Raw genomic sequence first — 283,906 nt, forward strand, 5'->3', positions numbered from 1 at the left:
TTATCAAAGTGGTAAAATTAAATTTTGTACAGTGCATATTTGCACCAATTCTTGTGTTAATATTATCTCGTGAGTATTTGGAGGCTGAAATACGTGTGATTTGCTAACTGTTGATGGTTGTTATTTACCCAGGCATAGGCACAACTATCTAATCATTAATTAGTGTCAAGGGCATGCATGAATTTAAGTAATGCCGCTACTGCCTGTTACTCAAGAGAAGAGATTTCACATACCTCAATCTGTAACATTACAAAGATAAGAAGACTGAGATTCCCACATAACCTGTTACCCAGATGTTGGTTGAAGAGATACAGACTTCAGGCAGGCCGAGCAAGCCATGTTTCATGTTTAGCAATATAATTTGAAAAGTCACACTGCAAAAGTCACAGGAATTGTAACCTGTTCTGTTTTAGAATCAGAGACATCGAAGCAAGGCAGGAGTAACAAAACGCAACTTCTTTATTGAGATCACAAACAGAACAGAACAGCAAACAAAATGGCGCAGGCTCTTTTATACTCCCTTTGCAGGGACAGCATCAGCCTATCAATGCAAGGCTAGTCTCATTGCACATGCTCATAAGGCTGGAGACAGTCTGACTGGTCCCAGGCAACCACATGGTCTGCCCAGGCCTTCTGCACCCTCCTGAGCCTGCTGAGTTATTCACAGGCTCAGGACATAACGCCCCTCCCCCCTTGGATAAAACAATAAGTGAATACTTACTGTTTTTATAACAGCATACATATACATATGTTCAATTAAGCATGTTGTTATTTCTAACACAATGATGCCTGCACGCAGGCGGACCCAGTCATGACATTTCTCATATTTACAAGAATACCACAAATTGTTTAATACTATCAAACAAAACACCCCAACTCTGAGTGTGTCCTTAGTTCAAGAGAAGTATTAAGCCTCCCTTACATACATTCTATTTTTTCACAAGACTATTAGGCCTGTCCTGGAATTGACAAGAACCTTACATAGCCTTGTAATTGTTTGGGGGGACCCCTTGCTCACTCTGATCTTCTTAGAGCTGTTGTGGGCACCTGGCCTGCGAGCTCACTTGCCAGGCTTGGCAGACCAGGACATAGATGCCCCCTTGAATCCAGCAACCCTCCATCATACTGACTGGCCAGAGCCTGTAACCCCAGACCAGAGTTCCTTGGTGGGGTGGAATTCCCCGAGTCCACAATGGACCCCTCTTGGGAGCACTGTCCTGTGAGCTCAAGACCAGCAGATGGAGAAGCCTGTAGTGCTGGTTGACTGGCCAAATCCATAGACCCAGTTCCTGAGTCAGGAGCCACTTCGTAAGCAGAACCCCCTTCTGGAGACAGTGTATCTGCACTTTCATGGAGAGACTGTGGTCTTCCTCCCCCCCCCCCCGAGAGCAGAGCCAGGAGCGGAAGTGTTGCTGGGAAGCCTCCAGTTGATCGACATGCCGCCTTAACACACGACCATCGTCCAAGGCCACTTCGTATGACAGTGACCCAGAGACCTTGCATACCACTGCGGTCACCCAGAGATGTCCAGGTCCATAGTTCCTTGCCCAGACCGGATCGCCCACCTGTAGTCTCCTAGGTACCTGTGGCTGTGACACCTGTGAAGCCACCCGGTCTGGGTGCAACATGTCCAGTTTGGTAATGAGTCTGTGACCACAGCGGAGTTCAGCTGGGTTCTTCCCAGTGGCAGTACAAGGTTTGGTGTGGTGGCAAAGAAAGTCAGCTAACCTGTGATGCCAGTTGCCATGAGTGATTCTCTTTAAAGAATCTTTGGTAGTACGCACCATATGCTCAGCCTGGCCATTGGAAACTGGATGGAACGGCACAGATGTGGCATGCTGGATCATGTTGGCTTGAAGAAAAGCCTGAAACTCAGAAGACGTGGATTGGGGTCCATTGTCGGAGACAAGGACATCTGGAAGACCATGTGAGGCAAAGATTCCTCTCAGCACCTGGATGGTCCTAGCAATAGTAGTGGAGGAGACAGGAACAACCTCTAGCCACTTGGAATGGCTGTTCACAAGGAGAAGGAAGATTTGCCCCTGAAAGGGCCCAGCGCAGTCGATGTGTATCCTCGACCATGGAGTATGTGTCTCCTCCCACCTATGTACAGGGGCCTGAGGCATTTCAGGCCTTGACTGTTGGCATACTTGGCACCCATGAACCTGGGTCTCAATCTCTTTATCGAGCCCAGGCCACCATAGATGGCTACACGCAAGCGCCTTCATCCGGATAATTCCAGGATGACCTTCATGTAAAGATTGCAAGACTCTAGTCCTCAATGAGGCTGGGATGATTATCCTGCTTCCCCACAAGACACACCCCTTGAAAGTGGAAAGTTCGTGTTTCCTCTGCCAGAAACTCTGGAATTCTGAGCCTGGACACATGTCAGGCCACCCTGACAACACCCATGTCAGCACGCGTGTAAGCGTGTGATCAGTGGCAGTTTCTGCAACCACATCCCTAGCATTGAGGGGAGATTCAGACAATTCCTGAATAGAGAGAATGTGAAGAGCAGGAGCAGGATCTGCCTCTACCTGCGGTAGAGGTAAACTGCTGGGGCCATCTGCATGGCCCATTTCTTTACCTGGTTTGTGGACCAGAGTATAGTCATATGCTGACAGGAAAATTGACCATCTCAGCATTCTAGGGGATATTATATGAGGGGTTTGCTTGTTTGTTGTAAACAAACCCAGCAGAGGCTTATGGTCTGTGTAGACCGTGAAATGGCGGCCATATGAGAAATCATGAAATTTCTTTATGCCAGCCACTATTGCCAAGGCTTCTCTGTCAATCTGCGCGTAATTACGCTCTGCAGATGAGAGAGTTCTGGAGTAGTAGGTCACAGGGACTTGCGTCCCATCAGCCTTCAGGTGGCTCAGCACAGCCCCAACCCCATAAGGGGATACATCACAGGTTATGCATACAGGCAATTGCTCATTGAAATAAGCTAACATAGCATTTGAGGAAAGCAAGGCCTTGACCTCTGAAAAGCTCTTTTCATGGACTTGTGTCCACTGCCAAGGAGCATGTTTATCCAAGAGCCGGTGTAGCGGCTCAGCCACTGTGGCCTTGTGAGGTAGAAATGCATGGTAAAAGTTTAACAGTCCCAGAAAAGCCTGAAGTTCACTTTTGGACTTGGGACCTGGAGCCTGCTGAATTGCTTTGAGCTTGGATTCAGCAGGATGTATGCCTTCAGCATCAATACGGAACCCCAGAAATTCAGTGGAAGTAACTCCAATCTTACATTTGTCTTGCTTCAGCTTCAGCCCTGCTTGGCGGAAACACAACAAGACAGCCCTCAGCCTTTCAGCTAAGTTCACAAATGACTCTCCAGCAATGAGGACGTCATCAAAGTAGGGACAGACCCCAGGAATACCATGGAGTGTTTGCTCCATCATACTCTGGAATATTCCAGGTGCCACATTAACCCCAGACTGCAGCCTTTTTACCTTAATTGTGCGTCACAATTGTTTGGGCCTCAGCCATTGCCTCATCAACAGGTAGCTGTTGATAGGCCTGAGTCAAATCAAGCTTTGCAAAGATTTACCCCCCCCCCTGAGTGAGGCCAGAATGTGGCTCACCACAGGCACCAGATAGGCATGCTGCTGCAATGACTTATTTAGTGTACATATATAGTCCTCACAAATTCGGACTTCTCCATTGGCCTTCAGTGGCATGACTATAAGGATTTCCATTGACTAGAGTCCACAGGTTCTAAGATGCTCTGTCCAGCTCTGCATCTATTTTGTTCTTTAGGGCAAAAGGCACCCTTCGGGGCTTGATCCTGATGGCTGGGTCTAAACATAAAGCAATGGGAAGTCCCTTGTACAAGCTAAGCTCTGAACTGAACACATCAGCAAACTCCTTGCAAACTCCTGCAAGGCCTGATGTTTGCAAATTGTGAAGTTCCATTGACTCTGGAATTCTGGAAGTCAGTAAAGATTAAATTTGAAGGCCTGAGTTTAACTCGTAGGCCACTTCTGCTGCAAACCTTATTAAAGGTGTCTACGGAAATGATAGATAGAGCAGACCCTGTGTCCAACTCCATCGACAAGAGAACCCCTTGCAACTTCACATCAATGTGAAGCTTCTTTTTAAGTGGCCTGTGAACCCCAGTTTTGAAAATGGCCCTACGGGATGCGCAGAAGCCCACCCTGTTTTGGCTGGGGACCTTGGTACCTTTCAGAGGCAATTCTTCTGGAGACTGTTCCTTCTGGTGACCCAAACAGATGGAGACAATGTGCCCTTGCCTGCCACATGCCTGGAAGATAGCAGAGTGGAACTGGCAGTCAGAGCGCTTGTGGCGACCTCCACACCTGAAACACCAAGGGACTGAGGTTGTCTGCTGTCTACCTTCCTGAGGCCTTCTTCCTGCTTGCTGCTGAAGCCTGTCTACCTCCATCTCTGGCTCCTCTTCGGAATCCTCCCGAGCGACCTCTTGATGGATGGTAATAGGCGTTGGGGTGTTCTTGGCAAGCCTCAAGGCCTTCACCGCTCCGCCTGCTGCTTCTTCAGCTGCAATCTCTCTTAACGCATCTTGGAATGACACATCTTCTTTTGCAAAAAGTTTCTGTTGCAGCTCACGACTCCGAAGCCCACAAACTAAATGATCCCAGAGCCTCTCTTCTAGATCCTTGAATGCACAAGGCCTAGCTGCTTGTCTTAAAGTCCGCAGCAGACTCACCAGGCTTCTGATCCCTCTGCTCGAAGGCGTGCCTCCATGCAATTACTGAGAGCTTGGTTCAAAGTGCTCTCGCAGCATCCTCTTTAAGTCAGCATACATAATTGATTCCAGTGGTGCTGGGGCTACAAGATTCTCTGCAATATCGAAAGACAGACACACAGCAATGTAGCAGCTTTAAGGCCATCTTCTTGGATCTTGTTTACTCAAAAGTAATTCTCTACTCGAGCCACGTAGGAACTCCAGAGCTCAGGGTGAGAAGTATCAAATTCCGATAGCTTTGACATCATTACAGCCTGAAGCCTCTTTGATGCCTCTTGCTGCAAGGTATGAGAAGGGGTCCCACAAAGCCAAGCTCATCTCCAGCGTTCTCGTACTGGCAAGCAATCGCTTCCTCTGGACGCCGAACTTCCCAGCGCTTCAGGCCTCCTCTGGTAAGTCAGCCTAGCTTCTCCTGTTGTTCTTCTTGCAGCCTATCCCATCCTTGTCGCCAATGTTCTATTTTAGAATCAGAGACATTGAAGCGAGGCAGGAGTAACAAAACACAACTTCTTTATTGAGATCACAAACAGAACAGAACAGCAAACAAAATGGCGCTGGTTCTTTTATACTCCCTTTGCAGGGACAGCATCAGCCTATCAATGCAAGGCTAGTCTCCCACCTTGCACATGCTCATAAGGCTGGAGACAGCCTGACTGGTCCCAGGCAACCACATGGTCTGCCCCGGCCTTCTTCAGCCTCCTGAGCCTGCTGAGTCATTCAGCAGGCCCAGGACATAACACAACCTGTAACACTGAGTGAAGAGAATCAGAGGGTCAGAATGGAAGGAGAACCTCTTCGGGGCTCCTGCTGGTCAATGGTTTTCCATAAGCTGAATAACCTGTCTGTCAAATAAGAGCTGCCTGGTGATTTGAACTGGGAAAGAAATGTATTGTTGGCTTTACATGAGGGTGGCTTCTATTGTTTTATTCCTTTGAAAGAGAGCAAAACCATCTTGCATACTCAAAGAGATACTTCTGGGTGCTCTGGCTTGGCAGCACTTCCTATTTGAGATGTTCCAGAGATATGGCAGTTTCTTTTTTACCCCAAGAAAAACTTGTAAGGTAGCCAAGTGGACAGGTCAGCGGGGCAGAGGAAGGTCCAGGAAAAAGCAGCAGGGCACTCTTGCAATGTGCTGCATGATCTCCCTCTGGGAGATTGGCAGAGCTGAGCTCAGAAATAGTGTGGGATAAGAACACCTACACCTTCTCTGCCTGTTACTTGTGAAACTTGGCAAGTGGTTAAAATCTCTGTCCTTGGCACCTGTCCATGTTAAATAGGTCCTGACCCACATGGAAAGCAACTGGTGGTGCTCGTGGGCACAAGACTGCCACAGTTTTATCTGGTCAGGCAAAAGAAATGTCCCCCCCCTTCTACAGCAAAGGCCCTCCAGCTCCCCCCTCCCCCCAGGAGAATGGCAGAACCCGAGGAAATTATGATATGAAATTATAGGGTTCTGACATGCCGCCCCCCCCTAGAAAAAGATCCACCTGAAGAAAGAGAAAAAAATAACAAGGAGAAAAGTGAAATGTCAGGGTTAGTCAGGTTCATCAGGGTAATTGGTAGGGAGGTGAAGGAGGCATGGCCAAAGGTCCATGCCTAAACATCCCATTCCACTTAGTATTTAGAATAATGTCATCCTATCCAGAATGAGAACTATTCATAAAGATTTACTCCAAACCTGTTCACATACCAACAAATCCCAACAGCCTCCAGACACTAAGACAGAACTTTGATAGAATCATATGAATGGTGCAAGGTTAAGATAGCATACTGGTGCTATCTAACCCTGAGCCAATAGTTAAACAGGAGGATGAACTGAACCTCGAGGCACCCAGAGTTGGTAAAGGCCTTAGCCCAACTTTCCTACATCAGTGCTAATTGAAATTGGCTTTGGGTGAAAGAGGAGAATCAGCACATTATTGTGCTTCCTACTCCCAACTCTTTGAGCCATTCTAGAAGGATATCCATAATAGGTGATAATTTATTTATCTGAAAGATGTCATGAAAAATATTCACAGCTTTCATGGACAACAAAGCAGCATTTGATTCAACATTCCAAGCTAAATTCTAGGAAAAGCTAGAGACCTAATTAAATGACTGATGCCTACTTTGTTTTTACTACAAATCCTAATCAGACATGGAATCTCATTCAAAGTAACCTTCAGGACTGTCTCACCAATGCCACTCTTATTTCACTCTTATTGTAAGGGCCTGCCTCTCTTCCCCTTCCAAGAAAGCATAACTCTTGAAACGGGCGTCATTTCAAAAGGAACTTTTATTGGCAGGTACAGACATCAGGAAAGCTAGGCAGGATCTGAGGTTTTCCCACCTGAATCAATAGGTTAAAGGAACGATTGAAACCCCACCCCAACTGTCCATCCAGTCAGTTCAAACAGGCCAATCCATAGGTGTGAACTTGCTTTGGTAAAGAACCGATATGGTGCCTCTTCTCAAGGTTGTTAGGTCTCCACAGTTTCTTCCTCCATCCGGAGAAAAGATAGATGGCCTGAAGGTACATCCCATTCACACCCCAAAGAAGATACATCAAAGAGGATAGAAAGAAGTGTCCCCCTTCTACAGCAAAGACCCCCTATCCCCCCTTCCCCCCTCCCCCCATGAGAATGGCAGAACCCGAGGAGGTTATGATACAAAATTATAGGGTTTGTCTGACATTAGAATTGATATTGGTGTGAAAGACTTAGGAATCAACCAATCAGATGACAGGGATATTCCCAACCCTCCCTAGACAGGCAGATTCAAGTGTGTCTGTTGGATAGCATAAATTCTGCTGCCACCGCTTTCTACTAACTCTGGACCAGAGGAAAGCATATTAACAACACTGTGAGGAAAAGTTCTGGGGGGGGGGAGATAAAAATGACCTGGCCATCCTCATTGAAAATGGCAGCCATGAGATTCTAATTTCAAAACATCTCCCTGAGCTTCACTTCTGCGTTGGGCAGTTCCTGGCCAGCTTCCAGGATTCCATTTCTGGATGAGGTCCTGGCAGAGGCAGTGACTGAGAAGTGCTGAGTGCTTGAGCGCACTACTGAGAAGCTGCACAAGTTTCTGCACAAGAGAGATTATCTGATCTACAACATTCTGACTCTAATCTGGTTTTGAATCAGACTGCTTAGGTCCCATGTATATCTGGAATGATATACATGCATTTTCCACATTTCTTTGCATGGATCATTTTGCCTCACTGAATAACTCAAGATTTTTCAGATAAAAAGATGGATGGTTTTCCCATGGAAATGTGGAAAATATTATTATTCCAAAGAAACAAAAAGTAACACAATCAACATAACTGCCTCTTTGCTGTGATGCTTTTGAAAAAAACTGGTTCGAGTTGAAGAAACCAAGGGATACTTTTCCAAGACTCCCACAGGAACAGGGTGGAAAGGGCTCTGCACTTGACAATTAAACTCTGATTTTAAAAGATGAAACATTTTTGCAGAGTACACTGCATGCAGGTTTTCTGAAAAATAGATTTGCTGGCTTGTAACAGTTCCAGGAGAATTAGTGTTAAAGGATGAGCATTTCCTTCAGTAAGAAAATGTACTTGCCATTCCCCACTTCATTTCCTTGACTCTGAAATGGCAAATTCAGAGCCTTTTCGCCTCCCCGATCACCACCACTTCCCTGTCCTTGCCCATTAGTTGGAGATAAAAGAGATGAAATATACAACCAAGCTGTCAACCTGCCCGAGTGCTCGTTCATCCCCAGGATGGCCTTGTTGTGATTCTGTGCCAGCCTGTGCTCCCAACAGCTGAGTCTGGGGAATCTGAGGAGGAGGTGGAGGAGGCATTTGAAGAGCCATCAGGGGCAGAAGGAGGTTCTGATGAATTACAGGACTCACAGTTTGATGCAGAGCCTGGGCCCTCCAGTCGTGTTTCTGATGAAGCTCAACTGTGTGAGGAGAATGAGTCAGACTTGGAAGAATTTGGGGGGGGGTTGTGTTTTTATTGTGGGGACCCTGGACATTTGGCTGCTTTCTGCCCCAAGAAGTGACGAGGGGCATCTGTGACAGAGCCGGTCCTGAGACTGCCCTCGGCTTCCCTATTGGGAAATGAGCCACGCCCGACCTAAAACACCTTTTGGGTCGGGCATCCCGCAACTCTGAATCACGTCCTTCTGATGCTGCCCACAGACCCCCAAAACATCTGATCTTGGAGGCGCAACTGCTTCTTCCTATATTGCCCAAGGGGATTCCTGTCCATGCATTGATTGATTCTGGGGCCACTACGAATTTTATGGACGCAGCATTTGTGGCTAAATGGACGATTCCCCAATGCCCGGTGGATCGCCGATGTTAGTGGAGAGCATCGATGGTTGAGTGCTTCTGTCTTGGCCAATTAAGGCCGCCACGCAACCACTATGTATGGCCATCAGTAATCATGAGGAGGCCATTCAGTTTTATATCACCTCAGACCTGCATTTTCCTGTGGTCTTGGGAATGGCGTGGCTCCGGGCGCATGACCCCCAGATCTATTGGTCTCAGAACTTGGTCACCTTCCCAAGCCTGCAGTGTGTGGACCACACCCGCCACATCTGTGCCAGTCAGGTAGAGGGGCCCATGGGGGTCTCCTTACCCTCTGAATTGGCAGAGTATGCTGATGTGTTCAGCGAGACTGAAGCGGATCGATTACCCTCGCACAGGCCTTACGACTGCCCCATTGACTTAGTCCCTAACGTGCCTCTCCCAGTGGGGCATTTGTATTCCATGTCGGACCCCGAGTTGGCTGCGTTGAGGGACTTTTTGGACAAGAATTTGGCTTGGGGGTTTATTCGGCTCTTGTCCTCGCCAGTATCTGCACCCATACTCTTCATCAAGAAGAAGTCCGGTGAATTGTGGCTTTGCTGCAATTATTGGAAATTAAATGCCATCACAGTGCACAACCGATACCCGCTGCCCCTCATCCCCGAACTCTTGGATCGGCTCCGTGAGACCAAAATCTTCACAAAACTGGACTTGTGCGGAGCTTACAACCTTGTCAGAGTTTGGTCGGGTGATGAGTGGAAGATGGCATTTGGTACTCGGTACGGGCACTTTGAATAAATTTGTGGTGATTTACTTGGACGACATCCTGATCTATTCCCCATTGCGAGAGGAGCACCATCGGCATCTTTGTCAGGTCTTGCAGCGGCTTCGAGAACATCAGCTATATGCTAAATAGAGAAATGCCAGTTCTACCAGACGACTATTGAGTTCCTGGGTCACCGCATTTCTCCTGAGGGCATTGCCATGGACCCGAGTAAGGTGGAGTCTTTGCAGAGTTGGCAACCACCACGTTGTGTGAAGGATGTCCAGCGATTTCTTGGATTCGCCAATTGTTATCGGACTTTCATCCCCGGATTTGCTACCATGACAGCTCCCCTTACTCGGCTCCTGCAGAAAAAGACTCGGTTTCAGTGGGATGCTCCAGAACAATGGGCTTTCCAGGCCCATCCTGAAGCACCCTGACCTGCAACCTCCATTTGTCATGGAGACGGATGCCTCCGACATTGCCATTGGGGCGGTGTTACTCCAGGCGATGATGCCCGGAAATGCCCTCTTCCCTTGCACGTACTGTTCATGGAAATTGAATCCGGCGGAGCGCAACTATACCATCTGGGAGAAGGAGCTATTGGCCATTAAAGTGGCGTTTGAGACCTGGAGGCATCATCTGGAAGGGGCGTGGCAACAAATGGAGGTCCGGACGGACCATAAGAATTTAGAAAGCATGCAGACCGCTCGGAAATTGAACCAATGCCAGATCCGATGGTCTCTCTTCTTTGCAAGGTTCAATTTCCGGGTGACGTACATACCGAGCAGTCACAATCAAAGAGCGGATGCTCTGTCCAGGAAGCTTGAATATTCCTGAGCAGAAGATAAGCTTCTGCCCGGGACAATGCTCCCTATTGAGTCTTTTGCTGCGGTGAGAGAGCCAATAGATGTACGGGCTTGGATTCGGGAGGCCCAGCAGCAGGATGGGTGGATTGCTCAGCGAAAGGAAGAGGTGGGGTGCAATTCACCATGGACAGTTGTGGATGGACTCCTCCACTATCGTGATTGGCTCTATGTGCCTGGAGGCCCGCTCAGAGGACTCATCCTCAGCCAATGTCACGATAATCCAGCAGCGGAACATTTTGGCCTGTTCAAGACACTGAGTTTCGTATCCCGTACCTTCTGGTGGCCCCGAATCCGACACGACGTTCAGACCTATGTCTCATCATGTATTTCCTGTAGGCAAGCCAAGTCAGCAACAGGGGCCCCACCCAGACTACTGTAACCCTTGCCGACACCCAAAAGACCCTGGGGGGTGGTGTCCATGATTTTTTGATGGACTTACCCCTGTCTTCTGGATTCACGATGGTATTCATGGTGGTTGACATGTTGACCAAGATGGCGCATTTCATTCCATGCCGTGGCTTACCGTCTGCCTGCGCCACTGCTCGCATGTTCATCCAGCAGGTGTTCCGTCTGCATGGTCTTCCTGATAAGGTCGTGTCTGATAGAGGGGCCCAGTTCACAGCCTGTTTCTGGCAGGAGTTGATGCAGGACCCACCCCACTTTGCATCTTAAGAAGACAGAACTCTTGGAATAATTCTTCCAACAGACATCTTTTATTAAGAAAAAATGGTTGCAGACGTTCTAGACAGGACTTGGGGTCCAAGCTCTCCCATTCAAGGTTTTAAGGGGTTCCCCAGTAGCCCACCCAATCACCCCCTACTTCCAGTGACAGTCTCAGGCATTACATTCCCACCCCCTTTTCCTTACTGCCAGCTGGATGGAGACTTCAGAGAAAACTACATGAAAGGTAATAGCCCCCTTTGTTATGATTAGGCCTTTTGGTGCTATCCACATTCAGTCTCTTTGAAGTGTACTGAAGGAAGTGAGGGCCATAAAGCCCCTTTGTTCACCCCCTTCCCTTCATCGTATGACAGAATCCAGGGAAGGCAGAAGTGGAGTTTTCTTTAGTTGATAACTAGAGATGAAATATAATTGGATTCTGACACGTTGGATGTCAAGATCTGCCTCTCGTCCGCACATCATCCCCAAACTGACAGAGGGACCGAGAAGGTCATTGGAATCTTGGAGCAATATCTGCGCTGCTACGTCAATCAGCAGCAGAACAATTGAGTAGACCATCTGGTGGTGGCTGAGTTTGCGTTCAATAACTCCCAACACACCTCCACGCAGATGACACCGTTCTTAGCCAATGTGGGCTATCACCCTCGGTTTTTCCCTAGTTCCCCAATAGATGCACCGGAACCACCAGCAAACGACTACCTGGCAGAGTTACAGGCGATCCATCAATTGGTGCAACGACAATTGGAAAAAGCCAAGGCTGACTACAAACGGTTTACTGATGGTCAAGGCGGGATACGCCTCCACTATCGGTGGGAGATTGGGTATGGCTGTCCACCAGGAATCTACCATCAACCCACACAACCAAGAAATTAGACCACCGATATGTCGGACTGTTCCCAATCGAGGCAATCAATCCAGTCGCCTATCGCTTAACTCTGCCACGTTCCATGCGGGTACATCCGGTCTTTCACCGTTCTCTGTTGGTCTCTGAGCAACCAGTGTGTCCACTCTGCTGAGCGGAACCTCCCCCACCGGAACAACATGACGAAGACAGTGCCCTCGAGTATGAGGTTGCCAGTATTTGGGACTCCCGTTGGGTAAAAGGACGCTTCCAGTACCTGATTGAATGGAAACGCTACAGACCAGAGGAGTTCACCTGGGAGGATGTGTCTATCGTTCATGCTCCTGCCTTGGTGACCGCCTTTCATGAACAATTCCCATCCCGACCGCATCCGAATCGGCAGACCCAGGGGAAGGACCCTGCGGTGTGGGATAGTGTTGTGATTCCGTGCCAGCCTGTGCTCACAACAGCTGACTCTGAGGAATCTGAAGATGAGGTGGAGGAGGCATTTGAAGGGCCATCAGGGGCAGAGGGAGGCTCTGATGAATTACAGGATTCACAGTTTGATGCAGAGCCTGGGTCCTCCAGTCGTGTTTCTGATGAAGCTCAGCTGTGTGAGAAGAATGAGTCAGATTCAGAAGAATCACATCTGATGGACTTGTTAATTGATGCACACTCCCGTCGTCAATGAGCAAGAGTAAATCAGCAGCAGTCAATGCGACTACTCCAGGGAAAAAGGAGAAGGCACTGAGAGGCAACGCCTTGGGACTGCTGTATAAAGAGAGGAGGTGTGGGCGGTGCTGGTTGCTGAAGGCAACCGTTTGCAAAGTGCTTTTTGGAATCCTGGTCTATTCGTCTTGCTTGTGACTTCTCTGTTCGTCTTGCTTGTGACTTCTCGTCTGTTTGCATCATGTTTCCTTTGGACTTCAGTTTTGCTGTTTGTGTTTTGGACTATTTGACAGGTTTGTCAACCATATTAAAAGAGTTTTGTTTTGTTGCAAAGTCTCCAGCCTACTGCATCAGCAAGGGTTTGGTCCTTGTGTCTTTAACAAGGACGGCAATAGGCTGGGATAGAACGGGCCTCAGGCGATGCTGCCCAGAGAGAGAGAGAGCAGCCAGGGCCGCTTCTTTGTGAGGTCATCAGTCATTCTACACAGGGTCCTGTGTCCTGTTAGGCATTGGTGGTATATTCATTTGAAAATGGTTTTCCTTTGAAAACAATACTCAGGTCCTTCCAATGTCTAATGAGCAGGAAAAAGTGGTTTTATGCAGCTTTTTACAAACCAAGGACAAATTACTGCACCACAATACATGCATACAATTAAACTGCAAATACATGCATTAGTGATATGTTAAAATATTTACATATTTCTTAGTTAAAGTACAGAAGCTGCAAAGTATAATACAAAGTGGTCATATACCTGTTTAAAAGTTGTGCCTTCAAGTCATTTAGTTCTTGGCAACTGACTCCTGCAATTTTTTTGGCAACACTTTTACAAGTGCCCTCATCTTCTTTCTACGGCGGAGAGAAGTGACCATCCCTAGATCAATTGATTTTATGCCTGAGGTGGATTAAAATCCACAGTCTCCTGATTTCTAGATGGATGCCTTAACTATTGCACCAAGCTGCCTCAATATATGCCAGTTTATAGATTATATTATAATTTTGCTAGCATTTAAATTGTTTCTTTCATTTTGGAGTAGGGGATTTGATAATACAATGAAAGAAAAAAATAATAAAAGAAAAGCATTATACAAAAATATTTAAATACTCCTTTTTCATTTCTTCCCTCCTTTTTTCTTCTCTGGAAGTATTCTGACTTTATTTAAACTTTATTTTCTTTTGTTAAGTCAAGACCAAATAATAATAATAATAATAATAATAATAATAATAATAATAATAATAATAATAATAATAATAATAATAATAGAGTTGGAAGGGACCTTGGAGATCTTCTAGTCCAACCTCCGGCTCAAGCAGGAAACCCTATACCATTTCAGATAAATGGTTGTCCAGTCTCTTCTTTAAAACTTCCAATGTTGGAGCATTCACAACTTCAGGAGGCAGGTTGTTCCACTAATTCTTCTTAGTTCTAGGTTGCTTCTCTCCTTGATGAGTTTAGAATAGAATAGAATAGAATAGAATAGAATAGAATAGAATAGAATAGAATAGAATAGAATAGAATAGAGCTGGAAGGGACCTTGGAGGTCTTCTAGTCCAGTCCCCTGCCCAATCCATCTCAGACAGGTGATTGTCTAGTCTCTTTCTAAAAATCTCCAGTGATGGAGTGCTCACGATTTCTGGTGGCAAGCTGTTCCACTGGTTGATTGTCCTCACTGTCATTTCAATCCTGAGCTACAAATATTCTCCTTTATTGGTAGATAAAGCTACTTCATAGAATGATCCATTCTTAGGACCTTACACTCTCCAGTGGTTGTTTACTGGAGGAGAATGGGCAGGAAATGATCCCCTTTCCTGCCCATCCTCCCCCAGTGCTCAGGCTCCAAATAGTTTGCTTTCAATACTAGATCTGAGGTATGAGAACAGAGGGAAAAGATTGCTCTGGGTGTCTTTTCTCTTACTACCAAACAACTGCAATTATTCGATCTTTCTTGACCTTCCATTCCCTTGCAAGAGACGATCTCTCAGCATATAAAAGGGAAACATGTTTTTTCTTTTCTGTTTATTCTTCTGTCCTGTGTATTTAGTGTAGTATTTTAAGTTGTCTTATACTTTTGTTTGAATCTCTACTGCTTCTAACTTCCTAGTTTAGTTTTTGATTGTTGTAATGGAAAAAGTAGAGAGTTAAATCCAAGTCCAGCTGATTGGTAAAAGATTGGTAATTCAAGGCAAGATTTGGAAAAGGATGTCAGAAATGGAAGACAGGAAGATTGGGTAACAACAGGCTGACCTTTTAGTTTGATGTGAGTGCAACACCATATATAGTTTGTTGTGCAAATCAGAAAACTGAGTTAACTAAGCAAACTGTGGCTACGTTGCTTGAATTCAGCCATATGCTGCTAACTTTACTCATCACCTCCTTTCTGATTTGATTCTTCTACTGGGTGGGATCTCAGCTTAGGTCTTAATGACATCAGAGAGAAAAGTTAGTCATACCTTAAGTCCCATCAGTTTCACAAGGAACTAAATACCACCAGTTTAGGGTCCAACTCACAGTTTTAACTTTGGATATCTTACTTGTAAATTTAAATCTATTTTTTATGGGTCAAATTGAATAGTCAACCAACAAGTTTAATTAAAAACAGCATAACCCCCTGCATAAATCCATGCTGTTCCTTTCTGAGCCAGAAACAGCAGGTGGACATGAAAGACGCATGCAGCCAGTCTTAGAGCAGAATCCAGGGAGAGCTGCACCCTGGGAGTCCCTGTGTGGGGTAAAGAGAGAGGGAATATTTCTCTCATGTGCCAGAAGAAAAAGTCAAGCATTAGCACACTAAATCTGAAAGGCCTGTCAGGGCAACTTCCTTTAGTTCTTCTCTTCCCCTTTTCCCTTTCTGTCACATCACCAATCCCAGCTTTTTGGTTCTTCCACTAAAGCGCTATCCCTACTTGCTTTCAGGGAAGATCTGGCCTGCCCTCTCACTACCCTTGTTTGTTGGTCAACATCTTTGTCCTAAGAAGGTGAATCTCTGGGCACCTGGGGGACAGCTCATTGCTCTTGTTCCTCTCCTGGCTTTCTTCCAGGAGTTCCAGGAATTATTCAAATACTCCCTCCATTTCCACCCTCTCACAATATTCATGTTGTGAAGTCAGTTCTAAGTAGCTGGCCCCGTCTCGTCCAGTGAGCTTCTGTCAGTGAGGATGAGCTTGAACCAAGGTCTTCCCAGTTCTAGTCTGACACAGTCACCTCGACTTCCTCACACCAGAAGTGCCGGCACACACCTGGGCGCTGTCCTGCCTTCATCCTGTTGGGCCTGCCTGTCCAAATGGTTAACATCTTTAGTTTCAGTTTCACCTCTTCTGTGCAATAGTCAGACAAGATCATGGCCACCCAGGTGAGGCTTACTTGGAAAGCCCTGCTTGTTTAATAAGGTTTTGCTTCCAGGCAAGCAGATAGATGTAGCCTTACATGCTCGTGGTCTGCTGGCTCAACTGCAAATGGCTGGAGAATAATTTAAAAGATGTGTAAAAGAAGGCAAAGAAAGCAACCACAAATCTGGGAGGATATTCAACGGCAAATGTGATTTCATAGTTGAATACAAATCAATCTAGAAACTATTTTAGATGACAATTTTAAGGAAGGGTATGCACCACATCCAAAGTTTGGGTTTTCCCTAACTTAAGATTATAATACTCAGTTTTTAAATTGTTAAATTTGCCAAATTTTCTAAAGTTCCCCAAATTTCTTATCTCAATTAATAATGTATACTTTCAGTTAATAATTGCATAATAGTCTGATTTTAATATTGTTTTATTTTAATACTGGAAAAAAAATCAAATTACATAACATCTGAGGATTTATATTAATGTCAGTTTTAAAGTTTAATAGCTAACTTTATAATGCTTGTAAATCTTTTGTTCTTTTTCTTTATTCCTTCCTTGTTTTATTTTTTTATTGTTTTTGTAGAATTAAACAGTTAAGAAATTGGATGCAAAACACACAGACACAGATGTGGATATTTACCAGGAAAATAACCTGAAATTGCGAGTAGTTGAATTGAACTTGAATGAGACAGAGATAGTCACCCTGCTAAGACACAATGCAAGTTTGTTAACTTCGGGTTTAGCATGTTAAGTGAAATCATCCAGTTGTGGCTTATTTAAAAACAGTTTAGTGCCCAATGTTAAACCAAGGCAATGTCTGATTTTTATGGAACATTAAAAATAAGATGTATGCATGTATGCATGTATTTATTTATATAATCAATTTACTTGGCTGCCTATCTCTCAGATTGGACTGCAGTTGCTGATAACATGATAACACTAATAAAAAAGCAGTATGAACAACCTACAACGGTCACCAATGATCAATCCAAATACAAAAAAGTCAGCCATGACCTCCCCGTGAGCCGTCTGGCCTCCCAACCCTCCAGCCCTGAGAGACAAGGAGATCTCCTAGGCTTTTCCTTTATGCAGAACGTGACATCATCAGAGGTTTTGTGGGACATTCTATAAACTATGGAATTGGCAACATCATTTCAAGAGAAAATACCAAAATCTGGTAAGCTACAGCCCTATACTTATTTAACATTCCTCAGTTAATCATAAAGGTTCAGGTATTCAGTCTCATCCTTACACTTGCACCTGCAGGACCGAAGGCATGTCGTGTACACCCAAGACTTGTGCTCTGTTTAGGGCTGCCTTCTTTGGAGTATGGGGTTTAGTATGAGAAATGTCACATTGTCATTCTTTTTGAAATGCTGTCACCCTGGCCTTTACCAGGGTTGCTCATAGTGTAGCCAGAATGCTTCCAAAGACACAAGTCCAATCTAGGATGCACATGCATGCGCCCGTGCACCACACATGCATACACACATATGCACTAATGGCCACTCTTGTGAGAGATAACTTGGGAGACCAATTGCAAGACGCCGGGCCAGTTTGCAAGGTGAAGAGCAATCCCCGTTGGCCTTTCCCTAAGCGTTCCTGAAAGAGCCGGATGAGCTGTCAATATACTTTCTCTGGAAATGTTGCCTAAGATTGGGGTGGGGTTTTTTTGGGGGGGGGGGAGTTGGATCTGATAAGTGATTATCATGCAGCATTTTCATTTTGTAGAATTTTAAATTCTTTAAATAGGAAATTTATGACTTTATGCAGATACAGTTCAAAATAGCTTCCCCCCCCCCCATCTGTCATTCAGGATTCTAACTCCTTCAGTTCCCAGCTTTTGTTAGCTGAGAATTTGTCTATTTTAGCCAAGTTATTTCAGAGGTTTCCATCTGAGAAGCTCTTAAGGATTCCTCATAGGCATCCTGTAGATGGTGGAGAATTCAAGGATTACAACACCCATTAATTCCTAGTAGCCGTACAGAGCATGTGACTGGCAAGTCCAGCTGAGGGAAAAGAAAAATGCTGCTATGATACAATAAGCTTTCCTTTTAACATTAAATGCTTTTCCCTTTTGCACAATGCCCTACCGTCCCCATTAGAAGGAATCTGTAACAAAAAAGCAAATCATTTTAGATAAAATGTCTATCATTTCAGGAAATTTGCTATGATTATTCCAAATCGGGCCAATATTTTTTTTAAAAAAATCAGAAGTGGATGCTTTCAACAGATGGTTTTGCTGACTGAGTGAACTGGAAGCCGCACAGTGTTAAATGTATTTCAATGCAAATGAGAATTTTTGTTGTAATATGTTTCTACTTTGCTTTGCTGCAAATACTGATTTTATGGATTTACATTTTTAGTCCTTGGATTGCAACAATTGGAACCAGGACCGCCATTGCTAAGTAATGCAGCTGTAAAGCATAACATCACGTGACCACATTGCTTAGCAACAGCAATCCAGGCAGTCCTGGTTGTCACTGTAATCCCAAAATACTCAGGCCGTTAAGTGGGAAGTGGAGGGAATCTCAGGTGGGGCTGCTGATGGTCCTGGGAGATGCAATTGAGGCTATGTGCAAGTCGAGTGGGAGGTTGTAGTGCGATGTGAGCAGTGTGAGCTCAGGGATAGGGAGACCCTGGAGGGAGGCTGCTGGTGGGTGCACGTTGTCAGTGCAAAGACAGGGAGGCCAGGAAGGAGGCATGAAAGTGCACAAAACCCACCCACTCACTCCCCCAACCAGGACTTCACCTCCTAATGATCCTCACCAGATGTGACCTCCCTGTCACGAGGCCCATCACAAGGCCCTCACTGGATGTGCCCTCCCCATCTCAAGACCTATTGCCACATGGAGCCCTTATAAGCAGACAAACACTGACACTGACATCCCCTAAATTCGGCAGATGATGTTACCTGGCCAAAAATCGAAATGTTCAGAAACCAACTGACAAGCTCAGACACTGAGCCTCCACCCTCAACTCTGCTTCCACTCTACTGCCCATGACATCCTTGCTTCCTTCCTTCTTTCTCTGACATTTTCTTGTTTTTAATATGTTGAAAGAAACTTTTAAAAATTATTTTTTAACATCTGTTGCAAGTCTTACTTTATTCTGAGCCTCAGCTTTCCTGATGTCATCTTTGCAGATTCAGAGTATCTGCTGCAATTCTGCCTTAGTTATGTATCCCTCTTTCCATTTTTTGTACTTGTCCTTTTTGTCTTTCAGTTTATCAGAGAGATCTTTGGCAGCCACGCTGGTTTCTTCTTGATTTTTTTCTTTTTCAGTGGTATTCAGCTGGACTGAGCTGTCATGTTTTTCAGAATTTCCCAAGCTTCTTGAGTTGTTTTCCCCAGTAAGATTTTCACCCAGGCAATCCTTCCCAAGCTCTCTCTAAGTGTGTTGAAATCAGCATTTTTAAAGTCTAAGAGACTGGTTTAATTATGTTCTCTTGTTTGTGTTTGCATTATATTGAATTCTGATCACTCTCCCCCAAAGTTCTGGCAACTTCAACTTCCTCTATCACTTTTTCTCTATTAGTAAGAATTAGTCCAGTGTACTTTTTCCTCTAGTTCCCCCCTCTACCTTTTGGATGACAAAGTTGTCCGCTAAATTGGTCAGGAATCTGTTTGATCTCCCACTTGCTGCAGAATTTGTCTCCCGGTTCATATCAGGGTAGTTAAAGTCTCCCATTATTACTGTAGTATATTTCCTACATACATTTGTTAGTTGTTTAGCAAAAAGTTCATCTATTTCTTCTGCTTGGTTGGGTGACCTGTAGTATATACCCAATATCATTCCCTTTTCCTTTTATATTGACCCAAATGCTTTCTAGGAGGTTTTCATCCTTGGTTTTGTGGATTTCTGTAGAGATGTAGTGATCTTTTTTATATAATGCAACTCCACCTCCTCTTTTGTTAGGTCTGTTTCTTTTGGATAGTTTATATCCTTCCATCAGTACATTTCACCCCCACTAAGTTGCAGTAATGGCATCTTATCTTATATTGTTCCTGCCCTTGTGTACTAGTACTTCAAGTTCGCCTTCTTTGTTGCCCAAACTTTGAGGATTTGTGTATAGGCACTTGCTCCCTTTATGGCTGACCCTGGTTATGCTTCCTATATCTCCTACTTTATTTCTGATTTTTCTTCCTTCCCATCACACCCTACCTCATTGTTTGATTGGTTGTTTGGGGGATTAGGGATTAGGGATTAGATCCTGAAGATCCTAAGGATTGGTCACCTTCCCCCCAGTGGTGGGGTTCAAATAATTTAATAACCAGTTCTCTGCCCTAATGACCATTTTAAGTATAAAAAACCAATATACCAAAAGGTAGTTTATTATTTCATGTATTTAATATAAGAGGTGAACAAAACTATGTTATGTTACCGTTTCCCCGAAAATAAGACTGGGTTATCTATATCTATAGCTATAGCTATAGCTATAGCTATAGCTATAGCTATAGCTATAGCTAATCTATCTATCTATCCATCTATCTCTCTATATCTATCTATCTATCTATCTATCTATCTATCTATCTATCTATCTATCTATCTGTCAGAATCCAATTATATTTCATCTCTAGTTATCAACTATAGAAAACCCCATTTCTGCCTTCTCTGGATTCTGCCATACGGTGAAGGGAAGGGGGTGAACAAAGGGGCTTTATGGCCCTCAATTCCTTCAGTACACTTCAAAGGGACTGAATGTGGATATCACCAAAAGGACTAACCATAACAATGGGGCTATTACCTTTCATGTAATCCTCTCTGAAGTCTCCCTCCAGCCGGCAGTAAGGAAAAGGGGGTGGGAATGTGATGCCTGAGACTGTCGCTGGAAGAAGGGAGTGATTGGGTGGGGCTACTGGGGAACCCCTTAAAACCTTGAATGGGAGAGCTTGGACCCCAAGTCCTGTCTAGAACGCCTGCAACCATTTTCTCTTAATAAAAGATGCCTGTTGGAAGAACTATTCCAAGAGTTCTGTCTTCTTAAGATGCAAAGTGGGGTGGGTCCTTACACTATCTATTACCAAAAGACCTCTTAGATCTTATTTTCGGGGGATGGAGGGAGGGAGACAGAGAGACAAAGACAGAGACACACAGAGACAGAGACACACACGCACACACACACACACACACACAGAGAGAGAGAGAGAGAGAGAGAGAGAGAGAGAGAGAGAGAGAGAGAGATTCAAAAAGCAAGACATCAGAAGGCAAGACAAAAAACAATGGATGGAAACTAATAAAGGAGAGAAGTGACCTGGAATTAAGGAGAAACTTCCTAATAGTGAGAATAATTAACTGGGGAACAGCTTGCCTTCCAAAGTTGTAGGTGCTTCATCACTGGAGGTTTTTAAGAAAAGACTGGACAGCCAGCTGTCTGAAATGATATAGAGTCTCCTGCTTGGACTAGAAAACCTCCAAGGTCCTTTCCAGTTCTATTCTGATTCTGATAAAAGGAATGTAGACTCCAGATTTCAGGAAATAATTATCTCTCTATTCTACCTTGATTAGATCTCACTTGGAGAATGAATGACATTGTCTTAGGTGTATACTACAGGCCACCCAACCAAGCAGAAGAAATAGATGAATTTTTTGCTAATCAGTTAACTAGTCTGATTATTTGAACTATTTAATTTTTTAAAAAGTATCCATATTATTACAGAATTATTTTGACAGGGACAATTTCTGGATCCAGTTTTTCATTCTCCTTTTTGCCTGGACTGAAGAGATTTGCATTCTTAGTGGAAAGATTTTGCTATGGACATCCATAAAGGAAAAATGAAAGGAGGAAATGAGATTAATACATTGCTGCGGTGATATAATACAGAGGCCTTGCCCATCATCTGGGAACAGTTTGACCCTGCTGGGCCTGATGGAGTGGGCAGGGTCCTCCATGCTGCCAGGGCAACCATCTCTCAATTAGATCCTTGTCCCACCTGGCTGATGAAAGCATCCAGGGTTTAAGCAGAGATAAATTTCTCACTGCAGGAGGGGATATTCCTGGAGCATTTCAAGGAGGCCCTGGTTTGCTCCATTCTTAAAAAACCCCATCGCTTGATCCCACCTGCTTGGACAAGTTATGTCCAGTTTCCCTTCTTCCCCTCTTAGGGAAGGTGGTAGAAAAGCTGCTCGCCTGGCAGCTTCAGAGGGTCCTGGATGGAGCAGAGTATCTGGACCCTTTTTAGTCAGGATTCAGGGCATTGCTCTCACTTGCTGGTGATCTCTGGCAAGAGGGGGATGGGGGTAGTGCAACCATCTTCATTCCCTTGATCTCTCAGCAGCCTTTGATGCCATCAACCATGGTATCCTTTTGGGCCAGCTGCAGGATTTGGGGCTGGGTGACTCACTTCTGTGTTGGTTTGGCTCCTTTCCTCAAGGACGGTCCTAATCGGTGTTAACAGGGAGTGAGAGTTCCTGCCCACGGCCATTCCTTTGCCAAGTGCCACAGGGCTTGGGACTCTCTTCACTCCTTTTGAACATCTACCTGAAGCTGCTAGGTGAGACCATTTGCCACCCCTATGCTGATGGTTCTCAACTTGTTATCTGCACCCTGGTGATCCAAGTGATGTTGTTGCCGGCCTCTCGCAGAGTGTGGAGGCTGGATGGGGGACAGCAGGCTTTGGCCGAACCCTGGCGAGATCATTGACTTTGGGTGCACACAGCTTCAAGATCTGGGTCTTGAACATCTTTAGTTCTGGGTGGGATGGCTTTGCCCCAGACGCTTCCAGCCCACAGCTTGGGGCCTCTCCTGGACTCAGGCCTCCTGTTCAAAGAGCAGGTGGTAACTGTGGCTAGGAGAGCCTTTGTACAACCTTGTCTCGTGCACCAGCTGTGGCCCTTCCTGGATCAGGAGTCCCTGCGCTCAGTCACTCAAGCCATGATCGTCTCACATTTGGACTGCTGCAATGCACTCTACATGGGGCTACCCTTGAAGAGCATCCCGCTGGCACAGAGTGTGGTGGCCGGGCAGTTCTTAGGGCCCCTAGAGTGGCGCATGTTACCCCACTGCTCCCCGAGCTGCACTGGTTGCCAGTTTGCTTCTGGCTGCATTTTAATGCTGCAAGCCAACCAGAGTAATTTAGTTATGAGATCGGTGACAAATAAATTTAACAAACAAACAAATAAATTTTTCAAAGAAATTTAGTGAAAGAGGAAATATTTTAATTTCTGGACTGTACTGCCATAATAAGATATTTCGGCATACTATATAGGTTTTGCTCTTTAATGCTTTTGAAGAAGATGCTGTGAGGTTTTTAAAAAATGTAATGGTCAACAATCAGCTCAAGAAATCAAATAAAACTCCAGGTTCATTCTGTTTCTGAAAATCTCACTGTTTATTGAATACAATGCATGGTAATGTTGAAGCAAAAGTAACTCTAAATCATGGACTTAAAACAATAATTTTCCCAGCCAAACCCCCAAGGTCTTACATAGTCCATATAACAAGTTCACTTTGTTATGGGAACTGTCTGCTTCAAATCCACACCTTTTATGGTGTTCTTGAAAAGGTTTCAGGTTCTCCCAAGTTTCGTTTCTCTATCTAACCCACTTGAAAGTAACACCTTCTCCTCCCCCTTATTCTAAAGGCAAGTTGAAAGATTCATCCTTGACAGTAATAGTAGTTGCAGAGTATTTTGATATTATACAATCTCAAAGACTTTAATGATTTGATATTTTTCCCTTTTCTAAAAAAATATTCTCTGCTTTTTTCTGACTCAAAGCAACATTTTGAGGATTTCATCTGATAATAAATTGTATCCTGAATAATTTCCAGGATTGCTAGTATTCACACAAGGATTTTGACACTCATCTTAAATGAGTCTCAAATGCAGGAGCTGATGCAGAAATGTTTCATCTTTTTTTCCTGATATTAAAAAATATTTTAAAAACTGTGATTTAAATCACAATTATTGGGCAATATAAATACTTCTATTTATGTCATACTAATGAGTTTTGGAAGCAATTACAGTGCATATGTAATTCCTTATGAGGAATTTCTATATGGTGAAGGATTCTAAGTTTATTAAAATTCTTTTTGTAATTTTTATTCTGTATACATACAAACAGTATGTGTGTATGTGTACATTCTATGTGTATTACTTTTGGAAGGGCATACAAAAAAAAACTTCATCATTTTCTATGATTACATGTCTAGAGGAGCCCTGGTGGCACAGTGGTTAGAATGCAGCATTGCAGGCAAACTCTGCCCAGAGCCTGGAGTTTGATCCTGACCAGCTGAAGGTTGTCAGCCTTCCATCCTTCTGAGGTTGGTAAAAGGAGGACCCAGATTGTTGGGGGCAAAACGTTAAGGGGTCTTGAGGCCTCACCTGGGGGAGATCGCCTAAAAAGGTATGTTTCTTATCTGCAAACCTCCAGCTCAAATTGGTTCTGCCCATTTCCTTTTTTATACATATGGTAATTTTAAAATTACACCAATAAAAAATAATAGATGCGGCTAGAAGATCAATAAGAGATGAAATATATAAAAAAACAAGAGACGAACCAATAATATATAAGGGTAAAGAAATAATTGTATTAAAACAAATACCACATAGTATACAAAATCAGAGACAAGAATACCAATTTTTAACGACTCAATTAATTAAATATAAAGTCATGTTTCGTTGGTTAATACCTGAAGGCACACTTTTAAAAAAAATACAAGATAGATACACTTGAGAAAGCACAGGACTTTTATGAGAGTTACTTTTCACAAGGAGAAGAACAAGAAAGTAGGGAAGAGCCGGAGAGTAAAAGTTATGATGAAGATCTATTAGAGGAAGTTGATCGAGAGCGAGAAATACAAAAGTTACAAGAAAGAGAAAGATTAGAAAGAGAAGCAAAAGGAAGACTTATAGAGACAAGAAGCATAAAACAATATAAAAACAAAAAAATAGATCAAATTAAAAATGGGAGACATAATTAAGCTCTTTTCTGTAAACATTAATGGATTAAATATATCAAGAAAAAGAGTTTAAACGTATAACAATTTAAGGAAATTGGATGTAGATGTGATGTATCTTTAGGAAGTTTATATAAAATAGGATTATAGAAAATTACTAGAGAAAGTAAAATTTAGAAACTATACACAATATTAGCATAAAACAAGAAAGGAGGAATTATTATATATGTCAAAGAAAAAATAAAATAAAATCAATATACTTGGATGAAAAGGGGTGAATTTTAATGTTGGAAATAGTATTAGAATAAAAACAGTATATGCACTAAATAATAATTAACATTAATCTTTTTTAAAAAATATAAGAAGCTAGTGGAATTGGACTATGAGAATATTTGTATGATCACCAGGCCTAGATGGAATTCCGAGTCTTATAAAAAATACGAGAGTTACTACAATGAATAATATTGGATTCCTAGTAAGTAGTAGAATATGAAAGAAGGAAAACATAAATAAGAAACAATGGGGCAATAAGGACAAATATTTCAAAGAAGAATGAGGGGGGAAATGTAAAGAAGAGTACTGTTACAAATTGCTGTCAACAAAAAAGGATATATTACGTGTGTATGTGTGTAATGTTTTGTTGTGTTTTGTTTTGTTGGTCTAAAATACTTTTTTTTAAAAAAAAGTAATGCCAACTGAAAAAATAGAATAAAATGAATAGAATATGCAAGAAAAAAGGAATACTAGAAAGACATAAAGAAAAAATAAAAATATTGTAAAGAGAAATAAATGACTTCCCATAATCCTCATAACAAATATAAATAATTTTAATAACTTATCACCTTCTCTTAAAGTACAAATGATCTCTTATGCTATCTCTTATTTAAAATAAATCCCTAAAGTGTCATCATTGCAGTCCCGAGGGTTATCAGAGATAACATATCTATCTTAATCTTGATTAGGTAAACCAACTTTATATTTTTTTTCCCTTTTACTTTTTACAGTCGTGATCCTTAGTTCCTTCAAATAATGTCATAGAACTTCATTTTTAGTTTTTAGTTTTTTCTTTTTCACAGAATTATTCAAAACTTTAGTAAGACTCTTTTGTAAATCCAGTATAGGAAAATTATCCAGGTCCCTCTCTTGGATTATTTTTTTTGTATATCTCATTTAATTATTAGGACAACAGTCAGTTTCTTTTATATATCCAGGGTGACATCTTTTTGTGAGCCATTCTTGTAGAAATCCACTTTTAACTGAGTCTTACTTTTTAAAGTAGAATTTGCTTTTTTTTTCATAAAAAGTTTAGGCACAAACTATCCATAAAACAGACACTTCTAAAATTTAACTTCTGATTTCATTGTTCAAAAATATCCGTTACCATATCCAAATGTTAAATTATTTTGCTTCATCTTATAATGGTAAACTGAGTGTTCTTTTCCTTTAATTGTCCATTTTAAAAAATCTTAATATGTTTCAAACCAGAAGTGTTTTCTCATGGAAAGGAATGGGAATGTTGTTTATTCCCCCTCCACCTCCGTGTTGTGTTTGTTGCCTGTGTATGCAGCTTTTAAAGGAAATTCAGTGTTTAAAATCTGTCAATCCAATGGTGACTAATAAAGCAGTGAAAAAGCCATTTCTGAAAGTGATTAAGAAAAGGGGGTACGTGAACTCTACCAACCCACAACTTCACCAGAATGGCCATTTCCTTGTCTCCCAGAAATCTCAACCCACTGCCGACTGCTGCCTCGCAGTCTCCTCCTGAGGAGCAGCGGTCTGGGGCACTTGTGAGTGATCTCAAGCCTTCTGCTTATCCAGAGAGGAATTAGAGAGAACTGGTCTACTTGTCTGCACTACATCCTGCTGCAGTTGCCAGCCCTGCTACTCATGGAGACATCTTCACTCGGCCATTTCTTCTCCAGAAATCCGTTTCTGCCTGTTTCCTGTTCCCTTCTATCCAGTTTTTGACTTCTTCTCCCATGCCTCATCATTTTTGGCTCTAAGGGAGATCAGAACCTGGCCTCACAGCCACTTTGCTTGCTCCCTCCTCCCGCTTTTTTTCTTAATGAGATGACTGACCAGCAGAAGCTGACTAGCAAACATATTCCTGGCTCAAAGTCTGTAACTGAAGTGTAATTGAAGGGATGTCTGGAAGCAAATTCTTTTCCCAGTGGCCATGGCTCTCAGGAGCCCTGATTTCTCATTTCTTTTCTTCACATAATGTTCTTAAACTTCAGTTCTTTAACAGCACTCAAGCAGTAGCTGCACAAATGGGGATAATCAGTAGATGGCAGCCAACAGATACAAAAACTCTTTCCTCTGTTGGTTGTTAAGTCAAACAGTCAAATAAATGACTTACAGCTTGAATAATTTTTTTAAAAGTTTACTGTGACAGCAAAACAACATCAAGCCAATTGTTCACTGGATAACCAGAACATTGTGCAGACCAACTGGAGAAGGTTTAGCACAGTGAATACGGTTGATGCAGCTTGAATTTCAGCCAATTTCAGTGCTTTAGAATGCTGTGTGCGTGTTTGTGTATGTGTGTTACAGGTAGAGCAGGGCAGAGATAGGGTTAGGGTAATTCCATAATTTTATCCAGTGATGAGATTCAAATATGTGAACAACTGGTTCTCTGTGTGGATGCTGCTTCTGGAAGTCCATTCTGGGCCTGGGCAACAAAAAATTAGCTACCGGCTCTGCCGAACTGGCTGGATCCCACCACTGATTTTACCTCCTGCACACTCCAGCCCCACTACAAGGGCCACATTTAAGATAGCAGGTGATGGTTTGTATGAGAGCAAACAGCTGTATGGATCCACTCAGAGTCTTTTCAGTGGTGTAGCCTCCCTCTGGGTCTGTGCCCTTGAGACCCTTATTCAAGGAGTTTTCCCAGCCTTTTAAAAACTGCATTTTGACTTAGATCAGTTTTCATTTTACTCTATTGGAACAGACTGCTATACTATTACCTTCTTTCAGTCACCACTAATTTTTATTTTATCATAGTCATTCTTTACTTGCAAATTTATTAACACCCCTCACCCTTTTGTATGATACCCTGTGAATATATCTTTATGCAAGAAGAATGCAGTAATTTTTTTGGGAAATTTACAGCTTACTTACATAGATTCTTTAGGAGCCAGAAATGGTGAACTCTCTTCAGACCTTCAAGTACAGAACTAAAGAGCGTAATCTCTCCTCTCTCTTACATCAGCCTTTTTCTATACCCTCATTCACCATCTGTAAAATTTCTTGCCTTCTCCACATCCATTTGGGCAAAGGGGGACTTTGGACTTTTTACCTGACTTGTGGGTACAAGTCCAGCTTCTAATCCAGCCTTCATGGACCTTCAATAAATTGGAATTGCAACTTCAAGGATGTTACAGCTAGGCTGAGTTGCTTGAATACAAATATTAGTTGACTACATTTATACAAGGAGGAAAAAGAATGTTTCTCTTCACTTCGACCATGAAGAGTAGTTTTGTAACTGAGCTTGCGTTGTTTGTTAACACGTTTTCAACATAAACTTTTAGAGAAAAAATGGCAAAAAAAAAAAAATCCAGAACATCAATTTAAACCCTGTATTACAGTAAGTAAGAACGCACAGTCTAATAAACATGGACGACTACTTCTTGGTATAAAGAAAACCAACTATTTTCACTTAGCATGCTGAAACCAAAGTATAGGCCAAAATTTCAGGTCGTGACTTGGGCCCCTTGAACGGCTATTTGTAGTTGCAACTTTCTCTGCACCGTTTCTGAAGAGGCACCATGGAAGTTGAGCCAAACCACGTCAGCCCCATCGTTTAGGCTCAGCTAGGCCCGCTCCCCTTGAAGCTAACGGTGCCTACGCTGGGCAGCCCCGGGGCCTTCCGCCCGCCCAGACTCCTGGCCAGGGGCCTTGCTGGCTTCTCTTGGGCAGAAACTCCAAGCCAGACCGTTGAGAAAAGGGCTCCCCGGCGCGGCACGAGTGCGGCACCCGGGGCCCCGCAGCCGATGCCTCGCCCTCTTTCCCAGAAACTTCACGGGCGGCCTCGGTCTCCAAAGAGCCGGGAAGGCTGCCTGAGAACCGGAGGGGGGGAAGGCCCGCTCCCGCGGCTGGCTGAGGCAGAGCGATGCCGGGGACTCCCCGAGCGGCCGCAGCGGGATGGCGAAGCTTCCTCCCGGGGCGGACTTCGCGACCGCTTCGAGGCAGGGCTGCCCGGGCGGGGGCGGTGGTCCACGGGCTCCGCTTCCCCCGGACCAGCCTCACATCGGGCTCTGGCCCCGCCGATCAGCGTTGCGGCCTGCCTGCCTTTTGCGGCGCCCGCGCTTCAGCAGGACCTGCCTTCGGCACGTGGAGCTGGGCGTGCGTATGCAGAGTAGCGCGCTGGGCCGCCGGAGAACCGCTACATAAAGCCCGAGCCTTCGTGGCGGTGCCAGCGTCCCAGGCAAGGCCGGCAGCCTTCTTGCCGGGCCCGCTCGCCTCCCTCGTGTAGGGCGCTGCCTGCCGCGGAAGCAACCGCGTCCGAAGAGGGAAGCGGCGCCAAGCGGAGCAAGGCGCGCGGGAGAAGAAGGAGTAGCGCGTCTCCTCCCAGTCAGCGGCCGAAGAGGGCCTGCCCGCCTGGCTTCTCCGCTTCGCCCACTTGTTGCTGGTCTCTGCTCGGCCCAGCTGATTGGGCTGCCCGGCCCCCGCTCGACTCCGCTCCTCCCCGGCCGGCCGGAGCGCGACCTCTCGCTCCCGGCGCCAGGAGGGGGCAAAAGGGGCGGGTCGCCTCAGCCGCCTCCAAAGCTGCCGGTTCGCGCGCCTGAGTCGCTTCACTTCGCTTTAGTCCGGGTGAGGGAAGCCGGGAAGACGCGAGGTGCTCGCCCTCTTCGTGCGCCCGCCCGCCCTCAGTCGCGCTCAACTTTCGCCTCGCTCAGTCGGAGCCGCCGCGGAGCCGGCCTGCCTGCTCGTTTTTTCCGCCGAGAAAGTTAATAATTGCAACAGGCGCGGCGGAGGCAGCGTGGCACCCGCCGCCTCTCCCCCTTGGCAGCCGCTGCCCTCCTAGGCCGAGCTCTCGGGCGCTTCAGCAGGCCAGCCCCGACTTCCGGATCAGTGTCCCAAAAGCGGCAAGCCGCGTCTCCCGGCGCGCCACCTGCTCAGACCTGCCCTCCTCCCGGGCACTCCGACGGCTCTTTGCCCTGAAAGGGATGATCGCCCGCTTCGGCCGCCGCCGCCTCTTCTGATAAAGGTGCCAGTCGTCGCGGCATCCCCGCTCCGCCGAGGACTCCTTCCCGAGGTCGAGGTCGCCCTTGCCAGTGAGGGAGCCGCGAAAGTTCATCCCGCGCACTCGCCACCAACGGGGCATGGAAGTTCACGTCGGGCTGGGCAGGGTGTATGCCCGGCCGCCGGGTAAAACTTTCCGCGGAGCTTTCCAGAGCCTTTTCCAGAGCGTCCGTGAGGCTTTCCAGAGTCCCGGCCCCGGCGGAGCTCGAGAGGAGGTCGGGCCCAGCAGCCAAGCGGCGGGCTCTCCTTCCGTAGGCCCGCCGGGCGCCGGTCTGCAAGAGCCCAGCCCGCGACAGCAGCAGCGGCAGCCCGGCTCCCCTGCTTACCTGCCGGGGGATGAGGCTGCCGCAGGCAGCAAAGGGCTTCAGCCGGCCGATCGCGAGCCCCAACCGGCCGGCGCCGCCGCCGCCTCGGCATCCCCTTCGTCCCTGGCATTGCTGGCTCCCTCGTTCCAGAGCTGCTCCGGGGACCTGAAAGACATCTTGACCGAGAGCAGCCTCTTGCCCGCGGCAGCGGCAGCGGAAGGGGAGCCGCGCGGCGACGGGGCCGCAGGCGGCGGCGGAGCCAGCGCGGCCAAGGAAGACTACTTGGGCGAGAGCGCCAAGGAGCTCTGCAAAGCCGTCTCTGCCTCCATGGGCCTGGCGGTGGAAGCGCTGGAAGGGCCCGGCGGCGGCGGCGGCGGCGAAGCGGCATCGAGCCGCGGTGACTGCATGTTCGCGCTGCCGGGCGCGCAAGCTCGGTCCGTGGCCCTGGGGGGTTGCAAAATCGTCGAAGCCGAGCAGGAAGGCGGCGAGGGCGCGCTGGCCATGGACGTACCGGGCCACCTGAACCTGTTCAAGAACTCGCCCGAGTTGGACGAGCCGCCGGCGGGCGCCTTCCAGAGCCGCGACTATTACAACTTCCAGCTGGCGCTAGCCTCGCACGGCCGCATCAAGCTGGAGAGCCCGCTGGAGTACGCGGCGGGTGGCATCTGGGGCGCGCAGTACCGGCGCGCCGGGGAATTGCCCGCCTTAGCGCCCCACTACGGCGCCCCTCCGGGCGCGGGCTGGCACCCCTTCTTCGCGGAGGACGCGCAAGTCTACGGCCCCTGCGCCTCGGCCGAGGGCGCCGCCCCGACTACCTTCGGCTACGGCCGGGGCCAAGGGCCGACCGGCCAGGAAGGAGCCGACCTGCCTTCCGAGGTGTGGTATCCCGGAGGCGTGATGGGCAGGATGCCCTTCGCTCCGGCGCCCGGCTGCATCAAGACGGAGCTCGGGCCTTGGATGGAGGGCTACGCGGGCGCCTACGGAGACGTGAGGTAAGGAGTCGCGGCGGGAAGAGCGGCCGGGAGGGCCCCGGGGACCCCCAGGGAAGCCGCGTCCGCCACCTGTGCGCTACAAGGGAAGGAGAGGTGCCGACCCGCCCGGGCTGGGCCCTTGGACGACGCCTTGCTTTCTCTGGGGCGGAAAGTGCCCCTCCGTCCGGGGGAGCGCCTTATCCCGCCTTGGCTTTTGCTCGAGCGAGGCTCGGAAGGGGCGATTAGATGAAGGGAAGGTTTGGGGGGTGGCAGCAATAACGGTTAAGGAGCCCCGGGCAACTCTGTGAGCGCGGACGAGGGGCTGTTTCCTTGCGTTTCGTTGAAGGGCCTGGCTGAGTCACCTCGGAGTGAGGGAAGAGGTTTTCACCAGAAATTTTGAACTGAACTTTCAGATGAAGTAAATCAAACAGCCCCATTTGTGAAAATGAAGCTACAGCATTCACAGACCAGGGGACCAGTCCCTTTTTATATATGGAAGAGCAGATTACAGGCCCCTGCTGATGATCTAGATTTTTTTCCCTTTTATTCTATGTTTATGGAAGTTTTTTCAATAGCCAACAACAGATGTTAAATGATGTAAATTGTGTGAATAATAGCTTGAATTGAATCATAAATTGTACATGTGTACACATTTTTAAAAAGCAAGCTGGGTAAAACAAATGCAGACAACTTTTTCCTGACAAAATTATTAATATATTAATATTAATATATTTTGTCCTTTAAAAGGAGAGTATTCTACTGGATTAAATGGGATTTACTTTGCATAGATACAGTACTAGCTTTATGTCATTAAAAAGATGAGCCATGTATTTGTGCACGACCCAAGAAAACATCAGTTACTCCAATGTGGTAGCTCTGACCCATGGACTTACCTACAGTTTGCTTGCTAGAGTATCTTAATCTTTTTTTTTTTTATTGAAAATTTTTAAAATTTTTACAAATAAGGAAAAGAAAAGATAAAAAACAAAAAACAAACCTACCCAACCACCCCAACCCTCCCACTCCATCCCCCCAACCTTCCCAGAGCTGAATATAGGCTTAATTAAAATTTCTAAAAATCTTAAAAAGAGATTAAAAAAATATAAACCATAAATATATCTAAATACATTACATAAGCTTATAAGATAATTAACAATAATATATATACATATATAAAAAGCATAAATATTAAAAAAGAAAAATGCTTAAAAAGAAAAAGAAGAAAAGAAAAAAGAAAGAAGAAAAGATGTATATATAAGAAAAAAAAGAAGTAAAATAAGATAAAATAAAAATAAGAAATATAAGGAAAGAGAAGAAAAAAAATACAATCTATAAAATATTAAGGTTTATATATAAGTTATTGAAAAACTAAGTAATATTTTTTTATATCCAACTTATGTTGTATAAAATCTATCCATTTTTCCCATTCTCTTGCGACTGATCCTTTAAAAAAGCCGAAATCTTTGCCATTTCCGCCAAATAAGAAACTTTAAAAAACCATTCTTGCAAGGTAGGCAAAGATTCCTTCTTCCAGTATTGCCCTACTAACAACCTTGCGGCTGTGATTAAATTTAACATCAGTATAACCTCCTTAGCATCACAATCAGTAACGATACCCAACAAAAACAATTGTGGGGTAAATTTTACCCTCCTTCTAAAAATTCTTTGAATATTCCACCATATCTTAATCCAAAAAGCTTTTATATAGAGTATCTTAATCTTATGAAGCTTGTAGACATTAACTTTGGCAATAGTGACTCGCAATAGGTTGTATTTTCCATAGATTACCTTTTAAAATGCTAAGCCAACAACATGATTTTGGTTACTGTAGGCAAAAAGTTTAGTTAGCCAGCCTTTCTGGCACCTGCAGTAAGATATTCCTTGGCCATATGTTAAAATGGAAGCCAGGATAGGTCCCTTTCTAGACTCCGACATGAGGCGGTGGAGGTGCAGCTTTTCACAAGGGCTTAATTTTATACTATTATTTATTACTAACAATAAAAAGAATGAAACATTCTTACCTAACATTTGATTTGTCCATTTGCACAATGTGTTTAGATATCTCAAGTTTTGTTTCAGTGATCCAGCAGTATAAGATTTATTTGGTTTACTTTGTTTTGAATAAACGTGATTGGACTCATATACAAATTCTCTAATTTGATCATCTCTCAGATCCAGAAGCTGAGATTAAGCTAAACACATACACACAAACAAACACACACACACAAATAAATACCTGAAGGAAAGACAAAAGGGAAAAATAAAAATAAATTAAAATCCAAATTGATCTAAGTCCTGAAGAAAAACTGCAGTGTAGTGGTGTCTATAAACTGCATAATGATATAGTTGTGGTAATGCATAATATTTATTCAGCGATTTCACCAAAATCCTGTTGGATAAATCTAACTAAGCTGATGCTGCTACTGTAGAGAGTGGACATCCCAGTTCCCTGTGATCAACTTTGCGTTCCATGCTTGGTATTAGACAAAATGCCTTTGAAGAAAGCAATTTATATGGTAGCAAGTCAGTTAAATGTACTACTGTACAAGCAAAAATATCAGCCCATTGATGTACATTTATTCAAATTCTTTTCAATTTGAACATTTAGAGTAGTGGTTCCCAACCTTTTCTACACCCCGCACCCCTGGAACGCTTCTGATATATTCTCGCACCCCTTACAAAAATTCAAAACAACGGCAATGAATTATGCATATACACTATAATTTTGAAAACCCAAGTTTTCGCACCCCCTGGAATATCATCTCGCACCCCTGGTGGGGAACCCCTGATTTAGAGCATCCACCATTTTCTTCTGGCCCCTTTAACTGCTTCTCGGACATGAGGAGGAAAAGGCAGCCTCAGCCCCACCTTGTGGTTCCTGCTTTACTTCAAAGTCCTCTTGATCTAACTCTCCCTTTCCTAGTTGGGGCTACTGTTTATGGTTACATTAAAGTGTTGCTAAGAATTGCAAGCAAAATTCTGCTGAAAGTATCTTCAGCAATGTGTTGTCTGGAAATTAGCAACTAGCATTGGCTAAACCATAAGAATTACACCATAACCTAAATTTCTGGTTAATGTATATTAAGGCAACTGTTGGTCAGTTAACATGTATGCCTATTTGCAGAAGTCAGTCCTGCCAATACTTTGTAGGAAAGCTTCTTTCTATAGCATGAAAAACAGCTATCAGTGCTTCTTTAGTGGAAGAAGTTTTGAATACATAAAGTATTAAAATTGTCTATGTGATATATTGCTTGAATATTTCCCATTCAGATTCGCAATGCCCACATATAAAATATTCTACAGCACTAGGAACCAGACACTTAGAAATTTGATAGACTAATACTGAAAAAATATTTCAGGCTGCCCATTTGTGATAATAATAAAAAAGATATGTTGTAAGTGCTTTAAGTATCCTTTCCCTTCTTAGCATTTATCTTGGACCTAATCCAATTTTCTATGGAATCTAATGGAAAGTTCCCCATTGACGTCAATAGGCCTGGATTGACTCTTTACGTTTATGACTGTAGGTCCTGTTGAAATGTTACAGTATGGTGATCCAAAGTTATTTATGATGTGGTTCTTGCAAGAGGCCTCTTTGCCTTTTGTTGGAATGGAACAGCAGATCCTGCTGGTGTGTTCAGTTGCCTTTGGAGCAGTATATCCATAACTGATTTATAGCAAAACTTCTTTGCTTTCATTTGAATTGGACCACAGCTCTTTGTTAGCAGATGGCATCATAACTAGAACAGAAATTCTAGTTATGACGTGTCCAGTAGGAGTTCTCTTAGGTTGGTAGCCATGGTTCTGGTGTGAAATATCTGTATAAAATACAAATAGACTTCAGGTTTAAGAAAATCAATCTGAAAAAAGTTAATAGTTTGCATCTGAATCATGCCTCAAGCTCCTGTATTTTGCTACAATACAGAAAATTGTGAACGTGGTTATTTCTTGCTTGGCGATAAAATGGAATCTCCATGCAAGCTTTTCTTTCTGAGGGGCTTGTTGCAAACTAGGGGCTGAAGTAGTCATATTCCAACCAAAATGGATGCTTTTGCCCCCCCCCCGTTTCATCTGAACGGTTAAACCTTTTGCTTTAAATCCTGCACCTTAGAAGTGATCAATTCTGGCAGCGCTGGTGCTATAATTAATACTATATTGTACAAGCAAAAGATGAAGAGTTTGAGAGAAGGCAGCATTTTAAATGCTGAATTTGTTCATGATACTTGCAGAAGTTTGCTTATTTATTTATTTATTTATTTAACTTCTTTTCATAACTCCCATCTGTGAGGTTCTCATGTGACTCCATGGGGTAACTTGTACATATTTAAAACTGGAGGTCTTTCTGGCTGCCCGTTTGCCCACAACGTCTGTTGGCTACATCCATTTAGGCTGCAGCCCTGGGGTGCCTTGCCTGGAGAGTGAAAGCAGCCGGTGAGGTCGTGGCTGAGGAACACAGCAGCATATCATAGAAGTGACCATTTTACAGCATCCTATGAGTTAAGCTTATAGCTCTTGCTGGTATTTCCCCCTATATTTCCTTCTGACTTCTACTCCAAAGATAACGAGAACATATGCTGTAGACATTATGGATTGCAGATATGAAAGGGGAGTGTTCAGGGAGCTTTGATCTTGTAATGTATAAATCTGAGAGCAAATGCTTATAAAGGTAGATTCATTTTTAGATTATTCCCCTCTCCTCAATGTATTCTCCCTAATTTAATTCCTACAGGTTATGTGAAGCTCTTTGTTTGTTGCTGCTACTCAAATTCATTTGGCTGTGAGCAGCTTTCAATTTACTCCTTATAGGAAGAAAGAACGCACAATAAATTATGGGTGCTGAGATTTATTTATACACGCAGCGTCCTCTCATCTAACCAAGTAATGAGACTGTGGATCCTTGTGCTGGTTTTCCTCTCCTTTCTCCCCAGATTCTCAGTCAAATGACAAGGTTCAACAGCAGTAATTTCTGTGACTGAAACACAGTTCCATAAAAAATAATTAGCTAAATATATTGCCTGTTTTATACATTCAACAGCAGGATAAATTGCTGGTATTCTCTGAATATTCATAATCTGGGTGTGGGTTTCCTTGTCAGTGAAGTTACTTTGCCTTCTGCTCTTGGAATTCCTTTGATTTTTCTTTTAAAAGGCTTCAACATTGGTTCATCCAGTTGAGCCAATAAGCTGGGATTTGGGCCCTGATTCCATCCTTTCCTTGCTGGCCAGAGGTGAAACTCATCCTCCAATCCAGTCATTCTGTGAAGTATGACTGGGGTCGAAAGTTATGCAACATATTCTTGCCCCTCTTTTTCCAATATTAATGTAGGTTCTGAGCAATGGTAAATGGGCAATCCTAATGCTGATGAACTGGAAATATTTGAATCCAGCCCTGCATCATTTGGAGAGTGCTACTGGCCAAGGTAACAGCAGCTTCGGTTCCCTTCCTTCTGTTTCACCTGATCGCTTCCCAATGGAGCTATTTCTCCTTTTGAAAAAGTAGCCGTGTTGTGGTGGGTTTTTGGCCTTTAACCCCTTTGGGTTTGTGTTCTTCTGTTCCTTCTCTTAATTGGCCAAATGACAACTGGATCCCCAAATCTACTTCTGCAAATGATGCTTTCTCTGTGTTGCTTCGTCCTGAAACCAGCTCAAGCTCCACTTTGAGGGACACACTGCCATTGCAAGCCCTGCTGAGCTTCCTGCCACAAGAGGTTGCTCTACCGTACTGATCCAAAGGGAAGGCAGTTGGCGTAAGGGCAACTGCTCGGCTGGCAACGACTCCCTCTTTCCACCCCAAGGCGCTGGACGGAGAGTGTCTGGAGCCAGCCTCAGCCCGCAGCCTTTCAGGGGACCTTTGCCCCCTTGGCTGGAGTGGGAGTGAAAGCCTTCTCCCCTTGCTGGCAGGAAAGAGCCTTGCTGGCCATTGTCGCTCCAGAGCTTTTCTTGTTTGTTTTAAAGCCAAGAACAGTTAGCGATCAAAAGACAAGAAGGAATCGGGTCCTGTGAGTGGGATCCACTTAGGTTTGCATAAACGTTGGCTTGCAGTTTGGCATCCTGACTTTTAGAGGAATTTGGTTTGCAAGACTAAAGTCCTGCTCTTTTCCCTCAGTTTAGTGAAGGAAGCTTAATAAAGAAAAAGTGAAATCTATTTGGATTGCTTTCAGTATTTCTGAAGTATTTTTAAAAGAATAGTGCGTTAATTTATACAGCATGTAGTTGTTGTTTTTGGGGTGGGGGTGTTATCAGTTTCATTTATATCACTGAATGAAATGATTCCCAAGAAACTTCATTTAACAGGTAATTATACTTTATTATTTAGTAAAATTGTTCATAATTTTTTCAGAGCAGGGCCTGTTTCAGGGCGCTTTGATCAAGACATGGGTTTGGGAATTTGATGGTGCAATCGAAATACTTAAGGTATCTGAATCCTTAAGACAAATAAATAATAAATATTTAAGATAAATATATAACAAAGAGCAACTAAGTGAAGTAAGTGAAGTAAGGCACTAAGCTGAGCTAAACTTAACCCCCCTCCATCCCCCCATGTCAAATTATCCCTTTGGTAAAGTTTGGGGAGTGAGAACTGTGAGGACCAGAGGGATTTAGCCTGAGAAAGTGGGTCGCAATTTGGATCCCTTCACAGATGTCTGATCATGTTATCTGATCAGCTTGTCTTGCTCAAGGGCTGAGGAGAGTAGTGGTTTTGGAGGCCATTGGATTGGAGCAAGCAGCTGGGTCTGCTTTGAGCCAATGCTTGTTTAACCTGGTTATGTAAAACCTTGAGCAGGGCGCTATTCCATTCAATAGAAGTGCTTGCTATCAGCCAAACTTAAGCAGTATAAGAGTTGTACTGATTCTAATGGGGTTAAGGAAGTCTGCTTTCCTTGCTAGGTTGGGGCCTTTGGATATTCCATAATAATATTTTTAAGTATTCTTTTTTTATCCTGTAAATTCAAAAATTATCTGATTAAAAGAGCAATCTGAACACAAAGTTCAGGACTTAAATTTGAGGATGACTTATTTGGATTAATTGGCCTTGCTGTTTCAGTTTTTCACATCTGCTAGCTGGAACAAAGTTCTCTCTACAGCTAATTTATATATTAAAACCACATTTTCCAGTGACTTTTGAATGTTTTATTCTTCTATAACTGCTGTGAATAAGGTAAACTAAAATCAGTTGGAATTCCTGTTTTTTCACAATTTAATTAGGCTTCTGTGCAGGCAAAATAAATTTCAAAGCATGGCTTTCTGGCTTCTGCCAGAGTCTGTTGGTTCCCTCTTGGCTGATAGGTGTGTCTCTGACCTTTCAACTTCCATGTAATGTTGGTAGTGTGTAGAGACATCTTTTGAAGGCAATTGCATACAGAAGAATGCTGTTTCTGAAACCTGCCCTTCCAGCTAGCTTTCTTGTACATTCTCAAAAGTCCAGAATCTCCAGAACTGATTTTATGTACTGTGAAAGTATAGTCATTTGTTATTGATGCTCAATATTGAAAATATTCAAGAGGCTGTTTTTTTCTTGCTGCTCCTTCTGTTTTTTTCCCTTCAACTTTGCAATCTTGTTTAGATGAAGCGACTCTGGATCATAGCTCTAGCGCCAGGTAGCCCGTCCCACTTGTTGCCCTCAGCCATTGTTGCAGTCATGAATTTCATGGTCCGAGGCAGAGAACAGCTGCAAATACACACAGAAGCTGAGAAGGAGACTATCTGTGTAAATCTCTGCGCTCTCCTCACAATATTACATCTTGTGAGGTGCTGGGGGGGGCAGTGTGGAGGTGTTGCCATTGACAATGTGCTGCAGTCCCCCACTTGCTTGGGGTGGGACATTTCCAGGACCTCGCAGCAGTACTTCGGCAGGATTCTGTGGAAGGGATCAGAAATACCCACTCAAGCCTAAGAAGGGTCTCATCTGTCCCAGTGATTTATTATCTGGGCACCAGATCAAGTCTGTAGGAGAAGCATTTTGGGTCTGCCCTCCAGTTGAAGGTTTTTTTGCCTTGGGGAACCATCAGTCCTTGGCATGCTTCTGCTCAAATAACTGTAGGACGCTCCTGTTCAGACTGGCCTGGGTGCTCTGTAGGGAGGGGATGCAAAGGAACTTGGGAAACCAGCCATAAAACAAACACTCCTCATTTTGCAGCAATTTTCACGGGCACATTAACACCGCGTATTAAGGACTGCCCTATAGCAGGAAAGATAAATTCATCATTGTCAAGAATAAATGCATAAGGGTATTTATTCACTTGTGCATTCTTGCTCAGAGAAACAAAGAATATAATTATCTTTTTTGAAAAGCACTTTAGTTGAAACACAAGAACAAAAACATTAATGAAGTATAGTCATTTCATTTAACCCGTGTGAATAAAATTAATCTTCCAGGATATAAAACAAAATGCTGTTTAACCACTGGTGGGCCAAACGCTGTATTCTTTTTAAACTCAAGTGGTCCAAAGACCCAGCGTTTAGGAAAAGGTGTGGCTGGTGCTGAACAGGCCTTTCGGAAGGCATATCTGGAGAGGCTGTTTCAAACTCCAGGGCTCCTTGCTGAGGTGGGTCTCCTGCTGTTTATTTATTTATTTATGAGACTTACATACCGCTTTAAGTGCAAGCACTCTCTAAGCGGTGTACACCAGTAAGCAATGTATATATATATATATATTTACATTGCCCCCAACAATCTGGGTCCTCATTTTACCTACCCCGGAAGGATGGAAGGCTGAGTCAACCTTGAGCCGGTGAGGTTTGAACCGCTGACTTGCTGAACACAGTCAGCTAAAGTGGCCTGCAGTACTGCACTCTAACTGCTGCGCCACCTCGGCTCTTTTGTTCTCAAAAGAGGGTCCCCAGACAGAGTCCCTCTGCCTTTGGGTTCTCGGTGCTCTTGGGTCCGTAGGAGTTTCCTTTTTCCATTTCAGAATTGCTGCTTGAGATTTCTGAAGGTGATGAAAATGCTCGATGTTTGGGGTCTCTCTCTCCTGTGTGTTTCCTTAAGGTCTGAGGGGGTGTACTGTTCCTTTTTTTCTCCCTGCTGCTGCTCCAAAAGACTGCAAGGCAAAAGAAATGTGTCCATTTCCAATGTGTGTATCCTTGCAGACAGAGGACTGAATGTCAAGGTCTTTGCTACCTTGCTCCCCAATGTTTTCCATGTGAAAGGTTGTTTTATCAGAGATTAGCTGAAGTCCAAGACTTTTATTGCATGTTCTTGAAAGTCTGAACAGATGTGAAATGTAAAAAGCAGATGAGCTTCATCAGAGGGGAAAAATGCAACATTGGCTCAAATTAAAAAGGATCACGTTCATCCTTGATATTTTCATATGCTGCAGTGTGTTGCTCACTATTGCTTGTCAGATCAGTCTGTCTTGCACATTTCTGTGTTCCAGATGTAGGTCTGAGCTTCCAACTGCTTTTTCTCTTTAAAAAAAGACTCCTCTTCTATTTTATTCCCCTTATCCCTTTTTAAGGGGAGGGGTTGATTTCCAACAGAAAAGTAGCCCAGGGGGTTAAGAAACTTGTCTTTTCATCTCTGGCTCCCCAGCCAAACCCAACCTTGTGCTAATGGTATATAAAAAGAAACCTGTCCCCAAGAAGGAGTTAAAAGACTTTATGGAACACACAATTCCTCAATGAGTTCATGGCTGAGGCAGAAGACAGTCTCCCCTCTCCATTCTTTCCGGGGCTGCCAAATTTTGTCCATCTATTGCCAGTTGAACACTTAGTTCATCCTTCTAATATTGCAGTCATAAAGGCTTGTAGACATGTTGATCTGCTCAGAATTCCTGGCCAGCTTTCCGTGGACACCTGGAAGCTTCAAACTGAAAAAGATGGGAACTGGAAATCCCAACACGTTTTATGTGAAGGGCTGGGCTGCAGGGCCCTGTCCTTCTCTAGGCCATGCCATCACAAGGCCCTTGCTAGAAAATGGGCTAGATGTATTCCCTGCAGAGTTCTTTAAGCCCCGTGAAGCTTGTCCATCTTCTTAAAAAATACATACAAGCAACTTCTTGGATTTGCACTTGAATCTTAGGTTTCAGAGTGGAAATTTTGTTATGCAAGGGTGATGGACCATTTGAGAGGAAATGTTGTTTATGGGTACTGTTGTTAAAAAAACCCTTTCCTTTCTCTATCACTTTGTCTTGTTTTGGGGTGTTATTTGGGCAGAAAATGATAACTGGGATGTGATAACTACCTTCTAGCACAGTGGTTCTCAACCTGTGGGTCGGGACCCCATTTGGGGTCGAACGACCATTTCACGGGGGTTGCCAAACAAGGCTGTCCACCATTTTTTCCCCCTTTTCTTTGGCCACGCCCCTGGCACCCGGTGATGTATAAGTGGTTGGAAGTCACTACAACATGGGGAACTGTATTATGAAAGGAAACCATTAGAAAGGTTGAGAACCACTGTTCTAGCATCTGAGGGGCTATTACAAAGAATTTGGGATTGACTTACTTTCCAAAGCACCAGAGGGCAGAACAAGAAGTAATGGGTAAAAACTTGTTAAAGAGGATCCAATCTAGAAGTAAGGAGAAATTTTCTGACTGTGAGAACAATTAATGGAAAAGCTTCCCTCCCAGAGCTATAGCTGCTCTACTGCTGGAGGTTTTCAAGAAAAGATTGGACAGCCATTTGACCAGGATGGCATAAGGTCTCCTGCCTTGAGCAGAGGGTTGTTCTAGAAGCCCCCCGAGTGCCTTCCAGCCCTAAAATTATATTTTCTGTATTCTGGAGATTAATTGTTCTCACTGTCAGGAAATTTTTCCTTAATTTTAGGTTGAATTTTAGGTTTCATAAACTCCCATCCATTACTTCTTGTCCTTTCTCAAGTGCCTTGAAGAATAGGTTGGTCACCGCTTCTCTGCCCCTCAAATACAGGACGACTGCTATCATGTCACTCTAAAGTTCTTCTCTTTGTTAGACTAGATGTCAAGGCTGCCTCCGATCAGTCCCTAGGAAAGAAAACCCTTTGACTCCATAGATTCAGAGAAAAGGTACTTTTACTAGGATAGAACTGATGGCAGCAAAAGCCAGGCAATTCTGCTTTAACAGTCAAGCCAGAGACTGAAGTCTACCATGGGGACTTAGCATCTAAATGATAGTCAGCCACTAGAGCGACCTGGAGGAGACTGGAGCTCAGGTGGGTCCCTTCCTAGACCTGGCCGTGGCTGAGACAAAGTGAAATGGCTGGAGGAGCTGGACATTGACAAGGAACATGCCAGATGGTCTTTGGGTGTGGGGCAAAAGGAAGACCCAGAGGAACAACCCTCAGGGGTAACCTTTACGTGAGGAAGCAGAGGTTTCCACAGACATACGGTATGGCGTAAGGGGGACAGAGGCAAACTTCCCCCTCTTGAAGTGGATCTGGAGGATGCCATGTTGAGCCATGCCCTACACCTGTTGGAAGAGGCGATCGAGAATCAGAGATCCCGGGAAACTCTTGCTCAAATGACCACCCAAGCCGAGCCAAGCTGTGGATGTAGCTGCCTTGCTGTTTCCTTCAGATCTTGCCTGGCTTTTGCTGCAATGAGTTCTTTCCTAGTAAAAATACCTTTTCTCTGAATCTATGGAGTCAAGGGTTTTCTTTGATAGGAATTGATGGGAGGCAGGCCTGATACTAAGACATACCTAGTTCCCACAACCATTCATTGTTTGGTTTAGCCTCCAGTGCCCCAATTATCTTTGTTGCTCTTTTCTGCACTCTTTCTAGAGCAGTAATGGCGAACCTTTTAGAGACTGAGCGCCCAACCCCCCCGCCCCCACACCGTCCCCGCCCCGCGGGCCACCCACTGCCTCCATGGCCTGCCGCAGATCGCCCAGGAGGCCCAGCAGCACCATGGTGGCCACGCCCTCTGCCCACGCCCCACAGCATCATCTGCACATGACGGGGCCCAAGGGTGGAGTCTTGTCCCTGCTGCCTGGCTGCCATGTCCTTGGCTGTAGTCTTCCGCGTGGGCCGCACCCGGGGGCAACTTTCCTCCAGGGGGGCTGCTGGTGAAGAGGGAGCTGCGGGGGGATGTGGGGCTGGGGCGACGGCCCATATGCCCAGAGAGAGGGCTCTGAGAGCCGCCTCTGGCACGCGTGCCATAGGTTTGCCACCACTGTTCTAGAGTCTCAATATCTTTTTTTATTATGAAGAACAGAACTGAACTCAGTATTCCAAGTGTGGTCTTACCAGTGCAGTATAAAGTGATACTAACACTTCATGTGATCTTGATACTATCCCTCAGTTGATGCAGGATAGAATTGTGTTGGCTTTTTTGGCAGTTGCAACACATTGCTGGCTCATGTTTAAGTGATTGTCCATTAGGGCATCTAGATCCCTCTCACAGTTACTGCTCTTGAGCCAGATATCACTTATTAAATACCTGTGCATTTAGGTTTTTTTACCTAAGTTTAAGGCCTTTTCTTACAACCAAATTGTATTTTGTTGGATAGTGTTCAAGTCTGTCAAGATCTTTCTGGGCCTATTTTCTAAAGCAGACATGTCAAACACAAGGCCCGGGGGCCGGATGTGGCCTGCAAAAGTGGTTTCATGTGGCCCGCGAAGCCATTGTAGAAACAGCGAGGAACCAGCCCCTGCTGTGTCAGCCCCACCCCCTGAGTGTATACTGGGGAGGTGTCACCCTTTGTGTGGAATGAAGAAATGGACCATACCTTGGCGCTTGCCCTGGTCCCACCCACCTCTGCCAGAGACCCTCAGATCTGTCCCACTCCTGTCCAGGCCCCCACAGGCACCCTTGATGCGAACAATGTAGAGCAGGCCATGCCCACCCAGTAGGCCACACCCACTCGATCCACGCCCACCCAGTAGGCTGACCCACCCTGGCCACACCCACCCAGGCCCCCGAGGGCAACCGCAATGCTGATGCGGCCCTCACTGAAATTGAGTTGACACCCCTGTTCTAAAGTGTTGACTATTCCCCCCAGCGTGGTGTCGTCTGCAAATTTGATGAGTCTAAGATGAACCTTGTGGTACCCCACTGCATACTTCCCTGAGGATTACATGTTGAATGCAGTTAGTCAACCAGTTAGGAACCTATTGAGTGGTGATGTTGTCTATCTCACATTTGTCTGTCTTACTTAGAAGTAGCATGTGGTCTACTTTGTCAAATGCCTTAGTGAAATTTAAGTAAACTATGTCCACAGGTACATAGTTTAGTCACTTGGTCAAAGAATGCAATAAGGTTTGTCTGGCATGATATCACTAGACCCATGTTGGCTTCTATTAATAGCTTTGTTTGTTTCTAGGTGTTCTTTGTTCCGTTGCTTATCTTTGCCAGGATTTTCCAAGTAATGATGTTGGGCTGATTAGTCTGTAGTTTCCTGTATCCATTTTTTTTCTCATTTTGAAGATTGGAACCACTTCAGCTCTTTTCCAGTTCTCTGGTAGCCCCTAGTGCTCCAGGATCTTTAAAAGATGTGGTTCTGAGATTATATGTTCCAGCTCCTTCAGAACTTTGGGATGTAATGCCGGGAATTTGAGCTCATTTAGAGTGGATAGGCATTCTCTAACCATTTTCTTTATTTTGACTTGCGTTCCTATTGTCTTTTATGGTACTGCTTTTGATAAGTTAGACTACTTTTTCCTTTTGTGTAAAGACAGATGCAGAGACTAAGTTAAGCAGTTCTTCTTTCTCCCTGTTGCTTGTCACCTCTTTGCCATCTTCCCCCATTAGTGGACTGATTGTTTCTTTGACTTTTTTCTTGTTTTTTACTTTTTAAAAGTTTTTCAACATTTGTTGAAAATCTTTGTTCATTTTGAGCCTTAGCTTTGCTGACTTAGTCTTTGCAGATTCAGGCTATTTTCTGGTATTCTGAATTAGTTAGTTATGCATCCCTCTTTCCATTTTTTATACTTATCCTTTCTGTCTTTCAGTTTATCAGAGCGTTCTTAGTGTAACCATGCTGGTTTTAGAATAGAATAGAGCTGGAAGGTATGTTGGAGGTCTTGTAGTTCATCCCCCTGCTCAAGCAGGAGAACCTATACCATCTCAAACAAGTGACTGCCTAGCCTCTTCTTAAAAATCTCCAGTAATGGACCGCCCACGATTTCTGGTGGCAAGTTGTTCTACTGGTTGATTGTCCTTACTGTCAGGAAGTTTCTCCTTAATTCCAGGTTGCTTCTCTCTTTGATCAGTTTCCAACCATTGTTTCTTGTCCTGCCCTCTGGTACTTTGGTGAATAATATGACCCCCTCTTCTTTGTGGCAGCCCCTCAAATACTGGAATACTGCTATCTTGTCTCCTCTATTTCTTCTTTTCTTCTTGGACTTATTTTTCTCTTTCAGTGGTATTGAGTTGGATTAGGCTTTATAATCATGTTTTTCAGAGTTTCCCAAACTTCTTGAGTTGTTTTCTCCTTTAAGATTTTCATCCATGGAGTCTTCCCAAGCTCTCTAAGTTTGTCAAAATCAGATCTTTTAAAGTTTAAGACATTAGTCTGATTTGTTCTATTGTTTGTATCTGCATTATATTGAATTCTAATATGATACGGTTACTCTCCCCCAAAGGTTCTGCATCTTCAACCCCTTCTATCACTTTTTTCTCTATTACCCGGAAATGGGTTCATTGGAAATGTTCCTTGGAAATGTTTTAACAGGTTCTGTACGAAATTATCAGTAATGGGGACAAGATCTCTGTGATAAGGCTTGGAATGGTTAAAAAAATGGAACCCCTGGGTGAATTGGAGGATGACAGAAATCAAATTCCCAAAGGGGGACCCTATGGACTTAAAATCCCAAGGGGGGCTACCAGAATCAAGAATAGAAAAAGCATCCATGGGAGAGGAAAAGGGACCACCAGAAATACCAGAGGAATACAGAGACCTTGCTGAAGTTTTCAGTGAGGAGAGGGCGAATGGCCTCCCCCCCCCCGACCCACAGACTGTATCATTGAATTCAAGCCTGGGGCAAAACTCCCAAAGCCCAGATTATACTCCATGAGCCCAAAGGAGAAGGAGGAAATGGAAAGATTCATTAAAAAAAACCTAGAGAGAGGTTTCATTGAGCCAGCCAAGCCTAAAGTGGCTGCCCCGGTCCTCTTTAGAGAGAAGAAGGATGGCTCTTTACGTTTATGCGTGGATTATAGGGCCCTGAATACAATCAACCTATACCCTCTGCCCCTCATGAAAGACATGCTGTCACACCTCTCGAAAGGGAAATTTTTTTCTAAACTAGCCCTAAGGGAACCTTACTATCGTGTGAGAATTAAGGAAGGGGACGAATGGAAGACTGCATTTAACTGCCCCATGGGGTGCTATCAATTCAAAGTCTTGCCATTTGGATTACAAGGGGGCCCTGCAGTATTTATGCAATTAATCAATGACATTCTAAGGGAGCACCTGTTTAAGGGGGTCCTTGTTTACTTGGACGACATTCTTATCTTCACCGAAACAAAAGAGGAACATGTCAACCTTGTCAGAGCGGTTTTAAAGAAGCTGCGAGCCGCCCACCTATATGCCAAACTCTCGAAATGCGAATTCCACTAGGAAAGGATAGATTACCTAGGTTATCGCATATCCCCCCAGGGCATTGAAATGGACCCAGAGAAGGTCAGAGCAGTATTAGATTGGGCACCATCCCGCACAAGAAAGCAACTACAAAGTTTCCTGAGCTTTGCAAACTTTTACCGCCAATTCATCCCCTCATTTGCCCAGATAGCCTTGCCCCTCACTAACTTACTAAAAACGAAGGGAGCATCCTCAGTAAAACCTAGCCAGCCACTAACATGGACAATGGAGTGCCAAGCAGCGTTTGAGAGATTAAAGAGACTTTTTTCTTTAAAAATTCTTAAGATGCAAAGTGGGGTGGGTCTTTACAGTCACTTTCCTAAATCGGGTGGTTGGTGACTGGAAAGCCCTCCTGTCTGGCTGCTTTCCCAGGCCTTGGGTAGGGTGATTGAATTGTATATGAATGTGTGTCTGATCAAATCTACCGTCAGTTCTTATTGTTTATTTTTTTATGATTACTGTTTTCTGTTTTAAGGCTGTCACTTTCATTGTACACTGTTCAGTCAGTTGAGGTTGGGCATTGCCTAAATTAATTAAATTAAATTTGGCTCCAGCCCTTCTTGCATTTTACAAAGCCTTGATGACTGAACTATTTAGCATGCCTTTGACAATGGATTCTTTTAGTATGGTTGTTATTATTTGATGTTACTTATATTGTATTTTGTACTGTTTATATTTTTGCTTTGCTCTACACCAGCACTTATTGGTATGACTTGGGTAGTTTATAAATATTATCAATAATAAGATAAATCTCTGGAACAAAAACATTTTCAAAATTCAATGGCAAAATTCAAAACATAGTAGCTGAAAATCTTTGGTTACATAATGGGTTTCCTCAAAATAGAAATGAAAAAATCTAGTTTCGATGAACATATGGAACCAAGATACCTGTATCTATTTATTTTAGGATATTTTTTGAATTGCTTTGCTTAGTGCTTCTCCAGCATAGGAGATGGAGAATCCACCAATGGGTTTAGACTGTGTTCCTGCCCAATCAGATCAAGTCAGCCAAAGTTGTCACGCCTCTCCTGGGCTAGAGGATCCCAGTCTTGACTTGATCTTGCCCAGGACAGATGTGCAAGTTTGGCTCTTAGGCAGGTACAGTCTCCATTGGTGGATTTCCATCTTTTGCCTTTAACAGTTTTCTGAGCAGTGCTGGGTTCAGCACTGGGTTTGGATTACTGTTTCTTTCCAACCCCCCCCCCCAGCTTCAAAGTGAGGCTTAGTAAAGCCTTCTTGCGTTTCTTGCCTTTCTGTTTCGTTTTCTACCTCCCTAGCCCCTCTTAATCCTGGATCCCTACTGAGCTCAGTGCTGTTCTCATTCCTCTGGGGAGCCTTTCCTCACCCCTCAGAGGCAACAATAGTTGCCTTTCTTTATATTAATATGGTTGCCTTCCATTGCCGGAGCCTGCGGCTGCAGCTTCAGGGCGTATTCATGCACACGCTCCAAAAGGGGGGGGTGTAAGTTCAGCGTGATTCAGGGAGGCTTCCCTAAAGCTCGTTTTAGTGTTTATTGTTGCTGGGACTGCGGCTGCAGTTCCATAGTCCTTGCAGACCGATTCCTTTGCTCGGGACGACCAGGGGGTTGCGGCTGCATCCCAGGCGTCCGATTGTGTGTGCAGGCCCAAGAATGGCAATGGCGGCTAGTACAAGTCAGGGAGGCTTCCCTGCGTCTTTCAGCTGCCGTTTTTTTGTTGCCAGGGCTGCGATTGCAGCTCTGGAGGTCTGGTGGCTCATATTCTTTCCTTGACTGCTGGGGGGCTTGCGGCTGCAACCCCGGTCGCCAGAGGAGCGTGCGCCGTCTCCTGACTGGATTTTGGCAAAATCAGCTGGCTGGCGGCTTCATGAGGCAGCAAAAGGCACAATCGAGCTCCATTTTCCTTTCGGAAGTGGTGAATGCGCCCCCTTGGAGAGCGAGATCGTTTTCCTTGGCCCAGCTATTTTCAAGGTCCTATAGGGATGCGTAACTACAGTGTGGTGGCCTATTAGGCATTTCAAACTCGCGGCCGCTATTTTGTGGCCTGAGCACTATTGTCTCCAGGCCCTTGTTGTCCTGAGGGAGGTGCTCCTTCCTCCACCACATTCTTAATTGGGGAATAGTCTCAGGGAGTTTCACGTTGCAGGGACGGCCGCCATTTTGGATCCAGCCGCCATTTTGAGAACTTCCAATTCTTTCCCTCCTTCATCTGCCAGCCCCTTTTGGGGGGCCTACACTAACCCTCTTGCCCCAAGCAGGATTACTAGGCCGCAGTCCACGAGTTTGGTATCTCCAAACCATCTTGGAGGTCTTGAATTGGTGTCTCCTTCTCTACACACAGCATTGCTCTTCACACACACCCTGTCCTTGACTCTCCCTGTATAATGGTGTTTGGATTCCAGGTGTACCTTTTTGTGCACCTGGGCTTATCCACAATTCTAATATCTTTGGATTCCAGGTGTACCCTATCGTGCACCTGTGTTGTGTACCAGTCCTTGGATACCAGGTGCACCCTATCATGCTCCTGTGCTTATCCACAGAAAAAAGCAGCTGTCTCTGGATACCAGGGGTACCCTATCGTGCTTCTGTGATAATCTACGAGGATGGAGGATACTGGCTCTTCCAAGAAGGGAGCTTCACCGCTTTCATCAGCCTCAAAACATCATAAATCCTCCAGTCAGGAGGCTGCAGAGAAGATCTCGGCCAAAGCCAGATCTGCAGGCAAAATGTCTAAAAAGGATGAAAAACAGACCAGTAGAAGACACCAGGCATTAGAGAGGGAATTCTCTAAAGCACAAAGACAGGCCAAGACTGAAGCCACACAGGCTGAAGTTCCTTCCTTCGATTTCCCACTGGGATCCTCTGCTTCCCCTCTGGGGATCTGGTCAACAGGGGACACGATCTCTGCCCCTGTACCGGGTAACACATCTCACCAGGACCCCATCTTCCAACCTGCTGCCCTGCAGGCCCAGCAGTCGGCCCCAGAAGCTACTTTCACCCCTACTGCGGCTGGAGTCAACAGAGCCGGTTCCCCTTCCCATGGAGGACCACCTAAATGGGTTGATTGTACAGGCGCTCTTCAGGCTAGATCGCACATACCTAGGTCAACCTCGGTTTCTCCCCTACCTACCCACCAGCCAACTACCGAGGTTTTTTGTGCACCTTCTTCACCTTCACAGTCCTCTTACTTCGAGGGTTCATCCTCTTGTGAGTATGATGCGGAATTGGGGATCCCGATGTCAGATGAGGAGGAAACCCCTCCCGAAATGCCATCCTTTGTTGGTCTCTTTAATCCGTCTCATTTTGTCTCCCTGCTCCGAAAGACCACTTCCACGACCCATCTTGGACCCAAACCCTCCACATCGATATCAACGGCCGCTGCGGACTCGGAGGTGGATCCAAACTTCACTGAACCAGTAACCACACAACACCACATCCCCTGTCCGCCCATGTTTCTAAATGTGGTCAAGAAACAGTGGGAATCCCCGGGTACCCTTCCTCTCCCGAATAGCAATGAAAAAAGACTTTATAATGTTGCCCAGGACTTGGCAGATGCTCTGGAGGTTCCCACGGTAGATGAACCATTGGGGCCCCTGCTTTCTCCCACTGCTGTTCCTGGGGTGATGTGTCTAATGCCCTCAAGGTGGAGGACCGCAAAAGTGAGATCACTTTCCGCAAGACACACCAAGCTACAGCTTGGGCTATTAGGGCAGCTACCTCAGCATCCCTTTTCAATAGGTCTGCCCTCCACTGGCTTAGACAGTTTCAGGCCAGGATTCCGGCGGAAGATATCCGCACTCATCAGGATCTGAGCTAGATAGTGGCGGCAACGGAATACGCTTCCAATGCAATGCTACAGGCTGCCAGATTTTCCTCCAGGGCCATGGCTTCCAACGTCACCAGACGTTGTATGCTTTGGCTGAAACACTGGCATGCTGACGCCAAGTCTAAATGGCGCCTGTCAGCAGCCCCTTACCGGGAGGAGGAAGCTGTTTGGGGAAGCTTTAGATCCTTACCTTACGGAGAATAAGGATAAACATAAGGTTCTCCATCACCTCATTAAATGTCCGGACAAGCGACCCGACAACTACTCACGGAGACAGTCCTTTCGTACGGGAGTTAGGTCCAATTATCCCTATCCCCCCCCCCGCTCTTTTCCTGTCAGACAGGACAGACAATCGGACAGAACGGGTTCTAGCCCAGACAACAGTTTCAGGGCAAACGGCCCTTTCGTGGGAGCGGCCGCCCTTTCTGTCGCTCCAGATGACTCTCTGGCGGTCCCTTCCATAGGCAGCAGACTTTCCCTCTTTGTCCGCCAGTGGGAAGCCACCACCACAGACACGTGGGTGCTGAACACTGTTCGTCACAGGCTCTCCCTGGAATTCTTCACCTACCCTCCGAATCGCTTTCTCTCTTGTCCCCAACCAAGAAATCCTGCAAAGAAACGATGTCATGTACTGGTCCTCATGGACAACATGGCTGCCAAGGCCCATGTGAATCGACAAGGGGGCACCCGATCTTGTGCTCTCCTGTCCGAGGCTCTTCTCCTAGGCTCTTGGGCAGAATCCAACCTGGCCTCCATCAAGGCCGATCACATATCAGGAGAGGCAAACACACAGGCGGATCTTCTCAGCAGGGCAGCGGTGAACCACTCGGAGTGGCACCTGCATCTGAGGATTTTCAGGGAACTCTCCCACTGCTTCAGACTTCCAGTCTTAGATCTCTTCACCTCCCCAACAAACACTCAGGTACCGACGTTCTTCTCCTGTTTCCCATCCCCAGGGGCAGAGAGCATGGACGCTCTTCGGACTCTGTAGCAGGAGGGTCTACTCTACGCCTTTCCTCCTCTCCCTCTTCTTCTGGCAGTCGTCCGCAAGATCCTCAGGGAGAGAGCGTAGGTTCTTCTAGTGGCCCTGTACTGGCCTTGGAGACCGTGGTTCGCCGACCTCCTGAACCTGTCAGAATCCAATTATATTTCATCTTTAGTTATCGACTATGGAAAACCCTATTTCTGCTCTCTCTGGATTCTGTCATACGATGAAGGGGAAGGGGGGGGTGAACAAAGGGGTTTTATGGCCCTCACTTCCTTCACTACAACTTCAAAAGGGACTGGATGTGGATCCCACCAAAAGGACTAACCATAATAAAGGGGTCATCAGCTTTCATCTACTCCCCTCTGAATTCTCCCTTCCGCCGGCTGTAAGGAAAAAGGGGGTGGAAATGTAATGCCTGGGATTGTCACTGGAAAGATGGTGGGGTGGGGTGGGGCTGCTGGGGACCCCTTAAAACCTTGAACCGTAGGGTTTGGGCCCCAGGTCCTGTATGGAACGCCTGCAACCATTTTATCTTAATAAAGGATGCCTGTTGGAAGAAATATTCCAAAAGTTCTGTCTTCTTAAGATGCAAAGTGGGGCGGGTCCTTACAGAACCTCTCCCTAGCGGAACCGTGGAGGATTCCCCTGTACAGGGTCTCACTCAGTCAGGGGACACTCCTTCATCTGGACCCCAAATGGCTCCAATTAGCCATATGGCACTTGAGCACTCAGTCTTATCCCAGGAGCACTGCTCACCAGGAGTTATTTCCATAATCTAGACCTCCCGTCGGCTACCAACCGTATTTATGAGGCCACTTGGAGGAATTTCTGTTTGTGGTGCTCAAAGCACCACTTGACAATTCCAGATCTGACGATTCCTCACATATTGGACTACCTTCTGGAGGGTCTGGAGAGGGGTTTGGCTCCAAACACACTATGCAGACGGGTCGCTGCTCTTTCCACCATACTTACATATGAATCTGCAACTTCCCTAGGTCACCATCCCTTGATCCGCTCATTCATCATGGGTGCTACTAACACCAAGCCTCCTGTAGTCCATAGATATCCCTCCTGGGAACTAACAAGGATTTTGCGGGCTCTTACCAATACACTCTTTGAACCCATCAAAACAAGTGATTTGCGATGCTTATCAAACAAAGTAGCATTCTTGATAGGTATCACCTCCGGGGGGCGGATTTCTGAATTAGTGGTACTCTCCACTAGGGATAGTTTGTGCATTTTTCACTGGGACTGAGTGGTTCTTCATCTTTATCCAACCTTTGTTCCAAAGGTAAATTCCATATTTCACAGGAATCAGGAAATCGTGTTACCAGATTTCTGTCCTAATCCATCGCATGCTCTTGAATGACAGTGGCACCTGCTAGACATCCACAGAGCACTCCATTATTATATCTCACGGACAGCTGCCTTCCGCACCACCGAGGCCCTTTTCGTTTCATATCATCCTCCTTCTAAGGGTATCCTCCTCCACGATTGGCAGGTGGATTAGGGCTTATATTGCGGAGTCGTATTGGGCGGGTTCAGTGCCGGTTCTAGGGTGCATTAGGCCCATTCCACTCGTAGCGTGGCTACTTCCGCGACCTGGAACACTCAAGCGTCCATTGAAGACGTTTGCAGAGCGGCCACATGGTCCTCTCCGTCTCCCTTCATTAGACATTACAAAATCGACGTTCGCCTCGGCGGAGGCCTCTTTTGGCAGGAGAGTTCTCCAACAGGTACTACCTCAAAGTGCCACACTGGGCAGGCCTGATTCCCTCCCTCAGGGACAGTAGGCTTTGGTATGTCCCATTGGTGGATTCTCCATCTCCTGTGCTGGAGAAGGGGCATTGTCTTACCTGAATGCCTTTTCTCAGCACGGAGATGGAGAATCCACTCCCACCCTAGTAGGTTATTAGGCCTAGTTCTATATTTATGAGCCAACACGTCTTGCTGTCAGTCATGGCTTCGCCTGCATCGAGACTGGGATCCTCTAGCCCAGGATAGGCGTGGCAACTTTGGCTGACTTGATCTGATTGGGCAGGAACACAGTCTAAACCCATTGGTGGATTCTCCATCTCCATGCTGAGAAAAGGCGTTCAGGTAAGACAATGCCCCTTCTAGCTCTTTTTCCTACCTAGAAAAGCTCAGCTACTTGTCTGAAAAGGTGGCCCCAGTGGAAGGCAAAGTGTCTCAAGGCTGCTGGATGTTTCAGCCTTTGAGGTATGGCCTCTTCTTCCCAGGAGTTTGCAGGAGAGCAAATCTGCAGAAACGGTGCACCCTATTTTTCTGTAGAGTTGCCAATACAGTCAGAACCCTGGAGTGGAAGGAAACGGGGTAGGGGATCAGAGGTTGCCTCTGCCAGAGACTTCTAATGATTCTTTTCAGCTTTACACTTTGTTGAATACCAATTTACCTAACAAGATTGTTTTAAGATTAATGCTAGGTCAGGAATGGGAAAAGGGCTGTAATTGGACTAAGTGTAGGCCAATAATAGTAGGCTTGTAGAAGATGACCAGGCTGAGTCCGAGGGAGGGAGAGGTCGAACACATCATCAATCTTGAGTCCCTTGGCACCCACAAAAGATCTAGGTCCAGCCCCCCCCCCTTGAATTCCTTTTACTCTTACCTATCACCAATTGCCAATTTGTTTTGACCGTTAGTAGTTCAGATTCTTGTAGAGAGCTTAACTGTGCAATAAATCTTAACAGGGCTACTATAATTGTCAATTACATTGGGCATTATTCAACCTGCTGATGGAGGTGGCAGTGAATTAATAAATTGAATTGGCCTGTTTGTGTTTCATGGGACTGCCTTTGCCCCAAGGAGAGATGAGTAGCTACCAGCAAGTGCCACCTTGAAGAACGGAAGGGGTGAATGTTGCAGGACAAGCCTGTGTCCCCTTTCTTCAAAAGGAAGCCTTGGAGCAGTAAGGTAGGCATCAAAATAGAGGCTGCCCGGATTCCCATCTTTTTTTCTTCCAAGGTGGTAGGTCTTTTCATAGTTTTATAAGCCGCTGCTTGGATTTATAGGAGGAGAATTTTAAAGAAGGATAAAGGAAGAAGGATTAGCTCCACAAACCTTTCCAGATATTTCCATTCTCCAGCATGAGGATGGATCATCCACGGATTGGGTTTCCTGAAGTCCCTTCTACCCAATAGATTAAGTCTGAGAGTTAGCAATGCCTCCCGCTGGGCCATGCTATCCCAGTTCCGACTTAGTCCTATACCCAGCAGGATGCGTTGGTTTCCTCTCAGATCATATCAGGTTTTGCCTTTTCAATCCGTGTATTATCCTTCCTATTTCTGGAGTAGTTGGAGTTTGTTCTACCCATTTCTTTGATTCTGTCCTTTCTTTTTCAAAACTCTTTCTCCCCCCTCCCCCCTTGCCTTCTGAGCTTTTGAGCTCACAAGGCACTTCTCGTGCAGCCAGCCAAGCCGCAACTCTGCCACTCGTGATTTACGATCGGTGGACCTCTGGAGCCTCTTTTTTTATTAAATGTTTTACAAGAATTACAAAATATACCCCAAAACCCACCCACCCTACCCCCCTCCCCTCCCCCTCCCCCATTTCCTAGAGGTAACATTACCTACAGGGTAACAAATATAATAATCATAGTCTAACTAACTAACCAACTATATAGATAAACAAATATAATGCACTTTAACTCCCCTTTAACACAGAGTAAACAATTTGCAAATAAACTTAATCATATAAACAAATTAAAATCCTAATTCATAAACAATGCAATATAATAAGAATTTCACTATAATAAACTATTAATAATAATAATAATAACTAATAATTCTAAAATTTATTCATAAAATAAATGGAACTTTTTAGTCCCATATTTATTCTGAATATAGTCTATCCATCTTCTCCAAACCGAAATATATCTCTCTTGTGAATGATCCTTCAAATAAGCCAAGATTTTTGCCATTTCTGCTAAATTTGAAACCTTAAGGGTCCATTCTTCTATAGTTGGCAAGGAATCTTTCTTCCAATATTGCCCTACCAACAGCCTTGCTGCTATTATTAAATTCAACATCAAATTAGTTTCCTTAACATCAAAATCTACAATAATACCCAACAAAAATAGTTGAGGAGTAAACTTTATCTTTTTTAAAAAAATATTTTGAATGTTCCACCAAATTTTAATCCAAAAAACTTTTATATTTCTACAAGTCCACCAAATATGAAAGTAAGTTGTATCCAAGCAACCACATCTGCAACATTTGGGCTGCAAGTTGGGATACATACAAGACAACTTTTGGGGACCCAAATGCCACCTATAAAACATTTTATAAAAATTTTCTCTCAAATTTTGAGCTTGAGTAAATTTTACATTTCTAACCCAAATTGTCTCCCATGTGTCCAATAAAATCGGCTCTTGAATATTTTGTGCCCATTTTACCATACAATCTTTAACTAACTCCGTTTCAAAATCCAATTCTATTAAAACATTATAAATTCTCTTTATATGGGCTCGAGTTTGATCTTTAATCTGTTTTATCAAATTCACATCCTCTAAAGTAATACCAACCTTTTGATCTAAACTCCACCTAACTAACAATTGATTATACTGAAACCAAGAGTGCAATATTTTCTTGCTTCAACTCAGCTAAAGATTTTAATTGCCAATCCTTCCCTACCAAACTAAGTAATTCCTTATAAGAAATCCTGTCCAAATTCACTCCCCCTCTATCACGTGTCCGAGAATCCCCCAAATTGGAATTTTATAATTTAAGCTATAATAATACTTCTTCCAGACACGTAATAAAGCGTTTCTTAAAATATGAGATTTAAAAACCTGATCTACTTTTTTATTATAAATTAAATATGCATGCCATCCGTATAATAAATCCCATCCCTCAAGAAAAAGTATATTTTTATTTGTTAAATTAAGCCAATCACTAATCAGAATTAAAGCCACCGCATCATAATACAATTTCAAATTAGGTGCCTTAAGTCCTCCTCTTTCCCATGCATCTTGTATAATCTTAAACTTAACTCTTGGTTTTTTCCCTGCCCAAATAAACTTATTAATGCCCTTCTGCCATTCCTCCAAGTTGGCATCTTTTTTCAAGATAGGTATCATTTGGAATAAAAAAAGAAACTTTGGAAGAGCATTCATTTTAACCACTGAAATTCTCCCCAACAAAGATAACTGTAATTTTTTCCAATTATTTAAATCATTTTACCCATAATGTCTCATAATTATTTTTGTACAACTTAACATTAGAAGCTGTAATGTAAACTCCCAAATATTTAACCTTTTTCACTATTTCAAAACCTGTTAATTTAGCTAACATATCCTTTTCTTTCATAGACATATTTTTTGAAAGTATTTTAGTCTTATTGTTATTTGCCTTAAAACCAGAAACTTTCCCATACTGGATTATAATTTCCACCAAATCCTTTACCGAATCTATCGATTGAGATAATGTCACAACCAAATCATCAGCAAAAGCTCTCAACCTATAATGATTCTGTTTTATTTTTATTTCCTTTATTGTAGTTGATTCACAAATTTTAAATAATAAAATCTCCATTGTTAAAACAAATAACAATGGGGATAGTGGACATCCTTGTCTAGTACCCTTTTCAATTTTAAATGCTTCTGTTAATCCTCCATTAATTATAATTTGTGCCGATTGCTGTTGGTATATAGCCTTAAGAGCATACAAAATTTTTTCCCCAAAATTCATTTTCTCTACAACACTCAATAAAAATTGCCAATTTAATTGATCAAAAGCTTTTTCAGCATCCAAAAATATCAAAGCTGCAGGGATTTGATTATTCTTATCCAAATACTCAATTAGGTTAACAATTTGTCTTACATTATATTTCATATATCTTCCAGTTATGAATCCAGATTGATCATTATGAATCAATTGCTTCAAAACTTGCATTAACCTATTTGCCAATATTTTTGAAAAAATCTTATAGTCTGTATTCAAAAGAGATATAGGTCTGTAATTCTTAGGCTGGGTCAGATCTTGATCCTCCTTTGGGATCAATGATATAAAAGCCCTTCTCCAAGATGGAGGTACCTCTGCTCCCAACAAAATACTATTAAAAAGTTGCTTCAGTAGTTCTATCATTTCTTCAGATAACATTTTATAATAAATTGCTGTTAGTCCATCTGTACCAGGAGCCTTACCAACTTTTAATTGTTTAATTGACCAAATAATTTCCTCAGAAGTAATTAAACAATTCATCTCATCTCGTTGGTCATTAGAAAGTCTAGGAAAGTGTGCTACCTGTAAATACTTTTCTATATCTGAAACTTGTATACTTTCACTAGCATATAACTTTGAATAAAAATCTAAAAAACTCCTTTTAATCGGATTCCGTTGATATACCTCTTTACCTTTATAATCTATTTTCTCTATAATCCTTGACTTCTGTTTCTTTTGTAATTGGTAAGCCAACCACCTACCAGGTTTATTTGCATTACAAAACGTATTATGTTTCATATACCACAAATTAATTGCAATCTGGTCAGCCATTAACATATTAAATTGTTCCCTAAGCATAGTTATAGAAACCTTTAAACTATTATCCAGCAATCGGCTGTGTAAATCAAGGGGCTTATTTCCTTTATCGAGCAGGTTTTTTTCCTCTGGCTAAAATCTCTCTGTGAAAAGTTTGTCTGGATTGTGCAGCGGCAGCTGTGACTGCCTGTTGATCGGCTGGGCTCTGGCCTGCTAGTTACCGGACTCCCTGGCTTGCCATGTGGCTGGTGGCTGCCATTTTGAATAGGTTTTCCATGGGTTCTCTGTATCCAGGATTGTTCTCCTAGAATACCTAGATGATTAGTTGTATTCTGGTGGTTTAACTGTGGGAGAAAATATAATTCTTTCCAAGATCCAATCTAGTGTGCCTTCAGCCTACAGTGTGGTGACTTCACACGTGGACGGCCGCCATTTTGAGCAGCATTCTGTTAGTCCTGCTGGTTCCCTGAAGCCTTCCCTTTATTTATCCAGCCACATCTAATTGACATTGCCTCTGGCAATATTTTTGGCCCCTTGGAAGTTTCTCCACTTCTCCAATGGCACACCTTGGATGTGCGCAGGGTGTTGAGACGATACATCGAGTGGACCTCTGCCTTCTGCAAATCAGAGATGCTTTTCATTTCCTTCCAGCCCTCTTCCATGGGGCAGAAGGTCTCTTCGACCACCATTGGTAGGTGGATCAAGACCTGTATAGCCAAGGCTTACCAATCCCAGTCCTTGTCCATTCCTCGCCATATCACTGCTTATTCAACCTGCAGTGCGGCAACATCAGTGGCTTGGGCGACTCAAGCGCCCATTGGCGAGATTTGTAGGGCAGCGACTTGGTCGTCTCTCTCACTGTTTATTAGACATTACAAGATCGATTAGTTTGCCTCCGCTAATGCCTCTTTTGGCTGGAGAGTGCTACAACGTGTGGTGCCGTCCAGAGGGACACATGCCCTGACTGTTTCCCCCCCATAGGGACAGTGTAGGCTTTGGTATGTCGAATCCGTGGATTATCCATCCACATGCTGAAGAAGGGGCGTTGTCTTACCTGAACGCCTTTTCTCAGCATGATGGTGGATAATCCACTCCCACCCCTTTGATGCCTGTCAGGTCCTGTGTCAGGGAACCAACACATCGGACTTTGTCTGCTGCTTCACCTTCGTTGGAACTGGGGCAGCCCAGCCCAGCGGGAGGCGTGGCTAACTCTCAGACTTAGTCTATTGGGATTTAGAAGGGACTTCAGGAAACCTAATCCATGGATTATCCATCATCATACTGAGAAAAGCTGTTCAGGTAAGACAACGCCCCTTCTGACCTGCTCGCTGTCCCGGGGGGTGGGTTGGTCTGGGGTCACAAATGTATGTTTAACAAACATCCAGAGAAATGTAGCACAAAGTTCTGTCGTTCTGCTGAAACTAATTTCTTTCTGAGAATTAAATGTTCAGTGTAGTTTGGTTAACCTTTTCAGTTCAGTCTTAATTGGGCAATTTATGCTACTTCCAAAATAAATAAGATAGGATTATAATTTGGGACTTTTTTAAACAGGAGACTGTAGTTATTTACACATGAAACTTGTAGCATCATGTCTTTCGATTTCGTATCTGTAATATGGCATTATACATTTAATAATGAAATAAATAATTTATTTCCCTTGCTGCAAAATTTTTGAGGAAATCTGGATTATAATTGTATTGATATAAAAGTTGATGAAATCCATCTTAAAATATTGACACAATGAACAAATTCAGGGCAACATTCAGTAGCTGCTGGAAAGACTGAAAATTTGCATTAGAGCTATAAGCAAATATTTAATTTTGTACAAAGTGTAACTCTGGGCCAGACTTTGTTCGGTAGTAATAGGATACAAAGTTGTTTTGTTTAGAACACAAAAGCAACATAGAAGGAAATATTCATTGTTTGCCATCTTGGGATACAACAGAAGGCAGGATTTGGCTTCTAATAATTTAATGAAAGGACTCATTGTGTTGGGGACAATGCTGCACACTCAGCTAACTTTTGTAAAATTGCAGGTTTGCCTCTCCAAGATCTCAAGTTAGACAACTGGTATCAAAATTGCTTCAGGGAATATTTATTGTATATTAGAAGTACAAGGAAGAAGGTTCAATTTAGTTTGGTTAAGGATTCGATTTGCAAAAGGGTACTGAGTACCTGATTTTTTTTTAAGGGAGCAGTTTTCCTTGCATTTCAACAATAAATTCTTATGCGAATAAAGATGCAGCACCTAAATTGGACATAGCACTTCTGAAAGATCAAAATTCTGGTTGTGACCAGAGCAGTAACTCTGCAACCTTCTGCAGGCTTGGCGTGGCTTGATGAATTGGGGTCACTCAGTGTTCTGTCACTTGGCCCACTGTGGAAATTGAGGCCGGTTAATTGAGGCTCACTGTCTCTCAGCTAGACCGAGCATGAAACTGAAGGGAAAAGTGCTTTCTGCCTCACTTCAAACTCCAGGTGGAAATGCACAATATTAATCTTATAACAAGAAAAGATAATTTCTTTATTCAGGCCTTGAATTCTTCCAACCAGAGCTGAGTGTAACATTATATAACTAGAATTAAAAGATCCTAGGATTTCATTTCAAAGGTCTACATTAAATAGAGACTATAATTTCTATACACAGAGACCAAATTCTGTTTGCTCTTTCAACAGCTAAGATTCAGAAATCTTCCCCGATTGAGTGGAAAACCTCAGTGGCCGCCTTTTGACCATCTTGGCATGCTTGAGTTTTGCAGTTAGTAAACTGCCACACTGGTTCCCTTCTTCCCCTTCAGTTGTTCAGAGTCAGATGCCATACAAGTGTAATAAATTATTAGTTTTCATTGTACTATTCTCTGATTTCCTTCTTTCCTCTCTAGCCTCCACTAGCATTTGAATCTTCCCTCTACTCCTGTGTCAAGAGTAATGCTAGTAATATCACCAGGGATTGGAAAGTGTCTAAGGGAGAAAACTAATTAAAGTCCTTAGCTATGTTTCTACAATGATAGCCACTGCAGCAAAGGCTTCATTCATTTAGCTAAAATACTAATGCAAAAGTATTTCAAGACATCTAGGAGAGTTTTGTGATGCAATATTTTCATACTGTATTGATGCTTGGGTTAAAGCAAGAGGTGGGAGTTTGTTTCTAAAACACACTCCACTCATGCTAGCGCTGCAGCCACAGGGCACAAAAACAGGATGCCACCACACCTTAAGGTACAAAAATGGAATGCCACCATGCCTCAGGGCACACAAATGGGACACTGCCCTGCCTCAGGGTGTGAAAACGGGCTGCCGCCACACCTCAGGGTGCAAAAACAGGATGCTCCGTGCATCAGGGTGCAAAAATGGGCCACCGCTATGCCATGAAGTGTGAAAACGGGATGCTGCCACAGCTCGGGGTGCAAAAACGGGAGGCTGCCATGCCTCGGGGCACGAAAATGGCAGCTGCCACATTGCGAGGATGGAAACAGGGCTGCACCACGCAAGAACAGGGCAGGGCTAGTGAGTATCACATGGACGCTAGCCCTGCCCCATTTGCATCACGTGCATGTTTGCGGCCCTGTGCGTGTACGTGCATGTGTAAAATGCTTCCCCCTCCCTTTCCCTCGGGTCTGCCAACCAAGCAAGGTTGGTAACCTCTCTCTAGGCTCTTCTAGGGAGAGGGGGGAAAGTCAGTCTGGGTTGGCTGCACATCCTGGGAATAGCGAGAAGCCTGAGAAAATGGAGGCCTGTAGTATTGGCAGGGAAAGTATGAACAGAAATGTTAATTTATTTTCAGTGCTGCTTTGTTCTGTTTATGTACCTTTTCAGACCTCCATTTCTTTGTCTGTTTCATCGCTTAATGTTTCTGATATGTAGATCTAGGCCTCTTAGAAATTGGTATTATAGGAAGTTCCCAGGTTGCGAACGAGCTGCAGTCCTCCAAATGGAGGAGGGAGAGTCGAAGGAAAAGCAGGCGCAGGCTGGCAAGGAGAACCTCAAGGCTGCGGGCAGGAAGGCCGAGCGGCATCTCCCACGCAGGCTGTGTCTCCTGGACAGAATGGCTGTTGTGCTGCAAGCAGCAGTCTCTCCCCCCCTCCCTCCCTCCCTCCCTCCCCCCCTCTCTCTCATGTGCCTGGCAAGGAAAGCCCCGGGGCTGCATCTAAGGGCGCAGCTCCCCCAACCGCTACGCCACTGCATTTCCAGGCCCCCCTCCCTGGCTTGCACTGGTGCACCTCCTCCCTTGCTCAGATGCATACAATCCCCTCCCCCTGGCCTGAGGTCTGCACATGCGCTGGCCTGTTTCCAGTTGTTCATAGTAAAACAAACATTTGGTTGATTAAATAACCTGTTTCAGTTTAGATACAAATTCAGCTTAAATTCTTAAGTTTGGGATTTGCTGTATTCTTACTATGTTCTATTTATTTTAAAAAGTTTTAGTAAATTAGCAATCTGTTACTCATCATTAGTCCAGCAAGGAGTTTGTCTTTCCAGCATCCTCACAGACCAGCTTGGGTCTAGATAAAGTGGGGAGCAGCAACCAGTTTCTGATTCCCTGGGCCTCTTTCCCCATAAGATTTCAGGGGAAAGCAGGGAAAGGGCCTTTATTTCCCAAGAAGTAGGCAGTAGCAATTTAACTGCCTGTCCGACGCGGAGATCTTTTATGTGAGGAAACAGCTTTACCCAGGGCAGCCTGGAAGTCAGGTAGATGTCCTGGTAGGCATTCATTATGTATTTGTGGCAGGCCTTTGTTGAAGTGACACTCAGGATCCGGCAGCTGAGAAATGCCCGCCTTTTCACCTAGGTTCTTCCTTGCCGGAAGGCAGCAGCTCCCTTGCTGCTTCTTTGTGGGCAAAGGAGTGATAGGTTGTCTCTTTCAAACCAACCAACTTGAGAGAGAGAGAGAGAGAGAGAGAGAGAGAGAGAGAGAGAGAGAGAGAGAGAGAGGGAGGGAGGGAGGGAGGGAGGGAGGGAGGGAGGGGGGGGTTTAAAAACAGTGAAGGTATAGGAAGCAGGTGTCTTAATGGAATAGCTGACAGAAATTTAACACCTTTGAATTTCAGTTCATCCAGGAATTTATGGCTTATTCATTAAGGATCAGCTGTCGCCCTTATTTATGCCCTCTATAAACATTCTGCACTCCATGCTCTTTCTTCCAATATATATATGGTTTGGCAGCGTTTATAGCCTGAGGTAGTAAAATAAGTAATGAAACTTTTAGATGTAAAAGGTGAAAAATGTATTTTTCTTTTTACATCGATTTGTTTGCTTTGTTGTGTAAAATATGTGAGACTTTGCCCATCTAATGTGTGATGTAGAAACTAGAATTTTTATAAGACTTTATAAAAGCTTTTAAAGTTTGTCAAAATTGTTGGTTTTGGGGAAAAACTTTGGCAGAATGAGCTTATATTAATGACATTTTTTAAAAAATTCATGTGGAGATCTGGGCAGTGATTGAACTTCTGGCTATTTTCAGAAAATCCCAAATTCAAAGTTTAACACCCCCACCCATTTCTGCAGTTCTTAAGCAGAGACCTGGGGAACTTTGGGGAAGCTTCCAAATAACCGTCAGGGGCAGCCCCAAATATATGCCATTGCAGTGTTGCAGTCCATCTTTGATGGACCTAGATGTGGATGAAAGTTGCAAGACCAGACTCTCTGCCGAGGCACAGCTGCCAGTGCGCGATACAAGTCTGCATTGGGACTCTGGTCTCCCGTGACCAACCTAGGTGTACAAGTATGCATCAAACTACAAAGTTATTCCTTACTGAAGAGGGTACTTGGTGGCCATCTCTGAAGAGGGAAAGAACCTTTGCACAGAGCTTTCCTTCTGAGCCTCCATCCCCGAGTTGCAGTGTACTGGCTGTCATCCATCCTGTTTCTATCTGCTGATGCCCAGGAGAGCACATAGCTAGTCTTGCTTCACTTCATTGACTTCTCACTTCCCCCTACACAGGGAGCCCCAGAAGGACAAGACATGCAGTACTTCCATGCATCCAGTCTTTGCTGGATCCAGTCCTCTACTTTGCTTAAACCTCGTGAGTGCTCTGCTTTGTTAGATGCTGCCTTCCCAGCGCACCCTTTGGGATTCTCTTTTACAGGCGATGAATCCTGGTGCGAGTTTTGTGATTCAGTTCCACCATCGGTCCCCACCCGCCCTATTCAGTCTTGTCCACCTGGTTGCCTAGAATTCAGTAGAAAATAGAGAGTGTTTTATTTTGTTCTCTTTTTTTCTTTCCATGTTTATTCAAAGATGTGTCATATCAAGCTTAAAAGTCAAATGTTTAGTTTATTTTGGCATGATTAGTTACTAGCTCAGTAAGCAATTTAATTGCTTCTTATTAGTTCTTGCTATGACATGAGCAAGGCCATTGGGGTAGAAGGAATGTCTTGAAGTTGTCATGGCAAAATTAGAGTAGTTTCTAGAAATTAGGATCCCCTGCCACACCACTTCACCACCTATAAGCCATAATCTCTGCTCACTAAAACTCACTGGCTGCTCAGAGCCCACTTTTTAACAGTCCGTGACTTCTTCAGAGAAATCCACCTTGAATATGGTTTCCAAATAAATGATTTGATGTGTTGAATAAAAGCCACTGTGGTGTGCAGGGGATAATTCAAAAAAATCATGGTCCCAAAATATTTCAGAAATATTTGCATATATTTCAGAGTAGAGACCTTGGAAGGGACTGTAGACTCATCTGGTTTATCCTTCTGTGCAGGACAGGATCTGCTAGAGCAGTGGTTCTCAACCTGTGGGTCGGGACCCCATTTGGGGTCGAACGACCATTTCACGGGGTCGCCAAACAACGCAGTCCGCCATTTCCCCCCCCCCTTTTCCTTAGCTGTGCTACTCCCTTTTATTCTATTGGCTTTTGAAAGCCAATAGAATAGACTCTCTTGAATAGAGTCTAATTCTATTGGCTTTCAAAAGCCAATAGGAATTGCCCAGGCTGTCTCTGCCCTGCTGAGCCCACCAAAAGTCCCATTCTGCAAACGGTGCTGCAAGTTGTCTGCAGCGAAGGCGAGCTGTCTGGAAGTTTCCACCCCTCCCTGCTGAGCAACTACTAAAAATGTAAGTAAAACAGGGTCAGGGGTGGGAGGTGGGGGCCGGCGGGCGCAGGGAGGGTTGCTGGCGCGCGTGGGGCCCGGTGGGTGCCTTACCTCCCTTGGGCTGGGCCAGCTGGTGGCCCAGCCGGTGGTCGGCCTGCTCCGTCTCTGCTGCTTGCCAGCTATGCCTCGGCCGGTGCAGGGGGCGGCACCACGCATGCGCGGCGCTCCCGGGCAGGGAAAGTCCTCAACTTATGACTGGTTGGGTAGTCCTCGACTTACGACCGGTTGGGGGTCGCGGCATTAAAAAGGTTGAGAACCACTGTGCTAGAGCATCTCTGAGTCTCTGTTTGAAGACTTCCAGAGAATGGGAATCACTTGATTTGGCAGCTCATAACATCAGAAAGTTCCTTCCGATGGCCAGATTGAACCTCTTTTAGAAATTTAACCCATTAATTCTAGTCCTGTCCACTGGGCAGTAGGAAACAAGCTGGCTCCTTGTGGAGTTGTATTCCATAGAAATTTGTTTCTCCTCGGCCATTTTTCTATAGGTTAAACTTATCTGGGTCCTTTAACTATTTCTGCTACAGCTTGCCAGATCCTTCACCATTTTGGTAACACTCAACTGAATTTGCTCCAATTCTTTTCAACTACGGTACCTGATTCTGGAGAGAATACTCTGAAAGGAGTCTGACCAGCACAGAGTGGGATTATTATTTCTGTATTCTGTATTCTTATTAATACAGCTCAAGATACATTTGTATTCTTAGAAGATGCTTTGTGCTATAGGTTTATGTTTAACTTGTAGTCAACAAGGACACCCAAAGAGTTTCCATATGTATTCGTGCCAAACCAGATCACCCTGTCCTCTATTTTAGTTCTCACTATTCCATTATAGGAGGAGAGCCTTATTTTCTTATTCACCCTCTCCATTTCAGCCCACCTCTCCAGCCTGTGTAGATCTTTAGGAATTTCTTCCCTCCCTCTAGAGCAGCGATTCTCAATCTTCGTGTGACGGCGACCCCGTCACACGAACGTGCGGCGCATGCGCGCCGCCACCCCCATGTGCGTGGCGCATGCGCGGCGCCACCCCATGCGCGGCACGCATGCGCAGCGGCGCCCCCATGCGCGGCGCGCATGCGCGGCGGCACCCCCCATGCGTGGCACGCATGCGCGGCGGCGCCCCCTGGGGGGAAAAATGGCGGGTCGCGTTGTTTCGCGACCCCCGTAAAATGGTCGATCGACCCCACATGGGGTCGCGACCCATAGGTTGAGAACCGCTGCTCTAGAGGTGGCTACATATTCTAGCTATCCCTCCCAGTTTGTATCCTCTGAAATGCATCCTTCCTCATCCAAATCCTTAATAAAATGTGGAATAGCATGAGCCTCAGAGCAGAAACTCATGATAGTTCCTAGATGCTTCCTTCCAAGGTGAAGTGGGACCATTAGCGTTAATTGGGCATTGTGAAACCAGCTCTAAATCCATGTAACAGTTGCATCACCCAGCCCATGCTGTTATTACTTTATTAGGGAAAATATCATGACACCCTCTGTCAAAGGCTTTGGAGAAGTCCAGGTATACTGTGTCTATAACATTATCCCAGTTATTAACTCAAAGAGATAAATTTAATCTAGCACAAATTGTTTACAACAGACTTATGGCTCCTGTTAATTGTAAGATGTTTACCCTTGATCACCTGTCTGAAGGCATGGTCAGTACGGGGATCACACTGGTAGGTCTGTAGCCTTCTAGGTCCTCCTCTTGCTTCCCCTTTTTGAAGCTGGGGAGAACATATGCTCTCCTCTAGTCTTCTGGGAATTGCCAGCCCAACAGGAGTTCTCAAAGATACCCAGAGTGGTTCTGCAGTCAGCTCCACTAGTTCCTTTGGTACCCTGGGAGGTAATCCACTGGGTCTTGGAGATTTGGATTTGTTTAAATTACTTAAATTCTCTCTGATTCTCTCCGTGTCTATCCAAAATTTCAGTCCTCTCCTTCAGGCTGTTAGTAAAATGACGACTACCTAGGATTGAATTTCTGAGAAAAGACAGGCATGAAATAGAAGCTACTTTTTTCCTTGCAATAAGACTACAAAAAGTTTTTAGCTTTCTTTTTGTTTCTGAGACTTGAAGAAACAGCAGGAAGCTTCTAAATTCTTGTTATAGAACTAACCCTTGGCACCAAACCTTTAGCCATATTAGCAGCTTCTTATTAGTCACTCACTCCTGGCAGATTCCTACCAGTGTTTATCTATTTTTTTATTGTATTATTTCTCAACTTTAAGCTAATTACAAATTCCTGACATTTTGAGAATAGCTCTGGTGCTTAAACAAGGTTGAAAATGATTCCAGTTGTGTTGCAGTTCATAACTGTAGCGGGACGTCTTCTAGTGTCAGTAAGATAGTTGCACTTCATTGGACAAGGCGTCTGAGACGTGTGTGTGGGTGAGAAAGAGAGATGGCAGAGCAGTGCAGTTCAGGTATGTTGTCCTGCAGCTCTTTTCATTCCTGCCACTGGGCACGCTGACCACCATGGATGGGAATCCTCATCCCACCTACCTGCAGTTCCAGGGAAGTGCAACTATAGACCTTCATGTCTAAGCCAATTCCAACCTGCCACTATAATATATGGGAATCAATGGCTTTCTTTAGCTGTTCAAAATTTCCTCAGCTGCCAGTGCTAGTGTAACACAGTGCCTTTGAGACATTGAAAGTACGTTTACAAATATGTGGTTCGACGAGGAGTTATTTCAGAATACGTCCTCCACTCTGGTGCTCACATATGAAATAACAGCCGAAATGCCCCATATGCTATCCTGGTCTGTTAGTGTCAAAAATTATAGTGCAGCAAAGACCGACCGCTGAGCGGCTTCCAAACTCTGATGCAGTTTCCCTGCCCCGATGCCACAATAATCTCTGGGCTCCTGCTGGGCCACTGGTGAGAGTTTTCTCAGTGTATCGATAGAATTTTCCCGTGTCTAGTATGTATTTGGTATGTATATATGTATTATCCATATGTGTGTATGTGTCTATCTGTATACTGTATATGTATCTAGAGTGTGTGGCATGTCTAGTTTAATTAAAAGAAGGACTACGGGTGACATGATAGCAGTGTTCCAGTATTTGAGGAGCTGCCACAAAGAAGAGGGGGTCAGCGTATTCCCCAAAGCACTTGAGGGCAGGACAAGAAGCAACGGTTGGAAACAGATCAAGGACAGAAGCAACCTGGAATTAAAGAGAAATTTCTCGTCAGTGAGAACAATTAACCAGTGGAACGGCTTGCCTCAGAAGTTATAGGTGCTCCATCACCGGAGGTTTTTAACAAGAGATTGGATAGCCATTTGTCTGAAATGGTATAGGGTTTCCTGTTTGAGCAGGGGGGTTGGATTAGACGTTAGTCCCTTCCAACTGTGTTATTCTGTTATTCTGGTTGCAAATCCAGCTTTCATTTCTTTTTGTCTGGGGATCCCCTGTCTAATTTTCGTTCCAGATTGCTGCAGCCACAATTTGAGATGAAATGCATTATGCAATGTTAGCCTGTGGAGTTTATTGCCACTAAACACCAAGTATCATAAATATGCCTCAAAATGAAGGCATATTGACATAGAATACAGTTCTGTTAATCTGTATCTACTCTGCTGTCAAAAGCAAGGAATGAAACCTCCATGCGTCGTAGACCATAAGCCTTGCCTTCCCTTCTGGGTCAAAGCAAATCCAAACATGGTCGCAGCAAAGCAACAGCGCTCTCTTGCTCATTATACCAGCATATGACACTCAAGGTAGCCTGCAGTTGGATAAGGAGGCTCTATTCAGTTGTTCTGGTTAGGGCTGTGGCCTAACCTGTTCCCTTTGAATCAGTAAGAAGCTGTTTCAGAAAGCTGCTTTCTCATGCAGAGAGGTGAACGATCCTTTGTGTTAGTATTGTAGCTTTATAGGAACTGAGCTCATTTTGTGTGGTTACTGGGATTTAGCTTGCTGCTCACTGAAACAGTCAACTGGGGCAGAATGGGGTGCAGTTATAAGCCAGAAAAAGAACTGACCAGATGGAGTTTTTCAAAAGCCGAAAATGAGTCTTGGGCTCTTCAATCAGGAGACCTTCCCACTTCTTCTGTTGGTACACATGTACGACATTTTCCTTTGTTGAGAAGATTTTTCCTCCTATGAACTCTGAGTCGGAGGGGCATTGCATTAATGGGATTATTCCTGCTAGCAAAAGACGGTTTACTTTCTTCTGGCCAGACCAGAAGATTTGTTTTGCTTTTGAAACCAAGAAAAGACACAACTGCCAGTCACTCCGTTGCCATAAAGCTGGTTGGAGCAGGCTTGGCTAGTTTCTTACACAGAGAAAAGTGCAAGAGATTAAGCTGATTAAGCAGCCGGCCGGCCCACTTGTGTTTGATGTTACTGTGAAATGCCCCCACCAGGCGGGCACAACAATTTGATCTTCAAAGTGTGACTGCTTCACTAGCTTGAGGCAAGACTAAAAATATCCAAGGATCAGACTTCAAGGCCAGAGCAGCATTGGGGGGGGGGTCCTTTCCCTTAGCCCTCCAGGGGCTGTCTAAAATTAGAGGTAGTCCTTGACTTAAGGACCACGATTGGGACCAGATTTTCCATTGCTAAGCAAGGCAGTTGTTAAGTGAGTTGCATCCAATTATGTGGTCTTTAAGCAAATCTGGCTTTCCCCATTGACTTTGCTTGCCAGCTGGGATGGCGATCACAGGACCCCACACTGCAATCATTGCAAATACATGCCAGATGCCAAGCAGCCAAATTTTGATCATGTGACCACGAGGATATGAGGACTAGTTGTGAGTCACTTTTTTCAGTGTTGTTGTAACTTTGAATGATCACTAAATGAATGGTTGTAAGTCAAGGACTACTTGTCCCCACTTTGCCTTCCTCAGGGCTGCTTTGCTTAATTGAAGGGGAAGCAGAAATGGCTTTGGCCATCCCAGGCTCAGCTTCAGGGTGTGTGTACGTCGGGGCTTCTGCACTCCTGGGACCGCAAGAGGGGCATCGCCCTCTCTGATTCGGGTGGCTGAAACACAGCTGGGAGAAGGAGCTCTTTCCAAGTTGATCCCTCCCAAGTTTGCACCTCCTGTGTCCTGCCTTCCCCCCATCCCCGGGAGCCTCGGCTGCACGGAGTTGAGATGACTGAAAGGAGCGTGGAGGGGTTTGGCCCTCCACTATTGTGAAATGAGTGGAAGTCAACGGTCGTAGGTGTGGAAAGATGACCTTGCTGAGAAAAAATACACTTTCTCCCAGTTTTCCTATCAGGTAGTCCTCACTTGGTGATCAAAATTAGGACCAGCAACTCTGTCACTAAGTGAAACATCACATTGTGATGGGCTTACGGCCTCGTTTCCTCTTTTTAAGTTATGGTGTTCATTCAGTGAAGCTTCACATGATTGCAAGTTATGATTTTACTTCTGCATTCTCTATTAACTCGCACAAGGTGGTTAGGTACGTGAATGGCAGTCACATGATTGTGGAATGTTGTAACATTCATAAATGCAAGGATTGATCACACAGCTTTTTTAAAACACCGACATAACTACACAAGGCGGTCGCTATACAAGGCAGTTGGTAAGCAAGGACTACCTGTAATCACAAGTTTCAACATGGTTGATCTCAAGAATCTTGCCCGGCCAGCTTTTTTACGTCATCAGCTGGGCGAGTGGCTGATGGATACTCTGTGGGGTTGGGATGCATTTTGAAAGGCTGCAGAACCATCTCCTCTCCTCTGACAGTTTTCCAATTCAGCCTTGATCATGTTCACTGAGCATGTGAGGCATCCGGAAAGGGATTTAGTGCCTGATCATAGCAGAGAATCCTCCCATTGGAAGGGGCCCTTGAGGCCATCCAGTCACATCCCTGCCCACTGCAGGAACCCAAAGTATCCCTGATGGATGGTTGTGTAGCGTCTGCCTGAAGGACTCAAAGAAGGTGAGCCCATCGCCTCCCTGGGACGTTGAACAGCTCTGAAGGTGGTTTTCATAACATTCGGCTGGCATCTGCCTTCCTGGCACATAAATTCATTTTCCACGTCCTGCATTGGAATGGACCCGGCCTTGACCTTCTGTAGAGCATCTTCTTGGCCGTCTGATGAATGTCATTGTGCCCTCTTCAGCCTCCCATTTCAGGGATACGCAAACCCTGGTCACCTTTTATGCCCTCCTCTGAATCCGTTCCAGTTTCCTTGAATACTTTTCAATGTTTTAGTGTGCGTGTTTGTGTGCTTCTACTCCTCTAAAGATTCTGAATCTCTGGTGCAATTGCATAAGTGTAATTGTATAAGTGTAATAAATGGATGGCTAGAGTGGTGCCTGCAACTGGACCTGGCCCTCACGGTGGAGTCCGTTCCAAACCGAATGAATGGAAAATTAATCCTGTGTTTTTGAAAGGAGTTCCTTTATGAAGTGGGCTGAAAGTGTCTTTGCCTTTTTTGTCGCCGCAGCCTGCACCCCCACAATGCTTTTGCCATAGGCATCACCGCCCATGGATCACGTGATACCATCTTTATCCCTCAGAAGAGGCTTTCTCTCCATCCGGGTTCTGGAATGTTGTCAGGCCAAGACATGAGAAAGAGGTGCAGATTGTTGTGGGTCTGGCCACTTAGAAAGAGGAGGACTTCAGAGGAGCTGTTTGCCCATTGATTTTAACATTTTGCATTCTCTTTCTTGTTCTGTTCCCTTTGCTTTGTTTCCATCCCAAGTTATTTTTTCTGCCTTTTTTTTTTTTTGCTGAGAAGGAAGAGCATATGTGTGTGTATGTTTTATGCATACTTGTGTATGTCTGGATGTATGTGAGAGAGAATGGATGGCATGTGCAAATGAGGAAGCCTAATCATTTTATAAACATAGCATTTTCATTTACAGAAAATTCATGTAAATTTATTGTAACTCTATTCTTTTTGGCAACGTTGACTTCCAACAGAAATGTACACATCACACATCCAATTTGCAGATATATGATATATGCTCATAGTTGTTGGGGAGACAGAAAAATCCAGAATTGGCCTGAGCCGGGGCTGATAAACTCAGATTGAAAAAATGGGACTTTTGTTCAATACTTTTTCCTTCCTTCTGGAACATAGGTCATTAGGGTTGACTTCTTTTGGGGAAACTATGGCAACAATACTGAGCAAAACTTTCCTGAATCACCAGTTTATATAATTAATGAAATTACTGATGCAGTTCTGACTAGCCCTAACCCGAGCTGCACAATTCCAGATGATTAGCACATTTGGAGATCCTTCTGACTCTTGCAGCCCAGATCTGCTCCTTAAATCAGATTCAAACATTTTGGGCACAGGGACAACAAATAACTGCTTCCAGCTGGGATGGACGATCTATTGCCCCACAAAACATCAATCCTTTTCCAATTCTTTCACAATTGGAAATACGTATAATTTTATAAAGTGATCAAATTAAATTAAATTTAGCATTTGTTCTAGCCTTGTCTGTTTATTTGCCTTGGCCTATCCCTTCGGGGTGTGCAGTTCCCAGAATACATTTAACTTCCTTGTCCTAAAAAGATTGGAAATACTGACATATCAAATGCTGATACTATTTGCTGTTTTATATTCAGATTAAACATTTGTAACACAGTTTATTTGGTCCAGATGCTATGGCTCCTCTTTAGTTTCAGAGCAATTGAACGTTTTGGAAAAATTAACTGTGATTTATAGGCCTTTATTTATGTAAAGTCGAATAAAGTTGTTGAAATTGGTGCTAGTCCTTTACTTGGCCCTTGAAATAACATGCATGCATCTGCTATTTTGAGAAACTAATAGGGAGTCACTTTAAACTAGGTGTTTCCAATGATCTTAAAATAAGCTTGATATAACAAAAATGTTTTACATGTGGATGGAGATGGATTCTGGATTCTGCAGCAACCAGGAACTAGCTAGGACAGTGGTGGTGAACCTTTTAGAGACCGAGTGCCCAAACTGCAACCCCAAACCCACTTATGCATTGCTAGGTGCTGGGTGGGCGTGGCCGCCGAGTGGGCGAGGCCACCGAGCTGTTGGCTCGTGCTCACTCGCTCGCTGTCCGTTCCGACTTGTGCTCACTTTCTCACTGTCTGCAGCAAATGCTGCTTCCGCTGAAAGTTGCTCCTTTTATAGCCTCTCGCCTATTCCCAGACTGCGCATGCACAGAGAGCTGCGCATGCACGGAGAGGAGGAGGGAACAGTTCGGCCCAGCAATGGCCCGCGTGTCACCAGAGACAGCTCCGTGTGCTGCCTGTGGCACACGTGCCATAGGTTCGCCACCATGGAGCTAGGAGGAGAAGCTAAGTGGAAGGAGAAACCTCTGGCAGATTTTAAAAAATGGACCCCATGATACTTGTGGTTTGAACATTTGTTTTGTTTCACAAAGGCTCAGCAAAGAAAATGTGTGAGCAATGTCATAAGGGTTGTTTTGAGGGTTGTTCTGACACCAGTTTTTTCCAGATTCTTTTTTCTTGTTTTTGTCGTTGTCGTCGTCATCATCATCATCATCCTTGAAACAGCATATAACTTAGAACTATAGATGTTTTCTTCGTTTTGTAATTTATTTAGCATAGCAGAGTTAATTTTCTGAGAAAGAGACTAAAGAACAGGAAGTGGGATATCCTGTCTCCCTCCTGCATATTTTAAGAGGATATCTGACATTTAGACAGTTTTCCAGGAAATAAAAAGGTAAAACCTTAAAGCCTTTTGTTTAGGAGAAGTGAGAGACAGACTTGGAGTTGCTGGTTAAAATGTTTCTTGAATTTATTACTTCCCAGCTCCTGTTCCAGAATTTTGCCATCATATTAAGAAGCCAAGAAGTAATGGATAACAAAACCAATAACAGAATAACAGAGTTGGAAGGGACCTTGGAGGTCATCTATTCCAACCTGCTGCTCAAGAAGGAATCCCTATACCATTTCAGACAAGTGGCTGTCCAGTCTCTTCTTGAAAGCCTCCAGTGATGGAGCACCCACAACTTCTGGAGGCAAGGAGTTCCACTGGTTAATTGTCCTCATTGTCAGGAAGTTTCTCCTTAGTTGTAGATTTTCTTTGCTTTGTTTCCAACCATTGTTTCTTGTCCTGCCTTCTGGTGCTTTGGAAATAGGTTGACCCTCCTCTTCTTTGGGGTAGCCCCTCAACTACTGGAACGCTGTTGTCATGTTCTCCCAGTCCTTCTTTTCTCTAGACTAGCCAAACCCAGTTCCTGCAACTGTTCCTTATATATTTTAACCTGCAGCCCCTTAATCATCTTTTTTGCTCTTCTCTGCACTTTTTCCAGAGTCACAACATTTTTTTTATATTGTGGTAACCAAAACTGGATACAGCATTCTAGGTTTGGTCTTAGTAAGGCTTTATTGTTAGGATATGTAGGATCTTTAGTAATATTTTTTCTGAGTGATGCTGCAGATATGAGAGAACTAGAATTGCACTTCTACTAAAAAAACAAACAAACCTCAGAATGGAGCATGCTGTTAGTATCATGTTTTTGATGCTGTGGAGTGGTGTGTTAAGTGCTATTTTTCTTTGATTTCTTGAAAACACTTAAGATAAAAAGTATTTTTTTCCATGTAGTGGAAAGTGGGTAAACTGTAGATGTGGCAACCAGCTTGTGGAAAATACTTGTGATTACTAAAATTTTGGGGGCGGGGGGGCAGGGGAAAACACCAGAAAACTTTGTGACTTCAGAGAAAAACTGTGGGGAGTCGAAGAGCGTCACTTGATTGGAGGTGTCTATTAAGTCCTGCAAATACATGAATGCAGAGGTAAGTATCTTTGTTTATGTCCTAAAGCCGTCCTGGGCAAATCTAGTGAAATGTTATCTTAATGATTGCTACACAAAAAACTTGATTTATAACATTTAGGAAATTGCAACATTCAGAATATACACCAACTTTTTAAATTCCTTTGAATGATAACCTCTGAAAATAGGAATCTGGGTGAGAATAATTTTCTTATGCAGGTAAAAGAATAACCTTGTGCCCCCCCCCCCACCCCGCTTCTTTTATTAGCAAAGGCCACCAATTGTATTTCTCTGACCTCTTTCATTTGACTAGCCCTCTCTCTTTGTCACCTTTGCACTCCGCCATCCCTCTGACTCACACCTTTCCACAACCAGCAGCACCAGTGAAAGGTTCACCCCAGGCTCATCTCTTCTGGCATCCATGGACCCTTGAGGCACATGTGGTTACAGATGCCACAGAAAGGATCAAAAGCACATAATCATATGCTGTCAATCCTAATCCTGATTTTGTGACTGTTTTTTATGAGTAAGGCCTGAATGGTTTTTTAACCTTTTTGTACAATTTCCTCTTGTTCTTTGGAGAACAGCCTTTGCCTGAAGGACGTCCAATTCCCCCTCAGAGGGAATTATGGAGTTTAATTGCAACTAAAGTCTTTCTCCACCCGAAGTGCCATGTATGACCTTCCCTTTCCTCTCCTCTTTGCCTCCGATTGAGTATCTATGTGTTTGTACCTGAGAGGTCAGATAGATGTTGTCCATGCTTCTGTTTCTCTCACCATCGCAGGCACTTGGGCCAATCAGGAGGAATCTCTAAATTCACCCCCTAATTCCACTGCCCCCTCCAACTGGAGAGTTTCCACCAATGTTTCTCTGTGTGTTTCTACTTCTAGAGAAGCAGTTTTGAAAAGAAGGGGGAAAGGCGCATTAATCCTATGGCAATTACACAAATCCACCATCATTCCCTGCTTAGCTCAACCTTTACATTCTCTACAAATGTTGCCATCACTTCTGTGGCCCATTCTTTCCTTTAATAGCACCCCCTTTTTAATACACTGGCATTGAGAAAGGGCAAATACGTAAGATAGCCCACTGCCTCTCCCCCCCCCCCACTGCGCTTTCCCCTTTGCATCAATTCTCCTTGCAAGCCAGCCATTCTGCAAGCCAAGGCTGTTTGCAGGCAATCGTTGCCATGTCATCGATAATGGTTTGTCAAGCGAAGGAGACCAGGGGGCTGGAACCGTTGCCTCCCAGGGAATGTGGGCTGTCAGAAGGAGGCAGGAAGCCATGATTTGTTCACCTGTCTCCAGCTGCTCCCTTGCGGGAAAGCCTCAGGATGGATCAGCCCTGATCCACCCAGAACATCCCAGAACCCTTCTCAACGGGTGGGTGGGGAATCTTCAAACCCTTTATAAAAATGTTGGAGTTGTGGGAGACTTTTAGGGCACGAAATGAACTCCCCACTTGGGCTGTTTTCCTGCAGAACGGGGGTCCTGGCGCATCCTCCAGATGCCAAAAGTTTCCTTCTCCCTGGGTAAGTGAACAGGGTCACCCGAGAAGCCAGCCAGGGCAGCCAGGCTTGTGTGCCGGGGGCCAGCAACAGGGCCAGCCCGCACGGAGAAGTAGCCTCTCCAGGAAGACTCACTTCGGGCTCCAAAGCAGCTGGAACCAGGAGCCCTTCACTGTTTCCTCCTGCTGCTGGCTGTCACAGGGTTGTTTTAGTTAGTATAGCTTACGGTTCTTGTTTATATTGATTTTTAATCTACACTGTCAGCTGCTTTGGAGGCTCTTGTACATAAAAGGTGGAGGAATCTGCCCCGCTCTCTAGAAGAACACCAGAGCTTTGTGTTGAAGGGTTGAGTTAATGCATTTCTAGACTGCGACTGAATTCTGCTTAAGAAGTTCTGGTTCATACTGAAATGAAAGCAACCTGAAGGGAAACAAAAAACAATTTTACAAGACTGCACCGTCTCTCCTGTAGTGGAGGAAAGGGCCTTCCGCTACTTTTACCCACTGCAAAGAGCACCTGAGTTTCAACATGTGCTTGACGGTCACTCCCGCTCAGTCCTTTACAATATTTCCCTCTCCTTCAAAGTTTCAAGAGCTATAAAAGTGCTCCAGTGCTATTATGAAAACAAACCGCAGAAGAAAAGTTTAGCACAAGTACAGATTGTGGCATTTTTGATCTCATCCCTTCTGTACCTGAAGGAGGGCTATTTTTCTACAGGGAAGGTGGCTTTCCTGGTGGATCAGCAGGGATAGGGAGAGCTAAAATGAGATGTCAGCAGCTGTGATTTGATTTCTTTCTTTTGGAGGAAATGGAGAAAAGATGTTTGTGCAAAATCTGCTTAGGTCTGTATCTTGATGCAAGATTTTTAGACGATGGTGGTTTAAATGTTTCTTTTTTATTTCAAGCTAAAAGGCATTGAAATAAGTAATATGAATAAACTGGGTGAGCCTATTTTGTTTTACTCGATTTGTAATAAATGAGATCAGGTTTCTGTCCCACATTTTGAATGTTCCTGTTTCTGAGTTGGTACAAAACGTTGCAAATTGGTGTAAAATGTGCAAAATCTATTAATTTAGTGATGAAGTATTATTAAATAAAGCAAACACTTTAAAATATTGATACTTATATCAACAACAACAAAATGTGTCTTAGACTATGCTAAGTCCAAAATGCTACAAAGCAGATGTTGGTGAAAGCAGTTGGAGAACAAGATACTAATTCAAATAATCCTTTGCATTTTAAATCTCTCTTTCCATCTTTGTTCTCCCTGCCACTCGTGGAATTTGGTCAGGTGTTGGCTTCCTCCTAAGGTCTGCTGCCCAGCTCCCTCTGTCTCTTTGATGGTGTTTTCTCTGGACTGAGCTTTGGCATTGTTGCCCACCCCAGCACTCCACTTCTTCTTGATCACTGCTGTCAATGCTGCAAATACTGTATATTCTTGCTTTGACAATATGCAAAACTGTCTGGCATTTATTGGGTTAATACTTAGCTTAGACTGGGCGGGGGAAAAAAGCCCGGGAAAGAAAGAGGAAGTAAACGTTTGACCTTCTCACTAATTGGATAATATGACCTGTGACTGCATGAGAAGGGAGGGGTTGAGCAAGGAAAGCTTGATGCCAGCGCCCGGAAGTTCAGATTCTGGCATCAATTAGTCCAATGGTGACCGGCATAATTTGTAGCTCTGCAAATAAAGACTTTAGGAAACATGCCTGAAAGTTCTTTGAAGTGCTTCATTAGTCGGAACTTGTGACAACTGCCTTGGTGAGACATTTCTCGCACGGTCCTCACGGTAGGGCGGGTGTCTCTCCAGGTTGACCACTTTGCAGATTCCATCTAATGTAAGGAACTGCCTCAGCAGGAAAGCACAACTCAGGAAACAGGCATTGTTTCAAAGAGGATCTTTTACTGAAAGAAAGTGATGGCAAAGTAAAAAGGCGGAATCTGAAGTTCCCACACAAAGCGTTAAGCTAAAAGTCCCATTTCTTCAGTTCCACCCCAGCGCCCCTAGCCCACTTGGATTGGCATTCTGCCCCCCCCCCAAAAGAAGGGAAGATCCACCTGGAGAAGAGAAAAATAACAAAGAGGGGAAAAGAAATAGTGGTTAAGTGTTCATTTAGGTTTATCGGGATAGTGATCATGAAAATGTTTAATTAGTCTAGGGGCTTTTACATGATTCTTTTGCACCCACTCAGGCTGAGCCCATGCTGTTCTCCCTCCACCATAATAGATTCAGGGACTGGAGGGGATGCCGGCCTTAGGGGAGAAATCACTTCTGGCTAAGAGAGTCTGCAATGGAACACTGGGTGGACTTTTCTTAATGATTTTGGCAATTCTAATTCCACTGTGACTGGGTTAATAATTTGTTTTATAGGAAAGGCCCTATATATTTTGGTCCTAACGTCTTTGATGGTTGTATGGACTGAAGGAACCAGGTGGACAAATATACATGGTCCCCTATGTGGAATGGTTTAGGTTCCACTCTCCTTTTCTTGGCTTGGAATTTACAAGACTCCCGGGCATCTGCCAAGGCTTTGCACACAACGGGCCACATATTTTTCAATTGATTGATCCACTCTTTTACAGAGGCAGTTGTGGGTTCCTGGGCTGGTATTTCAGGCATTGGGTTAAAGTCTTGCCCAGTCACCACTTGAAAGGGCATGAATCCTGTGCTGGTGTGCACGGCGTTGTTATAAGCTACTTCAGCAAATGGCAAGAGGTCCGTCCAGTCATCTTGTTGATAATTAATAAGGCAATGCCGGTACTGCTCCAGTACTGAGTTCGATTGTTCTGTCTGGCCATTTGTCTTTGGGTGATGACTAGAACTGAGTCCTTGGTCCAGGAAAGCTCTCTACAACTTTGACATGAACTGGCCCCCTCTGTCCAAGACAATGCATTGTGGTGTTCCATGTAAACAGTAAGTGTGATGCAGGAACATCTTGGCCAATGCTTTAGCTGTGGGAATTTTCTGGCAAGGGATGAAATGGACTTGCTTGAAGAATAAGTCGGTCACGACCCAAATTACAGTGTTTCTTGAGTTTTCTGGGAGTTCTACGATGAAATCCATAGAAATCTCTCTCCAGGGTGCTGAAGGTTCAGCTACTGTTTGGATTAGCCCTGCCGTTTTCCCATGCCTCCATTTTGCAGAAGCACATATGTGGCAACTGGAAACATAACTTTCAATCTTTTTTGAGTGAGGGCCACCAGAATTGTCTTTTGAGAAGGTGTAAGGTTTTCACAAATCCAAAATGTCCTGCTAGTTTCGAGTTATGGCACATTTTTTAGCCTCTGGCTGGCAGGCACATATAATTTCCCACCTACCCGCACTAGTCCATCCTGCATGCAGCAGAGGTTTTTGTGGCCGCCAAACCACTCATCTACTTCCAAAGCTTTTTAAAAGTCGGCTCTGATAGCGTTGTCTATGGATGTTTTCCCTTTCTGCTGCACTCTGGTGGTTGCCTGACTCACCAGCTGATTTATAGGCAGAAGGAGCTCAGGAAGAACAATTAATCAATGGAACAACCTGCCTCCAGTAGCGGTGAATGCTCCAACACTGGAAGTTTTTAAAAAGAGACTGGACAGCCATTTGTCCGAAATGGTGTAGGGTTCCTGCCTGAGCAGTGGGTTGGACTCGATGACCTCCAAGGTCCTTTCCAACATCATCATCATCATCATCATTATTATTATTATTATTATTATTATTATTATCATCATCATCATCATCATCATCATCACTATTTCCACCTTGAAACTATTGTATTGCAGCATTCTTGACAGACCATCAACCAGTAAGGTTCCCCCCCCCACTAAGTAGCTTAGGGTGAAGCTGAAGTGCTGGAAGTATTCAGCCCATTGTGCTTGCTTTGGAGACAGTTTCCAGGAGGGGGGGTTTCAAAGCTTCCAGGTTTTTGTGGTTTTGTGAATGGGATTTTGCTACCATCTAAGAAGTGCCTCCATGTGAGGAGAGCCCATCAAACTGCATAAGCCTCTTTCTCCCATACTGCCCACTGTTGCTTCATCTCGGTCAATTTCCGTGATGTGTATGTGCATGGTTGCAATTTCCCCTCCTCATTTTCTTGTAACAGCACAGCCCTCACCATGATGTTCCTGGAATCTGTTTGGATGACAAAAGGTTTTCCCAGATCGGGGTGTTTCAGTACCAGCTCAGCAGAAAAAAGTCTTTTGAATGCCCCCTTTCTAATGCCCCTTGGCATTCCATAGTTTATTTCAAGGGTTGGCTGGGTTTTGGTTTGCCCCTCTTTTATTTTTAGCAAGTTGGTGATGGGGAGGGCTATTTGAATGAATGAAGGGATGAACTGCTGGTAGAATTTGGCAAATCCCAGGAAGCTTTGCAGTTGTTTCCTGGTTCGGGGAGGTGCCCACTCCAGCACCTCCCACACCTTCTCTGGATCCGATAGCCCAGGTAGATAATTTTTTTCTTTGTGAAACTCGCATTTGGGTAATTTAGCATACAATTTGGTTATGCAGAGTTTTTTCAATACAGCCCTAACCAGCTTCACATGCTCCACTTTCATTTTGGTGTAAATAAGAATGTCATCAAGGTACACTAGGACCCCCCTTGTACAAATGTTCATGGAGTACTTCATTTATTAGCTGCATGAACACTGTGGGTGCTCCTTGTAGGCCAAAGGGGAGTATTTTGAACAGCCTAGCGGGCAGTTAAAGGCGTTCTTCCATTCATCCCTTTCCTTGATTCTGACACAGTAGTAAGCCTCCTGCAAGTCTAATTTTCCCTTTGGCCAGGTAGGCTAACACGTCCTTCATGAGGGGAAAGGGATACACACATTCTCCACACATACTGCATTTAACCTGCAATAACGCAGAGATGAAGAGAGCCATCTGTTCTCAGAACAACACAAGTGCTGCCAGTCTAGGTCATGCTGGTTGGATGAACCCCTGGGCCAGATTTTTGACAATGTAGGCTAGCTCCCTCGGAGTCATTGGATAAAGTTTGGGCTTCAGCAACTTAACCCGTGGAACAATCTCAGTGGTGCAGTCAGTGGGTCAGTGAGGGGAGAGTTCATCCGACCCACGTTCATTAAATACATCTCTTAGATCCTGGTAATCTCTTGGTAAGTCTGGCACTTGCTCTCCCCTTGCACTCGAAGCCGCTTCCTGTAAGAGGGCCCTTAGGGGAGGGGCACGAGTTCCCATTCAATTCCCTCATCTAAGTCATTAATGAAAATGTTGAAGAGTACTTGGCCTAAGACCGAGCTTTGTGGTACCCCACTGCTTACTTCTCTCCATGTGGATGTAGTGCCATTGAGGACTACTTGTTGAGTACAGTTGTGGTCTACTTTGTCAAATGCTTTGCTGAAACCTAAGTATACTACGTCCACAGCGTTTCGCTGGTCTACTAATTTAGTCACTTTATCAAAGAATGAAGATCCAGTGTTATCCTGTGATGGTTAGGGTTATTGTGGATCACCACCTTATGGCAGCTTCCTCATTATGACATCCTAGAATGGAAACTTGATGTGATATGATGAGCTTTGTGCAAATAGTTCAGAATGCACTTTTTGTGGTGCAACTAAGTAATGAAATATTCTAATGCAATTTTATGCTGAAAAATATTTAACACAATTGGGGGATATCAGTTGTATAAGGCAGGTAAGCGAATGGCCTCTTATCAGTTCTTAGAGTTTGATCTTGAAGATTGGAAGCTATCTTAGGCTTAGGGGGGTTCCAAATGGTAAATCAGTTCTGCCACTGGCCACAGGAGATGGCTGAGTATTGGGCATAGGGGAGCAAGCTGAAATATGGAAGGACAGCAGAATATTTGGCCCAAAACATTGCAGTTTATTGTGGTAAGAAAGAGTAGCTGAAGGAATGGAAGGCATTTAACGTCAATTCATAAAGAATTTGTAAGTGGACTAGAATTCATTCTATTCTGTCCTGGTCAGTCCCCACTTGGAGTCCTATGTCCAGTTCTGGGACTTCAATTCAGAATGAATAATGATAATTTGGAATAAATTCAGAGGGGACAACTCCAAAGATGGGGAGGGAGGCCGTGGGGAACACTTAAAAGTATGTTTAGCTTATAGGAGAAACAACTGAGGGAAAGATGAACACAGTTTTTGAATATCGGAAGGATTCTCACATAGAAGAGTGGATTTTTTCTCTATAGCAGCAGAGGCAGGACCTCACAAAATCAGTTGCAGTGAAGTAGCTGATTGTCCTAAGTGTACAAATGGTTAGTCAGGAGACAAGCTCAGATTTTTTGGAGGCTTTCAAATAGACACTGAATCATCATCTATCGGAGATGTTCTAGCAGTGACCACCTGAGCAACAGATTTGACTGGATGACCTCTAAACTACCTGCCAACTTTTTGACTGGGGCCATCATTTTGACTTTCAGTTCTTTCAGAAGGCATGGCACAAATGAGGCTTTGCTGACCCCAAACTCAGCTGGGTGGAATCTGCAGGCCCACTCCACACATTGCTGGAATTTTCCAATAAGGCCACTGAACTGGAAGTTTCAGCTTCACCCAACCTTCTGAGAAGAGGGTGAAGACAACTTCCATGTTTGATTTTGTTCTTACATATATACAAAGCACAGCTAAATCTGTAAGATGGGAAGCATCCCCAGATCACTTCTGTGTGATTTGAAATGGTCTGCTAGATAGCACTAGCACTAGCATTTAGACTTATATATGCACCATACATTTTACAGCACTCTCTGGGTGATTTACAGTCTAAGTATATTGGCCCCAACAATCTGGGTCCTCATTTTACCACTCTCGAAAAGATGGGAGTCTGAGTCAATCTTGAGCCCCGTCAGGATCAAACTCCTGGCTATGGGTACAGTTTGCCTGTAGTAATACACTTTAACCACTGTATCACCAGGGTACAAGGATTTATTTATTTATTTATTTATTTATTATTTTCAGTGTTTATATGCCGCCCAATCCCAAAGGACTCAGGGCGGCGTACAAAGTTAAAACAAGGGATATTCCCTTCCTTCACAGTGGTATTTGTTTAGATATCTTAGAAACATCCATGTTTCATGTTGCATGCAGCTTGGGTAAAGCCCATATAATCCCTGGGATTCTCACAGAAGTTGTGCTTGCTTATCTTTTTTCCTGATCCTTCAGTAAATTAGTGACTTCTTTTCCCAGTAAGTGTGCTTAATGTAGAGCATTCTGAATTTTTCTGCTCACACAGAAAGCAACCATGTCTATTACGACAGTTGGGTTTTTATTTGAGTGGTTCTGTTTACTTGAGCAAATCACAGAAACAGCAGCAACCCTCCCCTGTTGGGTTCACATTTGTAAACCACCTACTGCAAGCCCAAACAGTCTCAGAGTAGGCAACCTTTTGACACCTTCCCCTTCTTTTGCCTAAATGATGTCTGGTTTTTTCTTGACCTTCCTTGAAACATGACTCTTCCTGTTAAAGTTGTGACTCTTTTATTTGTCCTTAAAGTTTATACCTTGTGGAACTTGCTGTTCTAATCTGTTTGACCAACTGCTTTGAGTGCTGTTTTCCCTTGACGGGGTGACAATTATAGTAATAAAGAACTGAACAATAGAGAGGAACATGCATGTTTGAAGGATTCCCATGGAAATGAAGAAGAGACTTCAATGGGTGCCCTGAGTAATATATGAGGGAGTATACTTGATAGATAGTCTAGGCAAGGTGTAGACCTTTATAGAAAGATCAGTTCAAGCAGGTAATATTTACCTGCAGGCTAAAATGATACTATTTGATTTCAAGTGGAAAAAGAAAGATTGCTACAAGCCATATAAGAATCTGGAGCTTGGAAATCAACTCTTTGATGAGATTCCATCACATCTCCTCTCCTTTGTAGGCTTTCCAAAGACATTGTGTAGGAAAGATATTTGTTTGGAAGTTACACCCCAGCAGTGTGGACTGCTTTTTTTTAATATAGTAGTTTTATTAGGAATTATAATTAAAAAAATAGAAAACTAATACAAACTAAAGAAAAAAAGAAAAAAAAAACTAGAAAATGCAGAAAAGAAAAAAAAATAGAAAAGAAAACCCAATATAGTAAATATAATAAAAACAATATAGTAAAAAAGAGAAATATTTAAAGAAATGTGCGGCCACCAAAACTGTCATTTTACTAGGTGGAGAATTTTCACAAACCCAAAGTGCCCCACTGCTTTCGGATCATGGCTGTGTTGCAACACCAGGGTCCATTGGCTCTCTGGAATATACAATTTGGCCCCCATCCATGCCAACCCGTCTCTCATCAAGAGTTTGTCCCTAGGTTGCTTGAGCTACTCATCTTCCGATCTTCAGCTGCTGGTGTTGGTGAGGCTTGCTGCTGTCTTGTGAGGGCTGGCATGGCTACTTGCTTAGAGAGAGGGGATAGTGGAATTGACGACTTCTTCTCTGGCACTGTTGTACTAAGGCATCATGGAGAGGCATCTGCAAGGAAGTTCTTCCCCCGGGTAGATAGCACAGCGTGGAGTCAAACCGATTGAAGTACTGAACCCATCAAACTTGCTTGGAGGATAGCTTTTGGGGGCATGTTAGCGCTTCCAAATTCTTATAGTCGGTCCACACCTCAAAAGGAATTCTGCGGCCTTTCAGGAACTGCCTCTACGTGAGGAGGGCCCAGCGGACCTTGTAGGCTTCCAGACAGCCCAACACCTCTTCATCACAGAGAGTTTGTGAGAAGTGTAGGTGCAAGGCTGTATTTCCCACTTCGCGTTCTTCTGGAGAAGACACATCGCTGGCAACCCCTTGAATTATAGACAACTTGGGTCGAGTGCTTTAAAACTGGGCCAAGAGGTGTTTTAGCTTCTCAAATGCCCCTTGGTGCTCCAGTGACCACTTTAAGGTTGACTGGGTCTGGGCTTGGTTAAGTTTGTGATGGGCAAGGCAATCTGGGGCAAATGTAGAGATGAACTGCTGGTTAAAGTTAGTGAAGTCGAGGAAACTGCAATTGCTTCCTCGTCTGAGGAGCCTCCTACTCTAAGATTGCCAGCACTTTCTCGGGGTCCATTTCCACATTGTCCTATGAAATCTGCTACCCCAGGTAATCCAGTCTGGTTTTATGGAAGTCACACTTGGACAATTTTGCATAAAGCTGTGCCTCCCTGAGCTTCTCGAGCACCGCCTGACCAATTTTACATGTTCCTCATTTTTTCAATATAGATCAAAATTTTATCTAAGTATACTAGGACTCCTTTATAAGGATGTTCATGCAGGACTTCATTTATCAGCTGCATAAAAAAGGCCAGGGCCCCATGCAATCCAAACAGCATCACTTGGAACTGGTAACAGCCCAGTGGGCAGTTGAATGCATCTTCCATTCATTACTCTTCCTGATCCTCACCCGGTAATATGCCTCTCTCAAGTCCAATTTTGTAAATATCCTCCCCTTTGCAAGGTGTCCCAACATGTCCTTCATTAAGAGGAGGGGGTATGCATTCTGTACGCAAATACCATTTAGCCACAATAGTCTATACATAACCTAAGGGAACCATCTTTCTTTTCCTGGAAGAGGGGCTGCCATTCACGACTTCGCTGGCTGAATAAAAACCCTGGCCAGGTTCTTATGCACAAACATTCAGAGTTCCTCCATTTCCCTCAGCATCATTAAATACAACTTTGGCTTTGGCAGTTTGGCCCCATGCACAATTTTAATAGCACAATGTGTGGGGAAATGGGGCAGGAGCACATCGGATTCCCTCTCACTGAACACCTCCACCAAGTCACAATATTCTGTAGGGATCAGCAGTTCCGAAACCTCTTCCCCCCTAAATTTATTGGCGGTATTCGCCTTTGCTTTCTCAACTGCAGGCTCGTAGTGGCTCTTTAACACTTTCACTATTGCCTCTTGGCTGGTTACTTTCCTCCGCATCTGCCATCCATTTCCGCCCCAAATAATGAAGGGATTCCACTTTCTCCACCATACTAAATTTAAGACCATAGTCTTGGTCTTCAGAGGGGCTATGATGACTTGTATTGTTTCTACATGAGCCTTTAACTCCACAGGCTCATTCAGACAGGTAGCCAATGTTCCATCCGTATATTGCCCTCAACTATATGGGTCTTCATTTTATTGACCTCGGAAGGATGGAAGGCTGAGTCAATCTCGAGCTGGTGAGGATTGAACTCCTGGCAGTGGTTTGTTTTATATTGAGAGAAACCCAAATTTTGGATGAAGTGTAAGCCAGTATCTAAAATGCTACTGTCAGAATCCAATTATATTTCATCTCTAGTTATCAACTATAGAAAAACCCATTTCTGCCTTCTCTGGATTCTGCCATACGATGAAGGGAAGGGGGTGAACAAAGGGGCTTTATGGCCCTCACTTCCTTCGGTACACTTCAAAGGAACTGGATGTGGATATCACCAAAAGGACTAACCATAACAATGGGGCTATTACCTTTCATGTAGTTCTCTCTGAAGTCTCCATCCAGCCGGCAGTAAGGAAAAGGGGGTGGGAGTGTAATGCCTAAGACTGTCGCTGGAAGAAGGGGGTGATTGGGTGGGGCTACTGGGGAACCCCTTAAAACCTTGAATGGGAGAGCTTGGATCCCAAGTCCTGTCTAGAACGCCTGCAACCATTTTCTCTTAATAAAGGATGCCTGTTGGAAGAACTATTCCAAGAGTTCTGTCTTCTTAAGATGCAAAGTGGGGTGGGTCCTTACAGCTACTTTGTATATCAGATTAATTTGTGGGCTGATGCCTTGACACGGTTATTTTAGACATCAAGGCATCAGCCCACAAATTAATTTGCCAATCTTCTGCAGAAGAACACATACCTGCTTTCCAATAAGAAGTACTATAGCAGAGGCTGCAGTGATTAAAGCTCATTTGGGGTTGTCCTCTTTGACCCTCCTATAGACACCCCTAATGCTGAGTATTTTCCCATTATCTGGAGGAAATTAAAGGGAGATGCAAATTGTTGTTGAATGTTGAATGCTGACTGGCAAGCAGATCAACATCTTCAGTTTAACTCTTCTAGATTCTCTCTGGGGATCTCATTCCTGAAAACATGAACATTGTCAGTGGCTCGAACATGTGAGACCTGTGGGTGGATGGGGTAGGACTGCTAGCATCTTCTCGGCACAGGCAGGTCAGGAAATATTGGTTGCCTTAAGCTTTCTCTATTGTTCATTGGGTGGTTTGAGGTCATCTAAGTATAGGTACATCTTTCTGGAACAATAAAAGCAATATACATTAGTAAGCGCAGGTCAGGCATCCAGCAACGTAGCTCTTAGACCACCAAAATTGCCTCCTGGATAAGTGGAGGGTTTTCACAAAACTATAATGGCCTGCAGGTTTTATGTCATGACACCTTTGCAAGATCTGAACTTTTTGCTTGAATGACACAAACAGCTTGGAACCCTTTCAGGCCAGACCCTCTCTCTTCGTCATCTCTTCTCCATGTTCCCTAAACCAATCCTCCTCCTCCAGGGTTTCCCTCAATTTCTGGGTGATCTTAATATCAGCTGGCTGAGGGAGAGCTGGCAAAATTGGCCTTGTGGAGCCTTGTGTTGCCAGCTGCCCCAAGGAGATTATCAAGTTAACTACCGTGTTTTCCCAAAAGTAAGACCTGCCCCCCAAATAAGCCCTAGCTTGATTTTTGGAAGTGGGTCTAATATTAACCCTATCCCAAAAATAAGCCCTAGTTTGGGGGCAAGGCGCACACCTAAAAATCAAGCTAAGATCGGGATAGGGGGGATGCAGCTTCCCCACATGCCCTGCACCCACTTACTGTTGCAGCCGGGCCTCCCATGAATTGACACCTACCTCTCCTCGCCGGCCCACTCCTGTGGCATCCCCTGAGCTGCATTTTTCCATCAGAAGTCTTCCAGAAAGGCCTGTGCAGCCGAGAACAGAGCTACGGATTGAATCCATAGCTCAGTTCTCAGCTGCAGAGGCCTTCTGGAAAGGCCTCTCTGATGGTAAAATGCTGGCTGGAGCTCCATTCTCAGCTGCAGAGGCATTTCCTTTGGTTGCAGAAGAAGTGGGCCAGCTGGGCGGGGCTGCCAGTGGCGCAAGGTGAGAGGAAAAGAAAATAAGACCTGGTGCCTCTTTTGGAGGCAAAAAATAATAATACTGGGTCTTATTTTTGGGAAAACATGGTATTTCTTCCTTGGAGCTATTGTACTGAGGCAGTGAGTGAGCGCATCTGCCAGGAAATTATTTCCTCTTGGCAGGTACTGAAGGATAAAGTTAAATTGATTGAAATATTGAGCCCATTGAACCTGCTTGGGGGGTAGTTTTCTTGGGGCCTTCATGGCCTCCAAATTCTTGTGGTCTGTCCATACCTCTTGCTACCCTCTAGGAACTATGTCCAGGTAAACAGCGCCCAACGGACTGCATAGGCCTCCTTCTCCCACACCACCCAGTGCCTCTCTGTGTCAGTTTCCAGGAGGTGTAAGTTCACAGCTGGATTTTCCCTTCTTTGTTCTTTTGAAGTAGGACTGCCCCCATGGCTACATCACTAGCGTCAGCTTGTATTACGAAGGGCGCTGCTGGATCTGGATGTTTGAGGGTCATCTCAGCCGCAAAAAGCCGCTTGAGTTTTTCAAGCGGCTTTTGATAAATAACAGCCGCTTGAGTTTTTCAAGCGGCTTTTGATAAATAACAGTTACATATATGATTTTCCCCCAATATTCCTAGAAATAATGATTACATCAGTATAATATTTCTTTTCTATGTAATCATTCTGGTTGCCTCGTCTTATATCCTGTTACAGTCCTTATTTAAATTTGTTTCTCCCATAAAGTTCAAAGTATTCTTGCTGATTAAGATTTTCTCAACAGTTCCCTCATGGGAAGAATTGCAGTGATAAAAATGAATATTCTACCCAAGTTTCTTTTTTTGTTTCAAATGTTACCAATTTTGAAAAATGAGATTAATTTAAATGAGTGGCAGAAGGGTCTCAACAAATTTATTTGGGCAGGGAAAAAACCAAGGGTTAAGTTTAAAATTATGCAAGACTTCCGTGAGAGGGGTGGACTTAAGGTACCAAATTTGAAATTATATTATGATGCGGTGGTTTTAACATTAATTAGTGATTGGGTAAATTTGACAAATTCTGAGATACTTTACTTAGAGGGATGGGATTTACTTTATGGGTGGCATGCCTATTTAATATTTAATAAAAAAATAGATTGGGCTTTTAAATCTCATATTTTAAGAATTTCTTTACTTAGGATTTGGAGAAAATATTATAAAAGTGATTTTAAAGTACCATTATGGGCTATACCTTGGCATGCGATAGAAGGAATAAAAAGAGGGGTTAAAATGGATATGGTGTCTTATAGACAGTTACTTAAATGGGATGGACAAAACTGGCAATTAAAATCACGGGAAGAGTTAGCACAAGAAAATTTTACTTATTCTTGGTTCCAATATAGGCAATTATTAGATAGATGGAAGATGGATTGTAAGGTGGGTTTTCTTAGAGAAGATGAAAACCTTATTAAGCAATTGAAGGATCAAAGACAAACCCACATTAAGAGAATTTATGGGGTTTTAGTTGAATTGGACTCAGAAACGGAACTAATTAAAGATTGTATGATTAGATGGGCGCAGAATTTTGGTGAGCCAGTTTCATTGGACACCTGGGAAACTATTTGGGTGAGAAATGTCAAATTTACTCAAGCACAGAACTTAAGGGAGAATTTTTATAAAATGTTTTATAGATGGCACCTTGATCCACAAAAAATGTCTTATATGTATCCTGACGTGCAACCCAAATGTTGGAGATGTGGTTATAAGGAGGCTTCTTATTATCATATTTGGTGGTCATGCAGAGAGATAAAAGCATTTTGGATTAAAATATGGTGGAATATCCAGAGAATTTTTAGAAGGAGGGTAAAATTTACTCCGCAATTATTTTTGTTAGGTATTGTTACAGATTGTGATACAAAGGAGGTTGTATTGATGTTAAACTTGATCACAGCCGCTAGGCTGTTAGTAGGACAATACTGGAAGAAGGAATCTTTGCCTACATTGCAGGAATGGTTTCTTAAAGTAGCTTATCTGGCAGAAATGGCAAAGATTTCGGCTTTCTTAAAGCAACAAACGCAAGAGAAGTTTTTTGCTGTTTGGGATAAATGGATAAAATTTATACAATTTAGATTGGGTATACAAAAATATTATATAGTTTTTTCATAAGTTTTATTTTCATATATATTATAGATAATTTTTTTATATATATAAATATAAAGTTTTTAATTTAATTTTTATTTTTATTTTTTAAGCCTATATTCTGCTCTGGGAAGCTCAGGGGGGGGGGAAGGGAGGGTTTTTTTTTTTTTTTTTTGGGAGGGCTGGGGGATGGGGTTTTTTTTTTTTTTATTTAATATATGTATTGTTTAGTTTTATTTTTCTGTATATGTTGCCTCTTGTTTTGTATTATTTTTCCTTTTTTGTAAAATTTATAAAACTTTCAATAAAAAAAAAAAAAAGATTTTCTCAACAGTTAATTACATTTAAAGATTTAAATCCATTTTTGCCATATAAACCATCTCAACACTTTTACATTTCTTAAAGAATAGGTAAAAACAGTAAACAAAAGGAAAACAGAGCAAGAGTAAAGAAACATAAAAAGTAAAATACTACTTAAAATATATATTCCTCCTAAACTAATACATATTCATTCCCAAAATTTCTTATTCTTTTTAACCATAATTAAAAATATATTTAATCTTTAAATATTCCATTTAATGTGTCTAGTCATCTAATCCTTTAATTCTTACTCAATTTTTTCTTCTTTTTTATACATTATAATTTCCCTAAATTCAAACACATTTAATTATCTAAAACATTTCCTTCATCTAAGCCATTTCAACAGTATTATATTACTTATATCAAGAAATAAAATAAAAAGGGGGGGAAAGCATACAGTATTCATCCCTCTTAGAATGACATATGTATTCAAAATCTTTTCTATTTCTTTAAACATATTTAAACAAATGTTTCTTTTTTAAATATTCTCTCTGGTATATCCCATCATCTGTTTTCTTAATTTTCACTTTAATCTTTTTCCTTTGACCAGTATCTTTCTTGATCAATGTGTTTTGCTGAATCAAAAAGTTTTTCCATATATTCATGACTGTTGCTGTAGGTATAAGAAGTAAATCGAATAAAGTGTCTTTATATGAGGCTTTTGCCTTTCTATGTTTCTTGAAAATCTTTTTCTTTTTCTTCTCTACTTCTCCTATCACTTCCTTTCTCTCTGATGTTTTCAACATCTTTACATTCCATTTTATCCAATCTGTTTTTTTAACCTCAGATTTATTTTGTAGTCTTAAAGGATGAGTTGTTTTTTTCCCCATTTCTTGTGAATTTTTTCCCACTAGGATTAAATCACGTTTTCTTGCTTTGTGAAGTTCCATCTTTGAGTCTCTGTTTTCAATTTTACGTCCACTTATTTGTTTTGTCTGCTCCTTCTCTGTTGTTGTTTCCTGTAAGTTTTTTTTGTTGTAGAGTTAACTTAGAAATAGATTGATTTTTATTTTCAAATTTATTTTGGATTTCGTTGTGATTTGAACTCATTGTTGTTTGAATTAATTGCAATATTTATTTTTCCTTGGTGTGTTCTATCTACATGTCTCTGATCCATGATGGCCAAAAGTTGAAGTTTTCCTTCTTTTCTGCAAATAGCTTTAGAATCCCAGTTAAATAGATATTTGTAATCCAAAGAATTCAAAAAAGATTTTTTTCTAAAGTTTGTAATTCTCTCTTTGTCTGCAGTCCAGATTGTTGTCTCTTTTTTTGTCACAGCTGTTCTTTGTTATTAAAGCTTTGAAGGTCACAAACACAGATTAGTTTTTCCCAGGTTTTGGCACATTCTCTATGGAGATCATAACTGTCATAATCTTCATCCACCACTAGTTGTCAGCATCTATTTAGTTTTCAACATGAAGAATGGTCTTTAAAATGAGAGTCTTAATCATTCAACAATTTTAAACTTGTCCAAAATTAAATTTTAGCTTTCAAGTTTATAAATTTATTTCACTACCATATATTTTGATCCTCTGTGGAAATTTTAATTCACCACTTCCATTAGTATAAGGGTGGGGCAGAAGTCCCCCTCCTTCACTTTTGGAGATATTTTGCTTCTTGGGGATCTTTTCCAGGAAATTAAGTGTAGAATAGAAAAGGAAAAATCAGATTCCTCACCCAGTTTCAAGCACGCTGTTTACTGTTGTGCTGGTTAGTTCTTTTGGACTTTGGTTGCAAGTAGCTTGGGCTGATCGGTGAAATACAGCCTTTCTCCTGTCGGGTTAGAAGGCTTTCCCAAGATGAACGAAATGACTGCCATCATTCCAGAATCACCGGGGCACCCTTCTTTCTTCGCCGCCTCTCCGGAGCAACTTGGACCCATTAGGGTCTCCAGGCAGACGAAAATTAGCTGCAGGGGTGTGGTGGTCCGCAAGCCCACAACCAGTCGCTACCACGCAGGACTGGAAGTCATCCTAATTAACAATAGCTTTCCATAACCCTCACCCACTGAGTGTTCATGGTGCCCAATCATATGTCTTTGATTTGTTATGAGAACGTTCTACGTCTTCATCAGACACCTGCGTTAATGATCTTGGCATTCTTGTAGGCTTTTGCAGCCCATGGACAGCTTCTTAGATTCTCATTTCCTCCCCACACTTCCTATTCATTCTATTTCAGTGACAAGTTGAGTAGCGATAGAGGTTAGCAGGCATCTTAGCAATTCAGCTTGACATCATCCTAGTTGCTCTTTCCTATATTCTTTCCAGAGGCTCACAACCTTTTTTATTATATGGTGACCAAACTGGATGCAGTATTCTAGATGTGGTCTTAATAAGTCTTTATAAAGGTTTTATAAAATGGTACTCATACTTCACGTGATCTTGATTCTATCTGTTAATGGAGTGCATTGGCTTTTTGGCAGCTGCCACACACTGCTGGCTTATATAAGTGGTTGTCGACTAGGACTCCCTCTCACAGTTACTATGACTGAGCCAGGTTTCACCTAACCTGTACATGTACATTTGATTTTTCTTGCCTCTACGTAAAACCTAACTTTCCTCTACATTGAATTTCATTTTGTTAGATAGGGCCCCGTGTTCAAGTGTGCTGAGATCCAGCTGGATCTTGAGCCTGTCTAGAGTGTTTACTATTCCTGCCAGTTTAGTGTCTTCTGCAAATTTGCTGAGTTCCCCTTCTATTCCCTCATCAAAATCATTTATGAAGATGTTGAAGCATATTGGGCCTAAAAATGGAACCTTGAAGTACCCCATTGCCTTCCTTCCTTCCATGTAGATGTAGTTCCTTTGAGGACTACACGTTGAATGTGATTCTTCAACCAGTTGTAAATCCAACTGGTGTTGATGCTGTCTATCCCACGTTTTTTTTTTTTTTAAGCTTACCAAGAAGTAGGTTGTGGCCTATGATTAACCAGTGGAACAGCTTGCCTTCAGAAATCGTGGGTGCTCCATCACTGGAGGTTTTTAAGATGAGACTGAACAGTCACTTGTCTGAGATGGTATAGGTTCTCCTGCTTGAACAGTGGGCTGGACTAGAAGACCTCAAAGGTTCCTTCCAGCTCTATTCTATTCTGTTCTGTTCCATTCCATTCCATTCTATTCTCAAATGCCTTGCTGAAGTCTAAATATACTGTATCCACTTTACTTCACTGATCCATTAATTTAGTCACTTAGTCACTTACTTCACTGATCCATTAATTTAGTCACTTAGTCACTTACTTCACTGATCCATTAATTTAGTCAAAAAATGAAATAAGTTTTGTTTGGCATGATCTGCTTTTGACAAGCCCCTGTTGGCTTTTGGTTATAACTTTCTTGCTTCTAGGTGTTCGCATATCTGTTGCTTGATTAACTTTTCCAGGACCTCCCAGGTATCAATATCAGGGTGATTGGTTTATAGTTTCCTGGACCTTTCCCCCCCTTTTTTTGCAGATGGGAACCACATCAGCCCTTTTTCAATCCTCAGGTACTTCCACGGTGCTCCAGGATTTTTGAAAGATATGGTTCTGAAGTAACATCTGTCAGCTCTTCAGAACTCTGGGATATAATCTGTCAAGTCCTGGTGATTTGAACAGTGTTCTCTTGCCATTTCCTTGCTTATTTTTATTTGTATTCCTAATCTTGTCTTTTATGGTTTTGTTTTTGTTTTTTAGGTTGGGCTTTATTATCTTTTTGTGTGACAACAGATGCAAAGAATGAATTGTTTCTGGAAAGGAAATTAGTGGTTAATAGATCCGCTGATCTGTTTTTTAGTTTCTTTTCATGGTTCTGACAGATGAAACTCTTCAAAAGAACTTTGAGGCAGCGTTGACAGTTTCTTTGTATAGACTTTGAACTTATTACAACAGTACTGTACCAGGAGTGAGGAGACCTTTGGACACGTAGTACTGTATCACAAAGTCACATGGCAAGTAAGGCAAAAAAAGAAAAGCCCCAAATAGGTGAATCAAAGCAGCATAAATTAGCACTATGAGATTATTGTAGGAGAAGACACGTACTATACAAGGAGCCTGGTAGCATCTTTTCCAACTTACAAGTTTTACTAAAAACATCAGCACTTATGAACTGCAGCTTATTGTATGCTTTTTAGTAAAATTCATTTGTTGGAGAAGGGGTTAGCAGACTTCTGATTTTATGCTGCAAAAGAGGTAGGAATGAAATGGCAGAAGCCAGCTGCTTTGCAGCTCTTTCTTCCAATGGCTCCTTCCCTGTTCTGTGTTTATTTTTTCCCTATGGAATGTGACAAATTTTCATAGAATTCCTGAGAGTAAAAGATTTTTTTTTAATCAAGTTTGAAACTGTAGAGCACTGGAGTTGGAAGGGGTGCAGAAGTGACGCCCTACCCAGTCCAAATCATTGCATCTTCAGATTAAACTGAAACTTTTATTTTGCTTCAGGGAATCCAATGGATACTTTGACTGTGCTCCTTTATTTCCTGAAGTCTGGATTCTCCTTGGGAATGAAAAGGAAGTTCTACTTTTGTGGGAAAGGAGCATCAGGAATTCGCAGGGTTGGAAGATCGTTCAGGCCCTTCTTCTTGCTCGGCCAACTCAAACAATCACCCACTCCTTTCTTGTAAGCCAAACATAATCCTCCCAACTGGCAAGTTTCTGCTAAACATTTGAAATTCTTCAACAATGCTTATAACAAAGCATGACTATGGACAAAGGGAAGGCAATAAAATAAACCTTTTGCTTTTCCAGATAGTGTAGTGTTTGATTTTAATAAATATGCAGTATAAACAGATTTTGGTAAGAGTTAGTGGCCAGTCCTAAAAATGATAGATCGCCATCCCAGTTGGGTGATGGAAATTGCTGCCAAAAAGTGCAGCCAAGAAGGTTGTCAGTGGTAGCTTATCTAGGGCACGCCAGCCACCAAAGCTGTCATTTGTTGGTTACGCCCTTGCCTAGTCTGAGACCAAGATAGCCCGACTAAGCTGAGACCCCTCAGGATACAAAAATGGGGCAGAGTTGGCTGATGTACATGCAGTTGAAAAATGATTTTTTGGAACACACAATAATTCCCACCTGAATATTATGCGAGAATGTAGCCAGTTGAGGAAGTTAATAAGCAACAAGTTAATCATGATGCACCTAATTAAGCTTTGCTTATTCAGGATATGCTAAGAATATTATGAATGTCTGGCAGGGATATTTTTTCCTATTATGTGCATTGTTTACATTGTCTAGTTTTAAAAATGCAAATTCTTTTCATATCGTCAACCAATTCATATTTTCTTTGCAATTTCCCTGTTTGAGAGCTAGGTTGAACAGTATTTTCTTTAACAAAGCAATACTTATAATTTGTCAGAGAATTTTTCCCCTATTTTGGAATCTGGGAGAACAGAAACAGTCTGCAGAGACAAAATGGAGAAGGTTCTTTTGGTGAGAAAGGTCCAAAAGTATCAACTGCAGATGTTTTAGTTTTTCCATTGGTTTTTAACTTTTAAATCAGGCAAATGTCTGCTGTTCTGTTGGGGTGTGTGTGTGTGTGTGTGTGTGTGTGTGTGTGTGTGTGTGTTAGAGAATGGCTTTTCTCCCCTCCCCATTCCATTTCCAGAAACTGATTAAGACTTCTATTTTCCTGTTCTGCTCCCTTCACTCCAAGCATTTCCGAAAGCCTTAGTTCATTTGATTCCTAGAGCATTCAAGCAGCAGCGCCTTGGGAATTATAGATTCAGGGAGATGTAGGTTATTCTGATGTGTCCATGGGGATTTTCAAGCACCTAAGAAAGAAGAGATACAGGAGCATTTGAGCCATAGCAGAGCAGCCTCTGGACAAATTTGTGTTATGCTTGTTGGATCTTGCAAAAGTCAGTAGCCCAAGTTCTGCAAAATCTGGCATAATAAGGCAATCTAATGTTTTAGGTAGTTTTTTCAGGACTAGAAATTATTGACAAACCTATATTAATTAATGAAGAAGCCCTTCTAAGCTCCCATCATTTGTAGCCAAGTGGAGGGTATCCAGACTTGAGAAGTCTGCTGAAAGAAGATTGAACTGGGGCAAACACAAACGGAAACTTCACCAAAGTTCCCCCTTGGGACATCCCAAAAGACTATTGATAGTAAGAAAAAATATTTTTATGAAAAGTCAGCAAAGGTACCAAGAATATTCTTTAGAGGCAAGGGATTGTGCAACCCTGTGGTGTGAGTTTTTGTCATATCCTCACTAGTTCTCTCACCTTAGTGGAAAAAGCAAAGCTTAAAAAATTAAATTGATTGACATGTGAGAAAAGTCATTTTTTGAGGCCACCTTTCAGGTGGGAAGTTTCCTGCTTCTTTGTTTCTAAGCTCACCTGTTTTTCCCATACGTTAAACTGTGAATAGAAATAGCACGAAGAATCCTGTACCACCACGTAATGCTTTACAGCCCTCTCTAAGGCATTTCCAGAGTTAGCCTGCCCCCCCACAAACACAATCCGACTCCTCCTTTTGCCGACCTCAGAAGGACGGAAGGTGGAGTCCCCCTTGAGCAGGTCAGGATGGAACTCCTGGCTGTGGAATGCAGAGTCAGCCTGCAATGCTGCATTCTAACCACTGTGCCACTAGGGCTCCTATTAATGTATTTTTAATGTAATTTTGTCACAAAGCTTTTATCACAAAGTGACAAAATCAGTGGAACAGCTTGCCTTCAGAAGTTGTGGGTGCTCTATCACTGGAAGTTTTTAAGAAGAGATTGGGCAGCCATTTGTCCAGAATGGGATAGGTTTTTCTACTCAAACCTATATTAATATGTCCCGAGCAGCAACTTGCTAAGCTTTGTTGGAGTTAACTTTGCTGGGGAATTTTATGTGATGCAAACTAAACCCATGAGGTTAGTTAACAAAAAAACAGAATAATAATAATAAGAGGTAGAAGACAACCAGGCCTTCCACTCAAAAGAAAGGCAGATCTAGCTCAGGGGGGAGGAAAGAACGTTGAACCTTCATTTTACTGCAAAAGGGTCAGGCTCCCACTGGATACAACAATCACCACTGCTGTCTTTGCTTCTGATTTTTCACCATGAACCTTGGATTTTTGTATCCTTGGCATCTGTTCTTGCCAGCTGAGGATAACTTGGTAAAAGAGGCTGCTGGTCAATTTAAAGGGGGAAAAGGAAACATCACTAATTCTGCCACAAATGAATATATTTAAATGATTGTGCTGCTGCTAAGTATTTGTATAATTGTGTTTTCTATGACTTTTAGTTCTTGGGGGGGGGGGGTGGCAGTGCCATTTTGCTATTCCATGGGATACTTCAGGGACTGTCCTCTGTGTTACAATATTTGCCACCAACATTGCCATTTCCTTGCAGCACTTACTAATTTCAGATTTTGGGGAGCTGGAAGATAAATTGTTTTCTCCATCTAGCTCAAATAATTGGGAGACTGATAAAACTGCCTACTGTGCTCAAAATTAGCCCCAATGATCAGTCAGTGGGTTGGAGGCCATGCCAGGAAAGTGGGACGGAGCTGCCTCTTTCCTTCTCTTCCCTTCCATTCTATGCACTGAGCTATTTCTGGATTCTGGTCTGCTGGTCTTTTGGAAGACTTGTACATCTGTTTCCAACAGTAAAAATCTACCAGTCTTCCAGAAGACCAGTAAATACGTGTTGTAACCCCCCTCCCCAGACAATGTCTGACTTTGGTTGCTCATCAATTGCCTTGCAGTAAAGCTATAATAATAAGGGCACCAACAAATGTCAGGTAGATTTGGGCTGTCCAGGCAGCCCAAATTATTCAAGCATGTTTTTCTGTTGACTGAAGGTCTGGTAGAATACATATAACACGGCTATCAAAAGAGCTCTTGTGACAATATTTTCAGCTCTCTGGAAGAAATTTGTCACATGTTGTCAGTTTGGCTGCTTTAAGACCGGGATCTCATGCAGAAATGTGGCACATCTCATCTCATCCAGGATCTTATCCTCAAAATGAAAGATATCCTGGATGCCGAAGGAATGCAAACTCATTTATTATGTTTGTGTTGCTTGTGAAATCTAAGACAGCAGAAATGCAAGTGACCCTCCTGATTGACAATTTTAAAAAGGATATTATAAGAATAGGAAAAGTGGTTGGTTTGAACCTTTACAAACTCTAAACTGAGTCTTCCCCGACCTGTGGGTCACCAATTATGTTGGGGCCCTGCTGATTAGGCAGAGTGGGAATTAAAATATTTCACCTCTGGCAAACATTAGTCTACAGATGCCTAAGCCAATATTCTCTAATAGTAATAAAAATCAATACATATATTTTATATGTAAGGACCCACCCCACTTTACATCTTAAGAATACAGAACTTTTGGAATATCTCTTCCAACAGACATATTTATTAAGATAAGATGGTTGCAGGAATTCTAGACAGGATCTGAGGGGCGAACCCCTACCATTAAAGGTTTTAAGTGTTCCCAAGCAGCCCCCACCCTACCGTCTTTCCAGCGACAATCCCAGGCATCACATTTCCACCCCCTTTTCCTCTTGACTGGCAGAAGGGAGACTTCAGAGCAGTGGTTCTCAACCTGTGGGTCGGGACCCCATTTGGGGTCAAACAACCATTTCATGGGGGTCACCAAACAACGCAGTCTGCCATTTTTTTCCCCTTTTCCTTAGCTGTGCTACTCCCTTTTATTCTATTGGCTTTTGAAAGCCAATAGAATAGACTCTCATGAATAGAGTCTAATTCTATTGGCTTTCAAAAGCCAGTAGGAATTGTCCAGGCTGTCTCTGCCCTGCTGAGCCTGCCAAAAGTCCCATTCTGCAAACGGTGCTGCACCAGTTGAATAGTCCTCGACTTACGACTGGTTGAGTAGTCCTCAACTTACGACTGGTTGGGGGTCGTGGCATTAAAAAGGTTGAGAACAACTGCTTCAGAGAGTAGTAGATGAAAGCTGATAGGCCATATTGTTATGGTCAGTCCTCTTGGTGAGAGCCACATTCAGTCCCTTTGAAGTTTTAATGAAGGAAGTGAGTGCCATAAAACCCTTTTGCTCATCCCTCTTCCTCTTCGTAGTATGACAGAATCCAGAGAGGGCAGAAATGGGGTTTTCCATAATCGATAACTACAAATGAAATATAATTGGATTCTGACATCCTGCCCCTTAAAAATAAGAGAGATCCACCTGAAAAGAAAACAAAACAGGTATAAAAGTTAGTCTGGCTTGTTAGGATACTCTGTATGAAACTTCTTTAATAGCTTCAGGGCTCTGACATGACGTTTATGGACCCACTCATTTTGTGAGGCAGGGAGCTGTTTCCAAGCTACTAGGTACTGAGTTGCTCCATGATATCTCCTAGAATCAAGGATTTCCTTTATTTCGAAGTGTTGTTCACCCTCCACTATGATTGGAGGTGGCGGTGGTGGGGGATTTTCGGCTGTAAAGGTGATTGATGCTCTCTTTTCAGCAAGCTGCAATGAAAAAATGGGTGTATTTGCCTGAGATTTTGGGGTAATTCTAATTCTACTGTTATTGGGTTTATGATTCTTTTAATTGGAAAAGGCCCTATATATTTTGGTCCGAGTTTTTTACAGGATTGTAGGGATTTTAGGTATTTTGTAGATAAGTACACCATTTCTCCTATAATGAATGGTGTAGGCTCAACCCTTTTTTTCCGGCTTGTGCTTTGTATGCCTGCCTAGCTTCATCTAGTGTTTTCTAACTATTGGCCAGGTGTTTTTTTTATTGTTCCAGCCATTCTTTCAGTGATGGGATCGCCGGTTTGTTTGGGGTTAATGAGGTTGAAACTTTGACCGGTAGCTATTTGAAAAGGAGTGTAACCTGTGCCGGAGTGAACTGCATTATTGTAGGCAACTTCTCTAAAAGGGAGTAGGTCCGTCCAATTCATTTGCTGGAAATTAATAAAGCATCTTAAATATTGCTCAAGTACTGAATTAGAATGTTCTGCTTGTCCATTTCCTTGTGGATGATGGCTAGATGTCAATCCCTGAATAGTCCCTAGGAGGGATAAAAATTCCTTCCAAAATGCAGATGTAAATTGCATTCCCCTATCAGATATGATGCGTTGGGGTGCCCCATGCAATCTGTAAATGTGCTGGACAAAAAGTTTCGCTAAGGCTTTTGCGGTGAGAATCTTTTGGCAAGGGATAAAGTGCACCTGTTTGGAAAACAAGTCCGTGACCGTCCAGACGACAGTATTCCCATTGCTTTCTGGCAATTCCACTATAAAATCCATGGCTATTTCCCTCCAGGGACTGAGGGATTTGCCACTGTTTGTAACAGTCCGGGTGATTTCCCTTGCAACCTCTTTGCAGTTGCACACTTTGGGCAGCTGGCCACATAACTTTCTATGTCCTTTTTCATGGATGGCCACCAAAACTGCCGTTTAATTAAGTGTAATGTTTTTACAAATCCAAAATGCCCTGCTGATTTTGTGTCGTGGCAAAGCTGCATGAATGTGACTCTTTGGGTTGTTGTTGGTTGTTGGTGCATCTGTCAGGAAGTTCTTTCCCCCTGGCAAATGCTTGAGCGTAAATTGGAACTGGTGAAAATGCTGGGACCAGCAGGCTTGTTTGGGATTGAACTTCCTGGGTGTTTTCAGGGCTTCCAAATTTTTGTGGTCTGTCCACACCTGGAAAGGGATTTTGTTGCCTTCAAGGAACTGGCACCACATGAGTAATGACCAACGTATCCCGTATGCCTCTTTCTCCCACACTGGCCAGCGCTGTTCCATTTCGTTGAGTTTCTTGGACGTATACGCACAGGGTTGCAATACCCCTTCATCGTTTTCTTGTAATAGAACAGCTCCCACTGCCACATCGCTTGCATCCTCCTATATTACGAAGGGCTTATCCATGTCTGGGTGCCTCAGAACTGGTTCAGCAGAAAAAAAGTCTCTTTAATCTCTGAAACGCCGCTGGGCACTCCATTGTTCATGTTAGTGGCTGGCTAAGTTTTACTGAGGATGCTTCCTTCATTTTTAGTAAGTTTGTGAGGGGCAGGGTTATCTGGGCAAATGAGGGGATGAATTGGTGGAAAAGTTTGCGAAGCCCAGGAAACTTTGTAGTTGCTTTCTTGTGCGGGGTGGTGCCCATTCTAATACTGCTCTGACCTTCTCTGGGTCCATCTCAATGCCCTGGGGAGATATGCGATAACCTAGGTAGTCTATCCTTTCCTGGTGGAATTCGCATTTCGAGAGTTTGGCATATAGGTGGGCGGCTCGCAGTTTCTTTAAAACTGCTCTGACTAGGTTGACATGTTCCTCTTTTGATTCAGTGAAGATAAGAATGTCGTCTAAGTAAACCAGGACCCCCTTAAATAGATGCTCCCTTAGAACATCATTGATTAATTGCATAAATACTGCGGGGCCCCCTTGTAATCCAAATGGCAAGACTTTGAATTGGTAGCACCCCATGGGGCAGTGAAATGCGGTCTTCCATTCATCCCCTTCCTTAATTCTCACGTGATAGTAAGCTTCCCATAGGTTTAGTTTAGTAAAAAAATTTCCCTTTCGAGAGGTGTGACAACATGTCCTTCATGAGGGGCAGAGGGTATAGGTTGCTTTCACTGATTGTATTCAGGAACCTATAATCCACGCATAAGCGTAAAGAGCCATCCTTCCTCTCTCTAAAGAGGAGCAGGGCGGCCACTTTAGGGTTGGCTGGCTCAATGAACCAGGTTTTTTTTTATGAATCTTTCCATTTCCTCCTTCTCCTTTGGGCTCATAGAGTATAGCCTGGGCTTCGGGAGTTTTGCCCCAGGCTTGAATTCAATGGCACAGTCCGTGGGTGGGTGTGGGGGGAGCTCATCCACCCTCTCCTCACTGAAAACTTCAGCAAGATCTCTGTATTCCTCTGGTATTTCTGGTAGTCCCTTTTCCTTTCCCATGGATGCTTTTTCCGTTCTTAATTTTGGTAGCTCCCCTTGGGATTTTAGGTCCATAGGGTCCCCTTTGGGGAAACTGATTTCTGCCGTCCTCCAATTCACCCAGGGGTTCTATTTCTTTAACCATTCCATCCCTGGGATCATCTGGCATTCCATGCCTGGGGTCACTACAAACGTTATGTCCTCCTCATGTTTGCCCAGGGAGAGGTGTATTGGTAAAGTGGCTAGGGTAGCTGGCACCCCCCCTGCTATGGACCCATCTAACTGGCCAAATGAGATTGGTTGTTGCAGTCTCCTCGACGGAATGCCCAGATTCCTCACTAGCGTCGGGCTAATGAGGCAGCGGGTGCAGCCAGAGTCTGTTAAGGCTTTCACCTTCACAGCTTCAAGCATGGGGGGAATTAATATAGTCATTGTCTTGGGTGCGATGGGTCCACTTACCAGGGGTTCACCCTCCGAGCTGTCGTCTGAGGCATCCACTGGCCCTGTGGTATAGGCTGGAGTTCATTCCCCACGATGGACAAAGGTGTGGGGTTCCACAGTCTCCATCACTCTCATGGCAGGTTCTTTTGGCTTAGCTGGAGACTTCCCGGATCTGTCTGGGTTGTGCTGGGGGGCTTTTGAGCAGCATTCTACAGCCCAATGCCCCTCTCTCTCGCACTTGAAACACCCCATTTGCTTCTTGGCTGTAGCCGATGGTTTCACTGGTTCACGTGTTAACTCAGGCAGTGAGCGGCTCCATTGTTTTCGTTGGTGGTGCCTCTTCAGTAGGTCGATCTCTGCTTCCTCTGCCAGGATGTACCATTCATCAAGTTGGTCTGGGTCCCCTCGGAGCAGGCAAGCGTCATATAGGTCATAATTTAGTCCGTCTTTGAAATGGCTAAGGAGGATGTCTTCTGGCCAGTTCAGTTTGCTGGCAATGGCCCGGAATTCTTGCGTATATTCGGCTACCTTGTCTCATCGTTTTGCCTTGTCTCCTCGTTTTTATCCTATCACGGGCTTTGCGATCAGCAAGGGGGTCCTCAAATCACCTTCTCAGAGAGGACATGAAACGGTTGAAGTCATTGAGCTCTGGGGCATTGGAGTCGTGCAAGTGCACCACCCAATCTGCGGTCGGCCCGTCCAGCGCAGATTGCACGATCCGGATACGGTCTTTGTCACTGGGGATGTGCCGCCTGTATTCCTCCATGTAGTTGAGGACTTGGCTTTGGAAAAACCCTAAGCATGTCAGCTCCCCCTTGAATTTCATGTCCAGCGGTGGGAGTCTTTGAATGGATCGGTGCCTTCATTGTCGGTGGTAGCGTCTTCCATCCAGATTTCCATCTGCGGGTTGGCAGGGAGTGGGGACTACTGGATCAGCAGACGTTCCTGGGGCTGCAGGTTCCACTTCCCCCTCGGTGTCTCCAGTTGCGGCTCCAGGAGCTAATGTGGCCGTAGGGCTCAGAATTCTCCTCTCCTAGGGAGCTGAGGGTTCTCTTCATCAGGTTGATAGCTTTCTCTATGATCCAGCCCGAGTACGGTACCCAGCTTCCTCTTCACTTCCATACAAGGATTTCCCCATATCCTGCTTCCATTCTGGTTGGCCCCCCGTCTCAGGGTCACCTTTCTTGATTTCTTTTCCCACTCGACTTTCTTTCCAACACCCATTGACCACCGAGGTTTGGGGTCCCATGTCTCCACCACCTCTTCTCCTGAGGAATCTGACCTCTCAAATCCCGACATCTGGCAGGGTTTCAGTCGGGGCAGCGGCTCACTTTCCAGAGAGTTTTCTCCCTTCCCTGCTCCATTGTCTGACATGGTAATTTTTGCAAAGTCCCCCGGCAAGGTTCTCCCTTCAAGGTGGACTAATTTTGCAGATCCTGTCTAATTTAAGGACCCACCCCACTTTACATCTTAAGAATACAGAACTCTTGGAATATCTCTTCCAACAGGCATATTTATTAAGATAAGATGGTTGCAGGCATTCTAGACAGGATCTGAGGGGCCAACCCCTACCATTCAAGGTTTTAAGTGTTCCCAAGCAGCCCCCACCCCACCATCCTTCTAGTGACAATACCAGGTGTTACATTTCCACCCCCTTTTCCTCACCGCTGGCGGAAGGGAGACTTCAGAGAGGCATACATGAAAGGTGATGGCCATATTGTTATGGTCAGTCCTCTGGGTGAGATCCACATTTAGTCCCTTTGAAGTTTTATTGAAGGAAATAAAAGCCATAAAACCCCTTTGTTCATCCCCCTTCGTAGTATGACAGAATCCAGAGAGGGCAGAAATGGGGTTTTCCATAGTCGATAACTAGAAATGAAATATAATTGGATTCTGACATTATATCTTTATTCCTCAGCTATGTTCTTTACAGTTTATCACTGGTCCCTCACTGAACAAGCCCTGCTTTGTTGATTAAAATTTCATACCAGGTTCATAGAAATCCTGTGGCTAAATTATCACATATTGTATTAAGCTGTAATCAGATCAATCACATTTTGGCTTTAAGGGCAGGAGCTACCCCTGATCCTTGAGTTGATTAGCCTAGTGCTGAAATCCTGTAGCTCTCCCATGATGCAATCCAACTGAAAAAAGACATTTCATGCATTAGGCTAGCTAAACCTATAATTATCCCTTTGGAGTTACAAATTCCGCCCATCAGAGGTAAATCTTTTGTGTTGAGCTCCTTTATCACATTTATGTTGTTATGGCTAACCACAGTAGAGAAAGTATGATGATAGTATTGTGATTAATTTATGGATGAAGCCTGAGCTTCTGCATGACACACAGACAATGTTGATAAGCAGCAGCTCCGAGTATGTCTTTCAGGCAATTAATGACCAAAGCACATAACTCCATCCTTCACTTTCCAAAACAAGCAGGTAGAAAATACTTGCAAAGCATTTATATGGAAAGACTGTTTCTTATGTAAATGATAAATGTCTAATGTTTGTAATCTACTGTGTGTGATATCTTAATTTTTTCATTCTAGCACAGCTGCCTCCTTAAGCAAACCTCCTGGATGACTCCTCTGTTTATAGGAAGTTTGCTCCACAGCTTGTCTCCATGCCTATGTAGGCATAGCTGTAGCCAGGATGGGACAATTGAGCACAGCCACCTGCCTCACCTGCTTCACCTCAACTTCCCCCCCAGCTGACCCATTGCAGGCATTTCTGCCCGGTGCCCCTCCCCCCCTCCTCTCCTCCTCTGCTGGGTGGCCCCTGACAATTGGCCATGACTAATTCACCCTGCAGGACCATTAACCACGAGTCCCGCTGGCCAATCTGTGCATTGAAGGATGAGCCTTTGCCTTCCCATTGGATGTGGTGGCACCGGGGTGGGGATGGGGGTGGCAGCAGCCTCAGGAGCCAGGAAGGTGGAGGCCCAATGGTTGTTATGCAGGCCAACTGGACCACTCCTCCCTATCAGATGTACCTTCCCGGGGGTGGCATTGTATCCTGTCACCCCCCCCCCAAAAGGGAGGGCGCTGGGCTTTACCCCACAGCAGCCTTTGCTGTTTCCACATTCTGGATACAAGTTGCATCCAGCACCATGCTTCTGCCACCATTGCTCTTTGCATGAGCCCCAAAACATGCCACCCATCTCCTGCAATGCTGGCCGCCCCACCCCCTCAAGGTTGCCCATGGGGGGAGGGGCGATCAGGGCTGGGGCCTTCCCCTTCCCAGCCTTTGAGGAAGCAGCCAGCTGGCTGGATAGCATCAGCAGCTGAACTGTAAGTTGGCTGCAGTTTGCAAAACTTTGGAAATTTGGTTTTGCAATCCCGAATGCTCAACATAAAATGTGCAGTCACGTGCACATGGATGCATCTCAACCTGTGTTGGGCAGTTGAACTGCCGCCGCTGCCATCCGTTGCACCTGCCTGGCCCCACTCTGCGCCCAGCTGCTGTGGGACACTCCGGCTGTGCCAGCAACCTTGAGAGCATCCCAGAGAAGCTGGGTGCCACGCGGGCCAGGCAAGGCGCAGCGGGTGGCAGCGGCGGCAGCCTCCTGAAAGGCTGGGAAGGAGGGCTGTGTGGAAGCCCCGGAGGGCAGCCTGGAAGGGGCTGGGTGTGCTGAGGAGCTGGGGAAGAGGCTTGGGGCCAGAGGAGGTCCCTGAAGACATGCTTCCCGACTTGCTACTCCCTTTTGAAGGGGTCAGCTGTCCCCCTCAATCCTCCATGGATGGCATGCTGGAAGAGGGTATGGGTGCCCTAAAGGCACCTTTACCTTCCTATTTGGGGAAAAGGAGCAGCTCCGGCAAGAGGGTTGCATGGCTCGCCCTCCCCACCCCCACATTCGGGATCACAGAGGCACTCTCAGCGGAGCTGCCCCAGGCAAAGAGGTGTGTGGCTTCCGGGGCAGGCAGCATTCTGCGGGGCCAGGTTGCCAGAAGGGGACAGGAGCCGAGCTGCGGGCCAGAGAAGGAGGGTCTGCAGTGTGAAGGCACTCAGTCAAAGAGCATGGGCAGGCGGTGCTGTTCTCCCTGGGGCGAGCTCACCCTGCTGGGCCAGGAGGCGCCTGGGGCCCGCAAGGAGAGGGGAGAGACCCTGCAAAAGTGTCCCGAGTGCCCCTGAGGTGTGGGAGGACCTGGCAGCTGCCCGCGCTGGGCTTGAGCTGTGCCCGGGCAACCATTGAAACCACCAGAAGGTCAGGATTAGGGAGGCGTCTCCCCAAAAGCCAAGTGGCCAGGCAGCTGCACTCAATTGTCCTAGACCCACCAGTTGATTCCCCAGCAGAGAAGGCAGCACTGGCAAAGGATTCCCGAGAAAGAACGTCTTGGGGGCTTCTGCTAATAGCTGGGGGGAAAACCTCTGTTGGTGTGTCATGGGGGCTAAGTGAACAGTGCCCACAGCAGGTGGCAACACCCAGCTGACCTCAGGTGCTCTCTTAGTGCACAACTGAGAGACTTAGAGGAAGTATCAAGCCTAGATTGGGAAGGTTTTTTTTTAAAGAAAGCGATAAAAGAAGGCAATTTTGGCATTGTTGCCATACAAGCACAATGAACTTGCTCATGAAGTCATAGTAAAGTCATGTGGACAGAATTCCACCTGAGTGGAAGCTGGTCAGAGGGAAGCCCAAGCTGGAACTAAGGAGGAATTTCCTGACAGTGAGAATGATTGATCAGTAAGACCAGCCTGACTGCTCCGTCAGTGGAGGTTTTCAAAATAGATTTGTCCAAAATAGTAAGAACTCTTCTGCTTGGGCAGGAGGCTGGACTCGGAAGACCTCCAAGATCCCTTCCAATCACATGATTTTACGAAGCTTCCTGGGGCAGCTTTTCCATGAATAGTCTGCATCAGGAATGAAATGTTCCTACTCGCTAGGACCACAGCTAGGCTAATAGGATTTTTTGGAGGGATGGCCCCATCTGCTGATTTGCTCCTGTTTGACTCCCACAAAGCAAATCTCTTTGAGTTGCTCCTCCTAGGCTGCTTTTTGTCCTCTTCTAAGATCATTCACTAAATATTGGCAGGCGTGATTTTAACAGGAGAGCAACTCTGTTCTCACCAGTACGAATGTCTTGCTATTAACCAATAACGTAGCCTTTTTTGCAGTATGTGGTAAAACATCCTAATGGTTTTGTCTGATCCCTTGCAACTGCTCATTCTGATCTCTGCAGGGCACAGGATCCTGGGATTATGATGATCTTGTTTTTACTCAACTCACATTCAGTCACACATCCTTTTCACTGCCAGCAGAGAAGACTGCAAACAGAGTTAAATATAATTAATATATAGACAGACAGAGAGACAGACAGACAGAACGGCTTTTTTCCCTGGGAGAAACTTTAGCCTCTGAGTGATCATCTCAAGGCTCTCTTCTTATAGAGTCCAGGTGATTCTTAGGTCACTCAAGTAACAGTCAGCTTGGTGAAGGTTACCTTTAAGCCCCTCTTCTCCTTCCTTCCTTCCTTCCTTCCTTCCTTCCTTCCTTCCTTCCTTCCTTCCTTCCTTCCTTCCTTCCTTCCTTCCTTCCTTCCTTCCTTCCTTCTCATGCAGCTTACAGCTCCGTTTTGTTTTCAAGTCAGAATCAGAGTCAGATATTTATGAACAATTTTATAAGCGAAATATTAAATTGCAGTTTTTAAAGTTTGATTTGTGCAGATTATTCAGTTTATGCTATTAAAAGGTGCTTTGGGAAGCCATGATGTGCTAGAAATGCCCTAAGTGTATTGTACACAATCGGAAGCATTTCCAGAATAACCCTAAATACCCGCAAGAAAAATCCATTGTGCTCAGTGAGATTTGTTGCCGAGTTGGTTTGCAATTGCAATGTTTGTTTTTTTAAAAAAACAAGCTCTACCAAGCTCTAATCTGAAATTGACAAAACAGTACCTTTTATTTATTCAGATTCTGTGGGACTTGAAAACTATCCATAGAGTTTGTTCAGACTTTATGCATTAAATATGCTTTGATTATTTTAAAATGAGTAGTGCTTAACATTTCAAAAAACAAAGACTTTATTTCAGAGACTTCCATCCGGAAATCTGCATATTTTACAAGAAAATTCAAGTTGTAGCTTTGTGCCAAGAACCTTGTTGTGTTTCTAAACAGGCACCTTGCACAACAACCGAAGATCCTGCTTGGTTCACTCAAAGATTTCCCTGGATAGGGAGAAGGTTCGGAGTCCAGCCAGAGGATCTGGACTCTGATATGCTGCCATTTTAGAGTCCTCTCCAGGGTCATTCTCAGAAAACTCCATTTTGCTACGAGTAGGATTTTTTTGTCCAGTCCTGTAATGTTGCTATATCCATAAATTAATATTTCCTTTCCTTCATTTAAGTCCTCTTGAGAGTGTAAATTAAAGATGGAAACTGAACTCTATAGTACCCTGACTGCAGCCTCAAAACCTATACAAAATGGGTATATCCAATATTGGGAACTATTTTAAAAGCCAAAATGAGGGTTTAGCTATGAAGGACAGAGCCATTTTGTGTAATGGTGAAGACCTCAGGCTAGAAGCCAGAAGCCATGAATTTTAACTCATTTAGGCATGAAGCCAGCTAGGGGATCTTGGGCCAGTCATACTTTCTCAGCCCTAGGGAAGAGGTGGTGGCAAATCACTTCCAAAAACTGCAGGAACTAATCCAGGCCAGGACTCAACACTGACTCAAAGGCACCCCTCCCCCCAAAAAGCCTCGCAGAAACTGGAAACATCCCTTAAAAATTCTGAAAACTGCTAAGCTGTCAGGCTAATTTCTCTCATTTAACAGACAAATGTTGGGGTCAGAGCACCAAATCTTTTCTAAAACTTTACCCTAACCACAAAGATTCAGAGAGCAAAAAAAAAAAAAAAAGTAATTTCAGGTAAGCAAAGGTATACAAAGGTTTTAAAACCACAGCAATACTCTGGACTTCCTCCACTCCTTTGGTAACGTAGCATTGCAGTTACTCAAAATCTGTTGAAGTGCTCTTCTTGTGCCAAGCCCCACACCCAGCAATCTTTCCAATATGTGTAAGATTAGAAACGAGAGCATTTCTGTCAATGAGTTGATCAATCTTCCTCAGCTTCTCTGAGCTTGGGGTTTGTCTTCTGCCTCTGCAGTTCATCCCTGCAAGCAGGAGGTGGTCAACATGGAAACATTTTCTTCAGGAAAGAGGAACAAAATTCCAGAAAGCATTTAGAAGAATAAAAAATGACCTTCTAAAACAATTACCATTGATTGGAACTGCCATCTATTCCCCAACACCTCAGACCTGCAACCACTCTAGACTGAAGTATGAAGGAATAAAGATGAATGTTCTGGATTGGCCTTGTTTTCATTCTGGGTGAGGCAGAAACTCAAAAAATAAAGTAGTTTTGCAGTCTGTTTTAGGGAGTAGTGAAAAAATATGTGTATATTAGAAATGAGGCCAGTCACTGACCCTATAAAAATCAATGACTTGCCTTGGGGTAAATTCTTCTAGCTTGAATCATCCATCCAGTCATTGCAGAATATTTTTCCCATGTCAGGTATAGATGTTTGGTGAAATGTGCAGTAATGTGTGTAATAAATTCTTCATCAGCATAAATTCATAGTCCTATGTAGTTATCGGAATTCAAACATCTTGTAGAAGCCCTGGTAACGCAGTGGTTAGAATGCAGCATTGCAGGCAAACTCTGTCCACTGCCAGCAGTTTGATCCTGACCAGCTCAAGATTTATTTATTTAATTTATTTATTTAATTTTATTTATATGCCGCCCAATCCCAAAGGACTCAGGGCGGCGTACAAAATTAAAACAATCATCTAAGAATAAAACAATAAAATAATACAATCATACCGCAAGTCCGATCATATCCCGCCCCCCCCCCGGGGACATCAGCCCCAGGCCTGCCGGAACAGGAGAGTTTTAACGGCTTTCTTAAAGGCCGGCAGGGTGGGAGTTGTTCGAACCTCGGGGGGAAGTTGATTCCACCAGGTCGGAGCCACCACAGAAAAGGCCCTTCCCCGAGGGCCCACCACCAGCCGACATTGTCTGGCCGACGGGACCTGAAGGAGGCCCAATCTATGGGGGGTCTCTGGGAACTGTGTGGCAGTATGCGGTCCTGTAAGTAACCTGGCCCAATGCCATGAAGGGCTTTAAAGGTGATAACCAACACCTTGAATTGCGTCCGGAGACCCACAGGAAGCCAGTGCAGCTCGTGGAGGATAGGTGACACGTGGGCGTACCTTGGCGTGCCCACAATCGCTCTCGCGGCTGCATTCTGAACCAACTGCAGCCTCCGAACGCTCTTCAAGGGTAGCCCCATGTAGAGCGCATTACAGTAATCCAGTCTTGAGGTGACAAGGGCATGAGTGACTGTGAGTAAAGCCTCTCGGTCCAAATAAGGCCGCAACTGGTGCACCAGGCGAACCTGGGCAAAGGTCCCCCTGGCCACAGCCGATAGATGTTGTTCCAAATTTAGCTGTGAGTCCAGGAGGACACCCAAGTTGCGTGCCTGCACTGAGGGAGGTAAATTTGCCTCCCCCAGGACTAATGATGGACCATCCAGTTGACCTTTGGGAGGCAAGACCCAGAGCCACTCGGTCTTGTCAGGGTGGAGTCTAAGCCTGTTTGACTCAGTCTTCCATCCTTCTGAGGTTGGTAAAATGGGGACCCAGATTGTTTTGAGGGCATTATGCAAATAATGCTGTACATTGAAACCTGACCAGAGAGGGCTGTAAAGCACTATGGGGCGGTACATGCTATTGCTATTGCTATCTTCCCACAATGTTTTTTCTGCTATAATTGCTACTGCTTCCGCTTTCATGCTGAGCTGGGTATGTGGAAAGGTGTATTTCCTTGTGGTTCTGCAACAAGGCTCCTACAGTTCATGGGAAAGGCTTCAGTACGATTGAAGGGCCAGTGCCCACACAAAATATTCCACTATACATCATGAACTCTTTTGATTCCACTGGAATGGAAGGGCAAATGAGATTTGTCGAATTCACTGCAGCAGCTCATTTGTCTGGTCATGGCTCATGAATAATCCATTAAATTCATATCTGTCATACACAAAGAATCAAGACCATATGTTAAATTCCAGTTAAGAAGATTTCTTGCTCATGCCTATACACAAGAATCTACTCAACTAACAGTCAGCACTAAATTTGCACTAGATAATATTCAAAGGAATTCAAAGGGGGGGGGGGACTTGAGGCACTTGTGGACACATAGCGATTCTAGGCTGTCCTCTCTTGACTCCACCCCCAGCTTCTTCCTGTTCTTCTCCTACAATACCCACTGCCTTTTGCTAGCTTGTAACACCAAATAAACTTGCAGTCCAGATCAATATAAAAGATAACACATGCCACTCTTACGATAGAAAAATAAAAACATAGGTGAATTCAAGCATATAAAATAGAAATATACTACATCTCACTTTTATTGAAGGCATTCTTATTTTGTTTGTTAAGTCCAATAGAGCTAATCCCTATTTTTGATATAGAAAGGTGGCAGCTCAGGCCATTCAATCATTAAGAAAGTGGTATTTAGTTCCCCATAGAAATAAGATATGAAAAGAAACAAACATGCATGGTTTTTTGGCTCAGTTATCTTCAGGTCTCAACTATAGTATTCATGGTTTGTTCAATCTTCAAAGAATTATCAACAGGAAGCATTAAAAACTCTATGCAGAATTTAGTAACTATTTTTGTGCTTCTTCAAAATGCTGGCCAACAGTTGAATTATTGGGAGAAATTGTTTTATTTTCTCAAAAATGGTTACAGAGTTTGAGTTTATTTTGCTGCACAAAGTGATCCTTTCTTCTGTGAGCTCTAAAGTCCAACCATAAATCGGGTACTTCACAGGGTTTCCCCAGATGTGTTGCCCTGCAGCTCCCACGCTACCTATCCAACGTGGCCTTTGCAGGACAGATGACAGAATGATCTAGAAAAAAGCTGGGATAGGTTGAAGTGTCCTCCTTCAAGGATCCAGGTAGCCAAGGGTTAAAACTATAGAGATCTAGTATTCTCAGTGCAATTAGGTTTGTGGTTTGAGATAGGTCAATATCACATTAAGACGACGATTTCACCCTTATTTTTAAGTTTAATAATAAGGTATCTTCCTCAACTTCTATTATATATTCTATATTGATGTTTGATTATGTGGTGGTTGTGGGATTAGCATGACTTCAGTTGCCCCTAATTTAGTAGGATGCCCCTCTGAACACCTCCTGTTCTTTGGGGGCTGTTTCTTCAGGGAAAACGCTGCGTGCTTTGAATGCCTTATCGCCACAAGAGGGAAATGCCTTATCTCCACAAGAGGGAAATGGACATTACCTGCACTTTAAATAAAACACAGCACAGAAAATTTATCTGTTTGTTGTACTGTGGTATTTGATTAGCCACCCTATATCAACCCATTCTTTTCAACAGCAAAGTATTTTTGAAATACATAAAATCTAGCTAGTTGAAAATCTAACGACAGAAAAAGTTAAATCAATGTTAATTGTATTCCTTAAATCCCTTTTAGGAGGGTTTGTTCCTGATTGGCAAGTCAGAAGTATTTAAAATAAATAAATAATCCTTTCTTCTCAGGGAGGAGAGCTATTTTGGGGGACTTTGAAAGCCCATCCACAAATAAATGAATTACAGATTTCTGTGACTTGGCTTTACTTGAAAAGGATGTACTTCTCTCTCTATGTGTTATGGCTCAGATGGAAATTTTTAGCACAAGCGATGGCAAGATGGAGAAGAGGAAGGAGAGGTTGAAACGTCATCTGGTTCAAGGTTGCCCTTGGTCCATAGAGCATGCAGTGAAAACCAGGCTGATTGCTGGAATGACTTATTCACACACGCACACAAAACCATATGGGCATCCTATGATCATCTAGCTAGCAGAGCAGACCTTCGTTGTAAGAAAATGCCAGTATTTTGCTCATCCGTCTTGCCTCCAGAAAGAGAGTGCTGCAATCATTCTCTCCCATCTCAAACCAAGGAGAAAGAAGAGGATGAGAGTTTGTTTCTTTCTCTTTGTCCCAAACCATGTGAACACTTTTGGCCTTAACCTTCCTGTTGTGAACTCAGTGGAATTGCTAGCTCACGTCATTCCTGCCCAAGTTGTGTCTGCTTCACTCTGCCTTATCTCGGTTTTCTAGCTTTCCAATCTTTGCTCTGCACTTGGCTTGCATTTTAAAAGAGTATTTTTGTGGTCTGGTGCTGCAGAAATGTGCTGCAAAGAGTGAGCTGCCAGGCCTGTTCCAGCTGCAGGGGGAAACCTCTTTTTCCTCGCTCAACCCTGATTTTGCAAGGCTCTTTGCTTTGGCTTAGGGATGTGCCTGAGAAATAAATTCGGTGACTTGCGGTACTTCTTAGCTTAGTCATGTTTTCTATCTGAAGTTAAAATAGAAGAAAACTTAGGTTGCTTTTAGAGATTCTGAAAGTTTCACAGGATAAAGACTTTCTTAAGTCTGGATGAGCTGGGTTCAAGTCTTTTCTCTGCCAGAGACCTCCTGTGTGGTTATATCATCTGATGGAGATTTTAAAGAGTTGCAGAATTCCACCATACATGAGTTTAAGGCAGAGGAGAAGTCAGCGCAAATCAGTGAGAGCAGAGAGGATGCCAAGGCCAATTCTCTGCAGAGCAAGCCTTCCTGCGGGGAGGCAGGAGGCTTCATGAAATGCAAGAGAGGAGCAGGTCAGCAGAAGGTAGATGGGAGAGGGAGAAAAGGGTTGGGCTTACAACAAAGCATAAAACAGACAAGGATTCTGAAGCAGCTGCTATGTGCTTGCTGACTTGCAAGCCCACCTTTCACCTCAGGTGACTTTTAAAAGTCACATCAGGTGACTTTTTCTAATTCTCACTAACAGAGATGAAATGATAGAAGGTGTTGAAGCCATAGGAACCCTGGGAGGAAGTGATCATGCAATATTGGAATTCAACATCATAGAAGCACAAGCAATAGAGCACAGTCAAACTAGAGTCTTGGACTTCAAGAGAGCTAATTTCAATAAACTTAGAGAGGGCTTGGGAAGGATTCCATGGATGAGAATCCTCAAGGGGAAAACAACTCAAGAAGCTTGGGAAATTTTGAAAAATGAGATAATAAAAGCACAGTCTAGCACAATACTAACAAAGAGGAAAAACAACAGCTCTCAAAAGAAACCAGCATGGCTGCATGAAGAACTCCCTCACAAATTGAAAGATAAAAAGGACAAGTATAGAAAGTGGAAAGAGGGGAACATAACTAAGTCAGAATATCAGCAAATAGCCCGAGCCTGCAAAGATGAAGTGAAGAAAGCCAAGGCTCAAAATGAACTAAGGCTTGTGACCAAAGTCAAAAATAACAAAAAAAAAGCTTCTTTCAACATGTAAAAAACAAGAAAAAAGTGAAGGAAATGATTGGTCCATTAGTGGGTGGAAGTGGCAAGAAGGTGACAAGCAAAAGGGAGAAAGCAGAACTATTTAACTCGTTTTTTGCATCTGTCTTTACACAAAGGGAAAAAACAGACCAACCTATCAAAAATAGTGCCATAAAAAACAAAATAGAAACACAAATTAAGATAGGCAAGAAAATGGTAAGTGAGCACCTGTCCAGCCTAGATGACTTCAAATCGCAGGATCAGATGGATTATACCCCAAGGTTCTCAAGGAACTGGCAGATGTGATATCGGAACCACTGAACTATATTTTTCAAAGATCCTGGAACACAGGGGAACTACCAGAGGACTGGAAAAGAGCTGATGTAGTTCCCATCCTCAAAAAAGGAAAAAAAATGGATCCAGGAAATTACAGACCTATCAGCTGACCTCAATACCTGGGAAGATCCTGGAAAAGATAATCAAACAATGAATCAACGAACACCTAGAGGCAAACAAAGTCATTACTAAAAGCCAACATGGCTTTGTCAAAAATAGATCATGCCAGACAAATCTTATTGCATTCTTTGACCAAAATTTTGAAAAAGTGACAAAATTAGTGGATCAGAGGAATGCTGTGGACATAATTTACTTGGACTTCAGTAAGGCATTTGATAAAGTAGATCACAACCTACTACTTGATAAGATAGAAAAATGTGGGGTAGACAGAATCACCACCAAATGGATCCGTAGCTGGCTGACCGGCCATACTCAGCGAGTGGTCCTCAATGGAACTGCATCTATATGGAGGGAAGTGTGTAGTGGGGTGCCCCAGGGCTCTGTTCTGGGCCCAGTGCTCTTCAACATCTTCATCAACGATTTGGATGAAGGGATAGATGGGGAACTCATCAAATTTGCAGACGACACCAAGCTGGCAGGAATAGCCAACACTCCAGAAGACAGGCTTAAGATACAGAAGGATCTGGACAGACTTGAACACTGGGCACTAACTAACAAAATGAAATTCAATGGTGAAAAAAGCAAGGTTCTACATTTAGGCAAGAAAAACCAAATGCACAAGTACAGCATAGGTGGCACCATGCTCAATAGTAGTAACTGTGAGAGGGACCTCGGAGTCCTAGTAGACAATCACCTAAATATGAGCCAGCAGTGTGCTGCAGCTGCCAAAAAGGCCAACACAGTGCTAGGCTGCATTAACAGAGGGATAGAATCAAGATCACGTGAAGTATTAATACCACTCTTCAATGCCTTGGTAAGGCCACACTTGGAATACTGCATCCAGTTTTGGTCACCACGATGTAAAAAAGATGTTGAGACTCTAGAAAGAGTACAGAGAAGAGCAACAAAGATGATTAGGGGACTGGAGGCTAAAACATATAAGGAACGGTTGCGAGAATTGGGTATGTCTAGTTTAACGAAGAGAAGGACAAGGGGGGACATGATAGCAGTATTCCAATATCTCAGGGGCTGCCATAAAGAAGAGGGAATTAAGCTATTTTCCAAAGCACCTGAAGGCAGGACAAGAAGCAACGGTGGAAACTAATCAAGGAGAGAAGCAACCTAGAACTAAGGAGAAACTTCCTGACAGTGAGAACAATTAATCAGTGGAACAGCCTGCCTCCAGAAGCAGTAAATGCTCCAACACTGGAAGTTTTTAAGAAGAGACTGGACAGCCATTTGTCCGAAATGGTGTAGGGTTTCCTGCCTGAGGAGAGGGTTGGACTAGATGACATCCAAGGTCCCTTCCAACTTTATTACTATTAATATTACTAAAAAAACTGAAAACATTGAATTGAATACGTTATTTGGCCAAGTGTGATGAGACACACAAGGAATCTTTGGGAAGAACAAGAGCTCCATGTCTGCTCTGTTTACCAGGGTCTGGCTGGCAGTTGGACTTGCCTGCTTTCCCCAAGTGGTCAACACATTTTGGAAGCTTCCAGGTTTGGACAGTGTGATTGGAACTAATTGCTTTGAAGTCATTGTTAGTTCTGAATGAGGTTAGGATGCTTTTATGGCCTGCCACAGGGAGGATTAGAAACAGCTTCCAAGGAAGAACCAAGTTTATAAGTCAGTCCTAGTTTGTGTGCCCAGCCTCTCCAGCGTACCTTGCATCTCTTCACTGTCTGATCTTGTTGTCTACTGCTGCATTCTCTCCCCATATCTTCAAGAAGATGTGCTGGAATTATTGGCCAGGTGCAACTAAGAACTAACTGACCATGGAAGTGCTTCAATTTGCCACTTGTTTGACTTCATTAATTGTGCCACAGTAATCAATCCAGCAAAAGTGCTTTGTATTGGCATTTCAGCTTTGTCTAACTTCTTTTTTTACTTTGCAAAATGAAGGAGTTGTTGGCTCTAATAAGCAACCCAAGATTGCTAGCTTTTGAGTCTTTTGACTCAATGTGTCTTTGGCAACTGTTTTCTGGACAATGTAGAAGAACTCTTTACAGGATCACTGATGTTGCTCTCTGCTTGCACTTACATTTTTTTTTTTTGAGTAAGTATCTTGTGGGCACTTTGAAGACTAAGAGATGTCTTTGGAGACTTCTGACACCTTTTTTTATCAGGCTGGGGTGTTCATATGTGTATAAATTTGGACACTGAAACAACAATTGCTGTATTGATCTAAGGTTCACTTCCCTGTTCAGCTAGAAACTGACAGATTTTGATAAAATGGTAGAATGAGCAGATTCTATCTAGAATGGGGGGGGGGGTTGTCTCAAAGACTTGCATCCCAAACCCTTCTGGGGGATAATCCGTGCCTTGAATGCCATTTGGAAATAAGCTGGTAATCAGTGCCTCTCCTGTACGAACAATGTAACGTGACAATAATGGGCCTGACTGTCATTGAATAGGCAGCTGGTTCTACACCAACTGAAGTATTGGAGTGATGTTCAAGTGCAACCCCATGCAGAGCAAATCACGGTATACCGCTGGACATGCTTGAGATTGCAGCACTAAGCAACTTCAAACCCCAGTGCTAACCTTCCTCCTAACAGGGAAGATGCCCATACAAGTTAAAGGAGACAGTCCTTTGTACATTTCTACAGAGGCTCCCAATTAAATCTACATCTGAGTAGAACAGAATTGAAGATACACTTTAGCAAAATAAAAAGTTCAACCGTAGCTAGGTGCTTTGAATAAAATGTATTACATGTGTTTTCTTTATTGACTCATTTAATCTCAAATTCCTGTTTGCCTTTCAATGAAATGTGATGTCATTTATTGTTTGGCATGGAGAGAACTCTATGCCAACTGGACATCTCCAGTGGGCCATTTTTGAAGGTAGCATTTTATGTGCATGGATATTGATGTCCTCTTTGGCTTCTGGACGGTGCGGTGGCTCAGCAGTTAAGATACTGAACTTGTCAGCTGGAAAGCTGACAGCCCAGGTTCAAGACCTCAGCACCATGCACCTGGGTGAGCTCCCGTCCTCGTCCCAGTTCCTGCCAACCAGCAGTTTGTATGAGAGTAGATAAATAGGTACCACTCTGATGGGAAGGTAAAAGCACTCCACGATGACACACTGACCACATGACTGTGGAAATGTCTTTGAACAGCGCTGGCTGCATGGCATCTTGTGGGCAATGACTAGCGGAGTTCCACAGGAACTCTTTGCCTATTTTTTTTATCTTTGGCTTCTGACACAGAAGATATCTGCGCTGATGCCCATGTTTGTTTTTTAATTATTTTTATCTCTTAGTTCAACATCAGAACCTGATGAAAGATGGCATGGCTCCTTGACTGTTTTAAATAGAGCCTGGTTTCACCTGGCTAGAAAAGCTGCAAGAAGAGCCCCCTCCCCATTTACTGTTAAACTGCATCTGGCCCATTTCTTCAGTCTCTTAAAATTTTCAATAAAACAGAGATGAGGTAGACATTTTATAGGTTAAGTGAACTTTTTCAATCATCCAAACCAGAAATTGATATCAAGAGTTTTCACTCTTTTATCTCAGACTTCTGCTTCCACATACTTTTCTCAGAAAAATGAAATAAGTACTGCTTGGGTCCCCCTTCTTGTTTTTTGCATTATTCCTATTGCGGGGTCTGCAGTTTTGCATTTTGCCCCCCACTCCGTCCAGTCTGCAGCGCTGGTGGGGCCTCCCATGGCTTCTCTGGTGGGGCCTCTGGGCTGAGGGCAAGCGCCTGCGTCCTGAAGGAAGGCTGGGCTGGGCTGCCTGCCCCTGGCCCAGTCCTGGTTGATAAGGGAGTGGAATTCAGCCACTGGTAATTAACCAATGGAAGCATTTCACTTTGTAAATTTGGGAGTTAAGGTGGGCATTCTTTTTTATTTTTTAATGTCATTATTGAAGAAATGTTTAAGACGAATTATACTGGAAAAGAAATGATGAATAATGAACAGGTAGGACGGAAAAAGAAAAGTCTTTTGACAGTGGTTATAAATGAATTTATATTTTACCCTCTGTTCTGGGTTATCATTTCTTTAATATAATTTTTATTGAAGATATTTTAACAAGATTAAAAACTATATAAACATTAGGAAAGTAACAAAGAAAATAAGGAAGAGTAGTGAATAATTATGAAAGAAAAAAAGAACAAAAAGATAGACACCCTTCTTTCTTGATAGGCACCATTCCGTTGAAAACTTGTATTTATTACTAATATCAAAGAACTAATATTTGGCTGTACTATAAAACGGTAAAACTGTATTTGTGACCTGTGGCAATGCTCTGCCACTTCTCCCGATAGGCAGAAGCTCCTCATTTAAAGAGTCAGGGAGCTTTGCCACAGAAGAAAAAAGGGTAAACTCTGAAAGAGGCAAGTTGAAGCTTTATGTCCAGAAGGAAGAAGGAACAAGTTCTACTCTTCTGTCCTAGGAGGGTTAGCGCTGCCACTCAGAAGATGTTTGCAGGTCATGGGAGGTTCTCTGAAGGGCAGAGATGAAGAAGGGCAGCACTTACAGGAAGCCCTGGGCCAGTGGGAGGTCTCCAAAATCCCTGGGGTGAAAAACCTACCTGATTCAGTCTCTGATGGTATTCTTGGGAAGCCCTTAGAGCAGGATGAGGTGCAGCCGTGATTCCTTGTCACTTTCAAGCATATGGACTCCTGGTAAAGGCTGGCTTCTCCTAAATCACCTGCTAATGTTTTTTTTTCTGATTTTCTCTTTTGCCTCCAAAGGCTGGAGACTGGAAGGGACCATGTTCTGCCTATTGACTATTATTTCCCACCCCAGAAGACATGCTTGATATGTGGGGACGAAGCTTCCGGATGCCACTATGGAGCTTTGACCTGTGGAAGCTGTAAAGTCTTTTTCAAAAGGGCAGCTGAAGGTAATTAATTCTTAATGTATTTATCCATTGGCGAATGAGAATGCCGGGGTCTGTATCACTGGAAAGATCGCCTCAGACACTATTGTTGACTAAAATACTGCAGAATATGGCTTGCTTGTGTGAAGGGTCCACCGTCAGAAACGGGCCCCATGGATAGGTGTCCTCTGCCTAATTGAGACCAGAGTATCGTAGATTACAGTCTGCTCCAATCGCGTTTTCTCCCAGGGCGGAAGGCTCTTGCCCAAGGGGCGAAAGGGGCAGCTTTCCTCCGTCAGATTTCCACCTCCCCCTTCCTTTCCCCAGCCTTTTGTTCTTGTGGAGAAATGAGATGAATTGGGTCGGGGAAAGGACTGGAGCTGTGCTTTCATTATATCCCCCCCCCCTCATGAAAACAGGACGATAGTTAACTAGTAAATCATAAATTCACCGTGCTTACCCCAAAGGTGATTTTACCCCATTGGCAGCTCTTAATTCTGTGATTGGTGTAGTTTTTATTCCTCGTTAAGCTGAATGGAGAGAAAGCATCTTGAGTTTTAAATTTTAAAGGAAGAGAAAGGGCCCAGCAGTTCTATGTCAATATATTTGGTAATATAAGTACTGCTATAAATCAAAGTAACACAGCTGCAATTTTCAGAGGGCATCTAACCGGCACCAGTCATAATTTTTCTCTTAACATGAACATCCACTAAAGCACCGGCTTCTGGCAATAATCAGTCATCTACTGGTTTTTATGATATCATTTAGCAAAGAAGCACTTCTTGGCCGAGCAGCCGATGCACTTGTGATTGGATGTCAGCCGTGTTCCCTCTGATATATTTTCCTTTCAATCATTAGGGAGGTTTCTGTGCTTCAGTTCTGGCACAACATTTGTAACTGTGCCTCAGATACTTACCCAAAATCTGTTGGAACCATTGAGATGGATTTGCTAAAAGCTAAAAGCTCGTTAAGTTTCTGTATTTCTGGACACATCACAGATTGTGAGCATGTCAGTGGCCTCTCATTTCAAACATCTGGGAGAACTATACCAGACTTGCCTCTTTGGCTGTCACAGAAGTTTATTGATTTATTTACTTAGCCTGCTTCTCCCCAGTGAAGTGGCAGAGGCCAGAGAAGGATCCTTCTGCGAGATTGGTGGAGTGGCCTTGGCAGAGAGTAGCAGGGCCCCAGAGTAAAACGTGGACCATCTCAAGTAGCTAAAGACAGAGGACAGTCCGAACAGTGGTGCTTTTTTCTTCATCTAGCTTGGAGATTAAAAGTAATAATAACACAATTATCCCAGCCATATAAAAAAGACTCCAAACACGATCCAAGTCCAGCCCTTAATGGAACATGAGATTTACTTATTCTCTATATCACCTGCAAACAAGACCTCTTTAGTTTCCTATGTTTGCTGCTCCCAGCAGGTCTTCCTTCTTCTTTTTTGCTCCTCTATCTCCCTTTATTTAATCAGACATCTCTTTGCTGGGATCTTGTCTTCTATTAAAATCTTTCCTTACTTGTCTCACAATGTGAGCAACAAAATTTTCTGTTTGAAAATCAGGCCTGTGTTATTTTGTTCTTAACAGTTTAGTCTCTTCTCTGGGAACAGGAAAAGTGACGCTGGTGATGATTCCACCTTTTGGACTCTAGGCTATATTGTGCATCATTTGGCTCTGATATTATAGTGGATGTGGGCCAGATCCAGTGATTCTCCAAGAGTAACCAGGAATCTCCAGTTCTTCTAAAAGCCTTTTATTCTGTATTAGCATAAAGCAGAATAAATATCTCCCATATTTTGGAAATAGGGGGGATGGAAGAATAGATTATTTGACTTTAAAAATGCTTTCTTCTTATGATGTCTTTGAGAGGGAAACCAAACTGGATTTATAAACCATTTCCTAATGACTTTCTCTTCATCTCCTACGTAATTAACAAATACTTGTACTGTTCAATCTCCAGTGCTCTTGCTTTGCAAAATTATTTCAGCCCTTTGGATGTCATTCCCTCCCTCTGCCAAAAAAAGACATAAGAACAAAAAAGGCATAATTGGTTTGGAAATGTTACATGGGAGGATTTCAGAAGAGAATTAAGAGTAAGCAGTGAGGGAAGACCCTCTGGTTAATTCGCAGATGGAAGGAAGAGCTTAGAACATTATCAGAGTTGGAAGGGACCATGGAGGTCTTCTAGTCCAACCCCCTGCTCAAGCAGGAGACAAATGGCTGTCCAGTCCCTTCTTAAAAACCTCTTTGAACTTTGAACGGTCACTAAATGAACTGTTGTAAGTCGAGAATGACCTGCAACAGAGTTGGAAGGGACCTTGCAGGTCTTCTAATCCAACTTTCTGCTCAAGCAGGAGACCTTGTACCATTCCAGGTAAGTGGCTGTCCAGTCTCTTCTTAAACGGCTCCAGTGATGAAGCACCCCCAATTTCTGAAGGCAAGATGTTCCACTGATTAATTGTTCTCACTGTCAAGAAATTTCTCCTTAGTTCTAGGTTGCTTTTCTCCTTGGTTAGTTTACATCTGTTGCTTCTTGTTCTGATTTCTGTTGCTTTGGGAAATAGCTTGATGCCCTCTTCTTTGGGGCAGCCCCTCAAATATTGGAACATTATTACCCAGTCCTTCTTTTTACTAGACTAGTCATACCCAATTCCTGTAACTGTTTTTCATATGTTTAGCCATCAGTCCCCTAATCATATTTGTTGCTCTTCTCTGCATTCTTTCCAGAGTCTCAACATCTTTTTTATATTGTGGTGACCAAAACTGGATGCAGTATTTCAAGTGTGGTCTTAGCAAGGCATTGTAAAGTGGTACTAATATATCACATGATCTTGATTCTATCCCTCTGATAATGCAACATAGGAATTTATTGGCTTTTGGGGTGGCTGTTGCATACTGCTGGCTCAGATTTAAGTGATCATCCATTAGGACTCCAAGTTCCCTCTCACAGTTACTGCTTAGAATAGAATAGAGCTGGAAGGGACCTTGGAGGTCTTCTAGTCCAGCCCCTGCTCAAGCAAGAGAACCTATACCATCTCAGACAAGTGACTGTCTAGCCTCTTTTTAAAAATCTCCAGTGATGGAGTGCTTACAATTTCTGGGGGCAAGCCGTTCCACTGGTTAATTGTCCTCACTGCCAGGAAGGTTCTCCTTAATTCCAGGTTGCTTCTCTCTTTGATCAGTTTCCAACCATTGTTTCTTGTCCTGCCCTCTGGTGCTTTGGAGAATAATTTGACCCCCTCTTCTTTGTTGCAGCCCCTCAAATACTGGAATACTGCTATCATGTGTCCCCTATTTCTTCTTTTCTTTGGACTACCAAACCCAAGTCCCGAAGCTGTTCTTCGTATGTTTTAGTCTCCAGGCCTTTGATCATCTCACTTGCTCTTCTCTGAATTTTTTCCAAACTCTGAACATCTTTTTTGTAATATGGGGACAAAATTGGCTGCGGTATTCCAGGTGTGGTTTACTATGGTTTTCTAAAGTGGTACTAATACTTCACGTGATCTTGATTTTATGCCTCTGTTTATACAACCCAGGACTGTATTAGCTTTTTTGGTTGCTGCTGCACACTGCTGGCTCATGGTCAAGTGATGGTCCACTAGGACTCCAAAGTCCCTCTCACAGTTATTGTTTTTAAGCCAGGTCTCGCCTAATCTATACTTGTACCTCCTTTGATTTTTCCTGCATAAATGTAAAACTTTGCTTCTCTCCACATTGAAACTCATTTTGTTGGATAGGGCCCATTGTTCTAGTCTGTCAAAATCTTTTTGGATCCTGAGTTTGTCTTCTGGGGTGTTAGTTACTCCTGCCAGTTTAGTGTCATCTGCAAATTTGATGAGTTCCCCTTCAATTCCCTCATCTAAGTCATTTATGAAAATATTGAAGAGTACTGGGCCTAAGACCGAACCTTGTAGTACCTCACTGTTTACTTCTCTCCATGTGGATGCAGTGTCATTGAGGACTACGCATTGAGTACGGTTTGTCAGCCAGCTACAGAGCCATCTGATGGTGACGTTGTCTATTCCACCCTTTTCTACCTTACCAAGCAGTAGATTGTGGTCTACTTTATCAAGTGCCTTACTGAAATCTTAAGTATACTATGTCCACAGCAATTCTCTGGTCTGCTACTTTAGTTTATACAACCCAGGATTGTATAACCTTTTTTGGCTGCTCCTGCACACTGCTAGCTCATAGTCAAGTGATCGTCCACTAGGACTCCAAAGTCCCTCTCACAGTTTCTGCTTTTGAGCCAGGTTTCACATAATCTGTAATCTTTAATTTTTCCGGCCTAAATGTAAAACTTTGCTTTTCTCCACATTGAAACTCATGTTGTTGGATAGGGCCCATTGTTCAAGTTTGTCAAGATCTTTTTGGATCCTGAGCTTGTCTTCTGGGGTGCTGGCTATTCCTGCCAGTTTAGTGTCATCTGCAAATTTGATGAGATCCCCTTCTATTCCCTCATCTAAGTCATTAATGAAGATACTGCCCTGGGCCTAAGACAACCTTGTGGTACCCCACTGCTTCATATGTGTGAATGTATCAGGACCACAGACACTGAAAAAGACTTGAATGAAGTGTGTCAGCCTCAAATGACCACAGCACCAGTTTCCTGAAAAATCCTGAAAGACAATGAGCTGCTTCTATAGGCTGTACTCATATGAGACCTGAAGTATCTCTTCCAAATAATTTTCAAGGTTTGCATATGTCTAGAGATATACTTCTTCGGATGTCTGACCAGAACTTCATATGTGTCTGAAAAAATGTTAAATGTTAAATTGAAGGCCTTGGAAAAAATACATTATCTTCAAATGTTAGCTTTACTGAAATTGATTTGGATGGCAGTGATAGCATTTTCAGGGTGGTGTATCTATTTTTCAAATGGTAGTAATAGATATTACTCAGAAAATACCTGTGCATGGACTGAATGCTGACTCTCCAGCTTTTATTTGTGTCACCACCTCCACCCTTCCTTGCCTCAAAGACATGGAGTTGCACATTGTATTGTCAAAGCATTTGATAAGCCTAATTTGGGCCTTTTATAGGATTCAAGAGGAAATTTGGCAGTTTTCCTGGGGATCTGGCAGGTAGTTTGACTGAGGCCTTAGTTAACCACCTGGAATAGGTGTGTCTCAAGAGCCTTGGATTGGTGTCTCCCCGATTGCCAGTCCTTGGGGCTCTCTGGTTTTGTGAGGAGGTCCAGGAAATGAAAGAAAGAAAAGGCCACTTAGAGTGCTGGTGGAGAAAGATGATGAGAGACTTGACTGAATACTAGCAGGAGCCCACATAAAGGATTATATCAAGGCACTCTTATTATACTCAGATGCTACAGAGGTCAAGAATAAATATTATTTATAGACAAGCCTCAATGTGCCCTCTTCCTGAACTTCATTTGATGAGAGGCAGCATGCCTTCTCTGTCCTAGGGCCTGCCCACTGGAATCGCACCTCCCAGAAGTTTGAGTGGCCTCAGTACTGTCATCCTTTAGACTGGCCTTGAATCCCTGGCTCTTTCCCTGGGCAGTGAGTGAGGGACCTACGTGCTTTTCATGAGCTGGGTATACAAGGCCTTGGGTTAACACCTTCTTTTTCTTTTTTCTTGGATTTGTAAGTTCTGTACTGTCATAGTCCTTAGTGAGAGACTGCCTGCGTGCAGGTTCTCTCTGTCCTTCCCTGGAAAGAATTGGGCACCCTGAGTCCGGCATCGCCAGGCAGTGGAATAGGGACTGGAAGTTGGAAGACCTTTTAGACCTGCTATTTTCAGCATACAACTAAGTATAGGCCTGCCTATATTTAGCTGCTGGAGAGATAACTTTAATCTGTCTGAATGTCTCCTTGGGTTGTTGTTCATTCTGTTTTTTTAAGACTTCAGAAATAATCATGAAGAAAATTCTTCTCCATCTTGTAACTGGGAGGAAAAGCTGTATGGTTTTCATTGAGGAGCAAAGTAGTAAAAAGTTGTTGTATTGGACAAGAGAACATAAATAACAGGCAGTGCAGGTTCAAAGGAGCTTATCTTGGGACTCATAAATCTTTTTTCCACACGTCTGGTGTGCCTTATACAGCCATGGAGTGGAATCCTCCCCTCCCTTGTATGCCAGCGTACAGGTCCCTGAAATAGTGCAGAAAAAAAACACGTGTCTTAAAACAGAATCAGAAGAAAATCTTGTATCGCAGAATCAGTGGCGGGGTCCTTCTGCTTCCATAAGTGTCTTGAGAGAAGGAATGCCTAGCAAGCACTCCGATTGCCGGCTGCAGCTCCACATCTTAGGGAAGCCACATATCCAAGGAAGAGACAGAGCTTAGAGCCTGCTTTGTATGCAAACCCTCCCAAGTGGGATCTTTGCCATCTGTACGTGAGCTTGGAAAGAGCCCAGCCTCACATCCTGCCAGCCAATATAGAAAACTGAGTTTGGATGGACCAAAGTCTGAGTTGGTAGGAAGATGTTTCCTATAAATCTGTTCTGGAAACCTTTTCCTGATGGAAAAGTTGTCAAAGTCAGGAAACAGATTTTACCAATAAGGGCAGATGGGTACCCACAGCTTATAGGATGGCAGACTTTTTTCATACCAGGAGGTATACCTGGGGACGCCCTTGAACAGCATCCAGATGCTTCAGCTGGTGCAGAATGTGGGCCTCTGTGCCATGAGCTGCGTTGTTTGCCAGGCTGCCTCTGGGCCCATTTCGAGGTGCTGATTTTGACCTTGAAAGCCCTTTGTGACATGGGGCCGGGTTGTTTGAGGGGCTGCTTCTCCTGAATGTCATCCGCTTGTTCCCTCAGATCTGGCAAGAGAGAGATGCTACAGGGCCCACCTCTCAGGGAAGCACTCTTGGCAGGCCCAGGCCTTCTCTGCCATGGCACCTGCCTTCTGGAACATTCCCCCCCCAAAAATGAGGTCACCTCCCTCCCCTCTTATTTTCTGGAAGTCCTTCAAGACCTGGCTGTGTCATCAGGCCAGGGGCTCTCAGGAGACTGGTGAGATCTTGAGGTGGCTCCATTGCTGGCAAATCTCTTGTGTATGATTTCTTTTTTAAAATGAAAATGACTGTGTTTAACATGTTTATGGTTTTTATATTTTTTTGCTATATGCCGTCTGGAGTCACTTCTTGTGATATGTGCATCTATATAAATTTAATAAATAGGCAATGTTAAGCAGCTGTTTGTTATGCAAAAGTCTCCCGTTCAGTCATTGACAATTGACCATGCTATTTCTCCGTGTGTCTTTGTCTTCTGATCGTTTCTTGATTGTGGGTCATTTTCGTTATCTTCTTTGGCACACACTGCAAACATTGTAAATTAAACGGAGGTAACCAGCTGCCTTCAGACAATCTTCTCTAACACCCTATCATGGTGCTTAGGCCAAGGCATACTTGGAAAGGGAGGACTGCGCTGGTTTCACTTAAACTGTGCCTACCTCTGCTGTGTGGCATTGATTTCAGTTGGACTTCCATTTGCAGAGCCTGGGGTGCAACCCCATTTTTTTAGACAAAAGTACTGAGCCAGCGTTCTATCTGTACCCTTATTTGAAGGGCAGAGAAGCAGGCAGGTTCATTTTATGGCACTCCCATTTAATGCCAAGCTTTCAAGAGATCCAGCACTAAATCTGGCTGGTCATGTTTAACAAAATTTTGTGGAGTAGAGATTTCTTGCAAAGGCACAATTGGGTATCAAGCTATGAAACCTGCTGCCTTTAGGACCGCTGCCTGCTTCTAGCTTGCCTACAGAGTGGGAGGCGAGAGACTGGGGAGAAGTTTGGATCCACAGGTTTCCTTATCATGGTGAGAGCTGAAGAGTTGTTGTTTCTTCGGGAGATGCATTGGACAATGTGATCTGAACTGTCAGAGAGGGGAGGAGAAGATTTGTTCTTTTAATTAGCTGCTTCCCACCCTTTCTTCAGCGCTAGCGTTCACCTTAATCCTACTGGTTTGTTGTTGCTCAGTAAAGCATACATTAGAGAAGGCAATGACTCTGATGTTTTTCTTAGTTGGGCTTTTCAGCCGGAGCGTGACATTGGGATCCTAACAGTTATGCTGAAAAGGCATCAGCCTCTTCCCAGGTTCCTGTTCCCAGAGTCATCTTACAGAGTGTCCAGAGAAAAGCTGAAAAGCTGAATAGCTACCAGATGATCAGGTGCAATACTACTACTACTACTACTACTACTACTACTACTACTACTACCACCACTACTACCACCACCACCACTACTGTAAAGGGAATAATAAAAATCATGGCTTCATTCTTTCCATTCCTGTAGAACAAGTTCAGTTTAATCATGTAAGGACCTGTCCCAACTGGTTCCTCAGGAAAGTAAAACTCTTGACTTCTTTGACATTAATCAAAAGAACTTTTGTGGAGGGAAAGTGGATGCAAAAAAGTCAGGCGGAATCCCGCCCAAAGCAATTCTTCCATTTCTCCAAACCCAGCCTCCCCCCCCCCATCAGTCCACCGGCAGCCAATGTGATGCAGCAAGGTTGTTTTGAAAACGCTGAGATGCTGGGTAGGTAACAGGTCACTCTCAGGGCAGGACAGCCTTGGAATCAGGCTGGAACTGTCTGGGGAAGGAGTCTGCTCCATCTCCGAAGACAATCCCGCTCTCTAATTCCCAGTGGTTACAGCAAAAGGGAAAGCATGTGAAGAATGCCAGCAACCTTCCTCCCCACCCCTCCAACCGAATGGCAGGACACCAGCATGGTGGATCTGTCAGTCAGTCACAATGTGTGCAGTCTTGTGAGCCCAAAGTTTTCATCGACTGCAAATACTTTGTTTTCTCATGCACTGTGACAGTGGCTCAGAGTAAAAGCCATGCAATTGTGGAGTGGAAATGGTATTGCATATTGGATTTATTACTATCTTGGATATAGTAAAAGTGCAGTATATTAAGGATTTATGTATATATACATGCATGCAAGTGCTAAGTTCTTAGGGCAAGCTGCAGATTTCATCATTCAGTTGATCAAAAATGAGTGTTTTCTCTGCTGTGATGATAACCAAATCTATTGGTTACCTAGAGAACAGACTATGAGGCGGATTAAAGTTGAGCCCAAATGTGCTACATCAGCAGAGGGCACATGGGTAAATGTGTTATAGAAGCACACAATGTACGCAAGTAACTGCGATTTGCCTAATCACCCTCCCCCACAAAAGCATTACAAACACTCTTCACACATCATCCACTATCAAAGTCAATGCTGTTGGCCAATCGAAGGTTCTCTGAAAGGAATTGACCATTAAGCCCATGTTTCTTGTGTCATTCTATCTTACAAAACTGTTGGAATTGTGGACCCTGACATCCAGCTGAGAGCCATCCTGGGTTATATAAACAGAGGTATAGAATCAAGATCACGCGAAGTATTAGTACCACTTTAGAAAACCCTAGTAAGACCACACCTGGAATATTGCAACCAATTCTGGTCACCATACTACAAAAAAGATATTGAGACTTTGGAAAAAGTTCAGAGAAGAGCAACTAAGATGATCAAAGGTCTGGAGACTAAAACATATGAAGAACAGCTGCAAGATTTGGATTTGAATTTGGCTAGTCTAAAGAAAAGAAGAAACAGGGGCAACATGATAGCAATATTCCAGTATTTGATGGGCTGCCATAAAGAAGAGGGGATCAAACTATTTTCCAAAGCACCAGAGGACAAGACAAGAAACAATGGTTGGAAACTGATCAAAGAGAGAAGCAACCAAGAATTAAGGAGAAACTTCCTAACAGTGAGGACAATTAACCAGTGGAACAGCTTGCCTTCAGAAATCATGAGTGCTCCATCACTGGAGGTTTTTAAGAAGAGACTGAACAGTCATTTTTCTGAGATAGTATAGGTTCTCCTTCTTGAGCAGAGCACTGGACTAGAAGACCTCCAAGGTCCCTTCCAACTTCTATTCTATTCTATTCTATTCTATTCTATTCTATTCTATTCTATTCTATTCTATTCTATTCTATTCTCAAAAGAGTGAAAGTGTGGGCATTGCTTGTTTCCTGCATGATCAAATTGAAAGCATATTCTCAAGAGGGATTGAAGAATGCAACCTCAAGACCTGTAGCGTATTTCTCAAAGGAAGTAGTAACATCTGCCATATTTATGGGCAACAAATGAATGCATTTACAAAGCATTAGCAGAGTCTGGGCACTCTAGGAAACAGGCCTCCCTAGGAAACAGACAGTTCACATACTTGAGTGGAAATTTGAAATCTATTTTTATTGGTTTGTACTGTACAAATAATGCCAAATATCTGAAGACTGCCCTCCTTGGATCCTTAGGGAAAGTGGGAATTCTTATCTTCTACTAATTCATTTTTAGGATACTCTAGTGTTGCTTCCCTATCTATATTGATTCTGTAAATATTTATCTTCCAAGTTGATATATCCATGCAGGAAGGCCTAGAAATATTTAGGAACTTGATCAGTATTTTCTAGCTAGAGAATGTAAAATTATTTACAGTTTGATCTATAATAAATTTAATCTTCCCAAAAGGATCTCATTTGTAAAACAACTGAGCCAAAATCCTGAGCTCCAGGGCAGGGGTCATAGCAATTAAGAATTCCTAGTTCTCTCAGCGGTGCAGAACCGTTTTTCTGCAGCACTGTAATGTGAGCTTACAAATCTCTGTAAGGAACTAGACATGTTTGAGGATCTACAGCTGCTAACCTCACTCTTGCCAGTCTGGGAGGTCTGTGGTCGAGCATTGCATATTTGGGTGAGCTGTCCAGAATTCTTCAGCCACTTCTACAAATACACAGCTGCTGTTTGGGAATACATGTAGAGACTCGAGTTTACATTTTTCTTTCTTTCTGTACCTTCCTTTCTTTAACTTTAATTATTTTTCATTAGTCGTGGCATTTTTAAACTTCTAATAAAAGTATTATTTAAAAAAATAAAAGACTTCATTGCCTCTATTTCCATTTCCTATATCTTTAAGATGTTGTTGTAACTGCTTATTGTCTCTTCCAACAGCTCTCTGCAATGGGATTTTTCTTCTTCTTAGCTTTGGCTTCTCTTCTTGGCAATTTGCACCGTTTGTTTTAGCAGGTTGTTTTTTTGTGATTCTTTTTGTTCACATTAATCTTTAATAATTTAAGTTCATTCTGTAATTGTTCTGGTCATCAGTGAAGGGCAGAATTTCAAAGTGATTCTTGATGTTCTTCTTGAAAATGGTGGGTATATTGTGGAAACTGAGTAGCTTTCTTCTTATTTAACTTAATTTGAAACTTGAGCAGTTCATGTTTTATTCCACAGTTAGCACTTGCCTATGTCTTCGATACTATAATTTAGTTCCTCTGCCTCCTTTTAGTAATAATAATTTTAATTTGGTTGCTATATGTCTGGTGATATCCATGTACAGAGGCATTTTGGTTATTTGAAGAGAGTGATAGCTATGAAGAAATCATTGGAGTAGCAGAAATTGATAAGTCAGCCTCCTGCTTCATTTTGCTTTCCTATGCCAAAAAATCCAACTCTATTTTCTTCTTCCATGTTTCTAACTTTAATATTTCAGCCTCCAATCACAAAGGGCACATCTTGCTTGCATAGTTTGTTGATTCAAACCGATCTTGATCTTTAAACTCATCACCCTCCTCTTCTGCATTAGTGGCTGCAGCATAAACTTGAATGATTACCCTATGAAAGGGATGTCATCGGTGGTTTTATAGCCAAATCCTGTTGGTGCTTCCTAAATAGTTCTCAGCATTTCTTGCATCTGCAGAATGTCACACAGGTGCCCTGTTCAGGGTCATCCTTGGGAAGGAGGGCTCAGAAGACTCTCTTCAGGGCTACCTGGAAGAGTTTGTGCAACGCCCCATGGATAAAATCGCTTTGGTTCATTCTCGGTTGGAGTCCAAGCATAGTGCAACTCCAGGCAATGGACTTACTCTGTTATCTAGGAGCAATTTGATCCTGTTGGACCTGAAGAGGTGGACATTCTTTGGCTGACGGGATCTGCAGCATGCCTACTCTATGTATTCTGGTGGGATGGGTAGAGACTCTTAAAAAAAATGCAATCCCTTAGGTATCCTAGTCCCAAACAATGTAGGGCTTTATAGGTAACCACCAGCATTTTGAATTGCACCCCAAAACACACTGGTAGCCAGTGCAGCTCATGCAGGAGTGGTGTTACCTACTCCTAGTGGTATCTTATGACTATCACTTGTTGGTTGTATCTTATGATTTATGATTGTAACATATTATTTATGATTTATCACTTTATTGCTTGCATGTATACTGAGAGCTTATACACCAGAGACAAATTTATTGTGTGTTCAATCAACTTGCCCAATATAGAACAATCAATGAGGTGTCAGTTCAATAACCACTTTTAAATATTAACTCACTTTTAAGAGAGAACAATTAATCAATAGAACAGCTTGCCTCCAGAAATAGTGGGTGCCTCATTACTGGAGGTTTTCAAGAAGAGACTTGGGAGCCATTTGGCTGAAATGGTATAGAGTCTCCTGTTTGAGCAGGGGGTTGGACTAGAAGACCTCCAAGGTCCTCTCCAGCCTTATTATTTTATGGTTTATGTTCACTAGAAGCATATTGTTTCCAGACTTTCTCCTGAAGGCTAGAGTTGTAGAGTATTTGTTTTCTTGATTGCATATCCTACATTACCGAATAACAGTTCAGAGTCAATTAGGTTTTTAATTTTTTTTAAACTGATCAATTGGTATACAGCAAAAGTAAATAAAATTACACACTACAATCTGAAGCATACTGGATGACTGAAAAGACATATCTAAACGGGCCTGTTTTTACAGCTTTCTTAGCTCCTGGAAGGAGAATAAGGATACCAGTAGGTCTTTGTGGGAATGTTCATTTTTATACCTCTCATCTTTTTTTCTACATACTTTCCAATCTATGTGGCCAGAGCTCACACGTCCCTGCATGAATCTAGCTTCTAGATTCTAGGAAAGCATGTCAAATAACAGGTCAAGAGGATTCTCCCCTGACTGTAGAATCCCTTCTCATTAAAATGTCTCTACTAGAATTTCCAGTTTTATTGGGCACACAAACGGGAGAAAATCTGGGTTGATAATAATGGCCGTAGCAGTGGCTGCCTTTGGTTAGGTGCAGCTTCTGTCTTGAACAACATTTCTGTTGAAGTTTATAGTTTGAAGTCTGAATGCACAAAATATTTCAATAGTTCAAGGTTCTAAGAAGCAACCCTTCAACACAAGAATTTGAACGTACTCCCATCTTTTCAGTACCTGGCATTAAAGAGATCAAACCAGAAGTTGTGGTGCTCTAAAAGGTACCCCAAAACTTTCATCTTCACATATCTCTACATTTGGAGCAGTCAAATATGTAGGGGAGGATGGAATTGTTCGGTTGAATGAAAGTTGTCCTGTTTGCCTCCGAAGGCATGGAATGAGGTTAGAAGAAGAAAAGCCGGGAGCTAAGGTAATAATGGGTGTGTTCTCACAACATACCTTAAAGGGCTTATTGGTTTGGGTGCAGCCACCAAAAATACCTAATATCTGTGGAATTAGATCAGACTTTCCGTGCTCTGTTTGGAGATGGAAACTAGCATCTCCTACCTTCTGCTGCTGTCCCAAGCAACTGTCTCATCTTCTCTTTGAATCCTCCCAAAACTTTTCAAGTCACACTTACTGTATCATGACTTGGATTCAAACAACAATGAGCTGAGCAAGACTAGCTCTTCAAGTTGATCTGTAGATATCCATGCATTTACATAATACCTTTGCATAATAGCATTGGCATAATAGTGTTCTCAATCAACTTGACAATGGGTTGTCGTGCTTCTTCTTGCTTAGACTTCTATAAACATGATTTTAGACCCAGATTCTCTTCAGTCACACAAGACTTGCCTAGAAGAGATGCCATGGTGCTTGCTGAAAGGGAGATGCCTTCCACATACCTAAGGTAACCTTAGGGATCTCACCGTAATCTAAAGTCCATGACAGAAAATGCTCTAATATTCCTGAATGGCATGCCCATCAAGTCTTTAGAAGCTCCCCATGCACAGTGCTGCAAACTCATTGCAGATGCCGTACTGACTATGTACTTCAAATATTTTCCCAGCTCTGTCTTTCACTATCTTGAAATTTAATGACAGCTTATAAATGGACCTTGAGGAATACCAGACTAATTTCCTTTCTTCATAAGATGCCATATTGAGGCGAACCCACTCTTATGAGAACAGTAGGGAATACAGTTTGTCATCTGTGTTAGAAAAGTACCAATTCTCCTTTGAAGAGATGGATCTCTGACCAAAAATTGTGACACGACCAGAAGACACTTTTGCATTGAGTGTGGGCTCACAAATCATTAGTCCCATTTGCCATGGATAGATATTGCTCAGAGTCTGATCAACTATGGAAGTATTTGGTTTCATTCTTAGGTCTGCTTTCATCCTGACACAGATCACCAAGGATATGGGTTGGCCTTTACGTCCCTCTCATATGGAAATGTCCTCTCCTATTTTTTTTTCCCCAGGATGTTCTTTGTCAGCTGCTGGTCTCTTCCAGCTGAATCTTCCTGAACAAATCAATCAACCACAATATATAGCTACTGCATGTGGAGACCAGACAGGAGCCATTTGTTTGCCACTCTCTTAAATTACATTCCCTGAAGGATGCCATTTATTCCCTAACACAGCTGATGCCAGGCCTTTAGTGGCTGTCATGACTAAGGTGAACTCACTGTCTCCTGCTTTCTAGCCTGGTGCCATACCCACTAGACCAAGCTGGCTCTAATGTGCTCCCCACAGCTGTCCCGGAAGGGAAATACAGAAAAACCCCACATGAAACCCAATGCTGCCCTTGTGATATGGGTGCCATAGAAACCACAGCCCGTGTTCTTCTCTACTGCCAGTACTACAGGGACATTCTCCCCCAGTTGATTCTCCCTCTTTTATTTAAATCTCCGGGGCATTCTACGCTGTTAAATAATCGAGAAAAAATTATTTATCTAAAAGCAGCAAAAAGTTTGCTATATTATGTGTAAGCTTCGCCCACAAATCATTGTCAATAGTTCTTGTTGCTCAGGGATAGTTTGTGTTGTTCATTGTATGGATTGTATTTTTACTGGCCAACAATTGAAATAAAGTTCTGTCTGTCCTCTTCCCTGTGACAGCCCTTCAAGTATTGGAAGACTGCTATCATGTCTCCCTTCAGTCTTCTCTTTATTAAGCTAGACATACCTAGTATCAGGCATAAGCAACTGCAGCCAGACGTAAATAGTTAAAGTAAGCAACTGTACCTAAATTGTTCTCTGCCTATTTTACAAGAATTTCCCCAGATTGCTTCTCTTCCCTGGGAAATGACCAGATAAGACTTTATGAATCTTGGGGGAGGTCAAGTTTATGCCTCTTATGCCTGAGCAAGGATTCTAAGCTAAGCTCACACCTGACTCTCCCCTTCTTTCCAGCCTAGCTAGAAGTTTCCAAAAACCTAGTTCCTTTAGCCATTCTTCAGTGGAGTTCACCTCCAGCCCTCTAATCATCTTCTTTTGTCTTCTCTGCGCTCTTTCTAGAGCCTCAGTATCTTCTTTGTATTGTGTTGACCAGAACTCAGTGCAGTTTGCCAAATGTGTCTCACCAATGCTGTATAGAATGGCACTATTGCTTCTCTTGATCTTGATATTATCCCTCTGTTGATGTAGTCCAGGACTGCATTGGCTTCTTTGGCAGTTGCAACACACTGCTGGCTCATCCCTAAGCAGTGGTTTATTAGGACACTTAGATCCCTCTCACAGGAGTGACTTGGTAGTCATTGTATTTAATTAGAACTACAGTTCAGGTCTTCCATCAGCCATTTGGTGACTTTGAGCCAATCATTTGACCTCATATAGTGGTTGTGCTATGGGAGTAAAATAAGAAAAGCCACTTTGAGCTGCTAGAGAAAGAGTAAAATATGAATCAGACAAAAATATCATCATCATCATCATCAATCATCTTGTCATTACCCAATACCTGGCAGTGCCTGAACTATCCTTGGATGTAGTAGGCATGTTTTGATTTGAAACTCTCCCACCCTAAGCCATACCCTGTTATTAGTGCTTACAGAATTCATGTCAGAATAATTTGCTGGGTGGAGGATGTTATTATGCCAAATTTATTGATAAACTATAATAGCAATTTCAGTTGGGTAATAGATATTGTTTGTACTCTAGTGCATTGAATGTTCATCTTTGTTCTCAGGAAAGACTAAGCTGGCTTCCTGTTCCCCTTTCACTTACTCCTGAGTTTAATTGTGATATCAGCTAATGAGCCATGATTGAAATAATTGCAATAATTACATTTGATTTTAGATTTTTTTTAAGATAACCTTTATTGTCATTTTTTACTGTAGGCACAATGGCACACATTAAAAATGAAATTTAGTTGCTTGCTCTCAAAGTGTACACATACATAACACACATTTAAGCATACTATATACAACATGTGGATAGACCTACACCCTTATATATAAGTATAACTATTAATCACAGCCCATCTTGAATACATAATAGAAGGAGGAAGCTTTAGAGTTCACAAGGTTAATATTGTGTGGCACAAAACTGTGACTGAAGCAGCATCTTCAAAGATTTTCAGAACACCTTCACCAGTGCCAGATGCAACTGAACTGAACCTGTGGGAATGGGAGACCAGAGAATTTTTTTTAAATGGCAGTTTCTGCAATTGCAATTATATTTTGGAATTGCAATTACAAAAAAATGCAGATGTTTTATTTCAGCATCTCCAAATTTGACTTCCAAGTATGCTAAAAGAAATAAACTAATTGCACGTGACAGAATGTAAAAGCAGGGCTTTAAACATCATAAATAAGAACTCGAAATCACCTAGTTTAATTGAGAACATTCTGGAATTCAGAAGAGGGAAATCTGAACTCTAAAATTTAGGCAAAAGATAATTGTTTAATTGAGATACATAGTTCTGAGTAAAAATGGGGGAGCATGTATCAATCCAAATGGGACTCCCGAGACCAACCTCACAGGCAGTTGATGGCAATTACAGAGTTCCTTCTGTGGAGGAATTGCTTTCCGTTGACTTTCAGGCCTGTGGCTTGGTTTCCGGGTGTCCTGACACTGTAACAATTCATACAAATCTCTAGAATTCCCTGGCAATCCATTATGTAGCAATTGATTCGCTGAACTTTGGGAGTCCAATTTCCTGTCACAGAAAATGCCTTTGTGGAAATGGAGGCTCGGAAACTTCGAGGGAGGGCACCTGAAATTTGGAATAACATCTCCTTCCCACCAGAATCCAACCTGCCCCTAAAATGGAGCTTTTTCAGAAAGCTGTTAATGTATGAATTGATATCATCTGTTACTCTCTTCTGCATGTTAGCATCCATCTTTTATTTTACTGCATTTTATTATTTACTTTTGATGGATGTTGTAAATTGTTGAGCCTCCTCTTGCAACAAGGATAAATCTAATACATACACATAAACATACACACACATGAAATAAAACTTTGATTTACCAGACCTCAGTGCAACATACTACATTGCAATTTGTATCATTGGTCTTTATGCAAATGATGTGATTTGTGCCATAACAGCATTCTACAAATAATGTAGATCATGCCATTGCCATCAATTTATATCATTGTGCGATGCACTGGTTTTTTCTACCAGTTGATGCTTCCAAATACTCTTCAAGGGAGCCCCACATAAAGTGCATTATAGTAGTCCAGTCTGGAAGTTACAAGGACATGAGTGCCTATGAGCAGGATCTCCCAGTCCAGAAACAGTTCTCCCTAACCTCACTGCTACCCATGAGTCCAGAAGATCCCTCTCAATTGTTCATTAGGAACACTGTAGGAACAATGCTATCACATCCAGAACCAAAGCTCTCTACTCTCTGGAACCAGGAGATCCAAAATCCCAGAAAACGCTTGGTCTTCCTTGGATTGAGCTGAAGCCTGGTGCACCCCACCCAGGCTCCCACAGCTTCCACAGCATCACTCAGATGGCTTAGGGTAGAAATAGAAAGCTGGTGTCGTCAGCATATGATACCTCATGCCTCACCCCAAACCATTGGAAACCTCACCCAGTGGTTTCATGCAGATGTTCAAGAGGAAGGAAGGTCATACCAAGCCATGAAAGTATACACAAGTGTATCACAACATACATAGTAGCATTTATCTTCAGCCATATCCACAAAACATTAAATCTATCGGAAAGCATGGCATATTCCACACAAAGATGCAGAGAAGAAAAAGGAGTATCAGGCCACATATATGAACTGGATCAGCTCTAATTACTATCATTTCAGTTTTATTAGCTATAAAAATGTTGTTAAAAAAAGGGAAAAGGCAGTAAATAGACTCAGAGTGTCCTTATTTGAAGTCTATTGAAGGTGACATAGTAAAAATTAGTAAATTTATAGATTAATTTATAGATTAAATATTTACAAATAAACGTAAATGAAATGTAAAATTATGAGTGTATAATTCAAATTTATTTAATTTATTAATCAATCAGCTTTGGGAAAAGCTGTCTGCTTCGGTTGAAACATTCTTCATCGCACAACTTTGTTAGATAACGTCTCCCTAGGAACAGACGGTTCACTTTCATTCCACAGCCTCTCTCTAACTTTAGGAATTCGCCACCCTCCTCCCGTCACTCTTTGGCAAAGCTGCAAGCATAAGCAGGTACAGGCAACTATGGAGTCAAGTCAGGTTTGACAGTTGGACTTCTAGATACAAAAATTTGTCTTTCTGGCAACCTCTCAAATACTGGAAGACTGCTGTCATGTCCCCCCTAGTCCTTCTTTTCTCTAGACTGGCCATACCCAGTTCCTACAACTGTTCTTCATAAGTTTTAGTCTCCAGGCCTTTAATCGTCTTAGTTGCTCTTCTTTACACTTTTCCAAAATCTCAACATCTTTTTTGTAATGCGTATTACAAAACTGGATGCAGAATTCCAGGTGTGGTCTTACCAAGGCCTTATAAAACGATACTAATACTTCACGTGATTTTGATTCTATACGTCTGTTTATCCAATCAAGGATTGTATTAGCTTTTTTGGCTGCTGCCGCATGCTGCTGGCTCATGTTTAAGTGATCATCCACTAGGACTCCAAAGTCCCTCTCGCAGTTACTGTTTTTGAGTAGAGGTTTCACCTAACCTGTACTTGTACCTTTGGTTTTTTCTTCCCTAGGTGTAAAACCTTGCTTTTCTCCACATTAAATATCAGCCGAGGTGGCGCAGCAGTTAGAGTGCAGCACTGCAGGCCACTTTAGCTGACTGTGTTCAGCAGGTCAGCAGTTCAAATCCCACCGGCTCAAGGTTGACTCAGCCTTCCATCCTTCCGAGGCAGGTAAAATGAGGACCCAGATTGTTGGGGGCAATGTAAATATATATATACATTGCTTAATGGTGTACACCGCTTAGAGAGTGCTTGCACTTAAAGCGGTATATAAGTCTCATAAAATAAATAAATAAATAATAAATGATTCTGTTGGACAGGGCCCATTGTTCAAATCTGTCAAGATCTTTTTGGATCCTGAACTTGTCTTCTGGGGTATTGGCTATTCCTGCCAGTTTAGTGTCACCTGCAAATTTGGTCGCCAAGAAAACTTTGGTTTCCTGGATCATGGACTGCATTTCCTACATGAAGGACTCTTGGCAAGGGATGGGATGCACCTCACTAAAACAGGGAAAAATATACTCAGAAAAAGTCTGGCCCAGCTCATCAGGAGGGCTTTAAACTAAAATTGAGGGGGAAGGGTGACCAATCTCTAGAACCCAAAAACAATCACAAATCCCAAGAAAACAAAACAAACAATGAGGTAGGCAGTGATGAGAAAAAAGAAAAACTCAAACAACCATCAGGAGATGTGGGAAACATACCCACGGACGGGCATGAAGGTCTTAAATGCTTATATACAAATGCTCAACGCTTGGGGAACAAACAGGGCAAACTAGAAGCAATAGTACACGATGGAAGGTATGACGTAGTTGGCATTACAAAAACCTGGTAGGACGAAACCCATGAATGGAATGGACTGAATGAATGGATACAAATTGTTCAAAAGAAACAGGTCTACCAAAAGAGGAGGGGGAGGGGGACCCACTCGTTTTGTGAGGCAGGGAGGTGTTTCCATGCAACTAGGTACTCCACCATGATTGGAGGTGGTGGTGGTGGGGGGGAATTTTTGGCCGTAAAGGTGACTGATGCTCTCTTTTCAGCAAGCTGCAATGAAAAATTGGGTGTATTTGCCTGAGATTTTTGGGTAATTCTAATTCTACTGTTACTGGGTTTATGATTCTTTTAATTGGAAAAGGCCCTATATATTTTGGTCCAAGTTTTTTACAGGGCTGTAGGGACTTTAAGTATTTTGTAGATAAGTACACCATTTCTCCTATAATGAATGGTGTAGGCTCAACTCTTTTTTATCGGCTTGTGCTTAGTATGCCTGCCTAGCTTCATCTAGTGCTTTTCTAACTATTGGCCAGGTGTCTTGTAATTGTTCCATCCATTCTTTCAGTGATGGGATTGTTGGTTCGTTTGGGGTTAATTCTGGCATGGGGTTGAAACTTTGACCGTTGGCTATTTGAAAAGGAGTGTAACCTATGCTGGAGTGGACTGCATTATTGTAGGCAACTTCTGCAAAAGGGAGTAAGTCGTCCAATTATTTTGCTGGAAATTCAAAAAACATCTCAAATATTGCTCAAGTACTGAGTTCATTTTTTCAGCCCCCCCATTCCCCTGAGGGTGGTGGCTGGATGTCAGTCCCTGAGTGGTTCCTAAAAGGGATAAAAAATTCCTTCCAAAATGCAGACGTAATTTGCACTCCCCTATCAGAGATGATGCGTTGGGGTGCCCCGTGCAATCTGTAAATGTGCTGGACGAAAAGTTTTGCTAAGGCTTTTGCAGTGGGAATCTTTTGGCAAGGGATAACGTGCACCTGTTTGGAAAACAAGTCCGTGACCGTCCGGACAACAGTATTCCCATTGCTTTCTGGCAATTCCACTATAAAATCCACGGCTATTTCCCTCCAGGGGGCTGAGGGATTTGCCACTGTTTGTAATAGTCCTGGCGATTTTCCTTGCAACCTCTTTGCAGTAGCACATTTTGGGCAGCTTGCTACATAACTTTCTATGTCCTTTTTAATTGATGGCCACCAAAATTGCCGTTTAATTAAGTGTAAAGTTTTTACAAATCCAAAATGCCCTGCTGATTTTGTGTCATGGCAAAGCTGCATGAAAGTGACTCTTTGGGTTGTTGGTATATATAACTTTTCCCCTACCCAAGGCAACCCGTCTCTCATTGTGCACACATTTTTGTTTTTCTGGAACCATTCATCTGTTTCCAAACTTTTCCGGAATTCAATTCCAGTTTGGCTGTCCAGTTGTGCTTTTAATTTAGCTTGGGTTCTTGTGGTTACTGGTGTTCTTTCTCCCTGGTAAATGTTTGAGCTTAAATTGGAACTGGTGAAAATGCTGGGACCAGCGGGCTTGTTTGGGATTGAGTTTCCTGGGCGCTTTCAGGGCTTCCAAATTGTTAGTGAGGGGCAAGGCTATCTGGGCAAATGAGGGGATGAATTGGCGGTAAAAGTTTGCAAAGCCCAGGAAACTTTGTAGGGCCCTATAATCCACGGATAAGCGTAAAGAGCCATCCTTTTTCTCTCTAAAAAGGACCGGGGCAGCCACTTTAGGCTTGGCTGGCTCAATGAAACCTCTCTGTAGGTTTTTTTTTATGAATCTTTCCATTTCCTTCTCCTCCTTTGGGCTCATATGGAGTATAATCTGGGCTTCGGGAGTTTCGCCCCTGGCTTGAATTCAATGGCAAAGTCTGTGGGTCGGTGGGGGGGAGCTCATCCGCCCTCTCCTCACTGAAAACTTCAGCAAGGTCTCTGTATTCCTCTGTATTTCTGTTAGTCCCTTTTCCTCTCCCATGGATGCTTTTTCTATTCTTGATTCTGGTAGCTCCACTTGGGATTTTAACGCCATAGAGTCCCCCTTTGGGAATTTGATTTCTGTCGTCCTCCAATTTACCCAGGGATTCCATTTTTTCAACCATTCCATCCCTAGGATCATTGGGCATTCCATGCCTGGGGTCACCACAAACATTATGTCCTCCTCATGTTTGCCCAGGGAGAAGTGTATTGGTAGAGTGGCTAGGGTAGCTGGCACCCCCCCTGCTATGGATCCATCTAACTGGCCAAATGAGATTGGTTGTTCCAGTCTCCTCGACAGAATGCCCAGATTCCCTACTAGTGTCGGGCTAATGAGGCAGCGGGTGCAGCCAGAGTCTATTAAGGCTTTCACCTTCACAACTTCGGGCATGGGGGGAATTAATGTAGTCACTGTCTTGAGGATGGGTGCGATGCGTCCACTTACCAGGGGTTCGCCCTCCGAGTGTCATCTGAGGCGTCCACTGGCCCTGCGGTGTAGGCTGGAGTTCTTTCCCCCTGATGAGCAGAGGTGGGGGGTTCCGCAATTTCCATCATTCTCATGGCAGTTTCTTTTGGCTTAGTCGAAGACTTTCCAGATTTGCTGATTGGGGATCTGTCTGGGTTGTGCTGGGGGGCTTTGGAGCGGCATTCTACAGCTCGATGCCCTTCACTTCCGCACTTGAAACACCCCATTTGCTTCTTGACTGTAGCCAATGGTTACACTGGTTCGTGTGTCAACTCAGGCGGGGAGCGGCTCCATTGTTTTCTTCAGCGGTGTCTCTTCAATATGTCGATCTCTGCTTCCTCTGCCAAGACGTACCATTCCTCAAGTTGGTGTGGGTCCCCTCGGGGCAGGCAAGCGTCATATAGGTCATAATTTAGTCCGTCTTTGAAATGGCTAAGGAGGATGTCGTCTGGCCAGTTCAGTTTGCTGGCAATGGCCTGGAATTCTTGTGTATATTCAGCCACCGGGCGTTTGCCTTGCCTCATCGTTTTTATCCTTTCGCGGGCTTTGCGATCAGCCAGGGGGTCTTCAAATCACCTTCTCAGAGAGGACATGAAACGGTTGAAGTCGTTGAGTTCTGGGGCATTGGAGTCGTGCAAGTTCACCACCCAATCTGCAGCTGGTCCATCCAGGGCAGATTGCATGATCCAGATGTGGGCTTTGTCGCTGGGGATGTCCCGCCCATATTCCTCCATGTAGCTGAGGACTTGGGTTAGGAAAAACCCCAAGCGTGTTGGCTCCCCTTTGAATTTCACTTCCAATGGCGGACGTCTTGGAATGGATCGGTGCCTCCGTTGGTGGTGGTAGTGTCTTCCGTCCAGATCGCCATCTGTGGTTCGGTAGGGGGTGGGAACTACTGGATCAGCAGATGTCCCTGGGGCTGCAGGTTCCACTTCCCCCTTGGTGTCTCTCCCTTTGCGGCTCCAGGAGCTGGGGCGGCCGTAGGGCTCAGGATTCTCCTCTCCTAGGGAGCTGAGAGTTCTCTTCATCAGGTCAATAGCTTTCTCTAGGATCCAGTCTGAGTACGGTGCCCAGCTTTCTCCCTCTTCACTTGCGTGCAGGGATTTCTCCATCTCCTGCTTCCATTCTGGTTGCTTGGCCCCCCGTCTCAGGGTAACCTTTCTTGATTCCTTTCCCCACTCGCTTTTCTTTCCAACGCCCATTGACCAGTGAGGCTTGTGGTCCTGTGTCTCCACCCCTTCTTCTCCTGAGGAATCTGACCTCTCGGATCCCAACATCTGGCAAGGTTCCAGTTGGGGCAGCGGCTCTCTTTCCAGTGAGTTTTCCCCCTTTCTTGTTCTATTGTCTGACATGGTAATTTTTTGCAAAATCCCTCGGCAAGGGTCTCCCTTCCAGGTGGATTAATTTTGCAAGTCCTGTCTAATGTAAGGACCCACCCCACTTTGCATCTTAAGAAGACAGAACTCTTGGAATAATTCTTCCAACAGGCATCCTTTATTAAGAAAAAGTGGTTGTAGGCGTTCTATACAGGACTTGGGGTCCAAGCTCTCCCATTCAAGGTTTTAAGGGGTTCCCCAGTAGCCCCACCCAATCACCCCCTTCTTCCAGCGACAGTCTCAGGCATTACACTCCCACCCCCTTTTCCTTACTGCCGGCTGGATGGAGACTTCAGAGAGAACTACATGAAAGGTAATAGCCCCATTCTTATGGTTAGTCCTTTTGGCGATATCCACATTCAGTCGCTTTAAGTGTACTGAAGGAAGTGAGGGCCATAAAGCCCCTTTGTTCACCCCCTTCCCTTCACCATATGGCAGAATCCAGGGAAGGCAGAAATGGGGTTTTCTATAGTTGATAACTAGAGATGAAATATAATTGGATTCTAACAGTAGGGAGGACACTCCAGAGGAAATAAAAGCTTTTCACAATTTGTATATTTTACAAGATCATCAGAGTCTTCATCAGTTTAATTCAGAGTGCTTAGAATCCCTGAGAATAGTGATTGCTGAAGAAGATATAGTATTTCTCCCCACAAATGTAAACTTTCACTTGATTCTCCTCAGCTGTCTTGAGATTTTCTTGCATAGCCCCAACAAGGACATTGTGCAGCACACATTTGAAAATCATGATCATTGATCCTGGTGCTCTGCTCTCTGTGGATAAACTATAGTCTCATATCAATAGTTTCCATTGATTTTGCTGCAAACAATTATCTGTTACTTTTCTTTATTTACTTTTCACTTTAACTCAAAATCCTTAGAGGTAATAGTAGTACCAATCATACAATATTATATTCTTAATATTTTCATTTGGTTCTATTAATTGAGTTGTAAAGTACTGTGTGTGCCTGTCCTGTGGAACCCCCAGTAGCCCCTTATCTTGTCAATCTTACTCTTTTACTGGAACTTGAAGGAGTTCCTACAAAGGAGGGGGAATGTGAGGTAAAAGCCCCCCTGAGCTGTCAGAATCTTTATTAAGGGAAAATACGCGGAGTCCAGAGAACTTCCTTTTCAGGGAGCAAAGTTGAGAAAAGGCAATATTAGCAGACTAATTTGAGAATAGTATTAATTGAAGGTGGAATAGCGGGGCGGGGGAGGAAAGAGTATTTTGGAAAAGAAACAGAGGAAAATACATCTTCTAAAAATTATCAGATAAAATAAAAATGTTTCCAGAGTGTTGGAAAAATGTTTTTTTATTTTGTACCGGGTTCTGCTGTTTGGGGACAGATGGCTGGGGAGTTCCCAGCTGTTTGTGTGTAGGGTATAAAACAAAAAGAGGCAATGTTGGGGGTTGCAGGAGTATGAATGGAAAACAAAAAGCAGAGACTGGAAAAGAATGTTAAAGTACTTTGATCAGGTAGAAGAAAAAGAAGAAGGGTTGAATCTCATCACAAATGCATGGATAAAGAGGAAATGGGATTATTTATTAAATTTATCGACCACTCATCTTACCCCAAGGTAACTTTGGGCAGTTTGCAATATTAAAAAGATAAAATTTTACATAATCTATTTAGGAACTAAATAATGAAAATATAAATATTGAGCCCTAATTAAAAAATGGGGAGGAAGAGCGTAGGGTGAGAAGGGGGGAGTTGGGATCTGTTATTCTATCAACCACCCCAGTAAACCCCTCCATTGGAGCCCCAAGCCAATTGGCCAAGTCAAGTCTTTACGCTCTTGCGGGAGGTCAAAGGGTTGGAGCTGACCTCACTCCAAGGGCCAAGATGTTCCAAAGGGCAGGTGCAATGGCAGAGAAAGGTCTTCTCCTGACCCCCCCAGCTGGAATACCCTGGCCAGCAGGGCCCACTGCATGCCTCCTCTGCCAGCACAGGTGGGGGGCAGGGCCAATTCCAGTGGGTTGAGAGGGTTCCTCAAGTAGCCTGAACCCATGTCATGAAGGGCTTTAAAGATGATTACCAACACCTTGAATTGTACCAGAAGCAAACCAGCAGCCCGCAGAGAAGTGGTATTACATGGGGCACCCTTGGAGCCCCCCAAACTGCCTGTGCTGCCACATGCTGCACCAGCTGTTGCTTCTGAATGCTTTTCAAGGGTAGCCCCATGTAGAGTGCATTGCAGTAGTCCAACTGTGAGATGACTAGGGCTTGAATGACTGAGGGCAGGGATCCTGATCCAGGAGAGGCCACAACCAACACACAACCCAAAGTTGTGCAAAGGCTTTCCTAGCTATTGACTTCAAGCAGGAGTTGCAAATCCAGGAGAAGCCCCAAGTTGTAGACCAGATCCATCTGGGGCAATGCCACCCCATCCAGAAGAAAGATGTCAAAGTCTCTTGGGTTCCATGCACCCAAAGCCATTCAGTCTTGCCAGGACTCAGTTGAAGTCTGTTGCTCCCCACCCAGGCCCCTCAGCCTCCAGGCACTTCCAGAGGGTCCCACCAGCATCCCTTGGCTCACCAGGATTGGAAATACAGAGTTGAGTCTAGTCCGCATACTGAAGATAACCCAACCCGTGGTGACTATTTATCTCATCCAGCAGTCCACAGAGTTGTTAAAAAGGAGGAGAGAGAAAATACGGAGCCCTGCGACACCCCACAAGGTAGTGGCCAGACCTCACACCCCTATTAACACCAATTGGGACCAGTCTTGGAGAAAGACTGTGCTGCCCAGCACCAGCCCCCATAGCCAGCCCAAAAGGATAACCTGGTTGCTGGTAATGGAAGCCTCTGGGAGGGTGAGGAGAATCAGGATGTATGTACTATTCCCCTCCCCTTCTCGGCAGAGACCATCCACAGCGTGACTAATGCTGTTTCTGCACTGGGCCTCCCTCAAGCAAAGAGGGGATATGTTAATGGGACTTGAGTGAATAGACGTGGACTATGCTGAGGAATATACAGTAGAGGTGACAAATAGATTTAAGGAATTAGATCTGATAGACAGAGTGCCTGAAGAACTATGGATGGAAGTTCGCAACATTGTACAAGAGGTAGCAACTAAAACCATCCCAAAGAAAAAGAAATGCAAGAAAGCAAAATGGCTGTCTGAGGAAGCTTTGCAAATAGCTGAGGAAAGAAGGGAAGCGAAAGGCAAAGGAGAAAGAGAAAGATACACCCAATGAATGCAGAATTCCAGAGAGTAGCTAGAAGAGATAAGAATGCCTTCTTAAATGACAGTGCAAAGAAATAGAAGAAAACAACAGAATAGGGAGGACCAGAGATCTCTTCAAGAAAATTGGAGATATGAAGGGAACGTTTCATGCAAAGATGGGCATGATAAAGGACCAAAATGGCAGGGACCTAACAGAGGCAGAAGAGATTAAGAAGAGATGGCAAAACTACACAGAAGAACTATACAAGAATGAGTTTAACGTCCCAGATAACATGACCTGACGAACCAGACATCCTAGAATGTGAAGTGAAATGGGCCTTAGAAAATCTGAGCAACAACAAAGCTAGTGGAGGTGACAGTATTCCAGCTGAGCTATTCAAAATCTTAAAAGACGATGCAGTAAAAGTGCTACACTCAATTTGCCAGCAAATTTGGAAAACTCAACAGTGGCCACAGGATTGGAAAAGGTCAGTTTACATTCCAATTCCAAAGAAAGGCAATGCCAAAGAATGTTCAAACTATCGCACCATTGCACTCATTTCACATGCTAGTAAAGTTATGCTTAAAATCCTACAAGCTAGACTCCAGCAGTATGTGGATCGAGAACTACCAGAAGTACAGGCAGGATTTCGAAGAGGCAGAGGAACTAGAGATCAAATTGCCAACATACGCTGGATCATGGAGAAAGCTAGGGAGTTCCAGAAAAACATCTACTTCTGCTTCATTGACTATGCTAAAGCCTTTGATTGTGTGGATCACAACAAATTGTGGCAAGTTCTTAAAGAGATGGGAGTACCAGACCATCTCATTTGTCTCTTGAGAAACCTATATGCGGGTCAAGAAGCAACAGTGAGAACCGAACACGGAACCACTGATTGGTTCAAAATTGGAAAAGGAGTCCGGCAAGGCTGTATACTGTCACCCTGCCTATTTAACTTATATGCAGAGCACATCATGAGAAAGGCAGGGCTAGATGAATCAAAAGTTGGAATTAAGATTGCCGGGAGAAATATCAACAACCTAAGATATGCAGATGATACCACTCTAATGGCAGAAAGTGAAGAGGAACTAAAGAGCCTCTTGATGCGGGTGAAGAAGGAGAGTGCAAAAGTTGGCTTGAAACTCAACATTAAGAAAACCAAAATCATGGCATCCGGCCCTCTCAATTCCTGGCAAATAGATGGGGAAGAAATGGAGGTAGTGACAGATTTTATTTTTCTGGGCTCCAAGATCACCTCAGATGGGGACTGCAGCCAAGAAATTAAAAGACGCTTGCTCCTGGGGAGGAAAGCTATGGCAAATCTAGACAGCATTCTAAAAAGCAGAGACATCACCCTGCCAACAAAAGTGCGTATAGTCCAGGCCATGGTTTTCCCAGTTGCAATGTATGGCTGTGAAAGTTGGACCATAAGAAAGGCTGAGCGCCAAAGAATTGAGGCCTTTGAACTATGGTGCTGGAGAAGACTCCAGCAACAATTTACTGTGGATTGGCCAGGAAGCTTGTGTTAAATTTCTAGGAATACCAGATTAGCTTTTTCTAGTGGCCAACTATTTAGATCAGTGGTTCTCAACCTTTCTAATGCCGCGACCCCATAATACAGTTCCCCATGTTGTGGTGACCCCCAACCACTTATACATCACCGGGTGCCAGGGGCGTGGACAAAGAAAAGGGGAAAAAAATGGCGGACAGCCTTGTTTGGCGACCCCCATGAAATAGTCGTTCGACCCCAAATGGGGTCCCGACCCACAGGTTGAGAACCACTGATTTAGATAGTTGAAGGAAATCAGCGGTGGCCAGTCTCCTTGGTGCTGGAAATGGAGGATGGATGGGAAGATCTTTTGGTCCACAGCTGATGAGACTTTGGAATTGAGCTATTTTACCCAGCATTGGATGGTAGGGACTGGAATGAAGAGTGCAGAAGGAAGTCCGTGCCACCATGAGAACATAGGGTGGGAGCCATCTAGTCTATAACCAATAATCCAAGTGGGAGAGAGATTCTTGTAATCAGGATGCTAGTGGATATTTACTGATAGTGAGTGTGTGGATGAGGGGGGAAATAACTGGTATCTGTAGATTATTAAAGTTTGACAGCCTTAATAGAGAGGATTGATGTGGTAATAGAATTTTCAAACAAAGAGCGATAAGAAGTTTGAATTGAGGCGGGCTGAGATGGTTGGTTGTAGGAAGGAAAAGTGAACAATAAGGGACATGTTCTCAGGATCAGCTGAAACGTTTTGACTGAGGAATGCTGTGTTTTGCCACAGAAAATGTGGATCAATCCCACCTAACTTGCTTATGTACTGCAGGATCTACTGCAGTAATGTTGAAGAGGCCTTAAGGAGTATACGGGAGCATATTTAAAGGTTTATTTCAAGTCAGATATCAAACTGGAGAGCTAAATCATTAAGATTTTCAATTTACTCTATACAGAATATTGCATTAGCTGAGAGTGTTGTGCGCTCAACTTGCACAGATGCCTTATGTCCATTTGACTCAGAGAACTCAGGAGCACTATTAGAGCATATGTCACAGAGAAGAGGGGCCCAGTCTATTCTCCAAGGCACCTGAAGGCAAGACAAGAAGTAATGGATGGAAGATCATCAAAGAGAGATCCAACCTGGAACTAAGAAGAAATCTCCTGACAGTGAGAACAATTAACCAATGGAATAGCTTGCCACCAGAAGTTGTGGGTGGTCCATCACTGGAAGTTTTTAAGAACAGGTTGAACAGCCATTTGTCTGAAATGGTATAGGGTCAAGATAACGGTAAAGATGATATCCTTTAATGTGGTGGAATATAGTTTTGATTTTCATTAGAAAGAGGATGATGAGTTACTAGTCCAATACCTACGCAGAGCACCTGCAACATAATACCAAATCATTTGACATGTGCTTCTAAGCCTTTTCGTGCATTCTTTCGTGCATCCGGTGAGGAAATGACTTTTGCTTTTCTTCCCTTCCTTCTCTACAATCTAACCCAGAAAAGCAGCTTTACAGAGGGCAGTGGGAATGGGCGGACTTGCGGGATGAAGGGTAAGAGAAGTGCTGCTGAGAGCTGGTGGTGTTAAAAGAACTTGGCGAAATTTCACATTAGGGCACTTAAGGCTCTTTATGCTTTTTTTTCTCAGAAGCAAAGGGTCTTGGGCATTATCACAAGTTCTAATAAAGTAAATTACAAGGTTGTGGGGTTGTTTTGTATTTTTTTAAAAATGTGGTTGTTTTTCAGCCCTATGTCCCAGCGTCATGCCAGGCATCGGGAGAAAGGGAGAGCATTATTATGAGAAAAAAGAGTCTAATGACTTTTATTCAAGGCTTTGATTGCAGGTTGTTGATGTGATTTTGCTAAGGAGGGTCTATCATGTCAAACAAAGAGCAAGAATGTGTAATGCCTAGAGGTTCGTGGAGGGGGGACTTTCTTACTCTGGACTCAATTGTTGCCTAGGAGACAGCTGCTTGTAACTATTTGCAGTGGCTTCTCCTGAAAAGCTGGGATATGAACTTAGAAAGCAGAGTTGTTCCCATTGTAGCTTGATGCATGAGGCTCTGGGCTTAGCAGAGGTAAACAGCAGGCTGTTAAAGGAGACAGCCATGTGGTTAGGGGGCCACCAACCATCTGGCAAGGGATGGAATGAACCTCACAAGAACTGGAAAGAATATATTCGGAAAACGACAGGCTCATCTTATCAGAAGGGCTTTAAACTAAAATTGAGGGGGGCAATCTTCATGACTTTTAGAACCTAATTCCAAGCAAAAACCACTAGATAACCAATCATTTAAGGAAGTAGGGAGTAAAGAGAAAGAAGAAGGGGGAAAAGGGGGGGGGGAACAGTAAACTAGAGAGTGATGGAAAGGATAGAAAACCCAAATACAAAGTAGGAGATAATAAGAAACATACCCAAACATACCTTAAAGGACCCAAATGCTTGTACAGTAATGCTCAAAGTTTAGTGAACAAACAGGGTGAACCTGAAGTGCTAATACATGAAGGCAGATATGATATATTTGCCATTACTGAAACTTGGTGGGATGAAACTCATGACCGGAATGTACTGATAGAAGGATATAAACTATCCAAAAGAAACAGACCTAACAAAAGAGGAGGTGGAGTTGCATTATATATAAAAGATCACTACATCTCTACAGAAATCCAGAAAACCAAGGATGAAAACCTCCTAGAAAGCATTTGGGTCAATATAAAAGGAAAAGGGAATGATATTGGGTATATACTACAGGTCACCCAACCAAGCAGAAGAAATAGATGAACTTTTTGCTAAACAACTAACAAATGTATGTAGGAAATATACTACAGTAATAATGGGAGACTTTAACTACCCTGATATGAACTGGGAGACAAATTCTGCAGCAAGTGGGAGATCAAACAAATTCCTAACCAAACAACTTTGTCATCCAAAAAGTAGAGGAGGGAACTAGAGGAAAAGCTATACTAGACCTAATTCTTACTAATAGTCTAGAAATAGGAATAGGAATAGGAATAGGAATAGGAATAGGAATAGAATAGAATAGAATAGAATAGAATAGAATAGAATAGAATAGAATAGAATAGAATAGAATAGAATAGAATAGAATAGAATAGAATAGAATAGAATAGAATAGACTTTAGAGGTCTTCTAGTCCAGCCACTTGCTCAAGCAGGAGAATCTATACCATCTCAGACAGGTGAATGTCTGGTGTCTTCTTAAAAATTTCCAGTGATGGAGCGCCCACGATTTCTGGGGGTAAGCTGTTCCTGTCATCTCAGAACCACTGTACCATATCTTTCAAAAATCGTGGAACACACGGGAATTATCGGAGGATTGGAAAAGAGCTGATGTGCTTCTCATCTTCAAAAAGGAAACAAACAAACAAACCCAGGAAAATACAGACCAATCATCCTAACATCAATACCTGGGAAGATACTGAAAAAAGATAATAAAAAACCAAATCTGCGAACATCTAGAAACAAATAAAGGTATAACTAGTAGCCAGCATGGGTGTGTTGAAAACAGATAATGCCAAACCAATCTTATTTCATTGGCTGACAAACCGTACTCAGCAAGTAGTCCTCAATGGTACTACATCCACATGGAGGGAAGTAAATGGGATACCACAAGGCTCCAGCTTAGGTCCAGGACTCTTCAACATAAATTATTTAGATGAGGGAATACAAGGGGAACTTATCAAATGTGCAGGTGACATTAAGCTGACAGGAATAGCCAACACCCCAGAAGACAAGCACAGGATCCAAAAAGATCTTGACAGACTTGAACAATTGGCCCTATTTAACAACATGAAATTTAATGTGGAAAAAAGCAAGGTTTTATACTTAGGCAGGAATAACCAAAGGTACAAGTACAGATTAGTCGAAACCTGGCTCAAAACAGTAACTGTGAGAGGGACCTTGGAGTCCTAGTGGACAATCACTTAAAATGAGCCAGTAGTGTGGGGCAGCAGCCAAAAAAGCTAATACAATCCTGGGTTGTGTAAACAGAGGCAAAGAATCAAAATTACGTGAAGTATTAGTACTGCTTTATAATGCCTTAGTAAGGCCACACCTGGAATACTGCATCCAGTTTTGGTCACCACATTGCAAAAAAAATGTTAAGACTTTGTAAAAAGTGCAAAGAAGAGCAACTAAGATGATTAAAGGCCTGGAGACAAAAACGTGAAGAATGGTTGCACGATTTGGATTTGGCCAGTTTAGAGAAAAGAAGGACTAGGGAGGACATGATAGCAGTATTTCAGTATTTGAGAGGTTGCCACAAAGAGGAGGGGGTCAATTTTTTTTCAAAGCACCAGAGGGCAGGACAAGAAACAATGTTTGGAAAGTAATCAAGGAGAGAAGCAACCTGGAATTAAGGAGAAACTTCCTCACTTTACATCTTAAGAAGACAGAACTCTTGGAATATCTCTTCCAACAGGCATCTTTATTAAGAGAAAATGATAGCAGACGTGCTAGACAGGATCTGAGGAATTCTCTCCCATACTTCAATGTTTTAAGTGTTCCAAAGCAGCCCCCCACCCCACAGTTCTTCCGGGCGACAGTCCTCATCCTCTCTTTTTCCATACCCCAGGCGCTGCATTATTTACCACCCCCACACACATCCCTTTTCCCTTACTGTCGGCAAAAGGGAGACTTCAGAGAGCAAGTAGATAAAAGGCGATGGCATATTGTTATGGTCAATCCTCTTGGTGAGAATCAACATCCAGTCCTTTTGAAGTTTAATGAAGGAAGTGAGAGCCATAAAACCCCCTGCTCATCCCCCTTCCCCTTCATAGTATGACAGAATCCAGAGAGAGCAGAAATGGGTTTTTCCATAGTAGATAACTAGAAATGAAATATAATTGGATTCTGACAGGAGGTTTTTAAGAAGACTCTGTACAGTCACTTGTCTGATAGGGTCTCCTACTTGAACGGGGTTGGACTAGAAGACCTCCAAGGTCCCTCTCAGCTCTATTCTAATTGATTGATTGAAATCTATATTAGTTCATGATAGCAAATCAAAAGCAAGTCATATACAGCCCATGACTGAGTTAGTTTGTCAAAGAGATGCCTTTTAATGTGTGGTTTATTGGAGAGGATGAAAGAGTTGAACCAATTAAATGAGGGGGTTAAATTTATTAAATTGGGTCTATGTTTGTGTGAATTGTTTTAAGGCCTAAATGTACTCAGGCATTTTTGGGCCCAGGCCCCACAGTTTCTACCTATCAGCACAATGTATTGATTCGGGAGGGGCCAAGAGATACAATCCCCTTGTCTTGGGAATTGTTTCTGCCCAGGAAGGCCATCTAGGACTTTAAAGGTAGTGACCATGAAAAATACAATAAAATACAAATGCATGTTTGTTTGGACAATATCTTGGTCAGTTCATTTTAATTTTTCAAGAAAGAATCTTTTATAGTTGCTGCTTTCTTCAACCATCCCATCCTGATGCCGATTCCTTCTGTGCACAAAAGGAGTTTAGCAGGATTCTGGCAAGGAAGGTTCTTGCAGGGTGTGTGTGAAAAAAAACTGGAGCTTTTCCCAGAAATTGTTGGAGAAAGCTTCAAAGCACTCATTTGTTATGAGGTTAATTCAGGAAAACTTGTCCATTATCAAAGAGAAAGTGGAAGAAAGAGCTAAAGACGCAAAGGACAAAGGATTCAAGTATGCCAAAGCAAAATTTGGATGTAACATTAAAACAACCCAGTTTTTTGGGTTTCTCTTCTCAGCAGATGCCTGGTCTAAGAGGGCAAGTCATCTTGAGCCTCGTAGTACTTGGATGAGAGACCACGGGGACGTTCAGGGCTGTAGGCCAGACTGGGTGATCACAAAACAAAACAAACAGCCTCCATGTTGTTCCAAAAGATGCCTGGTTGCCTCCAAGCATTCAGCTAAGCTCCAGGTCTGTTTGCTAAATAATTTTTATTGGATGTTGGATGAAACTTTATGTGAGAATGTTGGGGATGTGAATAACCAAAATAGATTTCAGCAAAGAGATTGTAGTGGTTACAATACATGTGAAGAAGCTGATCCAGCCAGCTTGAAAGTAGCAAGTTGCCAAACAGAATTTGCTCTGGGGCAATCTGGTTCCTGGGAGTTTTGGTATAATGTTTCTCACGCCACCAGAATCAGTGTGCTAATATTTAAAAATAATAAATAATAATTGCTTATAAATAATAATACTTAAAAATGATAATTGCTAGCTTAATTAAAAGGCTGTGGTACAATTTTTGTTAAGAAAGATGGTCAGCTAAGTCATATCTCTCCAGTCTTGTCTCTTGAAATAATTATTGCAAATGAAAACTTCCACTATGCTTCTTCTAGCTTTGTGCATCCCCTCATTGCTGCTATTGGCCTCTCTTTTTCCTTCACTTAATTATTTGCTCACCTGACCCATTTTATTTGCCTGTCTAATTTATAGAGCCTCCCATCTCATGAGCAAGAGACTCTGTGCATCCTACGAGAAAACTAAAACAATAAATTTTACATTTATTATCATTAACAAATATTAAAAACATTGGAAATTTTAAAAAAAGTTAAACAGGAATACTAGGCAGTATAGTATATATCAAGGGGACGACAGAGAATGAGATGGCTGGATGGAGTCACTGAAGCAGTAGGTGTGAACTTAAATGGAGTTGGTAGAGGACAGGAAGACCTGGAGGAATGTTGTCCATGGGGTCGCAATGGGTCGGACACGACTTCGCAATTAACAACAACAACAATAGTATATATGAACTGACTGGGGTCCCCAGGCCTGTTAGCATAAACTGGCCTTGAGGGACCTTCAGAAGCTTAGAAGCCATGAGGCCGTCCTCAGTTCAGGGGGGAAGGGATTCCACAGGGCAGGGTCACAGCGGGAATGGCCTCCCACCCAGGACCCACCCAATATAGCTCCTTAGATGAAAGAACCTATAACAGGTCCACTCTGTCAGATCTGATGGGATGGGCAGCCATGAATTTGGGGAAGGGTGGTGCATCAAACAATTTCATCCCATGCCATGTAGGTCGACAGCAGCTATTTGAATTGGACCTGGAAACACACTGGTACCCAATGCGACTTGCAGAGCAGAGATATAACGTGGACTGTAACAGAAGCAGATAGAAATGCTCATGCTGCTGCATTTTGCCCCAACTGGTTTCAGGGTATTCTTCAAGGGCAACCTCTTGAACCCCTAACTTTCTTCCTAGACCTTTCTCAATTTTACTTCTTCCTCACATTTCTTTCCTTCCCACTTTCAGTCTGCCTTTAACTCAGTCATTCTTCCTGGCTAGTTACTCAGGATATGCAGAATTTGCCAACCGGAGAAAGGAGGATTTGGGAAACTAAATATTGTATTCTAGTGAAATAGGCCTATTTCAGGACCAGGTTAGTCTCAGTTCTGAGGACTTCCAGGGCATGGTCCACTGGCAGCAGAACATTCTCAGGTGATCTGTTCCCAGTTGGACAAACTTTGCACCTCCCTGCTAATTAACACCCTCCCCTTTCTTTTTTTTAAAAAAACTTTAAAACAGTGGCCCCTGACCTTTTGGGCACTAGGGGCCGGCTCTGTGGAGGGAGGTTTTTTCCGTGGACCAGAGGCAGCCTTTGGGTCACATGCTGCTGGCATGCCACGGACCACCTGGGGTTGGCAACTCCTGCTTTAAAACATGCTTGTTTTTGTTCATAATGTAAACTTTTTTTTCTCTTTTTATAATTTTTTATTATTTTTCACCATACACCAAAACAAACTTAAAATACATAAACATAAATCTTTTCTTTTAACAGAACAGTACTCTGTATTTTAAGCATTCTTTACATCTTATTTACATTTTATGTACATCAATAATTATTGTCTTTTTCTTTCTCTGTTCTAGCCAATTATAATATTTGTTCCAAATTTCATAAAATTCTGTCGCCTCCTTGTCTTTTAATTCTAACATAAGTTTGTTCATTTCTGCACATTCCAAGATTTTGTACATAATCATATCATTTTTGGGAATATTTTCACTCTTCCAAGATTGAGCATATGCTATACGAGCTGCAGTCAATATGTGTATAATGATGTGTTGGAGTTGTTTTTCCATCTTTAAATTTATTATGCCCAAAAGAAATAATTCTGGTTTGAAATCCATTTATATCTCAGTTATCTTATTCGTATCCAATCTCTTATTTGTTCCCAATAATTTTTTGCTTTGGGGCACAGCCACCACATGTGATAAAATGTTCCTTCTCTGATTTTACATTTCCAACACTTTGGGTCTATGTTTTTATACATTTTAGCCAATCTCGCCGGTGTTAAATGCCATCTGTAAATCATTTTATATTGATTCTCACTGTATGCAGTTGATAGCGTCAATTTGCAATTTATGTTCCATAATCTTTCCCATTCCTCTAAATTTATATTTCGCCCCACATTTCGTGCCCACGCTATCATTGGCCCCTTCACAATTTCTTCCTCTAACTCTATCTCTAATAAGTATTTATAAATTTTTGATAATAGTTTTCCTTCCTTATTTATTAGACTTTTATCAAGTTGGTGTGGGGTCCGACTAATTCCATGTTCTTGCCTAACCCTATTATATCTAGATTGAATTTGTAAATACGGCCACCAATCTATGGGTATTCTTTGTTCCTCCAACTCTTCTCTTGACTGGAGATTTCCTCGGTTATCCAGTAATTCTTTATACCTAATCATCTTTTTTTTCTCTAATGTATTGGGATGAATCACTGCCTCCATCGGCGAGAACCAATTTGGAATTTTCCCATAGTGTCTTTTTTTTATTTTTTCCCATATCCCGATCAATGCTCCTCTTATCTGATGTTGCTGGAAATATGTTGATGTTTTCTTCTGTTTCCCCCATAGAAATGCATGCCAACCCGCCTGTAGATCATGTCCTTCAATCATTAATATCCTTTCATTATCCAAGTTTATCCAGTCTTTAATCCATAATAATCCTGCCGCATAATAATAGATTTCCCATTTAGGGAGTCCAAGACCACCTCTACTCTTACTGTCTTGTAATGTTTTGGTATTTATCCTAGCTTTTTTGCCTGCCCAAATAAATTTATTATTTTATCCAATTCTTTAAAAAAAGTTTTCTCTAATTCTTTTGGAATTGTTTGAAATAAATACAATAATCTTGGTAGAATATTCATTTTACTCAATGCGATTCTGCCTAATAATGATAATTGGAGATTCCCCCAAGTCTCAAGATCTTGTTTAATTTTTAATATCAATTTTGTATAGTTGTCTTCTTTTATTGAGGAACACCTTGAGGTTATCCAAATTCCTAAATATTTAATCTTTTTCGGTACTTGTAATCCCAAATTCTCTTCCAATTTCCTTTTTTGTTTATTGGTTAAATTGTTTGCTAACATTTTGGTCTTTTCTCTGTTAATTTTTAATCCTGCCACTATTCCAAATTTTTCTATTTCACCCATAAGAATATTTCCTCTCTCTATAGGTTCCTCAATAAAGAAAACCAGATCATCAGCGAATGCCTGTAACTTATATTCCTCTGCTTTGTCCTGTACCTCTTTTATTTCTTTATTTGCTCTAATTTGAACTAATAATACTTCAAGAGTCAAAATAAAAAGTATAGGAGAAATTGGGCATCCCTGTCTTACCCCTTTGTTTATTTCAAAACTTTTTGTATTCTCTCCATTGATTATCACACTAGCTCTCTGTGTTCTATATATTGCCTTTATTATGTTACTAAATTTCTCACCAAATTTCATATCCTCAATCTGTTGGAACATAAATTGCCAATTGAGGCTATCAAATGCTTTCTGCGCATCTAAAAAAATCAAAGCTGCCTGTTTTCCTAAATGTATTTCATAATACTCTAGGACATTTAACACCGTTCTAATATTGTTTCTGATTCGTCTTTGGGGTAAAAAACCATTTTGGTCTGGATGTATTATATTTTGTAAAATTAACTGTAATCTTTCAGCCATTATATTAGTAAAAATTTTGTAATCCGTATTTAGCCGCAAGATTGGCCTATAGTTTTTAATCTCTTTGGGGTCTGTGCCTTCTTTTGGGATAAGAGATATGATGGCATCTATCCAGCAGTCTGGTAGATTAGATTTCTCCAACACATCATGATACACCTCTAGTAATACCTTTTCAAAATCTTGGTGGAAGGTTTTGTATAAGGGGCAACCTAGAACAATTCAGTGTAAAAAACCATGGTGATTTGGGATGGGAAAGCTGAATTCAAACTCGCCTCTTGGTGACTGCAAGGCAGATGTCTGAGCAACAGATGTAGACGTGGTCCTCTACCGCCTTCTTTAGGGCTGTCTTCAATCTGCAGCTCTTCATTACCCAAGTGGTTCGTCATCCAAATAGGGACTGAACCCGATCCTGCTGTGGATCCCTTTCCAGGTCTGGCAGGTGCTGCCACCTTCCAAGACAAAAGTCAGGCAGGCAAACTTGAGCCCCACCACCTACCCAAAACAACCCGTTCACAGAAAAGGAGACTAGCTGTTCAGCTGCACTGTAGTCTTAAATACGTGGGCCTTTCTCAAGCCCTGAAATTCTTCAATAATAATTACCATCTGATTCCTTTTCAGGCTTCTTTGTACGCCTCTGTTCATTCAGTTAAAGCTTCTCCAACCTGCTTTTCAGATCTAACTTTTGTTATCATCTCTCCTGGCCTCTCTCCATCCCCACCTCAGGCCAAAGGGATGTATCTGCCTTTTCTTGCCTTCTCTCCTTTCCCATCTTCTTCTTTGCAGTCGCCTTCCTTTCTCCAAGCCCCCTGATATCCCCCCTTTTTTGTATCCTTCCCACCAGCTCTCTCCTCATTCTTTTCCTCCCTGATGATTTTCACGGACTTTGTTCCTCCGTCTCCTGAGGTTGCAGGGCTCTTCATGCTGCTTCCTCTTGGGCAACTTCATATTTCTTCAGAGCAGCTTGTGATGAAACACAACTCCTCCTCCTCCTCTCTTTTCTTTAATGCAACACTTCTGCCTGACTTCAGTCTTTGAACTTGTGGCCTTGGGCAGTTTTTTTATTCTTCTCTTTCCCAATTATTAAATCATCTTATCTCATCTTTGTTACAGGCGGAGATAAGAATATGTGCACTCTTGTTCTTTTCTTTTTGTCAAAGCGAGCAAATTTCTTGAATTGCTCCCTTCGCTGGAGCAGCCCTTCCTTCCCTCCTTCCTCGGCAGAGAGACTTTGGCCAGTCTCGCCTCTTTCACTTTTTTTCCCCAAGGAATCTTGTTACTCTCCAAGAGGAAGTGAAGACCTGGGTGGTGTGGGGGCATCAAGAGGCACAAGTCCAGTGCTTGAATGGTGCGAGCTCTCAAAGCAGCCCAGATTCGCCATCCAAGGAAAGGGAGACAAAGAAGCAGCCAGAATAGAATACAGAATTACAGAATTGGAAGGGACCTTGGAGGTCTTCTAGTCCAACCCTCTGCTTGAGCAGGAGACCCGGTACCATGACGGACAAATGGCTGACCAGTCTCTTCTTAAAAGGCTCCAGGGATGGAGCACTGAGCAAAGGACTTTTTAGAGGCCATGTGTCCAGGAACAAATGAAATCCAGAGCTTTTTCTCCTTTCCCTTTCTTTTTGTCTGCCCATTTTTCTAATGAAGTATCTTTTGGCATGTTAAAAAAAGCAACACATTAATTTCAGTATAAACCTTTGGTGACAAAGGCCATTGGCTATTCTCCAAAAGTAACTTAGTATTATACAGATCTCCCTGAAAGAGAGGTAACTGAGAAACAAACATATTTAATTTCTCTTTTGTTTACCATCCAAAATAAATCAGTGATAGGAAGTATAGAAACATAGCAAAAAAAAAAAAACCTCTGGAGAGATTTTCAAGTGACTGATTGCCAACTGTTTCTTATCATGTTTGCACCATAAACCTTGAGTTGCCATTTGTCTTCAGCAGACTAACAGAGCAATGTGGAAATTGTTATAAAATATGAAGAGCATCAATGTGCTCCAAAATCAGTTTCTGCCATAATGTAAAAGTAAAAGACCCAAGACCAGCAATCAGCCAAGTGCATGTCTCCTATTTTTTTTATATAAAACTTATAACACACCCGTCAGGTGGTTGCATGTAGCCAGGCCAGTTATCAGTGATCAAAAGTCCAAAAGAGCTCTGAATAAAACCACAAACCAAGAAGGCTGCAGCTGATCTAAAGGTCTTGGAGGGCTTACTCAGGAATCAGTTCTGGAACAGAAGAGACTGGAATTGAGTTGCCTCTTTGACCCAATCAGAATTTTTGCAATAGCATTTTGTTCTAGTGTACTTTGATTTAGAGAGTTACCGTTTAATAGATCATTGTAGAATGCCCGCAACCTAGTATAGTATCTTTAATTCAGTTAAGTATAAAGGTTTGCCATGATACACTTATCAGTGAGTGGATAATGGGGTGCAAATGATCCATTGCTATTTTGCAAACAATCCTAAAACATTTGTTGAAGGCAATGGATCAATCTGGAAAGAGTTCAAGTATTGTGTCTCACAAGAGGGTAACCAGGGCAGCTGTAAGGACCCACCCCACTTTGCATCTTAAGAAGACAGAACTCTTGGAATAATTCTTCCAACAGGCATCTTTTATTAAGAGAAAATGGTTGCAGGCGTTCTAGACAGGACTTGGGGTCCAAGCTTTCCCATTCAAGGTTTTAAGGGGTTCCCCAGTAGCCCCACCCAGAATCCAGGGAAGGCAGAAATGGGGTTTTCTATAGTTGATAACTAGAGATGAAATATAATTGGATTCTGACATCAGCAGTCAATCTGAAAATTAAGTCTCATGAGAAAGGGATGAAAAAGTATGCTTAACCTGAAGAAAAGAAAATTGAGAGGACTTGCAACAAATATTTCAAGGGCTGTTGTATAGGAAGAGGAGCAGGAATATCATCTCTGAGCAGAAATCACAGAATTGCAGATTTTGATTACAAATTCATTTTAACAGTGCAAACCGTCAGTAGTAAAACAGAGCTCAGAATGAACAGCTGCACAAGTACCTGGTTGAGAATGCTTTCTGATCCATTATGCCTTACATCAAATAGATTGTTAGACTAGATGATCTCCAGATACTTGCAAGCAATATGTCTTTATTGCGGGTTTCTTTTCTTTAGTGCTCCCTAAATTTGCTCCTTTGTCCTCCTCGTATCCTGTTTGAACTTCCACCTATATAGGAATGCTGTTATTGCCTTGTTTCCACTTAGCCGTTCTATTTTTGTCCATGTTTCTCTGTGCCTACTTTCTTTTCTAGTTGTCCATAACTTAAAATAATAATTTTTTTTTTAAAAAACTGCCATTTTTGTACTACATTCTTTTTAAACCCCAAGGCTGCCTTGAATTTTTCAAGAGGCAAATTAGGAGTAGGAATATGCTGATCGGTGTATTAGTAAGGCAGTTTCAGAGTTGTGCTTTTCTGAAGTAGTGAGGGTGAAGAAAATCAGTGCACTAATAAAAGGACTGAATGCGTCCTTGTGATTTTACCCCTCATGTCAGCGTAGGCGAGAGAGGGGGATCATATGTTCAGAGAACTCTACTGGCCAGCCTAATCCAAGTGTTCTTTTTCCTGCTGGCATTTTAAGCTGAGAGTTAAAGGAGAAAGAAACGTCTCAATCATTCTGATAGAGGGAAGTGTCCAAAAGTCAGGACTATAATTTTTTGGCTGCCTCTGTGACCAGGCATGCTAATGTAACCTTACCAAAGCTGGTAATATATGTGCTCATGCTGAGCACCACTTCCAGTGCCGCCTGGATATTTATGAATGTTCTGTGTCACTAACCCACCCAGCCAGATAATACCACCAAAATTAGTGAGGACGGTACTATACTATATATATTTTTTCTCAGGAAGGCGGCAATTAATATTCCAGTTAGTCTTCCCCCAAACAAGGGGGATTCTAAATTTTGATTTTTCCTATCCTAGATTTCAGTGTGAGAATATCCTGCACCCTTCTATACCGCAGCTTGTTGGATTTGCCGCCAGCTGCGTACAGAGTTGGTGGGGCCTGCTGAGCTTCTTCCTTGAGGCCTGGCAGTGGGTCGTGCTCTTCCAGCAGGAGCAGAGGTGTGGCAGCCCAAACATCTCGTTTCCAGCCTTTGCTCAGCAACTGGAATTGGCCCTGCTTCTGACCTGCCTCTGCCAGAGGCATCTTTGGGGCAGAGATACATTTCTCCCCATAGGTAGCATGACACGTTACATAGATGTAGATTCTCCAGTATTCAGGTGCACAAACAAAACTGTGGGCAGGCACATCATTCCTCACTCCCTATCATTTTTGCTTGATTGCACTTCCATTTCCTTGATTAAAACCCCTCAAATCTGATATGATTTGTATATTTATTGATACATTGATGTATTTATGTGTTTTTAATTGCAAGAGTCACCCACCCCACCTGTTCCAGCTTGTTCCCCTGATCTATTAATGACAAATTTCACTGTGACTTTTTTAAGGTAAACAAAAGTATCTCTGTGCCAGCCGAAATGACTGCACCATTGATAAATTCCGAAGGAAAAACTGTCCCTCCTGCCGGCTGAGGAAATGCTACGAAGCAGGGATGACCCTTGGAGGTAAGTCTTGCCACGTTTTGGGACTGGTGGGTTCACCAAAATTATGCTGTGTTCTTTGGGTGTCCCAGAACTTCATGAAGCTGAAACTCCTGTATGAAATCACAGGAGAAAAGATAAAAGTTTATGCCAAATGCATATTAGATTACGTCCATTCACTGATGAGCTTTTATCACATGAGACAATGAAATGAATCTTTGATATCTTTATGCAGGATCTAAGCAATCCCATCAGATCAAACTCAAATGAACCTGAGCCTATTACAAAGGCAGGTGTCCAAGGGACAAAAACTAGCTGGAAGAGACATTGTCTTGAGAAATCAGGAGAAAAAATATTGCCTTTAAGAGTTAACATGCAGTTAGGAACGGTGAAGACTGGGCAAAATAAGAATTAAGAATACAGAGAGCTAAAGCATGCATACCTGTCTATCTTTGTATTTCAGTACTATTTCTTTCTAAGCTTGTTTTCTGAGATAAGCAGCCTCGATTGCTATATCCTTTGTTCAAGCCCCTGATTATCTTGGTTGTCCTTTTCTCCAAGCTCTCTAATACCCCCTTTTGAGATGTGACCAGAGCATATGAAGTAGCTTTGGATGGGGTCAGATCAAAGAACCGATCCATCAGTATTCTAACCTTGGAGTCTTCTAGTACAACTGCCTGCCCAAGGCAGAAGACCTTCTACTATCCTGGACAAATGATTGTCTAAAAGTAGTTGTCTATCTGAAAACCAATTTAGAAAAGGCTGTGCTGCATATAAAAAAATATATATGTGGATAAAAAGGCTAATTAGACAGCAAGCTATAGAGGAAAAATTTGCTGGGACGGACCACTGGACCCAGTGATGCTTTTACAAAAACAACAACAACACCAGAATTTATTTGTGGGCTATCAACTTAATCTCATGAGTATTTTAAGTTTCACTTGAAAAAGCAATACTACCCTATTAAGCGACCCTTACTTCTGGGAATGTTACTTTTTAATAAGTGAATGATCATTAGGCTGAGCGATGAGTACCACCAGGTTCCAGCCCTGTGATGGCTCTGATTCTGACAATAGGGCTTTCCCAGATCCAGAACCACAACTCAGGCCTGCGCTGGTAGAGATGCCTCAACCGCATTTCCCAGCTGCAGAAGAGCTGCATCTCCCAAACTCCTCCTCTGTATGCAATTCTCAGTTTCCATCTTGCCTCACTGATGCTTGGAGGTTAATATAAAAACATAGAGTGATGCAACGTTGTTTACTTCTTTTAATTTAATCCATGCCCTCCTCTTGTGGGGTTTCAAGGCAGTTGGTCTCCTTAATTCACCTTCTCTTCCCAGTTCCCCTCTGTGTCTTTAGCATTTACTTTACTCTTAAGGAACTCTGGAAATGCACATGGTTTTATTACAGGAGGCCATGTGTTGATTAAATTTAAAATGTATTGCTGATTGTGTCCCGAATTCAGTGGTAGGATTCAGCCGGTTCGCACCACTTCAGGAGAACAGGTAGCTAATTTTTTGTTGCCCAGGCCCAGAACAGATTTCCAGAAGCGGCATCCATAGAGAACCAGTTGTTCACATATATTAATCCCACTACTGCCCGAATTAGCACACTTCTCTTTTCTGAAGCACTTAATAATTTAGGCCATCTGGTGCTGGAGTAAAGTTGACATGAATTTAGCCAATTTCACTTTGTAGCCTAAGTATTTATTTTATCTATTTATTTTACTTCAATAGTCTTATATACCACTTGAGTCATGCCTGATGCAGCAGCAGCTTACTGAACTCCTAAAACAGTAATAAGAGTAAAACAAAACAGTAGAAACATATAATAATAAAAATATAATAACGTATAATAATAAAATAACACTGCATCAACAATTTAATCGGTAGTATTCCATGCTCCAAGGAACAACTGGAACACCATCCACTTCAGGAGAGATTAAAACGATTCCTTCAGCCCAAAATCTTGCTGAAATAGCCTGGTCAATATGGAATTGCAAAAAGCAAGCCAGCTGGGGCCAACCTGATACTAAGGGCAGTGCTTTTCCAGTGAAGGGGACACTGAATGGGAGGCTTCAACCGCGGGAATCCTGCAAGAGATTTTCCCAAAATGATGGGATTTAGAGGGAGTCCTCTTTTCCAGGTCTCAACAAGTGGGTAGAAATTGTTGGGAGAATGTGATCCCACAGATAATCAGGATCTAACAGGAAGACCTTTCTTTCATGTAGGAAAGGTCCATCTAATTCATCTATTAGTTTTTTGAGAGTGATAATAATCATATGGATGAGGGCAAGCCAGTAGATAATATCTTCTTAGATTTCAAAAAGCTGTTGATAAAGTTCCTCATCAAAGACTTCTTAGTAAGCTGAACAGCCATGGAATAAAAGCAGATCTTTTTGCAGATAAAGAACTGGCTAAAGTATAGGAATCCTGGGATTCTGTCCTAGGACAGGTGCTTTTTAACACATTTATAAATGATCTGGAATCAGGCATGGCTAATGGAATAGCCAGGTTTGCTAATGACACTAAGTTGTTCAGAGTAGTAATAACAGTAAGACATATCTGCACATTAGGGGAATGTGTATCAAAATGGCAGATGCCATTCAATGTGAGGAAGGGTAAAGTGATGCACATTGGCACCCCAAATTGTAAGTGCTCATACAAATTAACAGGATCAGCTAACAATGATTGATGAGGAAAAAGACCTTGGGGCAATGGTCAACAGATCAATGGAGGTGCTGACACAGTGAGCATCTGCTGTATTAAAAAAAAAGGCCAACAGCATGTTGGGAGTAATAAGAAGTGGCACTGAAAACAGAGATGGCAATATCCTAATGTTCTTATATGGATCCATAGTGTAACCTGATCTGGAATACTGTGTGCAGTTCTGGTAGCTGCTCCCCAAAAAAGGAGACAATAGAGCTAGAAAAGGTTCAGAGGAGGACAGCTAAGATGACGAAGGGGTTGGAGCAGCTTCTCTAGAAAGGAGGCAAATGAAAGGAGGAGATATGCTTGAAATCTACAGAATTGGGCATGATGTGGATTAAATGGGCACATAGAAACTGTTTTTCTCTTTCCCAAAATACTAGACCTAGAGGCCCATTCAGTAAAATTGAATCCTGGAAGGGTCAGGACAGCCAACGGCCTTTTTTTTTTTTTTCCACACAATGCATAATTAAACTTTGAAATTCACTATTATGAAATATAGTATTAGCTCCTTCTTAAGTGGCTTGAAAAATGGGTTCGGCCAATTCATGGAAACCTTTGGGATCAATGATTATTAGCCTTGATGAAATGTGACTATCTGAGAGTGGAATAGCAGGGAGATTAGTGGGCTTCCTTCCTTGTTTGAGCACTATGAGAACAAACTGCTGGACTACGTCCATTAAGAGTCTGACCTAGCAGTGCCTGCGTATGTCCCTGAGGAAGAGGATGACTGATGAGCCTGTTTACCAGCTTTTTGTCAAGCATCTCTCCAAAAATAGTCCATAGTCAGTGGGGCAGCTGACAGGCTAGGAGGAGGCAGCAGGGAACTTTCTCAGTTTGCTATGTGAACCTCTTCTCAGCTCACATGTTCTCTCCCCCACCCACTGGGCCGGACTGTTTTTCAACCCATTTCTGACAGTCTTCTGGAAAACAGGTACACAGAAGTCCACTGATCTTCCAAAAATAGCCCATAGACAAGGATGGATCATCTCAGAGCATTAATGCTGAGGCAGACAGGAGTACTTCAGGAGTGTGTGTGTGTGTGTCTCTGTGTGTGTGTGTGTTTAAGTTTATTAACTGTGTAGCTGTTGGCTATGATACAAATAAATCCAGAGCAAAATGTGAGCAATCTTCACTTAGTAAATGCAGCCTATTCACCATGTCAAATTAAGGAATCCCCTTTCCAGTTGATTGGCGTGATCCTCAAATAGGGCTACTGATGTGTGTTATCTCTCCCTTTATAAATTAAGGAAATAAAGGCCTCTTTCCGTGATGGAGGAAGTTCTTCACATACTTGAATCTCATTAATTATTTGAATTCAAGATTTAGTCAGGATTTCTTAATGAGCCTTATAATATCCTGCAGAAATAGCATTGGATTCTGGAGTTTTATTCATTGTAAACATTTTAATTGCTTCTTTAGTTTTGACTTAAGTTATGGTTCAAATAAGTCTCTTTTTGCCTAGAAAGTAGATTGCAACATGATCATTTTAAAACTGATATGTCAGCTACAAATCCACCTGGTGATACTGTCTATCCCACATTTTTTTAGCTTACCAAGAAGTAGGTTGTGGTCTACTTTGTCAAGTATTTTACTGAAATCCAAGTATACCATGTCCACTGCATTTCACCAGCCCACTAATTTTTTGTCAAACAATGAAATATGATTTGTTTAGCATGATCTGTTTATGACAAACCCTTTTTGACTTGTGGTTATAACTTTGCTTGCTTCTAGCTGTTTGCAGATCTGTTGTTTGATTATCTTGTCCAGCTTCTTCCCTGGATATTTTTTTTTCCTCCTTTTTTGAAGATCAGGTCTTCAGAAAAGTTGAAGATACTAGCTCATATTGTCAAAAAAAACAGGCAGACCTTTTCTCTATACAACCGGCGTCCGTCGTTTAAGTCTGGCTCAGACCGAACTACCTGGAGCAGGTATCGGCCATTTCAAGCAGGGCCAGACCGCTCATCAGACCGGTTCAGCTACAGAGACAAGCCAAAGCCACAATTCCAGGCTAAGCGGCCCTTTCGCGGCAGAGGAGATCGTCCTTTCCGAAAGTCAAAGTGACTTGAGGCTTCAAGGGTGATAGCTATGATCCAAGCTTCCAGACGGCCGGTGACGAATCGGATCTATGATGCCACTTGGAAGAACTTCTGTGATTGGTGTACCTGTAAGGGTTTGTCTATCTCTTCTGTCACTATTCCAATGATTCTTGAATACCTCATGGATGGAGTGGATAAGGGCTTAGCGCCCAACACCTTGCATAGACAGGTGACCGCTCTTTCCATGGTGTTCATCTGTGCCAATGCCACTCCATTGTCCCATCATCCCAGGGTCCGGTCCTTTATGAAAGGAATCTCCAACACCAGACCTCCAGTAGTACACAGGTATCCATCTTGGGAACTACCTTGGGTTCTGCAGGCACTCATTAGGTCTCCCTTTGAACCTATAAGGTCTTGTCCTCTTCACATTTTGTCTCACGTCGGCGAGGCACGTGTCAGAGCTGGCTGCTCTTTCAGTTAGGGAAGACCTGTGTACCTTCTATCAGGACAGAATGGTGATGAGGTTAGATCCCTCATTCATTCCCAAGGTGAATACACTGTTTCACCGGGCTCAGGACATTGTACTACCAAACTTTTGTCCCAATCCTTCTCACACACTAGAAAAGCAGTGGCATTACCTAGATGTATGTAGGGCATTGCGTTATTACATTAAGAGGACAGCTTCCTTTCACAAATCAGAGGCATTGTTTGTCTCTTTCCACTCAGCTTCCAAGGGACAGAAGGTTTCCTCCTCTACTATAGCCAGGTGGATCAAGGCCTGTATCACTCAATCTTACCAGGCTTATTCTTTACCTGTCCCAAGCCACCTGACAGCGCACTCTACTCATAGCGCTTCAACATCGGCAGCGTGGCAGACTCAGACGTCCATAGAGGACATCTGTAAGGCGGCTACGTGATTGTCCCCTTCACCATTCACTCGCCACTACAAACTCGACAAGTTTGCTTCCGCAGAGGCCGCTTTTGGCCATCGGGTTTTACAACAAGTGGTCCATTTCAGCACCGACATTTAACCAACCTGCTTCCCACCTGTGGAATCATAGGGGCTTTGGTATGTCCCATTCGTGGATTCTACATTCCTCTACATGCTGGAGAAGGGGCATTATCTTACCTGAACGCCTTTTCTCAGCATGAGGAATATAGAATCCACCCCTCCCTGATCATTACCAGCAGTTAGGTTAGTGTCAGCAGTTCGGAGCCATCACATCACACAATCATTCGCTTCGCCCTTTCGAAACTGGGGCATGGTCAGACCCTGCAGAGGCGTGGTAACTTTGATTGTTTGGTCTTATTCTGGCCCATATAGCTCTATGCACCATATAGCTCTATTTTGGAGTGTCTGGCAGTTATTGGATTAAATGCTACGTATGTTGATGGGTCAGTGGGAGGAGTTCCAAAGGTCATTGGGAGACTTCCTGGACACAAGCCACATGGGAATCTCTTTGTCTGTAAGAAGCATGGGCCATGGAAGGTCACTCAATGAACCTGAGTCATTATAAAGATGGTATGAAGAGCAATATTTTCTTACCTAGAGGGATGATCTAAAGGATGGACAAAGATGTATTTTCGAGAATGTCAACCACAGCGTGAATGCAAGTAATCTTTCTCGTTAAAATATATTTTGTTTATTATAAGATCGTTTCTTTTGAGTTAACTATCTGACTGCATTTAAAAGAAGACACTTTAGATTTGAGTCAGAATAGTAAGAAAATACTCATAATTCATGCCATCTTTTGGAAGCAAATAGTAAGTTGGCAAGGATTAATTCTTCTCTCAAAGCTGCAACAGTTTGAAGAAAGAATCAAATTTGTTAGCCTTTTCTCTACATTGACCCTTGGGGAAGTAAAGCAGATACTTTCTTGTTAGTAACTATGTGACTAATCTCCTTCAATTGCCTGCAAAGAAATTTCTGGGATAGCAAAGCCAGCGTGTCTGTATAAAAGACAGCTTTCAAGGAGTGATTCAGAGGCATTGTTTTGTTAATTCGCTTGCTAGCCAACGCTTCAAAGTTAAAAAGTGCCTTGTATCTGATTTAAAATTACCTTTGGATCTGTTCACAAGCTAATGTTTATAGCGAAGAGAAAAGAAAAATCTACACTTTTGTTCCTTGCATGAAAAGTTTGAATTTTAACACCAAAAGGAGCTTGGGCTTTATCCCCCTCCTCTCTTTGCCAGTGAAGTACGCAGCCTGAAACAAAGAACTGACAACAAATTTGTTTCTTCTCCACAAGTTTGCTAGCAAGGAAGGCTGATTGCCCTTCAATAAACTCATTTGTTGCTATAGTGACACAGGCCCTAGGAATGCTCGGAATTTCAGCCAATGTTATGAGATGAGGAATCTGGTTACAGAGGCAGAACCAACCCCACATAGCATCGCAGAAGCACCCCCTGGTGGTCATGCGAAATTTTTTTTTAGCTGAGTTACAACAGCCACAATTAATTCAGTACACAACAGAGGGAAAGAAAGTACTTCACTGCGCGCATAAATAACTACACAGAGCAAATCTGTTAGTTAAAGTGCAAGTTATTTAAAGTTATCCCAAGCTACCAATACCCCCTAGAGGGCACAGAGTGAACCTACCAGAAGCATTCACTCACTCACTTGAGCTGAACACCAAGCTGTTCCAGCTTGAAGGAACTTAGGCAGAAGAAATCAAAGCCAAGTCTCTTTGGCTATTATCACAAGCTCAACAGTACCAGGTGGGAGTTTGTACCTCTACATTCTCTCAGTGGCCACTAACAGTAACGTGGTAATAGGAAGAATTTGGCTGGCCTTTCTTCAGACGCCCCTAGTGGTTAAAGGAGGCACTACATGCATGCCTTTAATCACACCCAGAGAAGCCCCTCTAGTGGACAAAGGGTGAACCTCGAAGCCAGAGCACCCTGGTAGCTGAACCACAGCAAGTGACCCCTAGTGGTGGAGGGGTGAACTGCACTGAAGTACCCACAAACGCAGGAGAACGCACCCAGCGGCATCTCCACCCACAGACAGCACCTCAGAAGCTGATCTACAAGTAGCGACCCCTAGTGGTCAAAGAGAGAAGTTCTTCAAATTCTCTTCAAAATAGCTGAGAAGAACACTGAACCTACCATAGCCATAGCAGAGTGTCCTACTGGTCTAGCAGAAGGGGTTCAACCAACCAGCCTAGTTGAGATACACCAACCAGCCCACAGAATCCATGAACTCACATGTGATGAAGAAATGGGACACCATCCACAGCCGCAACGAAAGAGGCTGGGAGAGATTCTACAAACTCTACCACGAACAAAAGGAGTGTTCCCCATAGCCCAAGCCTCACCAGAGAAGCAGACCGGTCGACAGAGCCGAGTCCAAAGTCTCCCGCTATTCACATGCACCATCCCAATGGTCGCACGTGGATCCATCCCATGTGTCTGGAAAGGCCTCATCTTTTCGCCACATGTCCAAGGTACATTCCAGCGTGTCCCAACAATCGCATATCGCAGGACCCTCCCACCATTCAAAGGCATCTTCTCACCAGAGCCATGCATCTCGAGCCTCAGGGGCACAGAGCATTGCCGCCTGTCTCAGGGAAGCACGGATCAATACCGCAATGGCTGACGCCGCTGCACAAGCAACAGTAGATGACAAGATACATAGAGAAGACTTGGCCAAAGCTCAGGCCAACTTTAAGATTTTCCAGCGACAACAGAGAGCAAAAGAGGCAGCTGCAATAGAAGCGAACCTGCAGAGAGAGTTGAAAGATGCCATGTCAATGCCCAAGTTGGAAAGTCTAGGAAGGGAAAGTTCTCACAGCCATGAACAGGCCTACGTGGACAACCTAAGCTCATTCCAGAATGCACAGATGAGAGCGCCACAGCCAGCCACAAGCCCCCCAAAACCGGGTAGACGAACAGAGGAATCTCAATGACCAGATGCGGCGGTCAGCCACAGAGTTGATGTCGCGATACCTAGGTCACGAGATCTCCCCATCATTGCCACCCCATTGAACCCTATAAAATCACACCTACAACACTGCACGCTTGTGACAACCAAACCTGTTTTGGTAGCAACAGTGTTCCAGACAAGTAACAATTACAACAACTTAGCCTTGTCCATAGAGGACAAACAAGACAAACAATGTCTTCAAGACTGGGAGTCATGGAGTGTACTCCCAAGATGTCTCCAAGGCATGCAAGTGCAGTGTACGTACGTCTCCAGCTCACCTGCCCCAGTGCAGAAGAAAGAATTGGACACTTCCTTAGACGTGTCTACGAAGGTGACTGCAGCCTTAAGATACGTCTCACTCTACAGCGGGGAGAGCCACACTTACGTCATCTTGTTTGCGACCATAAGATGCGTCAGAGTCTACAGCGGGGAGTGCTGCAGTCTTGGTATCTTCTTAGGGAAAGTGAGATTAACAATGCAAGAAGGCCACACCATACCAAGGTTAGAGCTATGTGGTACCACTTTGGCTGTAAAGCTGACCAACTTGACAGCGAAGACGTTGTGCCTTGAACTACAGTCTACCACTTTCTACGCAGACAGCAAGGTGATGTCAAGCTACATCTGCAATCAAAGCAGACACTTCTACGTCTATGTAAGCAACAGAGAGAAAAGGATTGAAACATCTTTAAGCCCCAAACAATGGCAACATGTGCCAAAAAATAAGAACTTTGTTAACCAAGTGAAGTGGCCCAACCTTGCCACACAGATAACAGAACTGATCTGGCTAGAAAGTCTTCAGTTCTTGGCCTGTCCAAATAGACAGATGCCACATAGACCAAAATGTTATGCACTTCCAGCTTCAGATCAAAGTGCCAACCTTCAACCTCAGACACCCAGTAAACGTCAACCAAAAGAAGTCACTTTAGATTTGAGTCATAATAGGTCTGATTGGGCTAGAAGACTAAATCAACCCATTCATAGATTCTACATTCCTCATGCTGAGAAAAGGCGTTCAGGTAAGACAACACCCCTTTTCACCATTGAATTTCATTTTGTTGGATAGCGCCCAGTATTCAAATCTGTCAAGATCCTTCTGTGTCTTAAGTCTGCTGTCAGGGAGGAGAGCTGGAAAGGTTTCAACTGGTTTGCAGATCCCTTTGGAATTTTGGTGCCTTCTATGGACATTTCCAAAGCTACCTGAAAGGTTTTTGGCCATCCTAGGCAGAAAGGAGCCTTCTCCTACATTGGTAACTTGGCTTCATGGCCTAGATCTTCTTATGGAAGTGAATTTGCTCCCCTCCCCCTTTCCTCTCTCTTATTGCTCCATGTATTCCTGAGCTCCAAACAACCAAATCTGCTGAGCTGAGGGATCCAGCTGGAATCAGTCTTTCCCACAACATTTCTCCTCACCTGTCGTTTGCAGAGCAGGCTTTTTTCAAAACAGTTCCTAAAATTTTCTTGATTAGAAGACAAAAACATCTTCTGTAATAAAGCTGCCTTCTCCTTTTCTGAAAGGGCTTGTAAAAGTGCTTTTAAAAAGAGGTTAATCATTTAACTCATTAATCATGATACATTTGATCAGGAGCAGAAAGATTTGCTATTCCCTTTGAAGCTGAACTGCTGAGGAATGGGAGGTATGGCTTGCATTTACTCCGTCTAAAATTATTGTTTCACAAATTTTGTCACATATTAAACAAGGGCGTTTGTCCACAAATAAGCCCCTCCCCTGTCTAGTACTTTCCCCTTTGAGCATGCCAGAGAAGGTGAAAGGGGTGTCAATTCCTGTGGGTAAAGGTGGTCAGCTAGATGAGAATAAAAGGGGTGGTGGTGTCCGGAAGGATCTCCGAGACATGTTTAGTTGGTTTGGACCCCTAAGCTAGCACTCAAAGTAGAAAGTAAGCCTATGGGTATATTTACAGAGAGCAATTCTTTCTCTCTTGGCTGTGGGTCCTTCATCGATCGAACCGCAGCAGACCAAGTATGCACTGTGCGTACATTAAGTTAAAGAAAGTGGTGTTATACCTTCGCTGTTTCTCATAGGCCTTTGTCAAGAAGATCATTAGCAGTTCCCTGGGATTACCCGTGGGACACAGCTCTTAAAACCTTCCTCCTTTCTTGGAGAAAGAAACAATATTTTTCCTTCCTTTGTCTTTCAATAATGCCCTTAACTGGCTTCCATTTTTCTTAGAAGGCTGTCACCTTGAAAGCTCAGCTTACTCAGAGTTCTATCTCTGCCTCCTTTCTTTTGCCACTTTCTTTCATGTGGCCTCTTTCTCGGCCAACTTGGTGGTTCTCAGAACTCGTTACCAGGTATGGGAGAATCCAAATGACTTTTCCTTTTTCCTCAGATAAAGTCAGTTAGGAATATATGAGGTGAAGCTGAAGCAGTTGAATTAGTTTATTCAGGGCTTTTTTGTCATAGAATGCACGGAACATCATTCTGGCACCTTTTTTCTGACAGATTTTCAACTTTTTCAGAAACACTAGTGAAGGTTGCTCTTCACTCAGCTCATGCTGCTTTGGGGGAAAGACTCCTTTTGTGGGATTTGTTGGGAAGTGTGCACTGCTGGACCTGTGATTGGTCATGTGGTCGCGCGCTGAGTGCTTACTGCAGGCGGCAACCGTTATGTTTCGTTACACAACTGACGGGTGTGGGTGTGTGTACATTGATTGACTACATGTGAAAGGTAAATAATTTCTTTATTTTAAAAAATCATTGCTGAATATTTTTTTTTAATTTTTAGTGTAAAAGTGTGACTTCAAATTTAAAAATGAAAATAAAATACTAATTACTTCTCAATCACCGGTCCTGCTAATAAAAAGGCCAGAATATTAACAGACACAATGACAGAACACACAAAAATAACGACGCCTTTTGATATTTCTGAATCTGATCTTGAGAAGCAAAGCCAAACTACAAATGACTGGCCAGACTGCTGGACCTATGATCAAAAAAATTATTTTTGCTTGAAAAATGAATGGTTCTGTGTTTGCAAAATGAAACTTGGCCGTACGCCATGTAGAAAAGTTGGAACTCTTGGACTAGAAATGAAAATGGGAATGAAACTTTCCAAAGAATGGACCAACAATGAGATAACCTATTCTGGCAAAGATAGGAAGCAACAGCTGAGCTCACATTGAAAAAATTTTTTTGATCACAGAGAATCTGCTGCACATAAAGCAGCATTAAAAATAGTTGCTGAAAGAGAAAAAATGACTCTTGAGAATTTTTTTAATATCATTATCTCATGAAAAAATAATAACTGCAAAAAAATTTCAAACTGCATATAAAGTAGCAAAGAAAAATCAGTCATTCCATCTTGAAAATGATATTGATCTGCAAGAAATGGGTTGAAATGTGTCATATTCTTTATTGTACAAATGCATGTATTAACATTGTTAATCATATAAGTGAAGAAATGAGGGAAACTGTGGTTAAAGAAATTGTTCAATCCAATAATAAAATTTCATTGATAATTGATGAATCAACCACAATAAGCAAAAAAACCTACCCTCATAGTATATGTTCGATGCTGTATCGAAGGTGTTGGAATGAATTCACTGATAAATTTGTTTTTGGACTTGGTAGAACTTGAAAAAGTAACGGCAGAAGGAGTATTTGATTCCTTACTCCAATGTCTTCACTCTTATGGGATAACAGAAGATTATTTAAAAAAATATTTGGTTTCTCTGACGTATGACAGTGCTGCTGTGATGATAGGGTGTAAAAGTAGAGTGAAAACATTGCTGTCTGAACATTTTCCTTCTATTATAGTTTGGCGTTGTTCTAATCACAGATTAGAATTAGCGATGCTGTCAAGGAAACTTCAGGAATAAATAGATTCAAATCATTTATTGATAAACTTTACATGCTTTGGCAAAGAATAGTAGAGAGTTGCATTTATGTGCAGAATTACTGGGGGCTGAGCTGCTGAAAATTAGGAGAATTTTAAGTACCCGATGGGTGTCATCTAGTTTGCGTACAGTTTTGGCTGTGTGGAATAATTTTGAATCACTTGTGTATCATTTTGAAGAAGCAATGCTACAAGAGATAAAAATGATAAATGCACTTATAATGACTTGAAAAGAAAAATCACATCCACAGAATTGTTATTGGACCTAGGATTGATGTGTGACACTCTCCAAGAATTATCAGAATTAAGTTTGGATCTACAGGACCACAACATGGACCTGTTCAAGGCAAATAAGAAAATAAAAATACTGGTACAAGTTTTTGAAGAAAGAAGACAGAATTTGGGGCCCTATTATAAATGCGCTGTTGCTGTTCTTCTGGTTCCGGATTGCAGCGCTGGCGGATGTGCAGGGGAGCGCTCTTTCCACCTCCTGGTTTCCCTTCGTCAGGCGACCCTGAAAAGGGTCTTAAGTCGCCCTGGAGGGATGATGCCCATGAGGAGGACCCTCGATACATCGCGGAAAGGCAGCAGCCCTTCCGTTTGATCCGAGGCAGCTCCTTTGGACCATCAGAGAAAAGATCGGCCATCAACATGGCCGATCACTAAGCTGTGCCTGCCGAAAGCCAAAATCACCACAAAGCACAACAAAAGCACTGCGGAGAATTTGGGTGAGACCCTACTTTCCCTTCTTGTATCCCAACTATCTTCCTGTGAAAGCCTCCTGAAATTTCTTCCCCGCTTTTAACATAGCGGCATCTGTCTACCTTGGGAAAATAAAACCTTGAAAAGAAAAGAACAACTAAACTAAACAACTAAATAACTGGACTTGTACTTTTTGGACATTTGGGGTCCCAAAAAGTTCCTATTGTTACAGGGATCTATTACCTTATCTATTTGTTAAGTTGGAAAAAAATTTCTCAATTGGATAAAACCCTGGTGTCTGGAAAAAGATTTTATATGCCAGTGATGGCGAATCTTTTAGAGACCGAGTGCCCAAACTGCAACCCAAAACCCACTTATGCATCATCAGGTGCCGGTTGGGCGTGGCCCATTGACTGGGCATGGCTGCAGTGGTAATGGCACACTGAGTGGGACTAAAAAGTTCAATCAATCAATTCCAACTTTGCAAGATTTTTTTTCCCACGAGAAGTTGAAATTGACTGATTGAACCTTTTTCTTTTTTGCACACAGTGGTGGAGGCCTTAAAGTGAAAAGGTTTTATAAAACCCAGCTAACGGCCTAGGACTGGGGCAATGGCGCGCATGCCCACAGAGAGGGTTCTGAGTGCGCTTCTGGCATCCGTGCTATAGGTTTGCCACCACTGTTATATGCTATTGGGGACATCTTGTGGTGAAGCCTGGTACAGCAAGTGAATTTCTTTGGCTGTGGGGCCTGCTTACTCACTAGATTTGTCCCTCCTATTATCTAAAAAAAATAAGAATTTGAAACAGCTGTGAAAACAACTTCTAGGAACAGTGGAGGTGGACATTTGCTGATTTTTATTAAACATAGCCTCCACTAAAGGACTATCTTTAATCACCCTAGAAATGGAGGAATTCTACCCCCAACTCAACTATAAACTCATACTTGAAAAAATTCTTGAAGCCACTGAGCTAATGAACTCTAGAGCGAAAGACAAAGACACTGCTTCAAAATTACAAATTAAAGCCCACATTTCAACTGATGAACTTACAATCCAAAAAAACAACAGAAGAGGAACAAATCAATATTAAAGAGGATTCTATACAACAACAAATACAATTTATCGAGAACTCTGACAGTCAAACTTTGATTCCAATTAAAGAACCTGCAACTCAAAAAGCAACAGAAACTGAAGAAAACAACACTAAGATGGATCAACAAACACAACATATTGAGAATGTAGACAACCCAGATGACCAAACAACAACTACAATACCGGACATGACCTTTTATTTTAGCCAGATGAAACTGGAAGACTGAACTGACGACAAATATTTTAGATGAAACATGGAGATTTAAGTTATTAGGGCAACAATCTAATGATCACAAAGGGGCCAGTTCCTTTGAAAAGTTGATAACTGGATGCTCTCCCTTGATTCAAATAACAGGTGTAGGAATGAAGGAAGACACATCTAAGGATTTAAAGGCACTGGTATGGAAGCCTGTCTGGCACAAAAAGAAAGCTAGAGTTAGATTCAAAAATGGGACTCCCCTTCTCTTCCTCTTTTTTTTGTGGACTGATAATGGAAGAGCTTAAAATCTTACCTAATGGGCTAAGGAGAATTTAAAGATATTGATTGGCTTAATATCAAGGACTTATAAATCTAAGGGAAATGAAAATTAGCCATTAGATTATAGATTTGAATTGTAATATGGAAGTTGGTTTGTGACAATAAAAGATAGCTTATTAGTAAATGATGAGATACTAGAATGAGAAATAGAATATATTTGTGAAATAAAGTAAGAATGTAATTAACTGAATAATATGCGTATTTTAGAAACGTTAACTATTTTTGTAATGAAACTAGGAAAATTTGGGTTACCTGAAATCTAAATACCATGGATATTAAAGGCTAAATTGGAATATGGTAATTGAAATTAGGTAAAATTTAAAAACAGGACTTGGATATGTATAAGTAAAATTATATTGACAAATGTTTTGATTGATTGAGCTATAATTAGAAATGTATTATCTTGAATGTGATATAATAATTAAGGGAAATAGAGAGGGAACTTTTAATGATGTAACCTGAGATATGTATGAAAGACTCTGTTATTGGAATATTGACTACCCAATCACCATACTGCTTCCTAAATATCTGAATGTAAAATTGAAAAATTAATAAAACTTGTTTAAAAATAAATAAATGCACTGGTGCTGCTGTACGTGATCTTTGCTTTCATGGAATTTTATTTCACAAAAAAGATTTAAGAAAGGATCCTCTCATTGACCCAAGTACATTTTATACAAAATTGAAAGAGTCAATCGAAAAAAGATTGCTTGATAGCAAAGACGATGAGTTGCCGTATTGGTCTCGCATACTTGATCAAAAACATTGGCCTGAAGATGTTAATACTCAACTGACATTTGGAGAAGTGGAAATTGGAAACTTGTCAGTTAGACTGCAACTAAATGAAAGAGAAATGATTCGTGGATTTCGTGAGTACATTCTCGAAAAGACATATCCAGAAAAATAGTTGCATTTGATGAGGACTCTGAATACCATTCCCATTTCTTCAAGTGAATGTGAATGTGCAGATGAATCTAATTGCCACCCCAACAAGAGCTTTGTTGAAAACTAAGACAATTTCAGCACTTTTGTTCATCAAACTTTTTCAGACCACCTCTGAGACTTTTTGATCCTTCAGAGTACGTTGATCTGTGGTTTCTCAGAGGATAACATTCGGCCATAGATACTAACAGCAAGGAAAGGAGTCGAGAAGATTTGCCGGATGAAAATTGGACAAAACTTTGGAATTTACTATGATCATTTGCCTTAAATACAATAAATTAAATTTAAGTTAAGAACTGAATATATAATTTTTAAATAAAAGATTAATAAGATGTGAGTTCCGGCACCTTTTTTTTTTTTTTTTACAAAAATAGCACTGAGTTTGTTAATTAAATATTAGTATGAAGCATTTCAAAAAGGGCCAGTTGCTAAAAAAAATTTTTTGGCTTTGCCTCCAGTGGTGCTGAATCACATTTCTTGATAAATCTCTTCTTATTAGGATTTGTAAAACTGCAACCATATGCACAATTATGAGAATAGGTCCTCTTGAACTTAGAATTCCTTGGAATATTTACTAGAGATCAGGGGTCCCCAACCCCCGATCCGTGGACAATACCGGGCAGCGGCATGCCAGCAACTGGGCTATACAAACAAAGCCCAATCCGTGGGATGCAGTCAGCACACAAAACCACACCCCCTCCAGTCCGCAAAAAACCCTCTCTCCATGTAACTGGTCCCTGGTACCCAAAAGGTTGGGGACCTCTGCTATAGATCATGGATGCATTTACCACTGCACCTGTTTCCTCTTTTTTAATAACAAAAAATAATAATGAAAGGTAATATAAACTAAACTCGGAAAGAAAAAGAAAGAATAAAAATGCAAGAGAAAAGAAAAAAGAAGAGAAAAAAATTAGAAAAAGAAAAAAGAATATTGAAAGAAATGATTTTCAATTTCATCACAAATACAATGTGTTACATGCAAGTATCTCTTCTTCCCATAACCCATCCCTTCTCATATACGCAAATCTGTACATCATTAACATTTCATTCCTAGTTGACAGCAAAAGTGTATAAGCCAGAATTTTACAGAAATATGTCTAACTCTCTAAACTGTTTAAATTGTCAAACCAGCCAATCTTGTTCTCCTCCTTCCCATTTGTAGGGTTTAGTTTTTCTTTTTCCCATCTCCAAAGCTTCTTCAAGGGACCTCTTTTGCAAATTCAGTAAGAAATTGTTCTCTTAGTTTATCATTTGTATTTCCACTTCAACTGTCACCTCTGTCTGATAATCCAAATTTTATAATTTTCCAATATTTCAACAATTTTTATATTGTAATCTTTCTACATCAGATGAGATTTGTTTCAATTCCAGGATCTTCTCTTTTACATCTGTGAACATTCTCTTTCACTTTCTCTTTTGAACATAATCAAGCCATAGAAGCAGACATCACTGCTTTTAGAGGAATATTTTATTAGTTTATCAAAATATAAAATACAATACAGAAATACAAAGAGAAATGAAAACAATGGTAAAATGGGGGAGAAAAGGAGCAGAGGAAAATTGTATGGTAAAAGGGAAAAGAAAAAGAAAAGCATCAACTTCTGACTCATCTTTTTACTTTTACATAATACATAACAACATTTCTGTAATAACAAACCTGTCTAATCAGGAAAACTCAAAATCAAAGTTTCATTTTTTTCCCACCTCAAGCACAAAGTCCAAAAGCAGTTTTCAAGTAGAAACAAAATTAATTGTGTTCTTTTCTTTAACCAGAGTAGTCAATTTAGCCATCTCTGCTTACTCTATTAACTTTTGCAGCAATTCATCCATTGTCGGAATAAAAGTATCCTTCCATTTTAGTGCTAGAGTATTCTTGCTGCTGTCATCATATATAATCAGACCAGTCTGATTAATGCACCTTGGTATTTTGACTGCTATACTGCAGTTCTACTTATAATCACTTTTGCCTTGAGCCCCCCAAACTAGGGGTGTTAAGCAGGCTCAAGTAGCTACTGATATACATTACAAATCCAAATTTCTTTTTTTGTTGACAAAGAGTTAAAGAGTTAAGTGGGAGACTAGAATAGCTATTTAAAATAAACTCGAAATAGCTATTCTAGTCTCCCACTTAACTCTTTGTCAACAAAAAAAGAAATTCGTATGTGTGTGTGTGTGTATGTATGTGTGTGTGTGTGTGTATATGTGTGTATATATATATATATATATATATATATATATATGTACACACACACACACACACACACACACACACACATACATACACGGGAGAAAACCTGAATAACCAAAGCCCTATATATATATAAAAAGGTGATTCCTGGGTAAACTCATGTTTAGCTACCAATAAATGCAAGAACACCAGGAAATTATAAAACTATAAAACGTTTTAATAAATTTAAAACACCAAATGTGTAATGACGCGGTCCTTACCAGCACCCGGACGCGAGACAATCGTGAATGGAAGGGCTGTAACATCGCCCCCACCCCCGCCAGTGGCTCCATAATTAACCCCATCCATGATGGCATCTTAACAACGTGGTCTCACCTCGATAATGCGAGCGAACCATGGGAGAGTGAAGAGGAGATCGCTCCCAACGTTGCAGCTCCCGCACGCCCCAGGAAACATCTCAGAAGGGGGATTCCCCCTGGAAATAGGCAGGGACTGAAAACCCAGGAACTGAAAGACCCACCCCCTTCCCTTCCCCTGAAGACGATCGCTCACCCTCAGGGAATGGAGAGGAGTATGAGCCACGGAGAGGGGATGACTCCCACACCGAGGATTTTGTGCGAAGGGGGGAGTGACAGCCAGGCTAAGAATGTTACAAACCCTGACGGTATTATTGGAAATGCCCCCATTGACAAGAAAATGAAAGTTAGTGAAGTAACATCAGAGAATGGGAGTCACGATAAGACAGCTACAATGAAAGCTGGTTATGTAGGGGAAAGCAATGAGGTGATAATTGCGAATAAAGACTATGGAAAGAGGGAAGATGGGAGGAGAATGAGGAGGGGGAGTAACAGGAAGGAGGATAAGGAAAACAAACAATGAAAACGTGCAAGCTCCCCCAACCCACGACCACATGAGGAGAAAAAGGATGAGAATGTTGGTACAAAGGAAAGCAAGAAAACAACGATCAGTAATACGGAAACTAGGATCAAAGTGCAGATGGATTGGCTGGGGCCTGTGACGAGATCCATGAGCCGGGCGCAAAGAACGCCGCAGCCATAAATAGCCTCTCCCATCGACTGGAAACCACCCTGACAATGTCGGCAGTTGCCAGCGAAAGCTTGGTGTTTTAAATTTATTAAAACTTTTTATAGTTTTATAATTTCCTGATGTTCTTGCATTTATTGCTAGCTAAACATGAGTTTACCCAGGAATCACCTTTTTATTTTTAATATTCTTAAGAACAACTATGATAGAGCAGCTTTGCTTGCGGCCAGAAGATGGGAGAAGCTTGCACACCGTGTGTTGGATAATTATGGCAAGTTGGCTTTCCTGCATAATTGTATTAGAGAAGACCTTCCCCCCAGGTCACTAAGGAGGAAGCCGGCGATTGACTCTGCAGAATGCTGCCAGGCACTGCTCTGTTTCCAACATCGAACCATGCGAGCACTCATAAATGACTTACATAGGCGCATCGATAGCCTGAGGAGTAATATCCTGAACTATCAAGAGTATTGCCGCAGGGAGCTCGCGAACCGGCATTTCTTCATGTTAGACCGGCATGTGCATTTTACTACTAGGAGCATGAGCCAACGGGTGACGGAGAAATTCCAGCATAGGACTGAGAGACTGCGTGGATTAAGTAATTACAACTCGCCGAAAAGATTGGTGCACAATTTATCGAGCAAGGTATTGACCCACCCACAAGTTGCCCTCCTGCAACGGGACGCAGGGTGCAACCTTATGGACGCCCACACCCTGGATTTTGTGGCGGCTCTGGAGCCCATTTTACACCATATTGGGGCAGAGGAGATCAAAAGCTCCATCCAGCAACAAGTTACAGGTTTGCTTATGAACCATAGGGGTTATCGAACTTTATCTAAGAATAAAGTGGAGGCTTTGAACCAGCTAAAAAAAGATGATACCATTCTCATAGTGCCGGCTGATAAAGGGAGAGCCACGGTCATTATGGACAAGGCGCAGTATGTTAGTAAAGCATTATGTTTGCTTAAAGATACCACAGCCTATAGAGTGGTAGAAGGTGACCTCATGACCACCCTTAAAAACCATACCAACAAGGTACTTAACACCCTCAAACGTAGTAAGAGCTTAGATGACACCACCCTCAGAAAGTTACACCCTAACGATACTGCAATGCCCAGATTTTATGGGCTTTCCAAGGTTCACAAGGAGGGTGTTCCCCTTCACCCCATTGTGTCGTTTAAGAACACCCCAACCTCAAGCCTGGCTAAGTGGCTGAGCATTCACATCAGCCATTTGGTTGATGGCAGTTCCACCACGGTCAAATCGGCTGAAGAGTTCCTTGATAGGATCAGATCCGTGAGGATAGAGGATGATGAGGTGATGGTGTCCTTTGACATCGTCTCCCTCTTCACCTCTATCCCACAGGACCTTGATGTCAAAACAGTCAGAGAGCTCCTTGAACAAAGGGGCTTAGGGCAGCAACTAGATTCTCTTCAGCCCCAAGACCTTGTGAACCTTTTGGAGATGTGTTTAAAAAGATATTTTATATTCCAAGATACTACGTTTGAGCAGGTTAAGGGTACCCCCATGGGGTCACCGATCTCCAGTATCATAGCAGAAGCCATGTTGCAGCAGTTGGAACACGTAGCGATGGCCCAATGCTGTTCCAAGTTTTGAGCTTGCTATGTGGACGACACCTTTGCCATCGTTAAGAGGAGCCAGAAAGCTGACTTTGTGGACACACTTAACTCAGTGTGCGTGGATTTGCAATTTACGGAGGAAGAAGAACACCAGAGTAAACTGGCAATTCTTGATGTTCTGGTTCACCGTCAACCAGACGGAACCCGGAGGACCCAAGTTTATTGCAAACCCATGCACACTGATAGAATCCTGCATTATGACAGTAACCATCCGGTGTCCCACAAGGTCAGCTGCATTAAGACCCTCTTTAAGAGGGTGGATTCCCACTGCAGCACGGCTAAGGCTAGGATAGAGGAGAGGAAACATCTTCTCAAGGTATGCACATGCAACGGATATCCCATGAAATTCATCAGACGCCATAGCCTGCCACTTAGACCCCCTGCTAGGTTTGAAATGGAAGAGCCAACACCACAAATTACCTGGGTTACTCTTCCTTATATTAGTAACGTCTCAGAGGCCACAGCTAGGTTATTGGCACCCTACAACGTGAGGGTGGCACATAACCCAAATCAGATGTTACGATCCAAGGTAATGAGACCAAAGGACCCACTTCCCATCAAAGACAGGTCCGGCGTCATTTATAAAATCAATTGTAAAGATTGCCCCGCGAATTATGTGGGAGAGACATCCAAACGCGTTAGAACTAGGATTCATGAGCACAAGTTGGCTGTGAGGAGAGGCGATCAATACTCCCAAATCAGGGCACACATGCTAGAGTCAGGACATAGGTTTGACTTCGATAACGTCCAGCTGATGGCTAATGACAACACGAAAGGGGGCCAACTCCTTAAGGAAGCTTGGCTTTCAAACAATGAGTCCATCAACCGGCATATAGACTTATGTCCTGCACACCTAGCGTTAAGATCATGGGCCAGAAACAACCAGTCCCCCAGAAAGAAACAGTCTAATACTACAACGTACCTTCTGGGAGGAGGGTTGGTGGAGAGAAAGAGCCCTGGAAATGCCAGGATAGAGAACAGCTTACTATTGAGCAACTCTCCGAGTACGGAGGCATGTGCTGACTCCCAACAAGTGGAAAAACGTATTAACAGCTGTGAGCCTACTGCTAGTGAATCTGAAGTCTCCCCATGCCGTATGGATAATTGTGTAATGACGCGGTCCTTTACCAGCACCTGGACGTGAAACAATCGTGAATGGAAGGGCTGTAACATCGCCCCCACCCCCGCCAGCGGCTCCATAATTAACCCCATCCGTGATGGCATCTTAACAACGTGGTCTCACCTCGATAATGCGAGCGAACCATGGGAGAGTGAAGAGGAGATCGCTCCCAACGTTGCAGCTCCCGCACGCCCCAGGAAACATTTCAGAAGGGGGATTCTCCCTGGAAATAGGCAGGGAGTGAGAAACCGGGAACTGAAAAACCCACCCCTTCCCTTCCCCTGAAGACGATCGCTCACCCTCAGGGAATGGAGAGGAGTATGAGCCACGGAGAGGGGATGACCCCCACACCGAGGATTTTGTGCGAAGGAGGGAGTGACAGCCAGGCTAAGAATGTTACAAACCCTGACGGTATTATTGGAAATGCCCCCATTGACAAGAAAATGAAAGTTAGTGAAGTAACATCAGAGAATGGGAGTCACGATAAGACAGCTACAATGAAAGCTGGTTATGTAGGAGAAAGCAATGAGGTGATAATTGCGAATAAAGACTATGGAAAGAGGGAAGGTGGGAGGAGAATGAGGAGGGGGAGTAACAGGAAGGAGGATAAGGAAAACAAACAACGAAAACGTGCAAGCTCCCCCAACCCACGACCACATGAGGAGAAAAAGGATGAGAATGTTGGTACAAAGGAAAGCAAGAAAACAACGATCAGTAATACGGAAACTAGGATCAAAGTGCAGATGGATTGGCTGGGGGCCGTGACGAGATCCATGAGCCGGGCGCAAAGAACGCCGCAGCCATAAATAGCCTCTCCCATCGACTGGAAACCACCCTGACAATGCCGGCAGTTGCCGGCAAAAGCTTGGTGTTTTAAATTTATTAAAACTTTTTATAGTTTTATAATTTCCTGATGTTCTTGCATTTATTGCTAGCTAAACATATGAATATGTGTATGTATGTATGTATGTATATGTATGTACGTATATGTTTTCTGAGATTTTCGCGGGTATTTGTATGTAGGTCTTTGGTTGTTCGCGTTTTCTCCCACGTAAAATTGGAAGTGTCTTGGCAATGTTTCGATGAAGTCCCATTCGTCATCTTCAGGCTGGTGCTTTCAGCTTCGTGCTTTGAGGAGCAATGTGTGATCTTAGCTGTTTCTTCCTTTTAACTGCCAGTGGGGCTATGAACTGATTGGGTGGGAGCTTGGCTATGTTTTGATTGGATGGAGGTGTGTTCTGATTGGTTAGGGGCGTGGCTGTGCTCTGATTGGCTGGGGGGTTGGCTGTGCTCTGATTGGCTGGGGGTGTGTTCTGTTTGGTTGTGCTCAGGTTAGTCTGAGTTGCAGGGGGGTTTAAGATTTTGGGCTGCCTTGCTATTTTTTGGGTTCGCGTTCGTGGTTGTGCCTCATCTTCATGGAGGATGTCAGTTTGCTTCATGTATGGATTGGAGGGGTTTAAATATATATATATTCAATAATGATGGTGAAAATGCGACTCCCGGGCATAATTATAAATAGAATGAATAAAGCGCGTTCACCAGGAGAGTTTAAAGTTAAAATACTTTAATTAAAGTATTTTAACTTTAAACTCTCCTGGTGAACGCGCTTTATTCATTCTATTTATAATTCATTCTATATATACATAATTCAATATATATATATATTTTCTGAGGTTTTCGCGGGTGTTTGTATGTAGGTCTTTGGTTGTTCGGGTTTTCTCCCGCGTAAAATTGGAAGTGTCTTGGCGACGTTTCGACGAAGTCCCATTCGTCATCTTCAGGCTGGTGTTCTCAGCACCCTGACGATGTCAAATGTATTTGACGAATGCTTGGTGGATTAAATTCTATTTTTGATAGATATTCCCTTGGTGATCATTATTTTGACAATATGAATATTCCCAAGAGTCGCTTGGCTGTGCTCTGATTGGATGATTATAAGTCTGAAATAGAAATAGCATCTTTGATAAAACATCTTAATTACAGAGATTCTACTCAATGAAGATAGCTGTAATTTATCCCATCTTAATATGTCTTTTTGAAATCAATTTGTATTTTTCTGTGTAGCCCCCAGGTATTTCACCTTTTTCTCCACCTGACTTTTTTTTGTCAAATTTCATGGTCCTGAGAGGTCATATTCTTAACAAGCATTGTTGTTTTCTGTTTATTTAAAATATTACTGCCAACATTGTAGCTATTAGTTTCTGTCTCCATTCTTCAAATATGTCCTGAACTATTTCTAATGTCATGCTGTTGTCTGTCATTTTGACTCAGTGCTGACCGAAGACAAAAGATATGCCTGTCTCCTTTTTTGTCTTTTGTCTTTTATGCCTTGAATCTTTAGTCCCTGCTAGTATCCAATTTCTGAAATCATAAAATCTTGAATTTCTATTATGACCAAGGTAAACTAAACTATTTTGTTCCTACAAAGGTGCTGTTTGTATAATTATTTCTAAAATCTTCCACTAAAAGCCCTAATGATTCAAATTTATCTGGTCCCTTAATTTGTTGGATTAAAGTCTTGTTAAGCTTTTGCCATTTATTTCAAATTCTTTAAATTCTTAAGCTTATAGTAATGAAGGTCAACTCACCAGGTAGCTTTGCAAATAGCCAAGATAATAAAGTAGGTAATTTCCAAAACTAAGTGTCCTTTAAAAGGCTCTGCCACAGTTGAGAGCATAATGACTTCCTTTCATCTCCCAGTGTTTAAACTCATGAGAAACCATCATCCAGAGCTGAAGCAGTCATTCTCCCTCCGTCTCCTTATCCATAGAGGTTCTGTGAGACTAGTCTACTCTCTGGTTCTTCGGTTACCATAATGGCATCTTTGCTGCTCATTTGGAGACATGCTAGCTCACAATTCATCACCAGAAGTCTCACCCCCCCCCATACACTCACACACTGCAAATGTTTTATCATGATCTAATGATAATCCTTTCTAAAGGCATTCTTCCCTTGCATAGGTGTAGATTCTCAAAGACATACAACACAGCAAATATACTGATCTTAATCCGATAAAAAGCAAAATAGGTATGTTTTATCAGCTGCCAGATTTTCATCATAGCACAGCAATATTCTGTGCAAGAATTGGGTGCCTGGACATTCTCCAGCAGATCTCAAAATATAAGAGCTTTCTTCCACCAAGAATTATAATTTGCATTCTTATCAAAGACATCTGGGTATAAAATGATACTTTTTCCACCTGTTAATCCAACATCCTTGAAAAATTAAATTAAATCTAATTAAAAGTAATTAAATGAAAATGTGCCTTATTTGATTCCTTCTTTTCAATATTTCCCATTGACTGCTTCTTGTTTAATAGTGACAGAAGGAGTGTAGAAGGTGGATAGCCCTTGAAAGATCAAAACAATCTGGGAAAGTTTCAGATTGGAATTTTGCTGTGCTGAAAATACAAACACCATAAAATTTGAGCGATAAAGAGAGGGTTCACTTGCATTTGTAGTGCATTTGTTATTAACTTGATTACTGTCTTTGAAGTTACAATACAGTATTCTACTATGCAGTGACTACAGTAGAATCAGCATACTGAATCAAGTACAGTGTCTTCTCAGTGGGATCCCAGTGTCTTGTTCTGCACTTTGGAAATAGGTTGACTCTCTCTTCTCTCTGGCAGCCCCTTAAATATTGGAACGCTGCTATCATATCACTCAGGAAGCTGCCAAAATTCTTTTCAGCATCTTATATTCAGGAGAGATCATAGCACAGTTCCCTATTTTCCCCATTGGTCTATTCCGTTGCCCTTGTGAACACAGTACTTCCATAAATTCTGTTGAAAGGAAACCTCAGACTACAAGCGTTTGGAGAGCAGGAAGGTTGTTTTTCCCTTTCCCAGCTCTTCTTTCCCCCCTTTGCCCTGGCTGCCCTCCCCAGCACTCTTTTAGAGTGTTGCTCTGCCATTATCCTACAAACGCTTTAGAGACGGACAGGCTGTGGGACAGGATGTCTCCTCTTTCATCAGATATTTGAGTGAGAAGCTGAGCATTCCCATAATTGCCTGGAATTAACTGATAAATGCACCTAAATTGCGGAAATGTGTGCTCCTGAATGGCTGGCACGCACACCCCATGGCAGGTGAGTGGTTTGAACTGGTGGGAAAGAAAAGGCTCTGCCCTTTACTTGCAGAAGCTGAAGCATTGGCAGTAGGTCTTCAGGTCCACAGAGCTTGGGGTTACAGCTGCTGAATTATTTCCAGGTCACCGTGCCCCTCCTGTAATTTATAAGCAGCCATCCTTTGTGCAGATTGTAGTCAGGTACGGCAGCTGTCAGCCAACAGATACTTGCAAACCTACAAGAGCAAAACATCCAACATTTTGTCTTCCTAGGCTGGATTGTCTGGCAGGGATCTTGATTCTAAACCAGGAAGATTTAAGGGAGTCAAGAAGAAATTTATCTTGCTGAAGCAAACTGTGAAATCCCTTTTCCCTTGCATGTTTTGATTTATTCCAGTGACCTCTTGGTTAACTCACTTGCCTTTCCCAAAACTGCAGGCAGTTGGCAGGGTGGATTTGTTCTACTCCAGCCTACTCCAGACGTGTTCTGTGAAGTCTTCCACCCCAGCTGAGAGGGAACCATCTGTATTATCCTCCCCTTTCTTTCCTCTCTTTCGGTATGAAGGGGTTGTTCATCCTGATCCCCTCAATTTCCCCAGAGAGTTTGTACTGAACTTGAGAGGATATCAGACTATTTTCACTTTCAGAAGGAGGGATCTCTGATTGGTTCTTCCAGCAGACTGTTTAATAAGAACCCAATAAACCCCATACGCAAAAGATCAGGTTAGGGTCAGTAGGTCATGCAGAAAATCTAATGTCTTAGATGAGGGAATTGAGGGGGAACTCATCATATTTTCAGATGACACTAAGCTGGCAGGAGTAGCCAACACCCCAGAAGATAGGCTCAAGATTCAGAAGAATCTCAGTAGGCTTGAACACAGGACCCTATCGAACAGCATGAAATATAGAATAGAATAGAATAGAATAGAATAGAATAGAATAGAATAGAATAGAATAGAATAGAATAGAATAGAATAGAATAACAAAGTTGGAAGATCATCTAGTCCAACTCCCCCACCCAAGCAGGAGACCCTACACCATTTCTGACAGATGGCAGTGCAGTTTCTTCTTGAAAGCTTCCAGTAATGAAGCTCCTGCAACTTCTTAAGACAATCTGTTCCATTGGTTGATTGTTCAGAAAATTTCTCCTTATTTCTAAGCTGAATCCCTCCTTTATCAGTTTTCATCCCTTATTGCTTATCTGGCTTTCAGTTGCTTTGGTAAATAGGTTGACCTCCTCCTCTCTGTGACAGCCTCTCAAATATTGGAACACTGCTATTATGTCTCCCCTGATCCTTCTCTTCACTAGACTAGACATACCCAGTTCCTGTAGCCATTCTTCATGTTTTAGCCTCCAGTCCCCTAATCATCTTTGTTGCTCTTCTCTGCACTCTTTCTAGAGTCTCAACGTCTTTTTTACATTGTGGTGACTAAAGCTGGATGCAGTATTCCAAATATGGTCTTACAAGTCTTTATAGAGTGGTATTAGTACTTCACGCGATCTTAACTGAATCCCTCTGTAAAAATGGTGATGCTTTTACAAAGGTGTGGTACAGAAGCCTGGTAGTGGAGAAATAGAAGTGCTTGCTATTCTCAGCCCACTCCTGGATAGACTTGCAAGGTCACCTGTGCAATTTGATTACCCCAGCTGCCAGGTGAGAGCCTGCCTGCAAGAGAGACATCCAGCCCCCAACAGATGGTTCTTTGCATGTCAAGCGTGTTAGGATGGAAAACATACATCATCAGGTGTTCAGATTAATGGGCTGTTAAGAACAATCAGTGTTTTGAATTTGCAACTAAATAGCACTACAAAATGAACATAAAACAGTATTGGAGACTGTATTGTTCTTGTCCCTGTTAGGTACTTAATGAAACTAGATGCATTTACAAAGCGGAAATATCCCCCTCCAGTTGAGAGTTGGTGGAGGGCACAGCTAAAGGAGAGCAAAATCAGGCAGGCTGACCATCTGTAGCAGAGTGGGGAGAAATGGACATTCCTGCAGGTCTGGGTCTTCAGAGGCAGCTTTGGGTTTTCAGAAATGGGGTGGGTGGATTCGTATTGGTTGGACTCCCTAAAACCAGCACATGCAGCTCTCAGAACATTTCACAACCTTACTCAGACGTGCACAAGAAAAAAATAGACATTTATTGAGAAAATGGGGAGAAAATTGTCTTAAAGCCCCAAACATTCCCATGTATGGAACAGGAATAAGAGTGGAAAGTGGTTTTCTCTCTGTGATCTGCAAGGTTTTCTCTTATAAAAGTGCAAAAACAAAAAGAAGGACAAAAAAGAAAAGAAATATTGAAAGAAGTTACTCCCAATCTTAATCACAAAAAATATAAATAAAAATGATAGCTCTTCATCTCCTAAAAGCGTACAATATCTCTTCTTTCCATAACGTTTATACATAAAACCATGATAAACTTTCCAGTCCTGATGTCAGCAAATATCTGTAAAATGGTCACCAGAGCCTTATGAAAACATGTGTCATTTTAATCTTGGTCAAAGAAACCAACTTTATGTTCCTTTCTTTCATCTCTGACAATTTTGATCTTTAATTCATTCAGCTGTTGTCACAGGATTTGGTTTCTGTTCAATTTTTCTTTATCCAAGCTCAAAATCTTCTTAAAGGCTTTAGCAAACCTCCATAGTAAATCCATTTAAAAGTCATTATCCCCTTCTTTTGTTTACCATTTGTATTTCCAGCTTCATTTTCAACGCTTGAACCAGGTTCTTGTGTATATCCAGTAAAAAAGTCTTTATCCTATAACTTCCTTAAATCAAAGTTTTATTTGCTTTTTACTATTTATTTCCAATTCTTTAAATTGTTAAGTTTTTTTTTTCAGGAATGGAAATAAATTCACCAGGTTACTTTTAAAACTTATCGCTCTGAAGGTCTCTTTAAGATAATTAAATTGGTAATTTCTGAAAGTGGTTAGCAAATGAGTTAGTGAATCCTGTGTCTTTTAAAAGTTTCCTCCATATTTGTCTCAAGTTGTGAATGCTCCAACACTGGATGTTTTTAAGAAGAGACTGGACAACCATTTGTCCGAAATGGTATAGGGTTTCCTGCCTGAGCAGGAGGTTGGACTAGAAGACCTCCAAGGTCTCGTCTAGCTCTATTATTATTGTTGTTGTTGTTGTTGTTAGTAGTAGTAGCAGTAGTATCCTTTTCTTCCTCCTCCAGGAGACTGCTGTCTTGCGGCTTCTTCATGAGGGGCAGCAGCCCAGAGCACATGGGGATAATCTCTCATCCTCTCCTTTTCTGGAGAGGTTCCCAAAAACTGGTTTACTTGCTGATTCTTGAGTTTTTGCCATGATTGTCATCTTTCCTCAGAGAGATGCTTAGCCATGCCTCCCCTGGAAGACTGAATTGTCTGATCTGCAAGGTTTTTTGATTTGCAGAAACCAGGAATAACAGTAATAAAAGTAGCCCACCCTCATCTCCACCCCAAATAGTGAAAAAAAACAACTCAGTATCTGTGTGCATTTTAAGGAGTGTTTCGTTCTGCTACTGTCACAAACTACAGAGTTGAGTATACAGTATGTTCTGGAGCATTTTTTTAAATTCTTAACATGCAGCTTAAGCCTCTTGTTAAAAAAACAAGTAGAACTGTCAAGGCTTAAGCTGCCTGCTCTTTGTCACAGAAAACATTTAGCTTTTTCAACAGCAACCAGATGGTGGGCATATGCACTTCATATCCCATGACTTGAGCAGGGGGTTGGACTAGAAGACCTCCAAGGTCCCTTCCGACTCTGTTACTCTGTTCTGTTCTGTCCTCATCCAGAAGAGAGGCAGCAGAGAGTTCAAGTGGGTGGCATAGTCTTAGGCTCCATTGGGCTTAGTTTCACAGCCAGGATCCACAAGCTACCAAAGGGAGCACATTTGCAGCAGTAATACTGAGAGTCAGACTCAGCTTTGATGGTATTGATAAAGCACAGATCAAGTCGTAATTCCTAGCTAGCACCATTTTGGTACAAAGACAGGGTGCTAAAGTGAGCCCTGTTGAGCTCAGTGGATCGTGTTGCTAAAAAACAGATGCCAGATTGTGTGCCGCATGTGGATTTTGCTCTGAACTTGTTTGGCAAACTATAGGATGGGCAAGATAAACAAGGATCCATAACTGCTTCTGAATGTTCTCAAGTCTCCTTGAGCAAGACTGCAATCACCCCAAAAGCCACTTAACATTGCTTTCACAATGCTGACACAAAAAGATGTGAAATGCAGAGGAAAACTTTTCTGTGCTAAATGCAACATAGGGGAAGGTAGTTCATGCAGTCCCTTAGGTCACTATCCTGAAAAACTGCCTAAATCATAACCCAGCCCAAAGGTTCCCTACAAGCCGACTCCTTGTCATTTGCCTCTTTTTCCAAATGCCCAGCCACGGCAGTCCCAGCTGCCCTGCTGGTGCCTGTTTGTGTGTGAGCAGAGGCACCCTGGATCCAAGGCCGCAAACTCCCAAGAGCAGCCTGGGCCGATGGGCATCAGAGGAGAGAAGCTGGTGGTTTCCTGGGAGTTTAACTGCCAAACAGTCTCCTGCTTGGCTTTGTTCTAACCAAGCTAAGAGTTCCCTTTCAGAAAGAAAATCTCTTTAGTTGAATGTTACAAATAAAGCTCAGGTGCTTCCACGGGCCAAGCAAATGAATGCCGTATGTGCACGTGTGTCCATTCTAGGTCACTCTAACCTTTTGCTTGCCTCCTTTTATCTTCCCTTTTAATGTTAACTTAAAAGTAATTGTGAAAATGTGGGCTGTGAATTGGTGCCCACCAGTCTCCCCCCCCCCTTTGGAATCCCTCCCCAAGTTGTTCCTGTCTTGACCTCACAGAAAGGTGCAAATATGTTCAGTGGTTGGATATTTGTGATTAACTCTTTACTAACAGAAGGCAGCTGAAGTGCTCCATTTGATGAGAAAAGGGGAGAGGAGGAAAAGGTAGGTTTGGTGCTCTGACCAATACAATATCTTTTATTGTTGATGCAGTTCATTATTGATCTAGTCCATCAGATGCCAAGAGTTGTAAAACCTTGACTTCAGACTTGCATCATTCAAACTTGAGCCAGCCATGCAATCAAGCACTAAGGGTTAATGCAGGGCCAAGTCCAGGCAGTCACCCGGAGTCAAAACCAGGCTCAAAGATACACACACACAAACACACAAATCCAAAAATCCTCTGCCCCACCAGCATCCCACCAATCCAACATCAGAGCTCTCCTACTCGGGATAAAAATGTTTCAGAAGTAACCAACTTCATTTATTTTAAGCTTTGCATCCCACCCCTTTTTAATCTAACACATAATCAAGGTAGTCAAAGTTGGCAACATATTAAATGGAAAAATAACTAGCTGAAAATCTGCAACTGGAAGACAGAAGATGGAAAATGGGCAACAAAAGCTATTGTTCATATCTAACTCAGGCAAGGAACCCAGCAAATAAAATTACTTCTCTGACATCATTGCATTTATTTAACCCAAACTGATTGAGCCCTTCTAAATGGCCCCAGACCTGCTTAATACTGGTTCAGGACAGATCCCTCTATGGCCAGTTTGTACTCTTCAACATCTTTGTAAATGATTTAGATGAGGAAATAGAATGGGAACTCATCAAATTTGCAGACACCACTAAACTTGCAGGAGTAGCCAACAGCCCAGAAGACAAGATGAAGATACAGATGGATCTCAACAGACTTGAACACTGGGCCCTGTCTAACAAAATAAAAATCAATGCAGAGAAAAGTAATTGTGAGAGGGATCTTGGAGTCCTAAGGGACAATCACTTAAATATGAGCCAACCATGTGCAGCAGCTGCCAAAAAAGCCAATGCAGTCCTTGGCTGCCTTAACAGAGGGATAGAATCAAGATCATATGAAGTGTTACTACCACTTTATAACATCTTGTAAGATCACATTTGGAATGTTGCATCCAGGTTTGGTCACCACAATATAAAAAAGATGTTGAAACTCTGGAAAGAGTGCAGAGAAGAGCAACAAAGATGATTAGGGGACTAGAGGCTAAAACATGAAGAACAGCTACAGGAACTGGGTATGTCTAGTCTAGTAAAAAGAAAGACTAAGGGTGACATGTTAGCAATCTTCCAATATTTGAGGGGTTGCCACAAAGAAGAGGGGGGTCAACCTATTTTCCAAAGCACCTAAAGGCAGGAGCACCTGAAGGCAGGACAAGAAGCAATAGATGGAAATTAATCAAGGAGAGAAGTAACCCAGAACTAAGGAGGAATTTCCTGACAGTGAGAACAATTAATCAGTTGAAGGGTGGCATGCTTCCAGAAGTTGTGGGTGCTCCATCACTGGAGGTTTTTAAGAAGAGACCGGACAACCATTTGTCTGCAGTGGATAGGATTTCCTGCCTGAGCAGGGGGTTGGACTAGAAGAGTTTACACTCATCTCTTCTAAATACAAATATTCCTCAGTTTAAGACTGAGCATATGTTTCTAGCCCAGTGGAGGTGTATCTCTGTGTATCTAGAAATTTCTCTGTTAATGTGATTCTGCTTCCCTTGAATATTTCTTGTTTGTGTGACCTATCTCATAGGCTTCCAGAGGTCTCTGTGAAACTTGCCAGCCACAATGGATTAATAATCTCAATTTGTCCAGTTAAACACTGTGGGCATGATGTCGTAAACCATTTTGAATAGAACTGTGTTTCCTTAGCTATCTCCAAGGCAACAAAAAGCCTGACTGCCCTTCATTTGAAATGGGGGCCCAGTCCCAGCAGCTACCCAACAGTTGCCAAAAGATCCTGTGGTGTCAGTTCAAGATCAAGGGTGCTCTTTTAGGGCTCTGCCCATCCCTGCCCTGGGCATCTTTAGTGGTGTGATGTTAAAGTCATTCAGAATGAATGATGGCCTTCTCCCTCTGGGCAGGAACCATGTTGCATTTTTATAGCCATCATGCCTTTGCAGGCCTCAGCCCAAAAGGCTCCCCTTCAGCTGGACGTAGGTGCCAAGGAGGGATTTTGCAAGCATTCTTCATTCCTGGCCTGCCCTCCTCCTCTGCCCAAGGCACGGCTGACACAGTTTCCAGCTGCATTAGGCAATGTGCAGGCAAATGTGAACATACCAGGCTACCCTTGTTTTTCAGCCTGAAGCACGTTTTGTACTTCCACGGGCAGATTGGGGGGGGGTGGTGGTGACTAGTGCCAGTGGTCACTTCCCCCTACCAATGTTTCTAATGATAACCCAAACATTCAATACCTAATACATCATATTTTCTCTCTCTCTCCCTCCCTCCCTCCCATTTGCACACATGCACACACACACCCACTCCTATTCGTGTTGTGTGGTTGAGGTGATCCATCAGCTTAAGTTTAATAACCTTCTCCTCTTGAGGAAACAGGGCATCTTGTCTTTTCCCATCCATAATCAAAGATACAATCATTATCAGAAGGAAACCAGGTCTTGTTCCAAAAAAAAGCAGAATCTGTTATTTTGGAGCAGCTGGGCTGACGGGAGGGGGAGAGGGCTAGACTGAATATAGCAATCTGTTTGTCCAAACTCTGGAATGTTTTCTCTAGGGTTCCACTCACTGACCTCTTGTGCATTAGAGGAAACAAACTGGACTTGCAAGGCTACTCTCTAAGTTTCCTAATGGGGCATTCACTACTTGTAGAGCAGGGCTTTTTCAAAATGTCAGCAACTTTAAGATATGTGGACTTCAGCTCCCAGAATTCCCTTGCCAGCATGCTTGCAGACCACACATCTTAAAATTGCTGAGGTTGAGACACACTGCCACAGCAGTGTGCTGCAGCTGCTAAAAAAGCTAATGCCTTCCTGGGTTGTATCAACAGAGGGATATCCTCAAATCACATGAAGTGTGTTAGTACCACTTTCTGCTGTGCTGGTAAGACCACCCTTGGAGTACTGCATCCATTTCTAGTCACCATGATACAAAAATGATGTTGAGACTCTAGAAAGAGTGCAGAGAAGAACAACAAAGATGATTAGGAGTCTGGAGATTAATAGTATGATGAATGGTTCAAGGAACTAGTTATGTCTAGTTAAACAAAGAGAAGGAGTAGGAGGAACATGATAGTGACATTCTTTCAATAATACTTGAGGAGCTGTCACAGAGAAGAGGTGGTCAAGCTATTCTCCAAAGCACCTGAAGGCAGGCCAAGAAGCAATTGATAGAAATGTATCAAGGAGAGATCCAACCTAAAATTAAGGAGATATTTCCTGGCAGTCAGAACAATTAATCAGTGGAGTGGCTGCCTCCTGACATTGTGGGTGCTCCATCACTGGAGGTATCTATGGAGATTCGCAGAACTGAAGAAGCTTCTTAGAAGAGAAGCAAAACATCTTCAAGCAAAAACAAAGTCCAGTTGCCTTTTGAAAAGCATCTTTGGGACAACCATGGCCTGGATGATGGGGAATCTCCACAAACTACAAGTAAAAACATTAAATAAATGCTTCGCTCAGTGGCAGCATTGTGGCCACTGAGGTTTATCCAGGGCACAATATTACTAACTGAATACCTCCCAGTATTTGCGGTGGTCCCGTTAGCTGGGAAGCCTTGAAGTTGCAGTTGTGAACCATAGAGATCATGAGAAGTTGGGCAGAGCTGCTCTAATGTCTAAATTTTGTATCTTGACTTCTGAACATAGACTGAAGTCACAGCTTCTCTCAGAAATGGCCATGCAGGCAACTCTGGAAGGTTAGATCTTTCCAGATGTGCAGCATCTTCTTTGGCTCCCTTGTGGGCGACCATGTATGTAGTCAAAACAGAAGGACTGTTGTGTCTTGTGAACACAGATAGGCTGTGTTATGCGGACCATGGAGCTTGAAGCAAAACTGCCTCAAGGTTAAGAGAGGAGCGCAGCAATGTTCTTGGGAAAGCTTATCAGAACATTGGGAGACACAGTCAGATCATGTTCAGCAATTCTCCTTGTCACCATCCCAACCTGCATAAATAATGGCACGGATGTCATGCTGCACTTTGCTCTTGTTTTTCAAAGGTTACTCACTTTTATTTTTTATTGCCATGTTCCCATTTTTACAGAGCAACCTCCCTTAATTGCTTTTACTGTAGATCATCCAAAGCATATAATTAAAGATCAGCCTTTGAATTGATTTATTGAGATGCTCTTTGATTTGACATTTTTATGTTTGGAGGCTTATTTTTTAAATTATGGCCAAACGAAGTTTCAGATAAGTATCATTTAATGTAGGGAGACAGATCCTCCAGGACAACAGATACTATTTTATGCTTCTCTTGCTGAAGTGAAGCAATCAGGATTTTTCCTCTCTCTTCCCCATTATTTCTAATTAATTTATTTATTTTCTTCCAAGCTGGCTTTTCAGAAAAAGGTGATGGAGTTTCAGGGAGATATAAAAGCATTTTATTGTCTAGAATAACAAAATCCGGCTCTGGAGATTTTATGGCTGTGAGCAAGCCAATTATTAAAGCAAACACCCAGGAGTGGAAAATAAATAAATAAAGGCTAGAAACAGTCCATTTCAGAGAATTAGAGAAGTCATAATCACAGACTTCCTAGGGTTTTATTCTTATCTATGTAACGTGATGCAAGTCTGAAGGTTGCCTGGATCGGCTTAAATCTCCCTGGCAGTGCAGCTCTTCAGCGGAACATTCAGGACTCGGCAAGCTGTTCAGTTGCTCAGCTCAGACAATGGGCAGGGCTGACCCAGCTGGCTTCCTCTGGTATATAGCTGGATATTTCTAGCTGGATTTAACCAGCCTCATTAATACAAGGACCTAGAAAAACGTCTTTCTTTTTCTTAATTCTGTAGGGCAGGGTCTTTAAAACTGTGGTTGCTGTCCCTTCTCCTGGGTCACCTGGACAAGCCAACAGTCCTCTTGTCTAAGCAGAGCCCAGAACAAGTCTTGACCAGCTGAGGTTGCATTTGCAAAGCTGGATCGCGGTCTGTGCTCGCTCCTTGGCCTGACCCAAGTTGAGGTTTCCCATTGTTTCTGTTATGAAGAGGGAAAACAAATGTGGAATGAGAACTGGGAGCGGGTCTCTCAACAATAGAACCTAAGTTTCAGGACTTGTGCAAAACTAGGCAAGCTCATTCTTCCCATTAAAATAACATTATTTAAATGTTAATTGCTAGTGGAAAGTCTTTATTTTAAAAAAATTACAAGGTTCTGTCGCTAGGTTTGTTTGTTTGATAGTTTACTGATGAAAAGTTTTTATTACGTGCCACTAGCCCATAAAGTCATTAGCATTATTCATGCGCCGGACAGATTCATTTATCATTCAGGGCAGGGGTGGGTAACGACGGCCCTTCAATGACTTGTGGACTTCAACTCCCAGAATTTTTGAACCAGCTATGCTTGCTCAGGGATGCTGGGAGTTGAAGTCCACGAGTCATAAAGGGCTCATTGTTCCCCACCTCTGATTCAAGCTGTCAAGAATTTGAGAGGCCTTTCAGAACCCCTGAAATGCAGCACTTCTGTGAAATAGTGGAGCCTGGTCCGACCCACAGCCAGCTCTGCAGTCACCATTGGGGTCCCACAGCCAGTCAGCCTCCTAAGAGAAACACATAAAGGCAAGCAATTCCGCGAAATGACAAAATAGAAGACAACCATGAAGTCAATAGAGCATCCTGGTTGTCTAGGAGATATGGTTGGTTTGGTTGGTTGGTTGGTTGGTTGGTTTTTTTTAAAGGCAACCTCATTTGAATATTAGGAAAAAATTAATAAATTGCACAATTCCAAAAGCAACATGACCAGTAAAAACTGGAACAATTCAGACACTTTAGAGAAGTGAGCAAAGGTTATCAGAGCACCAACCAGAAAGTCAACCTCCAAAGAGAAATTAAAAGAAAGAGTGTTTAGTTTTGAAAAGCGTAGATTGTCACACTCAAAGGCAGGAATAATGGATGTAAGTTACCTAAAAGCCGATCCCATTTGAATATTAGGAAATATTACGAGGCTTTAGTATAAACTATAGTATGAAACATAGAGCTGGTCTATACTGAGTAGGGATGGGGAAGGTGGGGTGGAGAAGGGGAACAATGCCCCCACCTGTGCTGCTGCAATAGCTCAGCCTCTCTTTTTACCCAGCCTTTGTGATTTCCATTGTGACAGGGAGCACAATAGAATTCACAGCCTGCAAAATGGCTTCCATGGAGCCTCCAAATTAACATTTTAAAAATACATCATTTAATTTTTAAAAACGACATAGACTGCCAGAATTAATGAGAATTATCCTAAGAGATCTTACAAGATTTTGGGGCTGAGTAAGGTCATCAATGTTTAATGCTTTGTGCGCCATTTTGCCCTTGAGCATAGTGACCCCTGCCATATTAAAAGGATGGATGCCCTTTACTTTGTAGAGTATAACTAGTCTTGTAGGATCAGATTGAAAATATATAAAACATGCTTGTAAGAATGGTTGTCAGAAATCTAGTTGTTCAGAAATATAAAAGCATAATGATGGAAAAATCTCTGTTATGTTCTTGCAGCAGGAGATCCAGGGCTATACCGCTGCTCTGGGCATTGAGGAAACTTCCATATAATTCTAATGGTGAACATCAGCAGTCAGTACTGAATATCGAGAGGCATTCAGAGGAACACAATTCCATCTTGTCATACCAAGCGCGACAAACACAACAGCAGGAGGAGGAGCACTCATTTTAGGGGCAACCACAACCCCTGTGATGTCTATCACTCCCAAATGGTTTGCTCAAATCCTAACACATTGATTTTTGCAAACGCTAAAAATATTCCTTACAAATTTGTGCAGGCCTGCACGGTATTCTGCTGTGGAACCTTGGGGAAGAAGACTGGACTCTCAGGGTTGTCATGCAAAGTCTGGTTGAGATAGTGAGAATTTATAAAGTTATTTGTAATCATTTTCTTCGTATTGTATTTACACAACTGCCTGGGTGAGTGGGAGCTGCATTAAAATTCTGTCCTGCCCACCTCTCAGCCTAGGCTGGGCAGAGGAAGTCAGAGGGCCACCAGGGCATTCTGGTGTCTCCCCCAGAGTAGCAGCAGCAGTGCCCAAGAGCAGCAGGTTCATCAGGTTTAGTATTGTGAAAGAAGCTTCCATAAACTTTTCTTCCTTTGATGATATGTCCACTCATCCTATAAACTGTCAACCTGTGATGGAAAGTTTTCTTAGAACTCTTTTTTCCTTTCAGCCCGCAAGTTAAAGAAACTGGGTAACCTGAAGATGCAAGAAGAAGGGGAAACAGCAGGGCCATCGAGCCCCACTGAGGAGCAAGCCACAAAAATGCCCATCACGCACATCGATAGCCTGGAATGCCAGCCTATCTTCCTCAATGTCCTGGAAGCCATTGAGCCTGGCGTGGTTTGTGCAGGGCATGACAATAATCAGCCTGACTCCTTTGGCTCCCTTCTCACCAGTTTGAATGAGCTTGGAGAGAGGCACCTGGTACATGTGGTGAAATGGGCAAAAGCCTTGCCAGGTAAGAAGCATTTTTGTGTAGTCCAAGCTCCATTCAGCCCTGTCAGGATCTGAAGATGTTAAACAGGGAGTGTCTCGGGTGGTGGCGGCACTCGGTTGAAGTTGGGGAGACTTCCTGGCAATCTTAGAGCTGAAGGCTAGGCTGGAAGTGAAAAAACTTCTTGGAAGAAGGTGGTGGCTAACATAGAATAATAGGGTTTGAAGGGAGGTTGGAGGTCTTCTAGTCCAGCCCCCTGCTTTATTATTGCCACAAAAACTGCATGGAAGGGTCCGTGAGGAGTTGGATTTATCTTCAAGGAAACTTAACTGAGGGTACATGGCATGGATACATTCCTTGGTATCCATCAGGCTCCTGCTCACATTACTCTTTAACATTTTTAAATGCAAAGAAATACTAAGAGATCTATTGCCTATTTATATCTCTTGACTCCACATACTGTAGGTCCTGTTGGTATTTTGAAAAAAAAAGAAAAGGCTCTCAAAAAACAAAATGCATCCTTGAGCCGAAAAAGATTGTCACCCTGGAAGCAGCAATGCAGGTCTCCCTTTGGCCTTAGACCTTTGCTGGGATTGTGTCAGAAATCTACGCTGCGATGCAAAGATGCGTCTGCATCTTTTTGAAGTACTTCCTTTAGTTTGTCTCCCTCTCTCTGGCCAGAGAAGGTCCAGCTTTATTGGCTTCTTGGTGGCACGGTATTTCTTGCTCAGGTGTTATTTGAGGCTTATTTTGATTTGATTAATTGATTTGTACTCAGCTTCAGTTTGTTACACAAAATAAGTTTCTGTTCAAATATTACGTGGAGTTCCTTCTTCCATTATTGTGCATATTCTTCAAAATGAAACTTTGACATTTTCTTCCATTATCTGCTGTCAAAATAATAGGCAAAAAGCCAGTTTGAGAGGCAGCCCATGCAGAAGGGATCCATCAGAAAAGCAAAAGAAAAATCCCATGGCACCCATTCTATGGAACGAATGAAAGAATCCAGTTTTTCAAAACATTGAAGGGCCTTACAGGACAAGATGCTCCTTGAGAAGATCCATTCCAGACAGCTCTATGAGAGCTTAGCCTTCTGATTCTTTCCAAGTGATTTTTTCTTTAGGCACTGCCTGCAAGCAAAACAAAATTTAATAGGTGCAGCTGATAGTTCCATTCCCATCTTTGTCCAAAAGGCTCAAATGATGCACCTGAAACAGTGTGTTGCATAAAGTACACAAGGTGACCCTGTCCCAGGAAGCTCCAAGGACCCAGAGATCTCACAAAACCCCTCACATCAACCGTGACTCTTGCTCTGAGTTGTCTTGAACACAAGGCACTCGGGGCAGGTAATGGGGACCCCACAGGCCTTCTCACTTCAAACTCCCTGACCCACCTGGGTTCAGTATTTTGACATCCTATATTAAACCAATTAAATGGAAACCTGGTCTGCTGTGAAAGTAAACTATTAGCCATTAAGCCATAGCTTTATTCTCCCAGGTATTCCTAGGGAAAAGAGGGTGTGCCAATGCCTGGGAAAGACAAAAGAAAAAGCATCCTGGGGAGCAGACCTTAGGGGAGGAGTCAGAGATAATTTCAGATAAAGGGACAATTGGGGATGACATGTTTTGTGATAAGGCAATTCTTCTTCGCAAGCATTGTATAATGCCCTCAAAATTCCACCCCCCCCAAAAAAGGTTGTATTACCACAAGTGTCCTTCCCCTTAATCATCGCTTTGTCACAGAATGGATTTCCTCCCTGGGAACATCTGGGCCTCCAGATGCCTATTTATATTGCTCTGGATTCATGACAAAATGCAAGACAAAAAGGTACTAATAAGACGTAACTAGGAAGCCGAAGATTGAAATTCCACAAATACAATGGTGCTTAAAGTTTGTGAAGCTTTTGAATTTTCAGTTGTTTTAGTTGTGAAGTTGTGTCCGATCCATCACGACCCCATGGACAACATTCCTCCAGGCCTTCCTGTCCTCTACCATCTTCTGGAGTCCATTTAAGTCAGTGGTTCTCAACCTGTGGGTTGGGACCCCATGTGGGGTCGAACGACCATTTCATGGGGGTCGCCAAACAACGCAGTCCGCCATTTTTTCCCCCTTTTCCTTAGCTGTGCTACTCCCTTTTATTCTATTGGCTTTTTGAAAGCCAATAGAATAGACTCTCTTGAATAGAGTCTAATTCTATTGGCTTTCAAAAGCCAATAGGAATTGTCCAGGCTGTCTCTGCCCTGCTGAGCCCGCCAAGAGTCCCATTCTGCAAACGGTGGTGCACCAGTTGAGTAGTCCTCGACTTGCGACCGGTTGAGTAGTCCTCGACTTACAACCGGTTGGGGGTTGCGGCATTAAAAAGGTTGAGAACCACTGATTTAAGTGAACGCCTACTGCTTCAGTGACTCCACCTAGCCACCTCATTCTCTGTCGTCCCCTTCTTTTTTTAAAAAAAAACAAATTTTATTGGTTTTTTAAGTTCTTAAAGCAACATATTAAGGACACACCGTGGTGTTGGGATGGAACATTCAAAAGATCTTTAAAAGGAAAATAAAGTTTACTCTTCAATTATTCTTATTGGGTATTTTTGTGGACTTAAATGACAAAGAAATTATTTTAATGTTGAATTTATTAACTGCTGCAAGGTTACTAGTAGGCTCATATTGGAAGAAAGATTTGTTGACCACTTTAGAAGAATGGATATTTAAAGTTTCTAATTTTGCAGAAATGGCAAAAATTTCTGCTTATTTGAAGGATCATACACAAGAAAGATATATTATTGTATGGAGAAGATGGATAGATTATATTCAGAAAAAGTATGGGACTACAAAGTTTCATTTATTTTATGAGTAAATTTTATAGTAAATGTTGTAGAAGATTTGTTTATGATGATGTAATTTAAGGGGAGTTAAGGGCTAAGTATGATTTTTTTTCTTCCTTTTCTTTTTTCTTTTTTTTCTTTTTTTTATTGTATTTTTTTTTATTAATAACCCTGTACTCTACTCTGGGAAGTGAGGTGGGAGGGTTGGGGGTGGGTGGGTGGGTGAGTGGGTGGGTAAGGATAATATAGATATAGTAGTTTATGAGAGAGGTGCTGCTTAGGCATTTCCCCTATGCTGCGTTCCTGTGTTTGAGAGGGATGAGAGGGGAGGGAGGTGTAGGGAGGAAGTAGGATGGTAAGAGGAGAAGGGGAGGGGAAGAGAGTTGGAGGGGAGGAGAGAAAGAGGAGGGAAGTAGGGAAGGTATTAGAGAGAGTGGACGCAGCCTGGGGGGAATGGGCAAGCGGCACCAATGGTTATGAATTTATCTTATCTTGTAAATTGTATTATGTTGAATAAATGGAAAATAAAAACTTTTTATTAAAAAAAAAAAAAGAACAGTCAGGGTTGATCTCCTCTAGGACTGACCGGTTTGATTGCCTTGCAGTCTAGGGGACTCGCAGGAGTCTTCTGCAGCACCATAGTTTTGCGCTCAGCCTTTCTTATGGTCCAACTTTTGCAACCATACATTGCAACTGGGAAAACTATGGCCTTGACTATATGTACTTTTGTTGGCAGGGTGATGTCTCTGCTTTTTAGTATGCTGTCTAGATTTGCCATAGCTTTCCTCCCCAGGAACAAGCATCTTTTAATTTCTTGGCTGCAGTCCCCATCTGTGATGGTCTTGGAGCCCAGGAAGATAAAATCTGTCACTATCTCCATTTCTTCCCCATCTATTTGTCAGGAATTGAGAGGGCCGGATGCCATGATCTCAATTTTCTTAATGTTGAGTTTCAAGCCAACTTTTGCACTCTCCTTCTTCACCCGCATCAAGAGGCTCTTTAGTTCCTCTTCACTTTCTGCCATTAGAGTGGTATCATCTGCATATCTTAGGTTGTTGATATTTCTCCCGGCAATCTTAATTCCAACTTTTGATTCATCTAGCCCTGCCTTTCTCATGATGTGCTCTGCATATAAGTTAAATAGGCAGGGCGACAGTATACAGCCTTGCCGGACTCCTTTTCCAATTTTGAACCAATCAGTGGTTCCGTGTTCGGTTCTCACTGTTGCTTCTTGACCCGCATATAGGTTTCTCAAGAGACAAATGAGATGGTCTGGTACTCCCATCTCTTTAAGAACTTGCCACAATTTGTTGTGATCCACACAATCAAAGGCTTTTGCATAGTCAATGAAGCAGAAGTAGATGTTTTTCTGGAACTCCCTAGCTTTCTCCATGATCCAGCGTATGTTGGCAATTTGATCTCTAGTTCCTCTGCCTCTTTGAAATCCTGCCTGTACTTCTGGAAGTTCTTGATCCACATATTGCTGGAGTCTAGCTTGTAGGATTTTAAGCATAACTTTACTTGCATGTGAAATGAGTGCAATGGTGCGATAGTTTGAACATTCTTTGGCATTGCATTTCTTTGGAATTGGAATGTAAACTGACCTTTTCCAATCTTGTGGCCACTGTTGAGTTTTCCAAATTTGCTGGCAAATTGAGTGTAGTACTTTTACTACATCGTCTTTTAAGATTTTGAATACTCAGCTGGAATACTGTCATCTCCACTAGCTTTGTTGTTGCCCAGCTTTCCTAAGTCCCATTTCACTTCACATTCTAGGATGTCTGGCTCAAGTATTTCTGCATAAATGTGACCTAAATGTTATTTGATCTCCAAGCCAGTACCAAAACTAGATAAAGTCAGATTAAACAAATGAGTCAAAAACATTGATCAAGGAAAATGATCCAAAGTGGTGTATTTATGTGTGGCAAAAATATGTCTACCTTTGCTTTCAGCATCTAGTCTCCCCCCCCCCCCACACACACACACACACACACGTAGGCAGCAATACTTGCAGCTGAATGTTTCTGCTAATTGCTGATCAGTCCCTCCCATCAACAAAGGAATTCTGGAACTCCTTCTTCCAGCATAGCCTCCTGACTCTAACTTCCCCTTCGAATGAACTGGTCATTCTAGAGGTTTACATAGTTTCACTACACACAAATATGTAGCTTTGGATCATTTTTCTGAATAAATAAATGAAGGTGTGTACTGGTTCTGACTAATTTCTTTAATTGGCTTCTTTTTCTCTAGTTTGAGGCATTGTGTGAAGAATAGATTATGATTTAGACAAGGTTTGCGCAGGAATGTTAAATGTTCACAAACTTTTAAGCCCTGCTATAACTCATTAATTTGTAGGATGAAAGAGACATTTACTTCCTTTTTCAATGTACCTCAGTCCTGCTTAGGCCTTGTCAGTTTTAATTTCTGCTAATTTTCATGAAAGCTGCATAGGAGTTTTCAGTTTCATTAATCTCACTTTTCCAGCAATGTTCAGGATATTTGAATGATCAGTTTGTACATATACCTGTCTCTGTGTGCGCGCTTAATCAAATTGCAGTTATAAAAGAAAGAAATTCTACCAGCTTCATTGATCGTTAAATCTCAAAATACCTGCTGAAATGGAGATTAACATAATTAAAAGAACAATGTTTGGTTTTGGTAGATGAATTCTACCTTCTTTCACGTTTGTTTCATTAAATGCCTCTTCCTCGAGTGGGCATCCATCTGTTTTGGACAGTGATCATCACATTACCACATCACATAAAAAGGATTCTATTGTGGGAATTTGGTGCAGGTCATCCGCTGAAGCAGAAGTGGATCAGAAGATCTCTTTCTAAATCAACTTTGGAAATCCTTTGGAGATCAAGAGTCTTGGCCCACCCACTGCTAGGAAAGAGAAGTCCAAGAGACCTCTGCCCTCTCTTGATGGTGAGAATTTTCTCAGAAAGTAGAAGTGACAAGGGATCCAGCTCTCTGGCACCAAATGCTGCCTAGGAGAGAGGAACTGGCCGATGAATTGGAAGAGTCGGGGATCTTGGTGAACAAAATCTGCCCATGTTGGAGTAAAAAAAAAAAAAGAACTTGATGAGGAAAAGCTGAGATAAATCAATTGTGTGCCATGGACTTTGGGATGGAACATCTAAAGGATGTTCAGAACCAAAAGGGGAGGAAGAACCTGAAAAGGAGATGCTAAAAACATAATCTCCAGGAGAAGGAAAACGGGGAAAGCTGAGGCCTGCCTAGGCAAATGGGGAGCTCTTTGACTTGCCAAGAAGGATAATGGAATGAGGGTCCCGTCTTCTGGACATCTAGAGTGAACTCAGGGAGGCTTAAGCTCTGCATGAGAGGTTGGGGGCAATAGAGGAATAGCCAGCCTGGAGTCATGATAGACTCCACTTGATGGGAAGTTTTCAGATTGGGTGACTGAATCAGATCAGAGGTTGGATGACATGACCTAACATGACATTTATTTAGTAAATTTCTATGGCCACCCATCTCGGGGCAACTAACAATATGAAAAAAGATTTTTAAAAATATGCAGAAGGACAAAACTTCAGTCCAGCCTTCAACATGGCTAGGAGACGGGCTCCATCCTGCAGCCAGGGCCCAGACTCTGACACAAAGCCAAGCCTGCAAGGCTATGTGGAAGGCCAACAGGGACGGGGCCAGTCTAATCTGTTGTAGAGGTTCACTAATTATAGGACATTGTCTATAAAGATTGAATGTTAAAGCAGTTAGGATATGTATAAGCTAAAAACTATTGATCAATGTAAGAATGTTATTTTTACTTAATTGATATAATAAGAATTGTATTAGCTTAAACACGAGACAGTAAATACTAAGGGAAAAGAGAAGAAATATTTAATGTGGCAGTTTGAGATTTGTACTAAAGATACTTGTATGTTATTGAATTATTAACCCAGCTGCCACATTGCTTTTTAAATACTTAAATGTAAAACTAGAAAATCAATAAAACTTTTTTTAAAAAAGAAAGGCTCCTCCTGGACCCTCTCAGCCGATCGCAGATTGGCCCTGGAGCTCCTCCTGCTGGATCTAACAGGATGGAGAAATGCTGCTGGAGGGAGATCAACTCATGGGTAGCCTGGCCCCAAGCCATGAAAGGTTCAAAGGTAACACCAGCACGTGGCATTGTACCCAGAAGCAGCCTGGCAGCCTGTGCAGCCTATGGGACAGAGGTGTAACAGATGCCAAACAGCAGGTACCCGCAATGTCTCACTCATGACCTTATATGAACCTTCTTTATTAAAAAGAAAAGAAACAGGAATGGTCAGATAACACTCTGGGCTTTCCTTTCTGGTTTATGTGAATAAAGAAGTGGTCGGTTCATCCAGGCAAATTGAGAAAAAATTAGTTTTTTACTTCGGTACAACTGCATTGAAAAATTAGATTATTATCTAATGAAGCATTTAATTTCTATTGATTCCTATTTCATCGAACTTGATGTGCATAACTGTGGTTTATTAATGAAAAGCTATCCCACCATTTAATGAAGAAACATGTCCTGGAACAATCCAATTCTAAGCAGAAGTAGAACCAGCAAGTCCAGAAGGGCAGCCGTTGCTTCTGAACTTCAAAACTTCTAATGCTGTTTTAATTGTTCAGCCATATGTCATATCAGCAATATAAAAGAGGGGAAGTAAAATGGGGGAGGAGAACTCATTGGCATGCCTACTTCACCATCCACACTCAGACAGGGATGTCTGTCAAGCTGTTTCTCCTCATGCTTTCAGCTCTCTAAAGAAAGCAATTAGGACCGAATTGTCTAAACTGTTACAAAGACCAAGAATTGCTACCCATTTCAAAAGGATAACTTTGCATGGAAGATGTTCTTACATTCCCAAACTGCTGCTTTTTTTGAAGTGTCATTTTAACATTAGTTAAATTGTATTTTTTAGACCCTATTCCTGAAATTGTGAATAAGGATAATGAGAAAGTCACTCCTATTTGAGATTGTAGGTGTCATGTCACTACGACTTCTAAGACTGATGTCTTATTAGCAATCCCATAACTTGCTGGTGATTGTTATCTCTGTTAAAATAGAGCTTTTTAAAAGTACTGCCTGATTATTAACTCCTTTGACATTTCTCATTTTGAAGGACTCATGTGATAAATGTTCATTAAAACCTGGGGCCTAATTTAGAATGAAGCATCCTGGAGTTTGAGTGTTTTGCTTTCCTGTGTCTAGAAAGAGGCAGGAAAACTCCTGAGCCAGTTGGGCTGGTTTCTGCAAAGGGTCTGCTCCCCATACACCCACCCCAGCCTGTTCCCCTTCCTCTCTTCTGCTGCTGCTCCCAGGCCATGCAGGGAGATGAGGGTGGAAGGGCAGCCGAAAACAGCCAAGGGAATGGCTTTTGCTGGCTCCTCTTCTCCTCCTCGCTTCTGCCTCCCCTTCACAAGTAATGTAATTGCTGCCTCTGTAGTCTTTGACTGTGAGGGATGCAATATTTATTTTATTTATTTATGAAATTTATAGGCCTCCCATCTCACCTCAAGGTAATATCCAGTTTGGTTGCTGTCTGTGTAAACTTTTAGCCGCTCTATTAAGACAGAACGTAGACCATGGTGGAGGGAGTCCATGCTTCATACTCCCAAGAGCCCACATATGACTGTGGTGCACCTGAACAAACGATAACACAGAGAGTTCAAGAATGTCTCCCTCAGGAAATTTCAGAATAAGATAACTCAGTGCAGCCAGCTTGCCACCACCAAGTCACTTTTGCAAAGTCTTGCCGGCCCTGGTCAGTTGTGAGGTTGAGTTTCAGAGAACTCAGCTATAAAAAACACTTTCCACAACTGTTCTCTTGCATCAGCCTTTTTGCTATTTCTTTGGCTAGCTCTTCAAAACTAGATGATTCTAGATCAGTGGTTCTCAACCTTTCTAATGCCACGACCCCATAATACAGTTCCCCATGTTGTGGTGACCCCCAACCACTTATATATCACCGGGTGCCAGGGGCATGGCCAAAGAAAAGGGGGGGGAAATGGCAGACAGCCTTGTTTGGCGACCCCCGTGAAATGGTTGTTTGACCCCAAATGGGGTCCCGACCCACAGGTTGAGAACCACTATTCTAGATGGACACATCCAACATTGTTGTCCAGCATATCTAGAAAGTATGTAATGGGAAACGCTGAATGTAAGACTTAATCTATTGTCTTTACTGAAACTATTAACTAGGTACATCCATGGAGGGGGAGGGAAGGCAAAAAAGTCAAGATGGTGACCATGACTGCTCGACAAAAGCTGGGGCTTCTATAACATGGTCCATCCTGACTTTTCTAATACCTCCTCTGCAGATACCCCCTTTTTAACTGCAATTATACCTGATTATCCTTAGTTGTCCTAGCCCTCATTGGCATTTTTGTGGTTATATTGCTTTTATTATTTCTAGTGTAATTATTCATAGGTTTTGAAACTTATTTTAATCCATTTAATCTACTTTTGGTACCTCTACCATATAAGTATGCTTTTTTGTAGATAATTAATACACTCATAAACATATAATTTTCAGAACTTCTAAGCCTCTTCCTTATAAATGTGCAAAGCCCAGAACAAGTTTTTAAAAAATTAAAGAGCTAATGATATGATATGAAAGATAGATAGTAATCTCTGGTTTACTTCTGTTCATGTAAACAATACTTGGTGGATTGCATCACTCTTCACAAAAAAAATAATTATAGCACAACATACCCAAAAAAAATACTGCAAAAGACAAACTAGAAACAAAAATTAAAATAAGCAAGAAAATGGTAATGGAACACCTATCCAATTTTGATGAATATAAATCACTGGGGCCTGACAGATTACATCCCAGAATTCTGAAGAAGCTGGCAGATGTTATCTCAGAACCGTTGCACCACATCTTTCATAAATCCTGGGGCACCGGGGAAGTACCTGATGATTGGGAAAGAGCTGATGTGGTTCCCATCTTCAAGAAAGGGAAAAGAAAACAGACCCAGGAAACTACCATCAATATCTGGAAAGATCCTAGAAAAGATGATTAAAAAAAAAAAAACAGTTCTGCGAGCAAATCGAAGCAAACAAAGTTATAACTAGTAGCCAGCACGGGTTTGTTAAAAACAGATCATGCCAAACCAATCTTATTTCATTCTTTGATAAAGTGATCGAATTAGTACACCAGCGAAACGCTGTGGACATAGTATACTTAGACTTCAGTAAGGCATTTGACAAAATAGACCACAACCTGCTGCTTAGTAAGCTAGAAAAAAGTGGGATAAACAACATCAACATCAGATGGATTTGTAGCTGGCTGACAAACTGTACTGAATGAGTAGTCCTCAATGGTACTACATCCACATGGAGAGAAGTAAGCAGTAGGGTACCACTAGGCTCCATCTTAGGCCTAGTACTCTTCAATATTTTCATCAATGACTTATATTAGGGAAGGGAAGGGGAACTCATCAAATTTGCAAATGACACTAAACTGTCTGGAATAGCCAACACACCAGAAAACAAGCTCAGGATTCAAAAAGATCTTGACAAACTTGAACAATGGGTACTATCCAACAAAATGAGTTTTAATGTGGAGAAAAGCAAAGTTTTACATTTAGGCAGGAAAAATCAAAGGTATAACTACAGATTAGGTGAGACCTGACTCAAAAACAGTAACTGTGAGAGGGACCTTGAAGTCCTAGTGGATGATCACTTGACTATGAGCCAGCAGTGTGCAGCAGCAGCCAAAAAAGCTAATACAATCCTGGGTTGCATAAACAGAGGCATAGAATCAAGATCACAAGAAGTCCCATTTTATACAACTCTAGTGAGAAGACCACAAATGGAATACTGCAACCAATTTTGGTCACCATACTACAAAAAAGATACTGAGACCTTGGAAAATTTTCAGAGAAGACAACTAAGATGATCCAAGGCCTGGAGACTAAAACATACGAAGAACGGCTGCAGGATTTGGGTTTGGCTAATCTAAAGAAAAGAAGAAATAGGGGTGACATGATAGCAGTATTCCAGTATTTGAGGGGCTGTGACAAAGAAGAGGGGGGGGGGTCAAGCTATTCTCCAAAGCACCAGAGGGCAGGACAAGAAACAATGGTTGGAAACTGACCAAAGAGAGAAACAACCTGGAATTAAGGAGAAACTTCCTAACAGTGAGACAACCAGTGGAACAGCTTGCCTCCAGAAATCGTGGGCGCTCCATTACTGAAGGTTTTTAAGAAGAGACTGGACAGTCACTTTGTCAAGCCCTCCCGGGCTCGACATACAAGAGGGGGGAAGGTGAAGAACAGCATGGTGGAGGAAGAGGAAAACCAGCACCGGTCCCAAGGCAGCTCACTGTTTCAACGAGGGAGCACGAGCCGCGATACTCCAGTGGAGCGTTCGGGCCGCCAAACAGCTGACGGGCGGTTCGGAAGGCCTGGGAAGCCACGCCTGCGCAGAAGGAGTTTGAGCCGCCAAACAGCTGATGAGCAGCGAGCCGCAGAACAGCTGACGGCAGCAAACCGGGGAGCGCGCTGTCAGGGCAGGGCGTCCCCAGAAGAAACCACCTTCATGCGGGCAAACTGAATCAGCTGCTTCCTCTAATTACTGCCGGGTGTTGGTTGGGTGATAGGAGGGTGGAATTGTGGGATGATTAATCCAGGAGGGATATATATTCTAAGTATTAAATTACTTCTCATGTTTTGTTATTACTGCTTTCCTCTCCTCCTTTTTACTTTTTTAAAGAAAAGAAATGTATTAACATGATGATGATTGTGTAGGAATATTGGAATACTTTAAGAAAGATGAAATGTTTTAGATATTTAAAGGTGACTGAACTCAAGAAAAGTATATATAATATATATAAAATGTTTTGAATTAGAGTTAAGGGATTAGATGATTAGATTTATTAAATAGAATGTTTAAAGATTAAATATATTCTTAACTATGATTAAAAAGAATAAGAAATTTGAGAAAATAAATACTACCAAGCCAGGAGGGATATATATATTTTAAGTACTATGTTATTTCCTCTGTTCTGTTATTACTGCTTTCCTCTATTCTCTTTTATTTTTTATTTTATTTTATTTTTTTATTTTATTTTTCTTCATTCTTTCTCTTTTCCCCTCTTTTTTTTACCAATATATTTAAAACTTAAAAAACATAAAAATGTGAGATGGCTTATATAGAAAAAATAGAATCAAGTTTGTTAATGTAAATGTAACTAATTGTCACCAGTAAAAATTACTTAGAATTTGGTGGGAGAAATAAACTAAAATAAGGGCTGTAACAGGATTGATGATAAGGCAATTCAAATGAATGGAAAGAAAAGAAAGTATTAATATGATGATTATTTTTTAGAAATATTGGAAAAAATACATACCAAATTGTCATTTATTAAAACAATAAGAATTATATTAACGTAATGTTTGCAAAAAAGGATGTTTCAGGGAAAGAGGAAAGTAAACAAAAATAATATATGAAATACAGACTATAGAAATTAATTGTTAAGGATTGTTTTTACAAATGTAACCCAGACATCACACCGTTTACCAACTATTGTGACTTATGTTTGTGCAAAAAAATTAATTAAAAATATAGGGGGGAAAGGAATTGTGGGATAATTGATGGGTGGGGTTGTGGTTTGTTGGGCAGGGGTGCGGTTGCTAGCTAATTGGGTGGAGGGTGTGGTAGCATTAGCACAAATGAATTTAAACAGCACTGGGAGGCAATTGCTCCCAGCGCGAACTTTGTATAGCAAAGAGCCTTGTTGCTGGAGGTCTCTGCTGATGCCAACATTTGCCTTAATGTAAACCGCTGCTGCCTGAGTCGAGCTGTCTGCGTGTCCTTCTTTACTCAAGGTCCTGGTAGGGTTGTTGACACACTTGTCTGAGATGGTATAGGTTCTCCTGCTCGAGCAGGGGGCTGGACTAGAAGACCTCCAAGGTCCCTTCCAGTTCTATTTTATTCTAAGTAGCCAAAGGCATGTAATGAAGCACAACTTCATTATCCGCTTCCTTTGAAGCCCCCCTGCAAGGCTACACAATAAAGTGCCTGGGAGGATCATCCATGCCAGCAGACGAAAGTTTCACTGCTCTGGCTACCCTGGCAGGAGAGTTTACTGACTGTGAGTCTCAACCTCAGGTGGCTTGGAGGTAGCCAGAGACCCACAGAATTCAGGGCCTGCTCGGTCCTGGGATAGGCTACTCCTGCCTAAGCACAGGCCTTAATACATTTCTCACTGAAAGGAAAGGGAGAGTTAGATAGTGAATGTAATGATTGTATAACCGTGGATCTCTATGACTCTGAGATGTTGACCTGTTCTCTTCACATCTATTTCCTGCCTGTAGACAAACTCAGCAGGGAGCTGCCTCTTTTTTCTTCCCATTTATGATGTCCTCGCAACCACAGAGGTAGCAGATACTAAAAACTGCACGTTTTGATAGAAATCAACCTTTTGCTTTTTGATCAGTAAAGCTGTTTTGTAAATTGTCTTTAAAATCTTTCACATAATGTGTGCTGTTAACTTTTTCAACAGCCGATCTTGGGCTAGTTTTGCCCTTCCTAATTACATTTGACAGAGTGGTTTATTTGGGCTTAATCTGATGCTGGGAATAAGTTCAAGAGCTAGTAGGAGTAGAGGAACAGAGGTAAAAGAAAGTGCAGGTTGACAGAATGGGAAGATACAAGTGCAAACTACTTGGAGGGCAAATTTCTAAAACTCTCTGAATGATGTACACAGGGAACAGAGATGCAACCATATGATGCTGGCAAAGATGGTGAAGTGGCATTCAGAGAAGCAAATAAACAAAAATTTTGGCCTTATGCATCGTTTGCATAAGGAGGTAGATTTTTCCTAAGTTGTTCTAGAAATCAGGACCAGAAACAAGAAAACAACTTCAAGCAAGGAAAAGGAAGTAGAGATCAGTTGAACATCAGCAAACTTATCTTAGTGGGAAGAGTTGTTCGCTAATGGAACAGATACTCTGAAGGGACCCCTTCTTGGGATATCTTTAAAAAGAGGCTTAAAAAAAGGGCCATTTGCAGTGGGCATGATTTTGGACTCTATGTCTAAGACTCATTCCAATTCTTACATTTTAGGATTCATATTCATTTCTCATTTTCTCCTCCCCCATGTCTATATTATATCTGAAGTACAACTTTGCAGCTCCCAAATGGACTATTTTGCATTCAGTCTTGATTGAATCACATGGGACACATGTTTTGCAAGCAAAACACTGCTGCACAAAACAGGAAATGCGTCCATCTATCAGTATCAACTTCCAAACCCTCTCAGAAAACTACCCAGATCATAAACTGTTCTTCCTGGAGAAAGACAATAGTCAAGATCCGAAATTAAATGATGGTGTTGTGCCTTGGACCAGAGAGAGGATGAACATGGCCTGGTTTCAGCCTTGGGAAATGCAAATTTCAGGTTTGAAAAGTCAGAACTGTCTTCATCCTGTGTGAGAGATACGTTTCTCTACCTGCTAGAGAACAGAATTGAAATTAATAGTACATTTTCTTCTTTTTTACGTAGGTTTTGGAATATTATATTAAGACTTCAGTGTGCATGCCTGAAGGGCTCTCCTCCCTCCACCCGGAATGGAGACTGGCACACTGCTGACTCTGCCCTTGGCCTGGGGCTCCCATGGACATGGGGGGGAGGGTGATGGATTAATAACAGATCCCATCTTCCCCCCTTCTTATCCTACTCCCTCTCTCCCCATCTTTTAGTTAGGGCTGAGTATTTGGATCTTTATATATTTTATTTACATTGTCTATACGTTTTGTATAGTTTTATCTTTTTAATATTGTCAATATTGCCCAGAATTACTTTGTGGTAAAACGGGTGGCCAATAAATTTTACAGACAAACAAACAAATAAATATAAGCCATGTCTTTTTCAGATCAAAATTTTAGGGGTCAAAAAATCAGATTGTAGCTGTGACTGATCGAAGGTTTACCCCTCTTTTTTACATGCCTCCGATATGGATGCCTCCCTCCTGATCACTTCTTCCTGTTTAGTTCTCCATCATAAAGTGCTCTAAGAAAGTCAGACCTTCTACCAAGCAGACTTATGTTGCTTTCATGACAGGAGCACAGTTTTAAACTTGAGCAGCTAGAACATGTATTTCTCCAAAATGTGAACTTAGTAATGGTTGGACATCTACTAGTGAGAACACATAATAAAATTGGAAATTATATTTCTGTCTTTCTTTGTAGTGATTTCCAATATGGAATTTGCCTTTAATTACAATAGCAATTCAGGGAGTCATTATACATCCTCTGATGCTAGATTAATTTACAGAAGAGTTCTCAGGGCATTTTTAAAAAAAATATAGAACTGTTGAGAATATTGCCAGAAAGAACATGTATGAACAATAGTTCTAATCATTACCTTAAACATAAATATTCAAAAGCTAAATAATACTGTTTAATCTCATATTTGTGCTGTATAAAATTCACCCATCTTTTCCATACCAAAAAATATTTCTCTTGCGATTGATCTTTCAAATAAGCCGAAATTTTTGCCATTTCAGATAAATAAGAAACTTTAAGAAACCATTCCTCTAAAGTAGGCAAAAACTCCTTCTTCCAGTATTGCCCTATCAGCAGCCTTGCCGCTGTAATTAAATTCAACATTAAAATAATTTCTTTATCATCACAATCAACAATAATGCCTAACAAAAACAATTGTGGTGTAAATTTTATCCTTCTATTAAAATTTTTTTGAATATTCCACCAAATCTTAATCCAAAAAGCCTTTATATTTTTACATGACCACCAAATATGATAATACGTTGCATCCAAACAACCACATCTCCAACATTTAGGCTGCAGATTTGGATACATACGAGACATCTTTTGTGGATCAAGGTGCCACCTATAAAACATTTTATAAAAATTTTCTCGTAAATTTTGAGCTTGCGTAAATTTAACATTCCTCACCCAAATTATCTCCCATGTATCTAATAAAATCGGCTCTTCAAAATTTTGAGCCCATTTAACCATACAATCTTTAAGTAATTCTGTTTCTGAATCCAATTCCACTAAAACAGTGGTTCTCAACCTGTGGGTCGGGACCCCATTTGGGGTCGAATGATCATTTCACGGGGGTCGCCAAACCATGCTGTCCGCCATTTTTTTCCCTTTTCCCTAGCTGTCCTACTCCCTCTTATTGGTGGCCACACCCAGTTGAGGGTCACCACAACATGGGGAACTGTATTATGGGGTCACGGCATTAGAAAGGTTGAGAATCACTGCACTAAAACACCATAAATTCTTTTTATATGAGTTCGACTTTGGTCTTTAATTTGTTTCAACAAATTCACATCCTCCCTGATCAAACCCATTTTTGGATCTATCCTCCACCTTTCTAATAATTGTCTATACTGAAACCAAGAATAATTAATATTTTCTTGTAATAATTCATCCATAGATTTTAATTGCCAGTTTTTCCCATTCCAATTAAGTAATTGTTTATAAGAAATACTGTCCATCTTCACTCCTTTTCTTATTCTTTCTATTGCATGACCTGGAATTGCCCACAATGGGATTCTAGAATCTGTTCTGTAATATTTCTTCCAAACTCGCAATAAAGAAATTCTTAAAATATGAGACTTAAAAACTCTATCCACCTTTTTATTATATATTAAATAGGCATGCCATCCATATAATAAATCCCATCCCTCCAAAAGGAGTATATTTACATTTGTTAAATTAATCCAATCACTAATCAGTGTTAAAACCACCGCATCATAATACAGTTTCAAATTCGGTACCTTGAGTCCACCTCTCTCTCGAACATCTTGTATAATTTTAAGTTTTACTCTTGGTTTTTTCCCCACCCAGATAAATTTATTAATACCTTTCTGCCAATCTTCTAGATTTACCTCTTTCTTTAAAATAGGTATCATTTGAAACAAAAAAAGAAACTTTGGCAAAACATTCATTTTAACCGCAGCAATTCTCCCCAACAATGATAATTGCAATTTTTTCTAATCATTCAAATCCTTCTGTATTTTAAACCACAACTTTTCATAATTATTTTTATACAATTTTACATTAGAAGCTGATAAAAATACCCCCAAATATTTAACCTTTTTTACAACTTCGAAACCTGTCAATCTAACCAAGGTATCTAACCAATATGTCCTAGTCATATTTTTTGGTAATATTTTAATTTTATTATTATTAACTTTAAAACCGGAAACTTGTCCAAATTGATTTATCAATTGTAACAACTCCACTACAGAATGAGTTGGTTGAGACAAAGTAACAATCAAGTCATCTGCAAAAGCCCTTAGTTTATAATCATTCTTATTAATCTCTATTCCCTTTATTTTGGGTGATTCACAAATTTTAATCAACAAAATTTCCAACGTTAAAACAAACAACAAAGGAGACAATGGGCAACCCTGTCTAGTCCCCTTTTCAATTTGAAATACCTCAGATAAACCTCCATTAACTATAAGTTGTGCTGATTGTCTTTGATAAATACCTCGAAAAGCCTGTAAGATTTTATCTCCAAAGTCCATTTCTTCAACCAGTCTTAACAGAAATTGCCAATTTAAGAGTGAAGAAGATCTTGAAATCCAAACTCAGTGAAGGAAATACCATCAAGGCAATCAACATCTGTGCAATTCCAATCATTAGATACATCACTGGAATAGTGGACTGGACTTAAGCAGAGCTAAAAATAATGGATAGGAAGACCAGAAAAATAAAAAAGGCAATGTTGGCAGACTCTACCTACTAAGAAAAACAGGTGGGCGGGAATGTTACAAGTATATCAGGTGGTTGAGGAAGAAAGGGGTGGGTGGGAAGAATAGGGCACTGAAGAAAATGCATTGAAACTGAAGAAACAGTAAACCACCTGGTTAGCTGCTGCAAAAATATCCCCCAAACTGACTACAAACAACAGCATAACAAAGGAGCAACAATGATGCATTGAAAGATCTGCAAGAAATATCATTTGCCTGCAAGCAAGAACTGGTGGAACCAAAAAGTAGACAAAGTCATAGAAAATGAAAGTTAAATTGTTCTGGGACTGTAGAATTCAAATAGACAGGCATCTATCACATAACACCTCAGACTCAACAATTTTCAATAAGAAGGATAAAAAAAAAGTCTAGATCGTGGATGTGGCAGTGCCTGGAGACAGCAGAATAGAAGAGAAAGAATTGAAGAAGATAACAAAATTGTCAGATGTCCAGCTAGAGAATCCAAGAAAGGAACTCCTGGGATATTGTTCTTTCCAAAAGTAATACTTATTGAATACACTACATTGGTACAAAAGAAGCAAAACCAACTCTGAATTTCCCACTCAAAGATCTGTATAATTAAACATGAATTCCCCCTTTGGCCACTCCCCTTAGTCCATTGCATTGTGCAATCACCTATGCTCCATTTGTTATAGGAACTGTCTGGATTGTTCAAACACCTGCACAGCATGTCCTTGAAGGGTGGAACACGGCCTCACAATCTGCAGACGGATTCTTGGCATTTCCCCCCAGACAGTTCAACCCCCTATTGTCAAATTGAGAGCAGTGAAGAAACTAGGTGAAAAGTGAATCACTCTTGACAAAGATCTACAAATAGAAATAGAACAGCTGTGGCAAGCAAGGGTAATACCAATAGGCTGGAGGCTCCAAAACAACTGGAGCATCACTTGAACACCTTTGGCATTGACAAATTTGCTATCAGTCAGTTGCAAAAGGCGGCTTTACTGGGAACAGCTTCCATCCTGCGACGATATCTGTAACACCATCAAACATCAAGATCTGCCTATCCCAAGTCCTTGGAAAGAACTCAGTAGGTAAGACAAAAATGCCAAATCCAGTCTGAACATCTGGCTGACTGTGTAATGAACCATAATAATTAAGGCCTCTCTGCCTTCCATGAGTTCCATCCCCCCCCCATCAGTTCCCAGCATTTTCACTTTCACACCACATGCACAATTTACTGGAGGCTGCAGTAAATTCAATTTCTAACAAAATCTATGCAAGCTCATGAAAATTGAATGTCTACCATTATAGCCATGTGATATGTAAACATGAAACTTAGAAAGTTCAGTTCCCCCACCTCATACATTTTACCTGGACATTTGGCCTTTGTTTGCTTGGAAAATGGAAACCATAAAACATTATTTTTTTTAGTGAGTAGCGGGTTGGATTAAATTATCTCTGTCGATTACCTTCCAGTTCTAGGATATTATGAACCCATGATGCATGAAATTAAATTGCATTTTAATTGGTTTATTTTAAATTATTTTTCTTATGTGTATTAAATATTACCTATATTGTAAATCACCTTGGAAGGATGTAGAAAGTAAGAATAAGACGTAGGTAGTTTCTAATTTTAGCTTTATTGAGAGTTCTCTTTCTCTGCGATCCCTCATTTCAGCGCATTCGCCACCCTCCAGATGCCAAGAAGAGGAATGAAACAAAGGCTCGTGTTAGCCGTGGCAACAAAAATGCTTGGTTTCCTGTCAGTCTGCAAATCTAGCTGATGAGAAGTTTTAAGTGGAGCAAATATAATAATGGATTAAATGCTTTAGGCATATTTTTTAATAATTATAAAGGGTTAAGAGATGCTTTTAGAATGAAGAGGGAAATACCAGTGAGATTACAAATATAATTTTAAAATTTAAAATATAATCTGTTTGGGGGGGCTGAAGTGTGACCCACACTATGTGGCATCAAATTACATGGACTTCTCATAATTCTACTTGAGAAAATTCTGGGTTTTATCAAGGCATCCTGGCGGATCTTTGACTTAATGTCTCTCTCCTCACATGAAGTTATACATACAGTATATATACAGTATATATACAGACTGCATGAAACTTGGAATCCAAATAGTTTATGGTGTGACCCTTTAGTTTATTTTCTTTCTAATTTCATCTCTAATTATAAGTCCTTTGTTTTTTTGCTGATCCCTGCAGTATAAAGAGAAAAATAGCTTGAACTGTAATAACAACAGGCAAACCGTCAGTAAGAAAGTGGTTCATTTTGTATATGACTTTCCCTTCCCTCCCTTCTAGCTGCCACATTTAAAATGTCCCAGGGCAGGCTGCAACGGCTGCTAGAGAAAGGGCTAGTCTCGAGGTGCCAGCAGCCTGGAGCCCAGCCCAAGACCCAGCTGCTCCTTGACCTGAAGGAAGAGCTTTCCTGACGCCATCTTTCTGACTTTTTTCCCCAGGGTTCCGTAACCTGCATGTAGATGACCAGATGGCCATCATTCAGTACTCCTGGATGGGCTTGATGATTTTTGCCATGGGATGGAGGTCCTTCACCAATGTGAATTCCCGGATGCTTTATTTTGCTCCAGATTTGGTCTTCAATGAGTACGTTTTCTTTCTTTCATGTTAGACTTGATTAATGTATAAAGCTGAAGAAAGGGGAAAGGATGTTACCCTGCCGTTTGCTTTAAGTGAAAGTCAGAGGAAACACTCTCCTTCCTTCAGGCACGGCAGGGTGAATGAGCCACAAGACCAAGAAGCTGCTCTCAGTGAAAGGAAGGTCTGTTGTGCAAAGTCAAGCGTTTGGCGCTCAAACGGTCTGCTTGACTCTTTTCAGAAAAATGTTGAAGGTTTCCATGCCTTGAATGCAATGCCATTGAGATTGGGTGAGATTACATTTACACAAGAGTCAAAAGGCAAAATGTGGGGCCACACAATATTAATTCTATGCAACTTTTGCTTTGTTTCATACACTCTCTTCGTCTGAGAGGCAGATGAAGAGATCGAAATTTCTGGAAAGTAGACGAGTAGAAAAGTAGAACTCTAAGTCTAAACATGAGATATTTCCTAATTAGAACTGTTTAATAAAAGGTTCTTCAGTAGAAATGTTTAAGTGTAAACTGAATATCTATTTTCCAGGTGTATACTGTATTTTCTCAAGTGGCCAAGAACTGGTCCTTTCCTCATGTTTGTGCATCCTTTAAAATATTTCATGTTTTGTTCATCTCTAGCATAAAATGCTGATGATCCACCTTGGAGGATCAAAGTTCTGTAAAGCAATATACCACCTCACGTGCAGCTATCTTGGCCCGAGCATAACCATGGTTTTCTGCACCTCTAGCTTCTCTATTCCAGGTCTTGGCCAGAGAGAGGACTTCCCGTATTGTCTTCTTGATAACATTTGACTACCAGAGTTTCTGATAGTCTATGTATTCAATTACTTCAATCTCGGGTCATCCATTAGAGAAGGATTCAGGTTGACTTTTATAGCCAGATATTACAGAGCAGAAAAGAATTTTGAAGACCCAGCTGTGTACTCTTGCATGCTTGTTTTCAGATGACCCTGCCTACAGCTGCATGTGCCATAAATGCGGAGAGAACAGGCACCACACCCTTCTGGGAGGGCCTATTTCAAGAAGACCTTTTACCTAAACAAAACAGTACAATTGAGAACAGCTTAGATTGGAAGCTATGGGGTAAATTGTAGGGGTGACAGAGAAATTAAGATTTGCATTTTCTTTTATTTATGTATTTTACAATATTTTCTAGTTAATGGTTTTATTGCTCTATAATATTTTGTATTCTAATATGGCCTAATTGTCAAATAATTAAGTACTATAAATAAGATACCTTATATGGCAAGATCCATTTCCAAGGCTTGTTAGCTGGCCATTACAATGTGGCATATTTGGAAGAATTTATAGTTTATAAGATAACTCTGGCTCATTAAAAAATATCCTTGAAAAAAGCTCCCTTCGTGATATTTTTCCACCCTAAGAATAACTATGGAAATAGGAAGGGAAGGGAGGGAAATAGGTAAGTAATAAATATTTTGGAAGAACTACTTTCAAGTTTTGTTAGTCATTAAGACAGCCACATTTTATTTCAAACTATTAAACAAGTTGGGGAAAAAAAGATCCAGCAACTTTAATGAGTGGACTCATTAAAACAGCATTCTTTTAATGTCAACCATATTATTAATACCATATATGCTAGAGTTATTTAGAAACTTGGAAAAAAACATGGCTGCTTTAATAACCAACAAAGAGAAGCTTGTGATCATGAAAGTTCCAAAGCATTATTCTGACTCATTGTGAACTATCCATAATCTAATGAAAAGGATGTTAGACACTGACTGAATGCATGCTATGATGGGAAGAGAAGAAGACATACTTACAACATGTCTATCTTTTGGTTGGATGGACCTAAACTAAAAATAACAGTTTTATTGCACAAAGGGTTACTTTTGAAGAATGCTTCATAACGTGATAATTCTGTAACTCCAACCCTATAACTTCCCGGATTCCTTTCTAGTATCTTGACATCTACATATTCAGAACATGCTGTTGTATGAAATCTTCCAGCAGCTGAAGAGACAGTAATGACATGAATCTTAGCCTTTCAAGAATTGATAGAGAGATTAAGAGATCTGCAAACCCTCTCATGAAAGAGAAGGGAGAGGTACTTTGCAAAGAGAAGAGTGCACCCACTGACACTAGACCTGAACAAGTAATGAATTGTAATGCTATGGAGTTCATTTGATAAACAATTAATTGTGATTCCACCAAACATAGACAGCTGCAGGAACTTTCCCAGAAAGTATTCTGGAACACAGCACTCTTTGTGACTTTTAGCTCTGGGGGTGAAGGATCATTCTCCAAGCTTGTGGGTTGATTTCCGAATGTTTCATTACCAGGCTAAGCAACATCTTCTGTGGAGTTTAGGGGATGTCAGTGTCAGTGTTCTGTTTATAAGGGCTTCAGGGGTGGGTGTGTCAAGTGAGAGTCTTGTGATGGTTCAGGTGTGAGTCATTAGTGAGGGGGTTGTGATGGGTCTTGTAATGGAGAGGTTACATCAGGTCAAGGTCAATGGGAGATGAAATGGGAGGAGAGAGGGGTCTTGCATGGGTTGGTTGAGGGTCGGTGCTGTCTCTGGCTGGCTGTGCGGTTGATTTGGATTCTGAGGGGTTTGTAGGCTGGTTGTGTCTGTTGATGAAATTGCTTGTGGAGTGCCAGGCTTCAATAAACTCACCAGCATGGTGGGTGGTAGCGTGGCCGATGATTTTTAGTGTTGCTCCAATTGAAGTGGTGTTGTTTGGTGTCACTGTGGATAGAGATTAAGGATTAGGGATAATGGCATTTACTTGCCAGCCAATGTTCATGGATCCTGGTTTTTAATTGACATGATGTTTGTTCCATGTAGAATTGGTTGCAGTTGTTACAGTTTATTTTGTAGATTACATTGTATCTTTCATCCTTCTGCATCTTGTCTTTGGTTCTGCCTAATTCCTGGTAGAGTTTGGCAGAGACGGCACTGACCTTCAACCAACCCATGCAAGGCCCCCTTCCCCTCCCACCAGCAGTTCACCTCTCAATGGCCCTGACCTGATGTAACCTCTCCATCATAAGACCCATCACAAGCCTCTCACCGATGACTCACACCTGACCCATCACAGGACCCTCACTTGACACTCCTGAAGCCCTTATAAACAGAACACTGATACTGACATCCCCTAAACTCCTCTGAAGATGTTACCTAGCCTGGTAATAAAATGTTCGGAAACCAACCCACAAACTCCGCCTTCATCCTACACCCGAGATACAGATATTCACCACTATTGCAAACTCTTAGCTCTGCCTGCTGATTTCTCAAGATGATTTGTGGGAACATAAAACCCACTTCCCCAAATTCCAATACACAAAACTGGTCAGGTTGGATTATCAATGGTAGAGATATACTGTGGACATACCAAAGAGATTTTGGTTTTCACCTGTGGAAAGGAATTTTCATTTTGAAACACCCATAAAAACAAAATAAGGAAAACTAGAATCAAGAAAAAAAGATCAAGAAAAACAAGTAGTAGTATGACAGATCAGCTTCTGGGTCCAAGACCTAGAATTTTTTCAAGAGCAGCTTTTTCTTCTCTCTTCCTCTTTGGTCCATGTTCAGAAAATAATTATCCTACTGGTTTGCCACTCAAATTGTGACTGAGAACATCTTCATTTAGAAAATCAGTAGCCTGACATTAATACCTGGGAAGGCCCTGGAAAATATAATCGAGCAACATATCTGCAAATGTCTAGAAACAAGCAAAGTTATAATCAGAACCCTACATAGGTTTGTCAAAAACAGATCATGCCAAACAAATTTTATTTCATTGTTTGACAAAGCAATTAAATTAGTGGACCAGCAAAATGCTGTGGACATAGAATACTTGGATTTCAGTAAGGCATTTAACAAAGTAGACTACAACCTACTTTTTGGCAAGCTAGAAAAATGTGGGATAGACAGCATCACTACCAGATGGATTAGTAACTGACTGACAAACTGCAGTCAACATGTAGTCCTTAATGGAACGACATCTACATGGAGAGAAATAAGCGGTGGGTTCTGACTTAGGCCCAGTACTCTTCAACATCTTTGTAAATAACTTAGATGAGGGAATCCAAGGGGGAACTCATCAAATTTGCAGATGACACTAAGCTAGCAGGAATAGCCAACACCCTAGAAGACAAGCTCAGGATCCAAAAAGATCTTGACAGACTTGAGCAATGGGCCTTAACCAACAACATGTAATTTAATGCAGAGAAATGCAAGGTTTCACACCTAAGCAGGAGAAATCAAAGGTACAAGTACAGGTTAGGCTCAAAAACAGTAACTGTGAGAGAGACCTTGGAGTCCCAGTAGATGATGTTTAAGGACATGTCCCAGCTGGTCCCTTAGAGTAAAACTCTTGACTCCATTGAGGTTAATCAAAAGAACTTTTACTGAGAGAAAGTGGATGCAGAAAAGTCAGGCGGAATCTGAAGGTCCCGCCCAAAGCACAAAGCAATTCTTTCACTTCCCCAAACCCAACCCCTCCTTAACCAATCCACCGGGAGCAATGTGATGCCACACGGTTTTATAAGAACACTGAGGTGCTGGGTAGATAGCAAGTCAATCTCAGGGCACAACGGCTTGGAACCAGGTTGGAACCAGCTGAGGATGAGTCTGTTTCTTCTCCGAAGACAACCCCCCTCCCTAATTCCCAAGTGGATACAGCAAAGAATGCCAGTAACCTTCCTCCCCCCTCCTCTGACAGAATGGCAGGACACCAGCATGGTGGACCTGACATGCTGCCCCCCCAAAAACAGTGTTAATCCTGTGGACAACCTTTGTGGAGGGAGGGGTCATTTTCTTGCAGCATTATATGACTGATGAACACTTCAGATGACTTGCATTGAACAGGAAGAGATGCTAAGTTGCCATCAAAACTGAAATGGTAACATTTAGAAATTTCTCAAATAGTGTACAACAGCAAAATGTGTGGAATTTGTTCTTGTAAAAAAGGCGAAGTTGTAAGCTGATTCTCTCCTGTTTATGCTTTTCTTCTCCTAGGTACCGAATGCACAAATCCAGAATGTATAGCCAATGTGTCAGGATGCGGCATCTCTCCCAAGAATTTGGATGGCTTCAGATTACTCCTCAAGAATTTCTCTGTATGAAGGCTCTGCTCCTCTTCAGTATTAGTAAGCTGTAGCATTTTTCATCTAGCTGCCTTTGTACTTGGAACAAAACATAAAATAACAGGGTTGGAAGAGACCTTGGAGGTATTTTAGATCAGCCTCCTGCTCCAGCAGGAAATCCTGTACCATTCTGGACAAATGGCTGTCTAGTCTCTTCTTGGAAACCTCCAGTGAAGGAGCACCCATGACTTCTGAAGGCAATCTGTTCCATTGGCTGATTGTTCTCACTGTCAGAAAATTTCTCCTTGTAAGTTGAATATTTCCTTGAGCAGTTTCCATTCATTAGTCCTCGTCTGCCCTGAGGTGTCTTGGAAAATAGGTTGATCCCCTCCTCTCTGTGGCAGCCCCTCAGATATTGGAACACTGCTATCATGTCTCCCCTGGTCCTTCTCTTCACTAGACTAGCCACGTCCAGTTCCTGCAACCGTTCTTCATGTGTTTTAGCCTCCAGGCCCCTAATCATCTTTGATGCTCTTCTCTGCACTTTTTCCAGAGTTTCAACATCTTTTTTGTTTGTTTCTGTAAATGATTCACAGTAGAGGAGGACCATAGTGCTAATGGGCACAACTTCTTTAAGAAACTACAGCCTCCAAATAAACTTTATTAGGCTAAAACCTATGAAGATGGTTGCAGGAATTGGATATGTCTAGTCTAGTGAAAAGGAGGACTAGAGGAGACATGATAGCAGTCTTCCAATATCTGAAGGGCTGCCACAAAGAAGACGGCATCAGCCTATTCCCCAAAGCAGCAGAGGGCAGGGCAAGAAGCAATGGATGGAAATAAATCAAGGAGAGAGGCAACCTAGAAGAAGAAATTTCCTGACATTGAGAACAATTAGCCAGTGGAACATGTTGCCTTCAGAAGTTGTGGGTGTTCTATCACTGAAGGCTTTTAAGAAGAGACGACAGTCATTTGACTGAAAGATATAGGGACTCCTGCTAGTGCAGGGGGTTGAATTAGATAACCTCCCAGGTTCCTTCCAACTCTGTTATTCTATGTTCTATATTCTCTGTGACAGCTGCCCTGCTGCTGGTTGCACCTTTGTAAGTGAGGAGACTCCTTCATCTTCCACCAAAGAGGTGCGGGCACTGCCCCCTCAATGTTTCTTAGGCTGTTTCCTTTGTCTGCTCCTATCCCTTTTATTTCCTCTTCTTATTTTGTGTCAGTTCCAGTGGATGGCCTGAAGAATCAGAAGTTCTTTGATGAACTCCGGATGAACTATATCAAGGAGCTTGACCGCATCATTGCCTGCAAAAGGAAGAACCCCACATCTTGTTCACGCCGCTTCTATCAGCTCACAAAGCTCCTGGACTCTGTGCAGCCCGTAAGTGCAGAAGTGGGAGAGTCGGCCAAGAACCTTGGGGGTGCAGGGCAAGGCCTGCTCAGACCAAAAGGGGTTTCAAAAAGAGGAAGCACCAATCCCAATAAGTCATAGAATCTCACAGAGTCAGTTTTGGAAAAGATCAAGGTGACTTTGCAGTTGTTTTCTTGCATAAGGGATTTTGCCACAGGGAGGTGAATAATTATATTGTAATTATCACTTCACCTTTTATAGGAGCTCTCAAGTCAGTGTGCCCTCCAGATTTGTGGACAATGCACAGAGGTACATCACCTCAAGCCCCAGAGCTGCAAGCAGCCTCCAAATCCTTGGGCTCAGCCCCTAGAGAGCTCCAAAAGGGTACACATACATTTCTAGGTATCTTTAAACATTGTAGACAAGGCTGTTGCTATATTAGTATTAAATAAATTAAATTTAAAAGAAAGTTTAGTTACTGTTCTATCTTTCTAGACTGGGGCTTCTGGTCCACCACTCAACAGCCATGTGCAGCATGGGAAAAGATTCCCTTCCTCTCCTTAATTCTTCCTCATTCTTTTTTCTTTGGCTCAGAGCAAGCTCCATCAGTCACCTTCCAAGGGCCCGTCTGGGAGGCTCCTTGGAGAAACTCCATCCCTTAAGTTTCCGTGGATCGGAACAGGGGGTGCTGTTGGGTCCCTAGCTGCAGTTATAAGGGGGTACATGGAGCACTTCCAGATGCTGGCTCCATGCAACCGAGGGGACGAGAAGATTGAATATTGAGGCTGCAGGAGCATTCAGCCTTAAAGCAAGGGTAAAATGTCTGGAATTATTCCACGTTAATATTTCAGAAAGTGGCATGGGGAAGGGATGGTGGGGAAGTAAGGAGGGAGATGCTTTATGCAGGGTTTAGGGAAGAAAAGTAAATTCCGTCTGAGTTTGAGAGGGGGAGGGGGGAGGAATGCTGAGTTAAGATGGTGCAGGTAGAAGCCCTTCAGCTTTGAGAGGTACCAGACGGGGTGTCTGGCAGCAACTCCTCTTCCATGGACATCAACATGTTGGGCCACATTCTGGGGCAGCCCTTGGCCACAGAGCAAAATGGCCTGGCCCTTCTGTCTGAAGATGAGCTTTTGCCTTGATGGTGGGCTCAGATGATGAGAAGAAGATGATGTTGGGCACTGCTTGCCATGTGTAGCTCTAGAAGCTCCATCAAAACACAAGTCAAACCCTGCAAAATGTTGCATATTTTCTGGTTTCAGGAGAATAACATGTTCTTACAACACACGTCCAGCCAGGACAAGGGGATATGAGGGATCTCTGGGTATTCTTCCCCCTTCCCTTTGAAGCAACCACACACTTTTCACTTTTGGAACCGTCGGTGGCTCCCCAGTCCTCCTGAGTGCAGGTGGCAGCCCTCGGGGCAGAAGGTCCCTCTGAGTGTGCAGTCACTAGTCCTTGGAAGACAAGGATGCCTCCGTGTGACAACCTCCCTTTTCCTCCTCTAGATTGCCAGAGAACTGCATCAGTTTACATTTGACCTCTTGGTGAAGTCACACATGGTGAGCGTTGACTACCCTGAAATGATGGCTGAGATCATCTCGGTGCAGGTCCCCAAGATCCTTTCTGGAAAAGTGAAACCCATCTACTTCCACGCCCAGTGATGGCAAGCAGCAGATGGCCTCCTTTCCTCGCGTCTCTCGACTCCTGCACTGCAGTGCCTTGGCACACTGTGTGTCCTCAAAGATGCACAGTAACCACAAAGAACTCTTTGCTGTGCCCTCTTTCAGGTTTCTCTTCTCTGCTTTTCCCTGCCTTCCCATAGAGAGATCTGTCTGGACATTTGCCAGCTTCAGTGGCTCATTGTGTGTGTGAACTTTGTCTTCCGGTTTTGTGTCATAGTGCCTGGCAGCACTGTTTACACTTTTGTGCTTGTGCATTCCCCACTGTGGCTTTGGTGGCCCTCTGCAACCAAGGGAAGTGTCGGTTCAAAAACATACATAGCTGCTTTTCTGGTGGTTCTTCTTGCTGCTGTTTATTTTCTAACCAATGGCAAGCAGGTCATTAATGCTGAGATAAGGGAAGACTTTCGAGCTGGGGGGGGGGGTGTATTTTGGGTTTGTTTTAGCAGTCCTTGCAACTTCTTTTTCACCTGGGCTACTCATCTCTTTGAGAAAAGGTCTGAAGTATACCTGGAAATAATGAGAGATGTAAACCCCAAAGCAGACAAAGAGAATGTAGTTGATACAGATGATCTGTGGGCATCTGCTAGACTTTAGTTTCAGACAGAGCTTTATTTGCACATACAATCAGGCTTAAGACACCCATCATTGGTCCAACTATGTACACAGAGCATAGAATAACAGGATTGGAAGGGACCTTGGAGGTCTTCTAGTCCAACCTTCTGCTCAAGCAGAAAACCACAGACAGCCATTGTGTTCCCAGCACTCAGACCTTCAGCTTCATCTTCTCTCCTGAACAGACACAAGGAGCTGGGTGTTGCTGTTGCAGTGGCTATTGCAGAAGGCCCCTTTGAAGACGCTGCAGCTGCAGTTCCCTAACACTGAGAGCCCAGTTCATGCAGTGGTACTGGCGGCCACAAGAATGGGCAGGAGGAATAAGAAGGGCTGGAAGTTTACCCAATGCCCAGAAGTGATGGGGCTGTTTTGCAGCTAGTACTACTTCATCTTTCTTCTTCTGTGGACCATGAGCCAGAAGTAAAAACATTTGCCCAGTGAATGTGAACACATTCCAGTCGTGAGCTTTTTTATCTTTTCATGAACTAACATACACACACACTCTCTCTCGCACGCACACACACATTATTCTTTTAACTTTCTAGAGACTTTCTTGGCTCAATTGCTTTTTGCTGTATGGCAGGGAACAGTCTCAGAAATCATAAAATCCATGAACCTTCCTGGGAACACCCATCAGCATTGTCCTAGCCCATCCCAGGACATTTCTTTTGAAACTTAACATGAGCTTCTAATGTATTAAACCACACTACAAGGAAAAAATGGTGGAGCCTCTTTTCCTTTCTGCAATTTCTGTTGAACAATAGGAGAAACGGCCTTATCAAAGCAGATAAGGAAACCATCCTCTCAAAATTATACCTCATTTTTAATGGAAAATAAAGTCCCTTTTTCTAATCCAGCTGTACTGTGATATCACTTACCATGAAATCCCATGAGCTGGAATCCAAAGATTCAAAGAAGCCATCTAGGTGAATTTTTTGTTTTGTTTTTCAGAAAAAAAAAATACACCTGGGCATTTTTGCTGAAAAGAACATTTAAAACGTGTCCTTAGATACCCTAAGTGAATGTGTGAAAAGTCTGTGGTTGTAATGAGAACATTATCTTGATTTATTTTCCTATTAGGCATCATTTTTTAGCACAAGGTGATGCTACTGAAAATAACAGAATTAGGATCAAACGTTTGGAAAACTGCCTGGCCCTCATCAGGCCCTGCCCAGTTCTTCATCTTCTGTGATTTCAAGATGTCTTGCTCTGATTTTAAAGCTGGCCCACCTTGGGTCATTTTGATCTGACGCTTAAGTTCATTAATTACCTGGCCATTTTTGTGTCTTTGATGGATCCTGCACACTCCAGGCTTCAGCTAACGGAAAAACAAGGTTACATTTGTAGCAACGCAGAGTTAAAATGACCAATGTTCGGTTTCATCTCTGCAGAAACAAGAACTATAAAACAGCAATACATTGAATTAGCTGATGCTTTGGAGTGATGCTGTCCATTGCATTGCTAAAGTAAATTTATTTTTGACCTGCATTATAATTTTTGGATTGTTAACAATAATTAGAAATACCATTGAGATACGCTTCGGTTTCTGTATAGAGGTTCCTCTCTCCTTCTCTCATTCCTTAGAGCAACAGTGACAATGCTATGGATGTTTGGGCTTTCCTGAACCTTGTTCATGCTATCTCAAGAGATTTTTTTTAAAAAATACAATGAAGCTCTTTTTTAAGACAAGAATCTACATTTTGGGTGCTTGGTCTGAAAACCTCCTCCTCCCACATACAGCAAACCAGATGAATTGCACTCTTAACCATCTTTCCCTGTAGACTTAATCTAAGTTCATTATTCATTTTAGAAATATTGCCTCAGGCGCCCTTATAAATGAGTGAAGACAAGGCCATCAAAAGTTGGGCAGAAATGCTAAAAGCACTTCTGTATTTGACGAACCCAAATGGTTCAGATCAGATTCAACTTCCCTCCACTGCATTGTACTTGTGATGTGCCTTCCACAGAGCTAGCTGTGGGGAGCTGTGTCCGTGGCTTTCCATTGTGCATGCATGCTGTGCTTGGTTTCAGGGAACTTTCCTCCATACTCAAATCTTCTGAAAATCTTGAAATTCAAGGGCAACATGCATCCTTCATGCTCAGCTGTTGCAAAATGGCAAAGAGTTCCTCCTCTGCCATCTTCAAAATCCACATGCAACCAAAGTGCCACCTGGTAGACCTTTGCAATCTAGCATGGTTGCTTCCTGTTTTTGATACCACAGCGAACTTGCTAGTTCTTCAGGTGCCCCAGGATTACTCAGTTATGGTTGCTGTAACCTGTCATGATTTCTCATCTGTCTCTTCGGCATCAAGCAATCTTCCGATGCGCATCGGGTCCAGGAGAAGCTTGGTCTTCTGACCATTTCTGGAAGATCCTTTCAATCCTTTTTAATGAATGTCATGTAAATATTGGAGAATGGATGAGTGGTGGCCAGGAGTTAAATATTTACTTTCTTCGGTTTATTTTCAGTGGACTACTGCTGCGGCAGTACAAGGGAAAAGGGGGAAAAAGCATTTACATAGTCCTCAGTCCATATTTTTAGTACTATGCATCTTATGCATCAAAATTATCACGCATTTTTAAAAGTGTACTTAGGCTTGAGGACGTTCTATTCTGCCGTATGAAAATTGCCTTTTATGATACGAGAAGTCATTTGCCAGACCTCAATCACTCTGAAAATGCACAGGACTATAAAAGGACTGACAAGCAAGGGGCCGCTGGATGGACGATGGCCTTTCCGCACCGGCTGCTGCCGCCTGCTCCTTTGCCCCGATGAGCTCCCCCTGGGGCGCGCTTGGCCTTGAACCTTTGGCAGCTGGGAAAAAAGAAGACGGCCGTGGATTGAAGGAAAGGTGCGCTCCCGTTGCACAAAGAAGGGACCTGAGCATTTGACCCTAGACAACATCACGATTCTGATGACAACGGCTGTGCATCACAGATTTGGGATTTATTGCATTTTATTTTTCATGTGGGATGTATGTGCTTAAGAATCTTAGATTTTCTGTAGTTAAAGATGCCTATATCTGTGTTTTTCTGTTTTCTTCTGGAACACTTTTTTTCCAATCCTGTCCCTTAATTTTACTGGAACTCTGAATTCTCTTTTGTCTGAAGCACCACGTAAAAGCTTGAGCTGCTTCTGTGTTCACTTGTTGCAGTTTTGACAGAAAGAATGTGTTTGTAGTATTAGTACCAAAGAATGTTATTTAAAGTGGGGGAAGAGATTTCTGACGTAGTTGGACATGTCACCCCCTTGCTCTGGGAGCCCACGGGCCTTCCTCTGCATCCTGCCCTGCTGTTGGGACGGAGGGCCGGTGGGGCTAACCAAGGAAGGCATTTGAAAAGCAATGAAATCCGATTGTACAGATGTATTTCCTGGCCTGCTGAGTGGAGCAGCCAGCCGGGTTTTCTCCAGAGGGGAGGGAATTTCTCTTGTGGGGAAGAGCCCGTTGGTTGCATGATTTGCACTGGGGGGGGGGCATGCACTAATTCTGCTCCCATTTGATCGCACTAAAGCAGGGGAGTCAAACTGAGGGCACACGGGCTAGTTGCATCATACGGAGGCTGCGCCAACCCCAGCTCTGGCAATGCAAAAAAAGTCACGATACGACGTCATGTGACGTGGAGTGATTCACACCCATGCGCTAAAGGCTGTTGATGCACACAGCTCCTCGGCAGGTGGAGGCAAACCGTTTTTACCAGAGAGGGCGTTTTTACAGCACAACCTCAATCTGAGCTGTACACAAGGATTGGGAGGCTAAAGGTTGTGTAGCATTTCTGTTTCCCTCACTGTGCAGCATAGGTGGAGGGAGAAGGGTCCGGCTGTGCCCGGGGGAGGGCAGGGGCTTTGTCTCCCTTGCTGGAAAGGAGCCCCTCTTGGGGTGTTTACCAGGGAGGGATGCAAGGGAGAACCAAGCGCCCATCTTTCTGTGTAATGTGGCTTTCATTTCTAGCGGGAGCAGACGGCTTCTCCCTCAGCTTTTGCATTGACAGTGTGGAGGGGCTCAGAGCAGAGGGGCTGAAGGCATCAGACGTCCGTCCTTGTTTAGAGAGCCTGGTAGGGTGGGGTGGGGCAATAGGCTTTGTTTTTTTAGCTTAGCTGAAGCCAGAAATAATTCTGTAAAAATTGTGGCACTTTTTTAAAAAGTTACATTTGTTAATCTGCTTGTGTATATTTTTAATTAAATCTTTGCATACATAGATTATTCTTAGATGAGATCACCCAAATGGCTGTGCACTAGAGCAGGGTTTTTCAACCTTTTCACCCATTGTACCACTTTTAGGATATGGCAACATCCGAGGACCACCAGTGCCTAGCAAGGGGTCAAAAACTTGATGACCAAAAAAAAAAAAAGGAAAAAAGTGATAAAAGTACAGGTAGTCCTCGACTTACAACAGTTCGCTTAGTGACTGTTTGAAGTTACAATGGCACTGAAAAAAGTGCCCCCCAAGGCACAGCCGAGCAAGACACCTGCCTGCCCGCCCGGCAGCACTCTTCCTCCTGTCCGAGGTTTTCATTGTTGCGAGCATTTCTGTTGAGGATTGGCAGTGGAGGTGGGGTGGGCAGTGTTTGGTTTTTATTCCCCCCGTCTGCTGGGTGGTTGCAGCAGATTTTGTTCACTTCACATGACCCTGGGACACTGTGACCGTCATAAATATGAATCAGTTGCCAAGCATCTGAATGTAAATCACAAGACCCTGGAGATGCTGCAACATTCCAGCTGATCGGCGCTTCTTCTGGGCTCAGCGGAAGCGCCAGGATCAATGCCGAGCTCCAGCTGGAGTCTGGCGCTGATCCTGGCGCTTCCACTGAGCCCTGACAGTCCCAAAGAAGTGCTGATCCTGACGCTTCCGCTGAGCCCTGACAGTCCTGAAGAAGCGCCAATCAGTTGGAAAGCGGCACTGATCCTGGGGCTTCCGCTGAGCCCTGACAGCCCTGCAGCTCCAGCCATCTCTCGCTCAGGCTTGTGCGGTGCTGCCCCCGGTTCAGCTCATTCCCCTCCCCCGCTACCACTTTTCTAGGATGGTCGTGTACCATCTGTCAGGTGCCAATGTACCACAGGTGGTACCCATACCACTGGTTGAAAAGCCCTGCACTAGAGTTGGGGGGGGAGTTAGATGGACTTGTACAGGTTTCTATGGTCTTAATGCAGTCAAATAAGCTTGTGATGCTATAAAATATCAACACCACTCAAACAGCTGAAATGTTGCCCTCAGAACAGCTGCCCATGCAGCGCTTCAGGGCCCAGAACTGCCCGTGAGAGGCATCAAATGGCAGTAGATAAAGAATGCTTCAATTAGGCCAAAAATTCATTGCAGAAAGAATATAAAATGGATGGATGGATTCTTTGTTATGATCAATGATCATAAAATCATTGCATACATAAAATAATAGTGATTGATTCATTGATTGATTGGGTGAATGGATGAGTAAGCAGATCAGTCCAATTGCTGCGCATTTTGCATATTACATGACAAAATTTGGCCATACTTAAAGAGAATAATGGCTTTATCCAGGAAGTGGTCTTTAATGGTGCCAAAGCAGATAGAACCAGCCATTTATTTACTGACACTGATAGAAGAACTTGCACTTGACTTTATTAGTGTCAGAATTAGACACCCAAGTGTAATTCAATGTTGGACACTTAGATGGAGATCCTGAGTACAATCCCGGAAGCAACTGTAGCACAGCTCTTGGAGTGACTGACATGAGACCAGGGCAAACTCTGTTTACTGGTGGGTTGTAGCTATCCGTTCTTAGTTGCGAAGGCTACCTTCTGAGAGTTCATGTATGCCAAGCCTCAACAGACAGAAGTGAACTGAGAACTGTTAAAGAGAGTATGTTACAAGACAAAACATAAGCTTTTGTTTCTAACTTCATTAGCATGTTGTGGGTTTAATAGAAGGTGACAGTCATTGGACAGAGGGCAAATTTCACGCTGTAAACCAATTCTGATCTTTGTAACCTTGGATTCTATTGTTCCTCCAAATACAGATTTAAAAAGTAAACCTTGATTGTCTGAATCCGTGTGTACATTTCTTTTCTTGGCTGCTTTTTTCCTGTAACTAGGAATAGTGGCTTCTATTTTTTGATAGTTTCTTGGTTATCATCTAGACCCGCCATCCCCAACCTTTCTGTTTCCATGTACTGGCAGTGGCGGGGGAAGGGGATGGTTTCATGCACACAACCTGGATCCCACACATGTGCAAATGAAGTTTCATGCACTCACCCACCAAAATCAATCTTATTTTTTTTTATTGAAAATTTTTTAAAGATTTTTACAAAGAACAAAAAGACAACAATAAAAAACAAAACAACTCTCACCCAACCCCTCCCAAACCACCCCCTCCATCCCCCCCGAGCTTCCCAGAGCTGAATATAGGCTTAATTAAAATTTTAAAAATCCTAAAAAAATTAAACAACTTATAAAATGATTAACAATAAAATATATATAACAAAAAAAGCATAAGCATAAAAAAGTGGTTAAAAAAAAGAAAGAAGAAAGAAGAAAAGAGATAAAAAAAGAAAAAGTGCAATCTATAAAATATCAAAATTTATATACAAGTTATAAAAAAGCTAAATGATATTTTTTATATCCAATTTGTATTGTGTGAAATTTATCCATTTTTCCCATACGGCAAAAAATTTCTCTTGCGATTGCTCCTTTAAGAGAGCCGAAATCTTTGCCATTTCCGCCAGATAAGAAACTTTGAAAAACCACTCTTGCAAGGTAGGCAAAGATTCCTTCTTCCAGTATTGCCCTACTAACAACCTTGCGGCTGTAATCAAATTTAACATCAATATAACCTCCTTGGCATCACAATCAGTAACAATACCTAACAAAAACAATTGTGGAGTAAATTTTACCCTCTTTCTAAAAATTCTTTGAATATTCCACCATATCTTAATCCAAAAAGCTTTTATATTTTTAAACGACCACCAAATATGATAATAAGTGGCATCCAGGCAACCACATCTCCAACATTTAGGCTGTAAGTCAGGATACATAAGAGACATTTTTTGTGGATCAAGGTGCCATCTATAAAACATTTTATAAAAATTCTCCCTTAAATTCTGGGCTTGTGTAAATTTGACATTCCTCACCCAGATAATTTCCCAGGTATCCAGTAGAACTGGTTCACCAAAATTTTGTGCCCATTTAATCATACAGTCTTTAATTAGTTCTGATTCTGAATCCAGTTCCACTAGAACCCCATAAATTCTCTTAATGTGAGTTCGCTTTTGATCCTTTACTTGTTTAAAAAGATTTTCATCTTCTCTAAGCAAGCCCATATTACGATCCATCTTCCATCTATCCAGTATTTGTCTGTATTGAAACCATGAATAGGTAATATTTTCATGTAGTAAATCTTCCAAAGATTTTAACTGCCAATTTTGACCATCCCATCTAAGTAGTTGTGTATAAGAGACCCTATCCATTTTAACTCCTTTCCTTATCCCCTCTATCGCATGCCAAGGTATAGCCCATAATGGTATTTTAAAATCACTTTTATAATATTTCCTCCAAACCTGAAGTAGAGAAATCCTTATAATATGAGATTTAAAAACCCGATCCACTTTTTTATTAAAAATTAAATAGGCATGCCATCCAAAAAGTAAATCCCAACCCTCCAGATGGAGTATTTCTACATTTGTTAAATTTACCCAATCACTAATTAATGTTAAAACCACAGCATCATAATATAATTTCAAATTCGGTACCTTGAGTCCACCTCTCTCACGGAAGTCTTGCATAATTTTAAGCTTTACCCTTGGTTTTTTCCCTGCCCAAATAAATTTATTAATGCCTTTCTGCCATTCATTTAAATTAACCTCATTCTTTAAAATAGGTAGCATTTGAAACAAAAAAAGAAATTTTGGTAGGACATTCATTTTAATCACTGCAATTCTTCCCATAAGAGATAACTGTAACTTCTCCCAATTCTTCAAGTCTTTCTGTACCCTGACCCACAGCCTTTCATAATTATTTTTATACAATTTTACATTAGAAACAGATAAAGTAACCCCCAAATATTTTATCTTATCAACAACTTCAAAATCTGTCAGATTAACCAAAATCTGCTTGTCCAGGTTAGTCATATTTTTAGATAATATTTTAGTCTTATTATTATTAATTTTAAAACCCGAAACCCGTCCATATTGGTAAATCAGTTGTAGTAACTTTACTACAGAATAGGTAGGTTGAGACAAAGTAACCACCAAGTCATCTGCAAAAGCTCTTAACTTATATTCTTTTTTGTTAACTTCTATTCCTTTTATTTCCTGCGACTGTCGAATTTTAATCAACAAAATTTCCAATGTTAGAACAAACAGTAACGGTGACAATGGACATCCCTGTCTTGTACTTTTTTCTATTGTAAAAACCTCTGACACACCCCCATTAACAATAAGTTGTGCCGTTTGTTTTTGATATATAGCACCAAAAGCTTGTAATATTTTTTCTCCAAAATTCATCTCCTCAATTACTCTTAACATAAACTGCCAATTCAATTGATCAAAAGCTTTTTCAGCATCTAAAAATATCAGCCCTGCAGAGATTTGGTTATTCTTATCTAAATATTCTAATAAATTGATAATTTGTCTAGCATTATTTTTCATATACCTACCAATTATAAAACCCGATTGATCCTTATGTATAAGCTGATGCAAAACCCTCATAAGCCTATTCGCTAAAATTTTTGCAAAAATCTTATAATCTACATTTAAGAGAGATATAGGCCTATAATTCTTTGGTAAAGTAAGATCTTGATCCTCTTTTGGAATCAAGGATATAAAAGCACTACGCCATGACGGAGGAATCTCTGAGCCCTGTAATATATTATTTAAAAGCTCACATAAAGGTTGAATCATCTCTTCTACTAAAGTTTTATAATATATGGATGTCAAACCATCCGTACCCGGCGCTTTACCTAATTTTAATTGCTTAATAACTGTCACAATTTCCTCATTGGTAATTAAACCATTAATTTCTTGTTTCTGATCTTCTGTTAGTTTAGGGAAATTAGCCTCACTTAGATAATTATTTATATCTAAAATTTGTACATTGGTACTCTTATATAATTTTTGATAATAATCTAGAAAAGATTTCTTGATCAACTCCTTCTGATACACTAATTTACCATTATAATTTATTTTATCTATAATTCTCTGTCTCTGTTTCTTTCTTAATTGATAAGCCAGCCATCTCCCTGGTTTATTAGCATTACAAAATGTATTTTGTTTCATAAACAATAAGTTAGTTGCGGTTTGATCAGCCATCAACATGTTAAATTGTGTTTTTAGCAACTTTATAGATTCTTTAAGCTTTTCATCTGTAGGATTTAGAATCAAAGACTTTTCTTTTAATTTAATCTCATCTTCCAGTTCCTTATGTTTCTGGATCTGCTTTTGTCTATGGACATTATTCATTTTTATCAGAATCCCACGCATAAAAGCTTTACCTGCATCCCATACCATTGATATTGATGTTCCCTTATGCATATTTAAAGCAAAATAATCCTTTAAGCACTCCTTTAATTTTTGAACATTCCTTTCTTGTCTAAATAAGTTCTCATTTACCCTCCAGGATCTCCTCTCCTCTTTTTCATCAGCCAGTTCCATCCAAACTGGACTATGATCCGTCAATGACCTAGGAAAGATTTTTACATTCTTTACCCTGTTATATAAGTCAGTTGTAATCAAGAAAAAGTCAATTCTTGAAAAAGATTGATGTCTATCTGAGAAGAAGGTAAAGTCTCTCTCCTCTTGGTTACGTTCACGCCAATAATCCCTCAGTTCCCAGTCCTCTTTCAGATCAAAAAAAGCTTTAGGTAATTTAGCCTGTTTTAAAAAGGTAGAAGAACCTTTTTTGTCCCTTTGTGTATCTAAAACACTATTCCAATCTCCCATTAATATCACAGATCTATAGTCCAGCGAAGTTTTTTTCTGATGTAACAATCTATAAAATTGTTCCTGTTGTTGGTTTGGTGCGTACAGTCCCACTATAAGTATTTTCTTACCATATAAACCAAGTTCAAGCATAACATATCTTCCTTGAGGATCTGATTCTACCAGACAGACTGGTAGACTTTGCTTAACGTAAATAACCACACCCCCTTTTTTCCCAGGGGCAGGAAATACAAAATGAGATCCCAAACGAGCATTGGCTAAATATTTTTGATCTTTAAGTAGAATATGAGTTTCCTGTAAACAAATAATATCATTATTATGTTGCTTTAGATAATAAAAAAAATTCTCTTCTGAGGGGAGTTAAGGCCGTTAACATTCCAGGTCAGGAACTTTGCCATCTCCCTTGACCAGAAGCCTGGAGAAGACTGCCTGGAGATCTGCCATTGAAGAATGTGTTGCAGAACTCTTGGGTCTTGCTCCTCCCACTGGCAACGAAACACTTTCATGAGAAGATTCTTTAACTTCTTTCTTCTGTTGTTCCTTTTCCTTACGTCTATGTGCTGCACGAGTCATTCTCTGCTCTTTGACCTCTGTTTGGCGCAGCCATTCAACCTGTGACTTTCCAGCAACCATCAAACCTAATCCTTCAGACTGCTGTTCCACCTCTTTGCCGCCCAAAGCTTTCTGAATCATAGATGAAGATGAGCCTGCTCCCAGGACCGTATTGTAAAACTCTTTGGCTTTAACAACCGTATTAAGTCTGTAACGTGTCCCCGCATGGCTCAAAACAATACCCATCGGGATCTCCCATTTGAATGGCATCAATCTTGTTTTAAGTTCATTAGCTAGAAAAGCAAAGTCTTTTCTATTTCTTAAAATTTTGGATGGGATTTCCTTTAAAATGATGACATCTTGGGCAGCAATCTGGAATCTCTTATTATAAAAAGATTGTATGATTTCATTACACAGAGATCTCTTTGCAAAGTAGATCACCACATCTCTTGGCAGATTCTTTTGTTTTGCAATCCAGGAGTTAACTCTGTAAATTTTTTCCACTTCTCTATGTAATCCATCTTTATCCCTATTCAGAACAACAGCTAGGTCATTAAGCACCATCTCTGTCAAATCTTGATTCATATCTTCTTTCAGATCCCTAATTCTCAAAGCATATTCCATTTCCCTATACTGAGACATAAGAATATCCTCTTGTGAGGTTTCCATCTTTTTTCCATATCTTGGAATTTATCTTCGAGGAGGTCTACTTTATCCGCGACCTCTTCCACTCTGGAGTCCAACTTCTCGACCACAGAAGCCAGTCCTGATAAAGCTGTTACTATGTCTTGCCTCAAAATAGTATTATTCTCCACTAAAAGCTCCTTCATTTCCTCTTTACTTTCAGACTTGTTCTGTTCAAGAAGTTGCTTCATTTCCTCTCTGATTTGGGATACAGCATTTCCCATTATATCTTTAATATCTTGTACAGATAAGCCTGGCAAAGGAGGAGAAGGTGGAGGTGTAACTTTAGGTTGCAGTACTGGTGGTGTAGCTTTAAGTTGTTGTTGTACTGTTAGAATTGCAGGAGAGGAAACCACCTTAGAAACTATAGAAGCTGGTTGCTTCTTTGAAGCCATTTTTCAAAATCTTATTCTCTCTTTCTTTCTTCTTAAAGAAAAAAAAGAAAATACTAAAGTCCTTAAGGTTTAAACGAAAAGACCAGGGAGAGTGCAAGAAAAGAACTTCAAAACCTCCAAAACACTTTCAAAAGAAAAGAAAAGCTTGAAAGAAGAAAGAGCTGTATAGTCCATACGTTTCATTTAAGTCCGTTCTTTCTTTCCGGGGGAAAAAAAAAGCACTTTCAAATCGCCATCTTACTTTCACTCTCCACACCAGCAAAAAACAAAAGAAAAAGAAATCAACATGAACTAAAAGAGAAATAAAACACTACACTCCAAGTAAAATCCTTTAGACAGCTCTGTCCGCTTTAGAAGTCACTCACCAGAACACTTTAAGCGCGGAGATGGTAGCGGCGTTTCACTTTGTTTCCGAAGAAACAAAAACAGCTGGGAGGCGGAGAAACCACGAACTCCGAGGGAACACTCTTTCTACCCCCCCAAAAAAAAGATCCAGAGGGGGTTAAGAGGTTCTACCTCTCTTCGTGTAGTCTCTACCCCTTCCCTTCGCCCGGGAAGGGGATTTCGAGCCGCGGGCCAGCTGATGTCCGCTGTGCTCCGCAGATCTAACGCCATCCCAGGAGGACGGCTACGAAGTAGCCGCCATCATCGTCGCTAACCACCGGAAGCTCCAAAATCAATCTTATTGAAGAGAAAATAAATAATTAGCTTACATAGATTATTTAAGAATACATTTTACAGGACCTGAGTGATAAGTAGAATCTTTTCTTATCCCTTCCAGCTGGACCCTAAATCTGTTTAGCTTTTCTATATGGTTCTTTTCTTTTCAAGGTGACTGGCAATACATTTATATTCTGAATAATAACTTCAAAGGACATCTTCCTAAGGACAAAATGGCCACCAACTTTCCTGCAAATACGTCTTAGGTAACTGCGCTGAAATGATTCATTTGCAATAAGTGTAAAGAAGAGGAAATGGAAAAGCCAAGGCTGGTCTCCCCTGGAAGGGACATTTGCTACTCAGATAACCTGCCTGATCCCAGGTGCTCATCTGAGGAGCCTTTCAGGAGCATTTCTGTGGAGTGTCAACAAAGCTGAGCTGAGCTGGTAATTCAGGAGTTCGACAAGAAGAGCACCTGAAATCACCTCTGCTTGGGGAGACAAGGGTATCAAACCTCTAAAGGGATGAGAGGAGAGCATCCATGGGGCCTGCTCATATAGAGGCTATGCAGTGGCTATAGAGCCATTGAACCCACCCACTGTTCCTGCCAGGTTTCCAGTTATGTTAAGGGCAATAAAAGCATTGAAACAGGTGTTCCCACTGTATGCTGAAGAGACAAGCAATATCTTGGGCAATATTGTCTGGTTTCCAATCTTCCCTTTCTGTTCAGCAGCTTCAGAAGATCTTGGAGGAAAGAGATTCTTTTGATTTCAGACTGGGGTATAGTACACAGGTAGTATTGGTCACATTTATCAATGACCTTTGATGAATCCAGGATAGAAGTGGTGCATCTGTCTGCTGCTCTTTGACCACTCGGTGTTTTTGATGCATTGACCACTCAGTGATTTTCAATGCCATTGACCAGCTATGGAGACTTGGGGTAGTAGACAGTACATTTGGGTAGAGTGGGTGTCCCTTCAATTAAACATCTTCTAGCTCTAAGGAAGCAAGGCTGTCGCAGCCCCTGCCCTCTGGAATTGCATCCCAGAGGAAGCTGCACTCTGCTCTTTTTTCACTTAGACATTTGATGTCAACAAAACCATTTATTTGCCAACCAAATACGTAGTCACTAGGATTTGAGCTTAACTCAAAGGAGACTTTGTGCTCCCTCTAAGGCTGGAGAAAAGGCCACCACTGATTTGGACAGTTGGATTAGCAGAAAGGGCAGACCTATCCCATGGCTGTAGCAGTGCTGTGATTAGTAGATTATTTTCCCAGCTTTGCTAATAAGGGAGTCCAGCCAAGACAAAGGATGACACCAACACTTTGCCTATCATGAGCAATGATCAAAACATCATTGGTTGTGATTCAAGAATGATGATAGAGACAGGAAGAGAAAATGTCACTCTACAACATTACCTCATTCCAACTGAAGGATTGTTAGAACTTCAATTTCAGTTTAGACTTTCAAACATTGTTCTGTATACATAGCAAACTGAAATCCTTTACCCATGACTATAACTTGTTCTGCCTAGAACATGATTCCAACATGCAGGGAACTGGCAATAAATCTGCAGTTTTCTGCCCTTAAGGGTTTGAGAATGACCTTGAGGGATGAGGGAAAGAAATGCTTCTTAGGAAACAATCACAGAACAGAGGAGCCCCCAGTGGCTTAAGGGTTAGAGGAAAAAAATTAGGAAGGACCCACCTAGTTAAAAGACGCGCAGGAAGTTTGTACCTTCAGACTTGCAACTTGCATTAAGTTCTCTTAATGTAGCCTACAGTGAAGTAGTCCTGTTTCCTGCCTGGTTTACCTGGGAGGGCTGACATAAGGGCAGGATCCCTTCCCAGTTAGCTATCAGGAAACAATTTAATCCCTATGTAAATTATTACAAGCAGTTATGCAGGGATGGTTATTTGCAGGGCTGAAGCCAGTCCTAGTTCCTAAGGAGTAAACTAGTGAGACACACACTTTTAAAACTCATTATATAACATTAGATTAAGCACAACCATGCTCATTTCTTCACCAGAAATAAGTGCATCTGGGGCACACATTTTGAGGCAAAGTCTCCATCCAGTTGAGCTGAATGAGGAGGAATCAGAATAAAGCTGGAAGGGACTTTGGAGGTCTTGTAGTCCAACCATTTGCTCCAGCAGAAGACCCTCTACTATTTCAGACATGTGGCTGTCAGTTTTTTTTCTTAAAAACCTCCAATGATGAAGCATTCACAATTTCTGAAGGCAAGCTGTTCCAATAGAGTAGAGTAGAGTAGAGTAGAGTAGAGTAGAGTAGAATAGAATAGAATAGAATAGAATAGAATAGAATAGAATAGAATAGAATAGAATAGAAGTTGGAAGGGACCTTGGAGGTCCTCTAGTCCAGCCCCCTGCTCAAGCAGGAAAACCTATACCGTCTCAGACAGGTGAATGTCTAGTCTCTTTTTGAAAATCTCCAGATCATGTCACCCCTGTTTCTTCTTTTCTTTAGACTAGCCCAGGGGTAAGCAATCTTGCCTCTTTTATGACTCATGGACTTCAACTCCCAGAATTTCTGAGCCAGCCATGCTGACTCAGGAATTATGGGAGTTGAAGTCCATGAGTCATAAAAGAGCCAAGGTTGCCTACTCTTGGACTAGCCAAACCCAGTTCCTGCAGCCGTTCTTCATATGTTTTAGACTCCAGGTCTTTGATCATCTTAGTTGCTCTTCTCTGAACTTTTTCCAAAGTCTCAACATATTTTTTGTAGTATGGTGACCAAACCTGGTTGCAGTATTCCAGGTGTGGTCTCACTAGGGTTTTATAAAGCGGTACTAATACTTCACATGATCTTGATTCTAGGCCTCTGTTTATATAACCCAGCTTTGTATTAGCTTTTTTGGCTCATAGTCAAATGATTGTCCACTAGGACTCCAAGGCCCCTCTCACAATTACTGTTTTGTGAGCCATGTTTCCCTTAATCTGTATTTGTACCTTTAGTTTTTCTTGCCTAAGTGTAAAATCTTGCTTTTCTCCACATTAAATTTCATGTTGTTGATAGGGCCCATTGTTCAAGTCTGTCAAGATCTTTTTGGAACCTGTACTTGTCTTCCTACCAGTTTAGTGCCATCTGCAAATTTGCTGAGTTCCCCTTCTATTCTCTCATCTAAGTCATTTATGAACTGGGCCTAAGACAGAGCCTTGTGGTACCCCATGTCGGGCCTTTAAGGCATGGTTGAAGACGAAGACGAGGAGTGGAGTTACTCTACTGCCCCTGAACAGTACACTCTAGACGTTTTGAGAGATAGATTTGGGGAAATGGGGTTTCTGCCTAAAACTGGGGGAACTTCAGGTTCTCAGCTCCCAATGGGTTCATCTGATTTCTGTTTAGCAAGTCCATGGTTACGTTTGTCGCAGCAAAGGCAAGGAATCCAAGGTGGTACCGCATCTACAACTGCACCTGCTAGTCGTTCTACCTCTTTCCCCCTTCCTTTGGGTTCAGGAGACCTGGGGTGTCAGCCTAGGCCTGATAGTAGTCAACAGGTTGGACAAGCCGCCACGATGTGGCCTGCAGGTATGACCTGGATTCCTCCACCCATTGGAGTAACGTTTGATGGAGACCCAGACAGGCTAGCCATGTTTCTGGGACACGTCCTTAGCTATCTTGACAGGTTTGCGCCTCAATATGCCTCCCAATGGGCTATAGTTGTGGCAGTAACCGCCAATCTACAAGGGGAGGCAGCCGCTTGGGCTGCTGATCTTTTCAGTGACCACGCTAGGGAGTTGGGGGATGTTGGGTTGTTCCTAGATGCCTTGAGAGCCCGTTTTGAAGATCCCACACGGGTCCAACGGGCTGAAGGAGAGATTGTGGGATTAAGACAAGGAGGTAGGCCCATAAAAGAGTATATAAGAGAATTCCAACGAGTGGCCGGACGGTTAAGAACTTGGCCTGAACGCCTTTTAGTGCACCATTTTCGTAATGGGAAATTAAGGAATTAAGGCAGGCCTGTATTGTACGGGGTGTGCCCTGTAGGTTACAGGATTGGTTTCGGATAGTGACTGAATTATATACGGGGTTGCAAGAGTTTCACACAGGTACTGCTAGCCCGTCAGTCCTACGACAGACTGGAGGTAGAACAAAGGAGCCAGGCTTTCAACCTCCACTTGTTCTACCACCTGTATCTCCACCATTGGCTAGAGGAACATTCAGATGGTTTAGGTGCAACCGACCAGGTCATTGCATCGCACAGTGCCCAGTTCCAGCAGGAAAGATTTTGTCAACATCTCCGGGAAGGGTAGGGTCTATGCCACAGAGGACTTCTGACCAGTCTAGAGCATTACGACAGGCGGAAGAGGACACCCCTCGCCAACAGTCAGGGGGGGCAACCGCCCCTACTTCAGACATTCTGCTGGAAGAATATGCCTGGCTAGAACCAGATGAGGATCCAATGGTAAGCCAACCAGTCATGCCATTTGCCATTCCGATCCTTCTAACAAGCCCTGTTACCGGTCAAAGAAGGGACTGTCAGGCCTTAATAGATTCTGGGTGCACTAGATGTTTAATCAGCAAAAAGGTGGTAGAGGAAGTGGGGTTACGGACCAGGAGATTAGCACGTCCCATTAATTTTGAGCAGGTAGATGGATCGTTGTTGGGCAGGGCTCCAACCACTCTGGTAACGAAACCTGTACGATTGGACATGGGAAACCACTGGGAGATCTTACGTTTCATCGTGGTTCCATCCATGACGGAGGAGATAATACTAGGCCTAGCTTGGCTAGATAAATGGCGTCCCACAATATGGTGGGAGGGGAGTTGTTGCCATTTGCGATTGGGTGTGGTGCCTCAACCACCGGAGGACGATGATATTCCTGGCAGCTGTGTGCCTGACAGCAGGAGTAGTGTTAAAGAGGAATTGAAGGAGGGATTACATATAGCAAAAGAACAAGGACAAAGAGAGCGGGGGTTTCCAGCAGTGTATAATGATCTGGAAGACGTATTCAGCGAGAAAGAGTGTGATAACTTACCACCTCATCGTCCAACTGACTGCGCAATTGATATTGTACCAGGGGCGACATTACCGAAGCCATGTATGTATCCTATGACACCTCGAGAATTGGAAGAATTATGAAAATATATTGATAAAAATTTGTCCCATGGTTTCATACAACCAGCTAGATCCCGAATCGCAGCCCCTGTTCTATTCCAAGAGAAAAAAGATGGTGGGTTGAGACTCTGTGTAGATTTTAGGGGTCTTAATGCAGTTTGCGTGGAGCATATGTATCCTCTCCCTTTAATAAAGGATATGTTAGCTCATTTAGCACAGGGAAGAATCTTCACCAAGCTGGACCTTAGAGAGGTGTATTACCGGGTTAGAATCAAACCCGGTGATGAATGGAAAACTGCATTCAATTATCCTCTAGGCAGTTTCCAATTTCGGGTTATGCCGTTTGGGCTACGTGGTGCCCCAGCTGTGTTTATGCAAATGATTAACGGGGTGCTGCATGATCATTTATACCGGGGAGTCTTGGTGTATTTGGACGATATATTAATCTACTCCGAAACGATGGAAGAGCACATACGGCTAGTTAGGGATGTTTTGCACAAATTGCTGGATGACCAACTGTTTGTGAAATTGTCAAAATGCGAATTTCATAAAGAGCGCCTTGACTATTTAGGTTATAGAATTTCAGCAGCCGGCATAGAGATGGACCCAGCAAAAGTGCAAACTGTGCTGGAATGGCAGGCCCCATGGATTAGATGTCAGTTGCAAAGTTTTTTGGACTTTACAAATTTTTTTTTTATTGAAAATTTTTATTTTTTAAAACATACAATCATTTATAAAAATACAATAAAATTTTAAAATAGAGAACCCCCCCCTTACCCTCCCTCCCACCCCCACCCCCCCTCCCTTCACTTCCCAGAGCAGAATACAGGGTTAAGAAAAAAAAAGAAAAAGAAAATTATAATAATTTAAAAAAAAGAAAAAAAAAGAGAAAGAAAAAAAAATATCATAATTAACCTTTAACTCCATAACTTATAAAACAATTCTCTATAATATTTGATATTCATTCATAAAATAAATAAAACTTTTTAATTCCATATTTTTTCTGAATATAATCTATCCACCTTCCCCATACAGTAATATATCTTTCTTGTGTATGATCCTTTAAATAAGCAGAAATTTTTGCCATTTCTGCAAAACTAGATACTTTAAATATCCATTCTTCTAAAGTAGGCAAAGAATCTTTCTTCCAATATAGACCTACTAGTAACCTTGCTGCAGTTAATAAATTCAACATCAAAGTAGTTTCTTTTTCATTTAAGTCAACAAAAATACCAAGTAAAAATAGTTGAGGAGTAAACTTTATCTTCTTTCTAAAAATCTTTTGAATGTTCCACCAAATCATAATCCAAAAAGCCTTTACTTTTTTACAATTCCACCAAATATGAAAGTATGTCGCATCATTATTGCCACATCTCCAACATTTGGGCTGTATGTTGGAATACATACAAGATAATTTTTTAGGATCTAAATGCCATCTATAAAACATTTTATAAAAATTTTCTCTCAAATTTTGAGCTTGTGTAAATTTAACATTTCTTATCCAAATTATCTCCCATAAATCCAATGAGATCGGCTCCTGTATATTCTGAGCCCATTTAATCATACAATCTTTAACCAATTCTGTTTCCGAATCTAACTCTAATAAAACATTATATATTCTTTTTATATGAGCCGGACCTTGGTTTTTAATCTGAATAACCAATTGTCTATCTTCTAGTGTTATTCCCTCTTTCTTGTCTACAGTCCATCTATCCATTATTTGTAAATATTGAAACCATGACTGTAGAATATTTTGCTGCCTTAATACATCTAGGGATTTCAAATGCCAATTCGAACCAGAACAAATTAACAATTCTTTATATGAAATTTTATCAAAATTTGTCCCCTTAGAGGTTCCCTCAATTACATGTCTGGGAATCCCCCAGATAGGTATTTTATAATTTAATCTATAATAATACTTCTTCCAAACACGAAGTAAGGCATTCCTCAAAATATGTGATTTAAAAGTCCGATCAACTTTCTTATTAAAAATTAAATATGCATGCCAACCATATATTAAATCCCAACCTTCCAAAAAAATAATATCCATATTTATTAAATTAAGCCAATCACTTAACCAAGTTAGGGCGGCTGCATCATAATATAATTTCAAATTGGGTGCCTTAAGTCCCCCTCTTTCTCGAGCATCCTGTAATATCTTAAATTTAACCCTTGGTTTCTTCCCGGCCCATATAAAATTATTGATACCCTTTTGCCATTCCTCCAAATTTGCCTCTTTTTTAAGAATAGGTATCATCTGAAACAAAAAAAGAAACTTTGGTAGAACATTCATTTTTACAGCTGAAATTCTCCCCAACAATGACAATTGCAATTTTTTCCAATCTATTAAATCCTTTTGGACTTTTGCCCATAGTGGTTCATAATTGTTCTTGTACAATTTTCCATTTGAAGCAGTTAGATATACTCCCAAGTATTTAACCTTTTTTACCATCTGAAAACCTGTGGCTTTAATCAAACTTTCCCTTTCTTTAACTGACATATTCTTAGATAATATCTTAGTCTTATAATTATTAACTTTAAAACCAGAAACATTCCCATACTGTGTTATAAGTTCTAATAAACCATCAATCGCCTGATTCGGCTGTTCCAAAATTAAAACCAAATCATCCGCAAATGCCCGCAATTTATACTCATTCTTCCTTATCTTTACACCCTTAACTAACTTCGATTCCCGAATCTGAATCAATAAAATTTCCAATGTTAAAACAAATAACAATGGGGATAATGGACATCCTTGTCTTGTCCCTTTTTGAATATTGAAATTCTCAGTCAATCCCCCATTTACAACAATTTGTGCAGATTGCTGCTGATATATAGCTTTAAGTGCATGTAAAAAATTATCCCCAAAATTCATTTTCTCTACCAAAGAAAATAAAAATTGCCAGTCCAATTGATCAAAAGCTTTTTCAGCGTCCAAAAAGAGAAAAGCCACAGGAATCTGATTATTCTTATCCAAGTACTCAATTAAGTTAATAATTTGTCTAACATTATGTTTCATATATCTCCCTGTTATAAATCCTGCTTGATCACTATGAATCAAGTCTTTCATAACCTGCATTAATCTATTTGCCAAAATTTTTGTAAAGATCTTATAATCAACATTCAATAATGAAATTGGCCTATAATTCTTAGGCTCTGTAAGATCCTGATCTTCCTTCGGAATCAGTGATATAAAAGCTCTTTTCCAAGAAGGAGGAACTTGCATACCCAACAAAATACTATTAAAGAGTTCCTTTAGTGGCTCTATCATTTCTTCAGATAAAATCTTATAATACCTAGAAGTCAGTCCATCTGTTCCAGGAGACTTTCCAACCTTTAACTGCTTAATAGCTAAGCCAATTTCCTCCACAGTAATTAAACTATTCATCCCATTTTGTTGTTCCTCTGAAAGTCTAGGAAAATGTACTGATTGTAAATATTTATCTATATCCAAACCCCTTATATTATCACTTGAATATAATTTTGTGTAAAAGTCCAAAAAGCTTTTTTTAATCAAATCTTGCTGAAAAACCTCAGTACCTTTATATTTTACTTTCTCTATAATTCTAGCTTTCTGTTTCTTTCGTAACTGATAAGCCAACCACCTCCCAGGCTTATTCGCATTGCAAAAAGTATTATGTCTCATATACGACAGATTGGTAGCCACCTGATCTGCCATCAACATGTTAAATTGTTCCTTAAGCATCTTTATAGATACCTTTAAATTATTATCAGTAGGGTTAAGAACCAACTCTTGTTCTTTTGATTTGATCTCTTCTTCTATTTCTCTACGTCTTTGTGACCCTTTTTCCCTAAAAACTTTATTCAATTGAATCAAAATTCCCCTCATATATGCTTTACTAGCGTCCCACACCATAGACATCGATGTTCCCTTATTCATATTTATAGTAAAAAAGTCCTTTAAATGTTCTTTACACTTTTGTACGAACTCCTCCCGATTAAATAAGTTCTCATTCAATCTCCAGGATCTTCTATTCCCGTCTTCCGAATATAACTCCATCCACACCGGACTATGATCTGACAATGTTCTAGGAAAAATTTTCACCTTCCTCACTCTAGGGAGGAAGTCACTAGTAATCAAAAAAAAATCAATCCTTGAAAATGACTGGTGTCTATCAGAATAAAAGGTAAAGTCTCTATCACTTGTATTCCTTTCTCGCCAAATATCAATAAGCTCCAATTCTTCCTTCAAATCAAAGAAAGTCATAGGTAATTTAGTTTGAATAAAAGTTTTAGAGGAACTTCTTTTGTCTATAGTTGGGTCTAAAACCCCATTCCAGTCACCCATCAAAATTACCGATTTATAATCCAACTGAGATATCTTGCCATGCAGCAACTTATAAAATTGTTTCTGTTGTTGATTGGGAGCATATAGTCCAACAATAAGAACCTTTCGGCCTTGTAATAATAATTCCACAAAAAGATATCTTCCTTCAGAATCAGCCTCAATTAGTTTAGCTGAAAAAGTTTTCTTCACATAAATTACCACTCCCCCTTTTTTCCCAGGGGCTGGAGCAGTAAAATGTGTGCCCAGACGGGAATTCATCAAAAATTTAGAATCCTTTAAAGTTATATGAGTCTCCTGCAAACATATCAAATCATTATTATGTTGTTTCAAATAATGGAAAATCTTTCTTCGTTTCTGGGGCACGTTTAAGCCATTAACATTCCAGGTCAGGAACCTGACCATCTCCACCGGCCTGGAGCCTCTGGAGCATGGCCTGCAGATCTGCTGTCGAAGATCTTTTTGGTCTTGCCCCTCCCACAGGCTCTGTAACAACCAAACTTTCACCACTCTTCTGCAACTGCTCTTTTTCTTTACGTTTATGGGCAGCTCGTGTCATCCTTTGCTCTTTTATGTCAGAATTCGGTGCAGCTTGTTCCATAACCATCATTGATGAGGCTCCTGCCATAAGAGACTCTTCCGTCATCCTTATTTGTGGAGGTGGTGACAATCTTGCTTTTAAGATAGACTGATAAAAATCTCTTGCTTTGGAAACAGTAGTTAATCTGTGACATATCCCTTCATAATTTACTATTATTCCTCTTGGAATCTCCCATCTGAACTGAATTTGACGATGTTTCAACTCATCAGACAAGAAAGTAAAATCTTTTCTGGCTCTTAAAATTTTTGGAGGTATCTCTTTTAAAATTATCACGTCTTGATCAGCAATTTGAAACTTTTGTTTGTAAAAAGCCTGTATAATTTCATTACGGATAGATCTTCTAGAAAAATAAATAACCACATCTCTTGGTAGATTTCTCTGTCTAGCAACCCGTGAATTAACTCTAAAAATTTTTTCTATCTCATTCTCAATTATTTCAGGCCGCCAACCAATATTAGGAGCAATATCTTTCACAATAAGCATCTTTAAGTCTTCCTGAAGGTTCTCCCTCAGGCCTCTGATACGCAATGTGTGTTCCATCTCCCTATATTGTGAAATGATTTGTTCATCCTGTGTAATTTCTATCTTGTTCTCTACCTCCTGCATTCTAAATTCCATCCTTGATGCATTTTCAGTAATCTTTTCCATCTGGTCATCAATCCTTTCTATGTGCAGGGCTAGGCCCTGAAAGGCCAGAAGGATATGGTCTCTTACTTGTTTATTCTTTTTCTCCAATAATTCTTCTGTATTAGCCCTCTCTGCAATTATAAGATCTTTTACCTCCTCCTTAATATCCAAGGCATGCTGTTTTAAAGCATCTTGTAAATCATTAAGAGAAATTGCAGGAGGAGGAGGAGAAGGTGGAGGTGATTTTGGTTTCTGAGATGCAGGCTGAGGCATTGGAGAAGAAATAGGAACCTTAGGGGCGGGAGGCAGACGTTTTGAAGCCATTTTCTTAAGTTCCAAGAAGAAAGATTCTTATTGAAAAAAAAAAGGGCACAGTTCTTTTAAGTGTTCTTAAAAAAAAGAGAAAAAAAAATAGAGAAAAAAAGAGGAAAGAATAAAAGCCAAATTCTTACTTCTGTATTTAAAGAGTTAATCTCTATCCAGGTTTTACTCTGTAATGCAAATCAGGCAAGAAAGACGATCGCCATTTTAGTTTTCACTTTCCCTTTCTTCTAAAGGGAAAGTGAACAAAAGAAAAGGAAGAGGAAACTTGCTGAAGTTAAAGGCACCATCAAACTTAAACACAGTCTCTCCTGGTCTGCTCCGTCTGCTTTCAAATACTCACAAGCAGCTGGAAAAAAAAGCAGATGTGGAAGCGGCAACTTGCTTCATCCCAAAAACTTCGGAATGAAGTCTCCCTGGAACGCGGAGTTGCTCAGGCTCCGAGGGAGCTCTACCCTCCGATCCCCAAAATAACAGGAATCCAGGGGAGCTCTTACCTCTACCTGAGAGCTCTCCTCCTCCCTTTTTCCCAGGGAGGAGATTCAAGCCGCGGGACAGCTGATTGTCAAAGTCCCGCGGCTTTTACACGCACCAGGAACGGGCGGCTTTGTAAAACGCCGCCATTCGTCATCGCTGGAACCACCGGAAGTCGGACTTTACAAATTTTTATAGACAATTCATCCCTGAATTTGTAAAAGTAGCTTTACCGCTTACAGAATTGTTACGAACTCGCAAAGGTCCCACAAAACCACGGCCTGGACAGGCATTAGCTTGGACTTCGGAGTGTCAGGCAGCTTTTGAACTGTTAAAGACCTTATTCGCCAAAGAACCCATCTTGTTGCATCCAGATCCAGACCAACCATTTATAGTGCAGGCCGATGCAAGTGATATAGCAGTGGGGGCGGTTTTGTTACAACGGAATTTGAAAGGAACTTTACAACCCTGTGCATATACATCACACAAGCTGACGGATACTGAAAGGGCTTGGCTGTGTGGGAGAAAGAAGCCTTTGCTGTTAAATGGGCATTGTCAATGTGGAGGCATTTATTAGAGGGCACTAAACATGAAGTAGAGGTCTGGACTGATCACAAAAATTTAGAAGTTTTACAAACGCCTAGAAGACTATCCCCAAAGCATGTGCGGTGGGCACAGTATTTCAGGCGTTTTGAGTTCTGCCTAAAGTACGTGCCAGGGGGACGAAACTTCTTAGCAGATGCCCTATCCAGAATGTCACAGTATGATAGTAAAAGAGGAAGAAATTCAGGCAATCCTACCTCCCTATACACAGGGAGTTGCCAAGGCAGTACCCCGCCTGATCACTATGGATTTAGAACATGAGTTGCGCACAGCTCTTCCACAAGATCCTTGGTTCCAAAATCATCAGCGAGGGGGTTTAGCGTGGTATGGAACGAAACTATATGTGCCTCAAGAAATGCGTAACAGTGTCCTTAAATGCTGCCATGACGTCAAACAGGCAGGGCTTTTCGGGTTTTTGAAAACCTTACATTTTGCGAGGCATCAATTTTGGTGGCCCAAAATGAGAAGCGACCTGGAGAAGTATGTGAAAAGCTGTCCAACGTGTGCTGTTTCTAAACATTACCCTGGAAAGCCTCTGGGACTTTTGTAGTCAGTAGCCAATCCAGAATATCCGTGGCAGGATATAGCCATGGACTTTATTGTAGACCTTCCAGATAGCAAGGGTTATACAGTGATCTGGACAGTTATTGACTTGTTTTCCAAGCAGGCTCATTTTATTCCCTGCAAGGGATTGCCATCGGCTCAGAGGTTAGCCCATTTGTTTCTCACCCACATCTATCGGATACATGGCACTCCGCGAAGAATTATATCCGATCGGGGAGTCCAATTTACAGCGCACTTTTGGAGGAACTTTGTATCTTTATTAGGCTCTTCTCAAGCACTCAGCTCGGCTTACCATCCGAGTACAAATGGGGTGGCAGAACGAGCAAACGCAGCAATAGAAAGATATTTATGTACCTATGCCTCATATCAACAAACAGATTGGGTGGACCTAGTTGTTTTCGCTGAAGTTGCTTACAACAATGCAGTACACAGCAGCACCGGATATACCCCTTTCCGGGTAGTAACTGGTAGAGACTTTGTTCCAATACCCAAATGCCAAGATTTCGAATCCCACCCATGTTTACCCAAAGATTGGGCAAGTAAGATTAGTGGAGTGTGGAGTACAGTTAAAAAAGCGTTAACAAACACTGGTGTGAAAGCCAAGGAACAGGTGGATAGAAAACGCAAATCAAATAAACTGTTTACTGTAGGGCAATCAATATATTTATCCACCAAGTACATACAAGTACATACAATTGCATGTAGAAAACTGGGCCCCAAATATATAGGACCTTTCAAAATAATTAAAATAATCAATCCAGTCACAGTAAAACTCCAACTTCCTAGGTTCTTGGGAAAGATTCATCCTATGTTTCATAGCAGCTTATTGAAGCCGGTATCTGAATATCGAGCAACAACTCCACCTGGCCCTATCACAGGTGAACAATATGAAGTACAGGAGATATTGGACTCATGACTTAGACTATGTACTATTTAGTGTTATGGAGAGGTTATCCATTGTCGGAAGCCTCAAGAGTGGCTGATGGGGACATACAGGCACCTCGATTGATAAGGAAGTTTCATATGCGGTATCCAGGAAAACCAGGGGCATGTATTATGCAGACCAATGTAGTGCCTTAAATAACCTGTTGTGTTTTTTGTCCTAGGGGGAACCCTGGTAAGGGGGGCGGTATGTCGGGCCTTTAAGGCATGGTTGAAGGCACTACCGGCTAATTCGGCGAGTCCCGCAGTCCTCGATGCTCCTGGCAATGTTCCATAACAGCGCCCGACATCTAGTACTATACCTGTCTGGTTGTCCTGCACATGCGCACAGGCGAAAAGGCAAGCAACGACATTCTGCGCATGTGCAATTGATATTTGGCGCTTCCGGACATGCGCAGAACCTTCTGAACAACGCCGCGCATGCGCAGAGACTACTGAACGCTTCCAGACATGCACAGAGTCTTCTAAGTATTTTCACACATGCGCAGAGGAGGAGGACACTATTCGGGACGGATTGTCAGCACATGGGACAATTGGACAGGGCCGGATGGTGGTTTCTTGGGGGGGTAATTAGGCAGAACTGCTTGGTGATGGGTGTGGGAATGTTCCAAATAGTATTTAAAGGCACTGAGAGCGGAGGGTTCTCAGTGCCGACTTTATTCATGCATCCTGACATCATTAAAGCTTTGTTCTTTGTGCCTGCTGGTCGTTTATTGCTGCAAACTAAATCCCAGCCCAGGACGTCGTAACACCCCACTGCTTACTTCTCTCCATGTGGATGTAGTGCCACTGAGGACTACTCATTGAGTATGGTCTGTCAGCCAGTTACAAATCTATCTGTTGCCTATCCCACATTTTTCTAGTTTATCAAGAAGTAGGTTGTGGTCTACTTTGTCAAATGACTATGTCCACAGCATTTTGCTGATCTACTAATTTAGTCAATCTGTCAAAGAATGAAATAAGATTGGTTTGGCATGATATGTTTTTAACAAACCCATGCTGGCTTCTAGTTATAACTTTGTTTCTAGATGTTCACAGATCTGGTTTTTTTATTATTATTATCTTTTCTGGTATCTTCCCAGGTATTGATGTTAGGCTGATTGGTCTGCAGTTTCCTGGGTCTGTTTTTTTCCCCCTTTCTTGAAGATGGGAACCACATCAGCCCTTTTCCAATCCTCAGGTTCTTCCCTGGTACTCCAGGATTTTTTAAAGATATAGTGCAATGGTTCTGAGATAACATCTGCCAGCTCCTTCAGAACCCTGGGATGTAATCTGTTGGGTCCTGGTGATTTATATTTGTCAAGATTGGATAGTTGTTCTCTTACCATTTTCTTGTTTATTTTACTTTTTGTTTCTAGTTTGTCTTTTGCTGTCGTTTTTTTGGTATGTTGGGCTATAGTTTCTTTTTGCATGAAAACTGATGAAAAGAATGAGTTAGGCAGCTCTGGTTTCTCTCTATTTCCTTGCCATCTTCTCTCTTTAGTAGACCGTTTCCTTGACTTAGTTTTTGTAATTTATATGTTGAAATTTTTTATTATTATTATCTTTGATTTTTGTTGCAAGTCTTTGTTCATTCTGAGCCTTTGCTTTCCTGACTTCATCTTTGCAGATTCAAGCTAACTGCTGATATTCTGAATTAATTATATGTCCCTCTTTCCATTTTTTTGTACTTGTCCTTTTGGTATTTCAGTTTATCACAGAGATCTTCGTGCAGCCCTGTGGTTTCTTCTTGGATTTCTTGTTTTTCTTTTTCAGTGGTTTTGTGCTGGTCTGGGCTTTTGTGATCATATTTTTCAGTTTCCCATTGTTTTCCCCTTTAGGATTTTCATCCAAGGAATCTTTCCAATGCTCTCTCTGAGTATGTTAAAATCAACTCTTTTGAAGTTTAAAACACTGGCTGGATTATGTTCTATTGCTTGTGTTTGCGTTATGTTGAATTCCAATATGTCATGGTCACTTTCGTCCATAAGCTTTCTAGGAGGTTTTCATCCTTGGTTTTGTGGATTTCTGTAGAGATGTAGTGATCTTTTATATATAATGCAACTCCACCTCCTCTTTTGTTAGGTTTGTTTCTTTCAAATAGTTTGTATCCTTCCATCAGTACATTCCAGTCATGAGTTTCATCCCACCAAGTTCAGCAATGGCAACTATGTCATATCTGCCTTCGTGTGTTAGTACTTCAGGTTCACCCTGTTTGTTCACTAAACTTTGAGCGTTAGTGTAGAAGCATTTGAGTCCTTTGGGGAGGAGGAGCATTGACTCAAGTGTCATTCTCCATCCTCCTTTATTTACTTGCTTTTATGAACAAATGCTAAATTCTTCTGATTCTTTTGTCCAACAAGAAATCTTGTGAGTTTTCACAGATACGTCTCTGTGAGAGGTTTTGTCTGAACAAGGCAGAATAGGTTTCTGCTGTAATCATGCATAGCTTTTGAAATAATTTATCCAAAGCACTTCAAATATATGATAGAATCTCCTGGTTATGCATAGAGCAATCCATATAGAGGTTCTCACATTATGAAGTCTGGTGGCCATGATGACCTGAAGGGTCACCAGTCCCAAACAACCTGCCAAAGAGGGTTTGGGTGCTCATGCACAACCAGTAGGACCAAAATGTCCCTTTCAAAATTTTCATCAAATTTGTAAACAGGAAAGTTAGTTGAGTGGATGATTTCTCCAGAGTAAGAACATCCCCAGCTATTTCTCCAAAGCAGAAATCCCTTTATCTAATGTCTATTGCAAAAATTCAACAGAACTTTTTTTATCTTTGAGATTTAATGGAAGCCTGAAATTGTAGATTGCTAGAGACTAAACCATGAATGAGAAAATATTCATATATAGACCTTAGTTACCTTGTCACATAGCAAATGCAAGGAGACCTTGTACTATTGTGGTGAGAATCATTCTAAGATGTTCCTTTGTGTGAAATAAATTTTGAGGGATGTTTTCTGTCAGCTTGAATGCGGTAGAATCTGAATATCTGAAGCCAACATTACCCCATAATAGGATTTTTTATTAACTTGTATGAATGCAGCCCTCTGAGGAACCCAAATGTTGGGGTGGGGGAAGAGAGTTCAAGGCTTCTGTTTTGATGGTTCTCCTCGCCCTTCTGCAATGAACTGCCTCCAATCCCTCCGTCAGCCTTGATCTCTTCTGCACCAGGACAGAGCTGTTGCCAGAATGGACTTGCAAAGCAGCCGACTTAATCAAAAGTACACATTTTCTGGTTAAAGAATAACCTTCCCATGGAGCTTCTTTGAGTGATCAGTTGCCATTTATCAGCTGGGTTTTGCAACCTATATCCACACAGCAGTACCTCCCAGTTTCTCTATATGTTTACACTTCATGAAATTGTTTAAATTTAGCATAGTAAAAAAGATTTAAAGATGGGTGGGTGGGTGGGAGTAAAATTGCCCAGGGTCATTCAAGTTCTTCTGCTTCTTTTCCACCATTAAGTGTGGAAATAAAAAAGCAAACAAAACTTTTTTTAAAAAAAAAATATGCAATCAAATCTGATTATTTCCCTCTGGAATGAGAGTGCTAGGGTGGCAAAGATGTGTGTTTGTGTGTGTGCATGTGTGCATGCATGCATGTATGCCTGTGTGTGTGCATGCATGTGCCATTCCTGGCCTATTATGGCTAAGTAAGCTCATGCTTTCCCTAACTAACGGTTCAATTTACCCTATAGCTTTGCAACCTTAGATTTCATTTCCACCCCCAGCTGCCATTGGCTCTGCTAGTATGTCCCACCTTTCTTGGAAATGGCTTTTTTTGAAAATGCATCACTGTGCAGTCATTTCAAACTCGTTCACCTAAAATAATCTAGCAAAGTACGAGATTGTCAGGGTTTAAATCTGCCAAGAGTAACCTTTGGGGCAAACCAGAGAATATGTCTCTTCCTCCCCATCCCTCAAACATTTCATACTAATTAACATCTCCAGCCAAAGTTGTTTGATATTATAGGATTCATAGGCAGCCTAATCTAACCCTCCCTTGGTCAGCTAATGCAAGCATTACTCTGGCCACATGAAGGTCACATCTGAGAGGGTAGGATATAGGTGTTTACTTGAAATCTATCTGCATAACCACCCTGTACTCATTTTCCTTAGAAATCATAGAGTCATAAGGTTGGGAGGAAACTTGGAGGTCTTCTAGTCCAACCCCCTGCCCAAGGCAGGAGTCTTTATTCCATCCTGGACCAAATGGTTATCCAATCTTTTCTTGAAAACCTCCAGTGATGGAGAATCCACAACTCCAGGAGGCAAATGGTTCCATTGATTAATTGCTCTCATTGTCAGGAAATTCATTATTTCCAGATTGAATCTCCCTTTGACAACTTGCATCTTGTCCTGCCCTCAGGTGCTTTGGAGAATAAATGGACCCTTTCTGCCCTGTGACAGCTCCTCAAGTACTGGAAGATGGCTTTCCTGTCCCCTCTAATCCTTCTCTTAGTTAAGCCAAATTTATCTAAATCACTTAACGATTCTTCATAAGGTATAGCCTCCAGATGCCTAATTATCCCTTAATCCTTCTTTCTTCCCCATATTTTTTTCATTTTCCCCTCATTAGACAATTACAATTCTTGGTACTATTGATGTATACAAAATTAGATATAGACATCTTCATCGTATTTTACTAATATTATACAAATAACAATAATATGAATGCATAAGTCAATATCCTGTTTTTGTGCTCATTCAGGTTTGATTTCTCATCAGTATCTTTGTCATTTATGATTTTCTCAATATTATTTACATTTACATAGCTAAAAAATTATTCATACCAATCCTCTTATTTTCAAATTTCCCATATCAAAAGAAGAAAAAATGCTTATTTTAATTCTAAATTATATCTTCCATTATAAAAATCTAGTTATATCTAAGGGTCATCCATTCTTTTAATCATATTCAAACAGGTATATTAAACAGACAGAGCCCCCTCTGATAGATAGATCAAATTCTCTGTTTTTTTAATCTGACTCTTTCTTTCTTTCTTTGCCAAGTAGCTTTCCAAGCCAAGGCAATTTAAATTGCTCAAAAATTTTCTTTAGTTTTTGTGAAAGCTGCTTGGCATGAGGAAGACAATTTAGGTATTTGGGGGGGGGACTCCACCCATCCACATTCCCTAAATATTTCCCCTGCCCGCTCTATGTTTCATTTTCTAGAATCTTCTTCCTTGTCATCAGGTGTATTTTGGAGAAAGGAGTAAGGGGTCTTTTATATTTTCATTGGAGGTAGGTCTTGCAGTATTTTATTTGTAAATAGCAGTCCATGTTTCCCTTCTCCTATCTCCTCCATCTCTAGGTACATTTCTTTGGCTTCATCCTCTGGTTTTTGGTTTATTTGTTCATACTTTGTAGTCATTATCTGGGAACTTTCCAGTTGTAGCTCCAATCTGGAGATTTGGTCATTTATATCATCTAGATTATTTTTAGTCTCATTATGGTTTCTTTTTATGTCCTCTTTGTGTGCAACAATTGTTTGATGAAATAGCTGTAGCATGGAGAATATTTCCTTCTGAAAGGTATTTGTTTTTTCTTGAGGCATCATTCCTAGAAATCCTCTAGTGTCACCAGTCTCAGTAAGAGTGGAACAAAGTTTACTCTAGTTTTCTATATGTAGCCTTTATAATCCAGTCCTAATGGCAGTATTTTATAGTAATCCTTTTTCTAAAGCAGGGGTCTGCAACCTTAAACACTCAAAGAGCCACTTGGACCCATTTCCCAGAGAAAAGAAAACACTGGGAGCCGCAAAACTTGTGTGTGCACAGATGCGTGCATGCAAGGGGTGGGGACCTTGATTGAAGAGTTTAATTAAAAAGAAATAGAGGCTGCTCTGCATGAGTTCTCTCTCTCTCTCTCTCTCTCCCTTTCCTCTCCCCTCTCTCTTTCTCTCTCTTTCTTCCCCTCTCTCCCTCTCTCTCTCTTTCTCTCTTTCTCTCCCTCTCTCTCCCCCCTCTCTCTCCTCTCCTTCTCTTTTTCTCCCTCTCTCTCCCTCTCTCTATTTTTCTCTCCCTCTCTCTTTCTCTCTCTTTCTCTCTCCCCCTCTCTCTCCTCTCCCTCTCTCTTCTTCTCTCTCTTTCTCTCCCTCTCTCTTTCTCTCTCTCCCTCTTTTCTCCCTCTCTCCCTTTCTTTATTTTTCTCTCTCTCTTTCCTCTCCCCTCTCTCCCTCCCTCTCTCTCTCCTCTCCCTCCCTCTCCTTCTCCCTCCCTCTCTCTTTCTCTCTTTCCTCTCTCTTTCTTCTCCTCTCTCTCTCTCCCTCTCTTCTTTCTCTCTCCCCCCCTCCCTCTTCTGCTCACCTGGCAAGCTGGCTTCAGGCTGTTCTCCAACAAGCTGACACATGTTATTGGGCTGGCTCTCTCCTGCCCATCCTGCTTCCTGCTACCTGTTTTTTGCAGAGATGCAGCAAAGGGAGGAGCCAAACCCAATAAGCTTGTCAGCACAGCATGAGGCCACTCTCTTTTACACACAGAGAGAGAGGGGGGAAGCAGGGAAGTGCAAGTGCCCTCCCCCCTCTCTCTCTCCAAATGGCAGAGGAGGCTGGGAGCCGCAGGAGAAGGCTCAAAGAGCCACATGCGGCTCCAGAGCTGCAGGTTGCTGACCTGTGGTCTAAAGTATCCTGAAAATTATGTCAGGCAAGGTTGTAGTCCACAATGTTCCAAGTGTTCAAAATGTTCAACCACCCTGCAGCCAGACATACTCAAAAGTCATTTTTTTCTTTCTCTCCCACTAGCTCTTGAGATTAAAAGTCCAATCTCAGTAGGTATTTACAGTCCAAGAAGGTCAAGATGATAAATATGCCAAAATATTTTCCTTTATTGCCAGCTGTTCTCCCTTCAGCTGAAAGTCACCAAGCACCCAAGGGGCTAGTTATAGTGCTATACTCAAATCCACCACTAGATGTCATTCAAAGTCCATTTTCCACTCTTAAAACAAATGGTTGATTTCTTATATTTCACCTCAATGATTTTTTTACAAAGAGAAAATCTTAACAAATATCTCAGTTCTCAAATTTATCAAAACTGTAGCTTTGTATAACTTTCACTTCAGTATTATGTATTTCTGTCCCCCATAAAAAAATTTAAATGCCACTTCTGTTCCCATCCGAAGGTTTTTAGCTTCTTGGGAGCCTTTCCCAGGAAGCAAAATAGTTGTAAAATAGTAAAGAAAGGATCAATATTCTCACCCAGTTCCAAACATGCTGTTTACAATGTGTTAATTGAAGCTTTTGTTCTTCGGTTGTCAGCAGCTAAAGGCCGGTCACAGAAGTGTGGCCAGTTTTTAACACTGCCAGTTTAGAGGGCTTTCCTTGGATCAAACAGAAAGACTGCTATATCTCCATGATCAACAAGGCATCCCCCCTTCATCACCTCTTTGGGGCAACTTTAGGCACTTTTCAGGGCCCCTAGCAGGGCAAAATTGGACATGGAAGGCAGAGCCCTGCTTTCCTGCGTCCATCTTACTACAGCGCAAAACCAGAAGTGGAGCTAGCTTTAATTCTATCATACCAGTTTGCTAATGCCTAATAAAGTTAACATTAGAGAACACAACGCCTCTGGTGTTTTGCTTTGTTGGGCTTCTCAGCTAGAACTTGACAATAAGTTAGCTCTCTAAACAATTCCAATTCCATTAAAGTGATCCTGAGCCGCTATACCCTCTGGGAGCCTCCAGAGAGGTGGTGAAGACTCAGGAGAAGATGCCTGAAATGGAGAAGCTGGCTGGAGTTGGGTCGGGATTGACCAGTGGGCCTCATAACCCCATCAGCCTCAACATGAGCCAAGGAGCGAGTTGAACACAAGGAGCTAATCCTGGAATGGAGGGTGGAGCAGTGGCATTCAACCAACCTGAGTTGGAGAAGTGAGAGGAGCTACAGAAAGCTACTGAAGCTGAGTTCTTGTTGTACTGCACTCAGCCTGAATGGGCAGAGAGCTGGAGTGGTGGGAGTGAGGCACCTTGGAGTGGGCAGCACTACTTCCCAAGGTGTGGCAATCAGTCGGTGGAGCAACTGAGGCAGAGGTTTAACAGCCTGGAGGTCCATGGAGGAGAGCCGATCCCTTGGCTGGATCCTAGGCCCCGAAGGGCTCGGCTCCACTCCTGGCATCAGCACCAGCCCCTTTGCCCCAGCACACGACAGGTGCAGCAGCTGTGGGGGCTGGGAGAGCTGTTAGCTTGCAGTCAGAGCCACCTCCCAAGCCTGGTCCCAGTCCAAGACAGAGAGCCCCTAACCCACTGATGGCGAACCTTTTAAAGAGCGAGTGCCCCAAAACCAGCCTGCCCCCACTCCGCCCACCCACCCCTTCCCTGCTCTGCCCTCACCCCTCCCACCCTCAGAGCCATCCACGGCCCGCTGCAGATTGCCCAGGCGATCATGTTGGCCATGCCTTTTGCCCGCACCCTGCAGCAACATCTGCTGTCCAGCTGCCATGTGCTTGGCTGCACTGCTCCATGCAGGCTGCACCCAGGGGTGACTCTCCAGGGGGGCTGCTGGTGTGGAGGGGGCTGAGGAGAGAGGCAGGGCTGAGGCAATGGCATGCATGCCCACACAGAGGGCTCCGAGTGCCATAGGTTCTCCACCACTGCCCTAACCCACCAGCGCCTGCTCCTCAGCCTAGGGAGGCAAACTGGTGACCACTGCCGGGCCCAAGTATGGGGTTCGCCCATGGATGTACCCATACAGTGGAGCCTGGATGCTTGGACCCTGGCCAGCAATATACTTCGGTCCTAACTTTTTGCATGTATTCTGGAACGTATATGTAGCCCTAACTAGAGAGCAGGTATCAGTGTGTTGGAGTGTCTGGCAGTTATTGGGTTAAATGCTACGTATATTGATGGGTCAGTGGGAGGAGTATCAAATGTCATTGAGAGACTTCCTGGACACAAGCCAGAGGGGATCCTTTGTTCTCCAGCCGCATGGTTCCTAGCCACACGGTTTGGAGATCCTTGCCAACATGTGACACAGGAAGAGAAGAGGGGAAAATCCAATATCAATTTACCTGAGGAATAAATCAATATTGCAAACATGTACTTCTGGATGCATCTCCACGTGACTGTAAGTCATTGTCTAGAATTCCCAGAATAAAGCTATATTTCTGTTTATTCTTCTGAGTTAACTATCTGTTTGGATTGTACAGAAAGCAGCCTGTTCAGTTTCAGTTAAATTGATAAAGATTAATTATCCTCTCAAAGCTGCAGCAGTAATTTCTGGGAGCAGCCTCCCAATAAAGCCTGCAAAGCAAAGTCAGTGTGTTTGCCTGGAAGCCAAGCGTTTAGAAATATATTGAGTTTTATGCTTGAAGAGTAACAAGCAACAACAAATTTGTTTCTTCTTCACAGGTTTGCTAGCCAGGAAGGCTGATTGCCCTTCACAAAGCGTTCTCCCTTTCAATAAACACATTTGTTGCTATAGTGATACAGCACCAATGGAAAGCTAAGCTCCCTCCCCCCCTTAGAAATGCTTGGAATTTCAGCCAATGTTATGGGATAAGGAGGAATCTGGTCACAGAGGCAGAACCAACCCCAATAGCATTGCAGAAGCACCCCCTGGTGGTCAACTTATTCATGACAACGTTATGCGATTTTTTTTTGGCCTTTGGAATCTAAAGCTGAGTTACAACAGCTACAATTAATTCAGCACACACCAGAGGGAAAGAAGGTACTTCACTGCATGCATCACTAACTACGCAGAGTAAATCTGTTAGTTAAAGTGCGAGTTACTTAAATTTATCCCAAGCTACCAACACCCCCTAGAGGGCACAGAGTGAACTTTGCCAAAGTACTCACTCACTTTAGGAAGAAGAAAGTCTTGCTTATTATCACAGCTGATGACCCAGAGTTCCAGCCTGCAACTCAATGGTCGCCAGGTGAGAGTTTGTACCTCTACATTCTTTCAGTGGCTACTAGCAGTAACGTGGTAATAGGAAGAATTTGGCTGGCCTTTCTTCAGATGCCCCCTAGTGGTTAAAGGAGGCACTACACGCAAGCCTTTAACCGCGCCCAGAGAAGACCCTTTAGTGGACAAAGGGTGAACCTCAAAGCCAGAGCACCCTGGTAGCTGACCCGCAACAAGTGAACCCTAGTGGTGAAGGGATGAACTGCACTGAAATACCCACAAACGCAGGAGAACGTACCCAGCGGCATCTCCACCCACAGACAGCACCTCTGAAGCTGATCTACAAGTAGCGACCCCTAGTGGTCAAAGAGAGAAGTTTTTCAAATTCGCTTCAAAATCGCTGAGAAGAACACTGAACCTACCCTAACCATGGCAGAGTGTCTTATTGATTTGGATGAAGGGGTTCAACTAACCAGCCTAATTGAGACACCCCAACCAGCCAGTCAAGGAGAGATGCTGCAAACAGCCAACCTTGACCCGTATGCAGAGGTTGAAGCTCAAGCCTCAACAAAGCCAAAAACGTCTCAGGGTCAATACAATCTAAGACAACAAAGAAAGCCCACAGCAGCCATGCACTCACATCTGATAGAAAGATGGGAGTCAAACTACAAGCGCCATGAAAGACACTGGAGGAAACTACTCCAACTCTACCAAGAGCCTCAGGAGGAGCTTTCCCCTGAACAGGCGAGTGAATTGGAAGAAGATAAAGAAGATGCCCTTGAGCAATGGAGGAGCTCTTAACGGCAACTCGAGGACATTCAAGAACAATTAAGAGACTCAACTATCGATAGCGAGATGCAAAGCCTCAAGCTACTAAACAAGAAATGTAAGAAAAGCTCACAGGGTTCTCCACAGCCCGAGCTTCGCCAGAGAGGTAGACCAGTCGACAGGGCTGAGTCCGAAGTCTCCCGCTCCTCACATACATCTTCCCAATGGTCGCATGCGGCTCCATCCCACGTGTCTGGAACAGCCTTATCCTCTCGCCACATATCCAAGGCATATTCCAGCGTGTCCCAACAATCGCATGTCACAGGCACCTCCCGCCTCTCGAAGGCATCCTCCTGTCATAGCCGAGCATCCAGAATTTCACATGAAGAGCAAATGATCATAGATACTGAAGCTCCTGAAGCTGTCTTTCGCGTAGCACAAGAGGAGCAGTTGAAGAAGAAGAAATTGATGGCCATAGAACTCGAAGAAGCTGAAATAGCAGCTAAAATGAAGGCCAAAAGAAAAGACGCCCAAGCAGAGCTTGAACTTGTTCAAAGCCAAAGAGATATGGCAGACAAAATGGCTAAAGCGGAAGGCCTTCAGAGAATACTCCAGAACACCATTTTCTTGCCAAATAGGGAGCAACTGGAAAATGAAGAGTGTCGTAGCCGCGTACAGGCATACGTGGACAATCAAAGCACATTCCAGAATGTGCAGGTGAGAGCGCCACAGCCAGCCACAAGTCCCCCAAGACCGAGTAGACGAACAGAGGAATCTCAACAACCAGATTTGCCAGTCAGCCACAGAGTTGATGTCGCGGCACCTAGTCACGAGATCCTCCCGCCGTTGCTGCCCCATCAAACCCACTGAACCACACCCTTGATGATAACCTGATGGGACTACCAGCAACGGCAACGACTGCACAGCGGGGAGTGCCACAAGATCTTTCCACCATTGTTGCCCCACGGAATCCGCCAAATCATACCACTAATGACAATCAGATGGATATGCCTACAATGCCACCGGCCCTACAGCAGAACCAGCCATTGCTAACGGAAGAGATTGAAAGAATTTGAGCCGTACTAGAGTCCCTGCTGCGCCAACAGGAAGCAGCGTCCCAAGGAACTGCCACCAGACCTGACCACAGAGGAGAGTCTCGAACAACAGCCGTACCAACCTACCAGGCAACTAGCTACACTCTACCAGAAAGACAGAGCCTCCAACAAGTAAGCAAGCAGGAACCTGAGTTCCCTCAGCTCAACGCCAGAGCAGAGGAGTTCAGACCAAGCCAACAAGGTCCCTTGCACGTGGCTTGGCAAAATGCCCTCAGCCAACATTGGGCTGAAGGAAGTTACCAGCCAGCCATGGTGCACTCCCCCACTCCCGGAAGGAATCCACCACCTCCACCAAGCTAGAGCCCGCACATGGGATCGATGTATCCCCCAATGTATATTGGAAGAAGGTTGGACTTGGCAGCCAGAGGGGTACGGAAATTCTCTGACAAAGCTGGAAGAGACTACTTGTTGTGGAAACATATCTTCAAGTGCGCCATTAACTAAGAAAAGGCTGGGCCAGACGAGGAACTTGTTCAGCTGACAGCATGGTTAGGCCCAGAATCTGTAAACACTGTGAACGACATCTTTGCATCCCATTTGGGTGATCCCAGCATCAGCCTTGCAGAGGCTTGGGTCGCACTTGATGAGGACTACGGTGATCCCTCAGTGATGGAGTCCTCGCTTTTGGACCACGTTCTCAATTTCCCCAACATAAGAATCAATGACTGCCAACAGCTGAAGACTTTCTCGTCACTCATTACTCAACTACGGTCAGCACAACAGGATCCTACCTTGCCGGGATTAGCTTGCCTCGACCTGCTTAGAATACAAACTCCTATCATCCAAAAACTACCACAGTTGATATGTGAACAATGGATCGAGTTTTCTCAAACTTACGGGGAAGACAACCAAAACAAAATTCCCCCCTTTGCAGTTCTCGCTAAATTTATCAGCAAGAAGGCTAAACTCCACAATGACCCCCGTCAGAGAAGCACACTATCCGACGACCGGGCGAAGCAGTCACAGCCCTGATATAACCAAGGGATCTGTCCAAGCTACGGACAGAACCACCCCTTCAGTGTATAAAACAGACATCACACCTCCCCCACAGAAGGCTCCAGATGAACGAATACCAAGAAGCGTTCTTTTGAATCTGCATTCAACTACAAAAGGCCTGACTTGCCCAATGCACAGTTCTTCTCACTCTCTAAATGATTGCAGAGAATTTAGGAAAAAATCCCTAGATGACCGAAAGACCCTACTCAAAGAGAATAGGATATGTTTCAAATGCTGTGACTCTATGGATCACACAGCCAAAAACTGCACAGCTAAGGTGAAATGCCACCTGTGTGACAGTGACAAGCACCCAGCAGCCTTACACCTAGAACCTAAGATGCTGTCTAAGGAGTCATGACAAGCAACTAGCTCTATACCAGACTAATCACTGACCTAGTCCTGTGGCTAAAGAAGACCGACTTGGAAAATCGAACCTCTTCAGTTCCAGCTGTTGTTCCTGATTCTTCAGCTCCTGCTGTTCCTGAGTTTCCAGATGTTCCTGATCCTGATTCTTCAGCCCCAGCTGTTACTGTGTTTCTAGATCCAACTGTTTATGTTTTTCCAGGTTTTTCAGTTCCTGAGTATCCTGTGAATCCAGTTCCCTTTGTTCCTGAGAAACTTTCAGTTCCAGGTTTTCTATCCCAGATTTGGTTCCAGTTTCCTTCGCAGGAAGAAGACCTTGTCTCACTGGGAGACAAGACTGCATACCAGAACTACTGGCCCATGGGACTTGCACACCAGGCCCACCCATGATGAACTAGTTTGCCCAGCTGAGGTCCAGATCGTGAAGCCACGTGAGTCAGGTCATGACTCAAAGACACTTGTACCAGGCTGATCATCGATTTGTCCCCATTGCTGATGAAGACTGAACCAGAAGATCAAACCTCAAATTATGTATTGTCTTATGCATTGTTTGATGTAACACTTGCCTTTTTTGCATTATTGTGCATGTTTTACATTTACCAATAGTTATGCATGTTTAATACCAAGTTTTTTACCTATTTAGTCACAAGTTAGTTAACAGTGAGTATTGCATGCCTTGATGCTATGTTTTTACTATTTTAGTAGTGGAAATATAAATTTCCAAGCGGGGAGTATTCTGGAACGTATATGTAGCCCTAATTAGAGAGCAGGTATCAGTGTGTTGGAGTGTCTGGCAGTTATTGGGTTAAATGCTACGTATATTGATGGGGGGAGTATCAAATGTCATTGAGAGACTTCCTGGACACAAGCCAGAGGGGATCCTTTGTTCTCCAGCTGCATGGTTCCTAGCCACACGGTTTGGAGATCCTTGCCAACATGTGATGCAGGAAGAGAAGAGGGGAAAATCCAATATCAATTTACCTGAGGAATAAACCAATATTGCAAACATGTACTTCTGGATGCATCTCCACGTGACTGTAAGTCATTGTCTAAATTCCCAGAATAAAGCTATATTTCTGTTTATTCTTCTGAGTTAACTATCTGTTTGGATTGTATAGAAAGCAGCCTGTTCAATTTGGAACAGAATAGGATGGTTGCAACAATTGCAAAAATCTGGTGCAATGGTGAACTCTATCCCCTACTTGGAAAGGCTTCAGCTCCATACATTTTTTATTTGCCTGAGCCTTATATGCTGCCCTGGCTTAATCTAGAGCTTTCCTAACAACTGGCCAAATGTTCTGCAGCTGATGAACCCATTCCTTAAGGGAGGGAATGGCAGGTTTGTTAGCAGACAATTCAGTCATAGGGATGAAAATCTGCCCATTAGCCACTTGGAAAGGAGTGTAATTGGTACTGAAGTGCACTGCATTATTATAAGTCACTTCAGCAAATTATAGCAAATCAATCCAATTGTCTTGTTGATAATTGATAAAACAACGAATCTATTTTCTAGAACAGACTTCGTTCATTCTGTCTCCCCATTCATTTGAGGATGATGATTACTAGATGACAGTCCCTGACCCAAACCCAGAAGGTCCAGAAAGACCTTCCAGAACTTGGAAGTGAATTGGATGCCCCTATCCGATATATTAAGCACTGTGGGGCCCCATGCAGGTGATAAATGTGCTGCACAAACAATTTAGTTGGAATTTTCTGACATGGGATAAAATAGGCTTGTAACAACAAATCAGTAATGACCCAGATTATGGAGCTTCCCATGCTTTTGGGAAGCTCCACAATAAAGTCCATAGAGATCACTCTCCATGGTGCTGAAGGGCTCACTACCGGCTGTAGGGGTCCAGGCATTTTTCCTTGCCTCCGTTTAGCTGCTGCACAAGTGTGGCAGCTGGCCACATAACTTTCAATGTCCTTTTTTAAAGAGGGCCACCAAAATTGTCTTTTAATTAAGTGAAGGATTTTTACAAACCCAAAGTGTCCTGCAAGTTTTTGTTATGGCATGACTGCATAATTTTCAGTCTCTGATTTTCAGGAATATATAATCCCCCCCCCCAGGCTAAATTATCCTACACTGAGCAGAGGTTTTTATGGCCCCAAAACTACTCATCACTTTTGAGCGCCTTTTTGAACTCCCCAACCATTGTGTTGTCTAAAACAAAGGTTTAATCATCCTTGACTTCATACTGTTATATTGTGGCATACTTGACACAGTATGTGTCAGGATGTCTTCCTTTGTCTGCCAGGAAATTTTTCCCTCCGGGAGATAATGGATGGAGAGGGATGAAATTGGGAGACAATTTCCTGGGTTTTTTTAGTGCTTTCAGATTCTTATGATCAGTCCAAACCTGGAAGGAGAGTTTACTCCCTTCTAAAAAACGTCTCCAAATATGGAGGGTCCACCATATTGCATAAGCTTCCTTCTCCCAAGCAGCCCATTGCTATTCTTTCTCAGTTAATTTGTTGGATGCATAAACACAGGGTTGCAAATGACCCTCCTGGTTGTTTTGAAGCAGTACTGCACCTACTGCTACATCACTGGCATCAGCCTGAATTACAAATGGTTTCTGCGGGTCCAGGTGTTTCAACACCAGCTCCATGGGAAAAAGTCTCTTAAACTTTTTGAATGCAGCTTGGCATTCTGCAGTCCACTTTAATGGCTGGCTAGGCTTTGGCTTATTTTCCCCCTTTGTTTTCAGCAGATTTGTAATGGGAAGAGCAATCTATGCAAATGAGGGGATAAATTATCTGTTAAAATTAACAATCCCCAGAAAGCTCTGTAATTGCTTGGATCTGAAGAATGAGCTAATGCCATAGTGGAGTAGTACCTGTGCTGCCATGTCAACTACCAACAAACAAACTGGGCAGAGTTGTTGCTGTTTGCAGAGGTGGCGTATAACAACACAGTGCACAGCAGTACTGGTTTCACGCTTTTTCCCCCCATTTATTGATACAAAATACAATTAAATTCCTAACCATTGGTACTGCCTGCCCATTCGCCCCAGGCTGTGTCCACCCTCTCTAATCCTTCCCCACTTCCCTCCTCTTTCTCTCCTCCCCTCCTACTCTCTTCCCCTCCCCTTCTCCTCTAACCACCCTACTTCCTCTCTACTCCTTCCTCCCCTCTCATCCCTCTGCCACACATGAACGCAGCATAGGGGAAATGCCCAAGCGTTTACCATGTCTATATTATCATTACCCACCCACCCACCCACCCTCAACCCTCCCCCCTGGCTTCCTAGAGCAGAATACAGGTTATTATTAAGAAAGTTAACAATAATAAAAAAGAAAAAAGAAAATAAAAGAGAAAAAAAACATCATAGTTAACCTTTAACTCCCCTTAAATTAAGTCATATAAACAAATCTCTACAACAGTTACTATAAAATTTACTCATAAAATAAATGAAACTTTGCAGTCCCATGTTTTTTCTGAATATAATCTATCCATCTTCTCCATATAATAATATATCTTTCTTGTGTATGATCCTTCAAATAAGCAGAACTTTTTGTCATTTCTGCAAAGTTAGAAACTTTAAATATCCATTCTTCTAAAGTAGGCAAACGAGTCCTTCTTCCAATACGAGCCTACTAATAACCTTGCTGCAATTAATAAATTCAATATTAAAGTAGTTTCTTTGTCATTTAAATCCACAAAGATACCCAATAAGAATAATTGAGGGGTGAACTTTATCTTCCTTTTAAAAATCTTTTGAATGTTCCACCAAATCATAATCCAAAAAGCCTTTACCTTTTTACAATTCCACCAAACATGAAAATATGTCGCATCCATATTACCACATCTCCAACATTTGGGTTGTAAATTTGGATACATACAAGATAATTTTTTAGGATCTAAATGCCATCTGTAAAACATTTTATAAAAATTTTCCCTCAAATTTTGAGCTTGTGTAAATCTAACATTTCTAATCCAAATTGTCTCCCATAAGTCCAATGGGATCGGATCCTGGATATTCTGAGCCCATTTAATCATACAGTCTTTAACCAATTCTGTTTCAGAGTCTAATTCTATTAAAGCATTGTAAATTCTTTTTATATGGGCCTGACTCTGATCTTTAATCTGAATAACCAGATTTCCATCTTCTAGTGTTATTCCTTCTTTTTTATCTACAGTCCACCTGTCCACTATTTATAAATATTGAAACCATGACTGTAGAATATTTTCTTGCCTTAATACATCTAGAGATTTTAAATGCCAATCCGAACCTGACCAAGTTAATAATTCTTTATACGAAATTTTACCAAAATTCATCCCCTTAGAAACCCCCTCAATTGCATGTCTAGGAATCTCCCAGATAGGTACTTTATAGTTTAACCTATAATAATACTTTTTCCTAACTCGAAGTAAGGCACTCCTCAAAATATGTGATTTGAAAGCCCAGTCCACTTTCTTATTAAAAATTAAATATGCATGCCAACCATACATTAAATCCCACCCTTCAAGAACAAGAATATCCTTATTTGTTAAATTAAGCCAATCACTTATCCAAGTTAAGGCGGCTGCATCATAATATAATTTCAAGTTAGATGCTTTAAGTCCTCCTCTTTCTCGGGCATCTTGCAAAATCTTAAACTTAACCCTTGGTTTTTTCCCAGCCCAAATGAATTTATTGATACCCTTCTGCCATTCCTCCAAATTTACATCTTTTTTAAAAATAGGTATCATCTGAAACAAGAAAAGAAACTTTGGTAAAACATTCATTTTTACAGCTGAAATTCTCCCCAACAATGACAATTGCAGTTTTTTCCAGTCATTTAAATCCTTTTACACTTTTGCCCATAGTAATTCACAATTACTTTTATACAATTTTCCATTTGAGGCAGTTAAATATACTCCCAGATATTTAACCTTTTTCACCATCTGAAAACCTGTGGCTTTAACCAAATTTTCCTTGTCATTGGCTAACATATTCTTAGATAATATCTTAGTCTTATGGTTATTGACTTTAAAACCAGAAACTTTTCCATACTGTATTATAAGTTCTAATAGACAATCAACCGCTCTAATCGGTTGTTCCAAAATCAAAACCAAATCATCCGCAAAAGCCCGTAATTTATACTCATTTTTTCTTATCTTTATGCCCTTGATTACCGCTGATTCTCGAATCTGGATCAACAAAATCTCCAATGTCAAAACAAATAACAATGGATATAATGGGCATCCTTGTCTTGTCCCTTTTTCAATATTAAAAGTCTCAGTCAATCCCCCATTAACAACAATTTGAGCAGATTGTTGCTGATATATAGCTTTAAGTACATGTAAAAAATTATCCCCAAAATTCATTTTCTCTACCAGTGAGAATCTAATTGATCAAAGGCTTTTTCAGCATCCAAAAATATAAAAGCCACAGGAATCTGATTGTTCTTATCCAAATACCCAATTAAGTTAATAATTTGTCTAACATTATATTTCATGTATCGCCCTGTTATGAATCCTGATTGATCACTGTGAATCAAATCCTTCATAACCTGCATTAATCTATTTGCCAAAATTTTTGTAAAAATCTTGTAATCTACATTTAATAATGATATCGGCCTATAATTCTTAGGCTCTGTAAGATCTTGATCCTCCTTCGGAATCAATGATATAAACGCTCTTTTCCAAGAAGGAGGAACTTGTGCTCCCAGCAAGATACTATTAAAAAGCTCCTTTAATGGCTCCAACATTTCTTCATATAAATTTTTATAATACGTCGACGTCAATCCATCTGTTCCTGGAGACTTTCCCACCTTTAACTGCTTGATAGCTAAGCCAATTTCCTCCACAGTAATTAAACAATTCATCCCATTTTGCTGTTCCTCAGAAAGTTTAGGAAAATGTACTGATTGTAAATATTTATCTATATCCATTCCCTTTATATTATCACTTGAGTATAGTTTTGTGTAAAAATCTAAAAAACTCTTTTTAATCAAATTTTGCTGAAAAACTTCAGTACCTTTATATTTTACTTTCTCTATAATCCTAGCCTTCTGTTTCTTTCGTAACTCATAAGCTAACCAATTCCCAGGCTTATTCGCATTACAAAAAGTATTATGTCTCATATAACGCAAATTGGTAGCCACCTGATCTGCCATCAACATATTAAATTGTTCCCTAAGCATCTTTATAGAAACCTTTAAGTTATTATCAGTTGGATTAAAAGCAAGCGCTTCTTCTCTTATTTTAATCTCATCTTCTATTTCTCTACATCTTTGTATCCTTTTATCCCTAGAAACTTTATTTAAATGAATTACAATTCCCCTCATATACGCCTTACTGGTGTCCCAAACCATGGGCATCGATGTACCCTTATTCATATTTAAAGCAAAAAACTCCTTTAAATACTCTTTACATTTTTGTACAAACTCTCCCCGGGTAAACAAATTCTCATTCAGTCTCCAAGGCCTTCTGTTCCCATCTTCCAAGTATAGCTCCATCCACACAGGACTATGGTCTGAAAGGGTCCTGGGAAAGATTTTTACCTTTCTCACCCTAGAAAGAAAATCACTAGTAATCAAAAAAAAGTCAATCCTTGAAAATGACTGATGTCTATCTGAATAAAAGGTAAAATCTCTATCACTTGTGTTCCTTTCTCGCCAAATGTCAATAAGTTCCAACTCTTCTTTCAAATCAAAAAAAGTTTTGGGTAATTTAGTTTGAGTAAAAATTTTTGAAGAGCTCCTTTTATCTATAGTTATATCCAAAACTCCATTCCAGTCACCCATCAAAATTACGGATTTATAATCCAACTGGGATATCTTCCCATGCAAAAGCTTATAAAATTGCTTCTGTTGTTGATTAGGGGCATATAATCCAACAATAAGAACTTTCTTGCCTTGTAACAATAGTTCCACAAAGACATATCTTCCTTCAAGATCAACCTCAATTAATTTAGCCGATAAATTTTTCTTCACATAAATTACAACACCCCCTTTTTTCCCTGGAGCTGGAGCTATAAAATGTGATCCAATTGTCAAATATTTTGAGTCCTTTGAAGTTATATGAGTCTCTTGCAAACATATCAAGTCATTATTATGTTGTTTCAAATAGTAGAAGACCTTTCTCCATTTCTGAGGTGAATTTAAGCCATTAACATTCCAGGTCAGGAACTTGACCATCTACACCGGCCTGAAGCCTTTGAAGCATAGCCTGAAGATCAACTGTCAAAGATCTTTTAGGTCTTGCCCCTCCCACAGGCTCTGTAGTAACCATTCCTTCTACTTTATCGCCACTCTTCTGCTGCTGCTCTTTTTCTTTACGTTTATGGGCAGCTCGTGTCATCCTTTGCTCTTTTATCTCAAGATTCTGTACAGGCAACACCGCTTGTTCCATGACCATCAATGAGGAAGTTCCTGCCATAATGGGCTCTTCAATTATACTTGTTTGTGAAGGTGAAGACGGTCTTGCCTTTAGAATAGAGTGATAGAAATCTCTTGCCTTTAAAACTGTAGTTAATCTGTGACATATTCCATCATAATTCACTACTATTCCTCTTGGAATCTCCCATCTGAACTGGATTTGACGATGTTTTAACTCATCAGACAGAAAAGTAAAATCTTTTCTACCTCTTAAAATTTTGGGAGGTATTTCATTTAAAATTATCACATCTTGAGCTGCAATTTGAAACCTCTTTTTATAAAAAGCCTGTATAATTTCATCACGAATAGATCTTCTGGAAAAGTAAATAACCACATCTCTTGGTAAATTTCTCTATCTGGCCACCCGTGAGTTGACTCTGAAGATTTTTTCTATCTCATTCCCAACTTCTTCTGGTCTCCATCCAAGATTAAAAGCAACATCTTTAACAATAAGCATCTTCAAATCTTCCTGGGAATTTTCTTTCAAACCCCGGATACGCAATGCGAACTCCATTTCTCTGTATTGTGAAATAGTTTGTTCATCCTGTGTAACTTCTATCTTATTCTCCACTTCCACCATTCTAAATTCCAATTTTGCTGCATTTTCAGTAATCTCTTCCATTTTATCGTCAATCCTTTCAATATGCAGGGCAAGACCAGAAAACGCAAATAATATGTCTTCTCTGACCTGCTTGTTCTTTTTCTCCAATAATTCTTCTGTAATAGCCCTCTCTACAATTGTAAGATCTTTTACCTCCTCTTTAATATCCAAAGCAGTCATTTTTAAAGCTTCTTGTAAGTCTTTGAGAGAGATTGCAGGTGGAGGAGAGGGTGGGGATGATTTTGGTTTAGACTGAGAAACAGGCTGAGTGATTGGGGAGGAGATGGAAGCTTTAGGGACAGAGACCAAATGTTTTCAAGCCATTCTGTTAAATTCAAAGGAGCAAAATTCTTGCCTCTATAACATCACAGTTCTTTAAATAATAATAAAAAGAAAGAAAAAAGGAAAAAAAGAGAAAGAGGAACAAAATTCTTGCCTCTATATTTAAAACATAAACTTTTAACTTTGTTGCAAAGTCAAACAAGAAAGACAGTCGTCATTTTGCCTTTCACTTTCCCTTTCTTCAAAAGGGAAAGTAAACAAAGAGAAGAAAGCGGGGAGAAGATGCTTGCAGGAGTTAAAGTCACAATCAGTCTTAAATCCACTTTCTCCTGGTCTGCTCTGTCTGCATTTGAATACTCACAAGCCTAGCCAAAAAAAAGCAGATGTGGGAGCGGCGCCTTGCTTCATCCCAGAAATTCGGGACAAAGACGTCCTGGAGTGCAGAGTTGGCTCAGGCTCCGAGGGAGCTCTACCCTCCGATCCCTGAAATTATGGGGATCCAGGGGAGCTCTTACCTCTACCTGAGCAGTTCTTCTCTTCCCTTTCTCCCAGGGAAGAGATTCAAGCCGCAGGACAGCTGATTGTAAAAGTCCTGCGGCTTTCACACAACCCAGGAACGGGCTGCTTTGTGAAAAGCAGCCATCGTAGCTGCTTGATCACACTGGAAGCCGGTTTCACGACTTTTAAGTTAGCAACAGGGGTGGAATTTGTGCCAATGCCAGAGTGCCCACAGGAGCCTCCCTCATCGAACATCCTAAGCAATTGGGTGGGTTTGTTCTAATGGGTCTGGAGCAATGTGAATAAGGCTTTAGCTAAGGCACTAAAAGTCAGAAAAAAACAGGTAGATAAGAAACGAGCTCCTCAGAAGACATTCCATGTAGGGCAGGCTCCCCGGCCCCTGGTGGGTGGACCAGTACTGGGCCGTGGCATGCCAGCAAGCAATCTGCACAAACAAGCAAAGCAGCACACAAAACCGCACACCCTCCAATCCGTGGAAAAACCTTTCTCCATGGAAATGATCCCTGGTGCCCAAAAGATTGGGGAGCTCTTATGTAGGGGATAAAGTGTATCTATCTACAGAGGATCTTAAGCTGAGACAAAGTTGAAAAAAGTTAGGGCCGAAGTACATAGGTGTTTTCCCCATAGTGAAAATCATTAACCCAGTGAAAGTAAAGCGAAGACTACCAAGGTTGTTGGGTAAAGTGCACCCAGTATTCCATTGCAACTTACTGAAGCCATACAAAGAATCCACACTGAGATCAGTAGGGTTGGCAGCCCCTGCCCCAAGAGTGGTAGACGTGGAAATGCATTATGAGATTAAGCAAATCCTCAATTACAGAATCCACAAGGGGAAGTTACAGTACTTAATCCAACAGTACTTAATCCAGTACTTACCCAATGTCAGGATCTGGATGGATAAAAGCCCAGCACTTAAAAGCGGATGGTTTGGAAAAAATACCCCCAGAAGCCGGTACGAGGGAAACATTAGCAAGCATCGATGTGTATTCTTTTTGTTTTCCAAGTTCCCTTTCTTTCCTGGGGGGGAGGGTTGATTTGTCAAGCTCCGAAACCTACTGTCTTTAGGACCACTGAATGCTTCTAGCTTGCCAACAGTGCAGGAGGGAAAGAGGGGAGAATTTTGAATCCACAGGTGTTTCTTATCAATGTGAGAGCTGAAACTATTGAAGAGCGTTTTGGTGAACTAAGGTTTCTTTTCATAATAATTACTGGAAGATATATTGGACAATGTGACCTGAACTGTCAGAGAGGGGAGGAGAAGATTCATTCTTTTAATTAACTGCTTCCCACCATTTTCTCAGAGCTAGCTTTAATTCTATCTTACCGGTTTGCTAATGCCTAATAAAGATTAGAATTAGAGAACGCAGTGCCTCTGGTGTTTTGCTTTGTTGGGCTTCTCAGCCAGAACTTGACAGAGAGAGCAACACAGACCAAATAACTAGAGCCAGTCTGCTTGGGATACATTTGCATTCTTCTTGAAACATCAAATCCATGCCATTTTCATTCTCCAGTTGTGGCAAGGATGCTTATGTGCAGCTGGCGCTAGTACAGCAGATCCTGCCCATCCCCTGGGCCTCATTCCCCTTGTCTACACTTCCTTCCTCCCATGTCTAATTGCTGAGCCAGATGGATGAGTGGGACATCTAACAGAAAGTCTACTGTCCCAGCCCCTGAACTGTTTAGGGCAGGGGCCGCAAGGAACCTGCCTGGGTACAGCCATTCTCCCCAGCCTCCCAATCCTTTTCTCAGGGACTCACTTGGTGAGAACTTGAGAAAAAAATCCTTCTGGGTAATGGGAACTGAAGAAATTCTTAGCCACCTCCTTGCAGCTTATTGTGTTAAAAATTGCATGAAAAATGAATCCATTTTCATGCCATTTTTAAAGCAATAAGCTTTTTGAACTGGATTTGCCAATCCTGTTTTTTTATTTGCATGGTAATTAATATTTCAATGGTTGTCTGTTAGATGTTTTCCTATTGTTTGTTGAAGGATTTTGTTATTTGCGCCTGTCAGCTATGAGAAAATGGCTAAGCTGTAAACACAATGACATAAATAAAAAGATAAAAAATATTTTGTTTTTTTTTTAATGGGGATTTGGAATAATAGGGATTTAAGGAATACAAATGGGCTAGCCCTTCCAAAAAAATAGCAACTAAATGGTCTCTCTTATTCCAAACAATATATATGATAATAGAGGGAGATCTATTTGATGATTTAAAAGCATGACACGGAAGGCTAGTTGGCAAAGAAAGAAAGCTGGAATAAGGCTGAAGTAAATTGGGGTTTTGATTTATCAGAGGGGATTTCATATTACTAATTAGACAGTCAAAGGGAAAAGTTGAGATAAGGGAAATTTTGGTCATTAAATTTAAAACATTTGGAAATTAGTTGAAAATAAGGATGCTATTTGTTTAATACTTAAAAATTAGACCCAAAAGAAAAAAATATGAATATTTTATTTATTTATTTATTTATTAACTCAGACAATATATATTTGATTACTGTATTATTAATTAGATAATATAAGATGGGGGAAATAGATAACTTTTAGGAAATAGAACAAGATTGTACCCAAATAGATAAGATGTGTATTTTGAATACCAGATTCTGTTATGAATGGAGATAAAGGAAACTTTGGTTACTTAAAACCTGGAAATTATAAATATTAAATGTTAAATTTGAATATTGATGGGAAACTAAAAATTGGGAAAAACTAATAACAGGACATTGATTGAATGTAAAGATTGAATATGAAAGTAATTAAGATATATATAAGCTAAAAATTTATTGATAAATGTAATAATGATGTTTTTGTTTAGTTGATATAATAAGAACTATTAGCTTAAATATGAGATAGTAGATATTAAGGGAAAAAGAGAGGAAATATTTGAAGTTGTAGTTTGAGATTTGTACTAAAGATTTTTGTATGTTACTGAACTATTGATGAACCCAGCCAACAGTTGCTTTTTAAATATCTAAATGTAAAATTAGAAAATTAATAAAAATATTATTTTTTTAAAAAGATAAAAAATATTATTGTAGAACAAGCCATGTCCCTTTTAGCCATCATTCTTCCTCTGAGAGAGTTTTGCAAAACATCTGGCAATGTCTAATGGGCAAAGCAGCCCTGTATTTTTTGTGAAACTGAAACAGATTACTGACGTCAATCAACCCCTTTTTTAAGTGGCAGAAGACTCTGGGGGCAAAAAATCACAGCAAAGAGCTAAGGCAAGCATGCTTTTTAAAGATATTTTTAAACAAGCTGGAATTTGTTTTGTGGGAAAGTAGTGCAAGGAAACTGACCTTGCAGTCTAGGCTGATCCAGAGGGGCAATTACCTATAAGCAGTACATTAGTAATCTCATTTCCAGGCCCTCCATTAATAGGTAAAATAAAGCAGTGCTCAAAGCATCATAGATTGTCATGGCCACTGACTGACAGCATGATAAACATTCTTTTTTGCTCCCTTTCCTATGATTATATTGCTTGCAACAAACTCTGCTGTAACTGGAGTTTTATGCACCCCAGGACCCATTTGTCTGCACTGGGGCTGGGCAGATGTTCCTTAATGGCCCAGTGTATCTACTGGGAAGCACACAGCCTGCCAATGGGAAAGAGGGGAATGTGAATGAGGCAGCAATGGCAAGGAGTGGGAAGCCTTCAGCCCCATCTCAATTAGGACTATGATGGGAAACCAAGTTACAGTAGGTCAGATCGGGGAGCTGAGTTTTCCCGGGTCCTTTTCCTATAATGAGCTGTTATATGAACTTCCCCAAGGAATGTGGGTTTTTCAAAAGCCTCGGAAGTAGACTAACAAAAAGAGTCTGTACACCTGTTGGCCTCCTATCACTACCATAAGCAAGGCTGGGTGCACATGAGGTGTGCATGAACTTTTCAATTACTTTTTATATCAAATATTATTGAAATTTTTACAAACAAAAAATTTGAAGTAGTTTCCAACCTTCTTTATAGCAATTTTAAGTACAATTATAACTTTACCTCTTTCTCTAAAGTTAAATCATAGCTCTCTTGTCCCAAAGATGTTTTTCAGAAAGCAACTGGACTTTCTTGGTTTTTTTCTTGAAAACATTTTGCTTCTTATCCAAGAAGCTTCCGCAGTTCTGATTGAACAGCGGGAGATGGAAGGATTTATAGTCTTTGCAGTCATCTGGCCATTAGCAGATAGCTGGCCAGTTGTTGAGGCCACTTGGGGGTTTATTTGACCCTTGGGATCACCTGAATCAGAGTGCAAATTCTTGGAACTGCTGAAATGGCTGTCTTGTAGGCAGGGGAGAGGGGGTGTGAAATCCCTCCCCCTCTGCTGAGAGAGGACTGTTCAGTTTTAACACAGGTGGCCTCTTTTATCCCTCTTTCAAACCAGTGGTCCTCTCTGTTCAGAATGTGGACTTTGCTATCTTCACAAGAGTGACTTGGAAAAAGCCAAGAAACCTTTTGAAAAGCACCTTTGGATCAGCCATGACCTGGATGGCGGAGAATCTCCAGAATCTCATAGCTCTCTTGTTTCTATAATTTACCCTGTTTAATAATCAAAACCATAAATCATAAGTTCATTTTTACACAAAAAATCCGTAGAGATTTCCAGTCAGCATATCATTTTATAAAAGTTCTCTGTAAGATTATAATTTAAAGTAAATTTCATCCCTTTCAACAATATACTGGGATTTCCATTGTTCAATCTGTATATTATATATTATATTATAACCCTAACCCCCGGGCCATGGCACAGCCTGTTGGGGAACCAGGCTGTGCAAGCAGTGGACAAGCATCCGAGGGTGCGAAGTTGCATTTGTGTAAGCGGTGTGCATGTGCAAAACCATTTCTCTCCCCCCTGCCATTGCCGGGATCACCGATCTGCAGAGGGACTGTGTCAGAACCCATACCTATCATATTTCATACTTCCCTGCCTCTCTTTCTCTCGCTTCCCGATCCCATTCTCTCATCTCCCTGGGTTCTGCCATACTCCTAGGGGGGAGGGGGGATGGAGCGCAGGTTTATTGCCTTAACTTCCTTCTTCACTACAATGTGGCACTTTGCTTTCCTGCCTTCTTTCCCTCTCGCTACAATGTAACATTTTGCTTTAGCTTCCTTTATTGCTATAATGTCCTACGGGAGTGGGGCGGTCTATAAATTTTAATAAATATAAATAAATATATAAATATAATGTAACATTTCGCATTCCTGCACTGTGTCTCTCTCTGAACTTTCGTCTCCCTAACCCAGTGGTTCTCAACCTGTGGGTCGGGACCCCATGTGGGGTTGAACGACCATTTCACGGGGGTCGCCAAACAACGCAGTCCGCCATTTTTTCCCCCTTTTCCTTAGCTGTGCTACTCCCTTTTATTCTATTGGCTTTTGAAAGCCAATAGAATAGACTCTCTTGAATAGAG

The 283,906-nt window shown here is 42.3% G+C and overlaps 1 protein-coding gene across 1 annotated transcript; it reads left to right on the forward strand.

Annotated features, from left to right (window-relative positions):
- The first annotated feature begins 25,846 nt into the window (after window positions 1-25,846).
- On the forward strand, window positions 25,847-235,291 carry AR (androgen receptor). The gene is made up of 8 exons (XM_039365373.1): window positions 25,847-31,590; window positions 120,831-120,982; window positions 163,754-163,870; window positions 201,826-202,113; window positions 222,087-222,231; window positions 227,224-227,354; window positions 228,518-228,675; window positions 230,151-235,291. Exons 1-8 carry the CDS (start codon window positions 30,374-30,376, stop codon window positions 230,304-230,306), a joined length of 2,364 nt encoding a protein of 787 aa, XP_039221307.1. The 5' UTR covers window positions 25,847-30,373; the 3' UTR covers window positions 230,307-235,291.
- Window positions 235,292-283,906: the final 48,615 nt, after the last annotated feature.

Source organism: Crotalus tigris, unplaced genomic scaffold, assembly GCF_016545835.1.
Source record: "Crotalus tigris isolate CLP2741 ecotype Arizona unplaced genomic scaffold, ASM1654583v1 scf7180000020062.1902635, whole genome shotgun sequence".
NCBI classification, from domain to species: domain Eukaryota; kingdom Metazoa; phylum Chordata; class Lepidosauria; order Squamata; family Viperidae; genus Crotalus; species Crotalus tigris.

What these genes read in the sequence shown, in the direction of transcription:
- AR (XM_039365373.1), top strand. Translation starts at nt 30,374, where the DNA reads ATGGAAGTTCACGTCGGGCTGGGCAGGGTGTATGCCCGGCCGCCGGGT. An exon ending in TTTCAAAAGGGCAGCTGAAG is followed by an intron (nt 120,983 to 163,753) that starts GTAATTAATTCT and finishes GACTTTTTTAAG; the next exon opens with GTAAACAAAAGTATCTCTGT. An exon ending in ATGGGCAAAAGCCTTGCCAG is followed by an intron (nt 202,114 to 222,086) that starts GTAAGAAGCATT and finishes TTTTTTCCCCAG; the next exon opens with GGTTCCGTAACCTGCATGTA.